This window comes from Ursus americanus, chromosome X (assembly GCF_024610735.1).
Source record: "Ursus americanus isolate L20-20 chromosome X, mUrsAme1.1.p, whole genome shotgun sequence".
In the NCBI taxonomy this organism is placed as follows: Eukaryota; Metazoa; Chordata; class Mammalia; order Carnivora; family Ursidae; genus Ursus; species Ursus americanus.
The window spans coordinates 77664010-77952367 of record NC_142164.1 but is presented as its reverse complement, the minus strand read 5'-3'; the positions used below and the strand labels follow the sequence as shown (position 1 = coordinate 77952367).

General features: G+C 39.9%; 2 protein-coding genes and 2 pseudogenes across 9 annotated transcripts; 1 reads left to right on the top strand and 3 right to left on the bottom strand.

Annotated features, from left to right (window-relative positions):
• Positions 1 to 42293: 42293 nt before the first annotated feature.
• Positions 42294 to 147290, bottom strand: PHF8 (PHD finger protein 8). 4 transcript variants are annotated; one of them, XM_045799339.2, is made up of 22 exons: positions 146455 to 147290; positions 145251 to 145444; positions 126923 to 127008; positions 126448 to 126556; positions 120651 to 120811; positions 119892 to 120033; positions 118089 to 118275; positions 115710 to 115872; positions 109331 to 109418; positions 108856 to 108962; positions 107231 to 107322; positions 104682 to 104771; positions 102528 to 102830; positions 101664 to 101767; positions 97152 to 97330; positions 96772 to 96857; positions 96092 to 96225; positions 95178 to 95491; positions 65880 to 65975; positions 49196 to 49305; positions 44592 to 44928; positions 42294 to 43540 (listed from the first exon to the last, which is right to left on the bottom strand). In XM_045799339.2, the coding sequence occupies exons 2-22, from the start codon at positions 145346 to 145348 to the stop codon at positions 43452 to 43454; spliced, it is 3075 nt and encodes a 1024-aa protein (XP_045655295.1). In that variant the 5' UTR covers positions 145349 to 145444; positions 146455 to 147290; the 3' UTR covers positions 42294 to 43451. The 4 variants fall into 4 exon arrangements, with proteins under 4 accessions (XP_045655295.1, XP_045655296.1, XP_045655293.1 ...); XM_045799340.2 differs by having other exon boundaries at positions 146488 to 147290; XM_045799337.2 differs by having other exon boundaries at positions 146367 to 147289.
• A 1663-nt stretch (positions 147291 to 148953) lies between these two features.
• On the top strand, positions 148954 to 149054 carry LOC123793537 (U6 spliceosomal RNA; annotated as a pseudogene).
• A 22484-nt stretch (positions 149055 to 171538) lies between these two features.
• On the bottom strand, positions 171539 to 288027 carry FAM120C (family with sequence similarity 120 member C). 5 transcript variants are annotated; one of them, XM_087859581.1, is made up of 18 exons: positions 287211 to 288026; positions 259604 to 259850; positions 258058 to 258140; positions 253305 to 253433; positions 237780 to 237882; positions 237152 to 237228; positions 236421 to 236701; positions 235442 to 235718; positions 234625 to 234796; positions 219807 to 220056; positions 196989 to 197103; positions 195230 to 195439; positions 193651 to 193852; positions 191197 to 191335; positions 190739 to 190796; positions 186918 to 186977; positions 184935 to 185098; positions 177647 to 177796 (listed from the first exon to the last, which is right to left on the bottom strand). In XM_087859581.1, the coding sequence occupies exons 1-18, from the start codon at positions 287895 to 287897 to the stop codon at positions 177784 to 177786; spliced, it is 3267 nt and encodes a 1088-aa protein (XP_087715707.1). In that variant the 5' UTR covers positions 287898 to 288026; the 3' UTR covers positions 177647 to 177783. The 5 variants fall into 5 exon arrangements, with proteins under 5 accessions (XP_087715708.1, XP_087715707.1, XP_045655290.1 ...); XM_087859582.1 differs by lacking the exon at positions 184935 to 185098 and having other exon boundaries at positions 171539 to 177796; positions 287211 to 288027; XM_045799334.2 differs by lacking the exon at positions 177647 to 177796 and having other exon boundaries at positions 180866 to 185098.
• On the bottom strand, positions 209189 to 214448 carry LOC123793518 (beta-galactoside alpha-2,6-sialyltransferase 1 pseudogene; annotated as a pseudogene).
• Positions 288028 to 288358: the final 331 nt, after the last annotated feature.

Genomic DNA, 288358 nt, shown 5'->3' with positions numbered 1-288358 from the left:
CTAAATTACATCAGAAACCAGGGATGTACTGTATGGTGACTATCATAATATAATAAAAAATTAAAATAAAAAAACATAATATAATAAAAAATATTAAAAAAATAAAATAAAGGACTCTGACTTGATAAAGTTTTGCAAGGTTGGAAGCATTCACAACAATATCAGTTTTGTTTCTCTGTGCACAATAGAAGCTTCTGTGTATTGAATAGCTGTTACAAATTGTTATATTCTCTCTTTATATAAATATAGCCTTGGAAATATCATTTGCACAACAAGATCTTGCAAGATTCCAAAAACGTGAGAAATTGTTGCAATGTCCTGTTAAAATTGCCTCTGAAAGGAGCCTCTAGTTCTTATTGGTTGTCTTATTTGACAAAATCTTTGCCCTGGTTTTAATGTTGCAATTGACATCTCTGTGTTACTAAATGATTTAAATAATTATTTGTAAGGTTGTTCAATCAAATCAGAAGCCAATCACTAGCACTTTCTTCCATTTCTGTATCAATGAGTTTTATTTTATTTTTTTGAGGTCTCAATTTTTTATTTATTTTTTTAATAATAATATTTTTTATTATATTATGTTAGTTACCATACAGTACCTCCTTGGTTTTTTATGTAAATGTACCAGTGACTTTTAAAAACACCCTTACTATGAAAAATTTCACTTTCAACAAAAAACCTTTATTATAAGAAGGAAACTTCTGTAATAATTACAATAAATAAACTACTTTTAGACACAACAGGGTCAAATCTCACAATGTTGAACAAAAGAAGCCAGAGACAAAAGACTATCTTACTATATAATTCCATTTATATAAAGTTGAAAAACAAGCAAAACTCATCTAAAATGTTAACAGATAGGATATTACCTATTATTGGAGAAACTTAGTGACCAGGAAGGTGCATGAGGGGGAGCCTTAAACGGAGAAATAACTGGGGAATACTTTGATTTAGAACTTTATAGGGAATGTTGGCATTGGTCTGGGGAAATATTCCATTATCCCTGGGTCCTCTGGCAATCATATGCTCCTATTGCCATTAAAAAATACCAAAATTAACCAATTATTGGGAAAGAGACACCAAAGTTTGACTCATCAAAATGGTGGAAGAAAAACTGCAATCACAACAAAACTAATTCAAAAGAGAAAGAAGGAAGAGACCTTTCATTCAGCATCATCTGTTTGGTGCATATATTGCATCCAGCAGGACACATACATGACAAGACAGTGACTCTCGGGAGAGGTAAGATGGCGGAGGAGTAGGGGACCCCTTTTTCAGCCAGTCCCCTGAGTCGAACTGGATAGGTACCAGACCAGCCTAAACAACCACGGAATCAGCCTGAGACGCAGGAAGATACATCTGGATCTCTACAAATGAACATCTCCAGCACTGAGTATTGAGGTATGAAGCGGGGAGCCATGAAACCGCACACAGATATCGGAAGATGAATGGAAGGGGGAGGGAGCCACTGCGTTCGGGCGCCGGGAAGCGGTACCCAGCTGCACCGGGGAGTGGGCGGACTCACGGACGGCACCCCCGAGAGAGCGGGCTGAGACCGGTGAGCCAGGAGCCCGCGCCACCAGGAATCTCACGGAACTCCGGAATCCCAGTGCGCTACTGGATCCAGACTGAGACTGGGAGCTCCCGGAGCGCGCGCGGGGGCGGCTGGCGGCTGGCGGCTGGCGGCGTTAGAAACACAAAGGACAGAGACGCGCCGGCCCTGGAAGTGAGGGCAGGGACTCCGGATGTGGGGTGCACATCCCGGGACGCTCCAGGGTTGAGCAGCACAAACAGTAACGGAGTTAAAGTGGCCAGAACATCAGTGGGGCACGGGCCGCAATCCCTCTGTTCTGAGACAGAGGCTGGGATTCGGCCGCTGCTGCTGTGACTCTCAGAAGAGGCACAGCAGACTGCCAGGAAAAGCTGCCAGAGAACAAAAGCCTGGAAATACCGGCTCACAGCGTGCCCATCCCCATCCCCTCCCGCAGGGGACACGGAGACTCTACCCAATCAGGGTTGTCTGAGTATCCGCGCGGCAGGCCCCTCCCCCAGAACACAGAAGGCAGGCTGAAAAATCAAGAAGCCCACAACCCAGGGTGCCTGGGTGGCGCAGTCATTGAGCACCTGTCTCTGGCTTAGGGCGTGATTCCGGCGTTCCGGAAAGGAGTCCCTCATCGGGCTCCTACGCTGGGAGCCTGCTTCTTCCTCTCCCACTCCCCTGCTTCTGTTCCTGTTCTTGCTGACTGTCTGTCTCTCTCTCTCAGATAAATAAATAAATAAAATCTTTAAAGAAGAACCCCACATCCCCAAGATCCCTATAAAACAAGGGGCACGGCCTGGGACCCAGTCAATAATTTGGGCTCTGGACAACCCCGCAACCTCTCCTCATCAGAATGACAAGAAGGAGAAGCCTCCCCCCCCCAGCAAAGAAAAGACAGTGAGTCTGTGGCCTCTGCCACAGAAATAATGGATATGGATGTAACCAAATTATCAGAAATGGAATTCAGAGTAACAATCGTCAAAATGATGAGTAGAATTGAAAAAACTATTAACGAAAAGGTTACTGAGAATATAGAATCCCTAAGGACAGAAATGAGAGCGAATCTGACAGAAATTAAAAATTCTATGAGCCAAATGCAGGCAAAACTAGAGGGTCTGACGGCCAGGGTCACAGAAGCAGAGGAACGGGTTAGTGAATTGGAGGATGGTTTAATAGAGGAAAAAACGAAAATAGAAGCTGGTCTTAAAAAAATCCACGCCCACGAATGTAGGTTACGGGAGGTTACTGACTCAATGAAACGATCCAATGTCAGAATCATCGGCATCCCCGAGGGGGTGGAGAAAAACAGAGGTCTAGAAGAGATATTTGAACAAATTGTAGCTGAAAACATCCCTAATCTAGAGAGGGAAACAAACATTCGTGTCCAAGAGGCAGAGAGGACCCCTCCCAAGCTCAACCATGACAAACCTACGCCACGTCACGTCATAGTGCAATTCGCTAATATTAGATCCAAGGGTACAGTATTGAAAGCGGCCAGGGCAAAGAAATTTCTCACGTACCAAGGCTAAGGCATCAGAATTACGTCAGACCTGTCTACACAGACCTGGAATGAGAGAAAGGGTTGGGGGGGCATTTTGAAAGCTCTTACAGAGAAAAACATGCAGCCAAGGATCCTTTAACCAGCAAGGCTGTCATTCAGAACTGATGGAGAAATAAAGACATTTGAGAATTGCCAGTCATTAACCAATTTCCTAACCACGAAACCAGCCTTACAGGAGATATTAAGGGGGGTTCTATAAAGGTAAAAAGGCCCCAAGAGTGATACAGAACAGAAAGTCACAACCAATACAAACAAAGACTTAATTGGCAACATGGCATCATTAAAATCATATCTCTCAGTATTCAGTCTCAATGTGAATGGCTTAAATGCTCCCATAAAACCACAGGGTTGCAGATTGGATAAAAAGAAATGACCCATCCATGTGCTGTCTGCAAGAGACTCATTTCGAACACAAAGATGCATTCAGACTGAGAGTAAGGGGATGGAGTACCATCTTTCACGCAAATGGACCTCAAAAGAAAGCTGAGGTAGCAATTCTCATATCAGATAGATTGGATTTTAAACTAGAGACTATAGTTCTAACTATAGTTAGATGCAGAAGGACACTATATTATTCTTAAAGGAAGTATTCAACAAGTGGTTATGACAATTATAAATATCTATGCCCCCAACAGGGGAGCAGCAAGATACACAAGCCAACTCTTAACCAGAATAAAGAGACATATAAATAAAAATACATTAATAGTAGGGGACCTCAACACTCCACTATCAGAAATAGAACACCCTGGCAAAGACTAAGCAAAGAATCAAAGGCTTTGAATGCCATACTCGACGAGTTGGACCTCATAGATATATATAGAACACTACACCCCAGAACCAAAGAATACTCATTCTATTCTAATGCCCATGGAACATTCTCAAGAATAGACCATGTTCTGGGACACAAAACAGGTCTCAACCGATACCAAAAGATTGAAATTATCCCCTGCATATTCTCAGACCACAACGCTCTGAAATTGGAACTCAACCACAAGGAAAAATTTGGAAGAAACTCAAACACTTGGAGACTAAAAACCATCCTGCTCAGGAATGACTCGATAAACCAGGAAATCAAAAATCAACTTAAACAATTTAGGGAGACCATCGAGAATGAAAACACAATGGTCCAAAACCTATGGGATACTGCAAAGGCAATCCTTAAGGGGAAATACATAGCCATCCAAGCCTCACTCAAAAGAATAGAAAAATCTAAAATGCAGTTTTTATATTCTCACCTCAGGAAGCTGGAACAGCAAAAGAGGGACAGGCCTAATCCACTCTCGAGGAAGCAGTTGACCAAAATTAGAACAGAAATCAATCAATCAGAAACCAGAAGTACAGTGGAGCTGATCAACAGGACTAGAAGCTGGTTCTTTGAGAGAATCAATAAAATTGACAGACCACTGGCAAGACTTATCCAAAAGAAAAGAGAAAGGACCCAAATCATTAAAAATATGAATGAAAAAGGAGAGGTCATGACCAACACCATTGAAATTGGAAGGAGTATTAGAAATTTTTATCAACAGCTATATGCCAATAAACTAAGCAATCTGGAAGAGATGGAATCCTTCCTGGAAACCTATAAACTACCAAGATTGAAACCGGAAGAAATTGATTTCTTAAACAAGCCAATTAATTATGAAGAAAGTGAGTCAGTGATAAACAACCTTCCAAGTAACAAAACTCCAGGCCCGGACGGTTTTCCTGGGGAATTCCACCAAACATTCAAAGAAGAGATAATACTTTTTCTCCTAAAGCTATTTCAAAAAATAGAAACAGAAGGAAAGCTACCAAACTCATTCTATGAGGCCACTATTACCTTGATCCCCAAATCAGGCAAAGACCCCCTCAAAAAGGAGAATTACAGACCGATTTCCCTAATGAATATGGACGCCAAAATCCTCAAGAAGATACTTGCTAATAGAATCCAACAGTACATTAAAAGGATTATCCATCATGACAAAGTGGGATTCATACCTGGGATGCAAGCGTGGTTCAAGATTCGCTAATCGTTCAGCGTGATACATCATATCAACAAGAAAAGACTCAGGAAACATATGATCCTTCAATTGATGCTGAAAAAGTATTTGACAAAATAAAGCATCCTTTCCTGATTAAAACCCTTCAGAGTGCAGGGATAGAGGGTACATTTCTCAATCTCATAAAAGCCATCTATGAAAAGCCTACTGCAAATATTATTCTCAATGGGGAAAAGCTGGAAACCTTTCCCTTAAGATCAGGAACACGACAAGGATGCCCATTCTCGCCACTATTATTCAACATAGTACTAGAAGTCCTTGCAACAGCAATCAGACAACAAAAAGGGATCAAAGGTATCCAAATCGGCAAAGAAGAAGTCAAACTGTCTCTCTTTGCAGATGACATGATACTCTATATGGAAAACCCAAAAGAATCCACTCCCAAAGTATTAGAAGTTATAGAGCAATTCAGTAATGTGGTGGGACACAAAATCAATGCTCAGAAATCAGTTGCATTTCTATACACGAATAACGAGACTGAAGAAAGAGAAATTAGGGAATCCATCCCATTTACAATAGCACCAAAAACCATACGTTACCTTGGAATTAACTTAACCAGAGACATAAAGGACCTATATTCTAGAAACTATAAATCACTCTTGAAAGACATTGAGGAAGACATAAAAAGATGGAAAGATATTCCATGCTCATGGATCGGAAGAATTAACGTAGTTAAAATGTCCATGCTACCCAGAGCAACTACACTTTCAATGCTATCCCGATCAAAATACCGAGGACATTTTTCAAAGAACTGGAACAAATAGTCCTCAAATTTGTATGGAAACAGAAAAGGCCCCGAATCTCCAAGGAACTGTTGAAGAGGAAAAACAAAGCTGGGGGCATCATAATGCCGGATTTTGAGCTGTACTACAAAGTTGTGATCACAAAGACAGCGTGGTACTGGCACAAAAACAGACACATAGACCAATGGAACAGAATAGATTACCCAGAAATGGATCCTCGGCTCTTTGGGCAACTAATATTTGATAAAGCAGGAAAAAACATCCAGTGGAAAAAAGTCTCTTCAATAAATGGTGCTGGGAAAATTGGACAGCTACATGCAAAAGAATGAAACTTGACCACTCTCTCACACCATACACAAAAATAAACTCCAAATGGATGAAAGACCTCGATGTGAGACAGGAATCCATCAAAATTCTAGAGGAGAACATAGGCAGCAACCTCTACGACATCGGCCAAAGCAACCTTTTTCATGACACATCCCCAAAGGCAAGAGAAACAAAAGATAAAATGAACTTATGGGACTTTATCAAGATTAAAAGCTTCTGCAGAGCCAAGGAAACAGTCAGAAAAACTAAGAGGCAGCCCACGGAATGGGAGAATATATTTGCAAATGACACTACAGATAAAGGACTGGTATCCAAGATCTACAAAGAACTTCTCAATCTCAATACACGAGAAACAAATAAGCAAATCAAAAAATGGGCAGAAGATATGAACAGACACTTTTCCAATGAAGACATACAAATGGCTAACAGACACATGAAAAAATGTTCAAAATCATTAGCCATCAGGGAAATTCAAATCAAAACCACACTGAGATACCACCTTACGCCAGTTAGAATGGCAAAAATAGACAAGGCAAGAAACAACAATTGTTGGAGAGGATGTGGAGAAAGGGGATCCCTCCTACATTGTTGGTGGGAATGCAAGTTGGTACAGCCACTCTGGAAAACAGTGTGGAGGTCCCTTAAAAAGTCAAAAATTGAGCTACCCTATGATCCAGCCATTGCACTACTGGGTGTTTACCCCAAAGATACAGACGTAGTAAAGAGAAGGGCCATATGCACCCCAATGTTCATAGCAGCAATGTCCACAATAGCTAAATCGTGGAAGGAGCCGAGATGCCCTTCAACAGATGACTGGATTAAGAAGTTGTGGTCCATATATACAATGGAATATTATTCAGCTCTCAGAAAGAACGAGTTCTCAACATTTGCTGCAACATGGACGGCACTGGAGGAGATAATGCTAAGTGAAATAAGTCAAGCAGAGAAAGACAACTATCATATGATTTCTCTCATCTATGGAACATAAGAACTAGGATGATCAGTAGGGGAAGAAAGGGATAAAGAAAGGGGGATAATCAGAAGGGGGAATGAAACATGAGAGACTATGGACTATGAGAAACAAACTGAGGGCCTCAGAGGGGAGGGGGGTGGGGGAATGGGATAGACCGGTGATGGGTAGTAAGGAGGGCACGTATTGCATGGTGCACTGGGTGTTATACACAACTAATGAATCATCGAGCCTTACATCGGAAACCGGGGATGTACTGTATGGTGGCTAACATAATATAATAAAAAATCATTAAAAAAAAAAGACAGGGAATCTCATGATCATCTGTTGTTGGGTTATGTCCCTGGAAGAGAAACAAATCTCTTGTCAGCAAATCTGCCTGCCCTAGGTTCTGCTCCTGGCAGATTTCTCTTGTCCTTGTCTCAGGGACGGTCCTGGGAAGATTACTGAGGAGGTTGATCCCAGGGAGTTGTATGGGTATATCAGCCCATCACTGGCTGGGGCTGGCATCTTTCTCCTGGAGTCTGGGGATTACCAGAGGAGCTGGGACTCCTGGCCATGCAGGTTAAGTTGTACACAGCCTCTGTTCTCAAGGCTTGAGATTATTCTGGTGACATGACTCCTCTTGGTGATCTGTAAATTTTGATTTTTTAAGACTCTGTTGCCCATAGGCCAATGCCAGAAATTGCTCCATTATCTTACGGCATTCAGATTTGGGAATGAAATCACTGACAGTCTTTCTTTTATAGGTATCCTTTTCTGTCTGAAAAGTCAGTACAGTGTTTCAGAATTACATACATCTGATATATTTGACCTTTTAAAAAGCTTTTTTTCTGCTTTTCCACTTTCTTTTTTTAATAATATTTTTTATTATGTTATGTTTGTCACCATACAGTACATCCCTAGTTTTTGATATAAAGTTCCATGATTCATCACTTGCGTATAACACCCAGTGTACCATGCAATATGTGCCCTCCTTAATACCCATCACCGGCCTATCCCAATCCCCCACCCGCCTCCTCTCTGAAGCCCTCAGTTTGCTTTTTATTTTGAAATAATTATCGATTCAAAGGCACAGATCTTATTTTGAGTTTCAGCTCTGCCACTTGCCAACTGTGTCCTTGGCAAGTTATTTAAACTCTCTGAACCTAGATTAACCCTTTGTAACATTTATCCACAACACTTACCCCCACACCCCACTCCCAAGACCATGCACTTGCTGACATTGATCCCCATTCCCAGAAACACTCCATCAATTAAAAACTGTCCCTGACCATACAGCATCATCTCCACTACCCCAGACCCAGTGCACTAGGCAACATCACTGCACCTAATCCTTACAGTTTCAGGGTCCTCGAAGTTTCTAAAGCCAGAAACACATGGTCCATTGTACTGGCTTTAGAGCTCCTCCACCAGTCTGCAATAGAATTCTGATAGTGTTAGTGTCCATTAATCTATGATAAAGACTTACTATCTTTACAATCTAGTGATCTTCATCCTGCTTCCAGTCCCTGTTTTCCCTGGTCACTGCCCGGATCAATACATTTTCTCATTTTTCCTCTCTCTCTAATACTCTGGTTTCATCTCCCTTCATGTATTGCACTCTATTCCTTCTCCTTGGTTTCTAAGATCCTTACAATGTGCTCCCTGGAATTTCTGCTTTGTAATAGAGACTCTTCTACATTCTCAAATTCTCTGAATATTCTTTTCTTTTCCTGCCTTAACTCACCCCTAGCTATCTCCAGTCACCCAACTTCTACAGCAACTCTCTGCAGTGCCGCTGCTCATTCTCTTACTCCCCATATATAGCAGGGTGGAGACATAAAGATGGTGTCATCATTACTTCACAGTGCCACCTCAAGCAGTACTTCCTCTTTATTATGAAAAAGGCCATGCTCTTTTGAGGCTTCTGCCATTTGGCTCTACCACTCTTCATTACTGTCACCTACAAACACATTAGACACATCACTTCACACATTTATATCTTGGCACTTGGTTCACAGTCCTGTTCACCTCAACTCCTGCCATCACCTTGAATAAATTCAATATTCATCCTATCCAAAAACCTGGTCTCCTTTCCATGTTCTCATCTCTAATGTCTTTTTCCTCCACTCATCTCAGTTCCTTATGCCTACAATTACATCCTGGATTTTTATCATAATGTAAAATTTCTCCACCTCAGAAACTTACTTAAATATACTACTCTGACCAAAGCCTTCTTTCCTTAGCTTGATACTCCAATGTTTTCACTCCACTTCTTTGTAGACTTCATAAGAATTGATAGAACTGACCCATCTACTTTCTTCCTTTTTCCCCCCTTTACTGTTACCTTATCCAAATTAGAATTTTCCAAAATTCGTCCTTATCCAAATTAGATCCCACAGTTCATATTTTCAAATTTTAATATTCAGTGACTATTTTGCAATTACCCTTATTCCTTTTCCCCACTGACTTTTGTTTGCAATCATTAGACAAATCCCAACTATGGATACTATGTCCCTTCCCAGCTTGCACTTGGGTGTCAAGCACAGCTACAGAAAGTCATATAATGTGGCACATTGCTACCACTCTAGATAAATGGTGACAATCCCCTTTAAACTGCCCAGGGGTCCTATCATATTTCTGTTGTGAATTTACTCTGCCATTATCATCAAAACTTTCATTCAAGCTCCTATCCCCTCACACTTAGCAAATGACCTTGTGTTTTCATTTAGACAGAAAAGAAGCTCTCACCTAGAAAAAAACCTCACCTTTCCACCACTTAATCTATAAATCTATCTCTATTTGCACCAAACCTCAATGTTCCCTCCTCTTTTCTAAACTCCACCCACCACATGTACTTTTTTTGTCCTTCTGGAATTCTCAGTATCTTTAAGTATTGATATCCAATTGTGTTATTGTATTTCCAGCTTAACTGTATTGAAAGAATAGTCTATATGGCACAGTCCTCACTTTGTCATTATTCATGCACTTTTCAACCTCCTTTAGTCTGGGTTGGGTCCAACCACTCCTAAACATGCTCTTGCTAAGATCATTAACGACCAACTAATTACTGAACTCAATGACACTTTTAAGTCCTCAACTCATAGACCTTTGAATATCATTTAAAATAGAGTTGACTATCCTCCCATTTTGAATATTCAGGCTTAACGTTCTTGGTAACAGATAATATCAATTTGCTATAAACTTTTACTATATGTCACCATTAAATACAAAAATTCCTCAGAGATGTCTCCTAAAGCTCTTATATATTTTATGCTATCTCCCTAAAAAAATCTCGCACACACCTATGGATCTAAGTACCACCCGTGTGCTGATAAAAAGTGCTTACTATAAGAAATTCAAGCAGTACAGAGAAGTACCAAGAAGAAAGCAAAAAAAAAAAAATCACTTTAAAATGCCACACTCCAAATCAGCCATCATTAACATTAGGTGAACATCATTTCAGACATCTCCCAACGCGTGGGAAAACGTTGTCATTAAGTTCTTCTATAACATGATGCACTAGTGGGCAATTTTCTTTTGTCCCTTGGGTTGTGTTTTCCTTCAAACGAGGTTTTAAACCTATCTTTGCATATTATGTTCCTGTTTACTTTTTTTTTTTTGCTTTATACTACGTTTGCATAATAGCCTGTTTCTTTTCATGTTGCTTATGCTTAAATGGAAAGCTGTGTTCAGTCTGTTATTTTCTCTGATATGGGGTAGATGAATTCCCCCACACTCATATTTACCTTATCTGGAAATTTTTCTCCCCATTCTCAGGACTACACTGCAAGATTTGTGTCTAATTGTCCATCTCACTGTAGCTTAAGGGTTCACAGAATGGTGGTAATAGTGGTGGTGCTGGTGAGTAGTCACTTGGAGGGTCTGGGCTCTAACGCTTTTCAAATTTATGACATGGGGTTAGCTTCCTTCCTTGTTTTGTTGTGCCTTGGTGTGATTTTTGCTGGATTTTACTATTTTTCTTTGGGGTTCATTTTAGTAGGCATAAGAGGAGGGAAATTCTGTGATTTGACTTTATGCCACCATGTTTTTTTCCTGGCAGCTGATGGCATAATTTATATTTCCAGTCTGGACTTAGCGTTGTTCTCTGGATTCATATAACCAGTGGAGTCATTGACATCCCCCTTCTATGTTGTGGCAATCACTGCCCTTGGCCTACCCACAACAATTTCCTGCCTTACCTTTCCCATGCAGATATTTCACAGAGATCCCTTGATTTCAAGGAGGAAATGAGAACTGATCTAAATGAGTGATAGTGTTCAGAATCCTCTTAGCTATTGATTGGCCTAAGGGTGGGCATGCAAGGGAGGCTTATGTGATACAAGAGGAATTCTACCAGGGAGAAACTTCCCCTTCTGAACAAAATGACAAAGCCTCAAAGGAAGAAAACCTTTTCCTGCTTTTCTCTTCTTCCTGCCTTGGACTTGGATGCATTGAACAGCATTTGTGACCACAAGGAAAAAAGCCAAGAGAATTACAGGGATGTCGGCATTGACATTTTGAATCACGGAACCACCTTCAAATCTAGACCTTTCGTTTTGTGAAAGTTTAGGCCCCATTTGTTTAAACTACCCCTGATTGGGCATGCTGTTGGCATCTGCATTGGTATCAGCAGCCAAAAGAATTACTAACTGTGATGCACACACCTCAAAATGAACATAAGTGAACTCATGATCCTCTTCACTGAACTCTTTCAGTCTCCTCCATCTTAGTAACTTTTTACACCATCCACTCAGTTGTCTAAGTCAGAAACACGTGAGTTTCTTTTCAATCTTCTGCACCCACACTCCCCAACATCCTATCACTGAATGTCGTCAATTCTACCTCTTAAATATCTCTCCAATCTTTCCATATCTGCTGCTACCACTCCAGTCTAGCTTAGCAGCATCTATCTCCTGGACTACTGAAAATCATTCTTTTTTTTTTTTTTGTAAGATTTTATTTATTTCTCAGAGTCCATAGTCTCTCATGCTTCATTCCCCCTTCTGACTACCCCCCCTTTCTTTATCCCTTTCTTCTCCTACCGATCTTCCTAGTTCTTATGTTCCATAGATGAGAGAAACCATATGATAATTGTCTTTCTCTGCTTGACTTAGGGAGGGCACGTATTGCATGGTGCACTGGGTGTTATACGCAACTAATGAATCATCGAACTTTACATCAAAAACCAGGGATGTACTGTATGGTGACTAACATAATATAATTAAAAATATTATTATAATAAAAAAACAAAGATAGGGAAAATCCTTTATATTTTGCCAATTAGTGTAAGAGCTGTGGATCTTTGGTAGGAAGTCTGGTAATCAGATCAGATCAGTTTTCTTCCGTTCCTAGTTTTTGTGCATCTATTGCTCTTCTTTCTTATTAACTGATATTAAAATTTTAAACAAAAAAAAGATTTTATTTATTTATTTATTTGACAGAGAGAGAGACAGCCAGCGAGAGAGGGAACACAAGCAGGGAGAGTGGGAGAGGAAGAAGCAGGCTCCCAGCAGAGCGGGGAGCCCGATGCAGGGCTCGATCCCAGGACTCTGGGATCACACCCTGAGCCAAAGGCAGACGCTTAATGACTGAGCCACCCAGGCGCCCCCCGAAAATCATTCTTAACACATCTCTTCTGGCCCATCTCCAGTACATTTTCCAAAACCAGCAATAGTAGTATTTTATTTTATTTTATTTTATTTTATTTTATTTTATTTTAGTTACCATACAGTATATCATTAGTTTTTGATGTAGTGTTCCATGATTCATTGTTTGCATATAACCCGCAGTGCTCCATGCAATACGTGCCTTCCTTAGTACCCATCACTGGGCTAACACATCCCCCCACCTCCCTCCCCTCCGTCACCCTCAGTTTGTTTCCCAGAGTCCATAGTCTCTCATGATTTGTCTCCCGCTCTGATTTACCCCCTTTCATTTTCCCTTCCTTCTCCTAATGTCCTCCATGCTATTCCTTATGTTCCACATATAAGTGAAACCATATAATTGTCTTTCTCTGCTTGACTTATTTCACTTAGCATAATCCCCTTCAATTCATCCATGTAGATGCAAATGGTTGGTATTCATCCTTTCTGATGGCTGAGTGATATTCCATTGTATATATAAACCACATCTTCTTTATCCATTCATCTGTTGAAGGGCATCTCGGCTCCTTCCACAGTTTCACTATTGTGGACATTGCTGCTATGAACATTGGGGTGCATGTGCCCCTTCTTTTCACTACATCTGTATCTTTGGGGTAAATACCCAGTAGTGCAATTGCTGGGTCATAGGGTAGCTCTATTTTGAACCATTTGAGGGACCTCCACACTGTTTTCCAAAGTGGCTGTACCAACTTGTATTCCCACCAGTAGTGTAAGAGGGTTCCCCTTTCTCCACATCCTCTCCAGCATTTGTTGTTCCCTGCCTTAATTTTTGCCATTCTGAATTGTGTAAGGTGGTATCTCAATGTTGTTTTTATTTGAATTTCCCTGACGGCTAATGATGTGGAACATTTTTTCATGTGTCTGTTAGCCATTCGTCCTTCTTCTTTGGAGAATTGTCTGTTCATGTCTTCTCATTTTTTGACTTGATTATTTGGTTTTTGGGTGTTGAGTTTGAAGTTCTTTATAGATCTTGGATATCAGCCCTTTTTCTGTAGTGTCATTTGCAAATATCTTCTTCCATTCCATGGGTTGCCTCTTTGTTTTGTTGACTGTTTCCTTGGCTGTGCAGAAGCTTTCTATCTTTTTTTTAAATATTTTTTTATTATATTATGTTAGTCACCATACAGTACATCCCTGGGTTTTGACGTAAAGTTCGATGATTCATTAGTTGCGTATAACACCCAGTGCACCATGCAATACGTGCCCTCCCTACCACCCATCACTAGCCTATCCCATTCCCCCACCCGCCTCTCCTCTGGAGCCCTCAGTTTGTTTCTCAGAGTCCATAGTCTCTCATGCTTCATTCCCCCTTTTGATTACCCCCCCTTTCTTTATCCCTTCTCCTACCGATCTTCCTAGTTCTTATGTTCCATAGATGAGAGAAACCATATGATAATTGTCTTTCTCTGCTTGACTTATTTCACTTAGCATTATCTCCTCCAGTGCCGCCCATGTTGCAGCAAATGTTGAGAATTCGTTCTTTTTGATGGCTGAGCAATATTCCATTGTATATATTGACCAGATCTTCTTAATCCATATTGCATGGTGCACTGGGTGTTATACACAACTAATGAATCATCGAGCCTTACATCGAAAACCGGGGATGTACTGTATGGTGACTAACATAATATAATAAAAAATCATTATAAAAAAATAAATAAAAAATAAAAATTATTATTAAAAATATAAAATAAAATAATAAAAAGAAGGCGAGCCTCATCTATGGTTTAGTATGTTTCAGTACTTCATCGGTTTTTATGTCTAAATAATATTCTATTGCATTGGTATAACACATTTTTAAAAATTCATTCATCTATTGATGGACATTTGGCCATTGTGAATAGTGTTGCTATGAACATGCATGTATCAGAATTTGTTTAAATACCTGTTCAGTTTTGGGGGGTATATACCTAGGAGTGGAATTTCTTGATCATATGGTAATTCTATGTTTAACTTTTTGAGGAGCTGTCAAACTGTTTTTTTTTTAAGATTTTATTTATTTATTTGACAGAGATAGAGACAGCCAGCGAGAGAGGGAACACAAGCAGAGGGAGTGGGAGAGGAAGAAGCAGGCTCATAGCGGAGGAGCCTGATGTGGGGCTCGATCCCATAACGCCAGGATCACACCCTGAGCCGAAGGCAGACGCTTAACCGCTGTGCCACCCAGGCGCCCCTGTCAAACTGTTTTTTAACTGGCTGCACAATTTCACTCTCCCATCAGCAATATACATGAGTTCCAATTTTGCTGCATCATTGCCAACAGTAGTCATTTTCTGTTTTCTGGTTGTTGTTTTTTTTTAATTATTGTACCCATCCTAGGCTCCTTGGTGGCTCAGTTGGTTAAGCATCTGTCTCTTGGTTTTGGCTCATGTCATGATTTTATGTGTTGTGAGATTGAGCCCCGCATCAGGCTCCATGCTCAGTGGGGAGTCTGCTTAAAGATTCTCTCCTTCTGTCCCTTCCCCCACTCGCTCTCTCTCACTCTCTGTCTCCCTCTCTAAAATAATAAATAAATCTTAAAAAATTATTATAGCCATTCTAGTGGGTGTGAAGTGGCATCTTATTGTGTTTTGGATTTGTAAAACCCCAATGACTAATGTTAAGCATCTTTTCGTGTTCTTATTGGCCATTTGTGTATCTTTTTTGGAGAACTATCTATTTATTCAAGCACATGTTTTAATAGGGGTTGTCTTTGTTGTTGAACTGTGAAAGTTTTTTGTATATCCTGGATATTAGACCCTTATCAGATATATGATTTGCAAACATTCTATCTCATTCTGTAGGTTGCCTTTTCACTTTCTTCATAGGGTTCTTTAATGTATAAGCTTTTAATTTTGATGAAGACCAATTTATCTATTTTTTTTCTTTTTTTTTTTATTTTATTTTTTTTTTGATTTTTTATTTTATTATTAATAATGATTTTTTATTATATTATGTTAGTCACCATACAGTACATCCCCGGTTTTCGATGTAAGGCTCGATGATTCATTAGTTGTGCATAACACCCAGTGCACCATGCAATATGTGCCCTCCTTACTACCCATCACCGGTCTATCCCATTCCCCCACCCCCCTCCCCTCTGTAGCCCTCAGTTTGTTTCTCATAGTCCATAGTCTTTCATGTTTCATTCCCCCTTCTGATTACCCCCCCTTTCTTTATCCCTTTCTTCCCCTACTGATCATTCTAGTTCTTATGTTCCATAGATGAGAGAAATCATATGATAGTTGTCTTTCTCTGCTTGACTTATTTCACTAAGCATTATCTCCTCCAGTGCCGTCCATGTTGTAGCAAATGTTGAGAACTCATTCTTTCTGATTGCTGAGTAATATTCCATTGTATATATGGACCACAACTTCTTAATCCAGTCATCTGTTGCAGGGCATCTCGGCTCCTTCCACGATTTAGCTATTGTGGACATTGCTGCTATGAACATTGGGGTGCATATGGCCCTTCTCTTCACTACGTCTGTATCTTTGGGGTAAACACCCAGTAGTGCAATGGCTGGATCATAGGGTAGCTCAATTTTTAACTTTTTAAGGGACCTCCACATTGTTTTCCAGAGTGGCTGTACCAACTTGCATTCCCACCGACAATGTAGGAGGGATCCCCTTTCTCCACATCCTCTCCAACAATTGTTGTTTCTTGCCTTGTCTATTTTTGCCATTCTAACTGGCCTAAGGTGGTATCTCAGTGTGGTTTTGATTTGAATTTCCTTGATGGCTAATGATTTTGAACATTTTTTCATGTGTCTGTTAGCCATTTGTATGTCTTCATTGGAAAAGTGTCTGTTCATATCTTCTGCCCATTTTTTGATTTGTTTATTTGTTTCTCGTGTATTGAGTTTGAGAAGTTCTTTGTAGATCTTGGATACCAGTCCTTTATCTGTAGTGTCATTTGCAAATATATTCTCCCATTCCGTGGGCTGCCTCTTAGTTTTTCTGACTGTTTCCTTGGATGTGCAGAAACTTTTAATCTTGATGAAGTCCCATAAATTCATTTTATCTTTTGTTTCTCTTGCCTTTGGGGATGTGTCATGAAAAAGGTTGCTTTGGCCGATGTCGTAGAGGTTGTTGCCTATGTTCTCCTCTAGAATTTTGATAGATTCCTGTCTCACATCGAGGTCTTTCATCCATTTGGAGTTTATTTTTGTGTATGGTGTGAGATAGTGGTCAAGTTTCATTCTCTTGCATGTAGCTGTCCAATTTTCCCAGCACCATTTATTGAAGAGACTGTCTTTTTCCCACCGGATGTTTTTTCCTGCTTTATCAAATATTAGTTGCCCAAAGAGCTGAGGGTCCATTTCTGGGCTCTCTATTCTGTTCCATTGGTCTATGTGTCTGTTTTTGTGCCAGTACCATGCTGTCTTTGTGATCACAGCTTTGTAGTACAGCTCGAAATCCGGCATTGTGATGCCCCCAGCTTTGTTTTTCCTTTTCAACAGTTCCTTGGAGATTCGGGGTCTTTTCTGGTTCCATACAAATTTAAGGACTATTTGTTCCAGTTCTTTGAAAAACGTTCTCGGTATTTTCATCGGGATAGCATTGAAAGTGTAGATTGCTCTGGGTAGCATGGACATTTTAACTATGTTAATTCTTCCGATCCATGAGCATGGAATATCTTTCCATCTTTTTATGTCTTCCTCAATGTCTTTTAAGAGTGATTTATAGTTTCTAGAATAAAGGTCCTTTACGTCTCTGGTTAAGTTAATTCCAAGGTAACGTATGGTTTTTGGTGCTATTGTAAATGGGATGGATTCCCTGATTTCTCTTTCTTCGTTCTCGTTATTCGTGTACAGAAATGCAACTGATTTCTGAGCATTGATTTTGTATCCCGCCACATTACTGAATTGCTCTATAACTTCTAATAGTTTGGGAGTGGCTTCTTTTGGGTTTTCCATATAGAGTATCATGTCGTCTGCGAAGAGAGACATTTTGACTTCTTCTTTGCCCATTTGAATACCTTTGATCCCTTTTTGTTGTCTGATTGCTGTTGCAAGGACTTCTAGTACTATGTTGAATAATAGTGGCGAGAGTGGGCATCCTTGTCGTGTTCCTGATCTTAAGGGAAAGGCTTCCAGCTTTTCCCCATTGAGAATAATATTTGCAGTAGGCTTTTCATAGATGGCTTTTATGAGATTGAGAAATGTACCTTCTATTCCTACACTCTGAAGGGTTTTAATCAGGAAAGGATGCTGTATTATGTCAAATGCTTTTTCGGCATCGATTGAGAGGATCATATGGTTCTTGAGTCTTTTCTTGTTGATATGATGTATCACACTGATTGATTTGCGAATATTGAACCACGCTTGCATCCCAGGTATGAATCCCACTTGATCGTGGTGGATAATCCTTTTAATGAACTGTTGGATTCTATTAGCAAGTATCTTGTTGAGGATTTTGGCATCCATATTCATTAGGGAAATCGGTCTGTAATTCTCCTTTTTGAGGGGGTCTTTGCCTGGTTTGGGGATCAAGGTAATATTGGCCTCATAGAATGAGTTTGGTAGCTTTCCTTCTGTTTCTATTTTTTGAAATAGCTTTAGGAGAATAGGTATTATTTCTTCTTTGAATGTTTGGTAGAATTCCCCAGGAAAACCGTCCGGGCCTGGAGTTTTGTTATTTGGAAGGTTGTTTATCACTGACTCAATTTCTTCATAATTAATTGGCCTGTTTAAGAAATCAATTTCTTCCTTTTTCAATCTTGGTAGTTTATAGGTTTCCAGGAAGGATTCCATCTCTTCCAGATTGCTTAGTTTATTGGCATATAGCTGTTGATAAAAATTTCTAATAATCCTTCCAATTTCAATGGTGTTCGTCGTGACCTCTCCTTTTTCATTCATAATTTTAATAATCTGTGTCCTTTCTCTTTTCTTTTGGATAAGTCTTGCCAGTGGTCTGTCAATTTTATTGATTCTCTCCAAGAACCAGCTTCTAGTCCTGTTGATCTGCTCTACTGTACTTCTGGTTTCTGCTTGATTGATTTCAGCTCTAATTTTGGTCAACTGCTTCCTTGTGCGTGGATTAGGCCTGTCCCTCTGTTGCTGTTCCAGCTTCTTGAGGGGAGAATATAAAAACTGCATTTTAGATTTTTCTATTCTTTTGAGTGAGGCTTGGATGGCTATGTATTTCCCCCTTAGGACTGCCTTTGCAGTATCCCATAGGTTTTGGACTGTTGTATTTTCATTCTCATTGGTCTCCATAAATTGTTTAATTTGATTTTTGATTTCCTGGTTTATCGAGTCATTCCTGAGCAGGATGGTTCTTAGTCTCCAAGTGTTTGAGTTTCTTCCAAATTTTTCCTTGTGGTTGAGTTCCAATTTCAGAGCGTTGTGGTCTGAGAATATGCAGGGGATAATTTCAATCTTTTGGTATCGGCTGAGACCTGTTTTGTGTCCCAGAACATGGTCTATTCTTGAAAATGTTCCATGGGCATTAGAATAGAATGAGTATTCTTTGGTTCTGGGGTGTAGTGTTCTATATATATCTAAGAGGTCCAACTCGTCGAGTATGGCATTCAAAGCCTTTGATTCTTTGCTTAGTTTTTGCCAGGGTGTTCTGTCTATTTCTGAGAGTGGAGTGTTGAGGTCCCCTACTATTAATGTATTTTTATCTATATGTCTCTTTATTCTGGTTAAGAGTTGGCTTGTGTATCTTGCTGCTCCCCTGTTGGGGGCATATATATTTATAATTGTCATATCCACTTGTTGAATACTTCCTTTAAGAATAATATAGTGCCCTTCTGCATCTCTAACTATAGTCTGTAGTTTCAAATCCAATTTATCTGATATGAGAATTGCTACCCCAGCTTTCTTTTGAGGTCCATTTGCGTGAAAGATGGTACTCCATCCCCTTACTCTCAGTCTGAATGCATCTTTGGGTTCGAAATGAGTCTCTTGTAGACAGCAAATGGATGGGTCATTTCTTTTTATCCAATCTGCAACCCTGTGGCGTTTGAAACCAGAATTCAAACCATTAATGTTCAGGCTGAGTACTGAGAGATATGCTTTTAATTCTGCCATGTTGTCAGTAAAGTCTTTGTATTGGCTGTGACTTTCTGTTTTGTATCACTCTTGGGGCCTTTTTACTTTTATAGAACCCCCCGTAATACCTCCTGTAGGGCTGGTTTCGTGGTTACGAAATTGGCTAGTGACTGTCAATTCTGAAATGTCTTTATTTCTCCATCAATTCTGAATGACAGCCTTGCTGGATAAAGGAACCTTGGCTGCATGTTTTTCTCTGAAAGAACTTTAAAAATGCTCCCCCAACCCTTTCTCTCATTCCAGGTCTGTGTAGACAGGTCTGATGTAATTCTGATGCCTTTGCCTTGGTACGTGAGAAATTTCTTTGCCCTGGCCGCTTTCAATACTGTTTCCTTGGATCTCATATTTGCGAATTGCACTATGACGTGACGTGGTGTAGGTCTGTCATGGTTGAGCTTGGGAGGGGTCCTCTCTGCCTCTTGGACACGAATTTTTGTTTCCCTCGCTAGATTAGGGAAGTTTTCAGCTACAATTTGTTCAAATATCTCTTCTAGACCTCTGTTTTTCTCCACCCCCTCGGGGATGCCGATGATTCTAACATTGGATCGTTTCGTTGAGTCAGTAATCTCCCGTAGCCAACATTCGTGGGCGTGGATTTTTTTAAGACCATCTTCTATTTTTATTTTTTCCTCTATTAACCCATCCTCCAATTCACTAACCCTTTCCTCCGCTTCCGTGACCCTGGCCGTCAGAGCCTCTAGTTTTGCCTGCATTTGGCTCATAGAATTTTTAATTTCTGTCAAATTCGCTCTCATTTCCGCCCTTAGGGATTCTATATTTTCAGTAATATTTTCCTGAATACTTTTTTCAAGTCTACTCATTATCTTGACCATTGTTACTCTGAATTCCATTTCTGATAATTTGGTTACATCCATATCCGTTACTTCTGTGGCAGAGGCCACTGACTCACTGTCTTTTCTTTGCTGAGGGGGGCTCCTCCTTCTTGTCATTCTGATGAGGAGAGGTTCGGGGTTTCCAGAGCCCAAAATTATTGACTGGGTCCCAGGCCGTGCCTCTTGTTTTATAGGGATCTTAGAGATGTGGGCTTCTTCTTTAAAGATTTTATTTATTTACTTATCTGAGAGAGGGAGACAGACAGTCAGCAAGAATGGAACAGAAGCAGGGGAGTGAGAGAGGAAGAAGCAGGCTCCCAGCGGAGGAGCCCGATGAGGGACTCCTTTCCGGAACGCCGGGATCACGCCCTAAGCCGAAGACAGGCGCTCAATGACGGCGCCACCCAGGCGCCTCCGGTTGTGGGCTTCTTGATTTTTCAGCCTGCCTTCTGTGTTCTGGGGGAGGGGCCTGCCGCGCCAATACTCAGGCAACCCTGTTTGGTTAGAGTCTCTGTGTCCCCTGCGAGGGAGGATGGGGATGGGCACTCTCTGAGCCGGTATTTCCAGGCTTTTGTTCTCTGGCGGCTTTCCCTGGCGGCCGGCTATGCCTCTTCTGAGGGTCAGAGCAGCAGAGGCTGCATTGTCGCAGAATAGAGGGATTGCGGCCCGTTCTCCACTGATGTTCTGGCCACTTTAACTCTGTTACTGTTGGTGCTGCTCAACCCTGCGGCGTCCCGGGATGTGCGCACCAACTCCGCGACCCTGCCCTCACTTCCAGGGCCAGCGCGTCTCTGTCCTTTGTGTTTCTAATGCCGCCAGCCACTGGCCGCCCCGTCTCTGTCCTTTGTGTTTCTAATGCCGCCAGCCACCGGCCACCCCATGCGCTCCCGGGTCTCCCGGTCTCAGTCTATGCCCGGTGAGCACACCTCGATTCCGGAGTTTCGGGAGAAGCCTGGTGGCGCGCGCACCCGGTTCAGGGTCTCAGCCTGCTGTTTCGTGGGTGCCGACCGCGAGTCCGCCCGCTCCCCCGTGCAGGTGGCCCGCCAGCCGCCAGCCGTCCCGCGCGCGCTCCGGGAGTTCCCGGTCTCAGTCTGGATCCCGTGAGCACACCGGGATTCCGGTGTTCCGGGAGATGCCTGGTGGCGCGCGCGTTCAGGGCTCACCGGTCTCAGTCCGCTCTCTCGTGGGTGCCCTCTGTGTGTGCGCCCGCTCCCCCGTGCAGGTGGCTGCCGCTTCCCGGCGCCCAAACGCGGCGGCTCCCTCCCCCTTCCGTTTATCTTCCGATATCCGTGCACGGTTTACAGCTCCCCTCTTCGTACCTCAATACTCAGCGCTGGAGATGTTCATTTGTAGAGATCCAGATGCATCATCCTGCGTCTCAGGCTGATTCCGTGGTTATTTAGGCTGGTCTGGTACCTATCCAGCTCGACTCAGGGGACCGGCTGAAAAAGGGGTCCCCTACTCCTCCGCCATCTTAACTCCTCCCCCCTTTTTTCTTTTTTTAAGAGATAGAATGCATGCGCATGAGTGGGGGTTGGGCAGAGGGAGAGAGAGAATTCTAAGCAGACTCCTCGGTCAGCATGGAGCCTGACACAGGGCTCAATCCCACCACTTTGAGATCATGACCTGAGCCAAAATCAAGAGTTGGACACTTAACTGACTGAGCTACCCAGGCGCCCCTCTATGTTTATCTTTTTTTTTAAATTTTAAGGTTTTTTTATTATATTATGTTAGTCACCATACATCTTTTTTATGTCATATCTAAGACTCTATTGCCAAATCCAAGGTCATAAATATTTACTCCTGTGCCTATGTTTTCTTTTAAAAGTTATAATTTTAGTTCTTACATTTAGTTTTTTTATTCATTTTACGTTAGTTTTTGTATATGGTGTGTGGTAGGAGTTCAACTTTACCTTTCTGCATGTGGATATTCAGCTGTCCAAGCACCAGTTGTTGAAGAGTAATCTTTTGCAGTTGAATGATCTGGAAACTCTTGTTGAAAATCAATTAACCATAGGGGTATGGGTTTATTTCTGGAATCTCAATTCCATTTCATTGTCCTCTATGCCTATATTTATGCCGGGACCATACTCTTTTGAAAACTGTAGCTTTATATTATGTTTTAAAATACCGAAGTGTGAGTATTCTGTCTTTGTTCATGTTAAGATCATCCTAGCTATTTGTAGTCCCTATCAATTTCATATAAAATTTATAATTGGCTTTTTCTATTTCTGTAGAAAGGGTCATTGGGATATTTCAGATACTTCTGTAAGTAGTGATGAAAGGGGGACTAAAAACGGGAATTGCATGAATGTTAGTTAAAGAACCACTTAGATTTCCAGGTTCCCTTGTCATTCTGTGAACTGGGTGACTTATCTCCTGTGTCCTGCCAGAAGACTCAAGAATTTTTCTTAGGAGAGGGTAAAACAGAGGGTCTCCAGAGACTCTAGATATAACTGAGGTTCAGAATCCCATATTGCCATAGGAAGTTAAGAGAATATGTTTATAAAGACTATCAGTCACTTGAGGAAAGTCAAAACATGAAAAAGAGGGATGGGAAGAAACTTGAAGGAAAGTATGCAGTAAGAGGAAAAAATATACAGTTGACCCTTGAATAACTCAGGAGTGGGGCATTGACTGTGGTGGGATATGAGTGAAATAGGAGATGGGTATTAAAGAGAACACTTATCATGATAAGCACAGAGTAATGTATAGAATTGCTGAATCACTGCATTGTACACTTGGAATTAACATGAAATTGTATGTCAATTACACTAGAATTTTAAAAATAATTAATAAATAAATTTAAAAAAACTATATATGGGGCACCTGGGTGGCTCAATTGGTTAAGTACCCAACTCTTGATTTCAGCTTAGGTTATGATCTCAGGGTTGTGAAATTGAGCCCTGTGTTGGGCTCCGTGCTGAGCATGGTCTGCTTAGAATTCCCTCTCTCCCTCTGCCCCTTCCCTCATTTGTCTCTAAAAAAAAAGAATCTATATATAGCTTTTGACTCCTCTGAAACTTAACTACTAATAGCCTATGGTTGACTGGAAGCCTCATTGATAACATAAACTGTCAATTAACATGTTTTTGTATGTTACATGTGATATATACTGTATTTTTACAATAAAGTGAACTATAGAGAAGGTTATTAACAAAATCATAAGGAAAATACATTTATAATACTGTACTATATTTACCAAAAAAAAAAGAAATTCGCATATAAGTGGACCCACACAGTTCAGACACCTGTTATTTAAGGGTCAACTGTATTAGCAGAAATGAAAAACTTGTTGAAAGGGTTGGCTGATATGTTGAAGAACTACTCAAGGAAGTAAATCCAAACAATTAATATGGAGAGAGAGAGAAGAAATAAGAGGTTCAGACCAGAAGAACTAACTTCCAATTAATAGGGATTGCAGAAAGAACAGGAGAAAACAGAAAGAAATACAAAAAAATGAAGAAATATCCCCAGAACCCGAGGGTTATAAATTTTAGCTAGAACAAGGGCAGTAGTATGTGTGGCACTTTGAAGTAACAGCAAGGAGGCCAGTGTGGCTAGACAGAGTGAATCAAGGGACAGTGGAGAAAGAGGTCAGAAAGTTGACATGGGTGACAGGTAAGGCCTGACAAAGTAAAGATTTGGACTTTTACTCTGAATGAAGTGAGGACTCATTGCAGGATTTTGAGCTGAGTAATGATATGATTTGACTTACATTTTTAAACTTTTTTTTTTTAATTATACATTTAAAGACCGTTGCAGAGACAGTTCAGAGAGGTCCCACGTTTACCCAGTTTCCTCTAATGGGTGGATCCTACATAATTATAGTACAATATTATATTGTCCTGTGTGTGTGTGTGTGTGTGTGTGTGTGTGTGTGTAACCAGGAATTTGATGTTTTTGCACACTGTTCTGTATTATTGTTATTTTATCACATGTGTAGATTCATGTAATCACCACAATTAAGATACAGCACTGTTCCATCACCATAAAGATCTTCCTCATGCTTCCCCACTGTTATAGTAACACTCCCCCTTCCCCTCCAACCATCCCTAATCCCTGACAACCCATAATCTTTTTTTTTCCTTTTTTATGATTTTGCCATTTAGAAAGTATTATATGTCTCTTACATAGAGCAAAATTTGATTAAGTCCAATTTATCAATATTTTTATGGACATGTTTTTGGTGTCATGTCTAAAAACTCTTCACCAAGCATTAGGTTCTGAAGATTTTCCCCTATCCTATAAGTTCTAAAATTTTATACCTTAAATTTAAATTTATGATCCATTTTGAGTTTATTTCTGTATAAGATGTTAAGTTTAAGTTGAGGTTCACTTTTTGCCTATAGATATCCAATTGCTCCAGAATATTTTTTCTTGAAAAGACTTTTTTCCCCTGACAACAAACAAGAGTCCAGGGCCAGATGCCTTCCCAGGGGAATTCTACCAAACATTTAAAGAAGAATTAATACCTATTCTGAAACTTCCAAAAAATAGAAACGGAAGGAAAACATCCAAACTCATTCTATGAGGCCAGCATTACCTTGATTCCAAAACCAGACAAAGACCCGACCAAAAAGGAGAATTACAGGCCAATATCCCTGATGAACATGGATCTAAAAATTCTCAACAAAATACTAGCAAATCAAATTCAACAGTACATTAAAAGAATTATTCACCATGGTCAAGTGGGATTTGTTCCTTGGCGGCAGGGGTGGTTCAATATCTGCAAATCAATCAGTGAGATACATGACATTATGAAGAGAAAGGATAAGAACCGTATGATCCTCTCCATAGATGCAGAAAAAGCATTTGACAAAATACAGCATCCTTTCTTGGTAAAAACCCTCAACTAAGTAGGGATAGATGGAACATACCACAACATCATAAAGGCCATATATAAATGACTCACAGCTAATATCATTCTCAATGGGGAAAAATTGAGAGCCTTTCCCCTATAGTCAGGAACAAGACAAGGATGTCCACTCTTACCATTACTATTTAACATAGTACTGGAACTCTTAGCCTCAGCAATCAGACAACAAAAAGAAATAAAAGGCATCCAAATTGGCAAGGAAGAAGTCAAAGTTTCACTCTTCACAGATGACATGATACTCTGTTATTGATATATAGAAATGCAACAGGTTGATTGATTTTTATATCCTGCACCTTTGCTGAATTCTTGTATTAGGTCTAACAATTTTTTGGTGGAGTCTTTTGGGTTTTCTACACAAAGTGACAGAAAGAGAAATCAAGGAATTGATCCCATTTACATTTGTACCAAACCCCATAAGATACCTAGGAATAAACCTAACCAATGAGGTATAAAATCTCTATGCTAAAAACTATAGAACATTAATGAAAGAAATTGAAGAAGCACAAAGAAATGGAAAAATATTCCATACTCATGGATTGGAAGAGCACATATTGTTAAAATATCTCTCCTACCCAAAGTATTCTACACATTTGATCCAATATCTATCAAAATAACACCAGCATTTTTCACAATGCTAAAACAAATAATTCTAAAATCTGTGTGGAACCAGAAAAGACCCCAAATAGCCAAAGTAATGGTGAAAAATAAAGCCTTAGGAGGGTATATGTTGTGATGAGCACTGGGTGTTATATGCAACTAATGAATCATTGAACACTACATCAAAAACTAATGATGCACTATATATTGGCTAATTGAACAAAATAAAAAAATAAAAATAAAGAAAAAAATAAAAAAACAGAGCTACCCTATGCCCCAGCAATTGCATTACTAGTTATTTACCCCAAAGATACAGATGTAGTGAAAAGAAGAGGCACATGCACCCCAATGTTCATAGAAGCAATGTCCACAATAGCCAAACTGTGGAAGGAGCTGCGATGTCCTTCAACAGATGACTGGATAGAGAAGATGTGGTTCATATATACAATGGAATATACTCAGCCAACAGAAAGCATGAATACCCACCATTTACATCGACATGGATGGAACTGGAGGGAATTACGCTAAGTGAAGTAAGCCAAGCAGAGAAAGAAAGTTATCATATGGTTTCACTCATATGTGGAATATAAGAAATAGCACAGAGGATCATAGGGGAAGGGAGGGAAAACTGCATGGGAAGAATTCAGAAAGGGAGACAAACCATGAGAGACTCTTGACTCTGGGAAACAAACTGAGGGCTGCAGAATGGGAGGTGGGTGGGGGGATGGGGTAACCAGGTAATGGGTATTAAGGAGGGCACATGTTGTGATGAGCACTGGGTGTTATATGCAACTAATGAATTGTTGAACACTACATCAAAAACTAATGATGTACTATATGTTGGCTAACTGAACATAAAAAAAAGACAAAAACAAATCAGGAAAAAATATCCAATGGAAAAAAGACAGTCTCTTCTGGAAAACTGGATAGTGACATGCAGAAGAATGAAACTGGACCACTTCCTTATACCATTCACAAAAATAAACTCATAATGGATGAAAGACCTAGATGTGAGACAGGAAACCGTCAAAATCCTAGAGGAGAACACTGGAAGTAACCTCTTTGACCTTGGCTGTAGCAACTTCTTTCTAGACATGTCACAGGAGGCAAGAGAAACAAAACAAAAAATGAACAATTGGGACCTCATCAAGATAAAAAGTTTCTGCATAGTGAAGGAAACAATCAACAAAACTAAAAGGCAGCCTATGGAATGGGAGAAGATATTTGCATTGACATATCTGATAAAGGGTTAGTATCCAAAATCTATAAAGAATTTTTCTAAACTCAACACACAAAAAACAAACAATCCAGTTAAGAAATGGGCAGAATACATGAAAAGACACTTTTCCGAAGAAGACATCCAGATGGACAACAGACACATGAAAAGATGCTCAACATCACTCATCATCAGGGAAATACAAATCAACACCATGATGAGATACCACCTCACACCTGTCAGAATGGCTAAGATTAACAACACAGGAAACAACAAATGTTGGTGAGGATGTGGAGAAAGGGGAACACTCTTGCACTGTTGGTGGGAATGCAGACTGGTGCAGCCACTGTGGAAAACAGTATTGAGGTTCCTCAAAAAGTTAAAAGTAGAACTACCCTATGATACATCAGTTGCACTACTAGGTACACAAAGGATACAAAAATACAGATTTGAAGGGGTACATGCACCCTGATGTTTATAGCAGCATTATCAACAATATCTAAAATATGGAAAGAGCCCAAATGTCCATCAACTGATGAATGGATAAAGAAGATGTGGTGTGTGTGTGTGTGTGTGTGTGTGTGTGTGTGTGTGTATGTGTGTGTAATGAAATATTACTCAGCCATCAAAAAGAATGAAATCTTGGGGCTCCTGGGTGGCTCAGCCATTAAGCATCTGCCTTCAGCTTGGGTCATGATCCCAGGGTTCTGGAATCAAGCCCTGCATTGGCCTCCCTGCTTGGTGGGAAGCCTGCTTCTCCCTCTCACACTCCCCTTGCTTGTGTTCCCTCTCTCGCTATCTCTCTCTGTCAAATAAATAAATAAATAAAATCTTTAAAAAAAGAGAATGAAATCTTGCCATTTGCAACCATATGGATGGAACTAGAGCATATTATGCTGTGAAATAAGTCAGTCAGAGAAAGACAAAAACCATATGATTTCACTCATATGTGGAATTTAAGAAACAAAAGAGTTGAACAGAGGGGAATGGAAGGAAAAATAAAATAAGATAAAAACAGAGAGTGGGGTTCCCTGGGTGACTCAGTCGGTTAAGTGTTGACTTGATTTTGGTTCAGGTCGTGATCTCAGGTGAGATCAAGCCCCACCTCTGGCTCCACACTGGGCCTGGGGCCTGCTTAAGATTCTCTCTCTCAAGGGCCATATGCACCCCAATGTTCATAGCAGCATTGTCCACAATTGCTAAATCGTGGAAGGAGCCGAGATGCCCTTCAACAGATGACTGGATTAAGAAGTTGTGGTCCATATATGCGATGGAATATTACTCAGCTATCAGAAAGAACGAGTTCTCAACATTTGCTACAACATGGACAGCACTGGAGGAGATAATGCTAAGTGAAATAAGTCAAGCAGAGAAAGACAACTATCATATGATTTCTCTCATCTATGGAACATAAGAACTAGGATGATCGGTAGGGGAAGAAAGGGATAAAGAAAGGGGGGTAATCAGAAGGGGGAATGAAGCATGAGAGACTATGGACTATGAGAAACAAACTGAGGACTTCAGAGGGGAGGGCTGTGGGGGAATGGGATAGACCGGTGATGGGTAGTAAGGAGGGCACGTATTGCATGGTGCACTGGGTGTTATACACAACTAATGAATCATCGAGCCTTACATCGGAAACCGGGGATGTACTGTATGGTGACTAACATAATATAATAAAAAATCATTCAAAAAAAAAAAAAAAGATTCTCTCTCTCGGATGGCACTGGAGGAGATAATGCTAAGTGAAATAAGTCAAGCAGAGAAAGACAAATATCATATGATTTCTCTCATCTATGGAACATAAGAACTAGGAAGATCGGTAGGGGAAGAAAGGGATAAAGAAAAGGGGGTAATCAGAAGGGGGAATGAAACATGAGAGACTATGGAATATGAGAAACAAACTGAGGGCCTCAGAGGGGAGGGGGGTGGGGGAATGGGATAGACCGGTGATGGGTAGTGGGGAGGGCACGTATTGCATGGTGCACTGGGTGTTATACACAACTAATGAATCATCGAGCCTTACATCGGAAACCGGGGATGTACTGTATTGTGACTAACATAATATAATAAAAAATCATAAAAAAAAGATTCTCTCTCTCCCTCTCCCCTTCCTCCTCTCACTCTCTCCCTGTCTCTCTCTTTCTAAATAAAAACAAAACAAAAACGGAGAGGGAGGCAAACCACAGGAGAATCTTAACTACAGAGAACAAAATGAAGGTTGCTGGAGGGGAGGTGTGTGTGGGGGATGGGCTAAATGGGTAATGGGTATTAAGGAGGGTACTTGTTGTGGTGAGCACTGGGCATTATATGTAAGTGATGAATCACTAAACTCTACCCCTGAAACCAATACTACACTATATGTTAACTAATTTGAATTTAAATAACAACTTGGGGGAAAAAAGACTATCTTTCCTCCATTAAACTGCTTTTGCACCTTTGTCAAAAAATGAGTTGGTCGTATTTGTGTGTGATAGGTTCCTCTTTCTGGGTTCTTGTTTTATTGATCTCTGTGTCCATCTTTCTGCTAAAACCACACAGTCTTTATCACTGTGGCTATATAATTTGTTGAAGTCAAATAGAGTAATTCTTCCTACTGTTTTCCAGAATTCTCCAGAATTGTGTTAGCTATTGTCTTAGCTTTCTATTATCTATTACAAACTCTCTATTACTGGCTTAGTGGCCCAAAATAGCATAAATTTATTCTCTTACAGTTCTGGAGGCCACTGTAGAGGCGTTGGTAGGGTTGCCCTCTCTCCAAGAGCTATAGGGGATAATGCTTCCTTTCCTCTTTTAACTTCTGATGGCTCCAAGTGTTCCTTGGCTTGTGACTGCATAACTCCAATCTTTGCCTCCATCTTCACATGCCTTATCCTTTGTGTCTGTGTCATCTCTTCTAAGGACAGTTGTCATTGCATTTAATGCTCACTCAGATAATCCAGGATGATCTCATCTCAAGATCCTTAATCATATTTGCAGGGATTCTTTTACTGAGTAAACTTAACATTCACAGATTTGGGGGTTAGGAAGTAGAAGTATGTTTTAGGGGACCAACAGTCAACCCATTTCAATTATTCTATTTCCTTTGTCTTTCCAAATAAAAATTAGAATAATCTTATCTATCTACAAAAAAATGTTGCTGGGAGCTTTGGTAGGAATTCCATTAAATTTATATATCATTCTGGGAGAAAAAATATCCTTACTATAGTGAGTCTTTTAATCAATGAGCATGGAATGTCTCTGTTTTTTTAGATCTTTGATATCTTTCATTAGCATTTTGTAGTTTTCAGCATACAAGTCTTACACATGTTTTGTTAGATTTACATATAAGCACTTTGGTTTTTTAGCAATTGTTCATTTTAAATTTATGTATTTTAATTTACATAATCTTAATTTTATGCTCGTATATAAAACACAATTGATTTTTTTTTGTATGTTGATCTTATATAAATATAGCCTAGCTGAAGTCACTTTTCAGTTCCAGGAACTGTGTTCAACTGGGTCATTTCTATTCTATCTTCAATTTCTCTGTTTCTCTGGTTATTTTCTCATTTGTCTTCATTCTACTGTTTAAACCATCCACTGTTTTTAATTTTAGTTATTTTATATTTTGCTTTGCTGAGACTTTTTTTCTCAATTTATTTCAAGTGGGTTTGAAATTGCTTGTTGAAGCATTTTTATTATTCCTTCTTTACAACACTTGTTAGAAGATTCTATCATCTGTGTCATCTTGGTGTTAGCTCTGTTGATTGTCTTTTCTTATTCAATTTGAGATTTCCCTGGTTCTCAGTACAACAGGTGATTTTTGTTGTTGTTGTTGTTGTTGTTGTTGTTGTTGTTGTTTAAGCCTGGACATTTTAGGGATGCCTGGGTGGCTCAGTTGGTTAAGCATCTGTCTTCGGCTCAGGTCATGATCCCAGTGTCCTGGGATCAAGTCCTGCATTGGGATCCTTGCTCAGCAGGGAGACTGCTTCTCCCTCTGCCTGCCACTCCCCCTGCTTGGGCTCTCTCTCTCTCTGACAAATAACTAAATAAAATCTTTTAAAAAATGGAACAGATCCTCACCAAAAAGTAGAACAGGGGCACCTGGCTGGCTCAGTCGACAGAGCATGTAATTTTTGTCCCACACTGGATGTAGAACCTACTTAAAAAAAAAAGCCTGGACATTTTGGGTATCACTTCATGAGACTCTGGACCCTAGTTAAATGTTTGAGGTGGACTCTTTGAGAAGGCTCTGGCAGGGGAAGCTGTGGTGTCACCTCATTACCATCAAGTGGGGGTGGAAGTCCTAGTTCTCCACTTGGCTTTCTCTGATACCACCTCGGTGGTGGTGGAGGGAGGTTGGAGGCTCTCATCACAACCCAGAAAGTGTCTAGACTCTTCACTTGGTCTTTGTTTGTGAGGGTGGGGGTGGAGCCATAGCTTTTCTGTGGTTTGCCACAGCACAATAGTCATTGTCTGAAAGTTTTCTATATTGCTAGGTTGCCTCCTTATTGGTCCTTTGGCTAGAGAAAGCAGGATTTTCTCGTCTTCCTCTGTTGGTGTTTGTAGGTTACTGGCTTCTCCAGTATCCAGTTTAGGATGTATGAGACAAAAAGTAAACCAAGGAACTTAGTACAGTGTTGTTCCTCAGGTCCCAATGCCCTAAGCAGAGCTGATTTCTCTCCACCATTCAAAGTCTTATGTCTGTTTTCAATATAATATCCAGGGGGTTTAGTTGCACTTAATGGATGGAATAGGGAAAAGTATATCTTCTTCATCTTCTCTGAATTGGAAGTATCCAACACTTTATTTTTAGAGGGGGGGGGGCAGAGGGAGAGGGAGAGAGAGAACCTTAAGTAGGTTCCACAACCAGCATGGGGCCTGATGGGGGCTTGATCTCATGACCATGAGATCATGACCTGAGCCAAAATCAAGAGTTGGCCATGTAACCAACTGAGCCACCCACTTGTTCCACCAACATATTTTTAAAAAGATTTCTCTTGTATCTGTGTTGAGATTAGACTACAGATAAAAATGGAGGAAACAGTGAGTTAGGAGTCTACTGTAGTTTTCCAGGTAAGAAATGATAATGGTTCTGGCCAAAGTGACAGCAGTGGAGATGGTGAGAAGTGGTCAGATTCTGGAAACATTTTGAAAGAAAGCCAACAGGATTTGCCTACAGCTTGGATATAGGTTGAGAGAGAAAGACGAAACAGGGACTTGAACAGCTCGAAGGATGAAGTTGCCATCTACTAATATGAGGGAGGCCAGCGGAGAAGCAGGTTTGGGAGGGGAGATCAGGAGTTACATTTTAGATATGTTTCCAAGTGAAAATGTTGAGTAGACAGTTGTACATTACTTTCTCCCCTTTCCTGCTATTTATTCCTTCTGCAACTCCAATTACTCATTTATAAGACCTTCTCATTGTTTTCCACATATTCTAATCTCTTACCTTTTTCCTCTCTCTATGTGCCATTTGCTGAGTAATTTCCTAAGATCGGTCTCCCAGTTAATTGATCTCTTCAACAGTGTTTAATCTGTTTAATTCATTCATTATTTAATTTCAATTATTGCATTTTTCATTTCTAGAAATGTTTTGGGTTTTTTTTCAGATTTGCCTGTTGTTTTTAAATAGTATTTTGTTCTTTTATGTTCTTTATTTCTTCTTTTATATCCATAATCAATTTTAACATACTTTATTGGATTCTTCTATTATCTGAAGTTCATGGAGGTTTAATCCTACTATTTGTTGTGTTTGCTCTTGCTTATCATGAATTAATTTATGTTCAACTGGGTTGTATTTATGAACTTCTTGCTCAACCTGGTTTACAGACATGTTCATACTGAGATGTTTGGTGTTTGCTTTTGCCAGATGCCCCAGAGAGACCAACTTTTCTGTTCATTTCACAAGTTGTGGATTCTGGGACCACATGAGCAATATAGGCTTGACTCACAACCCCATGTGAAGCTCCGTCATATGATGAGGAATTCATATAGGAGAAAAATTTGTCCCCCTTCAAAAGCCCAGGCCAAAAAAGACAAGCTACCTCACTGTGTCCATATGCCAATGGGAAGTCTATTTTAGAAAATATACCTTTCCCTGAGGGTATAGATCTTTAAGGACTTCCTCATCTCAAGTTGGTCCATGAGCTTATCTCCTATGTCTTTTGTGTTAAGATTCAATCCCCTGGGTGCTACTCATTATATTTCTTGAACTGGATAATGATTACACAGATGCATTCACTTTGTAACAATGCCTCAATCAGTACATTTGGAGTTTGTGCCCTTCTCTGTGTGCATATTGTATTTCAATTAAAAATTATATAAAAATCTACAAGTATTTAAAAACCTGCAACATGTTAATTCTCTCAAAATTGATCTAGAGATTTAGTGCAATTCCTTTCAAAATACCAGCAAGTTATCTGCAGGCACAGAAAAGCTTATTATAAAATGTATATGAAAAGGCACAGGCCCTGGGATAGCTAAACAATCCTGAAAAAGAAAAATAGAGTGTGAGGAATCACTCAACTTGATATTGAGGTTTCTGTATAGTTACAGTAATCAAAACAGTGTGGTATTGGTGGAAGGATAGAAACATATGATCAATGGAATGGAATAGGGACTCCAGAAATAGACCCATACAAGTACAGCTACCTGATTTTTGACGAAGGGGCAAAGGGAATTCAATAGAGAAATGACAGTTTTCTCAACACATGATGTTGATGTAACTGGACATTCCATAGGCTAGAAAAGAACCTTGATCTAAAAATCTTACAGTATATAAAAATTATCTTAAAATGTATCATAGATTATAAATGTACAACATAAAACTGTAAAACTTCTAGGACATTTGAGAAAATTTTCATGACCTAAGTTTAGTCAAAAAAACATTTAAGCATGACAACTTATAAAATAAATAAAATTGATAAATTAGAATTTGTCAAAATTAAAAAGGTTTGCTCTACAAAAGATACTGATAAGAGAATAAGAGGACGAGTTACAGACTGGAAGAAAATATTTGCAAAGCACATGTCAAAGAATTTATATCCTAAACACATAAAAAGTTCTCAAAGCTCAATTGTAAGAAAACAAACAGGCCAATTAAAAATATCAAAAAACTTGAACAGGCACTTTCTACCAAAAAGAATATATATAGATGGCAAATAAGCACAAGTGTAAGCATTGTGTTGTGTGCAGCCATCTTGTAACCATGAAGAAGTATCTGAAGACAGAACTAATACACACATGAGGGCAGAACTGAGATAATCAGAACCAAAGCTCTGAGTAAACTGTGCCTAAAACCCACATACTTCTAGACTTTGCAATTACATGAGTTAATGTTCCATGCTTGACTTGGGTTTTCTGTTATTTGTAACTTAACACATCTTTATGTCTACCACACTTATTATCCAAGTAAACAATCTTCAAGACTTAACTCCTCTCACCTCCAGGAAATTTTTCATGGCTGCTAAATGCTCTTTTCCCCTTATTTCTTTGAGCTCCTCCAGTCCCAAGAGTCTGAATCATTCACCTTATCTCTCCCTGTTCCCTGTTTCCCTCTCCTCTACACACACATACACACATACCACAAACCCTTGTGGCACTTATATTTTACCTCATTTTCCAGTTCTTTCCTGTTATAGCACTGACTCTGGTGCCATGCAGTATTCAACATTTGTCACACTGAATTGTGACCATCAGTGTTTATCCCCCCTTCAAGATTGTAAACTCCTAAGGGCTTGGCAGTCCCTTGACTCCACTCTTCTCAGTGTCATTGTTTTTTTTTTCTTTTTCTTTTATTTTTTTTAACAATAATTTTTTATTATGTTATGTTAGTCACCATACAGTACATCCTTGGTTTTTGATGTAATGTTCCATGATTCATTTTTTGCGTATAACACCCAGTGCTCCATGCAATATGTGCCCTCCTTAATACCCATCACCGGCCTATCCCAATTCCCCACCCCCCTCCCCTCTGAAGCCCTCAGTTTGTTTCCCAGAGTCCATAGTCTCTCATGGTTCATTCCCCCTTCTGTTTACCCCCCCCTTCATTCATCGCTGTTTCATGTACAGACCTATAAAGATGAGGCTCTGTAGGGGGATTGGAGAGGCTGAAAGGGACCTATAAAGATGAGGTTCTGTAGGGGGATACAAGAGGCTGAAAGTCATCCATTCAAGCTTGTTTACTAATGCTTGTGTATCCCCTGTGGTTACCTGCCTTCATGACTTCACTGGAGAGGGAGCCACTCAGGCTCTCTCCACCTGGATCATCGATTTTCACGTATTTCAAATCCCACACTTTCAAACTCTAGGCCTATTCTGGAAGAGCGAAAGGCTGTGATTAACTGGGAAGGGACATATGGGAACTCTGGGTCAAGGATAATGTTCTGTATCTTGATAGGGGTGTGGGTTACACAGGTATATACATTTATCAAAACATACAAAACTATACTATTAAGATATGTGCATTTCATTATATGGAAATTTTAGCTAAAAAAATCACAAATTTATATTAAACTCTAGTTAATGGCATGCATGTAGAAGTGTTCAGGGGACATATACAAATGTCTAATTTGAAGTACATAAAAAAATTAGATGGGTTGATGGATAGAAGGAATAATAGATACGTGTGACAAAGCAAATGTAGTAACATGCTAATTGCAAAATCTAGATGGTGGATATATGTGGGTGTTCACGGAACAATTACTTTTTCTTTAAGGTTTTATTTATTTATTGAGAGAGAGGGAGAGCACAGAGGGAGAGTGAGAGGGAGAAGCAGACTCCCCGCTGAGCAGAGAGCCTGACGTGGGACTGGATCCCAGAACCCTGAGATCATGACCTGAGCTGAAGGCAGATGCTTAACTGACTAAGCCATCCAGGTGCCCTTACTTTAACCTTCTGAATGTTCAAAAATGTTCATAGTAAAATGTCAGGGGGAAAGAAAGGAGTGTGGGTTAACATCTCCGGTGTCTTCACAGCCACTGCCCTGGTTTAGACCTCATTGCATCTTTTTATTTAATAATTTTTTTATTATATTATGTTAGTCACCATACAGTACATCCCTAGATTTTGATGTAAAGTTCCATGATTTATTACTTGCGTATAACACCCAGTGCACCATGCGATACGTGCCCTCCTTAATACCCATCACTAGCCTATCCCATTCCCCCAACCCCATCCCCTCTGAAGCCCTCAGTTTGTTTCCCAGAGTCGATAGTCTCTCACGGTTCATTCCCCCTTCTGTTTACCCCCCCTTTCTTCTTCCCTTTCTTCTCCTACTGATCTTCCTACTTCTTATGTTCCATAAATGAGTGAAACCATATGATAATTGTCTTTCTCTGCTTGACTTATTTCACTTAGCATTATTGCATATTAACTGGAATCTTGCAACCCCTTCACACTGGTCTCCACACTAACCCGCTTCTGTCTCTCCCACCCCAAGGATCACCAGAGAAAACATCCATGGTCAGATCCCTGCCAACCTCTTTAGCTTCATTCCCCAACACTTGCCATCTTACTCTAGCCTTTACAGCAGCCAACTCAAGGGCTTGTAGCTCTACCCGCACAGAGGTTTCAATTTTCCACTTTGCTTATGCTTTTCCTTTTGCTTGGAATGCTCTATTCTAACACATTTTTCTGCCTTCCCTTGCCTAGTGAATGCCCTTCAATATTCCACTCAGATTTTCTAGAAGTCTTTTCTGCTCCTCAGACTGGGTTCAGTCTCCTTTTTTTCATGCTTCCATAGCACCCCATATTTATTTGTAACATAATATTTATCCCAGTATGCTGTACTTGGGTGTCCAAGTCTGGGTACTAAACCTTATGCTCCTTGAGGATCAAGCCCTCCAATGGCATGCACAGGGCCTGACACAAGAGGCTTTGATAAACCACTGTAAAACTGAACCAGTGATATTGAATTAGCATGGATGATACTCTGGCACTTTCCACCAACTTTGTGTCATGGACTTTGTTGTATCTCCTCTATAGGGGTGTAAGGCTCACCACACCTGTTGACTCAGCCATTTCTCTGTCATTCAAGAACTTTCATCATGGAGCCAACTCAATTTCCTGCCATAGTTTGGAATATTCTCTCCAATTCTTTTGAAGGCTTGCTATTTCTGTAATCTTTATAAGATTTAGGATTTATTGGGAAAATTTTAAGTGGGGAAAATTCACTGATCACCTGAGTGTCAGATATTGAATTAAGTTCTTTAAAGAAACTAGCTACTTTAATTCCTCCCAACAACCCTGTGAGGTAAGGATTATATCTTCATTTTACAGATGATGAAACTGACTCAAGGAAATATAAAGTAGCCAGCTCAAGATCACATACGTGGTAGAGCTGGAATTCAGTCATTGGTCTTTTCAACTTCTAGGCACATCCTCTTTCTACCACAGCCCATTGTCTTTAGGTTGGGCCAGGTTCCAAAAAGCCTTGAAACCCAGAAGGTATAATAAGCAGGAAGCTATGAATGTTCTTGTGCAGGAGGGGATGATGAAAAGAGGACTTTAAAAAGTTGTGTATGATAGAATGGAATGTGAGGGAGGCTTGCTGGGCTCTTGACAAGAAAAATATAAAATAGGTATTGTATATCTCTACCACATTCATTGGTGAGTGCTGGCATTATGTTGTGGTCCTATGGGGAAGGAGAGGGCCTCAAAAGGCGAGCTATTTTGAGAGCTAAAAAGGTGAAAGGAAGATAAAGTGCAACTTCAGTCTTGTGGGTTGTATGAGTGGACAACTCCATGGGTCTGCCTCCTGGAAATAGCCTAGGATTTCTGCCCTTTATGAGATGTAAAAGTCCAGGAAAAGGTCAGAATTGACTTGACAGTTGGGTGAAGGCTACCTTAGGGAAGTGGCATTTGATAGGGCATTAGAAGATGAGATGGTGTCCTCTCCACCCCTTCTTCAGTAACTTCACTAGTCTCCCTGACTTTATCTTGCTTCCTCGTAATCCACTCCTGACTTTGACTGACAAAGGGATATTTTTAAAAAGCAAGTTGGATCATGTCGTTTTCTGCTTAAAACCCTTTAATGGTTCTCTGTCATTCATGGGATGCAGTTAAGTCTTTCAACTAACATCAAAATTACATATCCTCCAATTACATATCTGGTATTAAATATCATGCCTAAAAACTAATCAACTTTGATTATGTCTTCTCCAACTACACATTCCCTCTTGGAGATTCTGCATGATGATCCCCCAGGTGAAAGTCACAGCTGCATTTATACTAAATTGCTTGTCCTCTATACATACATGGGTGCCCCCCCCACTTGTTTTTATTCATACTATTGCCTTGTCTTGGACTACTATTCCCACTGTTCTCCACCAGACTGGCTAATTACTTTAAATGCTTCAGCTCAGGCATCACCCCTGACAGGAAGACTTACCTGCTTCCTGAATTCCCTGCTTTTCCTCAGGACAGATACCCTGACTAGCACCCTGTGCTCATCTCTATCACCACACTGTACCATATGGTGCTCTTCTGTTTCACTCAGTTTAGTGGAGGGCAAGTGCCATTTCAGTCAACTTGGCATGAACAGGGTCCTGTTGGAAAGGGAAGGGCCTGTGTACTTGAGGCAGGGAACAGAATATGAACAAGCAGAACTGGGATCTGTACTCAGGACAGGTCAGGTCTAGGAAGATTCACTTTGGGAATCAACATTCAGAAAGTTTGGGAGTGACCATGCTTCTAGAAGGCTTCATAGTTGAAATAATTCCATCTGGGCAGTGTAGAAACTGAGATCCAGATGATAAGCAATATCCCCCAAATTACTTGGTCATTGAGAAGGCAGGCTCTTAGTGACAAGTCCTGTGTACCTTTCCACTCCATATTGGAAAAAGGAAAGACTGAAGTTGGGTGCTCTTGTTTTCCTGATTTTTAGACAGGAGCCTGGATGAGAAGGTGACCAAGACTCTAGCTTATCCTTTAACCTGAGGCTGGTGACAGTCCGTGGGCCCCTCCCTAGGGAAGGTGGGTTGGGAGTTGATGACAAAGAGAACCCAGCCCACCATTCCTGCAAAGGCTTTGAAATCCCTCCCCTCTTTCCTGTAGCATTTCTACCAGAAGACACAGTTCCCCATGCCCCAGACAAGAACCTTTTCTCTTTAGATCCTAATATCAAGATTCAGATTGAAAGAGCTGAAGGCCATTCAGCCAGTAGGTGCCCAACCCAGAGAGTCATCCCAGACCCACAGTAGAATCTCTAGAATGAAGAAATTCTCACTGGGTCCAAACTCCTTTTACAGTGACTCTCAGACAGTAAACAGTCTATCCGGGGTCACACAAGGTCAGGGTGATAGTGGATTTGGAACTGAGGCTCCTGACATTATCCCAGAGGAATCTCCTCAGGACATAATTCTCAATGCTACATTTTGCACACAACAGGTGCTCAATAAACATCTGTTGGGTCATTGATCTGCAAAAGATCTTCCAAGACAGGGGAAAGAACAGGAGTTTTAGGGATGCCTGGGTGGCTTAGTCGTTAAGCGTCTGCCTTTGGCTCAGGTCATGATCCCAGGGTCCTGGGATCAAGTCCCGCATTGGGCTCCTTCCTCAGTGAGGAGCCTGCTTCTCCCTCTACCTGCCACTCCCCCTGCTTGCCCTCACTCGCACGCACGCTCTCTCTGGCAAATAAATAAATAATAAAATCTTAAAAAAAAAAATGTGAGTTTTGGCAGATCCTGCTGTGGAAGACCACTGGCAAACTTCAGTCTCCTTCACTGTAAAATAGGACTAACAACTATCTCAAACGTTGTCAGTGAGAATTAAATGGGATATCTTAGTAAAACCCCTAGCCCATACCTGGCACAGAAAAGGCATTTAATAAATAGTACTGGTTATGAGTAAGCAGTGGTACAGTGATAAGAACACAGACTCTGGAACCAGGCTGGCCTTACAACTTAAGATGTTTGATGCTGCAAGGTTTCTTTGCCTCTGCTTTCTTATCACCAGGATGAGGATGTCAGTGAGGATGAAATGAATCAATATACATAGAATACTAAGAGCAGTGTCTAGTACAAGGAAGTGAGCGTGTCATGTTAGCTCTAGAAATTATATTTTAACCCTTAAACTGGATCTAAACACAGTAACCAAGTTCAGCCTGAAAGAGCATGTCAGATAAAGAGAGGGAAGAGAAACAAAACCCCCAAACTCCACATTCAAAGAGGAACGGGTATAGCTACTAAAAATAGCCCATGGGAGATATGGAAAGGCTTCCCATCAAACTTGTCAGGCCACTTTGAATTATTGCCCCCCTTCTTTTCTGCTCACTGTACTTCTGATTATCTGTTTCTGGTGTGTCGACTGTGTCTCTCATGAAGCCTGGGATTCTGTCCCTTCCCCACCTCAGGTGTAAGGTTGTGCTGAGTTCATGAAAGGAAGTGCTGAGTTCATGAAAGGGAGGGACAGAGAGAATGTAAAGAGAAGGCGGCACGCCTGGACCCATCCCACCCCCCACCACCCCCCCACCCCCCCCACCCCCCACCACCACCACAACCACCAAAAAAAGAATTCCAAGCAAAGTAATTGCCAAGATAAATCACTTTTATCTCTATAGGAAAGGGAGGATCTAAAAAAAATATAAATTACATTAGTAACACAACATAAGAAAAAAACAGGGGAAAAAAACGACAGAGAAGTCTGTATGATGCTATTCTAACCTGTTTATAAAAAGGCCCTGCATCAGAAATTCACAATCCTACCCACTTCTAAAAATATATTTAGACATGTACAGAAGCGGTGGGCTTGTTTTTAAATTGTTTGCTTTTTCTGTAAAAATATATTAAAGGTGAATAGAAATCCTCTCTCCCTGCCCCCTACCCAACCCCCAGCTCTGTGCTGGGAATTGGAGACCAGAGGTAACTCTCACCATGTTCTACACCTTAGTTACTACCACTCCCAACCCCTCCCCAACTCACTTCACTTAGAACCTGAAACATTTAAAAAAAAAAAAAAAGCACACTAGCCTCTTTGGAAAAGCATAACTCTGAGGGTAAACTTGCTTTTCATTTAAAACACAAAACAACAAACAGGAGGCTCTGAGAGCCCAACTAAACTAAACGGAAACCCAGTCAAACAGAGGTTGGGTTTCAGCCCCACAGAAACTTCTAACAAAGAAACAGAGGGGAAAGAGGCCCGGAACCAGGGGGATTTGCTAGCAATTAGCTGCCTTTGAAAGATCAAGGGGGGGTGGGTGTTAATGGGCAGAAGGGCTGGGGTCCTGGTCTTGGTTACAGCAGTCAGGGCCTAGTCAGGCAGTTGCCTACACAGGGACACAGGCTGCCCCCCTTCCCTCCCCTCGCTACCCTCTGCTGCCTTGAAATCCCCAAGAAAGCAAAGCTGGGTGGAAACAGAGGAGAGGGGTGTGGGGACCTCACGTGCTAGGGGGGAGGTAGCCAGGCTTTTTGCCTTTGGTGTGACTAGATGGAGGACTGCATGGCCCCTGGGGTCCCCAAAATAAAAAAAAAAAGCGGATGGGTTTAAGGGACCCCTGATTCCAAATAAGGAGAGTAGATGTGGGCTGTAGAGAAAAGAAAGACAAACTAGAGACACAAAGAAGACAAGGGAAGCCTCACATACTCCTGTGGCCTGCATGGTAGCTGTTAAGTTCCCCAGAAGCACTGGGCAAACTGGGGTGAGGTCGAAGTGGGGAGCAGAGGGCAAGGATGCACTCCACTTGGGCAGTACCAAAATGGAGGGAGTGGGGCATTCTCCATCCAGTCCAGGGTGCCAGGGAGGCAAGACAGGCAGAGGTGGAGGGAGCTGGGGGGAGAAAGAAGAGGGAGAGGCATTGGGCATTGTCTGGACAATAGAGACATCCACAAGGGGAAGACAGGGAGTGGAGGATCAGATGATCTGCTCCTTTACAGACGGGCATCTCCTCTCCCAGGCTCAGGCTCCCGAGTAGCCCATCTGCACTCTGCTTGAGTGTTGACCTGATGTCTGGGAGCACAAAGACCCAGAAGTGAAGATGTGAGTTCTGAGGTCTTCTTCAGACCAAGACCTTAGGTGGGGAAAGAAGCAGGGAGGCTCCTGATAGAGAACCCAGGGGTGAGCTGTCCTGTCACATCCTCTCCAGAAGGTCCAGGCTGTGCTCTGTGGTACAGGTGAAGAGAGCAGGCTGTACATAGGGCCAGGGTTATCTGCTTCAGTGGTAGGAACTTTCAGACTTTTGGAAGATGGTTTTTCACTTGCTGGAGCCCAGCTACAGCCATGTGGATAATGTTCTGCAGGACCTCAAAATCCAGGTAAATCCCTGAAGCTTACCCTGGGACAGGGGACCTCATCTGTAGCCACCCGGAAGTAGCTTCCTCCAGTGGGCTACAAAGTCATGGTCAAAGGCTTGGGTGTCGGTCCTCTCCCCACCTTGAGAAGTGACAGAAATCTCTCTTCTTCCCAAAGATGAGTGATGTCAGCCCATAACCTTTCTAGTCCACCTCTGAAAATGGCCCCGTGGTGGGGCAGTAAGGAGACTCTGGAATCTCCTATTTATTTTCATGAAGCATTTGGCAAGAGGGGGCAGAGGCTAGACCCTTCTCCTAGGAACGAGTCTGGAATGGGACATGTCCACGGGGCTGTGGGGAGGAAGGGGATGGAAATATGGGCAGAGGTGGACAGGCTTCTGGAGACAGGGCTGGAGCTGCAGGAAGTGCTGAGCACTGGGCCTCCCACTTCATGACTAGGGAAACAGCAAGGGGCCCAGGCTCACTTTATGCCTCTCCCCATCCTGCCTTCCAGCTTTAAGTGGGGATGAGAGTAAAGGGCAGACAAGGCTGGTAAAAAGGAAATGGGTTGGAGCAGCAAAAAAGAGGGTTCTAGTCAGCCAGAAACCTCTCCCATTTACCTGCTACTTAGAGGTATGGAGAAGGGATGCTCTAGTGGAAGTAGGGAAGGGAGTTAGGGGAGTTGGTGAAGGGGCCCGTTGGGGAGTCCATGCCTTTGGTCAGTTCCAAGAAAGCAGGACAATGCGCCTCAGCACCTTGTCCGGGGCAGATAGGATCCAGGAGTGCCCCGAGAGTTGACAATGGAGAAGGCAATGGGGGTGAAGGGGTGAGGGGCAGGACACTAGGGGGCTCACAGAAGTAGTTTGCCATTTCTGTGGATTTTCAGGATGCGGCCAAGTCTCTGCTTTGCTGTGGCCAGACCCTTTTTAGGACGCTTTCCTGTGGGGGAAAAGAGAGGTAAGTAAAGGCTATGGCACAGGCTTCAGCAGCAACTCTAGCACAACTATCTTCAGTCTACCCCCTTCCTCTGTTCCTCTGCCCAGAGTCTCCCCATCCTTATGCTGACTCCAGGCACATCTTGGGCAAGAAGCCCTCCTTAACCACTTCCATCCAACACCACATGCCTTGGCTCTTCCTCCTATGACCTGCAGCAGCTATTGACTCCCTGGTTAGTCTGTCTGGTTCCTTTTCCTCAGATTTCTTTGGTCCCAATCATTTTTCTTCCTAAATTCTGTGAGGCTGTGGTTATGCCTCCCTGTCCTCTTATTCTGACCACTGGAATTAGATAAGTGCCTGGTTATGTTATAGCTCAGTGTCCCTGAAGGTGCCATCCCCAGAGCCTTGTTTCATTAGAAAGCCCCATCTTGAAAGAAAGAAAGAAAGAAAGAAAGAAAGAAAGAAAGAAAGAAAGAAAGAAGAAAGAAAGAAAGAAAGAAAGAAAGAAAGAAAGAAAGAAAGAAAGAAAGAAAGAAAGGAAGCCCCATCCTCGTCACCCAATGCCACACTGACCTCACCGCCCTTGAGCTGCATACTCTAGGGACCGGGCTTTGAGGGCCAAAGTGAGGAAAAGCAGGGCTTGAGCACCTCTCCCATCACCTCTTCCTCTCTCTCCCCTCATCAAATCACCTCTCATGTCTCATGCGACTTTTTCCATACTTGATCAATTGATCCCCTCCCTTTCCATTCCCTCTGCTATAGCCTTAGCCTCTCTTCACTGCAGCCTGAACCTATGTATATGCCTCTTCCCTAGACTTCCCACCTGTAGCCCACCCTCTACTCTGGTCACCAGAAGGCTCCTCCCTAACCCACATCTGAAATGCCTCTGTTTAACCCCAGTTAATGTCTCTTCATGGCCTAAGAGATCAAATCCAAGCACCTTAGGTTGGCCATCAGGGTCCCTCCCAGGTATTCTCATCTACCAGAGTGCTTAGGGTTTGGAGCTGGTGACCCTAAGATCCTTTTCAGTTCTGCAACCATATGGCAGTCATACCTTGTCCTGCTTGATTGCTCTGGGAGCCAACTGAGGGGCGCCGCTGGGTCAAGAAGACACCAGGGGCCATGGGTGTGGTGCTGCGGTTTGCCTGGGCCATACCAAAGGCATTGGGACGAGCAGTATATTCATGGTCAGCAAGACTCCCTGAGAGGGCCTCTTGTTTAGGCTCAGGAGGAGGCGGGGGTGAGGAGGAGGTGAGAAGCTGGGGTGTAGTGGCCAGAGTTGGGACTGGTGCTGCCACACTGAGATTGGACTCTTGAGGACGAGGCTGTTCTACCTCCTTCAACAAAGGCTTCTTCTTGATGTATTTCTTCTTTTGCGCTTTCTGCAGCTCCTGAAATACAAGCCAAGTGGGAGGAGAAAATTCAGAAGTGGAGAAAAGAAGAGAATTGCCCAGAAAGGAAACTAGACACTGGTCAATGTGGTCCTGCAGCCCACCCCCACCCCAAGTCTAGCCTGGGTGTATGTACACACAAGGCACAGGCCTTCTAACACCTAAGGTCATTTCTTGGGTACCATCCATCCTTAAGTTACCACTGCCACAAATCAGTACAGTGGTAACAGAAGGGTAAATGAATTCAGAGACTTGGGTTTTGGTTCTAGCATTGCCATTTATGAGGTGGACCATGGACACTTCTAATAAGAATAGCTAAATTTATGACAGCAGTTAAGGCCCTTTATACAGTTGACCCTTGAAAAACGTAGGGGTTACAGGTACTGACCCCCGATGTGGGCAAAAATCCACATATAACTTTTGACATCCCCCAAACTTAACTACTAATAGCCTACTGTTGATTGGAAGCCTTATGAATAACATGAATGGCTGATTAACATCTATTTTGTTGTGTTGTATGTATTCTTACAACAAGCTAAGGCAGAGAAAAGAAAATATTAAGAAAATCATAAGGTAGAGAAAATACATTTACAGTAGTATTGTAATGAAAAAAATATCTACATATAAGTGGACCTGCGCAGTTCAAACCCATGTTGTACAAGGGCCAACTGTATACTTTACTTCATTTATTCCTCAGAGTAGCCATGAGAAGGAAAATCCCTCAGTTTATAGATGAGAAAACTGAGGAGCAGGGATATTAAAGAAGTTGAGCTCAAAGCCTCACAGGTGAAGAGTTGTTAGGTCCAGGATTTAGCCAGGTTTATCTGAATACCCACCCTGCACACTTCCCAAAAAGGGACCTCTGGGAGTGAAAGAATAGTAGCTTTGGAATGAAAAAAAAACTTGGGTTCAAATCTAGGTTTGTGCTCCCTAAGTGGGATGACCTCCGTCAAGTTACTAACCTTTGTGAATCTCAATCGCCTTATCTGTAAAATGGGCAAAATAAATCTGTTTTTTAGGGCTGTCAGAAAGATTAAATAATGATGTAAAAACACACAGTACATAGTAGGTACTCAACAAGTGGTGTACTATTATTCTATGTTCATCTCTTACAATGGTTTCTCCTCCTCTTGCTGGTCTTTTCTTTTCATAGAGGACTTGGCAGTCCTCCAGATCACTGGGTCTTAAAAACCTCAACTCTGGATGGGAGGGATGAATAAGGAGTTGTGTCAATTCTCCCAATATCTTGGATTTCATCCATCCGTTGCTCTATGGATCTACTATCCACTGTGTAGTGGGTACCTGTATAGTGGGCATCTGGAGCCCTGAGAACCTGGAAAGGTGGTGCTGAGAGCATGTGAACGACTTCACCTTCTGAAATGCTACACAGCCACACAGACCAACTCAGTGATTACATTTCTTTGCCTTGGCAACACGGGCCTACTCCTGCCTTCGGAAGATCTGACAGGCTGTGGCTACCATAGGAATTTCTGGGGGACAAGAATAATAATATTAGTAATACATGCCAGGTACTGTTCTATAATTTAACTCATTTAATACTCAGAAGAAGTATGAGAAGAAAGAATGAAAATCCCATTTTTAGGAGAAGAAACTGTGGCACAGAGAGATTAAGTCATTTTTCCGAGGTTATAGGACCAATATGTGGCCAAGCTGGGATTCAGACCTAAGCCATCTAGCTTCAGAATCTCTTTTCTCAACCACACTGCTATTCCACCCATACCAGAAACTACATTTCTGCCCCCATTTCTCTCATCTCAATCCAGAAATTATCTAGTCACACCTAGATCACATAGCCTAAATTTTTCTATCTTCGTTGCCAATCTCCTTGTATAATTCATCCAGATCCCTCACTGAAGACTAGACCGTCTTAGGACAGGACCACTTACACCTTGTCAATTTCCTTGCTCAAAAACCTGTTACCAGGTCTGACATTCATGGTCTTCCATAGTCTGGTCATTCATACTTACCCAACCCATAATGATAACACTGAAAAACTAACATGTCTATAGTACTTGCTCTGTGCCATGTGCCATTCTCAGAGATTTCCCACACATTAACTCATCTAAACCTCAAACTTTATGAGGAAACAGAGGCACACAGAAATCAAGTTATGTGCTAAAGTGGTAGAGTGAGGATTCGAACTCAGGCAGGCTGGCTCTACAATCCCTTTTTTATTTTTTTATTATTATTTTTTTTTAATCTGAATTTATCTTACCCCATTCCCCAACATGAAGCCTCCAATCCAGAAAGATCTGCTCATTCATCCATGCATCCATTCACTCACTCGCCCAACATGGACTAAACACATGTTTAGTATATTGGGGATATCAAGTTAAATTAGATACATCCCCACCCTTGAGGCACTCATAGTTTATAAGGGACACAGAAAAGCATACTTATGATTATAAGTACAATGAGAGAATACTACAGAAGCACAGAAGGCCACTGAAATAAACTGGTGGTAGGTAGAATGAAGGAGTGTTAGGTAAGACATCTGAAAGGGATGATCCCCAATGGGCAGAGAGAACAACCTGTGCAAAGGCACAGAGGCATGAGACAACATGGTATACACTAGGTGAACTACAAGCACTGTGGTGCAATAGTATGGCTGGTACAAAGCACGTGCATGCAGGGCCAGTAGGAGGTTAGGGAGGAGAGGTGACTAGAGACCAAATTAAGAGGACCTTGGGTGCTTTGCCAAGGATTTCCCTTCTCCTGGAATGCCTCCCTGTTCCTTCTAAAAGCTTAGCCAGCAAAACCCCTCCCAAATTTCAAATCCTCTTCTTTGAGGTCATCCCTGACCAAACCAAACAGAAGTGAGCTCCTTAGAAGGCACTAGAAGTAGTTTCCACACCTTTAATTAATTTATCTGTTTATTTAAAACAGTAAAACCCCCCTCCCTTTTTTTTCCAAATTACATCTTAGATGGCACTAGGATATACATAACAGAAGTTCTGGTCAAAGAAGGCCTGCTTGGCCTGCTTGGTCTCTGCTGGCTCCCAGCAACAGCCACTGAGACATTTCTAAGCAACTCTAGAGCTCCATATAACAGCATATTAAAAACATCATTCTATTAAATTTTATTTAAATAGGATATAATTATTAAATTATATAAACATTTTACTATTTTATTGAAATAGCAAGTAACAGGAAATTTGAAGTTAGAGGATATGAGTTTGAATCTTGTCTCCTCCATTTACTGGCTGTATTATCCTGGACTAGTCACTTAAAGAGAGCCTCATTTTCTTCACCTGCAAAATGATGAAAATATCACCTATTGAACAGGGCTACTGGGCAGATTATATGAAACATTGTACATGGAAGCACCTAACGTAAAGTAGATGCTCAACAAATACTGTAAGCAATAGGATGTCACATGAGGAGCCAAGGGGATGTTGATAAGGAGAGAATCAGAAAATTCAACTCCAACTGCTCCCAGGGTTGCTGAGCATAGTATACACATTAAAGAACTTTGCAAACTGTAACCTGCTAGGAGGCCAAGTTGATTCTAGTGAAGTGACCCTTTAGGACAAAAACTAGTGGGTGAAGTTTTCTTGGGAAGTAGGGGTAAATATTAAGGCAATAATATTTGGTATACCTCTGGTTCTTTCTTTTGTTGTGAATTCCTCCTTCTGGTCATTTTGCCCAGAGAAGAATGGATGAACAAGAGAACAAAATCAAAAATATCAACCACGACCCAACCAAAATATTCATATGTGGAATGTAAGAAATAGTGTAGAGGATCATAGGGGAAAGGGAGGGAAAACTGAATGGGAAGTCATCAGAGAGGGAGAAAAAACATGAGAGACTCTTAACTATAGGAAATAAACTGAGGGCTGCTGGAGGGCAGCTGGGTGGGGGGATGGGGTAATTGGGAGATAGGCTCTAAGGAGGGTACATGATGTAATGAGCACTGGGTGTTATACGCAACTGATAAATTACTGAACACTACATCTGAAACTAATGATGTACTGTATGTTGGCTAATTGAATTTAAATTAAAAACAGTAATAATTTTGGTATAGAGGACAAAGAAAGCCTCTACCCAAAAAACAAATTCTGATACTGGTTGCGTGGCTGAGAACTCGAATATACTCAGCTGGTATGCTCTCATTCAAGGACAGAGAGAAGTTGGCCTGCTTGGTTTCCACTGGCTCCCAACAACAGCCTCTGAGACATTTCTAGTTTTTGTCCTAAAGGCAAACTGGGATCAGTAGCAGGGCCACTGCCCGGGTGTCAGCACCTACCTGCTGGGCCAGCTTTGCAGCTGCTGCAGCCAAGCCTGTCTCAATGGAAGCTACCCGGGTCCCCTCACGCACAGGACGGTCCTGCTTTGGTAGAGTTGGGGTCACACGGGCTGCAGAGGAAACAGGATGAAAACATTTATCTGAATGTCAAGCATATTCCCTACCTCTGAGCCTCCCCCAAACGTGGTCTCATCGGTCTCCCAGCTTCCAGTTTTTTACAAAGTCCGATTTTGTATACCATAAGGTAAGAAGCTAATTTACAAATGCTCAAAGCACACAAGGCACATAATGATTACAGGATAAAAGTTAACTTTCCTGAACTGGCATTTAAGATTGTCCATGTTCTGCTCCTAGCCCACCTACCTCCTCAACCGTATTTCCACATCCATATTCTCAGCTTCTCTAGACAGAATGGATTCCTTATTATACCTCCAGAATACACACAGCTCATCCTCTCTCCCCCTGCCTTCATCCTCACCATCCACAGTACCTAGAGTACCCTCTTTCCTTTGTCCACCTCTTCAAAATCTGACCGTCCTTCAAAGGCAAGCCGCAATCAACCTTCTATACAAAACCTGTAGGAGCACTCTTGCTCACACTGACCTCTCCCTCTCCTGAACTAATGATGTGTACCAGTCACTTAATATATAGCACCATACCATCCTGTCTCATTCCCTAACTTTGATGTACTGTTGTGCATACATTATTTTGCCAACCAAACAGGCTGTGAGCTCCTGAAGAAGACTGTCTGTTGTATAACCCTTTTATAGTGCTTTAACAACCTTGAATCAAAAAACAGTTATTTAAAAAAATAGTTAATTATCCCACATTTTACACAGCAAGTGTATTTTGCCAAACAGCCCCAGATGATGAAGGAAAACTCCTGTTTACAGAAGAATGCCAGCTAATAAATGTAGAAGGAATGACAAAATTGGAAAATCACAGCTTTGCAAGCCCTAATAAAACAACTGATTCTAGGGACCTGGATACTGACACAGTACCAATCTATTACCTCACATACTACTTGCTAGTCTCAACAAGGAAAAAACTAGCTTTACAATGGTAAGATCATATCACCTCCTTAACTAAGTATTAACCTGATTGTTACTAATAGTGAGACAGCTGACTTCAAGTGCCTCCTGATGCGATGGAATACGAAATTCACAGCATCACCTTGGAAGTAGTTTTGCCAAAGATCTAAAATCAAGTAAGTGGTTCATATTACTTCCAGTTTTCAGGAAACAGAGATAAGAGAACAAGTTAAATGATACCATGAGAAAACAATCAGACATTCTACAAGATAACTAACTGGACTGGTTTCATTAAAAAGACAATGTCGCAAGGAAGCAAACAAATCTAGAAGGTGGGATGGGTCACAGAACAATTATACTACTTTTTACAACAAATAAATAGCACAGAAAAAGAAGGGGGGAATGCTCCGGATTAAGAGAGACTCAAAAGGCATGACAGCTGGGGGGCAGTTAAGATGGCAGAGGAGTAGGGGACCCCTTTTTCAGCTGGTCCCCTCAGTCGAGTTGGATAGGTACCAGACCGGCCTGAACATCCACAGAATCAGCCTGAGACGCAGGAAGATACATCTGGATCTCTACAAATGAACATCTCCAGCGCTGAGTATTGAGGTACAAAGCGGAGAGCCGTGAAACTGCGCACAGATATCGGAAGATAAATGGAAGGGGGAGGGAGCCGCCGCGTTTGGGCACCGGGAAGCGGTAGCCACCTGCACGGGGGGGGGGGGGGAGCGGGGGGACTCACGGACCAGGCGGACTCACGGACCGGCACCCATGAGAGAGCTGCTGAGACCATGAGCCGGGGAATGCGCGCCACCAGATTGAAATGGAGCTCTGGTGTGCTCACTGGAACCAGACTGAGACCCGGAGCTCCGGGAGCACACGGGGGCGGCTGGCGGTATTAGAAACACAAAGGACAGAGACTCGCCGGCCCTGGAAGTGAGGGCTGGGATGCCGGGTATGGGGCGCACATTCCGGGACGCTGCAGGGTTGAGCAGCACCAACAGAAACAGAGTTAAAGTGGCCAGAACATCAGTGGAGAACGGTCTGCGATCCCTCTGTTCTGAGACAGAGGCTGAGATTCGGCCACTGCTGCTCTGACTCTCAGAAAGGCACAGCAAACCACCAAGGAAAGCTGCCAGAGAACAAAAGTCTGGAAATACCGGCTCACAGTGTACCTATCCCCATTCTGCCTCGCAGGGGACACAGAGACTCTACCCAAACAGGGTTGCCTGAGTATCGGCAAGGCAAGCCCCTCCCCCAGAAGGCAGGCTGAAAAATCAAGAAGCCCACATCCCTAAGATCCCAATAAAACAAGGGTGCGCGGCCTGGGTCCCGGGCAATAATTTGGGCTCTGAACAACCCCGCAACCTCTCCTCATCAGAAAGACGAGAAGGAGAAATCCACCCCAGCAAAGAAAAGACAATGAGTCTGTGGCCTCTGCCACAGAACTGATGGATATGGATATAACCAAATTATCAGAAATGGAATTCAGAGTAACAATGGTCAAGATGATGTGTAGACTTGAAAAAAGTTTTAACGAAAATGTTAATGAGAATATAGAATCTCTAAGGGCGGAAATGAGAGCGAATCTGGCAGAAATTAAAAATTCTATGAACCAAATGCAGTCAAAACTAGAGGCTCTGACGGCCAGGGTGGATGAGGCAGAAGAACATATCAGCAAATTGGAGGATGCATTAGTAAAAGAGAAAGCTAAAATAGAATCTGGACTTAAAAAAATCTACGAGCAAGAATGTAGGTTACGGGAATGTCAGAATCATCGGCATCCCCAAGGGGGTGGAGAAAAACAGAGGTCTAGAAGAGATATTTGAACAAATTGTAGCTGAAAACTTCCCTAATCTAGCGAGGGAAACAAACATTCGTGTCCAAGAGGCAGAGAGGACCCCTCCCAAGCTCAACCACGACAAACCTACACCACGTCACGTCATGGTGCAATTCGCAAATATTAGATCCAAGGATACAGTATTGAAAGCGGCCAGGGCAAAGAAATTTCTCACGTACCAAGGCAAAGGCATCAGAATTACGTCAGACCTATCTACACAGACCTGGAATGAGAGAAAGGGTTGTGGGAGCATTTTTAAAGCTCTTTCAGAGAAAAACATGCAGCCAAGGATCCTTTATCCAGCAAGGCTGTCATTCAGAATTGATGGGGAAATAAAGACATTTCAGAATCGCCAGTCATTAACCAATTTCGTAACCACGAAACCAGCCTTACAGGAGATATTAAGGGGGGTTCTATAAAGGTAAAAAGGCCCCAAGAGTGATACAGAACAGAAAGTCACAATCGATAGAAACAAAGACGTTACTGGCAACATGGCATAATTAAAATCATATCTCTCAATAGTCAGTCTCAATGTAAATGGCCTAAATGTTCCCATAAAGCACCACAGGGTAGCAGATTGGATAAAAAGACATGACCCATCCATGTGCTGTCTAAAAGAGACTCATTTTGAACCCAAAGATACATCCAGACTGAAAGTAAAGGGATGGAATACCATCTCTCACGCCAATGGACCTCAAAAGAAAGCTGGGGTAGCAATTCTCATATCAGACAGATTGGATTTTAAACTAAAGACTATAGTTAGAGACTCAGAAGGGCACTATATTATTCTTAAAGGATGTATCCAACAAGTGGATATGACAATTATAAATATATATGCCCCCAACAGGGGAGCAGCAAGATACACAAGCCTACTCTTAACCGGATAAAGAGACACATAGATAAAAATACGTTAATAGTAGGGGACCTCAACACTTCACTCTCAGAAATAGACAGAACACTCATGCAAAAAATCGACAAAGAAACAAGAGCTTTGAATGCCATACTCGACAAGTTGGACCTCATAGATATATATAGATCATTACACCCCAGAACCAAACAATACTCATTCTATTCTAATGCCCATGGAACATTCTCAAGAATAGACCATGTTCTGGGTCACAAAACAGGTCTCAACTGACACCAAAAGACTGAAATTATTCCCTGCATATTCTCAGACCACAACGCTTTGAAAGTGGAACTCAACCACAAGGAAAAATTTGGAAGAAACTCAAACACTTGGAGAATAAGAACCATCCTGCTCAAAAATGATTTGATAAACCAGAAAATCAAAAATCAATTTAAACAATTTATGGAGACCAACGAGAATGAAAACACAATGGTCCAAAACCTATGGGATACTACAAAGGCAGTCCTAAGGGGGAAATACATAGCCACCCAAGCCTCACTCAAAAGAATAGAAAAATCTAAAATGCAGTTTTTATATTCTCACCTCAAGAAGCTGGAACAGTAACAGAGGGACAGGCCTAATCCACGCACGAGGAAGCAGTTGACCAAGATTAGAGCAGAAATCAATGAAATAGAAACCAGGAGTACAGCAGAGCAGATCAACAGAACTAGAAGCTGGTTCTTTGAGAGAATTAATAAAATTGACAGACCACTGGCAAGACTTATCCAAAAGAATAGAGAAAGGACCCAAATTAATAAAATTATGAATGAAAAAGGAGAGGTCACGACGAACACCATTGAAATTGGAAGGATTATTAGAAATTTTTATCAACAGCTATATGCCAATAAACTAAGCAATCTGGAAGAGATGGAATCCTTCCTGGAAACCTATAAACTACCAAGATTGAAACCAGAAGAAATTGATTTCTTTTTTTTTTTTTTAATGATTTTTTATTATATTATGTTAGTCACCATACAGTACATCCCCGGTTTCCGATGTAAGGCTCGATGATTCATTAGTTGTGTATAACACCCAGTGCACCATGCAATACGTGCCCTCCTTACTACCCATCACCGGTCTATCCCATTCCCCCACCCCCCTCCCCTCTGAAGTCCTCAGTTTGTTTCTCATAGTCCATAGTCTCTCATGTTTCATTCCCCCTTCTGATTACCCCCCCTTTCTTTATCCCTTTCTTCCCCTACTGATCATCCTAGTTCTTATGTTCCATAGATGAGAGAAATCATATGATAGTTGTCTTTCTCTGCTTGACTTATTTCACTTAGCATTATCTCCTCCAGTGCTGTCCATGTTGTAGCAAATGTTGAGAACTCGTTCTTTCTGATAGCTGAGTAATATTCCATTGTATATATGGACCACAGCTTCTTAATCCAGTCATCTGTTGAAGGGCATCTCGGCTCCTTCCACGATTTAGCTATTGTGGACATTGCTGCTATGAACATTGGGGTGCATATGGCCCTTCTCTTCACTACGTCTGTATCTTTGGGGTAAACACCCAGTAGTGCAATGGCTGGATCATAGGGTAGCTCAATTTTTAACTTTTTAAGGGACCTCCACACTGTTTTCCAGAGTGGCTGTACCAACTTGCATTCCCACCAACAATGTAGGAGGGATCCCCTTTCTCCACATCCTCTCCAACAATTGTTGTTTCTTGCCTTGTCTATTTTTGCCATTCTAACTGGCGTAAGGTGGTATCTCAGTGTGGTTTTGATTTGAATTTCCTTGATGGCTAATGATTTTGAACATTTTTTCATGTGTCTGTTAGCCATTTGTATGTCTTCATTGGAAAAGTGTCTGTTCATATCTTCTGCCCATTTTTTGATTTGTTTATTTGTTTCTCGTGTATTGAGTTTGAGAAGTTCTTTGTAGATCTTGGATACCAGTCCTTTATCTGTAGTGTCATTTGCAAATATATTCTCCCATTCCGTGGGCTGCCTCTTAGTTTTTCTGACTGTTTCCTTGGCTGTGCAGAAACTTTTAATCTTGATGAAGTCCCATAAATTCATTTTATCTTTTGTTTCTCTTGCCTTTGGGGATGTGTCATGAAAAAGGTTGCTTTGGCCGATGTCGTACAGGTTGTTGCCTATGTTCTCCTCTAGAATTTTGATAGATTCCTGTCTCACATTGAGGTCTTTCATCCATTTGGAGTTTATTTTTGTGTATGGTGTGAGATAGTGGTCAAGTTTCATGAAGAAATTGATTTCTTAAACAGGCCAATTAATTATGAAGAAATTGAGTCAGTGATAAACAACCTTCCAAATAACAAAACTCCAGGCCCGGACGGTTTTCCTGGGGAATTCTACCAAACATTCAAAGAAGAAATAATACCTATTCTCCTAAAGCTATTTCAAAAAATAGAAACAGAAGGAAAGCTACCAAACTCATTCTATGAGGCCACTATTACCTTGATCCCCAAACCAGGCAAAGACCCCATCAAAAAGGAGAATTACAGACCGATTTCCCTAATGAACATGGATGCCAAAATCCTCAACAAGATCCTGGATGATAGAATCCAACAGTACATTAAAAGGATTATCCATCATGACCAAGTGAGATTCATCCCTGGGATGCAAGCGGGGTTCAACATTCACAAATCTATCAGTGTCTTAGATTGTATCCAGAAAGAAAAATTCAAAATCATATGATTCTCTCAATAGATACAGAAAAAGCATTTGACAAAATACTGCATCCTTTCTTGATTAAAACCCTTCAGAGTGTAGGGATAGAGGGTACATTCCTCAATCTCATAAAAACCATCTATGAAAAGCCTACAGCAAATATAATTCTCAATGGGGAAGAGCTGGAAGCCTTTCCCTTAAGATCAGGAACACGACAAGGATGCCCACTCTCGCCACTATTATTCAACATAATACTAGAAGTTCTTGCAACAGCAATCAGACAGCAAAAAGGGATAAAAGGTATCCAAATCAGCAAAGAAGAAGTCAAACTGTCTCTCTCTGCAGATGACATGATACTCTATATGGAAAACCCAAAAGAATCCACTCCCAAACTATTGGAAGTTATAGAGCAATTCAGTAATGTGGCGGGATACAAAATCAATGCTCATAAATCAGTGGCATTTCTATACACCAACAGTGAGACTGAAGAAAGAGAAATTAGGGAATCCATCCCATTTACAATAGCACCAAAAACCATACGTTACCTTGGAATTAAATTAACCAGAGACGTAAAGGATCTATATTCTAGAAACTACAAATCACTCTTGAAAGACATTGAAGAAGACACAGAAAGATGGAAAAATATTCCATGCTCATGGATCGGAAGAATTAACATAGTTAAAATGTCCATGCTACCCAGAGCAATCTACACTTTCAATGCTATCCCGATCAAAATACCGATGACATTTTTCACAGAACTGGAACAAATAGTCCTTAAACTTGTATGGAACCAGAAAAGGCCCCGAATCGCCAAGGAACTGTTGAAAAGGAAAAACAAAGCTGGGGGCATCACAATGCCGGATTTCAAGCTGTACTACAAAGCTGTGATCACAAAGACAGCATGGTACTGGCACAAAAACAGACACATAGAACAATGGAACAGAATAGAGACCCCAGAAATGGACCCTCGGCTCCTTGGGCAACTAATCTTTGATAAAGCAGGAAAAAACATCCGGTGGAAAAAAGACAGTCTCTTCAATAAATGGTGACGGGAAAATTGGACAGCTACATGCAAAAGAATGAAACTTGACCACTCTCTCAAACCATACACAAAGACAAACTCCAATTGGATGAAAGACCTCGATGTGAGACAGGAATCCATCAAAATCCCAGAGGAGAACATAGGCAGCAACCTCTACGACATCGGCCATAACAACTTTTTTTCATGACACATCTCCAAAGGCAAGAGAAACAAAAGAAAAAATGAACTTGTGGGACTTCATCAAGATAAAAAGCTTCTGCAGAGCCAAGGACACAGTCAAAAAAACTAAGAGGCAGCCCACGGAATGGGAGAAGATATTTACAAATGATGCTACGATAAAATACTGGTAAACAAGATCTACAAGGAGGTTCTCAAACTCAATACGTAAGAAACAAATAAACAAATCATAAAATGGGCAGAAGATATGAACAGACACTTTTCCTATGATGACATACAAATGGCTAACCAATGAAAAAATGTTCAAAATCATTATCCATCAGGGAAATTCAAATCAAAACCACACTAAGATACCACCTTACGCCAGTTAGAATGGCAAAAATTGACAAGGCAAGAAACAACAATTGTTGGAGAGGATGTGGAGAAAGGGGATCCCTCCTACATTGTTGGTGGGAATGCAAGTTGGTATAGCCACTCTGGAAAACAGTGTGGAGGTCCCTTAAAAAGTTAAAAATTGAGCTACCCTATGACCCAGCCATTGCACTACTGGGTATTTACCCCTAAGATACAGACGTAGTGAAGAGAAGGGCCATATGCACCGCAATGTTCATAGCAGCAATGTCCACAATAGCTAAAACGTGGAAAGAGCCGAGATGCCCTTCAACAGATGAATGGATTAAGAAGCTGTGGTCCATATATACAATGGAATATTACTCAGCTATCAGAAAGAACGAGTTCTCAACATTTGCTGCAACATGGACAGCACTGGAGGAGATATTGCTAAGTGAAATAAGTCAAGCAGAGAAAGACAATTATATGATTTTTCTCATCTATGTAAGATAAGAACCAGGAAGATCGGTAGGGGAAGAAAGGGATAAAGAAAGGGGGGTAATCAGAAGGGGGAATGAAGCATGAGATACTATGGACTCTGAGAAACAAACTGAGGGCTTCAGAGGGGAGGGGGGCAGGGGAATGGGATGGACTGGTGATGGGTAGTTAGGAGGGCACGTATTGCATGGTGCACTGGGTGTTATACGCAACTAATGAATCATCGAACTTTACATCAGAAACCAGGGATGTTGTGTATGGTGACTAACATAATATAATAAAAAAATATTAAAAAAAAAGGCATGACAGCCAAATGCTATGTGAACTCTGCTAGATCCTGATTTAAATAAACCCACTGTAAAAATACCTTTTATTGTTTAGATAATTGAGGAAATTTTATTATGGACTTACTACTAATGTACAGGAATTATCAAATTATTACTAATTTTGTTGTTATTTTTGTTATATGAGAAAATGTATTTTTTAGAGATGTACATTAAAGTACATTGGGAGTGGGGAATGACACAATATCTAGGATTTGCTTTAAAGCACTATTTTGAAAAAAAAGAAAATAATCAAACATTGCAAAATCTTTATTTTATTTTATATGTTTTTTTTATTATATTATGTTAGTCACCATAGAGTACATCCCCGGTTTCCGATGTAAAGTTCGATGATTCATTAGTTGCAAATAACACCCAATGCACCATGCAATATGTGCCCTCCTTACTACCCATCACCGGTCTATCCCATTCCCCCGCCCCCCTCCCCTCTGAGGCCCTCAGTTTGTTTCTCATACTCCATAGTCTCTCATGCTTCATTGCCCCTTCTGATTACCCCCCCTTTTCTTTATCCCTTTCTTCCCCTACCGATCTTCCTAGTTCTTATGTTCCATAGATGAGAGAAATCCTATGATAATTGTCTTTCTCTGCTTGACTTATTTCACTTAGCATTATCTCCTCCAGTGCCGTCCATGTTGCAGCAAATGTTGAGAACTCGTTCTTTCTGATAGCTGAGTAATATTCCATTGCATATATGGACCACAACTTCTTAATCCAGTCATCTGTTGAAGGGCATCTCGGTTCCTTCCACGCTTTGGGTATTGTGGGCAATGCTGCTATGAACATTGGGGTGCATATGGCCCTTCTCTTCACTACGTCTGTGTCTTTGGGGTAAATACCCAGTAGTGCAATGGCTGGGTCATAGGGTAGCTCAATTTTTAACTTTTTAAGGGACCTCCACACTGTTTTCCAGAGTGGGTGTACCAACTTGCATTCCCACCAACAATCTAGGAGGGATCCCTTTTCTCCACATCCTCTCCAGCAATTGTCAAACATGGCAAAATTTTGATAATTGTTGATTCTTGGTGGTGGATGTATGGGAATTTATTCTACTGTTCTATTTTAATTAATGAAAAAAGTCAATGTCACAGAAAAAAAAAGAAGTTGGTAGTGGTACCAACCTAGATTTGAAGATTTCTTGGTTGATTAGCTGCTATTATTATTATTATTATTATTATCATTATTATTATAAAAACCTTTCTGTATAAGTAGTATGCAGATTCTAATCCTAGAATTAGAAGTAATTCAGGACACTGAAGTCTTTTTCTTTAAAGGTGATATTTTATTTGTTTAAAAATGATCTGAAGCAACAAGAACAAAGGGAAAAAGGGGCAGAAAGCTTATTTGAACAAATTACAGCTGAGAACTTCCCTAATCTGGGGAAGGAAACAGGTATTCAAGTCCAGAAGGCACAGAGAACTCCCCTGAAAATCAACAAAAACAGGCCAACACCAAGATATGACAGTGAACCTTGCAAAATATAAAGATAAAGAGAGAATTCTGAAAGCAGCTAGGGACAAAAGGTCTTTAACCTACAAGGGTAGACATATAAGGTTAGCAACTGACCTATCCACAAAAACATGGCAGGCCAGAAAGAAGTGGCATGAAATATTTAATCTGCTAAATTGAAAAAGTATGCAGCCAAGAATCCTTTATCCAGCAAGGCTGTCATTCAGAATAGAAGGAGAGATAAAGAGTTTCCAGGACAAGCAAAAACTAAAGGAGGTCATGAACACTAAACCAGTCCTGCAAGACATATTAAAGGGGACACTTCGAGCAGCAAAGAGAGACCAAAAGCAACAAAGACTAAAAAGGAACAGAGACAATCTACAGGAACAGCAACTTTACAGGTAATACAATGGCACTAAATTCACATCTATCAGTAATTACTCTGAATGTAAATGGACTAAATGCTCCAATTAAAAAACACAGGGTATCAGAATGGATTTTTAAAAAAGACCCATCAAAATGCTGCTTACAAGTGACTCATTTTAGAACCAAAGACACCTCCAGACTGAACATGAGCGGGTGGAGAACCATCCATCATGCTAATGGACATCAAAAGAAAGCTGGAGCAGCCATATTTACATCAGACAAACTAGATTTTTTTGGAGGAGGGGGAGGGGCAGAGGGAGAAAGAGAATCCCAAGCAGGCTCCACACCCAGCACAGAGCCCAACAAAGGGCTTGATCTCATGACCCTGAGATCACGACCCAAGCCGAAAATCACGAGTCAGATGCCCAACTGAATGAGCCACCAACTGAGCCACCCAGGCACCCTCAGACAACCTAGATTTTAAACCAAAGACTATAATAAAAGATGAAGAAGGGCGCTATATCACAAAAAAGGGATCTATCCAACAAGACCTAATAACTGTAAATATTTATGCCCCTAACTTGGACGCAGCTAAATACATAAGTGAATTAGTAACAAAATTAAAGAAACTCACTGAGAATAATATAACATTAGAGGACTTTAACACTCCACTCACTGCAATGGACAGATCATCTAAGCAGAAGATCAATAAGGAAACAATGGCTTTGAGAGACAGGCTGGAACAGAAGGACTTAACAGATTCAGAGCATTTCATCTTAAAGCAGCAGAATACACATTCTTCTCGAGTGCACATGGAACATTCTCCAGAACAGATCACATACTGGGTCACAAATCAGCCCTCAATCAGTACAAAAAGACTGAGATCATACCATGCATATTTCAGACCACAACACAATGAAACTTGAAGACAACCACAAGAAAAAATTTGGAAAGACCACAAACACATGAAAGTTAAAGAACATCATACTGAAGTATGAATGGGTTAACCAGGAAATTAAAGAAGAAATTAAAAAATACATGGTAGCAAATGGAAATGAAGTCATGACAGTCCAAAACCTTTGGGATGTAGCAAAGGCAGTCATAAGAGGGAAGTATATAGCAATACAGGTCTTCCTTAAGAAGCAAGAAAAGTCTCAAATACACAACCTAACCTTACACCTAAAGGAACTGGAAAAAGAACAGCAAATAAAGCCTAAAGCCCGCAGAAGGGAAATAATCAAGATTATAGCAGAAATAAGTGATATAGAAATTAAAAAAACCCAGCAGAACAGATCAACAAAACTAGGATCTGGTTCTTTGAAAAAATTCACAAAACTGATAAACCCCTAGCCAGACTCATCAAAAAGAGAAAGGACCCAAATATATAAAATCACGAACAAAAGAGGAGAGATCACAACACCAAAGAAATATAAACAATTAGAATATTATGAGCAATTATATGCCAACAAATAGTGCAATCTGGAAGAAATGGATACATTGCTAGAAACATATAAACTACCAAAAGGGAAACAGGAAGAAATAGAGAAGCTGAACAGACCCATAACCAGCAAAGAAATTGAATCAGTAATCAAAAACCTCCCAAAAAACAAAAGTCCAGGGCCGGATAGCTTCCCAGGGGAATTCTACCAAACATTTAAAGAAGAATTAATACCTTTTCTTCTGAAACTGTTCCAAAATATAGAAATGAAAGAAAAACTTCCAAACTCGTTCTACAGGGCCAGTATTACCTTGATTCCAAAACCAGTCAAAGACCCCACTACAGAAGAGAATTACAGACCAATATCCCTGATGAATATGGATGCAAAAATTCTCAACAAAATACTACTAATGGAATCCAACAGTCCATTAAAAGGATTATTCACCATGATCAAGCAGGATTTATTCCTGGGCTGCACAGGGGTGGTTCAATATTCACAAATCAATCAACGTGATATACCACATTAATAAAATAAAGGATAAAAACCATAAGATCCCTCCATAGAGGCAAAAAAAGCATTTGACAAAATACAGCATTCTTTCTTGATTAACACCCTCAACAAAGTAGGGATAGAAGGAATGTACCTCAACATTATAAAGTGCATATATGAAAGACCCACAGCTAATATCATCCTCAATGGGGAAAAACTGAGAGCTTTTTCCCTAACGTCAGGAACACGACAGGGATGTCCACTCTTACCACTGTTGTTCAATATAGTACTAGAAGTCCTAGCCTCAGCAGACAACAAAAAGAAATAAAAGTCATCCAAATCGGCAAGGAAGAGGTCAAATTTTCACTCTTCACAGATGACCTGATACTCTTTGTAGAAAATCTAAAAGATTCCACCAAAACATTGCAAACTGATAGAAAAATTCAGCAAAGTCACAGGATATTGTGACTCAACATACAGAATCAACATACAGAAATCTGTTGCATATCTATACACAAATAATGAAGCAGCAGAAAGAGAAATCAAGGAACTGATCCCGTTTACAATTGCACCAAAAATCACAATGTACCTAGGAATAAACCTAAACACAGAGGTAAAAGATCTGTACACTGAAAACTATAGAACACTTATGAAAGAAATTGAATAAGATACAAAGAAATGGAAAAACATTCTATATTCTTGGATTGGAAGAGCAAATATTGTTAAAATGTCTATATTACCTAAAGCAATCTACACATTCAGTGCAATCCCTATCAAAATAACACCAGCATTTTTCACAGAGCTGGAACAAACAATTCTAAAATTTGTATGTAACCAGAAAAGACCCGAATAGCCAAAGGAATGTTGAAAAGCAAAGTGGGAAGCATCATGATTCCAGACTTCAAGCTGTATTACAAAGCTGTAATCATCAAGACAGCATGGTACCAGCACAAAAACAGACACATAGATCAATGGAACAGAATAAAGAACCCAGAAATGGACCCACAACTACGTGATCAAGTAATTTTTAACAAAGCAGGAAAGAATATTCAATGGAAAAAAGAATGTGAAGAATGAAACTGGACCCCTTTCTTATACCATACATAAAAATAAATTCAAAATGGATGAAAGACCTAAATGTGAGGCAGGAAACCATCAAAATCCTAGAGGAGAACACAAGCAACAACCTCTTTGACCTCAGTTGCAACAACTTCTTAGTAGACATGTCTCTAGAGGCAAGGGAAACAAAAGCAAAAATGAAGTATTGGGACTTCATCAAAATGAAAACTTCTGGACAGTGAAGGAAACAATCGACAGAACTAAAAGGCAACAGACGAAATGTGAGATCTTTGTAAATGACATATCAGATAAAAGGTTAGTATCCAAAATCTACAAAGAATTTATCAATCTCAACACCCAAAAAATAAATAATCCAGTTAAGAAGTAGTCAGAAGACATGAATAGACACTTTTCCAAAGAAGACATCCAGATGGCTAACAAACACATGAAAAGATGCTCAACATCACTCATCATCAGGGAAATACAAATCAAAACCAACTGTGCCCTGCAAAATGTCTTTTTAAAAATTTTTTTAATTTAAATTTAATTTAGTCTTTGAATAGAACCTGGTTTGAATAAGCAAATTATAAGATATTTTTGGTATAATTGGGGGGAAATTTGAATAAGGATTTGGTACTAAATGATATGAGAAAATAAATGTTACTTTACTTAGGTGTCATAAAATGGTACTATGGTTATAGTAGAAGGAAGAAGTAGAAAAAATGTCATTTTCATGGAAATGCATACTGAACTATTTAGTATGTTATGATGGATGACAACAGCAAAAATGGCAAAGTTAAGGACCTCCAAACACTCATTCCTGAATTAAAACAATGAAAAAAACTGGTAAAAAAAAAAAAGAATAAACTTTTTCAGAATTCTGGAAATTAACTAAAGGCTTACAGCAACCCTCCAGTGGAGAATTCTAGTGGGGAAGTGAAGGCTGTGGAACAGGGGTGAGAGGGAAATATTTTACTATATACCCACATGTACGTTTTGTCCTTTTGGAATTTAATGGGGATCCACCCTAAGTAAATAATCAGAGACACCAACACATATAAATATGTTCACCCCAAATGTTATTAGTGATTGTGAAAACTTGGCAATAGGCTAAATGCCTCACATTAAAGAAGTCAGGTAAATAAGGTATATCCATAGGACATAATATTTCGTGGCCACTAAAATATTTATAAACAATGGCATAAGGACATACTTATGAAATAATATTTAAAAGGCCAGGTATATGTATTGGTTTTCAACTTTTACAGTCAACCCCTAGCTAATATAGAGTATTAATCACAAGGCAATGTAAATGCTAACAACCTTGACAATGTAAAGGAAAATGTACAGTTCACAGAAGGTCAGAAGAAGAAAGAAAGAATAGTGTGCTAGTGTCTGTATCTTAGAAAGTGGGTAATCAAGAGAGACTCACAGAAGCTGAGAGAAAGAGAAACAGAGGCTAAGTTGATACATCAAGAAATAGTGGTATAAAATCCTATTATCTTGAGTTTTGAAGGTAATGACCAGAAAAAAGAAAACAGGAGGTTGTCTCTCAGGCATGGGATTGGAGGTGAGGAAAGTAGAGGTGAAGACCATTGCATTTCATCCTAAACTCCTCTGTGCTATTTGATTTGCTACCAAATATACACATTAATTTGATTAAAAGTAAAAAAAAATTAAAACAAGATACAGGATTGTATACACAGTATAATTTCAACCATAAAAAGAAATATATAGGAAAAACAGATTTGAAGGAAACATGTCAAAACATTAACACAGGGGCTGCCTCTGGGTAGCAGAACCATGGGTGGTTTCTTCCTTACATGTTCTTCTATTTTCTGTACTTTCCAACTTTTCTATTTTGCTAATCAGCCAGAAACTATAGGAAAAAATACAATCGGAAAATAGTAACATTTGCTGACTGACTCACTAAGAGAACACTTCCTAGGATTACCCTACCACCCGATGCCTCAACCTCAAGCAAACAGCAGAAATGCCAGATAAGGATGGGTGGGGCCAGCAGGGGATTTCCTGGGGAACCATGGGTACTGAGGTTCCAGCACCCTCTGTGGCAGACTGTTGCAGTAATGGCTTTCAACTTGCTCACATCTCCCTGCAGCTCCCTCTCTCAAGAGATGTTATCTATATCTCCACCCCTGGAATTGAGGCTTGACCATGTTACTTGCTTTGGCCAGTGGGACAACGGAAAACATGACACAGGCAGAGGCTTGAAAAATGCTTGCAAACTGGGGCTTTCCCTCTCTTGCTAATGGACATGCTTCTGCTTTCTTGTGAAAAAGTTTGTGCTGGCTTCCTGGTGAACCAGGAGAGACCGCATGGAGAGAGGCACTAGCCACCCCAAATTAGGTCTAGACTCCTGAAGATCATCTTTTTAAACCACCCTGCCTGGGCCAAGCCAGTCCAGACTAGAACAATAACTTAGCCAACCTACAGAATCATGAGAAATGATCAGCTGTCACTGTTCTAAGCCACTAAGTTTGGAGTAGTCTGATAAGCAGCAAAAGCTAACTGACATACCCTCCAATGTGAAAACCACCCAACTAGTGAGATGAATAAAATTCTTTTATTACCCTCTAAACTCCATGTTCAACTCAATGATCATTCTTTCTTCCTTCCTCAGAGCTGGCCTCTCAGCCAGTACAGGTGACAGTCTAAGGAGTCTTGGGCCTTGTGGAGTTCAACAGTCAGCAGACTTTCCCTCATTTGACAACATATTACCAAAGGTCTGGGATGATGGTAGCAGAATGTTCTCAGAAGCCTCAGACTGCTTGCTGGAATCTGTTCAAGGTCTTCTTTTCATCTCAAGCCATATATCAGAAGCAACATGCTCCACTACCTCTGACTTGGCTGAACTGAGTGCATGAAGTGGGTCTTATTGATCATTTTCACTCCAGCACCTAACATGGTACCCTGGCACATAGGTGGTACCCAACAAATGTTTGCTGAATAAATAAATGAGTGACTGAATCATGTCTTCTTATGTTATATATCCCAACTACCTCCCAGCCTATTTTCCCCAAACCATACCTACAGAGTTTAAGGACAGAATACTGGATCACCTTTAGGACTCCATGGAGCATCATCTGAATTCTTCTTTTTCTTGGGTCGAGATTTCAAAGCAGGGTCATCATCATCAGACTCCAGGGAAGGGTAAACTGCAGTGAGAGGGAAAAGCAGAGTAAACTGAGATTTCATCCAGAAGGGTGAAGACAGAATGATACCTACATCTCAGCTCCTCCCACTCCCCTACCAGTAGACCCTTTACTTAATCCAGACTCAAATGCAGGAATCCCTGAATGTGCCACATACTTTTCACACCTTTCCACATTTGTACCTTTGCTGTAAATGTCCTTCTCTAAGTATCGCCTAATTCTGATTCACTCACTCAACATCCATTTAGTGAGTAACCTTCATGAGTTACTTTACTGACCCTGCAAAATTCAGCTCTAGGTTCACTTCCTAAATAAGCCTTCCTTATTCTCCTAATCTGATTCAGATGTCTCCTCAACTCTCCAGAGTATCCTGGGTATACCTCTACTGGAGTTGTTATATAGTATTTAAGAGTTGAAAAGTAAATACATCACCCCCAATTTACTGTGAGGGCAGGGATAAGTATTATTTGATTACAAATAAGGGAGCCTAACACAATGCAGAGAAGGTACTCAATAAATGTTGGCTGAAATGGAAAAAGAAATGCTATAACATTATTCACACAAAGGGAACAAAAAGACCACTTAGGCTGAACTGGCAACAAGATTACTGAAACTGATATGATCTGAATGGCAAAACACACATATACAATTATCTCATTTTATACACATATACACAAACATCCAGTTTTATCACACTCTCCTCGCAATCCACATGCAACACCTATAGGATTTAATGGGACAATGATGTAGATAGATTCTACTGATGAAGTCAAACGCTGTTGCTACTGCTTCTAAACCTAAAAGAGAAGCAAAGTGAGAGTGAAACTTCTTCCTAGTGATCCTGCTCCTGTTAATGACCAGCCTCAAATTTCTCTAGAATTCTGCTTCATCAGAGGAATCCAGTCTCATACTTCCTTCTAGTAGGACCTCTTTATAGGAAAATGAGTTCATTGTTCAGGCCTTCCTTTCTTGAACAAAGAAGTAAAACCCCTGTCTTCTGACCTTATTAAAGAATCTTCAAAAAAAAAAAAAAAAAAGAAGAGGGGTCATTGATTGTCCCTCAAAAGAAATGACTTCTGGTAAGAGTTGTTTGAGAAAGATCCTATACCTAATAGCCCCAGTGGCTGTCAATATTATTTTCTTGGGTCTGAAAGCGTTTTTCATCTCAAGGAAAGAAGCATGGTATGGTAGAAAAACCTTGAACCTAGGGATCAGATATTATTTTGAAATCCTGGACTGACCCACTAGCTTTGTGACTTAGGAAAACTTCTCTAGGTCTCACCATCTTCACCCACAAAATTGAAATAATATCACCTGCCTTGAGAAGTTGTGAGGATTGAGAGATAATAAGTATAAAGTAACATGCAAAAAGAAATTCCATTCTAAGGCTCATGTCTTATTCAAGAGAGGTTAAGATGTAGATAGGGGCGCCTGGGTGGTTCAGTCGTTAGGCGTCTGCCTTCGGCTTGGGGCATGATCCCGGCATTATGGGATCGAGCCCCACATCGGGCTCCTCTGCTGGGAGCCTGATTCTTCCTCTCCTACTCCCCCTGCTTGTGTTCCCTCTCTCTCTGGCTGTCTCTGTCAAATAAATAAATAAAAAATCTTAAAAAAAAAAGATGTAGATAATAAGTAAGTCTAGAAATTTAAAGAAAATACAAGTTAAGATACACATATTAAAAATATAAAGGTAGAAGGAGTGATGCCCCCCAAATGGAGTTAGGAGCTTCAAGTATTTGTCCTTCCACTGTAGCAGCTGTAGAGCTAGCAAGAACTGTTAAGAATAAACATTGTGGGTAGCTAAATTGTGGAAGGAGCGGAGATGCCCTTCAACAGATGACTGGATAAAGAAGATGTGGTCCATATAAACAATGGAATATTACTCAGCCATCAGAAAGAACGATTACACAACATTTGCAGCAACATGGAAGGGACTGGAGGAGATTATGCTAAGTGAAATAAGTCAAGCAGAGAAAGACAATTATCATATGGTTTCACTCATTTATGGAACATAAGAAATAGGAAGATCGGTAGGAGAAGGAAGGGAAGAATGAAGGGGGGGTAAACAGAAGGGGGAATGAACCATGAGAGACTATGGACTCTGGGAAACAAACTAAGGGCTTCAGAGGGGAGGGGGTAGGGGAATGGGATAGGCCGGTGATGGGTATTAAGGAGGGCACATATTGCATGGTGCACTGGGTGTTATACGCAAATAATGAATCATGGAACATTACATCAAAAACTAAGGATATACTGTATGGTGACTAACATAACATAATAAAAAATTATTATAAAAAAATAAACATTGTGGGGACCTGGAATACAATAAAAAACTTACAACAAGGCGAATGCTTAACAACAACAAAAAAGTCTGCTTAGTTTGGTATTTAAGTAAATTTCTGTCAAGAAATCTCAGTTGACCACTGAGGCTACAGAATGGATTCTTCAGTGACCACACACAAAAGGACACAGTCTACAGAAGTCCTTTGGAAAATCACTAAACAAACAGATAACTGTAGCTCACAATAAGCAACAACAGCAAACTGGGGAGGAAAATCTGACTTCCAGAGTTACCACATTATATAATATTCAAAATGTCTCAGCTTCGGAAAAACTTATGAGGCATGCAAAGAGACAAGAAAGTATGTCCTACTTACAGAAAAAAAAATTGATAAAAACTCTCCCTGAGGAAGCTGACATTGGACTTACTATACGAAGGACTTTAAATCAACTGTCCTATATGATCAAAGAGAGCCATGTTTCAACAACAACAACAACAACAACAAAATAGAATATAAATAAGGAGATAGAAAAGACAAAAAGGAACTAAATAGAAATTCTGGAGCTGAAAAGTACAACGTGGTGGTGAAAAATTCACTACAGGGATTTAATAGCAGATTTTGAGCAGGCAGAAGAAATAATCAGTGAATGTGAAGAAAGCACAATTAAAATTATCCAGTCTGATGAGCACAAAGAAAGAAGAAAAAATGAACAGAGGCAAAGGGACCTGTGGGACGCTATCAGGCTTACCAAAGTATTCATATGGGGGAAGATGGAGAAGAAGAGGCAGAAAGACTATATGAAGGTATAATGGCCAAAAACTTTCCAAACTTTATGAAATACATGAAGATAAACATCTAAGAAACTCAGTGAATTCCAAGTAGGATAAACTCAGAGAGCCACACTGAGCTACATTATATTTAAACAGTCAATACATAAAAACAAGGAGAAATTTTGAAAGCACCAAGACACAAGCAATTTCTCATCTCAGAGGATCCACAATAAGATTAACAATCAATTCCAATCAGAAACAGTGGAGACCAGCAGGCATTTAGGTGATATATTTAAAACGCTGAAATAAAAAAGCTGTCAATCAAGAATAATATATTAAGTAAAACTAACCTTCAAAAATGAAGGCAAATTAAGACATTCTCAAGGAGACAAAATCTTAGAGAGTTTGTCATTAGTAAACCTGCCCTTTAAGAAATACTGAATAGAGTCCATCAGGTTGAAATGAAAGGATGTTAGACAGTAACTCAAAGTTACATAAAGAAACAAAAACCACCAGTAGAAGTAAGTATAGACGTATATATACAAGCCCATATTGTTGTAATTTGTGTTTTCTGACTCCTCTTTTTGTTTGCTATATGATTTAGAATTCCAGTGCATACAATAATAACTATAAATCTACATCAGTAGAAACACAATACATAAAGCTTTAAGTTGTGACAAAAATAACAGATGCGGTAAGAAAACTGTATACAAACAAAGTCTTTGTATTTTATGGAAGTGAAATGGTACTGATTCAAACTAAAGTTATATAGCTAAGATACTAATAATAATCTCCAGGGCTTACCCTACGGAAAAAAAAAACCTTAAAAACATTAAAAAATGAGGAGTAAATCAAATCGGTACACTATTAAAAAAATCAATTAAACCAAAAGAAAGCAGTAACAAGGAAATGAGGAACAAAATGATACAACACATGGAAAACAAATAGCAAAATAGAAATAAGTCATTCCCCATTGGTAATCACTTTAAATGTAAATGGATTAAGTAAACTAAATCCAAAGCTAACAGAAGGAAGGAAATAATAAAGATCAGAGCAGAGATAAATTCAATCGAGAATAAAAAACAATAGAGAGAATCAGTGACACCAAAAGTTGGTTCTTTGAGAAAAGATCAACGACATAGACAAGTTTGAACTAGAGTGACCAAAAAAAGGACACAAACACCTAAAATGAGAAATTAAAATGGGGACATTACTGCAGACCTTCCAGAAATAAAAAGAACTGTAAGAGAATATTATGAACAATTGTATGCCAACAAATTAGATAAACTATATGAAATAGACAAATTCCTAGAAGCACACATATCACTTAAACTGACATAAAAAGAAATGGAAAATCTCAACTAACTATAACAAATACAGAGATTGAATCAGTAATCAAAAAGCTTCTGGAACTGGAGGGGATTATGCTAAATGAAATAAATCAAACAGAGAAAGACAATTATCATATGGTTTCACTCATATGTGGAACATAAGCAATAGCACGGAGGACCATAGGGGAAGGGAGGGAAATCCTTGAAAGGGGAGAAATCAAAGAGGGAGACAAACCATGACAGGCTATGGACCCCAGGAAACAAACTGAGGGTTTCAGAGGGGAGGGGGGTGAGGGGATAGGGTAACAGGGTGATGGGTACTAAGAAGGGTACATGTTGTGATGATCACTGGATGTTATATGCAACTAATGAACCACTGAACACTACATCAAAAACTAATGATGTACTATATAGTGGCTAACTGAATGTAATAAAAAAAAAAGAAAATTCCAGTAAAAAACAAGTAATCAAAAAGCTTCCATCAAGGCTTCACTGGTGATTTCTACCAAGCATTTAAAGAAAAATTAATACCAATCCTTATCAAATTCTTCCAAGAAATAGAAGAGGAGGGAACACATTCTAACTCATACCTTTGAGGCCCTCATATCAAAGACAGAAAAAGATACTACAGGAAAAGAAAACTACAGACAATACGCTTTATGAATATTGATGAAAAAATCCTCAATCAAATACTAGCAAATTCAGCAGTCTATTAAAAGGATTACACACCATGACCAAGAGGAATTTATCCCAGGAATGCAAGAGTGGTTCAAAGTAAGAAAATTAAACAACAAAATTAATCTATCAATGCATGACGGATAAAGAAAATGTGGTATATGTGTAATGGAAAACTAATCAGCCATAAAAAAGAAGGAAGTCCTACCATTTGCAACAACATGGACAGACCTTGAGGGTATTATGCGAAGTGAAATAAGTCAGAGAAAGGTAAATACTGTAATGATCTTGCTTATATGTGGAACTTAAAAGAAAAAATCCAAATTCATAGAAAAAGAGATCAGATTTGTGGTTACCAGAGGCAGAAACTGGGCAGTGGGGGAATTAAATGAAGATGGTCAAAAGGTACAAACTTCCAGTTATAAGATAAATACATACTAGGATTAGTGTACAACATGACAACTATAGTTAATGCAACTGTCTGGTTTATTTGAAAGTTGCTAAGAGAATAGATCCTAAAAGTTCTCATCACAGGGGAGAAAAACCTCTTTTTTTCTTTTTTCGTAACTATATGAGACCATGGATGTTAATTAAACATACTGTGGTAATAATCTCACAATATATGTAAGTCACGTCATTATACCGTACACTTTAAACTTATACAATGCTGTATGTCAATTATTTCTCAATAAAACTGAAAGAAAAGAAAAAAGGAATATTTTTCAAAATTATGAAAGAAAAAATTAAATTCATTTGAATTTTAATGACAAAAATATATTTCCTTTTCCTAAAAAAGGAAAGTCAGTATAATACACACATTAATAAAATGAAGGAAAACACATAATCATCTCAGTTGATGCAGGCAAAGAATGACAAAACCCATCACCCATTCAAGATAAAAACATTCAGAAAACTAGAAAAGGGCACTTCTTCAATACAATAACAGGCACTCATAAAAACCCACAGGTAACATCACACTTAAAAGTGAAAGACTAGGGGTGCCCGGGTAGCTCAGTTGGTTAAGCATCTGCCTTCAGCTCAGGTCATGATCCCAGGTGCTGGGATTGAGTCCTCCACTGGGCTCCTGGCTCAGCAGGGAGCCTGCTTCTCCCTCTGCTTGTGCTCTCTTTCTCTCTGACAAATGAATAAATAAAATCTTTTTTAAAAATATCTGTTGTATTTCTATATACTAGCAAAGAACAATCTGTAAAGACTATTAAGAAAACAACTCCATTCACAATAGCATCAAGAAGAATAAAGCAAATAAGTTTTAACCAAGGAGGTATGAGACTTATATACTGAAAACCACAAAACATTACCGAAATTGAAGCCCTAAATAAATGGAAAACCACCCCATGTTCATTGATTGGATGTCTTAATATTGTTAAGATGGCAATAATACCCAAAGCATTCTACAAATTCAATGCAATTCCTATCAAAATACCAATGGCATTTTTTTGTAGAAATGGAAAAGCTGATCCCCAAATTCCAATGGGACCCAAAATAGCAAAAACAATCTTAAAAAAGAACAAAGTTGGAGGATTCCATTTCCCAATTTTAAAACTTAATACAAAGCTACAATGATCCTACATTGTAGTCCTGGTATAAGGATAAATATATAGATCAATGGAATAGAATTGAGAGTCCAGAAAAAAAAAACCCTACATCTATAGTCAATTGATTTTTTTAGAGAGAGAGAACAAGAGAAAGAGAGCATGTGTGAGGGGAGATTGGGGGGGAGGGAAGGGCAGAGGGAGAGGGAGAGTGAGAATCTTAAGCAGGCTCCAAGCCCAGTGCAGAGCCCAACACAGGGCTTGATCTCACAACCCTGACATCATGACCTGAGCTGAAATCAAGAGTCAAATGCTTAACCACCTGAGCCACCCCAGCTACCCAAAAATCAACTGATTTTTGACGAGGGTGCCAAGACCATCCTATGGGGACAGGGCAGTCTCTTTACAGGTGTTACAGGGGCACCTGCATGGCTCAGTCGGTTACTCATCTGCCTTTGGCTCAGGTCATGATCTCAGGGTCCTGGGATGGAGTCCTGCACTGGGCTCCTCGCTCAGTGGGGAGTCTGCTTCTCCCTCTGCCCCTCCTCCCTGCTTGTGCTCTCTCTCTATCTCAAATAAATAAATAATACCTTTAAAAAAAACCTAAAAAAACCCCTGGTCTTATACAAAGAAAAACAGTAAAATTTTAACTCAACTGACAAAAAAAAGATAAATTAAAATAAAATATTAAAATTTATTCAAACAATCCAAATGAGGGGGAGAAATGAAAAAGAAAGAAACAAAAAGCAGAGGAAACAAATATAAATGACATAATAAAATGGTAAGCCTTTATCTGAACCTATCATTAGTTCCATTAAATGTAAATGGTCTAAAAATAGATTATCAATAAGGATTTTTTTTAAAAACCACAAGATTCAACTAAATGCCAGCTACAAAAAACTCACATTAAATGAAATCACATAGATAGGTTAAAAATAAAAGGATAGGTCAGCCACTTAAATTTCCCCTGAAAAATACCTAGCATTTTGTGCATTTTTAATTTGTCAAAATGTCATTGTTTCTTAGTTTGTTTTTCAGCACTACATCTGAGATCCATAAGTTTCTGTGTGTAAATCTAGCTCATTATTTCTATGCTAACATTTATCATTCTTGACTTCTCCTTTCCCCAAGGGATGGGCATCAAGGCCCCCTATAGGAATATTGGCATACTTGTCTCCTGATGGATCTGTGGGAGATACTGTCCGGACTACATGTTCCACAGTGAGATTTCACAATTAATGTTCCTGTCACCAGACTGTACCAGTTTGGTCCCACCACATCCCTGCAAGCACTGAAGTCAGAATTCTAAATTACACTAAGTGATTATGCGGTTGTATCCATTTGCATTTTCTTGCTGATAAGTGAGGTGTATAGATGTTTCCTGACCTCCAATGAATGGGTCAGTTCAATCTTAGAAGCTTATTTTCCTTTCCTTTTTTCAAACAGTGAATGCCAGTTTCCTCTTGGATTAGTTGAGAGAAATGAGGCCTCATCTTATTCTCAATTATTCAGTGAATAGCAGTGAGAACAGATTCAAGCTTTTTTTCTCTTAATTCTGTGTGAATGTGAATCAAATATCACTTGGGAACCAAAGATAAATGATACAGACTGAGTTCTGGGTCATGGTAAATATAAATGAATGAATGAATGAATGAATGAATGAATGAATGAATAAAGAAATGAGGATAGAAAAAGATATACCATACCAACATTAATTAAAGAAAGCTGGATTGACTATATCGTCAGACAAAGTAACTTTACACCAAGGAAAATTACCTAGGATAGGAAATAACATAATAACATAATGACAAGAAGACATAACCATCAATCAACTTGATCTAATTGAAATTTATAGAACACTTAATCCAACACTAGTAGAATACACATTCTTCTCAAGTTCACAGTGCAAAATTATCAACATAGACTAAACCCTGAGTAATAAAACAAATGGTAGTAAAAATTAAATAAAACCAAAAGCAGGTCCTTTGAGAAGATCCATTAAATTGATAAAATGCCAGCAAGAATGACAAAGAAAAAAAGACAATGGGGCGCCTGAGTGGCGCAGTCGTTAAGAGTCTGCCTTTGGCTCAGGGCGTGATCCCTGCGTTCTGGGATCGAGCCCCGCATCAGACTCCTCTGCTGGGAGCCTGCTTCTTCCTCTCCCACTCCCCCTGCTTGTGTTCCCTCTCTCACTGGCTGTCACTCTCTGTCAAATAAATAAAATCTTTAAAAAAAAAGACAAGACACAAATTACTAATATCAAGAATAAAAAGAGAGGTATGCTAAAGACCTCATAGACATTAAAAGGATAATAGGAGGATATTACAAACAACTCTGCAACCATAAGTTTTACAACTTAGCTGAAATGAATCAATGTCCTGAATGATACAAACTATTAAAACTCACCCAAGGAGAAACAGATAACCTGAATAATCCTACACCTACTAAAGAAAATAAAACCATAGTTAAAACCTGAAAAGGAAATCTCTAGGCCCAGGTGGTTTCACTCACAAATTCTACTAAACATTTGAAAAAGAAAAGAACTGCTAATTCTACACAACCGCTTCTACAAAATAAAAGAGAAGGGAATATTTCCAAGCTCATTCTTCGAGGCCAGCACTGCTCTGATACCAAAACTAAAGTCAGGGAGTAAAAGAAAATTACAGACCAATATCCATCATAAACATACACACAAAAATCCCCAGTGAAATTGTAGTAAATCAAATCCAGTAATATATAAAAAGAATAATACACCATGATCGAGTAAGGTCTATACTATAATTTTAAGTCTGGTTCAATATTTGAAAATCAATCAATGTAACCTACCATATTAACAGACAAAAGAAGAAAAACCATGTGATCATATCCATTGATGGAACAAAAACACTGGGCAAAATTCAACACCCACTCAAACAAATTCTCAGCAAAACAAGAATAGAAGTGAACTTCCTTAACCTGATGACCTACAGCTAACATCATAACAGTGAAAAAACTGAATGCTTTCCTCCTTAGATTGGAAACAGGTAAGGGTGTTCACTCTCACCACGTTGTGCTGGAAGTCCTAGCCAGAAGAAGAAATAAAAGACTTACAGATTAGAATGAAATGAATACAACTGTCCATATTTGCACATGAAATGATCTATACAAAAAAATCTCAAGAATATATTTTAAAAACTCCTAGAATAAGTGAATATACCAAGGTTGCAGGATACAAGGTCAGCAGACAAAATCAATCACATTTATATATCCTATCATTAAACAATTAGAAACCAAAAGTTAAAAAAGGTACCATTCATATCTCAAAAAAATACAGAATTTTGGGATAAATCTAACAAAACATGTGCAGGATCTATACGTAAAATCTTTAAAACACTGATGGAAGATATTTTAAAATGACTAAACACAGAGGGAATACCATATACATAGAAGACTCAATATCTAAGATGCCAATTGTCTTGCAGTCACTGTAGAAACAGTCTGATGATTTCTCAAAAAGTTAAACATAGAATTACCATACGACCCAGCAATTCGACTCCTAGGGCAAATGAAAATATATGTCCACACAGAAACAGATGCAAATGTCTACAGCAGCATTATTCATAATGGCCAAAAGATGGAAATAACCCAAATGCCCATCAGCAGATGAACAGATAAACAAATTGTGCATATCCATACAATGAAATACTATTCATCCATAAAAAGGAACAACATACTGATACATGCTACAACTTACATGAACCTTGAAAAACTGCTAAACAAAACAAGTCAGACACACAAAAGGTCACATATTACATGATTACCTTTATATGAACTATCTATAATGGGCAAATCTATACAGACAGAAAGCAGATGAGTGGTTACCAGAAGACAAGAGGAGGGGGCGGCACGGGTAATCACTTAATGGATTTGGGGAGTTTTTCCTGGGGTGAAAAAAATGTCGTGGAAAATGCACTAAATGCCACTGAATTGTATACTTTAAAATGGTTAAGCTACATGTTTTGTGAATTTTACCTCAATAAAAAATAAAGATGCCAATTCTCCCCAGATTGATGTATACATTTAAACACAATTCCAATCAAAATCCCAGTGGAAATTTTTGTGGATTCAGACAAACCCATTCTAAAATTTACATGGAAAGGGAAAATTGAAGGACTCATACTACTTGATCTTAAGAATTGCTGTAAAGCTACACTAATCAAGACAGTGAGGTATTGGCAAAGAGATAGATACATACCTCAATGAAAAAAAATAAAACAATCCAAAAACAGATCCACACAAATATGGCCATTTGATCTTCTACAAAGATGCAAATGTAAGTCAATGGGGAAAAAAGAGTCTTTTCAACAAATGGTCTTGGAACAACTGGACATCCATACCCCCAAAAAAGGGTGAACCTCAACCTAAACATACCTTGTGTAAAACTTTAGTCAAAATAGATCATGGTTAGAAATGTAAAACCTAAAACCATCAAATTTTTAGATGAAAAGAGAGGAAAAAACTTATGACCTGAGTTTACATAAAGAATTGTTAAATGAGACATTACTCATTAAAAGATAAAAGTGATACAGTGGACTTTCTAGAAAATGAAAGTGCTTGCTTTAAGAAAGGAAGTGTTAAGAATGAGAGAAGCTACAGACTAGGAGAAAATGTCATGTATCTGACAAGAGACTTGAACTTAGACTATATAAAGAACTTTCCAAGCTCAACATTTAAGGAAAAAAAAAGCAATTAAAAAATAGGCAAAGGTTGGAAGATGGAGGAATAGGAGGATCCTGAGCTCACTTTGTTCCAGAGACACACCACGTTAACAGCCACATTAGTGCAACTGACCCTGAAAATGAAACAAAGACTGGCAGAATGGACATTACACAGTTCACTACAGACAGGAGGTCACATCGAGAAGGGTAGGAGGAATGGAAACAAGACTAACCATAAACAGAAGGGACACTACAAGCACAAAGAAGTGAGAGGATGAGACCCCCTTCCAGGCACCCCAGGCACAGCGGACCCACACTGGGAAGACAAATTTCCATAACAGTTGGTTTTGAAAACAAGTGGGGCTTTGAGAGTTTTTACAATCAGCAGGGTTGACTTCTGGGTGCTTTAAAAATCAACAGGCTTAGATCCTAGAGAGGGCTTATACCCTGAAGAGCTGGGGGGCAATCGAGAACTGGGTCCCAGACCTTTAGGGGCCAGTGTACAAATAACCCAGCCAAGATAAAGCACAGAAGCAGCAGTCTGAAAAGCACCTGGGGTATACTGAAGATTTATTTACTAATCTCAGAACTTGTGCTAGAGGGGCAGGGATATTTAGGAGACCTCTCCAAGAACAAAACTGTTGGTGGGCACCATTTCTCCTCCCCCATCCCCAGCCTAGATAAGCCACTTGTGGGAACCAGTGCAAACATTGTCCACCTATCCTGCTAGCACCATGTGCCTTACCCCCATGCTCTCCTGCCAATCAGCCCATCCAACGTGCCCAACTCAGGAGGCAGGCCTCCCTCCAAAGCTACTCCTGTCCCAACACACCCTGCAAGCAACCCCAGCAGGGAAGAGTGCCATTCCAAAATGACCACTGCCCAGTGAAGAAGTGAAGATAACTACACACACCAGAATGCCCTTAGTTCCAGCGCCGAAACGTTATAACTGGCAGCACAGAGATAGTGCTCTGCCCATCAGTCCTGGACTGGGGGCAGGCATCTGGTCTGTCAGCCCCACCAAGCAATGAAAGCCTTCCAGAGTACAACATAGGGAGACTGCCCTACAGACCAATGTGACTGCAGCCCCAGCAGGTGGGTTGAGAGCAGGCAAGTATCTAACTACTGACACCACCCGATTAAAAGCTTGTGGCAGGAGGCAAGCTGGATAGGTACCATACCAGCTTAAACAACCACGGAAGCAGCCTGAGACACAGGAAGATACATCTGGATCTCTACAAATGAACATCTCCAGCACTGAGTATTGAGGTACGAAGTGGGAAGCCGTGAAACCGCGCACAGATATCGGAAGATAAACGGAAGACGGAGGGAGGGAGCCACTGCATTCGGGCGCCGGGAAGCGGTGGCCACCTGCACGGGGTAGTGGGGCGGACTCGCAGACGGCACCCGCTAGAGAACAGACTGAGACCCGTGAGCCGGGAGCCCGCGCCACCAGGCATCCCGCGGAACTCCGGAATCCCGGTGTGCTCACTGGATCCAGACTGAGACCGGGAGCTCCCAGAGCGCGTGCATGGGGCAGCTGGCGGCTGGCGGGCCACTTGCACGGGGGAGCGGACGGACTCGTGGACGACACCGTGAAACAGCAGACTGCGACCCTGAGCCGGGAGCGTGTGCCACCAGGCTTCTCATGGAACTCTAGAATCCCGGTGTGCTCACCGGACATAGACTGAGACCCGGAGATCCGGGAGCCCACAGGGGCGGCTGGCGGCGTTAGAAACACAAAGGACAGAGACGCACCGGCCCTGGAAGTGAGGGCTGAGACGCCGGGTGTGGGGCGCACATCACAGGACGCTGCACGGTTGAGCAGCACCAACAGTAACGGAGTTAAGTGGCCAGAACATCAGTGGAGAACGGGCCGCAATCCCTCTGTTCTATGACAGAGGCTGAAACTCGGCCGCTGCTGCTCTGACTCTCAGAAGAGGCACAGCAGACCGCCGGGGAAAGCCACCAGAGAACAAAAGCCTGGAAGTACCGGCTCACAGCGTGCCCCCCATCCCCATCCCCCCTCGCAGAGGACAAGGAGACTCTACCCAAACAGGGTTGCTGGAGTATCCCCGTGGCAGGCCCCTCCCCCAGAACACAGAAGGCAGGCTGAAAAATTAAGAAGTCCACAACCCGGGGCGCCTGGGTGACGCAGTCATTGAGCGCCTGTCTTCGGCTTAGGGCGTGATCCCGGCGTTCCGGAAAGGAGTCTCTCATCGGGCTCCTCCGCTGGGAGCCTGCTTCTTCCTCTCCCACTCCCCTGCTTCTGTTCCCTCTCTCGCTGGCTGTCTCTCTGCCACATATAAATAAATAAAATCTTTAAATAAGAAGCCCACATCCCCAAGATCCCTATAAAACTAGGGGCACAGCCTGGGACCCAGTCAATAATTTGGGCTCTGGACAACCCCGCAACCTCTCCTCATCAGAATGACAAGAAGGAGAAGCCCCCAGCCCCAGCAAAGAAAAGACAGTGAGTCTGTGGCCTCTGCCACAGAAATAATGGATAGGGATGTAACCAAATTATCAGAAATGGAATTTAGAGTAACGATGGTCAAAATGATGAGTAGAATTGAAAAAACTATTAACGAAAAGGTTACTGAGAATATAGAATCCCTAAGGACAGAAATGAGAGCGAATCTGACAGAAATTAAAAATTCTATGAGCCAAATGCAGGCAAAACTAGAGGCTCTGATGGCCAGGGTCACCGAACCAGAGGAACGTATTAGTGAATTGGTGGATGGGTTAATAGAGGAAAATACGAAAATAGAAGCTGGTCTTAAAAAAATCCACGCCCACAAACGTAGGTTACGGGAGATTACTGACTCAATGAAACGATCCAATGTCAGAATTATTGGCATCCCCGAGGGGGTGGAGAAAAGCAGAGGTTTAGAAGAGATATTTGAACAAATTGTAGCTGAAAACTTCCCTAACCTAGCAAGGGAAACAAACATTCGTGTCCAAGAGGCAGAGAGGACCCCTCCCAAGCTCAACCACGACAAACCTACGCCACGTCACGTCATAGTGCATTTCGCTAATATTAGATCCAAGGATACAGTATTGAAAGCGGCCAGGGCAAAGAAATTTCTCACGTACCAAGGCAAAGGCATCAGAATTACGTCAGACCTGTCTACACAGACCTGGAATGAGAGAAAGGGTTGTGGGGCATTTTTAAAACTCTTTCAGAGAAAAACATGCAGCCAAGGATCCTTTATCCAGCAAGGCTGTCATTCAGAATTGATGGAGAAATAAAGACATTTGAGAATCGCCAGTCATTAACCAATTTCGTAACCACGAAACCAGCCCTAATGGAGATATTAAGGGGGGTTCTATAAAGCTAAAAAGGCCCAAAGAGTGATACAGAAAAGAAAGTCACAACCAATACAAACATAAGACTTTACTGGCAATATGACATCATTAAAATTCCATCTCTCAGTTCTTAGTGCCAATGTAAATGGTGTAAACGCTCCCATAAAACGCTACAGGGTTGCAGATTGGATAAAAAGAAATGACCCATCCATTTGCTGTCTACAAGAGACTCACTTCGAACCCAAAGATGCATTCAGACTGAGAGTAAGGGGATGGAGTACCATCTTTCACACAAATGGACCTCAAAAGAAAGCTGGGGTAGCAATTCTCATATCAGATAAATTGGATTTGAAACTACAGACTATAGTTAGAGATGCAGAAGGGTACTATATTATTCTTAAAGGAAGTATTCAACAAGTGAATATGACAATTATAAATATATATGCCCCCAACAGGGGAGCAGCAAGATACACAAGCCAACTCTTAACCAGAATAAAGAGACATATAAATAAAAATACATTAATAGTAGGGGACCTCAACACTCCACTATCAGAAATAGACAGAACACCCTGGCAAAAACTAAGCAAAGAATCAAAGGCTTTGAATGCCATACTCGACAAGTTGGACCTCATGGATATATATAGAACACTACACCCCAGAACCAAAGAATACTCATTCTATTCTAATGCCCATGGAACATTCTCAAGAATAGACCATGTTCTGGGACACAAAACAGGTCTCAACCGATACGAAAAGATTGAAATTATCCCCTGCATATTCTCAGACCACAATGCTCTGAAATTGGAACTCAACCACAAGGAAAAATTTGGAAGAAACTCAAACACTTGGAGACTAAGAACCATCCAGCTCAGGAATGACTCGATAAATCAGGAAATCAAAAATCAAATTAATCAATTTATGGAGACCAATGAGAATGAAAACACAATGGTCCAAAACCTATGGGATACTGCAAAGACAGTCCTTAGGGGGAAATACATAGCCATCCAAGCCTCACTCAAAAGAATAGAAAAATCTAAAATGCAGTTCTTATTTTCTCACCTCAAGAAGCTGGAACAGCAACAGAGGAACAGGCCTAATCCACTCTCGAGGAAGCAGTTGACCAAAATTAGAGCAGAAATCAATGAATCAGAAAACAGAAGTACAGTAGAGCAGATCAACAGGACTAGAAGTTGGTTCTTTGAGAGAATCAATAAAATTGACAACCACTGGCAAGACTTATCCAAAAGAAAAGAGAAAGGACCCAAATTATTAAAATTATGAATGAAAAAGGAGAGGTCACGACCAACACCATTGAAATTGGAAGGATTATTAGAAATTTTTATCAACAGCTATAGGCCAATAAACTAAGCAATCTGGAAGAGATGGAATCCTCCCTGGAAACCTATAAACTACCAAGATTGAAAGAAGAAGAAATTGATTTCTTAAAGAGGCCAATTAATTATGAAGAAATTGAGTCAGTGATAAACAACCTTCCAAGTAACAAAACTCCAGGCCCAGACGGTTTTCCTGGGGAATTCTACCAAACATTCAAAGAAGAAATAATGCCTATTCTCCGAAAGCTATTTCAAAAAATAGAAACAGAAGGAAAGCTACCAAACTCATTCTATGAGGCCAATATTACCTTGATCCCCAAACCAGGCAAAGACCCCCTCAAAAAGGAGAATTACAGACCGATTTCCCTAATGAATACGGACGCCAAAATCCTCAACAAGATACTTGCTAATAGAATCCAACAGTACATTAAAAGGATTATCCATCATGATCACGTGGGATTCATACCTGGGATGCAAGTGTGGTTCAACATTCGCAAATCGATCAGCGTGATATATCATATCAACAAGAAAAGACTCAGGAACCATATGATCCTCTCAATTGATGCCGAAAAAGCATTTGACAAAATACAGCATCCTTTCCTGATTAAAACCCTTCAGAGTGTAGGAATAGAGGGTACATTTCTCAATCTCATAAAAGCCATCTATGAAAAGCCTACTGCAAATGTTATTCTCAATGGGGAAAAGCTGGAAGCCTTTCTCTTAAGATCAGGAACATGACAAGGATGCCCACTCTCGCCACTATTATTCAATGTAGTACTAGAAGTCCTTGCAACAGCAATCAGACGACAAAAAGGGATCAAAGGTATTCAAATCGGCAAAGAAGAAGTCAAAATGTCTCTCTTCGCAGATGACATGATACTCTATATGGAAAACCCAAAAGAATCCACTCCCGAACTATTAGAAGTTATAGAGCAATTCAGTAACGTGGCGGGATACAAAAATCAATGCTCAGAAATCAGTTGCATTTCTATACACGAATAACGAGACCGAAGAAAGAGAAATTAGGGAATCCATCCCATTTACAATAGCACCAAAAACCATAGGTTACCTTGGAATTAACTTAATCAGAGACGTAAAGGACCTATATTCTAGAAACTATAAATCACTCTTGAAAGACATTGAGGAAGACATAAAAAGATGGAAAAATATTCCATGCTCATGGATCGGAAGAATTAACATAGTTAAAATGTCCATGCTACCCAGAGCAATCTACACTTTCAATGCTATCCCGATCAAAATACTGAGGACATTTTTCAAAGAACTGGAACAAACAGTCCTTAAATTTGTATGGAAACAGAAAAGGCCCCGAATCTCCAAGGAACTGTTGAAAAGGAAAAACAAAGCTGGGGGCATCACAATGCTGGATTTCGAGCTGTACTACAAAGCTGTGATCACAAAGACAGCATGGTACTGGCACAAAAACAGAAACATAGACCAACGGAACAGAATAGAGAACCCAGAAATGGACCCTCAGCTCTTTGGGCAACTAATATTTGATAAAGCAGGAAAAAACATCCGGTGGGATAAAGACAGTCTCTTCAATAAATGGTGCTGGGAAAATTGGACAGCTACATGCAAAAGAATGAAACTTGACCACTATCTCACACCATACACAAAAATAAACTCCAAATGGATGAAAGACCTCGATGTGAGACAGGAATCCATCAAAATTCTAGAGGAGAACATAGGCAGCAACCTCTACGACATTGGCCAAAGCAACCTTTTTCATGACACATCCCCAAAGGCAAGAGAAACAAAAGATAAAATGTACTTATGGGACTTCATCAAGATTAAAAGCTTCTGCACAGCCAAGGAAACAGTCAGAAAAACTAAGAGGCAGCCCACGGAATGGGAGAAGATATTTGCAAATGACACTACAGATAAAGGACTGGTATCCAAGATCTACAAAGAACTTCTCAAACTCAATACACGAGAAACAAATAAACAAATCAAAAAATGAGCAGAAGATAAGAACAGACACTTTTCCAATGAAGACATACAAATGGCTAACAGACACATGAAAAAATGTTCAAAATCATTAGCCATCAGGGAAATTCAAATCAAAACCACACTGAGATACCACCTTAGGCCAGTTAGAATGGCAAAAATAGACAAGGCAAGAAACAACAATTGTTGGAGAGGATGTGGAGAAAGGGGATCCCTCCTACATTGTTGGTGGGAATGCAAGTTGGTACAGCCACTCTGGAAAACAGTGTGGAGGTCCCTTAAAAAGTTAAAAATTGAGCTACCCTATGACCCAGCCATTGCACTACTGGGTGTTTACCCCAAAGATACAGACGTAGTGAAGAGAAGGGCCATATGCACCCCAATGTTCATAGCAGCAATGTCCACAGTAGCTAAATCGTGGAAGGAGCCGAGATGCTCTTCAACAGATGACTGGATTAAGAAGTTGTGGTCCATATATACAATGGAATATTACTCAGCTATCAGAAAGAACGAGTTCTCAACATTTGCTGCAACATGGATGGCACTGGAGGAGATAATGCTAAGTGAAATAAGTCAAGCAGAGAAAGACAACTATCATATGATTTCTCTCATCTATGGAACATAAGAACTAGGATGATCAGTAGGGGAAGAAAGGGATAAAGAAAGGGGGGGTAATCAGAAGGGGGAATGAAACATGAGAGACTATGGACTATGAGAAACAAACTGAGGACCTCAGAAGGGAGGGGGGTGGGGGAATGGGATAGACCGGTGATGGGTAGTAAGGAGGGCACGTATTGCATGGTGCACTGGGTGTTATACGCAACTAATGTATCATCGAGCTTTACATCGGAAACCAGGGATGTACTGTATGGTGACTAACATAATATAATAAAAAATCATTAAAAAAAAAAAAAAAAGCTTGTGGCAACCCCAGACAGGCCCTTTAACAGCATAGGGACCAAACCCTGCCCTGTGTGCCCAAAGTAGGCAGAGAGGGCCATTGCAACCAATTGGACTGAAGGCAAACACAGATGAGCTACAATAGTAGGGCACATGCACTCACATAGGAGACACCCCTAAATTTCCTGGTTCTGGTGAACAGGAAGCATTGTGCTACATGGTACTACAAGACCTCTTCTTCATAAGGCCACTACTTTCAAGATCAGGAGATGTAGCCTAATTTCCTAATACACAGAAACAAAGACAGTCAGACAAAATGAGAAGACAGAGGAATATGTATCAAATGAAAGAACAGGACAAAACCACAGAAAAAGAGCTAAATGAAATGAAGATAAGTAATATGCCTGATAGAAAATTCTAAGTAATGGTCACAAAAATACTCACTGGACTTGAGAAAAGAGTGGAGGATCTCAGTGAGACCTTTAACAAACAGAAAATATAAAAAAGAACCAGTGAGACATGAAGAACTCAATAACTGAAATAAAAATATACTAGAAGGACTCAATTATAGATTAGAGGAGGCAGGAGAATGGATCAGCAATCTGGAAGACAAGGTAATGGAAAGCAACCAAGCTGAACAGCAAAAGAAAAAAACGAGAATAGATTAAGGAACTCCGTGACATCAATCAAGTGTGATAACATTCACATTATAGGGATTGCAGAAGAAGAAGAAAAGAGAGAGACGAGGGGGCAGAAAATTTATTTGAAGAAATAATAGCTGAAAACTTCCCTAATCTGGGGTAGGAAACAGATACCCTGATCCTGGAGGCACAGAGAGCACCCAACAAAATTAACCCAAGGAGGTCCATTCCAAGACACATAGTAATTACAATGGCAAAAAGTGGTGATAAAGAGAATTTTAAAAGCAGTAAGAGAAAACAGAACAGTTACATACAAGAGAAACCCCATAAGGCTATCAGCTGATTTTTCAGCGGAAACTTGTCAGGCCAGATGAAAGTGGCGTGATACATTCAAAGTGCCAAAAGGAAAAAACTTGCAACCAAGAATACTCTACACGCCAAGGATATCATTCACAATAGAAAGACAGATAAAGAGTTTCCCAGGGGCGCCTGGGTGGCTCAGTCATTAAGTGTCTGCCTTCAGCTCAGGGTATGATCCCGGGGTTCTGCGATCGAGCCCCGCATCAGGCTCCCTGCTCCGCTGGGAGCCTGCTTCTTCCTCTCCCACTCCCTCTGTTTGTGTTCCCTCTCTTGCTGGCTGTCTCTCTCTCTCTCTGTCAAATAAATAAATAAAAATCTAAAAAAAAAAAAAAGAGTTTCCCAGCCAAGGGTGCCTGAGTGGCTTAGTTGGTTAAACATCTTGACTCTTGATTTCAGCTCAGATCATGATCTGAGGGTTGTGAGATTAAGCCCCACACCAGGCTCCACACTGCACATGGAGCCTGCTTGAGAGTCTCTTCTTTCTCTCCCTCTGTTCCTCTCTCTACTCCCTCTCTTTAAAAAAAAGTTTCCCAGCCAAACAAAGGTTAAAGGAGTTCACCACCAATAAACCAGCCCTGCAAGAAATGTTAAAGGGAAATCTTTGAGTGGAAAGAGAAGGCCATAATCATGAGTAAGCAAATAATGGGGAAAATTTTCACAGGTAAAATGTAAACACATAATAAAAGTAGTACATGAATCTCTTATCAAACCAGTAGGGAGGTTAAAGCACAAAAACAGTAAAATCAATTATACCTATAAAAACTCAAAAACTCAAACAAAATCAGAATGAAGGAGGAGAAATAACAACCACACCATAGAAATACAAAGGATTATAAGAACACTATGAAAAATTATATGTCAACAAATTGGACAGCCCAGGAAAAAATGGATAAATTCCTAGAAAAATATAACCTTTTTCAGGAAGAAATAGAAAATCTGAACTGACTGATTACCAGCAATGAAATTGAATCAATAATCCAAAAACTCCCAACAAACAAGTCTAGGAACAGATGGCTTCACAAGTGAATTCTACCAAACATTTAAAGAAGTGTTAATACCTACCTATTCTTCTTGAATTATTTCAAAAAAATTGAAGAGGAAGGAAAGCTTCCAAATTCATTCTGCAAAGCCACCATAACCCAATACCAAAACCAGATAAACACACTAAAAAAGGAAAACTACAGGCCAGTATCTCTGATAAACACAGATGCAAAAATCCTCAACAAAAGAGTAGCAACCTGAATCCAACAATATATTAAAAAAATCATTTACCACGCTCAAGTGGAATTTATTCCCAGGATGCAAGGGTGGTTCAATATTCACAAATCCATCAACATGATACATCGTATCAATAAGATAAAACCATATGATCACTTTAATAGATGTAGAAAAAGCATTTGACAAAGTACAACAGCCATTCATGATATAAATCCTCAACAAAGTAGGTTTAGAAGGAACATACCTCAACATAATAAAGGCCATCTATGAAAAACCCACAGCAAGCATCATACTCAGGAGAAACTGAGAGCTTTTCCCCTAAGATCAGGAACAAGATAAGGATGTCCACTTTTACCACTTTTATTCAACATAGTACTGTAAGTCCTAGCCGTTACAGTCACACAAGAAAAAGAAAGAAAGAGTATCCAGATTGGTAAGGAAAAAATAAAAGTTTCATTATTTGCAGATGACATAATACTATAATAGAAAACCCTAAAGACACCACCAAAAATCTATGAGAACTGATAGATGAATTCAGTAAAGTTGCAGGAAACAAAATTAAACACACAGAAACCTGTTGCATTTCTATATACTAAAAATTAAGTAGCAAAAAGAGAAATTAAGAAAACAAATCCAGTTACAATTGCACCAAAAATAATAAAATACCTAGGCATGAACTAAATTAATAAAGTGAAAGACCTGTATTTTTAAACTATAAAACAATGATGAAAGAAATTGAAGATGACACAAACAAACGGAAAGATATTTCATGCCCACGGATTGGGAGAACAAATATTGTTAAAATGTCCATACTACCCAAAGCAATCTACAGATCTAATGTAATCCCTTTCAAAATACCAAAAACATTTTCTCACAGAACTAGAACAAATAATACTAAAATCTGCATGGAGCCAAAAAAGACCCTGAATAGCCAAAGCAACCTTAAGAAAGAAGAACAAAGCAGCAAAACTGGAAGTATCACAATCCCAAATTTCAAAATATATTACAAAGTTGCAGTAATCAAAACGGTATGGTATGGACACAAAAACAGACACACCGATCAATCAAAGAGAATAGAGAACCCAGAAATAAGCCCACACTCATAGAGTCAATTAATCCACAACAAAGGAGGCAAGAATATACAACGGGGAAAAGACAGTCTCTTCAACAAATGGTAATGGGAAAACAGGACAGCTACATGCCAAAGAATGAAACTGGACCATTTTCACTGGACCATACACAAAAATATACTCAAAATGGATTAAGGACCTAAATGTGAAACCTGAAACCATAAAACTCCTAGAAGTAAACACAGGCAGTAATCTCCTTGACATTGGATGTAGAAATATTTTTCTAGATGTCTCTTCAGGCAAGGGGAACTAAAGTAAAATTAAACTATTTGGACTACACCAAAATACAAAGCTTTTGCAGAGCAGAGGAAACCATCAACAAAACAAAAAGGCAACCTACAGAATGGGAGAAGATATTTGCAAATGATATATTCAATAAGGGGCTAATATCCAAAAAACATAAAAAAATTTCTACAACTCAACACCAAAAAACCCCCAAATAATCTGATTTAAAAATGGGCAGAGGACCTGAAAGGACATTTTTCCAAAAAAGACATACAAATGGCCAACAGACACATGAAAGATGTTCAATATCACTAATCATCATGGAAATGCAGATCAAAACTATACTGAGATATATCTTACATCTGTCAGGATGGCTAAAATCAAAGACAAGAAATAACAACTGTTGGCAAGGATGCAGAGAAAAGGGAACTCTTGTGTACTGTTGGTGGGAATGCAAAATGGTGTGGCCACTGTGGAAAACAGTATGGAGGTTCTCACAATTAAAAAGAATTACCACATGATCCAGTAATTCCACTACTGGGTATTTACCCAAAGAAAATGAAACACTAATTTGAAAAGATATATGCACTCCAATGTTTATTGCAGCGTTATTTATAATAGCCATGATAAGGATGCAACTCAGCCGGAGGTAAGTCCATCCACAGATGAATGAATAAAGAAGATACAAGACTGAGATATTATCTATCTATCTATCTATACACACACACACACACACACACACACACACACACACACTGGACTATTACTCAGCCACAGAAAAGAATAAGATCCTGCCATTTGCAACAATGTAGAGGGACCTACAGAGTAGAACGCTAAGTGAAATAAGTCAGTAAGGGAAAGATAAATACCATATGATTTCACTCATTTAAGAAACAAAACAAAGGGACAAGCAAACAAAAAACCAGAATCTTAAATACAGAGAACAAACTGCTGGTTGCCAGGGGAGGTGGTTAGGGGGAATGGGTGAAATAGATAAAGGGGATTAAGAGTACACCTACTTTTTTAAAAAGATTTTATTTCTTTATTTGATGGGGTGGGGGACACAAGCAGGGGAGTGGGAGAGGGAGAAGCAGGCTCTCCACTGAGCAGGGAGCCCAACACGGGGCTCGATCCCAGGACCCTGGGACCATGATCTGAGCCAAAGGCAGACACTTAACTGAGACACCCAGGCACTCAAAAGTACACTTATCCTGATGAGCACTGAGTAATGTACAGAACTGCTGAATCATTATATTGTATACCTGAAACTAATATAATACTCTATGTTAATTATACCTCAATAAAAAATATATGCAAAGTCATTCAAAGTGTCTTTTAAAGACATCTCAAAAAAGAAGATCTATGCATGAATGGGCAACAGATACATCATTAGCCATTAGACAAGCCATTAAATGAGCTATTCACTATATGCTTATTAGGATGGCTAAAATAAATTCAATGACAACACCAAGTGCTGACAGGCATGTGGAACAATTGAAACTCTCACACATTACTGGTAGGAATGTAAAATGGCACAACCACTCTGAGAAACACCTTGGCCATTTCTTAAACACTGACCATACAGTCCAGGAATCCCATTCTAAGGCATTTACCTAGAGAAATGAAAAGTCATGTTTACACAAAAGCCTGCATGTGCATGTTCATAGCAGCTTAATTCATAATCACCCAAAGTTGGAAACCCAAATGTCCTTCAGTGAGTGAATGGATAAAGAAACTGTGGTATACAATGGACTACAGCAACAAAAAGGAACAATCTATTGAAACACAGCAACATGGATGAATCTTAAGGGCATTATGCTAAGTGATAGAAGCTAATCTGAAAATATTACATATGGTGCAACTCCATTTACATGACATCCTGGCAAAGGCAAAAACCATAGGCATGGAGAAGAGCTCAGTGGTTGCCAGGTGTTAGGGGTAGAGGGAGGGCATGACTACTAAGGGACAACATCAGGGAGTTTGAGGAGGTTCTGTATGCTCATTTTGGTGGTGGTTACAAGAATCTAAACATGTGTATACCAACAAAGCCAATTTTACTTTATGCTAATTTAAAAAATATAATTTTAAAAACCCTTTATCAAAAGGGAAAACAGACTGAAAATAAAGGAAAAGAGCTTTCAACCTGAGATGTTGTACAAAGAACATTAAGAGAAAGGAGTAAAATAAAACCAGAAATTAACAATAAACAAACATGATTAGTAATCAAACTAAACAAAATTGTTGAACACCATGATCAAGTATAGCCAATCACAAGAAGGAAATGTCAACTCAAAAGCAGTAATTCTATTACTTACTGTAAACTACCATTAACAAATTAACAGAGAAAACTATATATTTATAATCAAAAGACACCAAAAACCGTTTGCTAAAACCTAATTCCATTTCTGATTTAAAAAAAAACCAAAAACCTTTCAAACTAGAGATAGATACTCCCCTAAACTTCATGAACATAGCCTACCAGAGACCTACAGAACCCTATGTATTAAGTGGAAAAACACTGGCAGCATTACCTTTAATGGCAGAAACAAGACAAGGATGCCCCCTATCACTGTGACTGCTCAACACCAATAAAACTAGAAAAATCTAGACGTATGAATATGTGAAAGAAAAGGGATATTATGAACTAAATTGTGTCTCCCCACACCCCCCCCCCCCAAATTCATATGTTGAGTTCCTAACCCCCAGTACTTCAGAATATGACTGTATTTGGAGATAAGGCTTTCAAAGACATAATTAAGTTAAAATGAGGCCAACAGGGTGGGCCCTAATCCAACTTGACTATGTCCTTTTAAGAAGAGATTAGGATATACACAAGGACATCAGGGGCCAGTGTTCACAAAGGGAAGATGAAAAGAGGAAGCAGCAAGAGGATGGTCATCTGCAAGCCAAGGAGAGGCCTCAGAGGGAACCCAACACCGCTAGCACTTCGATCTTGGACTTCTGGCCTCCAGAACCGTGAGAAAATAAATTTCTGTTGTTTAAGCCATCCAGTCTGTGGTATTTTGTTATGGTAGCTCTAGCAGACTAAGATAGGGGACATAGATCACCTACCTCAAGAGCCCGACAATTAACTGAAAAATTAATAGAACTCGTAAGATTAGAGTAAGGAAGTCTGATACAGGATCAAAATGGAAAAATCAATTATTTTCCTGCATACTTGCAACAGCGAAATGGAAAATGTAATAGATAAAAAGATGTCACTTTCAACAGGAATCAAACTAAAAAACACCTAGTAAATAAACTGAAGAAGAGATATGTAAGAAAACCCGAATAGAGAGACTGACTATGGTTGAAGACAGAAGGACAAGATGGCCTGTTCTGTGACTGCTCGTGCCCAAAAGGTAAATAGCAGAATGACATCAAAGCCATCCAGAAGTTGCTCTGGTTCAAAAGCAGTTCTCCCTGGCATGTTATTTTTAACCAATCACTAATGAATTTTCTCACAAATTACCGAGAAAGCCTTAGCAATATATGAATACCTACAGACAAAAGCCCAAAATCTTGCAATAGTGCCTCCCATTAGAGGAAGAGCAAATGGTGCCTTTGTTTTCTACAAAATTAAGCTCTGGTGGGAGAAGAGGATGGCTAAGAAAGCAGATGAGGAAACTGTGGAGACACCTGCCCTGTGTTTAAAAAGCCAGAAGGATTGCTGAAGATTAGGCCCTGGATCAGATTTTAATTTGATGATGCTGATATCTATCTTAAGCAAATGCCCTCAAAAACCTACATCTGCAAGAAGGAAGCCTCAGCTCAGGGGTTAAAGCTACAAAGAACCCACTGACTCTGATGCTAGGTGCAAATGCCAATGCCTTTGCTAACTGGGCAAGGATTATTATTAGGACTGCCATTATTTGGGTGCTTTGGCTTCAAAGCCACAGAAATTTTGAGGCATGTGCCCCTAACCCTCTTTTTCTTGTAAGCCCTATTATTTTTAATGTACAAGTTTTCAGGACATGAAGTTTTTCAAGAATACATACATCCCATCATAGCAGAAAGGCCTCTGATGAAAGATGATGGTTTCCACAAATTTATCTACCAATGCCATGCAATCCTAATAAAAAAAAATCCCAAAAGGATTTTCCATGGAATTTGACAAACTGATTCTAAAATCCATCTGGAATAGAAAAAAACTCAATAATGGCCCAGAAATTCTGGAAAAATAAGAACAAGTAGGTTGGCATCTCCTTATTAAACTGCCTTTCTGTCGCTTACTGTCACTGGGCAGAGCAGGAAGCAGAGGGGAGTAGTTAGACCAGGGGCAGATGTTTTAGCTGTAGGTGGATGCAACTGTCTGCTGAAGGTAGGGTGAGTGGCCAGGGGAACTTGGCATGCCCCTAAGATCAATCGAAGCTCCATTCAGAGATGATGGGCTTGCTGAACATCTGTGCTCTCCTTAGGTTTAATGCAAGTTCAGATACAAGGCCTATAGTAACTAACCTATGCGATATCCCAACAGAAATGGACAAATTTTATAGAACAGAAAAATAATAATATCTAACAGACAGCACTTACCACGTGCTAGGCAATGTCTTAAGTGCTTTATGTATATTACTTCTTTTAATCTTCGCAACAACCTGTGAAGTAGGTACTATTCTAACAGAGAAGCAAAGAGTACTTGCCCAATGTCACAAAACTATTAAGGGACAGAGCTGGGAAAAGAGTAGAAAAACTAATCCACATACACTTGGGAATTTAATTTATAGCAAAAGAGGAACTCAAACCACGGGGATAATGATGAACTAGTGAATAAACGTTGTCAGGGCAAATGACTACCCATATGGAAAAAATTAAGTTACATTCTTACCTCCCACAATTCACAAAACTTAATTCCAGAGAAAGAGATAAAATTTTAACGTGTCTACATGTTTTTGGTAAAAATATGTGAGTCTTCTTACAAGACAAAATACGAAAAAAACTGATAAAGGTAACTATGCAAAAACTGAAATCTACATGCTAAAAGATACCATAACTAAAATTAAAATACAAGCAACAGACTAAAAGAAAACATTCTGCAACATTTCCAGAATATATATTAGAAAAACGCTCTAAGAAATCTAGAATACATAGAGAACTACAAATCAATTTAAAAAAACCCCAACACCCTAATAGAAAAATGGGTGAAAGATTGAATGAATTATTTCACAGAAAACAAATAAAGAAGGGGCATCTGGGTGCTATAGTTGGTTAAGCAGCCAACTCTTGATTTGGGCTTGGGTTGTGATCTCAAGGCTGTGGAATTGAGCCCCGCATTGGACTCCACACTCAGTGCAGAGTCTGCTTGAGACTCTCTCCCTCTGCCTTTCCCCACCCCACGCATGCTCTCTCTCTCAAATAAGTAAATCTTTTTAAAAAAAGAAAGAAGAGCCAATAAACATATAAAACAAACTTAAACACCATTTTTTGCTATCAGATTTCCAAAAATTAAGATGACTGATAATATTCACTGCTGGTAAGGCTGATACACTGCTCATACACTGGCCCTTTCAGAGGGGAATTTGGCACTATTAACATTTATTTTGAATATACCCTTCAACCTAGCAGGTCTAGCTACCCTACAGAAATGTTAGCTGGCACATGGGCAAAAAGAGTTATTTACAAGAATTTTCATTGCAGCATTGTTAGTCAAACTATAAAATTAGAAACAACCTAAATAGAGAATGGTTAAAACTATGATGGCACATCTATGCTAAAGACTACTACACAACAGGTAGATTTCAATGTATTGATGAAGCAGATTTCTATGTACTGATGTTGAAAGATATCCAAGCAAGTTGTAGAACCATGAACACTACACACAACTGTATCTATTTGTATCTACATGTGGTTGTAAGTACAAGAAAATGAAAGGTATATATCAACTGATAACATAATTTACCTTTGGGTAACCTTTCTCAGAGAAAGAAGAGTATTAGTCAAAGAGCACTTTTGCTTTCTCTGTCTTGTTCAAATTTTAGTCAATGAGAATTAATTTAAAGGTGCTATATGCAACAAATGAATCACTGAACGTTATATCAAAAACTAATGATGTAGTATACGTTGGCTAAATGATTTTAAATACAATAATAATAATATTAAAACACACATTAAAGTCAGCTGCACTATACAAAAATGTGCATTATATAATGTAATATTTAACAAACCTTAGCTTTAAAAAAAGGTCATCTCTTAAATGTGAAATGCCTGCCAAAAGTCATTATATACCTTTACAAGGAATGAACCAAACAACAGAGAAGGAAGTGGAAGTGATGGAAACAACATAGGAAAGAGGGTTTGAAAAAAGAGTTTCCAGCAAAGAAGATCAGACAATTTTAAAAATGGATGATAGCTGGGGCACCTAGGTGGCTCAGTCAGTTAAGTGCCCGACTTGATTTCAGCTCAGGTCATGATTTCAGGGTCGTGAGATCGAGCCCCGTGCTGGGCTCTACCCTCAGCACGGAGTCTGCTTGAGATTCTCTCTCCCTCTCCCCCTCCCCCCCCCACTTTCTCTGTTTCTCTGATAAATAAATAAATCTTTAAAAAATGGATGATAGCTAATTATTTTCTGAGGGTCTTCCATGAGCAAGACAAAGTGCCAGGTGCATTTTACAAGCATCATCTCTAATTCTTGCATCAACCTGTACAGATTTCCATTTTACAGATTAAGAAAACATGACCCAGAGAAAGCAAGCAACAAGCTTAAAGCAAGGTCTTTGCTCATTATTGTCACAGGCTGTCCTGGATTGGGACTGGGTTTGAGACTGGGGCTAAGGGGAGTACTTCTGGCCTGGACCCAAGTGCTCGGCTGCCCTTACTATACTCTGCATCCTTGAAGCATGCTCCCAAGCTGTCCTGTTCATCCAGACTGGCATTCTCTTCCTCCTCCTCGCTCTCGGTTCTCCAGTATGCTGGCCGCTTGATGGCCCGCTTCCCTGGGGTGCGCTGGGAAGCAGGACTGCTAGACACTGTGCCCAGCCCACTGCTGGAGCTCCCACTGCTTCGGTCCTGGCCCCCAGTCCACCAGGCCTGCAGGCTGGAGGTAGCTGGTGAGGATGATGAAGACTGCAGGTTGGCCATGCACAGCATGCCCTGGATAGCCTCCTGAGTGCTGGGAGAGGCAGGGGCCTCGCTGCAAGGGACAGAAGAGAAATGCTTGAGGGAGTTTCTCTAGTTGTTGGAGGAAACCAGTCATCAGAATAGTCAGGGAGGAGGGATAACAGCTATGGGGGTTAGGGTGGGAGGAAGGAGGAAAGGACCATTCCAGATGAGAAACCAGAAATTAAAACAACAGACCAAAGACTGTTTTCATGTAAAGGCCAGTCCTTCTTGCCCCAAGTCTTTCCACAGACAGCAAGGAAGGTGGCAAAAAGAGGGGTTCACCTCCCTCCCTATTCACCCATGCCGAATTCTTTCATTTTTTTTTTTAAAAAGGGCCCAGAGAAGGCCCAGTTTTCCTTCCATGCCTCTTCGAGCCCCTCTTCCAACCCCCAAATAACCCAAAACTAATCCTCCTTGAAGTTTATACATCTACTCTCTGTCAGATCTTAAGTTCCTCAGGATAGATTTCATGTCTACTTTATTCTCTCAGCCCGAATGCCCTTGTTAATTCTTTGTCCCTTTAAATGTCTCAATAAATATCTGCTGATTGGCTGATCTAGCCTTTTGGGTGGGGGGTGGGAGGATGTGCTGCCTGATCGCCTGGAAAGGGGAGATCAAAGCCAGTACTCACGTGAGGGCAGCATAGTCAGGTCCCCCCACCTGCCTGCTGGCCTTAAGCAGATCAAGAATTCCACCAGCGCCACTCCCATTCCCAAGCTTGCCTTCGACCCCTTCTACCATGTCCTCATCTGTGGTATAGTCCTCCTGTTGGGGAAAGAGGATATCACCCCAGCTGCTGAGGGCTGGTCTGGTAAGGCCCCGGTACAGTGCTGACATTTTCACTCCAGATGCTAATATCTTCTGAGCATCAAGTATAGACCAAGTACTAAGCAGAATATTCACTATTTCATTTTAATCTCCACAGCATCTTTGTGCGGTAGGTATTATTATTTTTTGTGTATGTGAGGTAGGTATTTTAACTCCTGCTTTACAGGTAAGGAAACTAAGGCTCAGGAAAGTAAATAAGTCATAACCAGATATTCCAAATCAGATACTCTTTCTGCTACATCACAATGCCTTTTATTCTACCCTGTATTAAAGGATTTTTAAAATATTTTAATTAAATTCTGGTCTTCCAGTTATATGCTCAGCTGCACCTCACTTAGCACACAATCTTTCATTTAATAAATATTTTAGGAATTGAATGCACAGGGTATCTTTCCCCACCCCACCCCTCAACTAAAACGACAATCTGTCTTCTGTCTCTGTAACCAGAATGTCAGAAGACCAGACAACGGGGCAGGCTCCTACCTCAATGTCAAACTCAACTTCTCCTGGTTCACGAACTCGGTTGGGGTCAGAGCAAGGCTTCGCACGGGGCAACTTCCGGGGAAATTCTAGAAAATAATGAAATGCACATATTGTGAAGCTAAGATTAGCATCTGAGCCAAACACTCAGGGGGAAAAAGTAAGAATATAATTTTCCTAAAAGTAATGGCCACAGACAACTAATTTAGGGAGGTTAGGAACTGGTTTATAAATAAATCTCTAGAGCAAAGAATACATGGAAGCCAAAAGAGCTGGTAAGTCAGAATGTTGACAAGCTCAGGCCTAAGGCCTTTGGCCTATCAAAAGGACCCAAAACAAATGTGAAATGGGCAGGCAAGGAACAAGAAAGAACAGGTACACACTTGGTCTTATTATCAGGGTAGTCTTCTCCTTTCCCAATCTCTCGTCAATCTGCAGTTCATCATCTGAATCCAAGTCAAATTCATCCTCCATCACCTGTTCAGCCACCAGCCTAGCCTTGTCTGCCTTCTTTGTGAGCTTGGCTCGCCGAGACTTGGATAAGCTCTTTACCCTCTTGGTACTAAAAAGAAAGAGAAGGAGAGCATAAAGACAGTCATATTCAATATTGTTAAGATGGCAATTCCCCCCAAATTGGTCTATAGATTCAACGCAATCCCTATCAAAATCCAGCTAATTTCTTTTATAGAAATTAATAAGCTGATACAAAAATGTATATAGGCATACAAAGGACTTAATATGGCCTAAAATATTTTGAAAAAGAACAAAGTTGGAGGACTTATCTGCTCAATTTCAAAATTTACTAAAAAGTAACAGTAGTCAAAGTAGTGTGATATTAGCAAAAGGATAAACATATACATCAATGGAACACAGCTGTGAGTCTAGAACCAATCCTTTAGTTCACGGTCAATTGATTTCTGCCAAAGATGCTAAGGCAATTCAGTGGGGAAAGGATGGTCTTTTCAACAAATGGTGCGGAGATAACTGGATGTCACATGCAAAAAACTGAACGTGGATTCTTACATCACACACAAAAATTTACTCAAAATGGATCCTAGATCTAAATGTAAAAGCTAAAACTATAAAACTTCTAGAAAAAAATATAGGAAACTATCTTTATGACCTGGGATTAGGTAAAATTCAAAACATTTGTGCTTCAAAAGACACCAGGAAGAAAATGAAAAGACAAGCCAAAGACTGGGAGGAAATATTTGCAAATCATTTACTTGGGAAAGGATTCGTATCCAGAATATTTAACTGTTAGAACTCAATAATAAGACAAACAAGCCAATTTAAAAATGAGCAAAAGATCTGAATAGACATTTCTCTAAAGATGATATACAAATGGCCAATAATCACACAAAAAGGTGCTCAGTATCATTAGTTACTAAGGAAATGCAAATGCAAACCACAACGAGATACCACTTAATACCCATTAGAATGGCCATAACAAAAAAGACAGACAATAACAATTGTTAGCCAGTATATTGCGGGTGGGAATGTAAAGTGGTACAGACATTTCAGAATAAATTTTGGCAGTTTCTCAAAGAGTTAAACATAAAGTTACCATGTGACCCAAAATTTTTACTCCTAAGTGAGAAACAGAAACATACGGCCATACAAAAACTTGCACACAAATGGTCATAGCACCACTATCCACAATAGCCAAAAAGTGGAATCAATCCAAGTAACTGTCAACTAGTTAATGGATAAACAAAGTGTGGTATATCCATACAATGGTGTACTATTCAGAAATAAAAGGAACCAATTAATGATACACCCTACATCGTTGATGAACCTCAAAAACATTATGCTAAGTGAAAGAAGCCAGACATAGAAGACCACATGCTATATTATTCCATTTGTATGATATGCCTAGAAAAGGCAAATCTACAGAGACAGAAAGTAGATTAGTGATTGCTTGGGCCTGGGGAAGAGAACCAAAGGACTAAATATAAGTATGAGGGATCTTCTTGGGGTGATAGAAATGTTCTAAAATTGGATTGTGGTGATAGTTGCATGTTCTTTAAATTTACTAAAAGTCATTTAATTGTATACTTAGAGCAGGTTAATTGTATGGTATGTAAAGTATACCTCAAAAAAGCTGTTAAAAATATGTAAAGGAAATGGGAAAACCCAAAAAAAGGCTTAAGTAATCCTATTACATATGGTAAACAGTATTAACCAGTACAAACTGCTGAAATAACCTTATATTTAAAAAAGAAACAAGTTTTGGTAAATCAGCATACCTGATACATACATTCAGCTAACAGTCATTTGGTGAACTGGCTTTCAGTAAATTGGCTGACATTTGATTGACCTGTTTCTAAATCTTTTTTTTTTTTTTAAGATTTTATTTATTTGACAGAGATAGAGACAGCCAGCGAGAGAGGGAACACAAGCAGGGGGAGTGGGAGAGGAAGAAGCAGGCTCCCAGCGGAAGAGCCTGACGTGGGGCTCGATCCCAGAACTCCGGGATCACGCCCTGAGCCGAAGGCAGACGCTTAACGACTGAGCCACCCAGGCGCCCCATGATTGACCTGTTTCTACCTACAGGGTTTTAGGAGGATTAAATGAGCTAATGCAGAGACCAACACATGGCAAGTGCCCAACAGTAGCTTACCTTGTAATTAAGTTCTCTGGGCCTCAGTTTCCACATTAATACAATAGGGATAACAACATTTACCTTACAGGGTTGTTGTGAGGACTAAATAAAATAGTGTACTAAACAGCTAAGATAAAGTCTGAGGGAGAGCAGGAGCTCAATAAATGGTAGCTATTTATACACTGATTTTTTATTAACTTTTAAATATGAAAAATGTCAAACACAGACAAAAATATAAAAGTATAACTAACTCTCATGTACCTTTCACCCAGCTAAGTTTCAGCAATTATCAACACATAGCCAACCTTGTTTCATCTACCCCTCAGTCCTTGAAAAACACTGGATAATTTTGGAGAAAAGCCCAGACATAATATCATATTGTCTGTAAATATTTCTATATCTTGTCTCTCTAGGTTCACATAACAGCAGTCTCTGGCAGCTGCAGGAGGTAATAGAAGCAGCATAAAGACGACCAGTGGGAAAGGGGAAAATATCTCATCATGTCCTCCATAGCCATTACAGGCTGGACCCTTAGGACTCTCAATTTTCTCCTCCCCAGGAGACCTACGATGGACCAACGCAGTGCTCAACAGTCTTTCTATTATTGTTTAGTAACTAGGTCTCAAACCCTAAGAATAGCTCTGCGGCTTTCAGAATCTGCCCTACTCTCACTCTCCCTTTTCCCTCATTTCCCAGCCAGGTGGACCTACTATACTTGCCCTTGGGATCTGAAGACCTTTTCCCACAAAAAGGCTATGAAGGTATCCTTGGCGCTTGTGTTCCTATACTGTTCATACTTTACTTGGCTCTTGACTGCTCCTATCTGGTGTTCTGAGTGTCCAGATGATCACACTTACTGTCTTCCTCTGCCTCCCTACCACCTGCCACTTAGCTTCTGGCTATACCCATACCATCATCACCACCACTACCCTTATCACCTTTCATCTTCAACATTTTAGTTGTAAGAGCTACCACTGATTAAGCATTTACTATGTGCCAGGCCCTGTGATAAGCGCTTGACATATCTCATTTAGTCCTCCAACAACCCTAGGGTAAAAGCTTCATCTATAGAAGAGATATAATGGGGACACTGAGATGCAGGGTTAATTAACTTGCCAAGGTCACACAGTGAATTCGTGTCAGAGCTGGGTCTCAAACTTGGGATTGTCTGATTCCCAAGCCCGTACTTTTTGTTGTGAACACTTTTATTTTATTCTTTTAGAAAATGTTCTGTTAGAAATTATTTTACTGTTAGAAAGTAATTTTACAGAATTTTTACAGAAATTATTATTTCTGTTAGAAAGTAATACATGCTCATTGTACAAAATTCAAATGCTATTGAAGTGAAAATTTCCTCTCCTGGCTCCCTTATACTACTTTGCAGAGATAACTACTCTTATAAGTTTGGTGTGACAAGTACAAAATATATAACGAATATATTTATTTGCATGAATCTGTATGATTATCTCCAGAAGAAAATCATTGACACTGGTTATCAGTGGGGAGGGGAACTGGGGAACAGGGAGGGGCAGGAATAAAATTTTTCACTCTTGTATTGTTGTGTACTTTTTCAATTTTAAACTGCATCTATTAAATTTTAAACCTCTTCAAAAAAGTTAAATTAAAAATAAAGAAATCTTGTATGCTACTTTTCTACACAAGCATACACACACACAACTTCTTAAAAAATTAAAATAGAACTATTACTAGGTATTATTTTGTAACCTGATTTTTTCACTTAAGAATATATCCCGGACACCTTTCCATGCCAACAGATATTAAACCCATTCTCTTTAACAGCTACATGGTATTCTGTTCTACAGAGGTACCATAATTCATTTAACCAACACTTACGAACACGTTTCTAATTACTTACTCTTACAATGATGCTGTGAACACTGAATATTTCTCTTAACACACCTGTGCAAATATTTCTGCAAAATTCCTAAAAATCTAATAGCAAAAGCTATATTAAAAAAACTAATGCTCTTAATCAGCATGCTATATTCCCTCTTATATCTGCCAGTGGTTCTGACCCACTGACTTGCTGAAATTTCGAGAACTTATACAAGACTTTTCTCAGACTGCCAATTAGATTCCAGGCCTCTCCCCCAACATTACCATGGTTCTCTGAACTAAGCAATGATATCTGATAATATCTGTGTATTTCCCGAAGTACAGTCCCTCCCCCACCCATGTCTCAGCCCCAGGTCCCAATTCTACACCCTGTCTCAGTGACATGTTGCCACTGACAGTTCCAGTATCTCTGTGCTCCTTCTTCCCACCTCACCTGCCATTAGACATCAACAGGGCCAGTGGGCCCTCATTCCCATCAAGGTCCAAGTCTGGTGAGTCATCCTCTGAGTCATTCAGGCAGGTACCAGTGATGTTGAACTGCAGAAGGAGGAGGCTCAGTTGTCACCTGTCTGGGACTCCCATGTGAATCACGATGACCAGTTCCTTCCAGTTTCACCGGCTGAGTTCACTGTTAAAATGACCTGAACCAAGGCCTCCTGCTACACTGTTCCCCACCCCCACCCCAAATGATCACAAGAATAGGAGGTTAAGAACATATAGCTACCTCAGGGGAAACCTACCAATGTTGCAAAACATGTTCCCTAAAAAGAGGGGAGAGCATCTTCATGTGCCCATGGAGAGCACCACAGTCTTGAAGCAAGGTGGAGCCCTGGAGAAGGGCTTTTCTTAATGACCTGTTCAAGACCCCAACCTGACACTCATTCACCATGTTCTTAAATGTCATTCCCATCCAGCATTTCAAGATTCAGCTCAAGTGTCATGCTTTCTGAGAAGAGCTCCTGACCATTGCTCCTACCCACATAAACTCATCCCCCCTCTGTGTCTGAGGGTCCCACACACACCCTTGAATATGGCATCCTCAATACCTCATTACACTCATTTGTTTTTAATGCCTGTCTTTCTCACTAGCCTGTCAGCCTCTTGAGGGTTACATTCACAGCACCTATCACAGTGCCCAGCACAGACAAGGTCTCAATAAATGCCTGTTATATGAGTGGGACTGGTAGCCAAACACCAGGGGCCCTAAGGGAGGTGGGAAGACAGGACAATCCTTTCGATACCCTGCTCTTCCAAGGGACCCGAAAGGACTGGGCTGAACCCATGGGCCAGCACCCACCTTTGCTTTCTGGGAAGAGCCTGTCTTCAGTGCCTGATGATTGTATGGGTCCATGAGATTATAGCTCAATTGGCCAGCAGGCCCCAAGGCTGAGCTCTCCTTGCCCTTTCGCTCTGCCTTCTTGAAGAGTTCCTTGGGCTTCAGGCCTTTCTTCTTTGAACCACTTTTGGAGGGCAGTGACAGCCTGGACATGGATACTGAAGTGGGATGGACTGGCCTGGTTAAGGGAATGGAGCCAGCTGGGAAGATCCTCTGCAGCCCAAAGATATTGCTCGTCTTCCCAACGTTCTGTTGGAAGATATCCTACAAGAGTATTAGTACATGACGGGGTTAGAGCTTACTCAAGGGTTCTCTCTATGCTAAAAGCAGAGGTCCGTTCACGGCACTGGCACTACTGCCATGGATGTGGCTGACAGATGCTCCACATCTAGATGCGCACCCTAGTTTTTTCACAATCAGTCGATCATCAAGAATTTACTGGGTGGCATTTCTTTACCCGGCCATTGACAAGTAAGGAGAAGACGAGCAGAGAAAAAGCCCAGCACTACTGTCAACATTGGAGAAAAGACTCCAAATGCAGCTGGCATGAGGCAGAAAATACTTGAGTACTAAACTGCGTGGTTCCAACCCTAAGGACTGCATTTGAGAGAGGGTCTAGTCCGAATTCTGCTACTAGCTAGCTCTGCGACCTCAGGTAAGTGGTCTGACTACTCTGAGGCCCTGTTTGCTCAGCTACAAAATTAAAGGAGCAGACTGGAAAGGTGGTTTTCAAACATGCTCTGTGGCTCCTTTGAACTTCTTGGGAGGAGCCCTGAAGACTGGAGGTAGGTGGAAGGCAAACAAGAGGAACATGTGGAAGTCGAAGCCTCTTGCCTTCACCTTATTCACAGCAGCCATGCTTTGATTAGTTGTATACTGATCTTCCAGGTAAGATCTCATTTGACGGAAAAAAAAAAAAAGGTTCCATCACTTTAAAACATTTGAAAGCCAAGGGCCAGACATGATCCATCTCTAAGTCCTTTTCTAATGAGCCCAAAGTTTTGTGTATACAAAATTCGTTTAAGTGGAAAGAGCTGGAGGAAAGGCAGGCCTTGTAACTAAACTCTGAAGGATTCTGACAGATGGGAATGGAGGAAAAGGAGGTAGGAGGTGGACAATGTAAGCAATGGTGTAGGCAGTGAAACATGCTGCAGGCGGTGAGGCTAGAAGCCCAACCTCCCAGTCGCTCACTCTGACCACCCTTCAGCATAGACTTAGTGCCTATATCCTGAATGCTAAATGGAAATTGACAGCTCCTGAACTAAAGGAGAGTTTCAACTTCCTTAAGTTCAAGTCTCCTCTGGTGCCTCTGCTACTTCACCAGCCCACACCGAGTTCTCTCTTTGCTGCAAAGTCTATTAATAACAATGGCTCACATTTATTGAGTACTTACTCTGCCAGGCACTGTGCGAGGGGCTCTACATACATTAGCCCTTGAGCCTAACAAAACTCTGAAAAGGTGGTGTTATTCCCCCTTTACAGATCAGGATACTAAGGCTCTGAAAGGCTTGCAAGTGACGGAGCAGGAACCAGAATCCAAGTTTCTGTGAGTCTCTTACCATCTACACCTTACTGCCTCGTGGTATAAGCCACCTGTTGAAACATGGCTTTGAAATCACGTTTAACCTGGGAGAACTGTCATTTTGTAGAATGCAGAGACTGAGTCAAAAGGTTAATACCAACAGCTACTACTATGACCTCCACCACCCACCACTACCATGACCCACCATCCGAATTTACTGAACACCTACTATGTGCCAAGTACTACACTTAATGCTCAGCCTGTATTACTTTTATCAACCTCTGAGTAGGTATAATTATCCCCACTTTAGAAACAAGGAAACTGAGGCTCAGGCAGTGGACTTTGCCCGGGGTCCTCTATAAGATTCTGAGTTCTTTGTGCACAGACAAGGAATTATTTCTGTATTATAAGCACCTAGACTAATGGGAGGCACACTCGAGGCACATAATAATTACTTAAATGAATAAATAGAGTCCTTGGTGGGGGGTTTTCCCAACCCTTCCCCTGAGCTCTCAAGCCAACTGAAGAAGCCTGACCTGCCACTTGAGCCTTGAGCCCTTCCCAAACGCCTCCCCTGCTCCCCTGCTTCTTACTTCCACCAGGCGGATCTCCCTAGCCAGATCTTTAATGAGCTGTACGGTCCGCACTGTCTCCGGAATCTCATCCTCGTGGTCTGGCAGAGCCTGTCAAACAAAAGGCATGAGGAATAGACACACACATAAATGGACAACTGATTTTTGACAAAGGTACCAAGGTAATTCAATGGAGAAAGGGTAGTCTCTTTTAACAACTGGTACCAGACCAGTTGGATATCCATATGCAAAAAAAAACCCCTCAATCCATATCTTGTACCCCCCCACACACATACACACAAATTCAAAATGGATCAAAGGCTGAAATGTAAAATCTAAAACTATAACCCCTTTAGAAGAAAACAAAGGAGAAAATCTTTGTGACCTCGGGTTAGACCAAGATTTCTGAGGACACAAAAAGCATGAGCCTTAAAAGAAAAACAACTGATAAATTGGGCTTAATAAAAAACAAAAACTTCCCTTTGAAAAACACTGTTAAACCAGAGACAGCGAGGAAATATTTGCAAAACCTATATCTGATAAAGGACAGTGGCAAGGGGTGTGAGGAACTCAGTGGTGGGCTTGGGCCATATCCCTCAAAAAGTCAAGGACCTGGAGGAGATCCCTGGGGACAACCCCAGCCTCTCCACTTGTGAGGACAGAGCTCAGGGCTGAGCATCTACAGGTCCATAGCTAGCTCAACAGCAACCCAAGCTGAGACCTCTCGGGTGTCTCTCTTTTAATTTGTTTGCAACCTTTTCGAGTCCTCAAGATTTACATCTTTATGCTGACAGATCTCTCAAGCTTTTCCGTTGTGATTTCTTCTACCAGTTTTCACTTCCCTTCTATATCCAGAGGACTGATAAAACTTCCTCAGCATTACCTTCTTATTTCCCATGGTCTCAGTCTTTTTTTTCTTTAATTCTTTTAAGCCATCTGGAATCTATTTTGGTGGCTGGATAGGGGTGGGATATGCGAACCCATGTGAACCAGCTGGATAAATTTAATAGCTCCCTCCTCCTTGCCAGGGGCTCTGGAAAGGTAAGGGAGAAAGTACCTCCCACGGAAGTCATCTTCACTTCACAAAAGCCTACTTCCATGAGAATGGGCTCCTCAGATCTGTGTTCTACTCTTCTCCAGCTCCTTTTGGCCATGCTATTTGAGACCATCCTGGCTCAGAGCATGAGTATAATTAGGACTCCCCATCCTTTTGTTTTTCCTGGGACAGAGTCACTTCATGGGGTGGGGGGGCTGTCAGAAATGAAACCCAAGGAAGCCACACCTGAGGGATATGGAGAATCAGAAGGCTAGGCTAAGTCCCAGGTGTAGGTATGTCCAGGGAGAAAAGAAGGCCCAAAACATGAAGTCCAAGGGGACTTGGGGGGAAGGTTGGCAACGGAAATGGGGAGATTGTACAAATTAAGCCTACAATGGCAGAAAGGTCTCCTTAAGCCACTGTACACAGGGGAAAAGTCTATATAAAGAATATCAAAAGCATAGGAGAGTATACTGATATTTCTTCTGTTTTGTTGCATTTCTTAAAATTGTTTTTTTTAAGTCAACATTTTGAGTAGGTAATCCATTTACATAGCTCAAAAATCGAACAATATAAAAAGATACATATCGAAAAGCCTCACTATATGTTTGTCCCTGCCATCAGTACCATTAACCCACACCCACAGGTAACCACCTTTATTACTGTCTTCTGCATCCCTCCAGATTGTGTCTTCAATAATTCTTGATTTCCCCCCACCTTTTAACACATAAGGTGGCATATTATACACATGGTTGTACACCTTTACTTGACAAATTCTGGAGATCTTTCCAAGTCAGTACAGAGAAAACTTCCTGAATCTCTTTTATAGCTGTTTCAGATTCAATTGGATAGATGGATACTGGTGTTATTTCTAAAAAGCCATTTTGGCAGTATACATCAAGAGCCTTAAATTTTTTCATATACTTTGAGCAAATAATTGCTCTTCTAGGAATGTATCCTGAAGAAACAATCAAGAGATGAGGGACAAAGGTTGGTGCAAACAGACAGTCACTGCATGATTTTCTGTAACTACACCCCCCAAATAAATGAAGCAACGATACACAAGTGGTTAGGTAAGGATGGCACATCCCTGCAAAAGAATATCACTTAACTATTAAATGTTTGTGGAGAACTTTGAGAACACAGGAAAATGAATATAAGCCAACAAATTCAGATACAAAACTATAAGTACAGAGTGACAGCAATCATGTTTCTTAAATGCATATAAAAAAGACCAGAATATACCCAAATGTTAATGTTAGTTCCCTCTGAGTGTTAAAATTACAGGTGATGTTTTTCCTTCCTTATACTCTCCTGCATTTTTTTTAATTCTTTAGAGTAAGCATGTATTACTTTTTATAATCAGAAAGAAAGGTTTAAAAATGTAATCCAAGGAGTCCTAGCCTAGTCCTTCATTATAATCCAGGAGCCCACAAGCCTCCCCAGTCTCTTCCACCTCTCCAAAGCATCTACCCAAAGCAAGTCCCTATTGAGGGCAGAACTCTAGAGGAAGTAGAGAAAAATGTATATTTACTTCTTTCCTTGTCCAGGCTCTAAAGGCCAAGTTCAGAGCTTTGCCACCATGGACCAGGTAGGATGCTGGGTGCCTCCTGTTCTCTCGCAAACCTAAAGGGGGAAAGAGGAATGTGAAGGTCAATGAAGCCACGCAGGGAAGTGAAGGAATTGTTACTTTTTTTCAGGCAACCAGAGAAAATACTCAAGGTTCTAAGCACAACTCCAGATCTCAGTTCTTATAATAGTGTTCATTTAATGAGTACCTACTACATGCCAGACATTTAATATCTACCAAGTATCATTATCTTCACTTTACAGTTCAGGAAACTGAGGCTCAGAGAGACAAAGACACTTAACCAAGGGCACATACCCAGTAAGAGCCAAAGCCAAGACTGAAGCTATGTCTATCTGAACCTGAGACCTGTGTTTCTTCTACCACACTGGAAGTGCTCTGCTTCTTGGGTTTCAAAATGCAACCACACTCAGGAGGACCTGGACTGCCACCTACACAGACCTGAAGGACCATTAATAAATGCCCTTATTCTGAGTTACTCCAGAAGGAGGTTAGGACAAATAGCCAGATTTTGGCTCAATACAGAATTTTCTACTGAACTGAGCTGTTCTGAACAGGTAATAATTGGTTAGTCATCTAGCCTCTGATTGAACACTTAAGTGATAACCTGTCTAGGTGGCAGAATAAAGGCCTGAGGTAGGAGACTGTACTCATTGGCCTCTGAGGTTCTTTACATTTTACATTTTATTTATTTATTTATTTATTTATTTATTTGAGAGAGAGCAAACGTGTGCACACGTGAGCAGGGGGAGGAGCAGAGGAGGCAGGGAGGGAGGGGAGAGAATCTCAAGCAGACTCCGCACTGAGCACGGAGGCCAATGCAGGGCTTGATGTCATGACCCTGAGATCATGGCCTGATCACGGCCTGAGCTGAAACTAAGAGTCAGATGCTTAACCCAACCGAGCCACCCAGACACCCCTGCCTCTGCGGTTCTTTGTAACTCTCAAATACTGATTCCTCATGGCCAAGTTACCTTGAAGAATCTCAGGTCTGAGCAAGGCAGCTGCTCTATTTCAAAACACACCAGAAAAGAGGAATCCCAGCAGGCTGGCTTCTACCTGTTCTGATACCTGGGAACCAACACGATGATGCCAGGATGGTCAGCACTGGGCCTTGTCCCCACCCCAGAGGAAGCACATTCAGGAAACTCTGAGATTGTCCAGATTGAGTGTTACTTTAATTAGCAGGAAATAGGGATAATTTCATTGTAATTCAATTTTCTCAGCCACCTTTGCTAAATAAAGTTAAAATCCATGCTCTACCTTACATTGTACTTAGTAAAAGAGCCAATCTCGAAAGTTTATACACTATATGATTCCATATTTATGGCATTCTTGAAATGACAAAATTACAGAGATAGAAAACAGATCAGTGGTTTCCAGAAGTTATGGATAATGCAAGGGGAAAGAATGGGTGAGACTATAAAGGGGTAGCACTAGGGAGATCTCTGCGGTGATGGAACAGTACTGTATCTTCACTGACGTGATGGTTATATGCATGTACACACACACATGCATGCACATGCTCAGGGAAGCAGGGCAGAAGGGGCAGCTGGCAAAGGGATCCATACCTCGAAAGATATCCAGGATGTGCTTTCCCACATACCAACAGATGGTCTCAAAGTTAGGAAACTTGAAGAGGTCTGCTGTGCTCAGCCGCTTCTCAATCTCATATGCTCTAGAAGAAGTAGGCACAACAACAATGATGATAACAAGGATCCTGTTTACTGAGCACCTACTACGTATGGGGTATGTTCTGAATGCTGTGCATCCATTATCTCTAATCCTCACAATTACCCTGTAAAATCCAACTTGGTGGGTTAGGAAATTTGAGCTCAAAGGTTATATGACTTGCCCAAAGTCACATAAACGACTAAGTGAGGAAGAGGTATTCATCCTCACACTGATCATTATCAGGAACCAGTATCTATTCCTTTCTGATCATCTCGCCTCCTTCTATGCTGCGCTCCTCACTAAAGGGGAGAACCCAAGGACTCTAGCAGATGGGAAGGGCCAACTTGGGATCACAACAGCTTCAGCACTCACTTGAGCTGCATTTCGATGTTAAGGCTGTGTAAGAAGTTCCCTCCAAAGGCAAGGCAGTCCACCGGGGTCAGCACAGCATGGATCCATCCTGCAGTGTAACATGGCAAAATCATAGCTGGCAGGGCCTAACTTCCTCTGGACATCACTGCCTCAACTCAGCTCAAACACAACTTCTTAGAGCAGCCAACCTGGCAGTGACTCAGAAAGTTCTAGTTCCTCCACTCTCCCAATACCCATTCTGCCACTATTATAACCCTGAACTGGACCAACTTATGGGGTTATTAAACTCCTTCTACTTCCCTCCTCTTGACTTCAAGTCTCTTTGCTGCCTTGCCCATCTTCTCTCTCATCTCTTAGAAGGGCATCACCTCCTTGCCAAGTCTCTCCCTTCTAACTTATTCTAGGTAAAACAAAGTTTTTGTGTTGAACAAACCCAAGTTCAAAGTCTGCCATTTTCTAGCTAAACATCTACTTCACAGGTTGGTTGTGAAGTATGCACCTAGTTGGAACTCCATTATTTTCCTTGCCCTTGACTCTACACTGCCTTCTGAGACCTTCTAATTTTTCTTCTTAAACCTCTCTCATATTCATCTCCCTTTCCCCATTCATCCATCCTACCAATGCCTTGGTTCAGATCCCCCATTACCTGTCCCCTAGGCTACTTGCAACAGCCTCCAAACTAGCTCCTCTATACCAGCAGTTCTCCAGGTATGGTCCAGGGAATCCTGGGGCTCCCTGAGACTCCTTGAGAGCACATGCAAGGTCAAAACTATGCTCATGATGATACTAAGAAGTTATTTGTCTTTTTCACCCTCATTCTCTCACAGGTGTACAGTGGAGTTTTCCAGAGGGTAAATAACATGATATCACAACATGCAGAAGCAGACTTGAGGATCCAGTCATTTTCTATTAATCCAGACATTAAAAAGGTTTGCAAAAATGTAAATGTCACTCTTCTCACTACATTTTTTGATTTGAAAATAGTTATTTTTCATAAAAATTATTACTCATGGGATGCCTGGGTGGCTCAGTAGGTTAAGCATCTGCCTTCAGCTCAGTTCATGATCCCAGAGTCCTGGGATCGAGTCCCACATCAGGCTCCCTGCTCAGCGGGGAGCCTGCTTCTCCCTCTGCCTGGAACTCCCCCTGCTTGCGTGCTTTCTCTAATAAATAAATAAATCTTTAAAAAAATTATTACTCATGCTAACATGTAATGAGTTTATTATTTCCCAATGAATTAATAAACAAATATTTTAAATTTTTCTCAGTTTTAACTTATAATGTAGTAAATATTGATGAATATAAGCCACATCAATAAAAGCCTTTGGGTCCTTAGTAATATTAAAAAGTATAAAGGGGTCCTCAGTCCAAAGCATTTGCAAACCACGGGTCTATACCAATCTCAATCTCTGAAGTCTATCCTCCACATCTCAACCCTAAGTGATATATCTAAAATACAAATCTGCCCATGTCATCCCACTCAAAAGCTTCAATGAAATGTGCATCCACAGGAGAACAGATAAACTGCCATATACTCATACAACGGGATACTGGAAAGTAAGTAAAATGAGTGAACATGTATCAACATGAATCTCATAAAGTGTTCAGAGAAAAAAGCAAGTTGGGAAGAATTACCTAATATGACTCCATTTATATAACATTCACAAATAAGTAAAACAATACTAGATATTGGCTTGATGAGCCATTACCTGTATAATAAAGGAATAGAAATGCATGAGGATAATAATTGCCAACTTCAGAACAATGGCTAGCTCAATGAGGGAAAAATGGTAATGGAATTGAGGAGAGGTATATGGGAGGTTCCAAATATATCTGTAATATTTTATACTTTTAGTTAGGTTACAAGCACATAAGTGTTTATTATATTATTCTTTGTATCTTTTGCTACATAAACAAATAAATCTTTGATGGTCCCCCAGTCACCTCTGGGGTAAGTTCAGTCTGCCTACCTTCTAAGCTTCACGTTCTCTTGATCTTTAGGCTCCAGTATCCATGAACTACTTCACACAGCCTTGCTTTGCTTATTATGCCTTTCCCTATGTCTGAGAAGACTTTTCTGCCTTTCTTTCCTTGGTCAGTCCATACTTACCTGTCAGGTGTCACTCTTCTGAGAAGATTTTCACAAACTTCTAGTTAGAATAAGTGCTCTTCTCCACACTCCCAAAACTTGTGGTAAATGCCTATTGTGACTATTAGAACATGATACTGAAATGGCCTATCAATCTTTTGTCTCTAGCACCTAGCTCCATGTGGGGGTATTCAGTAGACATACAATGCTTGTGGAACTAAGTAGATTATACCCAGTTCATGGGACTTCATACCAATAAGCAAATTAATCCAACTCAAATCTCTGACAGGCAAATTCAATTAATCAGTTACTAAATGCCCAGTGTAGAAAAGGTATTATGTGACACCCTATTAGGCAAAGGATTCAAAGATGAATAAATGAATTAATAAATGCCTGGGCACAGAAAACTACAAAAGAGAAAAGCAGATGGCTATGGGGGGCAGTAACATGCCTCACCATATAGTAAACATTCTATATAAAACCAATGTAATCAAATCAACATGATAGTGATATATGAATAGACAAATAGATCTGTGCAACAGAAAAGAACACCCAGCATTATACAATATATTAGACAAGGATGTTAGAACTATATGACAATTTTATTTTATTTTTTTAAAGATTTTATTTATGTATTTGAGAGTGAGCAAGTGCACAAGTGGGGGAGGGGCAGAGTGAGCAGGACAAGCAGACTCCCCAATGAGCAGGGAGCCTGACCTAGGGCTTGATCCCAGGATCCTGAGGTCATGACCTGAGCCAAAGGCAGTCACTTAACTGACTGAGCCACCCAGGCACCCCATATGACAATTTTAAAGGAACTATCATAAGAATGCTTCGATGAACAATTACAAACATGCTTGAAACAAAAAAAAGAAAAAGAGAAGATATAAATAAGAAACAAATGGAAATCTTAGAACTGGAAAATACTATATCTGAAATAAATAATGAAACAGATGGACTCAACAGAAAAATAAAGACAATGGAGAAAAGAATCAGAAAACTTGAAGACATAACAATAGAAAATACTCAATATGAATAAAAGAGAGGAAATAGACTGAAAAAAATAAACTCAGGGACCTGTGGGACTACAGCAAATATATATAGCTTTCATATAACCAGAGACCCAAAAGAAAAGAAGTTAGAGTGTGGGACTGAAAAAGCATTCAGAGAAATAATAGCTAAAAATTTCTTCACTAATATGACAAAAAATATAAACCTACACATTCAGGAAGCTCAAAGAACACATATAGTATAAACCGAAAGAAATACATGCCAAGACACATTATAGTCAAACTGCTAGAAACTAAAGAAAAAAAGAAATTACAAATAGCAAGAAATGACACATACAAGGGAAAAAACAATTTGAATGACAGCTAAAATCTCATCAGAAACCATGGAGGTCAGATGGAAGCAGCACAACATTCTTCCACGTGCGTAAAGGAAAGAACTACCAACTCAGAATTCTGTACCAGCAAAAAAATCCTTTAGGAATAAAAGGGAAATTAAGACATTTACAGATGAAGGAGAACTAAGAAAATCTACTACCAGCAGGCCTACCCTAAAACTCTAAACAGGGACACCTGAGTGGCTCAGTGGATTAAGCATCTGACTCTTGATTTCAGCTCAGATGGTGATCTCAGGGTTGTGAGATCAAGCCCCGTGTCAGGCTCTGCGCTGGGAGCCTACTTCAGATTCTCTCCCCCCCCACCTGTCACTCTCTCTCTCTCACTAAAAAACAAACAAACAAACAAAACAAAACAAAAAAACACATACACACACACTAAATAGACAGGAAATGATAAAACAAGAATCCTGGAACACCAGGAAGAAAGAACAGCAGAAGAGTAAAAATACAGGTAAATACAATAGACTTTCCTTCTCTTGGGTATTAGAAATTATGTTTGACAGTTGAAACAAAAATTAAAACACTGCATGAGGGACACCTGGGTGGCTCAGTCGATTATGTGTCCAACTCTTGATTTCGGCTCAGGTCATGATCTCAGGATCATGGGTTGTGAGATCAAGCCCTGTGTGGGGCTCTGCACTCTGTGCCGAGCTTGCTTCAGATTCTCTTTGTGCCCCCCTTTCTCAATTCCTCTCTCACTCTCCCCCTAAAAAAACAAAACTGAACTGCATGCACCCTTTAACATGGTAAGATTTTTCCTTTTTAAAAAAGATTTTATTTATTTGAGAGAGAGAGAGAGAGCACAAGCAGGAGGAACAGCAGAGAGAGGGAGAAGCAGGCTCCCCACTAAGCAGGGCTCGATCCCAGGACCCCAGGATCATGACCTGAGCCGAAAGCAGATGCTTAACCGACTGAGCCACCCAGGCGCCAAGTGGTAAGCTTTTTAAAAGATTTTTTAAAAAGATTTTATTTATTTATCTGTCAGAGAGAAAAAGAAAGAGAGAACAAGCAGGGGAAGCGGCAGGCAGAGGAAAAGTAGGCTCCCTGCTGAGCAAGGAGCCTGATGTGGGACTCGATCCCAGGACCCTGGGATCATGACCTGAGCTGAAGGCAGACGCTTAACCAACTGAGCCACCCAGGTGTCCCTAAAGATTTATTTATTTTAGAGACAGAGAGAGTGGGCATAGGGGACAGGGAGGGGCAGAGGGAGAGGGGGCGAGAGAATCTTAAGCAGACTCCCTGCTGGCACAGAGCCCAACTCGGGGCTCGATCTCATGACCCTGAGATCACGACCTGAGCCAAAATCAAGAGTCCAATGCTTAACCGACTGAGCCACCCAGGCGCTCCTAACATGGTAAGTTTTATGGTGTGTGAACTACATTCCAATTTTTCTAAAAGTACATTTAACTAATGAAATGAAAATGAACCAATGAAACCAATGCAAATGAAAACACAACATATCAAAATATGTGACACAGCTCAATCAGTGCTGAGGGGGAAATTTATAGCACTAAATGCTTACATTAGAAAAGAGGGAAACCTGAAATCACTAATCTAAGCTCCTGTCTCAAGACTGGAGAAAGGCGCAAAATATACCCCCAGCAAGTAGAAGGAAGGACAAACAAAGATAAAAGCAGAAATCAATGAAGCTGAAAACAAAAGACAACAGAAAAAAATTGATGAAACAGAAAGCAGTTCTTTAAAAAGTTCGAAAAATTGGCAAACCTCCATCAAGCTTGACACAGTAAGAGAAGGCACAAATAACTAATATCAGGAATGAAGCAGAGGATATCACTAGAGACTTGGAAGACATCAAAAAGATAGTAAGAAAATACTATGAACAACTTTTACATACATAAATTTGACAACTTATATAACATGGACTAATTCCTTGAAAGTCACAACTATCATAGCTTACCCAGAAACAGATAATTTGAACAGCCTACTAACGTTCATGGAAATTGAATATCAATTAAAAACTTCCCAAAAAAGAAATCTCCAGGTCCACGTGACTGCACTAGAGAATTCTACCAGAGTTTTGAGAAAATTTAACACTAATTCTGAAATCAAAGAATGAAGATTAAGAAATCAAGGAAAATCTAAATAAATGGACTCTGAGAAACAAACTGAGGGCTTCAGAGGAGAGGGGGGCAGGGGAATGGGATGGACTGGTGATGGGTAGTGAGGAGGGCACGTGTTGCATGGTGCACTGGGTGTTATACACAACTAATGAAGCATCGAGCTTTACATCGGAAACCAGGGATGTACTGTATGGTGACTAACAATATAATAAAAAAACATTTAAAAAAATAAAAAAATAAAAAATAAATAAATCGAAAGACATTCTGAGTTCATGGAAGACTCGACATGGTAAAGATGTCAACTTCCCCAAATTGAGACAACTGGGGACACTTTTCCAAAACACACACTCAGATCCCACCCCAGACCTACAAATTCATAATTCTAGGGGTGAAGCCTAGGCATGTATTGTTTGGGGGGGGAAGCCCCCCCCAAGTCTGCAGACTTGGCAGACCCCAAGTCTGATTGATAGCCTGCAAAGCTAGCCTCCCAGGCACTATCCCTAGAGTCATGGGGCTGAGAGACCTATTCTCTATCCATCTACCAAGTTGACATCAGCCCAGTTCAAGGGAAATCTATCAACCTTTTCCTGGACCTTTCCACTTATAGCTTCATGAAGTGACCATGCTGTCCACTGGCCATCATGTGAATTTTTCTGTGGTCCAGTTCTGAGTTATCAGCTGATATGAGAGGGATATCCCACATAATCAGATCAATCCACCACGGGAAGGAGCTGGCTCTGGTGCCACAACCTCCCTTCTGCTTCCCGCCCTCCTGAAACCCTCCCAGAGGGGCCCAGGGAAGACCTGTAGGAATGAAAAGTGTCTGTCCTTGCTTCACGGAACACTTATAGCACTTGTCCACCTGGTCCCCAAAGAACATCTCGTTCTGGTTAGAAGAGCTGCTCCAGCACTCAAAGAGAGTCAGGTTGGCATTTGTCGGGCGGATCAGGTAGAAGATCTTCTCACCCTGAAACAAAAAGAGGTTGAAGTGCCAAAAATATCAAGAGTTTCCAGAAAAGTCCTCCAGAGGGTCTCCAAAAGGATATTCTCTCTCTCATGCTCCATGACCATGTAATATGACAGAATTCTTTCCCAAACCCATCCAAGGATCATTTTCATGTGGATCTGAAAAACTTTAAACGGTCCTTTTGCACTTTGTGCTTTTAAGCTTCTGTAAGATTGACAAAAACGATTTGGAAAGGGCATTCCAAACAAAATTGTTCAACTTAGGACAAATGTACACCAAAAGCTCCTATTTTAAATGCAATGCCGAATGAGAAATGGCCTCTATAGATGAGTAGATCAATACTACTAGCCCTAAGAGAATTTAAGGCCACATTACTGATGAAGAGAAAATTGAATTTGTCTTTAAATGCCATTTACAGAGAGTGTTCCTTCTCACACCTGCAATCAAAGCTAATAAAAGTTTAAAAGTTCAGTAACTGCCCAAGGACTTCTAGAAGATTATATGTTAGGCAATTATCTGTTAGAAAAACATTTTATTTCCTAATTATGTTTTGCCTGGACGATCACCAGACAGATTATTTGGCAGAAAAGAAACAAAAGCCCACTAGAATAAAAATATCCCCAACCCACAGCTTGATTAGTTTAACCAATATTTCATGATAATAAATTTCAATATAGAAAAGCAACAACACTAGAAATTATCTATTGTAAAATTGGAGAAATTTGAATGAGATCAGATTAGATAATAGTATTATATCGATATTAATTTCATCATTTTGATAACTATACTGTGGTTATATAAGAGAATGCTCTTATTTTCAAGAAATACACACTGAAGGGTGCCTGGGTGGCTCAGTCGTTAAGCGTGGGCCTTCGGCTCAGGGTGTGATCCCGGGGTCCTGGGATCGAGCCCCACATCAGGCTCCTCCGCTGGGAGCCTGCTTCTTCCTCTCCCATTCCCCCTGCCTATGTTCCCTCTCTCGCTGGCTGTCTCTCTCTCTGTCAAATAAATAGATAAAATCTTTTTAAAAAAAAGAAAAAAGAAATACACGCTGAATTATTACAAGATAAAGAGACAGCATGTCTGCAACTAGTCTCAAATGTTTCAGAAAAAAAATATATAGAGGGAACCATTTTATTATGTTTGCTTTAGAGAAAGAATATAATAAAATGGTAATGTTGGGAAATCTAAGTGAAGGGCACACAGGAATTCTTCCTACCATTTTGCAATTTTTCTATAAAAAAGGAATTATTTTAAAATAAAATAGTTAGGAGCACCTGGGTGGCACAGTCAGTTAAGCATCCGACTCTTGGTTTTGGCTCAGGTCATGATCTCATGGTTGTGATTGAGCCCCACATCGGGCTCCACGCTCAGCGCAGAAGTCTGCTTGAGATTCTCTCTCCCTCTCTCTCTGCCCCTCCCACTTGTGCTCTCTCTCAAATAAGTAAAATAAAATAAAAAAGTGAAATCTAACATTTGCATAATAGTGATTTACATTCTCCAATTTCATGCTAAGCCAATGGCAACAAGTAGTTCAGGATTTGTGATCATTTGGACAAGAGCCATATCCAAGTTTTCTGCTCTTTCCTTGGCATTTCTGATAAGAAAATTCAATAGTGTGAGGATGGAAAAGAATCAAAATTACTTAAGAAATTTGTTTTCCAGACCTCAAAAGTCCTTCATAGTCACCGACAATCAATATGCTAATTACAAAATTTTAACAACCACTAAAAGGGAAACTACCCATAGGAAGGCAGACGTTAAAAAAAAACTTGTCATATATGCTCTATCTTGATGGTAGTGGCAGTTATGTGACTACATATAATTGTCAAAACTCATCAAACTATACACTTGGAGACTAATTTTATGGTGTATAAATTATACCTCAATAAAGATGGGGGAGAGGAAGTTTCTCATGTTACCAAGAATTTCTACAGTAAATATGGACATTTCCATACATAGTCATAGGAGTATAGATTGGTTCAATTAAGATTAACAGTCAGAGAAAACCTTAGGTTATTAAAAAAAAATGTTAAGCATCAAAACTGTAGAGACAATTTATATGGCATATCCATTAAGTGCCCAACCCCAAGAGAATAGTCATATGGAAATCTCACCCAAATAGAATCCGGGAGGCAGGTAGACCTCAGCAGCGCCACCTGAAACAAAGAGGGAGGCCCAAGGCCAGGCTGCCTCTAAAAGTCAGTCATTCCTACCTTGAGTACATGGTACCAGACCGAGGTGCCACCAAAGTCAATGTGAAAGTCTGTATAGCTATCCCGCACACTCATGAGGCAATACTTCTGCACATTGGGCCTCTCAAATATACACTCCTCTGGCCACAAGTTCTCCACCCATGAGAGCTTCCGAACAATCTTGGGAGTCTCCACAAGGTTAGAAAGCCTAGCAAGGAAGGGGTGGAAAGCAGATGTCAGCTGATTGGGAATTAAAGGTTAAAGCTTGAATAAAATGTTCCCCATCCCAGTGAGAGTCAAATGAATTTCTTTCCACAGAATCCCTAAGGGCACATAGGACACTTAATTCTGTAAGTCTGGTCAGCATCCTCATTCCACTCAGCTCTAGAAGTCCCAAGTCCTAGCTCCACAGCACTCCCCAGTTAAAGGAGATCATTTCCTCCACTAAATGCTCACAACTCTCCCAACCCAGGTCCACTCACTTGGTACTTGGTCAATAACAATTACTGTACTGTCCCCATCCCACAGCGTCTTTATGAGGAACCATTAAAGAAACCTCTCAAGGGCTCAGTTTCAGGTAAAGAAGTACTTCTCCCAAACATCTGGTTGTTTTTATCTTATGTAAAACCACAAACCTTATAATATTGCACTCCCTTCCTTGTCCTGACCTACAAAATTCACTGAAAACTCTACAGTCCTTCTCTACCAACTATCCAGACACTCACACATGCATTCTGTGTGTAGATTACCCAACAGATGCATCCTATTTCCCCACCTTTATTTTCCTTTTGTTCAAATCTTGTGTCTATTTTTTCCCTCTGTATCTCTGTAAGCCACTTCAAATAGTCTTGCAAGATGAAGTGAGGTACAAACAAACAGTCTTTTTTTTTTTTTAAATCCTCAGGTTGTTAACTTTGCATGTTAAAACCAACAGCAAGGGGGCGCCTGGGTGGCTCAGTCATTAAGCATCTGCCTTAGGCTCAGGTCATGATCCGGAGTCCTGGGATCGAGCCCCGCAATGGGCTCCCCGGCTCAGAGGGAAACCTGATTCTTCCTCTCCCACTCCCCCTGCTTGTGTTCCCTCTCTCTTTGTCTCACTCTCTGTCAAATAAATAATAAAATCTTTTTTAAAAAAAAAACAACAGCAAGGGTTTTAATACTGTACTACAGTTCTGTGAGATGTTGCCATTGATGGAAACTGGCTGAAGAATACACAGGACCTCCTTGTGTATTTATTGCAACTTCCTGTAAATCTATAATTATGCCAAAATTAAAAGTTAAAAAAGTAATCAGACAGTAAGCTTTCTAAGTACAAACAGATATGTTATAATTTTGGGGGATCTCCCACAGTTCTGAGCACAGAGGAGACTACATATATCTATTGAGTTCATTAGTCCACATAGAATCATTTAAAGGTTATCAGCTTTTTTTCTTTTAAATCTAAGAAACCTTATCCTTAGAGAAACTACTTGGGGTTAATTCAGTAAATCTATTTCCAGGGACAGAGGACCTATCCTGGGAGTTAAACAGTGACCATGCCACAATCTAAATACCAATAAAAGGTATAAGAAAGCTGCCCTAGGTCTTGAAGGAGACAAAAATTAATTTAAATAGCTTCTGTACACTCTATCCAAAGCTAGAAATTGTAGAAGAGAAACACAATTTGGTTGTTATAATGTGATCACCTACCCTAGAAAGTATAAACCAGCTCATCATTCCAAATGAAGAAACTCCCAAGAAAGAGGGAAAGGAACACTTACACTCAGTATATCACAAGTTTCCAGGGACTTTGTCAGGCTTTTTACTTACCCCTGCCCCTCCTACCTGGTATCGGAAAATTCCAAACTAATGACATTGAGGACTTTCTCCCTCTTCCCACTGTAATAGTATTTCACAAAATCACCGAGCTTCATCTTGCAGTCGGCCTGGCGGGTCACATCAATCACATCAATCTCTTTGTCAGAACCTGGAATAACGAGATGGGTTCTGCACCAAATGGTCTCGGACCAAGGAAGCCTCCCTCCCCTCCTCATCTGTCCCTAGAATGGACTGACACTCAAAACTTCTCACCTCAGACACTGTATCCGTGTGTGCATGTTTGGGAGGTAGGGGCAGGAATCCCTCACATTCTCCTTAGATCTATGTCCTGGGTCCAGGCCTGCCAGAGCAACAGAATAGCCTGACATACAGCCTCACTCACAGTACAGTCCACGTGCTGGGGCCCTATTTCCTCACTTCTCTTTCTATCCCCAAAAACTCATGCCCAGGAGACAACTGGCACATGAGGGCAAAAGTCAAAGGCTTTCTCATCTCAACAGAAGAGAGACCACCATGATCCCTGGAATTCCCCAGGCAAAAGAAAAATGGGGCTTAACCTGGAGGTTTGTGGCCCACCCAGAGGAAAAGGAAAAGAAAAGCAGGATTTTGGTTCTAGTTTTGCCAAAGAATGACTCTGGGTAAATCACTTTACCTCAGATTCCCAAGATGGCTAGAAAAGAAATACAAAGGTAGACTGGAGAGGAAGGGTCATGGGACTTGATAGGAATAAACAATGTCCCAGTTAAGAGGGCCCATGGTGCTTACCAACATAATGTTCCACATCCCTCACAGTGAATGATGGTGAGGGCAGCGTCATCCCCAATCCATCCTTCTTCAAGACTAGGATGGGCACACTGAAGCTGTTCTCTTCCAGGAATTCCACGGTCAGCTGACTTCCAGTGGGCTTCAGAATCACTTCATCTGAGCTGTGGGCCACACAAAAGAAAGCCTGAGCCCCAGAGGCTCTGCCACTGAAGGCCTCACTTGATGTTGCCATTCACCCAAGGGGTGGGGCCTTCTTTAGTGGACCTTAATGTGGGCTGGCAACTAATGGCATATACCCCATGTGTCAGGGAAGAAATGACCTATCCTAGGCAGGAAGCCTGGTCATTGGCAGAGGTGGGGAGCTAAACCTAGGATATCCTGTCAATAGCGTACTCTTCTCTGGATGGCAAGAAAAGGAATCAACCAACAGCTTGCCTAGAAAGAAAAGATACATCTGCAAATTTAGCTAATTTAATCTAACCCAGAGCAGCATCACCCATTTAAAACACTGGCAAATAAAGAGAAAAGACTGATTTTTGAATGACATGTCCAATAAAGGGTTAGTATCCAAAATATATAAGAAACTTACACAACTCAACACAAAAAAACATAAGTAATCCAATTAAAACATGGGCAGAAGACACGAACAAACATTTCTTCAAAGAAGACATACAGATGGCCAAGGGACACATGAAAAGATGTTCAACATCACTCATCACCAGGGAAATGCAAATCCAATCCAAACTATAGTGAGATATCACCTCACACCTGTCAGAATGGCTAAAATGAAAAGTACAAGAAACAAGTGTTGGCGAGGATGTGGACAAACAGGAACCTTCACGCACTGTTGGTGGGAATGCAAACTGGTGCAGCCACTGTGGAAAACAGTATGGAGGTGCCTCAAAAAAATAAAAATAGAACTGCCATATGATCCAGCAATCACACTACTGGGTATTTACCCAAAGAATATGAAAATGCTAATTCGAAAGGATATATGCACCCCTAGGTTTATTGTAGTATTATTTATAATAGCCAAATTATGGAAGTAGCCCAAGTGTCCATCAACAGATAAATGGATAAAGAAGATGTGGCATATATATACAATGGATATTATTCAGCCATAAAAAGGAATAAAATCTTGCCATTTGCGACAACATGGATGTAGCTACAGAGTATACTGCAGGGCGAAATAAATCAGTCAGAGAAAGACAAATACCTTATGATTTCACTCATATGTAGAATTTAAGAAACAAAACAAACAAAGGAAAAATAAATAACAAACCAAAAAACACTCTTAACTATAGAGAACAAACTGATGGTTACCAGAGGGGTGGTGGGTGGGGGGATGGGTAAAATAGGTGATGGGGATTAGGAGCACACTTATCATGATGAGCACTGGGTAATGTATAGAATTGTTGAATCACTATATTGTACACCTGAAACTAAAATAACACTGTATGTGAACTATACTAGAATTAAAATAAATTTAAAAAAGAAGAAAAAGACAAGACTGATCTAAAAAACAATTTTTACAACCACCTTCTCAACACATATACTCAGTTAACTAGGAAACAGTTGTTTTTTTTTTTTAAATCATACTGGAGATAGACTATTTGGCCAAGCTGTGTTGGAACAAACATCTGGAAAAACACTAAGCTCAATGTCTATCTCACTCTTTACATAATTCTAGATGGACCTAATATTAAATTGAAAAACATGAAGTCATAGAGTAGTAGAAAAAACATGGGAGAGACAAGCCCCAGTAGTAATTAAAATAGCAATAAATGTAACTACACAAACATTAAAATTTCCTACAAGGAAACTTAGGGATGCATTTACCTTTTTGAATTAGTGTTTTCATCTTCTTTGGGTAAATACCCAGTAGTAGAATTACTGGACCATATGCTATTTCTATCTTTAATTTTTTGAGGAACCTCCATACTGTTTCCACAGTGGCTGCACCAGTTTGCATTCCCACCAACAGTACACAAGGGTTCCTTTTTCTCCATATCCTCTCCAACACTTGTTATTTCTTATCTTTTTTATTCTAGCCATTCTGACAGGTGTAAGGTGATAATTTCATTGTTTACTGTAGCATTATTTACGACAGCTAATATATAAAAGCAACCCAAATGTCCATTCATAGATGAATGGGTAAAGAAGATGTGCGTACACACACACACACACACACACACACACACACACACACACACACACGCATACAGTGGAATATTTCTCAGCCATAAAAAAGAATGAGATCTTGCCATTTGCAACATGGACTGTCCTAGAGGTTATAATACTAAGTGAAATAAGTTAGAGAAAGACAAATACCATAGGATTTCACTCATGTGGATCACAATGATCACTGAGTAATGCATAGAATTGCTCAATTACACTGTATAGTTGAAACTAATATAACACTGTATGTTAATTATACTTCAACAATAAAAGCTTAAATAAAATTTTTCTGCAAGAAAAGCTATTATAAATCAGTAAAAAACAGGCAGTAACCCAACAGAAAAATTGTCAAATGCTCTGGACTCTGGGAAACAAACTGAGGGCTTCAGAGGTGAGGGGGGTGGGGGATTGGGATAGGCCAGTGATGGGTATTAAGGAGGGCACGTATTGCATGGAGCACTGGGTGTTATGTGCAAATAATGAATCATGGAACATTACATCAAAAACTAAGGATGTACTGTATGGTGACTAACATAATAAAAAATTATTATAAAAATATTAAATAGAAAAAAGAAGAAAAACTGTCAAATGACATAAGCAGGCAGTAAACAGTAAAAGAAAGAAAGATGAGTTATAAAGGCACAAAAATATATGTGCCTTCTTCATAATTAAATGCAAGGGAAAACAACATTTCACTTTTATCTTATCAGAAAGGCAAAAAAAAAAGTTTGATAATAAACAGTGTTGGCCAGGATATAGGAAAACAGCCACCCTCATTCACTGCCTAGTGGGAATATGAAACAGTATCCTCACCTTGGAAACAATTTAGCAACATTTATAAACATTTTTAAAGCACATATTCTTTGCTTGACTTATTTCAATTAGCACAATCTCCTCCAGTCCCATCCCATCCATGTTGCTGCAAATGTGGGGTAATTGTTCTTTCTGATGGCTGAGTAATATTCCATTGTATATATTGACCACATCTTCATAATCCAGTCATCTGTTGAAGGGCATCTCGGCTTCTTCCACAATTTAGCTATTGTGGACAATGCTGCTATGAACATTGGGGTGCATATGGCCCTTCTCTTCACTACGTCTGTATCTTTGGGGTAAATACCCAATCAAGCAGAGAAAGACGATTATCATATGGTTTCATTCATTTATGGAACATAAGAAATAGCAGGAAGATCAGTAGAAGAAGGAAGGGAAGAATGAAGGGGGGGTAAACAGAAGGGGGAATGAATCACGAGAGACTATGGACTCTGGGAAACAAATTGAGGGCTTCAGAGGGGCGGGGATGGGGGACTGGGATAGGACAGTGATGGGTATTAAAGAGGGCACGTATTGCATGGAGCACTGGGTGTTACGTGCAAATAATGAATCATGGAACACTACATCAAAAACTAATGATGTACTGTATGGTGACTAACATAACATAATAAAAAATTATTATTAAAAAAACAAAAACAAAGCACATATTCTTTGGTCTAGCAATTTCACTTTTAGGTAGTAAATCTACACATATACTTATCCAAATATGCAAAAACTTAAGTACAAAGACATTCACTGCAGCACTTTTTTCTAACAGAAAAATATTAGAATCAATTTAAATGTTCAATATGGGACTGGTTAAATAAATTATATATCCATACAATGGAATACTAAATGTCCATGAAAAAGAATGAAAAACATCTGTATGTGCTATTATGAATTAATCTCCAAGATATATAATTTAGGTTAGAAGAAAAAAGTAAGGTGCAGAATATAGAGTGTATTTATGCTTTTTTAGAAAAGCAGGGGGCACCTGGGTGACTCAGTCAGTTAAGCGTCTATCTTCAGCTCAGGTCATGAACCTGGGGTCCTGGGATTGAGCCCCACATGCGGCTCCCTGCTCAGCGGAGAGCCTGCCTCTCCCTCTGCTGCTCCCCCTGCTTGTGCTCTCTCCCTCTCTCTCTCTAATAAATAAATAAAATCTCTTAAGAAAAAAAAGAAAAGCAGGACACACACACACACACACACATTTATATAAACAAAACTATTTCTTAAAGAATGCACAAGACATTGGTTGACTGGAGAAGAAATCTGAGGGAGGAGAAAGGAGACTCACTGCCTCTGAATAAACAAATCAAAGATGAAGTCCCACAAGTTCATTTTATCTTTTGTTTCTCTTGCCTTTGGAGATGTGTCATGAGAAGGGTTGCTTTGGCCGATGTCGTAGAGGTTGCTGCCTATGCTCTCCTCTAGGATTTTGATGGATTCCTGTCTCACATCCAGGTCTTTCATCCATTTGGAGTTTATCTTTGTGTATGGTGTGAGAGAGTGGTCAAGTTTCATTCTTTTGCATGTAGCTGACCAATTTTCCCAGCACCATTTATTGAAGAGACTGTCTTTTTTCCACTGGATGTTTTTTCCTGCTTTATCAAAGATTAGTTGCCCAAAGAGCCAAGGGTCCATTTCTGGGTTCTCTATTCTGTTCCATTGGTCTATGTGTCTGTTTTTGTGCCAGTACCATGCTGCCTTTGTGATCACAGCTTGGACAGGCTGGTGATAGGTAGTAAGGAGGGCACGTATTGCATGGTGCACTGGGTGTTATATGCAACTAATGAATCATCGAACTTTACATCAAAAAAAATTAAAAAATTAAAAAAATAAAAAATAAATAAAAAATATTATAAAAAAACAAGAAAAAAAACAAATCAAAGAATATTAAGTTGAAGAAACACATAATTCTAAATAACATTTCAATTACAGGAAAGCTGAAAATGGTCACATGAATTAACAACTAAGCAAAAGAGAGTGCTTTATTCATTACTTTTTCTAACTCATTATTTTTATTCAAGTAATTTATTTTTAATAAGCCCATTTTAATATTTTTAAAAGGGATAAAAAGCCACCTAGCTGGCTCAGTCAGTAGAGCCTGAGACTCTTGATCTCCAGGCCATAAGTTCGAGCCTCATGTTGGGCACAGAGTTTAATTTTGAAATAAAAATTTAAAAATAAAAAAAGTTTAAAAAGGGAAAATATTTTGTGATTTAAAAGAAATACATGAACAAATTTTTTTTATTTTTAAAAAGTTTCCTTTTCTCTACAATGAGAGAATTAAACTTTCTGATTTTTAGACTCCTAGTTGAAACATTCCTTGGGTGCATGGAAATATCCTCTCCTGACAGGCAAAAACTGATTCCCAATCTACCAAAAGTTTTTACAAGTAGATGTTAACATACTCTGCATATTAAATCAAACTCTAATAATGTTTCTTAGAAAATGACTAAAACAGGGGCGCCTGGGTGGCTCAGTTGGTTAAGCGTCTGCCTTCAGCTCAGGTTGTGATCCCGGGGTCCTGGGATCCAGCCCTGTGTTGGGATCCCTGCACGGCAGGGAGTCAGCTTCTCCCATTCCCCCTGCTTGTGCTCTCTTCTATCTCTCTCTCTCAAATAAATAAATAAAATCTTAAAAAAAAGAAAATGACTAAAACAGACAATCCCTCCCCAAAAGAAACACACAGAGCCCTGCAGACATTCCCAAATGGGGGAGGCACCTAATAAGACAGCCAGTGGGAAAGCTGGGAAGAGATGGATCCTAGCCTCCCAGAGCCCTGGCATGCACCAACCCTCACCTGTCAAAGGTCCTACTCCGGAGCTCTCGAATGAACGTAGGGCTTCCAGTCTTCACTGGCTTCCCCTTGTGTGTATCATGCCCTTTTGAAGATACGCGGCGTTTTTTCACTAAGCCAGAAAAAGACATGATACTGTGAGTCAGAATGGCCATGAGCTATGGTTCCAAGAGCAAAGGCTTCAGCAGATCCTGCTTCTCTTCCGATCTAATAACCTCTTAGAGCACCTGAAGTCAATGAGGCCCTCACAAACTCAGGGAAAGTTCCTGGTGAGGTTGGTGCTTCCTCTGGGGAAGTCCGTAGGGAGATAAAGCTCTGCACTTCTGCCCTCTCAGTGGGACAGCTGCTAGCCTGTGGGGGACCTACACAGGCTTTTGGTATTTCCCAAGCACTCAGGCAAAGGCAATCTCCCTTTCAAGCTCCTTGCTTTGTCTCACTTCTGGATCATCTCCTCTTGGAAACCCCAAGATCTACTTACTAATGGATGGCCCATGTAAGACTTCACAGTTGGGGCAATGGTAGAGGTCAATGTCAGCAGCCTTTTCCTCTTCGACACCAACACAACTAGAAAAGAGAAAAAAATCAATCAAGATTTATGGAAATTTTATTTTTCACAAGGTCTAGAACTGTGGTGTCCAGTACACATAGCTGTTTACATTTAAATTAATTCAAGTTAAATAAAATTTTAAATGCACTCCCTTCATCATATTAGCTACATTTCAAAAGCTCAGTAGCCACATATAGCTAAAAGTTACCATATTGGGCAGATTATCAAACATATTTATCAGTACAAAAAAGTTATATTGAAGCACACTGGTCTAAAACAATTATAACAGACCTAAAAATGTAGACAGCAAAGCTTTATTAAGATTCAGAATGGTCAAGGGGAGCCTGGGTGGCTCAGTCGCTTAAGCATCTGACTCTTGTTTTTGGCTCAGGTCATGATCTCACAGTTGTGAGACTGAGCCCTGCGTCAGGCTCCTCACTCAGCAGGGAGTCTGCTTGAGATTCTCTCCCTCTCCCTCTGCCCCTCCCTCTGCTCACACACACACACACACTCTCTCTCTCTAAAATAAATAAATAAATGTGTTTTTTTGTTTTTTTTTTAAGATTTTATTTATTTATTTATTCGACAGGATAGAGACAGCCAGCGAGAGAGGGAACACAAGCAGGGGGAGTGGGAGAGGAAGAAGCAGGCTCATAGCAGAGGAGCCTGATGTGGGGCTCGATCCCATAACGCCGGGATCACGCCCTGAGCCGAAGGCAGACGCTTAACTGCTGTGCCACCCAGGCGCCCCAATAAATCTGTTTTTAAAAAGAAGACTCAGAATGGTCAAAGCTAGAAGAGATTCTAGAACAGTGCTGCCCAAGAGAAATATAACGTGAGCCAAATATGTAAGTTTAAATGTTCTAATAGCCACATTAAAAAGGTAAAAAGAAACAGATGAAATTAATTTTAATATTTATGCTAACCAATATACCCAAAATATTCTTACTTCAACATATAATAAAAAATTTAAACTTTATTGAGCTATTTTATTTGACTAACTGAAAAGGACTGAAAAGAGAATTTTATAAATGACGGGTTCTGAGTGAAGGATCACACACAATCATTCTTCTCTTCCTTATTTATATTTTCTAATTCTCCACAATGAACATGTGTTACTTATTTCATACTGTAATGTCTGAAAAAAGATTTATTTAATTTTGAAAATTTGAGTTTGCATGTATGTGAGGTGGCAATCTTACAAAATTAAACCCTTCCTCACCAAAGAATTCATCAGCAGCCCTCCTAATAACATCTGGCTAAAATCAAACTCCTAAATTATTGGTCAGCCACACACAGCAGGGAGCATAAAAATAGGGCAGAACTCTATAACTGTTTTGTCCGAGATCACGTTCACAAACTGACTTCCTGGGATTAGGACCCCACCATCATCCCAACCGCTAATACTATGCCTGTAAAACCTGCTGCATATCAATATAAATTGGTATACCATCGACTTGGTAGAGCTTTTTTTTGAGGGCTCGGAGAATGTATATAAAGTGCTTAGCACAGTGAGCACAGAGAAGCACACCTCACCCTTCACCTACCTAAACTTTCTTTAAATATATTCCCCAGACCCTGTAGCATTAATTCACTTTCTCAGACTACATGCTTTCTGTCTCACACCCCCGTTAGCCTTGGACACTGCTCAAAAAGGAACCCCTCCAGTCGTTCCTCTCTCCTGAACTTTCATCCCATATAGCTATGTGCATTTTCTGCCCCCAAACATCCACTGGTCATCGACATTCCTAACTTTTCTCTTGTACCCCCGGCAACCCCATTCCTTGGTAAACAAACCTCTCTAATCCACACCCCCTTCAACAAACCCCTTCTTCACCTTCCTGGCTTAACTGACAACAGCTTCTCCTAGGAGAAAGCCATTTTCCCTTTTTGAGTGCCACTCAATGTGGTCCACAGACTAATGCTGATCCATGAGCTGTTTCCCACAGCTCTGTGGTTAAGTACAAAAAGTGAGAGCAAGTATCCATAAACTTGTATCGCAATTTGGCTGAGTAATTTTATGTGTATTGTTGAATCTAATAATAAAAAAAATTGGGGCTTACATTTCGTATAGCTTTTTTTGTTCGACCATTTTTCTAGTAATTCATTTTTGATTTTACCAAATAATTGGTCCATTATGGATTAGAAAGTTAAAGAAACAAACCAGCCTGGTTCTTAGCCACAGAAAGTCTAAGAAGCACTGTGCTAGAGTCTTGTCAGGCAGAAGCTGTGAATTCTACCAGACCGTTACAACTCAGGGCTGTGCTGGGGGTAGACATTCCCCTCACTTTCCAGTGAGACTTTGAGATCGTCTCTTCTCTACCCCTGTGTAAGATCTCTTACTCCTGAGCTTCCTATCATCTAGCCATGCCTCTTCCCACTCCTCTTCACTGTCAGCTACTCAACTCCCCAACATAACCCTTTCACTCATTAAAGAACCTGCTCACAGATTTCTCTCCATCCCTCGTCCTGCCAATATCCCACATGACATCAGTATTGAGTCAGAGGCCCAACATCCTGGCCTCTTAGCTCTCTGACCTTTTCATCTTCAGGGGCTGCACTGCCTATCCCCCTTTCAGCTATCAATTCTCATGGTCATCATCCAGACCTTGTCAACACCTGCAATTGCTCCACATCTGGAACATGAAATTCATACATCACACAATAGGACCACAAACACAATCATCCAGCTCTCATTCATTATACCTGTTCTTTGCCCTCAAAATCCCTTGATCCTACTTTTTACCCATTCTTAACTTCATCCTTCTTCCCCAATCTAGCTTAGATTCTAGCATTCCTCACTTCAGCCATTCTCAACTCTCTTGCCCCACTGCTTTTCCATCACCCCCACATGCAAATCCCAGCCCTGGCTCAATCCAGCTACGTAACACTGGACCGTTGGACATGGCTGGAGAAAAATCACCCACTGGATCAGTGCCACAAAAATTTCACCCTGTCCAAAATAACTGAGTCACAGAATAGCCAACACAATATCGAATGAAAACAACAAAGCTGGAAGACTGATGCTACCTAACTTCAAGACTTATTGTAAAGCTACCGTAATCAGGGGTGCCTGGGTGGCTCAGCCTGTTAAGCAGCTGCCTTCAGCTCAGGTCATGATCCCGGGGTCCTGGGATCGAGCCCTGTGTCGGGTTCCCTACTTAGTGGGAAGTGTGCTTCTCCCTCTCCCGTTGCCCCTCCCCCTGCTCATGTGCATTTTGTCTTTATCTCTCTCTTAAATAAATAAAATCTTCAAAAAACAAAAAGATTTGAAACAAATAAAGCTACAGTAATCAAGACAGTATGGTACTGCCGAAAGATAAGCAGATCAATAGAACAGAACAGAGATCCCAGAAGTAAATCCACATAACTATAGTCAACTAATCTCTGACAAAAGAACAAATGTGACTAAAAGATAGTCTTTTCAACAAATGGTACTAGAACAACTGGACATCCACATGCAAATGAATGAATCTAGACACAGACCTTGTACACTTCACAAAAGTGAACTGAAAATGGACCACAGATCTAAATGTAAAATACAAAACTATAGCACTCCTAGAGGATCACATAGGATAAAAATCTAGATGAGCTTGGGTATAGCAATAATGATGTTTTAGATGTAACACTGAAGGCATGATCCATGAAAGAAGGAATTAATAAAACAGACTACATTAAAATTAAAAACCTGATCTTTGAAAGACACTGTCAAGAGAAGGAAAGACAAGCCAAAGACTGGGAGTAAATAGTTGCATAAGACATATCTGATAAAGGATGTTAGCCAAAATATATAAAGAACTCTTAAAAATTAACAATAAAACAAACCCAACTCAAAAATGGGCAAAAAGATCTCTATAGAAACCTCAGCAAAGAAGATATGCAGATGGCAAATAAGCATATGAAAAGGTGCTCCACATCCTAGGTCATTAGGAAAATGCAAATTAAAACGACAATGAGGTATCACTGTACAACTATCAGAATAGCCAAAATTCAGAACACTGACAACACCAAATGCTGATGAGGAAGCAGAGTAAAAGGAACTCTCATTCACTGCCGGTGGGAATGCAAAAATGGTACGGCCATTTTGGAGGACAGTTTGGCAGTTTCTTACAAAACTGAACATACTCTTAACATACAATCCATCAATCACACTCCTTGGCATTTACTCAAAGGAACTGAAAACTACGTCCACACGAAAACCTACACATGGATGTTTATAGCAGCTTTATTCATAACTGCCAAAATTTGGAAGCAACTAAGATGTAGGTGAATGGATAAACAAACTGTGGTACATCCAAACAATGAAATGTTTATTCAGCGCTAAAAAGAAATGAGCTATCAAGCCATGAAAAGGCATGGAGGAAACTCAAATGCATATTACTAAGTGAAAGAAACCAATCTGAAAAGGCTACACATTATATGATTCCAACTATGGATACTCTGGAAAAGGCAAAACCACGGGGACAGTAAAAACGTCAGCAACTGCCAGAGGTTAGGAGGGGAGAGAGAGATAAACAGGCAGAGCACAGAGAATTTTTTTAGGGCAGTGAAACTACTCTGTATGCTACGAAAATGTTATCATGGTGGATGTATGTCATTATACGCTTGTCCAAACCCATAGAATGTACACCACCAAGAGTAGACACTGATGTAAATGGACTTTGGGTAGTAATCATGTGTCAATGTAGGTTCGTTGATGGTAAGGAATTCATCTGGTGAGCAATGCTGACAACGGGAGAGGCTATGAATGTGGGGGCAGGAGAAATTTGGGAAATCTCTGTACCTTCCTCTCAATTTGACTGTGAACTTTAAACTACTCTAAAATTTCAAGTCTACTGAAAAAATATCTGGGTCATGCTTCCTCACAATCCTCCTGTACTTCCCTGCGCCCGTCTCTCCCATTATCCACAGTGGCTCCTTCAAGTCCTTGATTCCACTACCTCCCTCTTCTCTCTCAGAAAATGACCCTGCCTACTTCTTAGACAACACGAAGTAATCAGACGGGAACTATCTCAACTTCCCACACCAAATCCACCTCCTTCTGCACCCATCCTTTCCTCCTGTTACAAAGAAACGAATACCCTTCCTCCTTTCTAAAGTCAGCTTTTCCACTTGGGTCGCATCTTTTTTATCTTCTCAATCAAGTAACCCTTCTTTCTTCAGTATCTTCAACCTCTCCAGCCCTCCCTTTCTTCCTTCTCCTTCACAACAGCATTTAAACAAGCTCACCTGGATCTTTACAGATAAAAAAGAACAGACATTCCCTCCTCTCTGCCCCTCTCTGCCACTTCACAGCCAAATACCTTCTTTGTTTAAACTTGTGCAGGATCCTAATGACTTACTTGGATAGTTGTCACATATACTTGGTACAAAACTCAAAAGGTACAAAACTGTGTACAGTGAAAAGTCCACCTACTTCTTGCCACCTGGTATTGTCCAGAGACATTTTATCAGAGCCAAAACCTGTAAGAGGAATTTTCTAGAGCTGCTGTGTATACTTTCTCACCCACTGCTGCAGTCTGATTTTAGTCCCCACCTTCTTTAAAACAGAGTTCATCAATATTCTGACCTCCTTAGTGGTACATGCAATAAGCACTTCTCTCCTTTATCTCACTTGATCTCTTAGCAGCTCTCTACCCTTGACTTCCAGAACACCCCATCTGTCTGATGTCCATTTCTTCAGTTAACAATTAATGAGCATCTCCCAGGCCCTGGTCCAAGTGCCGGGGAGATAAAGACAGAAGAAAGCATACAAAAATCCCTGCCCTCATGGAGTTGACATTCTAGCGGGGAAAGCAAACAAGAAACAAAATAAATCAATGTAATCAGTAAAATACATTGTATCATAGTGAGAAGAGCCAACCAGAAAAATCCAGCAGTAAGGGGAATATATATGCATGTGTACATAACTACACACACACACACACACACACACACACACACACACACACACTGGGGTGGGGGAATGACAACAGTGCTGAAATTTTAGGTAGGGAAGCCAGTAGGTACTGAAATTTTACGTAGGAACTCACTGACAAAATTACTTTTTTTAAAAGATTTTATTTATTTATTTGACAGAGAGCACAAGCATGGGGAGCGGCAGGCAGAGGGAGAGGGAGAAGCAGGCTCCCCATCCAGCAAGAAGCCCGATGCAGGGCTCGATCTCAGGACCCCAGGATCATGACCTGAGCTAAAGGCAGATGCTTAACCCACTGAGGCACCCAGGTGCCCCACAAAATGACTTTTGAGTAAATACCTGAAGGGAGTAAGGGAGCAAGCCATACAGACGCGAGGGAAGAGCATCACAATTAGAGAGAATAGCAAGTACAAAAGCCCTGTGGCAGGAGTGTGCCTAGATTATTGAAGCAATGGAGGGGAGGGCAGTGTTCTGGAATAGAGAGAGTAGGGAGGGGGACAATGATAGGGCAGAAAGGTAATGGGCTCATGTAGTAGGGTCTTGTAGGCCATCATAAAGGACATTGGCTTTTCCTGAGTGAAAAACTGGGTGAAATCCACGGGACAATTATGAGCAGGGACGTGACGTTATCTTAATTATGTCTCTGGCTGCTTCTTCTGTTTCCCACTGCACTCTTTTTCTTCTGCCCACTCCTTAAAGGTTGATGTTTCTGAGGCCTTCTTGCCTAGGCATTCTTCTCTCCTCACTTTCCCTTGTTGATCTTACCCCCAGGGCTCCCTGTGCCTTCTTCATACCTATAACAGCAAGCCAGATCCCTCTGCTGAGTTTCAGACCCCTCCCTCGAAATGCCTCCTGGTACTTCTACTGGATAGCCTCCTTACATATTTCAAATTTCACATGTCCAAATTCAATCTCTCCCTCTGCCTGCACCCTAAACCTGCTCCCTCTTTTGGCAATTGGCACCATAACCTCAGACTGCCTGAGTTTATATCCTGGCTGTCCCTGCCACTTATTAGCTGTGGGATCTTGGGCATGTTATCTCTCTGTGCCTCGGTTTCCTCATCCCTAAGGTAGGGATAAAAACTGTTAAGTACATCATAAGGTTATAAAAAATAAAGAGTTAATCCATACAAAGTGTTTACAACAGTGCCTGGTACACAGTTAAGTGTTCTGTATGTGTTGCTATTACCATTCAAGTTATTATCATGTCCTATCGTTCTATCTCCTGATTAGCTATCAACTGTGCCCTGCTGTCATCGTTCCTGCCCCTGCCCTAATCCAGGCCCCTGTTATCTCTAACTGGGATTACTGTCCTGCCTTCCTAACTGGGCTCCTGGCCTCTACTCCATCCTCACCCAACTGGACCTTCACACTGTAGCCGAAGTGATCGTTTTAAAAACACAAGCTTGATCCTGTCAACTCTTGCTCAAAACCCCTCACAGGCTTCCTATTTTTCTTAAAGTAAAGTTTAAACTTACCAGGGTCTAAAAGGCCTTGCGTCTCTGGCCTCACCTATGACCTCTGACATGCAGTGTCAGCTACATAATTTGTGAGGCCCAGTGCAAACGAAAACCAAGGAAACCTTGTTCATAAAACAGAAAAAAAAAAAAAGCTTTTTCCTTTCTTCTACGGTCTCTCTCTCAACTTGTCATAGGGCTTTTTATTTGTTATTTATTGCCATGCTCCCTTGGCATGAGAATACTCAAGGGGCAAGTACAGGCCACACCCCGTGACTCAGTGCATAGGATGTATGCACCTAACCCTGGCTCTCTTGCACTTGCATCCAGGCCTGGTGCCCCAGGCAGCCAAATGAGAACCTGTTTAGGGAGTGGAGAGGCAGCAGGAGGGAGGACCACATGAGACTGAAAGCTCTAAGTCCCTAGGACACATTCCATTGTTCCACTGGATTTCACATACAAAACACAAATTCAAAGGTAAAAAGTTATTAAGAATTTCAAGACAACAATCACAGAGCATTAAACCTCAAGCATGGGGTCCCCTTCTGAATATGAGGCTCTGTGTGACTGGTCACATGCCCATGAAGTCAGCCCTGCTCTAAAAAGTCAGTTGGACTCTCAGTGCCATGCTTTTTCTGGTCTCTGAGTCTCATCACACATGGCTCCCTGTGCCTAGAACATTCCTGCTCTTCTTCTTTCCTGCCACCATGGCACCCCCCCCCACACTATCCCTACTTCAGCACTCACCACATGGACTTGCGGCTTCTTATTTACTTGTTATCTGCCCCCACTACATTTGGCAGACAGCATTGACCTTGTTCACCAGAAGTCCTCACCTTATCCATCTCCCAGTCCTGTTTTATTTATTCTTCAACTCAATGAACATTCATTGGGCTAGATAATTCCTCACATCAGGAAGATGGATGAAAATCAGACTTCTGGCTGCACTGTCTCAATAATCATCACCTGGGACTAATGGCCCTAAATGCTAATTTGCTTCCTTAGTGAAGAGGCCAATTATCCTAGCACCAGGTCTCAAGATTAAGATGAATTATCCCCAGCGTGTACCAGAGAGCCTGGTACATGGTAGACATTCAATCAGTATTTGTTAAAGGAGTGAATGCACAAATTCAATAAATGTTGATTGAGAACATCCACTGTCCTCATGGAGTGGACGTTCTAGAGGCGGAGACAGACAAGTGGTGCCACAAGTTTCATAAGTAGTAAAAAGTAAAAGAGCAGGCTAAGGGGATGAGGGGAAAACACGAATTTGAAGCCTGCACAGAAGGAACTGGGAGGAAACTGAGCTATGAATTATACATATATCATTACATTTAATCTCCACAATCAATCAGGGCATTCTGTACAGTATTCAGAGGCACTATAGCACAGGGGTTAAAAACAGAGTTGGGAGCCAAATTGCCTGGGTTCGAATCACCTCTGCCACTTACTGGATGTGTGAAGTTAGACGGAGAGAAGAAGGCAATCTGACTAGGGAGAGCAGAACCTGAAGTAGTGGGTGTCAACACAGACTAAGAGACTTGAACTTCCGCTCCTACCTGTCAGTAACTAAGTAGCACCCCCTTCCCCTGCCACTAAAGAGCAGTGTCTAAACAGGCCTGCAAAAACAGAAGATATAGTAATACCCAGAATCTCATAATACCCAAAATATCCAGGATATCATGAAAATAAGTACTCATTACATCAAGAACAAGGCAAATCACGACTTGAATGAACAAAGGAAATCAATAATCTCAATGCTGAGATGACACAGATGTTGGAATTATCTGACAAGGATCTTAAAGGAGTAATCATAAAAATGCTTCAACGAACAATTATAAACATGCCAGAAACAAATGGACAGAAAATGTCAGCAAAAAAATAGAGAATTTCTGCAAAGTGGAAGATACAGAAAAGAACCAATGGCACTTTTAGAACTGAACGCTACAATAACTTTAATGGAAATTCACTGGATGGGCTCAACAGCAAAATGGAAACAACAGAGGAAAAAACAGTAAACCTGAAGATAAAATAAAGATTACCCAATTTGAACAACAGAAAGAAAATAGACTGAACTATGAACAACTCTACACCAACAAACTGGACAACCTACAAGAAGTAGATAAATTCTTAGAAACATACAATCTACCAAGACTGAATCAGGAAAAAACAGAAAATCTGAACAGACCAATAACTACTATGGAGACTGAATCAGCAAAAACAACAACAAAAAACTTCCAGTTAAGAAAAGCCCAGGACCAGATGGCTTCACCAGGGAATTTTACCCAAATATTTAAAGAAGAATTAATTTCAATTCTTCTCAAACTCTTCAAAAATAATCAAAGAGGAGGGAAGACTCTCAAACTCATTTTAGTAGGCCAGCATTATCCTGATACCAAAGCCAAATAAAGACACTAAAAGACACTACAAGAAAACTACACACTAATATCCCTGATGAATTTATATGTAAAAATTCTCAATAAAATACTAGCAAACTGAATTCAGCAGATTAAAATAAGCATTTACCATAATCAAGTGGGATTTAGCCTTGGGATGCAAGTATGTTTCAATATAAGCAAATCAACAAAGGTGATACAAAAAAAAGAAAAGAAAAGAAAAAAATCATGTAATCATCTCAAAAAGCCCAGAAAAAGCATCTGACAAAATTCAACATCTGTCCATGATAAAAAACTCTCAAAAAACAGGGTTTATAAGAAATGCGCCTCAACATAAAAAGGCCATATACAACAAGCCCACAGCTGACATCCTACTCAATGGTGAAAGGTTGAAACCCTTTCCTGTAAGATCAGGAACAAGACCAGGGTGCTCATTCTCACCACTCCTATTCAAAACAGTACTAGAAATCCCTGCCAGAGCAATCAGGCAAGAAAAAGAAATAAAGGGCACCAAAATTAGAAAGGAAGAAGTAAAATTGTCTCTATCTGCAGATGACATGATTTTATATATAGAAAATTGTAAGATTCTCCACCAAGAAACTTAGATCTAATTAATGAATTCAGTAAAATTATAAGATACAAAATTATATACAAAAATCAGTAACATTTCTCTGCACTAACAACAAATCATCTAAAAAAAATAAAGAAAATCAGCTCATATACAATAGCATCAAAAACTGTAAAATACTTAGGAATAAAAATAACCAAGAAGGTGAAAGATCTCAACACTGAGAACTGTAAGACATCAATGAAAGAAACTGAAGATACAAATAAATGGAAAGATAACCTGTGTTTATGTATTGGAAGAATATCATTAAAATGTCCATACAAGGAACACTTACACACTGTTGGCTGGATTTCAAATTGGTATAGCCACTATGAAAAAAAGTATGGAGGTTCCTCAAAAAATTAAAAATAAAACTACCATATGATGTAGTGATTCCACTTCTAGGTAAATATCCAAGGAAACAAAATTGCTATGTTGAAGAAATATCTGCACCTCTATGTTCACTGCAGCATGATTTACAATAACCAACTCACAGAAACAACCTAAGTGTCTACCAAAAGATGAATGGACAGGGGGCGCCTGGGTGGCACAGCGGTTAGGCGTCTACCTTCGGCTCAGGGCGTGATCCCAGCGTTATGGGATCGAGCCCCACATCAGGCTCCTCTGCTATGAGCCTGCTTCTTCCTCACCCACTCCCCCTGCTTGTGTTCCCTCTCGCTGGCTGTCTCTCTCCCTGTCAAATAAATAAATAAAATCTTTAAAAAAAAAAGATGAATGGACAAAGAAAATGTGACATGCACACACACAAAATGGAATACTATTTTATTACGCCATTAAAAAAAAAGAAATCCTACCATTTGCAACAACATGGATGGACCTTGAGGACATTACTCTAAATAAGTCAGTCAGAAAAAGATAAATAACATAGGATCTCACTTATACGTGGAATCTAAACAAACAAACAAAAAAAACCCCAAGAAAACACAAACTCATAGAAAAAGAGCTAAGACCTGTGGTTAACACAGGTGGGGGGATTGAAGATGGGGGCATTAGAAAAGACTGTTAAAAGGTACAAACTTCCAGTTATAAGATAAATAAGTACTTGGGATGTAATGTATGATATGAGGACTATGGTTAACACTGCTATATGGTATATCTGAAAGCTGCTAAGAGAGTAAATCCTAAAAGTTGTCATCACAAGGGGAAAAAAAGAGTTTTGTTTTCTTTTCTTTTTTGGAGTGTCTATATGAAGTGATAGATAGTAAATAACCTTATTGTGGTAATCATTTCAAGTCAAGTAATTATACTCTACACCTTAAACTTATACAGTATTGTATGTCAATTATATCTCAACAAAACTGAAAGAAAAAATAGATTAAAAAATACAAACAGAGCTTCAGCAACCTATAAAACTAAAACCAAAGACAATCTGAAATATTTCTACACTGAAAAATAGCATAATCAAACTCCTGAACACAAAAGACAAAGGAAAAAAATCTTTATCTTTTTTTCAGAGAGAGAGCATTTTCAAGCAGAGTGAGGGAGAGGGTGGGGGGGGGCAAAGGGAGAGGTAAAGAAAAATATTAAGCAGGCTCCACGCCCAGCAGGGAGCCTGACGTGGGGCTTGATCTCACAACCCTGAGATCATGACCTGAGCCAAAATCAGGAGCCGGATGCTTAACTGACTGAGCCACTCAGGCACCTCCAAAGGAAAAATCTTTAAAGTAGTGATAAAGAAATGACACATTACATAAAGGAGAACACCAATTCAAGTGAATGACGATCTCTCATCAGAAACTATGGAGGCCAAAAGGAAGTAGCATGATAGTTTTCAAGTGCTGAAAGAAAAGAACAAAAAAACCCAGAATCTAATATCAAATGAAAAGACCTTCAGGGGCACCTGGGTGGCTCAGTTGGTTAAGTGGCTACCTTCAGCTTAGGTCATAATCTCAGGGTCCTGGGATCGAGCCCCACATTGGCTCCCTGCTCAGCACTGAGTCTGCTTCTCCCTATCCCTCTGTGCTCTCTCTCGCTCTCACTCTCTCTCAAATAAATAAAATTTTTAATAAAAAAAAGACTTTCAGGAATCCAAGGGAAATCAAGACATTCTCATATGAAGGAAAACAGAGTATTTGTTGCCAGCAGACATATCCTAAAAGAATGGCTAAACGAAGCTCTCTAAAAAGATAATGATAAAAGAAGGAATCTTTGAGAAGATCAGGAAGTAAGACAGAACAGGGGAAGGAGTAAAAATATGGGTAAATACAGCATACTTTCCTTACCCTCTTGAGTTTTCTAAACCATGTTTGACAGTTGAAACAAAAATTGTAACACTATCTGACACGCTTCTCAATGTATGTAGAGAAAATATTCAAGATAATCATATTATAAACAGGGAAGCATAAAGGAGTTTCAAGGAAGTAAGGTTTCTACTCTTCACTCAAACTGGTAAGATGTCAGTAACAGTTGATTGTGGTATGTTATGTATGTATTATGTGAGTACCAAGAGCAAGCACTGAAAAAGCTATACAAAGAGATATATTCAAAAACACAATAGATAAGTCAAAGTGGAATTCTAGAAAATTCCACAGGAGGGCAGGATAAAGAAAACCGAGAAAAGAACAGAGGAAACAAACAGAAAATAAAACAAAACAAAATGACAGACTTAAGCCCTAACATATCAATAACTGTATTAAGTAGAAATGGTCTAAATACACCAATTAAAGAGACGGGCAGACTGGGTAAAAATAATACTGAACTATATGCTAACTACAAAAAACTAGCTTTATATATAATGATGTAAGCTGAAAGTAAAGGGATGAAAAAAGATATACCATGCAACCTTTAATCCAAAGGAGTGGCTATCTTATTATTATATAAAGTAGACTTTCATGCAAAAAAATTATCAGAGACAGAGAAGGACATCATAATAATAACAAAACGTCAATCTACCAAGACATAGCAATCTTAAATGCATATGCATCAAACAACAAAGCTGCAAAATACGAAGCAATAAATGACAGAACTGAAAGGATTGACACTTGTAGCTGAACACTTACATACCTCCTTTTCAACACCTGACTGACCTAGATAGGAAATCAGCAAGGACAGAGAACAATTCAGCAACACCATCAACCAACAGGAGTAAATCAACATTTATAGAAAACTCAACCCAACAACAGCAGGATTCTTTTCGTTTGACCATGGAACATTTACCAAGACAGAGCATATACCAGGCCATAAAACAGACCTCAATAAATTTAAAGAAACTGAAATCACACACAGTATATTCTCTGACCACTAGGAACCAAACCAGAAGTCAGTAACAGAATAACAGGAAAATCTACAAACACATGGAAACTAAATAACACACTGCTATGCAATTCATAGGTCAAACATGAAGTCTCTAAAGAAATTAAAAATTACATTGAACTAGGAGCACCTGGGTGGCTCAGTCAGTTAAGCATCTGACTCTTGGTTTCGGCTCAGGTCATGATCTCAGGGTCATAAGATCGAACCCAACACTGGGCTCCGTGCTCAGCGTGAAGTCTACTTCAGATTCTCTTCCTCTCCCTCTGCCCCCCACCCTCTCTCTCTCTCAAATAAATCAATCAATCTTAAAAAAAATTACATTGAACTACACAAAAAGGAAAACATATCAAAATTTGTGGGACACAGCTATATCAGTACTAAGAGGGAAATTAATAACACTAAATGCTTACATCAGAAAACAGGAAAAGTCTCAGATCAATAACCGAAGCTCCCACCTCAAGAAATTAGGTAAAGAGGAGCAAAATAAACCCAAAGCAAGCAGAAGGAAATAATAAAGGCAGAAATCAATGAGACTGAAAACAGAAAGACAATAGAGAATGCCAATGAAACAAAAAGCTTGTTCTTTGAAAAGATAAGTAAAACTGACAAATGTCTACCATGTGAGAAAGAAAAAAAGAAGATACAAATTTTCAATATCAGGAATGAAATATCACCACACAGCTAGCCTGTGGGAATACTGTGAACAATTCTACACATTTATATTTGACAACTTAGATGAAATGTATCAATTCCGTGGCAAGCACAAACTACCACAACGTACTCGATATTAAATACATAACTTTAATAGTCCTAAAACTATTAAATAAATATAATCCATAATCTCCAAACAATTAAATTTTTAAAAGATTAAACAAAGTTAATTAGGCAAAGTATTTAGCATAGTGGCTGGCACATTAGCTAGTACTTGGTAAACAAAGGCCATTACTATTTTTTTCATTATCATTTTATTTAAATCATCACAACGACTCTTGGGGAAACAGAGGCTTTGCAGATATGAAATCCTTTGCTAAAGAGTCAGAATTCAAACCCAATTCTGAAGCCAGTGCTATTTCCTCTAGAGTTTAGAGTCATCCCGGGGGGATGTCCCAACCAATACTTCCCTTATAGATAGGAAAACCGCAAAGGGGTGAGGTTTTGCCAAAGCCCCAGACATCAATAAATGCTCACCAACTAACTCCACCAGTGTACGAGTCTCAAAAGTTAAGGTGCATCAGAATCTTCCTTTTTGTTAGAGATCACTGGGTCCCAGCCCAAGAAGTCACATGTTTAACAAATTCCATTACTGAACCACACTTTGAGGACAGTGTACAATAACGATATGTTAGCCTGCCCATCCCCCAACATCAGAAGCTGTCACACTCCACAGAAAGGGAAGGAATTGAGACAGAATAATGCTCTAAATCAGTGGTTCTGAGGGTGGCCCCCACTCACCTACTGAATCAGAAACCCTATAAGTGGGGCCCACCTATCTTGTCTTTTAACAGGTCTCCCACATGATTCTGATGCATGCTAAAGTTTGAGAACCACTGCTCTACAAATCAAAGTGATTTGCAAAAACCCTGCCCTTTATAGTAGGAGAAATTAAGCTAATACCAATTTCTTTCCGAACCTGGGATCTGGAGCCAGGTAATTCTAAGTTCAAATCCAGACTTAGAAAGTAATTCCATGAATTGTAGACTCTCACCAGCAAAATGAAATAGACACCTTCCATTATAACCTTTCCAGGAGGTAACTTGGCATTACTGTTCCCTAACTGAAGAAATCCAGCCTATGGAAGTCATCAGAAACATAGATTTATATCACCTATAGGCATTTGTAGGCTTACCTATTGTGAGCAACCATGAAAAGTCCACGATATTGAGTCATTTTCAACTGTGTTTAAGTACAATCTTACATGGAGCACTGTGAGCCTAGTGTGTGCGCGTGCAGGTACACAACGCACTGCGTAAGCACGAGCAACCCACCAAGGACCTGGTTGTCAGCTGGCTTCCTTGTTTTCTGTTAGTCCATAAACAGAAGCACGAAGAGACATAAAAATCTGGTCTCTTTCATAGAAAAAACAAATTAAGGCAATTAACCTGTGTCAGGGTGTTCACAGAAACACAGGACTCACCACAGAAATGTGATTAAGGAGGAGCTTGACCCATAAACCCATCTCTGTATTTGTAAATTTGGAATTCTTGAAGCCCTCCTCTGTGGTGTTCATTATAAATGTCCAGTCTCTACTGTGCAACAGTGTTCACCATAACGTTTTTCTTTTTGTTTTAACCAGCACCCCATATCAAAATGAAAAACATTTCCAGAATCCCCAAGTTTCCCTCATATCACAATATTTTATTATAAAAAAGTAGAAATAATGTTAAGTATCCAACCACAGAGGAAATGACCAAGTAATTGATGACACATATATATGGTGGGATAACAGAAATGAGGTTTAGAAGAATATTTGACAACCTGGTAAAATACTCACATTATAATGTTAAGTAGGAATAAAAATCAGGCTTTAAAATGGTATTTATAATACAATCCTGTGTTATAAAAATATAGTTTCATATTTTAAGTCAAAAGACAGAAGTTAATGCAATAAAACATTTAACAGTGGATTATGCAGGATAGCAGATTCATAGATGATTTTTATTTCCTTCTTTATTATTTCTGTCTTTTCTACAGTGAGCATGTCTCACATATGTAATCAGGAAAAAACTTAAAATACTACTTAAAAAAGAAATATCTAACTTTCAGGGTTGGGTGTGGATTGAAATAATTTATGCAAAGTCCCTGTCATGGGGCCTAGCACATGAGAAAGCATTTGTTCTAGTTTTCTGTTCCTAGACTGTGCAGTTAGGGTCTCTATATTGTGGGCAGGAAGGAATTCACCTCCCAGGTTTGAACCTACACACTTCTCACATAATCCAAAGCAAAGGCCACAGGCAATGGCTTTTCTTAACAAGACACATACATTCATTCACTCATTCATTCATTCATTCATTCATTCATTCATTCATTCAAAAATGCACTCAGTATCTACGACATGTTTAGCACTGACCTAGGTTCTGGGGATACCAAAACTGAAAAGAGGACATCTCTGCCCTCAAGTAGCTCTGGCTAATGAGTGACACAGGTGTATTTATGACTATGATATGATGAAATAATTACTTTCAATAAGGATGTACACAAAGTGCAATGGGAACCAGGAGGAAGGAGGCTTTTTACAGAGGAGGTATATGCTGTGCGTTATAAAGGGGAGGACATTAGTGGGAATAGCACACACAAAGAAAGAGGCATAAAGGAGTATAAAATTTTCCTGAACTATAAGTAGTTCAGTTTTGCTGGGACATAAAGAAAGAACTGGGAGGAGGAGTGGCGGGAAATGAGACTGAACAAGTAGATCACAAAGGTGTTGTCTGTCACACAAAGGAGACTGAATTTTACTCTGTAGGGGAACCACCAAAAGAATTTTAAACAGAGGAGTGACTTGATCAGCACTAGCAAAGATACCAGGAATCCTGAAAATCATCCTAATCCCGCTTATTTCCAGAGGAAAGAAAAAGGCCCCACCCTGTAGGTTTGTCCTCTCTTAAATAACATGAAGCAGCAAACAGAACTCCACACCTGGCACACAGTAAACACTCAATAAAGAACAGCTGAACATGAATGTGAATGCGCTGCAGGGGGCAATCCCTGCCGAGAGCAGAATTTTAGCAGTACCAGCACCTTCAGTTTGGTCTTGGGTGAAACAATAGAAACTCATTTGGAAGGGACTAGTGACAACTGAAAATTGTAGACTCTAACATGCAACAGGAGAAGGGCATCATATACTGTTCTGTTGTATTCCAGTGCAAAAATTCCTCTCATGGTTTTCTTTCCATAGCTGAGATTAAAGCCCCAATAATGGGATAACACCAGTTTTTTCCCACACACTAACCTCTCTGGGATCCTGGGTGACAGGTGCTTATGTGCACACATGGTTAACTAGAGGAAATTCATTAGTGGTTTTACTCCTGCTGTTTTACCCAATATCTCTTCTGCTTAATTCAATTTAGTTGGATGGTTCTGCACTCACTGAGTGCATGCAAAATGCTTTAAATAACCAGGACAGATGTATTAGATATATTTTATAGGCAAAGACAATGGGGCTCAGAGAGGCAAAGCAACTTACCCAAGGACACTCTGATATTAAGTTGCAAAGCCACAACTGAAATCCATGTTTGTTGGACTCAGTTATCTCAAGAATATAGTACTGTATCCTACAAAGCCAGAGTCTAAGGCAAAACAAAATAGCCAGGATACAAAAATGATACATTCTTCGTGGCAGAAAAAATATCTTGTAAATTAAATAAACTCAAAAGGGGGCAAAGAAGAAACATATATGGGAAAAGAGAAAAAGGGGAGACACCAGAAGCCAATGTCAGCTAGGCCCTGGTCTGCAAGGAGGGATGAGAGAACCTGGGTCTGGGAGGTGGGTTGGAGGTAATTCTTTGCCGGAGTCCGGGAAGGGGGGGTGTGTGTTTCTGAGCGGGAACCTAAAACTGGGCTGAGAAAGGAGCGAGCTAGTGAGCACCTGTCCAGCCTGGCCTGCCCTCCTTACCTGCCGTGAAACCAGTCCTGGCACATGTCACACTCGATCATGAAGCGGGTCACATCATAAGGCAGCCGGCAGAGGCAATACACGGGCACTGAGGCCATCTTCGCCCGGCCTTGGAGCGCTCTGCGGCGGGCCAGGTTCGTAGCGTCAAGAGAAGCAGGAGGCAGCAAGCAGCACGCGTCCTTTCTGGACGGTGGCTGGGCACAAACAACACTTTTTACCTAGTGAATCAGGTCCCCCAGGGTACCAACCCTCAGTTCACGAATGGGCAGTTAGTGCTGCCGAGATGCAACACAGCTGGTGTGGCTGTAGGGGGCAATCGGAGAAAAGTCCACCCGCCTCTAGAATTTCCTTAACAAATAAAAGACGGCATTTGACCGTCAAGGGTTTTGGGTTTTTTTTTTCCCCTTCCCTACCTCCTTCGGCCCCAGAGTCAGTGATAACTTCTTTCCGGGTTTCAGGGAAATATCTGACGCCTTTTCAGGAAGCTTCTTTAATCCCTCACTGTACCCTCTCCTTGCTCACAACCTTTCTTCCCAGGGCTCTATTATGACGTAAACCAGAGACTAAAGAAATAGGCTGGGATACCTCAGAAAACGCCTCATCCCCAAAATAGGGGCAAGTAGAGAGAGATGAGGGATCCCTGGAAGTTGGCTCAGATTACTCGAGAATTACCTCGATGCCTTCAGGAACAAGGCAAACAAGACTAGGCGCCCAACTCAAATCACAGTTGTGGGGTCGTGCTGCGAGTTTAAATGGTCTTCTCCTTCACTCTCAAAATCATTCCATCCCCAACCAATCAGGAGTATCATCACCCCAACAAATGAAATAAATCTCAATTTCAGAACTGATCCGATCGTCCTCTACTTCAAAGACGACAAGGTTCCCGTTGCACCCCCCAAACTAAAAAGGATCTCCTCTAAACCCCTGAAACTGACTAGAATTTCTTCACACTCCTGCAACTAAGCAAGGATTTTCCCCCCACCGATCAGAAACCGGTAGGCATTTCCTCACAGCCCCCTCAAAGTGACGAGGACTCCCTTGTCCCCCAAAACTGACAGAGATCTCATCACAGATCCCAAGACTGACAGGAATAGTCTTGCAGCCCCCGAAACTTACGAGATCTCCTCACGCCTCCCAAATGACAGGAACCTCCTCACGCCCCAAACCTGACAAGAATGTCTTTCGTCCCAAGCCCTACAGAGACCTCCTCATCTGCAAAGCTGCAGGGATTGCTCACACTCGCGGAGTTCAGTTCCAGCGACGCGCCGGCTGCCGGGCTCGCTCTGGAGCGCCTGGGCGCCTAGCTCAGCGGACGATCAGCCAGCAGTTCCGGCCCCACCGGCAGCGCGCGCCGAATTCTGGGATCGTCACGGCAACGCTGCGAACCTTGCTCGCCTTCCCCTAGAACCACCCGCTGGGTCGCGCGGCCCTGGGCGCCCGGCGGTGCTTCAGGGCAGCTTTCCACACGGTTTTGCCCCGGGCCCGGCGTTAGGGCCTACTGGAGTCCGCGACTCAGGCCTAGTCCGGTGGCCGCCTGGTGAACAAGCAAACGGCGTCGTCGCTGGGCCAGCAGGAGATCGCCGCGAGCAAACCAACCAGGAATGAGATGCGCCAGCGGCCAGGTCGGAGGGGAAACTGCCCGAAAAGTCGCCGGGAGAAGCCTGGTGGCGGTGATAGGCGGTTCGAAGTAGTCAATAAAGTTTATTCAAAACAAGGAGGAAGTTGAAGCGGAGAGGGGAGGAGAAATATGGGGTAAACAGCTACCATATTGAGAGTGGCGGCGCCGCCGCGGGGAGGCTACCCTACCGCCATCTTATGAGGGCTGGGCACACGAGGTAACCGTGGCAGAGGCGGGGAAGGGAGGCTAGCGGCTCCCGCGTGACGCCCGCAGAGGCGGGGCGCCACCTTGAGAAAAGGGGACGGGATTCGGCTACCTTTGGACCTGCTCGTTTCCGCTAGGTAACCAATCGAGGCTTAGGACCTTAAGCCACCATCTTAGGCGAGGCAGTCGCTTGGCTCCATTTTGAGTGGGGCCAGAACCTTCCCAGCCTTCCTCCCCCTCCGGGTAAACAGGGAGTTAAGTACCCCACCTTCCCCCCCCCCCCCGGCACCAACATACACACCCACCCACCCACTCCTCCTCCACCCACTCCTTCCCTACCCCCCCCACACCCCCACTCTTCCTCCACCCCCTCCTGCCCTACCTCCCCCCCTCCTCCCCCTCCGCAGCCTTCTCGTCCTATGAGAGGAGGTGAACTCAGCGACTGCAAACTGCAAAACTAACGGGTGGCGGCGGGGGCGGGCTTTGGCCAGGGAAGGGGTGGAGTACTCACAGCAGCCTCTGCTCTTTGAGCATATTCAGCGGGCTAGGCTGCCTTGCACGGTCTCCGAAGCGTTTATTCTTCACCCTGTAAGGAAAGCTCTGTTGTTATTCCCAAGTGAGGACACAGGCTTAGGGAAGACAAGTGGCTTGAATTTCAGAGCCGGGAAGTTGAACTTTGCACCCTCTACTACCCCCGCGATCTGTCTTTGGTCCCGCCGTCGGTCCCTCATTCCTAGTTCCTCCATAAAGCTTCTGTCGACTTCCTAGCTCCCTCTGAATTCTTTTCTTTGACTCCATTGTTTCAGTTCAACTTGCTTCAGATACAGCGCAAGGATTTTCATGCACAAGTCCAGGATTTTCTGACTACAGCCTGAGGGTGGGGTGGGAGAAGGGGTTGAATGAATGGAACTCCACACACATGCTTCAAGATGGCGCTGGTGTTCTCTGACATTCTAGAATATTCTCTAGGAATCCTCTTACTATTTCATTTTCTTAAAGGGTCCCACCACTTTAAACAAGAAAACATGTGTGTGCACACCAGTTTTCTAAGTGGTGGTGGCTTAGGCCCTGGGGATACAGTGTTGAAGAGGGACTCTGCAGTGGGGAAATTGCTAGCCAGGGCAGGAGACAAGCTTGCAAGTCAACAATTGGATTACCAGGTCCAGTAGGTACACAGATACCTCTTGCAAAGTGCAAAGTAAAGTCATGAAAGTGCACCAGAAGCTGCTTACTGCTGTCAAGGAAGGTTTCACGGAGACCTGAAAGTTCTCTAAATTAACAAGCAAGAGCATTGTAGATAAAAGGATCAACATGTACAAATGCATGGAGGCACATGGGAAAACATTCAAAGAGAAGTTAAATATTAGATTTTATCCTGTAAGCAATAACAAACCACTGGAAGTGTTTGAGCAAGAGCAACTGAGTCACACTTGTGTCTTAGCCAGGTTTCCCCTGTTTAGTGGGAGTGAGGTTTAGTGGGACCTGAAGCTTGTACAGTTTGTGAGGTAGGACTTTAAGGAAAAAATATAGACTTGTGAATACAAAATTAGGCTCCAAGGTAGAGTATTTCTAGAAGCTATTCCTACACCTGGATAATAGCTATAAATAGAAGAGATACAATGTCTCACTAAACCCAAACTAAATGTAAACCCTAAAGCAACTTCCATTTAGCTGGGTCTCAAAAAAACCGGGCAGCTCCAACACCACCTAATACAAGAGAAAGTGTGACTAGGAGGAAACCAGTGGAAGGTGAAGCAGTTTTAACCAATTGAGCTTTAAATATATTTTGCAAACTTTATAAAAACATATGACCCTGTGACCATATGGCAGGTGATAGGTCCTGCAGCTAAAGCTTTCTTAGCTTCACAAGGAGGAAAGAGGGGTTTCACTTTGGCCGTAATAAAATTGGAAAGACACAAAGAAGATTAACATGTCCCCTGCACACGGATGACATGCAATGTTATGAAGTCTTCCATAATAAAAAGGAAAAATAAAGGGAGACAGGAAGGAGGAGGCTGTTGCATTAGTAATGAAAAAAAAAAAAAAAGATGAGGCCTGAATCAGGATAGCTGCAACACAGGTAGAAAAGGATTACATAAGTGGGATATTTTGGAGGTTGAATAGGCAGTGCGGCTTGGAGACTAATTGAAAATAGTAGGTGAAGGAGTGAAAGGAGTGTGAGTTCATTTCTGGGTTGGGTGTCTGGAGTGGATAATGGGTGCCATTGACTGAACTAGAGTGCACAGAAGGAAAAGCAGGTTTGGTGGGGAAGAAGAAACTAAGTTCAGTTTGGAGCACGTTGAGTTCAAGTGTGTGGGGGACATTAATTCACTGACCCAGAAATTCTTGAGCATCTACTATGCACCAGGCACCATGCTAGGTGCTGAGGATGTAGCGGTAACCCCGATAAGAGCCTGGCCTCCATGGAGCTGACATTGTACTCGGGGATCAGTCAATAACCAAACAAATACAGTTTATTCATATATTTATTGAGCACCTGCTATATACCAGTCACTGTTCTAAGCACTGGGGACTCAAGGCAAACACAAAAAGACAAGGTCCCTGCCCTCCTGTGGATTCACATTCCAGCTAGGGAAACAGACAATAAAGTGAGTCAAACACAAGAATTTCAGATTGTAGTGAGTGCTATGAGCAAGTTAGAAGATAGACCAGGGATGTACTGTATGGTGACTAACATAATATAATAAAAAATATTATTATAATAAAAACAAAAAGAAGATAAAGATCCGGGTAGAAGTTAGTCTGTTTTAGATAGGGTACTCAAGGAAGGCCGCTTGGAGAAGGTGACATGTGATCCAAGATCTGAATAATACGAAGTGGCCAGGGACAGGACAGAAGGAATAAAAAGTGCAAAAGTCGTAATGGGGTGGGGGGGCAGTTCAGGATGCCCTTTCAATAACACTTCCTGAACATTTATGATGGACTGGGCCGGATACAGGTGGTGACTGGGGTGGGGTCTCCAGCCATGAATAAGAGACCCTGTATTCACCCATAAGAAGTAAACAGTCTAATGAGGGAGTCAAGGTTCACTGAACAACACAAGGCCGAAAAAAGTCAAACCCTAAGTGTTGCCTATAGAGGTATCAGCAACATGTGTGGGAACAAAAAGCCACAATTAATTCAAACATGTTCACTTAGTATGTCAGGAAAAGCCTTCACAGGAGCTGGCATCTGACCCAGGTACAATAGTACTCATCCCTGAAAGTTCCTCCCCAGTGTTCTTGGGAGGTAGGGTGGGGGTGCTAAAGGGTAATGGGAAAGGCAAAGCAGACAGGGAGGTGAATCTGAGGCAGATTTTGCAACAAAGGAACTCTTGGCACTGCCATGGGTAGGAGGCTGCTGGCTGCAGCCCTGGAAATGTGTTGTCTGGATGTGTCCCTCACAGCAGCCGTCAGTGATGTGAACTGGCTGCCGTAGAAGGAAGCTGCCCTGGAATCTTTCCTCCCCTACCCCACCTCCACTTAACAGTTATGAACATTTCCTTTTAATTGCAGATGCAATAGTAAATGCATTCCCACTGTAAACATTCAAACAGGCTGAAGATACCCTCTGACCACTACTCAATCCCTGTTTGCTTCCTTAGGGGGAACCTCAGTGGCCTCTTTTCTAATTCATCTCTCTGCATATGTTATGTACATTTAACTGTTGAGATGAAAAATGATAAGGGCTAAAGTGGACTACTGTAAAGTACAGGAGAAAGAGGGGGAAATGGGAAAAAAATCGCACAAGGAAGAACAGGCTTGCTCCAAAACAAACTGGGAAGTACAAGGACAGTGAAAACAAAAGAAAAATAATGACAGATAACATTATCTGAGGATTTACTATGTGCTAAGCACTGTTCTAGGCTCCTTACATGCATGCATTAACTCAGTCTTTAAAGTACCTCTTGTATTATGCCTATTTTAAGGATAAGGAATACAGGCATATCTTGAAAATGTGGTGGGTTCAGTTCCTGAACACTGCAATAAAGTAAATATTATGATAAAGTTAGTCAAATGAACTTTTTGGTTTCCCAGTGCATATAAAAGTTATGTTTACACTATACCAGTCTATTCAGTGTGCAATAACATTAAGTAAAAGAACCAACATAGATACCTCAATTTAAAAATACTTTATTGTTGGGGCACCTGGCTGGCTCAGGCAGTAGAGCATGTGACTCTCGATCTTGGGGCCATGAGTTCAAGCTCCATGTTGAGCACTGAACTTACTTTACAAAATCCTTTATTGCTCAAAAATGCTAACATTCTTCTGACCTTTCAGCGAGTTATAATGTTTTTGGTGGTGCAGGGTTTTGCCTTGATGTTGATGGCTGCTGGCTGATCAGGGTGGTAGATGCTAAAGGCCGGGGTGGCTGTGGCAATCTCTTAAAATAAGACAACAATGAAGTTTGCCTCATGGATTGACTCTTCCTTTCAGAAATGATTTCTCTGTAGCATGTAGTGCCATCTGATACCATTTTACCCACAGTAAAACTTCTTTCAAAAGTGGAGTCAGTCCTTCAAGCCCTGCCACTGCTTATCAACTAAGTTTATGTCGTGTTCTACACCGTTTGTTGTCATTGCAACAGTCTTCACAGTAGCTTCACCGGGAGCAGATTCCATCTCAAGAAACTACTTTCTTTGCTCATCAATAAGAGGCAACTCCTCACTGGTTAATTTTATCATGAGATCATGGCAATTCAGTCACACCATCAGGTTCCACTTCTAATTCTAGTTCTCTTGTGGTTTCCACCACATCTGCAACTGCTTCCTCCACTGAAGTCTTGAACACCTCAAAGTCAAAAGTCATCCGTGACTTTTTTTAAAGAATAGCGTACATTTTATTTAAAAGCAACTAAGCACTGATAAAAATATCTATCACGGCAGCTGTGATTGCACAACAAAACTTAACAATAAGAACTGGGCATGTAATTCATTCCTCACATCATCTGCTGGGCCTGGCAGAGGACACCCACCTCTACCAGAGCCTCAGAGGAAGAATGAGACTCCTGATGGAGAGGGCTCAGGAGGCAGGCACCCTGCCCTTCTCCAAGCTTGTGAAGGGAAGGGGCTATGCAGCTCTGGTTGTCTGCTCTGCACTCCTCCTGGGCCATGGGGTGGACCCTGATCAGCAACTCCTTAGTGGCAGTGAGTGGAGGGAGAGGGGTGAGGAACCATCTGAAGCTGTGCAGACAATGTGAGTCCCCCTTTCTCCTTCAGTGTCTCTGAAATCCCCACAGGGCAACTGATGGCCATTGCAGGGTCCTGGTTGCAGGCACAAGTCTATAAAGCAATCACCTTTTCTTTGGCTGAAGGCAAATCAAGATTCTGAGAGGGAAAATGCTTTGCCTGGAATCAGCTTCTTCTAAACTCTTGTTAATGTTGATATGTTGACTTCTTCCCATGAATCATGAATGTTCTTAATGATATCTGGAAAGGTCTGGAAGGTTTTCAACTTACATTGCTTAGATTCATCGAAGAAATCATTATGGCAGCTATACTGTTAGGAAAGGTATTTCTTAAATAATGACTTGAAAGTTGAAATTACTCCTTGATTCATGGGCTACAGAATGGATGTTGTGCAGCAAGCATGAAAACAACATTAACTTCATTGTACATCTCTATCAGAAATGTTGGGTGACTGGGTACACTGTCCTTTGGAAAGGAATCTTTTTTTTCTGAGCAGTAGGCTTCTATAGTGGACTTGATTCAATAAACCATGTAAACAGATGTGTTGTCATCCAGGCTTTGTTCCATTTATAGAGCACAGGCAGAGTAGATTTAACATAATTCTTTTTTTAAGAAGTAAACTCTATGCCCAATGTGTGGCTCAAACGCATGACCCTGAGATCAAGTGTCACATTCTCTACCAAATGAGCCAGCCAGGTGCCCCGTTAAGGGCCCTAGGATTTTCAGAGTGGTAGATGAGCATTGACTTCAGCTAAAAGTCACCAGCTGCATTTGCACGGAACAAGAGTCAGCCTGAAGCCAGGGACTGGCTTCTCCTCTCTAGCTCTGAAAGTCCTAGATGGCATCTCCTTCCAATCGAAGGCCATTCTGTCTACATTGAAAATTTGTTGTTTAGTGTAGCCACCTTCGTGAATTACCCTAGCTGGATCTTCTGGAGAACTTGCTGCAGCTTCTACATCCAGCACTTGCTGCTTCACCTTACACTTTCGTGTTACGGAAACTACTTCTTTCCTTGAGCCTCATGAACCAACCTCAGCTAGCTTCAAACTTTTCTGCAGCTTCCTCACCTCTTGGCCTTCCCACAATTGAAGAGTTAGGGCCTTGCTCTGGATTAGGCTTTGGCATAACAGAGTGTTGTAGCTGGTTTGATCTTCTATCCAGACCACTAAACTTCTCCATATCAGCGCTAAGGCTGTTTCGCTTTCTTTTTTTTTTAAATAAATATTTTATTTATTTATTTGACAAACAGAGCAAGCACAAGCAGGGGGAGTGGCAGGCAGAGAAGCAGGCTCCCCACTGAGCAGAGAGCCTGATGTGGGGCTCAATCCCAAGACCCTGGGATCATGATCTGAGCTGAAGGCAGATGTTTAAATGACTGAGCCATCCAGGCGTCCCAAGGCTATTTCACTTTCTTATCATTTGTGTGTCCACTGGAGTAATAATTTTAATTTCCTTCAAAAACTTATCTTTTGCATTCACAATTAGACTGTTTAGTGTAAGAGACCTAGCTTCTGGCCTATCTCGGCTTTCAACGTGTCTTCCCCACTAAGCTTAATCATTTTTAGCTTTTGATTTGAAGACCCGTAACTCTTCCCTTCACTTGAACACTTAGAGGCCATTGTAGGGTTATTAACTAGCCTAATTTCAATATTGTTGTGTCTCAGGGAATAGGGAGGCTTGAGGAGAATGAGAGAGATGGGGAACAGCTGGAGGGTGGAGCAAACAGAACACAACAATATTTATCAATTAAATTTCCTGCCTTATATGTGCTCAGTTCATGGTGCCCCAAAACAGTAACAGTAATAACATTAAAGATCACTAATAAGAGATCACCATAACAAATATAATAATAATGAAAAAGTTTGAAGTATTTTAAGAATTACCAAAATGTGACACAGAGACACAAAGTGAGAAAATAATGTTGGAAAAAAGGCACAAATAGATTTGCTGGTTGCAGGGTTGCCATAAACCTTCAATTTGTAAAAACAAACAAACACACACACAAACAAAACCCTACTATATGCAATGCACAATAAAGCAAAGTGCAATAAAACGAGGTATGCCTCTATAGAGACTTTATCACTTGCTCAAGGTCATATAGCTAGTACGTATCCAAGATGGAGTTCCTGGTGATCCGGGTCCAGAGTCTAGGCCCTTCACCACTCCATTATTCCACTAGTTGGATTTAAAAACAACTGGTGTTTCTAAGATCAATGTAGTGGGGGAAGGTAATCAACCATTCTTTGCATAATTTGAATCACAGAAAGCAAAATAGGGTTTACACTCACTTGGGATAAAGACTAGCAGGATGGTCCCTCAGGTGCCAAAACTAGGTAGGTTAAGGACACCAACCCACTCCTCCAGGGCTAGCTTTAAGAATGTGCCACCTGTGGGGTTGCTGTCTTGACATTCTTAATAATTTTATCTTTGAACTTGTGTTTTGTACTTGTAGTCCAATGTGACTATGGAGTTTACTCACGAGCAGTAGAGATACGCTGGATGGCAATGTGTACAGCACGTGGGCTTAGTAGGTTATGTGCATGCTGAGCATTGGTCAGGCTGCCTGGTGTGCACAAGCACATCTGGGGCAGTCTGGTGCACCATGCAGCCGGGAGGGGAGACAGTGGGCCAGTGACAATGGTGGCAACAGTAGCAGAAGCAGCAGTGGGGGGGAAGTGGCGATAGCCCTGAGAGAAGGATGGCTTCTGCCTAGAGGCAGTGATGGGGCCCGGGTGAGAGGCAATCTTGCCCTTCTGTCAGCAGAGCCTGTCCTTGCAGCGTCTGCAAAATATTAACTCTGGCTTGAGCACTGGAACAGGAACTGCTGGTGCCCAGGCAGTAAACTTTGTCAGTAAATTGTTACAAAATAAAAGTGTATCCATGGACGTTGCAGTAAAGAACATCGGGAGTTACAATCCTTTGAAGAGTTTAGAATCTCTGGTTTTGAAAACTGCTGCAACATTGCAACAAATACCCACAGGCATAAAAATGGAAATGAAATTTAAAGATCATCACATTAGACACATTTGATGAAAGCTTCCGACGAGCTGATTATTAATGAGGAAGACAGTTTAAAAGTGTTTTCCTTGTAACTAAAGATACAGAGCTAGAATACATAAACAGGCATTTTGAGCTATGGATAAATTGTGAAACCATTTTCTATTTCTTGTATGACCTTGTCTTTGTGTAGGCTGCTATAGCAAAATTTTATTTCTGGAGGCTAGGAAGTCTAAGAACAAGGGTTTGGCAGATTCAGGGTCGGGTGAGAGCCCACTTTCTGGTTCATATCTATGGCCATCTACTTGCTATGTGGTAGAAGGGGTGAAGGAGCTCTTTGGGGTCTCTTTTGTAAGGGCACTAATCTCATTCATGAGGGCTCTGCCCTCAAGGCCTAATCATTTACTAAAGGCACCACCTCCTAATACTATCACATTAGGGGTTAGGTTTTTAACACATAAAGCTGGGCAGGGGGACATAAGCATTCAGTCTATAGCAGAGCTCCACAAGTTACAGGAAATGTCAGAGGAAACACCAAATGCCATTGTATAAATTTATATTTAAAATTAGATTCAGGGGCGCCTGGGTGGCGCAGTTGTTAAGCGTCTGCCTTCAGCTCAGGGCGTGATCCCAGCATTCTGGGATCGAGCCCCACATCAGGCTCCTCCGTTAGGAGCCTGCTTCTTCCTCTCCCACTCCCCCTGCTTGTGTTCCCTCTCTTGCTGGCTGTCTCTGTTAAATAAATAAATAAAATCTTAAAAAAAATAAAATAAAATTCGATTCAGACTTTCACAAAATGATTTGTATGAAGAGTTAATTTTTTTAAAGATTTTATTTATTTATTTATTTATTTATTTATTTATTTATTTGACACACACACACAGAGCACAAGCTGGGGGAGTGGCAGGCAGAGGGAGAGGGAGAAGCAGGCTCCCCACAGAGCAGAGGGAGCCCAATGTGGGGCTCGATCCCAGGACCCCAGGATCATGACCTGAGCCAAAGGTAGTCACTTAACCAACTGAGCCACCCAGGCGCCCAAAAGTAAATTTTTTTTTAAGAAAAATTCTTTCACAAGACTTACCAGCTCTAGATGCATTAAAATTTTTCTTTTGAAATAACTTATCAGAAATCCATCATAATGTTGCCACAGCCTACAAAAAACAGTCCCAGTAACAGTTGCACCAACAGAGAATTCCCTTTCAAAATGAAAAGTTATCAAATATTATTTACGACATTGTGACTGATGGTGCTTTCCATTATATTGGTTGGAAATAAAGTTGCTAAATCTAAAAAACAAAATGAATGAATAGACAAGCAGAATCAAACCTATAACTACAGAGAACAAACTGATGGTTGCTGGAGGGGAGGGGGTTGGGGGGATGTAGAGGAATGAATGGGTGTAGAGGAATGAAATACAGGCCTCCAATTATAGAATGAGTAAGTCATGGTAGTAAATGTACAGCATGGGGAATATGGTCAATGATACTTTAATAGTCAATGATACTTTGTATGGTGACAGATGGTAGCTACACTTGAGGTGAGCATAGCATGATGTATGGAGGAGTTGAATCACTATGTTGTACACCTGGAACTAATGCAATATTGTGTGTAAACTATAAAATAAAAACATTTTTTAAAGAAAATGAGGTTCCTAAAAATATAAACTTTGATGACTAATTGAATTTGCAGAAAAGGGAGCCAGAACTTTTTATTCTTTAAAGTTTTTCTTTACATTCCACTAGTTAACATACAGTGTAATATTAATTTCAGGTGTACTATATAGTGATTCAACACTTCCATACATCACCAGGTGCTCACCATAAGTGCACTCCTTAATCCCTATCACCTATTTAACCCCATCCTCCCAACCACTTCCCTTCTGGTAACCGTCAGTTTATTTTCCATAGTTAAGAGTCTGTTTCTTGGTTTGCTCTCTCTCTCTTTTTTTCCCTTTGCTCATTTGTTTTGTTTCTTAAATTACACATATGAGTGAAATCATATGGTACTTGTCTTTCTGTAACTGAGTTACTTGGCTTAGCATTATACTCTCTAGCTCCACCCACGTCATTGCAAATGGCAGGATTTTGTTCACTTTTATGGCTGAGTAATAGTCCATTGTTTATGGATATATACACAGATATTTATATATAATGTGGGATATATAGATGTGGGATATATATACACATACACATATATAGATATATTATAGATATTCTAGGTATTTATATTATAAATATATCTATATTATATCTGTATATGTGTATGTGTATCTATAAGTATATATATATATCTCCCATGTCTTCTTTATCCACTCATCAGTCGGTAGACACTTTGGCTGTTTCCATAGTTTGGCTATTGTTGATAATGCTGTTATAAACATCAGGGTGCATGTACCCTTTGAATCTGTATTTTTGTATTCTTTGGGTAAATACCTAGTAGTGAAATTGCTGGCTCATAGTGTAGTTCTATTTTTAACTTTTTGAGGAACCTCCATACTATTTTCCAGAGTAGTTGCACCAGTTTGCATTCCCACCATCAGTGCAAGAGGGTTCCCCTTTCTCCACATCCTCATCAATACTTGTTTCTTGTGTTGTTGATTTTAGCCATTCTGACAGGTGTGAGGTGATATCTCATTGTACTTTTGATTTGCATTTCCCTGATGGCTAATGGTTTTGAACATATTTTCATGTGTCTGTTGGCCATCTGGATATCTTCTTTGGAAAAATATCTATTCATGTCTCCTGCCTATTTCTTAATTGGATTATTCATTTTTGGGGTGTTGAGTTTTATAAGTTCTTATATATTTTGGATACTAACCCTTCATTGGATAGGTCACTGGCAAATATGTTCTCCCATTTTGTAAGTTACTTTTTAGTTTTGTTGATTATTTCCTTTGCTGTGCAGAAGCTTTTTATTGTGATAGTCTCAACAGTTTATTTTGCTTCTATCTGCCTTGCCTCAGGAGACATATCTAGAAAGAAGTTGCTGTAGATGATGTTAAAGAAGTTACTACCTGTGTTCACATCCAGGATTTTTATGGCTTCAGATCTCATATATAGGCGATTAATCCGTGTTGAATTTATTTTTGTGTGTGGTGTAAGAAAGTGGTCCAGTTTTCCCAACACCATTTGTTGAAGAGACTGTCTTTTTCTAATTGGATATTCTTTACTGCTTCGTTGAAGATTAATTGACCAAAGAGTTGTGAGTTCATTGCTGGGTTTTCTTTTCTGTTATATTGATCTACATGTCTATTTTTGTGCCAATACCGTAATTTTTTTATAATAATATTTTTTATTATATTATGTTAGTCACCATACAGTACATCCCTGGTTTTTGATGTAAAGTTCGATGATTCATTAGTTGCGTATAACACCCAGTGCACCATGCAATACGTGCCCTCCTTACTACCCATCACCAGCCTATCCCATTCCCCCACTCCCTCCCCTCTGAAGCCCTCAGTTTGTTTCCCAGAGTCCATAGTCTCTCATTCTTCATTCCCCATTCTGATTACCCCCCTTTCTTTATCCCTTTCTTCTTCTACCGATCTTCCTAGTTCTTATGTTCCATAGATGAGAGAAACCATATGATAATTGTCTTTCTCTGCTTGACTTATTTCACTTAGCATTATCTCCTCCAGTGCCATCCATGTTGCAGCAAGTGTTGAGAAACCATTCTTTTTGATAGCTGAGTAATATTCCATTGTATATATGGACCACATCTTCTTAATCCAGTCATCTGTTGAAGGGCATCTCGGCTCCTTCCACGATTTAGCTATTGTGGACATTGCTGCTATGAGCATTGGAGTGCATATGGCTCTTCTCTTCACTACGTTTGTATCTTTGGGGTAGATACCCAGTAGTGCAATGGCTGGGTCATAGGGTAGCTCAATTTTTAACTTTTTAAGGGACCTCCACACTGTTTTCCAGAGTGGCTGTACCAACTTGCATTCCCACCAACAATGTAGGAGGGATCCCCTTTCTCCACATCCTCTCCAACAATTGTTTCCTGCCTTGTCAATTTTTGCCATTCTAACTGGTGTAAGGTGGTATCTTAGTGTGGTTTTGATTTGAATTTCCCTGATGGCTAATGATTTTGAACATTTTCTCATGTGTCTGTTAGCCATTTGTATGTCTCATTGGAAAAGTATCTGTTCATATCTTCTGCCCATTTTATGATTTATTTGTTTCTTGTAATACCATAATTTTTTTAATATAACTTGAAGTCCAGAATTATGATGCCTCCAGCTTTGCTTTTCTTTTTCAAGATTGCTTTGGCTATTTGGGGTCTTTTGTGGTTCCATACACATTTTAAGATTGTTTATTTTTGTTCTGTGAAAAAATGCCATTGGTATTTTGATTGTATCATATGTGTAGATTGCTTTGGGTAGTATAGACATTTTAACAATATATGTTCTTCTAATCTATGATCATACAATGTCTTTCCATTTCTTTCTGTCATCCTCAATTTCTTTCATAAGCATTTTAATTTTAATTTTTTTAAAGATTTTATTTATTTATTTGACAGAGATAGAGAGAGCCAGCGAGAGAGGGAACACAGGCAGGGGGAGTGGGAAAGGAAGAAGCAGGCTTCCAGCAGAGGAGCCTGATGTGGGGCTCGATCCCGGAACGCCAGGATCACGCCCTGAGCCGAAGGCAGATGCTTGACGACTGAGCCACCCAGGCGCCCCTCATAAGTGTTTTTTTATACTGTTCAGAGTACAAGTCTTTCAATCTTCGGTTAGGTTTATTCCTTATTATTATTATCTAATTATTTTAGGTATAGTTGTAAATGGCATTATTTTCTTAATTTCTCCTTCTGTTTCTTCATTATTGGTGTGTGGAAATCCAATAGGTTTATGTACATTGATTTTTTTATCCTGCGACTTTACTGAATTTGTTTCTCAGTTCTAGCAGTTTTTTGGTGGAGTCTTTCAGGTTTTCTATATACGGTATGTCATCTGTGAATAGTGAAAGTTTGACCTCTTCCTTGCTGATTTGGATACCTTTTATTTCTTTTTGTTGTCTGATTGCCATGGCTAGGACTTTCAGTGCTATGTTGAATAAAAGTGGTGAAAGTGGGACATCCTTGTCTTGTTGCTGATCTTAGGGGAAAATGTTTCAGTTTTAACCCATTCAGGATGATGTTCGCACTGGGTGTTATATGTAAGCGAAGAATTACTAAATTCTATATCTGAAACCAATTTTGCCATATCTATTAACTAACTAGAACTTAAATAAAAACTTGAAATAAAAATTTTTTAAAAAAGGATGATGTTTGCTGTGGGGTTTTCATAGATGGCCTTTAGTATGATGAGGTATGTTCCTTCTAAACCTACATTGTTGAGGGTTTTTATCATGAATCGATGATGTATTTTGTCAAATGTTTTTTTCTACATCTATCGAAATGATCATATCACTCTTGTTTTTTAATAATTTTTTTATTATATTATGTTAGTCACTATACAGTACATCCCTGGTTTTTGATGTAAAGTTCGATGATTCATTAGTTGCGTGTAACACCCAGTGCTCCATGCAATACGTGCCCTCCTTAATACCCATCACCAGCCTATCCCATTCCCCCACCCCCTCCCTTCTGAAGCCCTCAGTTTGTTTCCCAGAGTCCATAGTCTCTCATGGTTCATTCCCCCTTCTCTTTACCCCCCCCCTTACTTCTTCCCTTTCTTCTCCTACTGATCTTCCTATTTCTTATGTTCCATAAATGAGTGAAACCATATGATAATTGTCATTTTCTGCTTGACTTATTTTGCCTAGCATTATCTCTTCCAGTCCCGTCCATGTTGCTGCAAAAGTTGAGAAATCGTTCTTTTTGATGGCTGAGTAATATTCCATTGTATATATGGACCACATCTTCTTAATTCAGTCATCTTGATCATATCATTCTTATCCTTTCTCATATTAATGTGATGTATCAGGTGGATTGATTTGCAAATATGGAACCACCCTTGCAACACAGGAATAAATCTCACGTGATCATGGTAAACAATTTTTTTAATGCATTGTTGGATTCAGTTTGCTAGTTTTTTGTTGAGGATTTTTGCATCTCTGTTCATTAGAGATAGGCCTGTAGTTCTCTTTTCTACTGGTGTCTTTGATATCAGGGTAATGCTGGCCTCAAAGAATTAATTTGGAAGTTTTCCTTCCTTTTCTCTTTTTTGGAATAGTTTGAGCATAGGTATTAGCTCTTCTTTAAATGTTTGGTAGAATTTGCCTGTGAAGCCATATGGTCCTAGACTTTTGTTTGCTGGGAGGGTTTTGTTGTTGTTGTTGTTGTTGTTACTGATTCAATTTCTTTGCTGGTTATCAGTCTGTTCAATGTTTCTATTTCTTCCTGTTTTCAGTTCTGGTAATTTATATGGTTTTAGGAATTTATCCATTTCTTCTAGGTTGTCCACTATGTTGATATATAGTTTTTCATCATATTCTCTTATGTTTGTTTGTATATCTGTGGTATTGGTTGTTATTTCTCCTCTCTCATTTGTGATTTTATTTATTTGAATCCCTTCTCTTTTTTCTTGATAATTCTGGCTAGAGGTTTATCAATTTTATTGATTTTTTTTCAAAGAACTAGCTCCTGGTTTCATTGACCAGTTCTGTTGTTTTCTGTTTTGTATATAATTTATTTCTGCTCTAATCTTTATTATTTCCTTCCTTCTGCTGGTTTGAGTGTTCATTTGTTGTACTTTTCTAGCTCCTTTAGGGGTAAGGTCAGTTTGTTTATTTGAGATTTTTCTTGCTTCTTGACGTAAGCCTGTACTGCTCTAAACTTCTGTTTTAGAACCACTTTTTCTGCATCCCAAAGTTTCAGACTGTTGTGTTTTCTTTTTCATTTGTTTCCATATTTTTAAAATTTCTTCTTTGATTCCCTGGTTGACCCATTCATTCTTTAGTAGCATGTTCTTTAACCTCCATATATTTGTGGTCTTTTCAGACTTTTTCTTGTTCGACTTCTAGTTTCATAGCATTGTGGTCAGAAAAGATGCATGGTATGACTTTGACCTTATGGAATTTGTTGAGGCTTATTTTGTGGGCTAATATGTGATCTGTTGAATGTCCATGTGAACTTGAAAAGAATGTGTATTCTGCTGTTTTAGGATGGAATGTTCTGAATACATCTGTTAAATCCATCTGTTCTAGTGTGTCATTCAAAGCCATTGTTTCCTTGTTGATTTTCTGTTTAGATGATCGGTATTATTATTGATTAGTTCTTTTGTGTTTGTTATGAACTGTTTCCTGTATTTGGGTGCTCCTATGTTGACTGCATAAATATATATAATTGTTACATCTTCTTGGTGGATTGACCCGTTTATTTTTATGTGTGTTTTTCTTTGTCTCTTATTACAGTCTTTGTTTTATTTATTTATTTATTTATTTATTTATTTATTTATTTATTTATTATTCATTCATTTATTTATTCATTCATTTATTTAAGATTTATTCATATATTTTAGAGAGAGAGAGGGAGAGAGCACCAGTGGGAGGGGCACAGGGAGGGGGGAGAGAACCTCAACTGGACTCCACACTGAGCACAGAGCCTGACGTGGGGCTCAATCCCAGGACCCTGAGATCATGACCCCAGCTGAAACCAAGAATCAGAGGCAAAACCAACTGAGCCACCCAGGTGCCCCTACAGTCTTTGTATTAGAGTCTATTTTGTCCAATATAAGTATTGCTACCCCAGATTTCTCTTGACATCCATTTGTATGATAGATGTTTCTCCATCCCTTCACTTTCAATTTGTAGGTGTCTTTAGGTTAAAAATGAGTTTCTTGTAGGCAGCATCTTGTTTTTCTATTCATTCTGTCTCCCTATGTCTTTTTTTTTGCACTGACTTTTAAAAATTATTTCAGAGGTAGAATTTAGTGATTCATGAGTTGCATGTAACACTCAGTACTCATTACATCAAGTGCCCTCCTTAGTGCCCATTACCAATTATCCCTTCCCCCCACCCACCTCCCTTTCAGCGACCCTTAGTTTGTTCCTAGAGTTCATGTCTTGGGGCGCCTGCGAGGCTCAGTCAGTTAGCATCTGCCTTCAACTTGGGTCATGATCCCAGCGTCCTGGGATTGAGCCCCGCATTGTGCTCCCTGCTCAGAGGGGAGCCTGCTTCTCCCTCTCCCTCTGCTTTTCCCTCTCCCTGCTTATGCTCTCTTGGTCTCTCCGTCAAATAAATAAATAAAATATTTTTAAAAATAGAGTTCAGTTTCTCTTATGGTTTGCTTCCCTTTCTGTTTTTATCTTATTTTTCCTTCCCTTCCCCTATGCGCATCTGTTTTGTTTCTTAAATTCCACATACGATTGAAATCATATGGTATTTGACTTTCTCTTACTGACTTATTTTGCTTAGCACAATACCCTGTAGCTCCATCCAAGTTATTGCAAACGGCAAGATTTCAATCCTTTTGATTGTTGAGTAATATTCATCATATACATATACCAGTTCTTTATCCATTCATCTGTCCATGGAAATCAGGGCTCTGTCTATATTTTGGCTATTGTGGACATTGTTGCTATAAATATTGGGGTGTGTGTGCCCTTTCAAATCATTATGTTTGTATCCATTGGCTAAATACCTAGTGGTGAAATTGCCAGATCATAGGGTAGCTCTAATTTTAACTTTTTGAGGACCCTCCATACTGTTTTCCAGAGTGGTTGCACCTATGTCTTTTGATTGGAGCATTTAGTCCATTTACATTCAAAGTAATTATTGATAGATATGTATTTATTGTCATTTTATTATTTGTTTTGTGGTTGTTTCTAAATACTTTCTCTGATCCTTTCTTGTCTTTCTCTCTTTCATGGCTTGCTGATTTTCTTTATATATTTGGATTTCTTTCTCTTTATTCTTTGCACATGTATTAGTGGTTTTTGACACATGGTTATCATTAGGTTTGTATAAAATCTCTTCTGTATATAGTAGTCTATATTAAGTTGATCATTTAGGTTTGAACCCATTGTTACTCCTCTCCTCCCCACATTTTAGGTATAGGTTTTTATATTGTATATCCTTTTATTTTGTGAGTCCCTGGATTGATTTTTTATGGAAATATTAATTTTTACTGCTTTTGTTTCCTACATTTATGCTGTCACTTTTGGTTTCTCCTTTACACTCAAAGAATCCCCTTTAATATTTCTTATAGGGCTGGTTTAGTGGTCATGAACACCTTTAGTTTTTATTTTTCTGGGAAACTCTTTATCTCTCCTTCTATTCTGAATGATAGTCTTGCTGAATAGAGCATTCTTGGCTACAGATTTTACCCATTCAGCATTTTGAACTTATCATGCCACTCGCTTCTGGCTTGCAACATTTCTGTTGAAAAATCCCGTTAGCCTTATGGGGTTTCCACTTGTTTGTAACTGTCTTCCTTTGTCTTGCTGCTTTTATAATTTTTTTATCACTGTATTTTGCAAATCTAATTACAATATGTTTTGGGGTGGATCTTTTTTTGTTGATTTTGATGGGAGTTCTCTGTGCCTTCTGGATCTGGATGTCTGTTTCCTTCCCCAGATTAGGGAAGATTTCAGCTGTTATTTCCTCAAATAAATTTTCTGCCCCCCAATCTCTCTCTTCTTCAAGGACTCCTATAATACAAATGTTATTGCATTTGATGGAGCCACTGAGTTCCCTATCTAGTCTCGTGTTGCATAATTCTTTTTCTTTTGTTGAACTTGATTACTTTCCATTATTCTGTCTTCTAGCTCACTAATTCATTCCTCTGTTTCTTCCATCCTGCTATTCATTCCACCATGCTTGCTTCCCATTTGGTATATTACCCTTTATTTCTGCTATATTATTCCTTATCTCTGCGTTAAGGGTCTCACTCATGTCTTCCACTCTTTTCTCATGTCAGGTGAGTGTCCTAATGATCATTACTTTAAATTCTCTACCAGGCATGTTACTTATATCTGTTTCACTTAGGTCTCTGGTGTGGTCTTGTCCTGTTCTTTCATTTAGGATAAATTTCTCTGTCTTCTCATTTTGTCTAAGTCTTTGTGCCTGTTTCTGTTTATTAGGAAAGTCATCTGTGTCTCTTGTACTTGAGGGTAATGGCCTTATCAATAGGAGGTCCTGTGGTGCCTTGTCCTGTGCTGTACCCCATTCTCCAGGGCCTGGTGCTTCCAGGAGTGTCTCCAATGTGAGCTGCATGTGCTCTGCTGTTATGTCCTGGCCACTTTTTCCTTCAGGCAGAGGCTCTGTTTGCCCGTTGTGGGCAATGTTTGGTCCCTGGCCTGAATGTTGTGCCTTTTAACCAGGTGTGCTCTGTTCTATTTGTGAAAGGAAACTTGTCACCACCATTGCAGGAACCGAGGCTACAGTAGACTCCTGTGCTGGAAGACATGGTGTGAGCAGGGGTTGGGCCTGTCTTCTCATAGAGGGGCCCCACCGTGTTGGGACTGAGGCAAGTGTGCCTAAGAAGGGCAGTTCCACTGGAGCGTCGGGTGGCAGGGCTTAGTGTAAGCAAGTTAGGTAGTGAGTGTTGGCACTGCACTGGTTCCCATAGGAGGCTCTGTGCTTATGCTGAGTAGTGGGATAGGGAAATGGTGCTCGCTAGTTCCTTCATTCCTGGAGGGGTTTCTCCCTAAATGCTGTCTGTATGGGACATGCTCTGAGATGAGCAAATAACCTCCCCATTGTGTGCCTCAAGTGCTCTTCAGATCACCCTTTACATGCTGTATGTCTTCAGATTGTTTGCCTGCCTTCTGTCCAAGAACAGGGCAATGCCCTCCAGGCTCTATCCCAGCCAAGCCCACTGACATATAAAACTCCAGTCTTTGAGTCCTACTGGTTGCCAAAAGTCACAAAATTTGGCCCCTCTCACTTTCAAGCCAGTTGCTATGGGGATTTGTTTTCCCTGTGTGCTTGTCTGTCTCTCACCCTTCTCTGTGACCACAGCTCTCTCAGCAGTCACAATCTATTTCTTCTTAAACTGGGTCTCCACACTTCCTACCTTCTTCGATGTGGCCTCTTGTTTCCCTTTAGTTGTGGAGTTTGTTCTGTCAGTCTTCAGGTCAATTTCTGGGGTATTTAGGATGATTTGATATTATGTAGTTGTAGTCGTGGGAGGAGGTGAGCCTAGGGTCCTCCTACTCTGCTGACATCTTCCAACCTCACCCCTCCTATATTTTATAAGTTAAATATTTTTTAAAGGAAAAATATTTATATTTTAGTACCTTTAACTACACTTTCCACCTCTCCCCTGGTTCTTAAACAAGGAGTCCTCCATTTTCATTTTGCATCGAGCCCCACAAATTACGTAGCAGCCTCCCACTACTGTTGAATGGTAATTATGAGGTAGGTGATTTTAGGGGATTGTAGCCACTCTCTGCCGTAACCAAACTCCTCTCCACGGGAGTTGTGTTGGCAGTGGGTAAAGACAGAATAATAACACAGATATATGGAGGTTAGTGTGGATATTTATCATTTTCAAATGAACAGGATCATACTATCCATATTATTTGGCTAACTGCTTTCTTCACTTGGTAATATGTCTCGGAGATCTTTCTACCAAAACCAACATCAACCTTGTTTTCTTTTTGGAATTCTTGTTCAGGGAATTCCATGACTCAGATGAGTCCTGATTTATTTCCTTATTCCTCTGATGAATATATTTTTAAGTGTTTTATTTAAATTCAATTTAGTTATCCTATAGTGTATTACTAGTTTCAGGGGTAGAATTTAGTGATTCATCAGTTGCATATACCTAGTGCTCATTATACTCTTAAGGTTTGCCTCCCTCTGTTTTTAATCTTATTTTATTTTTCCTTCCCTTCCCCTATACTCATCTGTTTTGCTTCTTAAATTCCACATATGAATGAAATCATATGGTATTTGTCTTTCTCTGACTGACTTATTTTGCTTAGCACAATACCCTCTAGCTCCATCCACGTCATTGCAAATGGCAAGATTTCATTCTTTTTGATAGCCAAGTAATATTCCACTGTGTACATATACCACTTCTTCTTTATCCATTCATCTGTTGATGGACATCTGGGCTCTTTCCATAGTTTGGCTATTGTGGACATTGCTGCTATAAACATTGAGGTGACTTTGCCCTTTTGAATCACTGTCTGTATCCATTAGATAAATACCTAGTAGCACAGTTGCTAGATTGTAGGGTAGTTCTATTTTTAACTTTTTGAGGAACCTCCATACTCTTCTCCAGAGTGGCTTCACCAGTTTGTATTCCCACCAACAGTGTAAGAGGGTTCCCCTTTCTCTGCATCTTCACCAACATCTGTTGTTTCCTGAGTTGTTATTTTTAGCCATTCTAACTGGTGTAAGGTGGTATCTCATTGTAGTTTTGATTTGTATTTCCCTGATGCTAAGTGATGGTGAGCATTTTTCATGTGTCTGTTAGCCATTTCTGTGTCTTCTTTGGAGACGTGTCTGTTCATGTCTTCTGCCCATTACTTGATTGGATTTTTTGTTTTTTGGGTGTTGAGTTTGATAAGTTCTTTCTAGATCTTGGATACTAACCCTTTATCTGCTATGTCATTTGAAAATATCTTCTCCCACTCCGTAGGTTGCCTTTCAGTTATGTTGTTTTTTTCCTTTGCTGTGCAAAAGCTTTTTATATTGATGAAGTCCTAGTAGTTCATTTTGCCTTTGTTTCCCTTGCCTTTGGAGACGTGTCCAGCAAGAAGTTGCTGCAGCCAAGGTCAAAGAGGCTGCTGCCTGTGTTCTCCTCTAGGATTTTGATGGACTCCTTTCTCACATTTAGGTCTTTCATCCATTTTGAATTTATTTTTGTATATGGTGTAAGAAAGTGGTCCAGTTTCATTCTTCTGCATGTGGCTGTCCAATTTTCCCAACACCATTTGTTGAAGAGACTGTCTTTTTCCACTGGGACTCTTTCCTGCTTTGTCAAAGATTAGTTGACCAAAGAGCTGAAGGTCCATTTCTGGGCTCTCTATTCTGTTCCATTGATCTATGTGTCTGTTTTTGTGCCAGTACCTTACTGTCTTGATGACTACAGCTTTGTAATACAGCTTGAAGTCTGGAATTGTGATGCCTCCAGCTTTGGCTTTCTTTTTCAACATTCCTTTGGCTATTTGGGGTCTTTTCTGGTTCCATACAAATTTTAAGATTGTTTGTTCCAGCTCTGTGAAAAAAGTTGGTGGTATTTTGATAGGGATTGCATTGAACGTACTGATTGCTCTAGGTACTGTAGACATTTAAACAATATTTCTTCTTCCAATCCATGAGAATTGAACATTTTCCCATTTCTTCCTGTCTTCCTCAATTTCTTTCATGAGTGTTCTATAGTTTTCAGAGTACATATCCTTTACCTTTTTGATTAGGCTTTTTTGGAGGTATCTTATGGTTTTTGGTGCTACTGTAAATGGGACCAATTACTTGATTTCTCTTTCTTCTGCCTCATTGTTAGTGTATAGAAATGCAACTGACTTCTATGTGTTGATTTTATATCCTGCAACTTTACAGAATTCTTGTATCACTTCTAGCAATTTTTTAGTGGAGTCTTTCTACATAGAGCATCATGTCACCTATGAAGAGTGAAAATTTGACTTCTTTGCCAGGTTGGATGCCCTTTATTTCTTTTTGTTATCTGATTGCTGAGGCTAGGACTTCCAGTACTCTGTTGAACAACAGTGGTGAGAGTGGACATCCCTGTCATGTTCCTGACCACAGAAGGAAAAGGTCTCAGTTTTTCCCCATTGAGGATGATATTCGCTGTGGGTCTTTTGTATATGGTCTCTATGATGTTGAAGTATGTTCCCTCTATCCCTACATTGTGGAGGGTTTTTTGTCAAGAAAGGGTGCTGTATTTGTCAAATGCATTTTCTGCATCTATTGAGAAGATCATATGGTTCGTGTCCTTTCTTTTATTATTGTGGTGTATCATGCTGATTGATTTGCAGATGTTGAACCACCCCTGCAGCCCAGGAATAAATTCCACTTGGTCGTGGTGAGTAATCCTTTTAATATACTGTTGGATCCTAGGAGCTAGTGTCTTGTTGAGAATTTTTGCATCCATATTCATCAGGGCTATTGGTCTGTAATTCTGTTTGATGGGGTCTTTGTCTGGTTTTGGGATCAAGGTAATGCTGGCCTCATAGAATGAGTTTGGAAGTTTTCCTTCCATTTCAGTTTTTTGGAAGAGTTTCAGAAGAATATGTATTAATTTTTCTTTAGGTGTCTGGTAGAATTCCCTGGGAAGCCATCCAGCCCTGGACTCTTGTTTGTGGGGAGATTTTTGATTACTGATTCAATTTCTTTGCTGGTTATGGGTCTGTTTAGGTTCTATTTCTTTCTGTTTCTGTTTTGGTAATTCATATGTGTCTAGGAATTTATCCATTTCTTCCAGATTGCCTAATATGTTGGCATATAATTGCTCACAATATTCTCTTATAATTGTATTTCTGCAGTGTTGGTTGTGATCTCTCCTCTTTCAGTCATGATTTTATTTATTTGGGTCCTTTCTCTTTTCTTTTTGACAGAAAAGATCACACACTGAGTCACAAATCAGGACTCAGCTGGTACAAAAAGTTGCGATCATACCATGCATATTTTCAGACCATATGCTATGGAACTTGAAGTCAACCACGGGAAAAATTTGGAAGGACCACAAATACATGGAGCTTAAAGAGCATCCTACTGAAAAATGAATGGGTCAACCAGGAAATTACAAAAGAATTAAATATATATATACATATATAGAGAAGGAAATGAAAATGAAAACATGACAATTCAAAACCTTTGGGATGCAGCAAAGGCAGTCCTAAGAGGGAAGTATATAGCGGTACAGGCCTTCCTTAAGAAATAAGAAAGGTCTTAAATATAGAACCTAACCTTACACCTGAAGGAGCTGTTAAAAGAACAGCAAATATAGCCTAAATCCAGCTGAAGACGAATAATAAAGATTAGAGCAGAAATCAATAATATAGAAATTAAAAAAAAACAGAACAGATCAATGAAACTAGGAGCCGCTTCTTTGAAAGGATTAACAAAATTGATATACCCCTCGTCTCTGATGGATATTTAAAGTGGTTTCATTTTTCTCTAATACGGAGTGGCAGTAACATACCAGTAGGAGCCTCCTGAGCTCAGTCAAGTTTCTCTAGGTGGACACTTCAAAAGTGGGTTGCTGGGACATGGGGTATGGACATTTGAAATTTTAATACATACTGCCAAATTGCATTTCAAAAGCATTATGCCAATTTTCACTCTTTAGCAGTATATCTTCATGTTTCCTCAGACTCTCCTTTAAATTGTTTACTAATCTGATGGATGAAAGAAAATGGTAACTTATGTTTATTTGTTTTAAATTTTCATTCTCTCATCATTAGTGAAGTTGAGTATAATTTCCTATGTTCATTGGCCCATCCTTTATGAACTGTTTGTAAACTTTGTCTAGTTTTTCCTTCAGGGTCGTCTTTTCCATATTGAGTTGTAGGGGTCATTTCTAGTTCTGGATATTAACCCTTTGTCTATTATGCATGTTGCTGATATTCTTCCACAGTATGTAACATGTTTATGGTTTGTGTTATCATACAGAAGTTTTAAATGTTTGTACAGTGATTTATTTATATCAACATTTTTTTCTATTGCTTTTCCTGCTTTGTTAGAAGGCCTTTCTTATACAAGTCAACAACCATTTTCTCTTTTTCTCAGTCTGTTATAGTGCTTTCCATTTAGGCCTTTAATCTACCCTAAACTCTTTCCTTCTCGAATCTTTGTACTTTTCCTATCTAGATACTCTCTTCCCCCATATCTTCCTATGCCTGCCACTTTCAGCACTTGGTTCAAATATTAGTTCTTCCAAAAGGCCTTCCCTGACTACCCTAACTAAATTGACCACCCACTCTCCATTAAGATGTGCCCTAGTTCATTACTTTGATTTATTTTCTTCATACATCACCTCTCTGAAATTTGTTGTGTCTCCTTAGATTGGAAACTCCATGAGAGTAGGGATTTTGTCTTGTTCCCAGCTTCTAGAATACTTTGAGTTTATTCTAGTAAATTTAATATGATATAGGGATAAAGTAATTTTTTCCCAAATGGATAGCTGATTGTTTCAACACCAAGACTCCCTTTTTAAAAGGGGAATTATTTCAGCCATCCTGTTTTTCTACTCCTACTAAATACCGAGTGAGTCAAGAATGGTTATGATTATTACTCAGTCCAGTGGTTCTCAACCCTCGTGGTATATTAGAATCATACTTAAAGATTTTTTTAAGAATTTAGATAGAGAGTGTGTATTAGTTTTCTAGGGCTACCATAACAAAGTACCACAGACTGGATAGCTTAAAACAATAGAAATTTATTGTCTCACAGTTCTGGAGGCGAGAAGTCCAGAATCAAGGTGTTGGCAAGCCACGTTGTCTGTGAAAGCCCTAGCAGAGCATCTTTCCTTTCTTTCTAGCTGTTGGTGGTTGCAATCCTTGACATTCCTTGGCTTGCAGATGTATCACTCTGCCTCCACCATCACATGGTATTCTCCCTGTGTGCCTGAATCTGCCTTTTCTTATAAGGACCCCAATCATTGGATTAAGATCCACCCTACTATAGTATGACCTCATTTGAACACAATTACATCCGCAAAGAACATATTTCCAAATAAGGTTACAATCACAGGTTCTGGGTGGATGTGAATCTTGGCGGCAAACTATTCAACCCATTATGGAGTGTCACATTTAAAAAAATCCTCTTCACTACGTCTGAAGTGAAGGCCCAGTGTCCTTAATTTTTAAAAGCTTCACTGACTTGAGTTCACCTGGAAAGGTAAACACGGCAGAATAACTAGAACATTTCTAAAAAAGAAAAAAAAGAAGGAAGTGATAGAAACCTAGTTCTGTCAGATATTAAAAATACTATAGAAGTAAAATGATTAATACAGTTTAGAACAAGAAATGAATTAGATCAATGGAACAAATAGATTCCATAAGGAGACCTAAATACAAAAAGGGATTTCATTTATGATAAATGTGGCAATTGAAATTAGTGGGGAAAAAAGGGCTTATTCATAAATAGTGCCCAGATAACTGGCTACTTGGTGTTGGGGTGGGGCAGAGAGTATCCTTACCTTACTCCTTGTACCAAAATATAACTCTAGATGGATCAGAAGTGGAAAAGGAAAAAAATGAAAACATAATTCTAGAAGAAAAGATGAATATTTATATGTACTTAAGAATAGGGAATACCCTTTTAAAGCAGAATCCCAAACCCAGATACCAATAAAGGAAACTACTGATGAATTTGTGTGTATAAAAGTTAAAAGCTTTGTGAGACAAAAAATACCTTAAACAAATTCAAAAGATCAACAGAGCTGGGAAAACATTTGCAACATATATGACAAAGGGCTAGTTTCTTTAATTTACAACGAGTTCAGAAAAAAACACAACATGATTGCTGTAATCAGACAACAAAAAGGGATAAAAGGTATCCAAATCGGCAAAGAAGAAGTCAAACTGTCTGTCTCTCTTTGCAGATGACATGACACTCTATATGGAAAACCCAAAAGACTCCACCCCCAAACTACTAGAAGTTATAGAGCAATTCAGTAATGTGGCGGGATACAAAATCAATGCTCAGAAATCAGCTGCATTTCTATACACGAACAATGAGACTGAAGAAAGAGAAATTAGGGAATCCATTCCATTTACAATAACACCAAAAATCATACATTATCTCGGAATTAACCAGAGATGTAAAGGATCTATATTCTAGAAACTACAAATCACTCTTGAAAGACATTGAAGAAGACACAAAAAGATGGAAAAATATTCCATGCTCATGGATTGGAAGAATAAACATAGTTAAAACGTCTAAGCTACCCAGAGCAATCTACACTTTCAATGCCATCCCAATCAAAATACCAATGACATTTTTCAAGGAACTGGAACAAACAGCCCTTAAATTTGTGTGGAACCAGAAAAGGCCCCGAGTCACCAAGGAACTCTTGAAAATGAAAAACAAAGCTGGGGGCATCACGTTGCCGGATTTCAAGCTGTACTACAAAGCTGTGATCACAAAGACAGCATGGTACTGGCACAAAAACAGACACATAGACCAATGGAACAGAATAGAGAACCCAGAAATGGACCCTCGGCTCCTTGGGCAACTAATCTTTGACAAAGCAGGAAAAAACATCCAGTGGAAAAAAAGACAGTCTTTTCAATAAATGGTGCTGGGAAAACTGGACAGCTACATGCAAAAGAATGTAACTTGACCACTATCTCACACCATCACAAAGATAAACTCCCAATGGATGAAAGACCTCGATGTGAGACAGGAATCCATCAAAATCCTAGAGGAGAACATAGGTAGCAACCTGTCTCACATCGGCCACAGCAACTTTTTTCATGACACACCTCCAAAGGCAAGAGAAACAAAAGAAAAAATGAACTTCTGGGACTTCATCAAGATCAAAATCTTCTACACAGCCAAGGAAACAGTCAAAAAAACTAAGCGGCAGCCCACGGAATGGGAGAATATATTTGCAAATGACACTACAGATAAAAGACTGGTATCCAAGATCTACAAAGAACTTCACAAACTCAATACATGAGAAATAAATAACAAATCAAAAAATGGGCAGAAGATATGAACAGATACTTTTCCAATGAAGACCTACAAATGGCTAACAGACACATGAAAAAATGTTCAAAATCGTTAGCCATCAGGGAAATTCAAATCAAAACCACATTGAGATACCACCTTATGCCAGTTAGATTGGCAAACATTGACAAGGCAGGAAACAATTGTTGGAGAGGATGTGGAGAAAGGGGATCCCTCTTACATTGTTGGTGGGAATGCAAGTTGGTACAGCCGCTTTGGAAAATAGTGTGGAGTTCCCTTAAAAAGTTAAAAATTGAGCTACCCTACAATCCAGCAATTGTACTCCTGGGTATTTTCCCCAAAGATACAGATGTAGTGAAGAGAAGGGCCATATGCACCCCAATGTTCATAGCAGTATTGTCCACGATAGCTAAATTGTGGAAGAAGCCGAGATGCCCTTCAACAGATGACTGGATTAAGAAGATGTGGTCCATATATACAATGGAATATTACTCAGCCATCAGAAAGAACGATTGCACAATATTTGTAGCAACATGGATGGGACTGGAGGAGATTAAGTGAAATAAGTCAAGCAGAGAAGGACAATTATCATATGGTTTCACTCATTTATGGAACATAAGTAATAGGAAGATTGGTAGGAGAAGGAAGGGAAGAATGAAGGGGGGTAAACAGAAGGGGGAATGAACCATGAGAGACTGTGGACTCTGGGAAACAAACTGAGGGCTTCAGAGGGGAGGGGGTAGAGGACTGGGATAGGCTGGTGATGGGTATTAAGGAGGGCACATATTACATGGTGCACTGGGTGTTATATGCAAATAATGAATCATGGAACATTACATCAGAGACTAAGGATATACTGTATAGTGACTAACATAATAAAAAATTATTACCAAAAAAAGAAAAAAAAACAACATGAAAAAGGCAAAACCCAATAGTAAAATGAGCTATAGAATAAGCAAGTAATTTACAAAGAAAGACATATACACATCAGGGGCGCCTGGGTGGCACAGTGGTTAAGCGTCTGCCTTCGGCTCAGGGCGTGATCCTGGCGTTATGGGATCGAGCCCCACATCAGGCTCCTCCGCTATGAGCCTGCTTCTTCCTCTCCCACTCCCCCTGCTTGTGTTCCCTCTCTCCCTGGCTGTCTCTATCTCTGTCGAATAAATAAATAAAATCTTTAAAAAAAAAGACATATACACATCAATAAGGATTCAAAAATACGTTCAATCTCATCCATGAGATACATAAGAAATATAAATCAAAACAATAAAATTCCATTTTCACCTATCATATTGGGAAGTGTTTAAAGTTTGATTATACGTAGAGCAAGTGAGGATATGAGGAAATAGATATACACTGCTGGTGAGACCGTAAGTTGGTGCAACTCTTTGCAGGTACAAATTGGCAATATTTATGAAAATAGAACATGCACAGATTCTTTGACTGAATGTGGTGGACTTTGCTAGAGCATTCACAGCAATCATTCCCCACTTTTTCCTTTCTACCAATTCATAGGTTTTTATTTGTGTATCTATCTTCCCACTCATAGCCCATGTATTTGGGGATAAACTGATTCTACTCCTAGCTCTTCTAGCCACAGACATTATTACTACAGGGAAGACTTGTAACATCAGCAAGCCAATTAGGGTGCATCTTGGGAGTCCTGCTCACTTGAAAGGCTAGATCAGAAGTTTTTGTGAACTTAAGGGAAGAGACTCTGCGTCCTTTGCCACTGGCAGCCATCTCATGGTTACCTTGCCTACAGCAATGGTTCTCAGTGTTTAGTGTGCATCAGAATCACGTAGTTTGTTAAAACACAAATTGCTGATCTCCATCTCGAATTTCAAATTCTGTAGATCTGAGGTAGGGACCAAGAATTTCCTTTTGTAAGAAGCCTGCTGAGGTTGCTGGTCCAGGGACTGCATTTAAAAATCCACTTGGATAAAGTAGGGACTACAGTACATAGAAACTGAAAGAAACTGGGTAGCTCTAGCTCACCCTACTCTTGGAGTTGTGTTTTACTTGTAAACAAAAGCATCCTAATCATTATACTTAATAATCTTGCCACTGAAAATTTACCCTATGGATATCCTTGCAGAAGGTTACCAAAATATATGTCCACGGATGACCATTGCGACCTTGTTTGTAATAATAAAACCACCCTCAATAGCTAAAACTGGAAGCAATCAAGGCAGTCTCAATAGGGAAATGATCTGATGGAATCATCCATCTAATGGAACACTATGTAGTGTTAAAAATTATGAAAGTCTGTATATGCTCATAAAGAAATATCTGAGATATATTAAGTATAAAAAATCATGATGACTAAGAGGGAGTAATTTATACTTTTCAAACAAAAGAATAAACAGATAAATATATGCAGGTATATACTTATTTCCTGGAAGGTTAATTACTTCTTAGAAGTTTAATTCTGATCAAGAATGGCTATATTTGAGAGGGGTTGGGATTGGGGTGGTGCTAGAGGTTTTCCAGTCATCACTTTGTACATTTTTATTGTTTTAATTGTCTAACTTCAGGTAAATTGTCCTTTTTTTAAAAAAAGAAAATGTCATTTGGAGTTATCTGGGCAAGGCACAGGCCAATTTTAGTTTCTTTCTTTGTATTTCTGTATTGAAAAAACAAGTAAAAATGTTATATTCTTTTTTAAAAGATTAAATCATGAAAAGATGCATGGAAAATTGACTTCCCAGGTATTCAACCAGACTCGAGTGCCATAGACATGGTGCACAGGTTATAAACTGGTGAGGGCCTATACCTATCCAGGTTGAGACTCAACTGGGGAGTTGTTTATTGTACCCTAGTATGCATATGAATCACCTAGGGATCTTGTTAAAATGCAGATTCTGATTGAGTAGATCTGAGGTGGGGCTCAAGATTCTACAATTCTAATAGGCCCCCAAGTGATGTTAATATTGCTGGACCACTGATCAAACTTTGATAGCAAGAAAAAAGGAGGTGAAGAGGAAGAAGAAAAAGGAAGCATGGGAGTGGGCCGTGAAGATGGAAAGGAAGGGATAGCTATAAGACACTGCAGCTGAATGATTAGACATGGTGGATGAGGAGAATCTGGGATGATGAAGTTTCTGGCCTGGGTGATGTGAGGATAGTGTTGACATTAACCAGAGACAGAGGAATCAAGCTGGAGTTAGGAGGAGAAATAGGAAACAATGGAGGAGCGGTAGCAAGACTTCACATTTAAACATACTGAGTTATGCTTTTTCTGGGACAGTATTATATGGATTTGTCCAGCAGACCATTTGAACTCTGCATCTCCTCAGAAGAGTTTGGTTAGAGGTAGATTTGGAAATCATCTATATAAAGGTAAGAGTTGAGGCCACGGGATGGGATGAATCTCACCAAGGAGAAAGAATAGTGAGAAGATGCCTGACAACAGAAACCGAGAAACGCTAATCTTGAGAGACAGGCTAAAGAAGGAAATGAAGAAGTCAAGAAGCAATACAGAGGACTAGATATCCTGCAGGGCCCACCTACTACCAAAACTTGATCCTGCATAAAACTTAATTTGTACTGTATTGCTGGATATGGGAGTTAGCAACTGCTGCGTAATAAACCATCCTCAAACTCAGTGGCTTGAAACCAAACCATTTATTATTGCTTATGAATCTATGGGTTGGCTGCATAGCTCTGCTGTTCTGGACCAGGCTTGGCTGATCTTGGCTGGGCTCATGTACCTGTGGTCTGCTGGTGGGTTGGTTGGGGGTTGACAGGTCTAGGATGGTCTTGTCTGGTATAGCTGGTAGCTGGGTCTCACCCTCCAGAAGGCTAGCCCAGGCTTGTTCTCATGGTAGTTCCAGCGGTTCAAGAGAGTGAGCAGAAGCATCCAGCCGAGGCTTGGAACTGGCATAATCATCACTTCTGCAACAGTCTATTGGCCAAAACAAAACACTAGTCCAGATTCGAAGGGTGGAGAAACAGATGCCATCTCTTAATGGGAGGAGCTGTAGAAGGTGTAGATACAGGAAGATATGAACAACTGTGGCCATTTTTGTAATCAATTAATCATGGCGGATTTACCAGAAGTAAATGGAGTCTTTAGAGGACAAGCAAAACAAAACAAAACAAAACAAAAAACAAACAAACAAAAAACCCAAATCTATGACAATGATAGTTAACCACAGTGAGTGAGCTGGCTGGGGAGAGCGGAGCACTTGGGGAAATTTCCAAAAATAGAACAGAGGTATATCCTTGGAAAATTGGGGTGATATTACTGGATAGAACAAGGAAAGGTTGCTGTCAGGTAGGAAAACAAACAGACAGACACCTGCCTCAGAATCTAAGAGTCTAGACTTTTTTATCAGAAAATTCTAGAAATACTTTAAATTGACAATGAATAGTTTTGGTCTTTCTGGTCCAAGGAACTAGAATGCACATGGGTCAACTTTAGGAGTTTGAACTTGGACCAAAAACCAGTATGCCAAGCATGTCTTCTTAATGTACTAAATGTGTGTTCACATCCATTAGCTTGTTTTAATCTCAAAACTATCTGTAAAGGAGGCAAAGGAGGTATTATTATTCCCACTTACTGCTACTTTTTTAAAATAATTTTTTTCACTATCTTATAAAAGTGAACATTTGCATGCCTTAGGTCCGAGCAGGAGCCATGTGCAAAAGTATTCACAGCAACATCACTAGAGATCCGTATTTCCACTGGACAGAGAATGGGTAAATAGTGGTGTATTCATACAATGGAATACTATATAGATGTGAAAACAAATAAACTACAATTACAGCAACAACACGTTTGAGTCAGAGAAATCAAATTGAGTGAGCAAAGGAAGTTGTAGGAGACTACATAAAAATTACATTTTATAAAATTAAAAACCTAACAATATATTCTTCAGAGATAATTATGTGATAAAAGTATTTAAAAAGAAAACAAGGGAATGAGAAATAAAACTCAAGATACCAGTTACCTCTGGGGAAGATGGGGAGATGGAATAGTTCTTAGGTTGGGCAGTGGGCTCATGAGTGTTCATTTTATTATCTAATCTCATAATGTATGTTACATATAGCCTTTTGGCTTATCAAATATTACCTGATTTTTTTCCAAGTAGTCAAAAAGGGAAGAGAAACAGAGGAGAAATGTCAGGGAAGGCAGCCAGTTTGAGGAAATAGGTTCTGTTTCAGTGTCAGTTATTATGGAAGTCCTCAGTGAGATGAGGCCTGTATGAACATCCAGGACTTGGTGACTGGGAGTACACTGGTCACCTTTGGAATCAGCCACATTCAAATGGAAGGACTGGCACCTAATCATAGGCTAGGAAGGAATGTGTTATCAGGAAGTCAGGACTGGGAGCATAAAGTCTTTCATCTATTACCATCTCCCCACAAAACCACAATAGCTCACATTTATCAAGGCTGGATTATATTCCAGGCACATTACATACACTGTGTCATTTAATCCTCACAACCACCCCCACAAAGTGGGCTAGGGGAGCTAAACTCAAACATTTGTGTTACCACCAGATTATATTCACTTCACCCACATGTACAGAATCCCTTATGACACTGGAATGGGAATGGATGCTTCACTATTTCATTCCAAATTTTATGTATAATGACTCAAGTGGTTAGATAATGGCAACCAGACGAAATGTGATGAATTAGTTCTACCCAGAAATGGGTCATTTCTCCTTGTGATGCTTTTACTGCAACTCACCAAACTTACCTCTCTCCCTTGTTCCAGGCACATAGTAGAATTGTACTTTTCCACTTCTATGAAGTTAGGTGCAAACATGTGACTTGCTTTGGGTGATGAAAAGAGAGAAGTGATGTGTGCCATTTTAAGCTTTAAGAGTCAGTATGCATTTTGGCCACATGCCTTCCCCTGACCCAGTAATGGGGCTTGTTAGTCTGAGTTCCCACGTGACTATAGATGAAGTGCTCCCCTGCCAATGCATGCTGGACATATATGAACTAGAAGTATACCTCTCTTATGTTATTGAGATTTGGGGGTTATTGCAGCAAAACCTAGCTTATCCTGACTGATACACTCCCCTTTTCAACAGAGATTATTGATAAGGACTGAATAATGAAATGAGAATGTATACAAATGTGTAAAATAAAGTGCCCAGACCTCTCTCTGGCAAGACCGCAATAGATCGCTTTCTGTAATCTGTTCCTAATAAATAACCACAGAATTTTCGTATTTCTCACACAGAAAGACTAGTTGTAGAAGATAGAAGGCAATGTTCTGGGCTCACATTATTCCTAATGCTTGTATGTTTAGAAGATATATTTTAATTCTTTTGTCACTTTCTCCTTCAAATCCATGAAAAAGCACAACTGGTCCTGCTCGGATCATATACCCATCCCACTGGGGAAGGTGAAGCCACGTGACTGACCATCAACCCACCTCTACCCCAAGACAGGGAGAAGCACTACCCCAAGGGGAAAAACTGGGTTTAACTGCTAGAAAGAAGGAATGCTGGGCAGGCAGAAACAAAGTTATCTACTTAGTCAAAACAAACTTAGATTTAGAACCCTGGTTTTATTGCTCATTAGTATGTACAAACTTGGATGCCACTGAATGCATTTGCTCATATACAAAGTGGGGCTAGTACTTACTATGCAGAGTGGTTCGGGGATTAGAAATAAGCTACAAGAGCCTAGTACTATGCCTGGTACCCAATAGGTGCTCAATAAATGGCAACTTTCAAAAACCAAATGATAAAGATTTCCTATTGTTAATTTCTGAGTCCCAACCCCCAAAGATCAAAGGCATCTATAGGCAAAATGAACCCAATATAAAACAAAGTATGTTACAAATAAGAGTTTTCATTTAAGGGTAAGGTGTTTATAAGCTTCAGTAAGGCTCTAATGCTCACCTTTAGACTCAGCTGTTTCCTTTGGTACTCTGTACACACAAGGCACAGAGCAGTTAGGGAGGCCAAGCCCAGCTGGTGTCCTTCAGCAGAAGCAGTAAGGTAAGAAGAATGCCCTAGAGTCCTGGCTTCAGACTCTGCTCCAAGCATCCCTTTATGGCTCAAAGGTGACTCAGAGCTCAGGGTTGTTTTTTTTTTTCACAGCCCCGTAACACGTTTAAATGAATACCATCCAGTGCTGAACATTCATACTCAATCTTTTTGTGTTTTTGCCATCAACATATCCTGCCTCAGAAGTCTACAATCTTCTTTATACCAGGGAATATTTTCAAAGGTGTTTTAGATGTCCTTGATTTGCTAAGTGCATGCTGGGTGGAAGGTGCCAAGAAGACAGAGATGATCAAGTTTAATTGAGGGGCAGAGATGCAGCAAAGTGCTATAGGGACTGGGTGTGATGAGTCTGTACAGGGATCCCTAGTCAGGGATCAAGAAAAGAATCACAAAGATATGAGCTGACTCTTGGGGGGTAAAGTTGAGAATGCACCAGAGACAAGGGGAGAGAGGCATTCTAGGCAATGGTACAAGCAAATGAGAAGAAATGGATACTAACAGCTGTATGGGATGCACTGTAGGGTTGCTGAAGTGGGTTAGGGTTGTAGGAAATGAGGCTAGGGCGGTGGTCAGTGGCCAGATCATGAAGGGACCATGGAAATGGGGGTACAGCATGTTAGAAGGACAGATTACTCTGGAAGCTGATATACATGGTGGATTAAAGCAGTGGTTCTTAACGTCTCTTGAGCCATAGCCTTCTTTAAGAGCCCGAAAAAAAGCTACAGGCCCTTTCACTGGGAAAAGGTACATACATTTTAAACACAAAATGTTGCTTAAAATTTCCTGGTTAGGCGTAAGACAGGGGAGCAACTGCAATAATTCAGGTGAGACACGAAGAGTCCTGAACTAAACCACAGCAGCTGGGATAAAAAAGAGATGTGAGAAGCAGAAGGCTGGTTGAGTATTATCAACAGATCTTGTCACAAGTTGGGTTTCAGAAATGATGGAAAGGCATGAGTCTAGGATAACTCCCAGGTTGGTTTGCGATTTCGACCACTGAGTAGAAGGTAGTGTCACTCACGGAGAGGAGGTGGCTTCAGAAGAGAGGATGTGTTCAGTCTGGGAAATGTCAAGTCAAATTGCCTTTAGAACATCCAAATAAAAAAGTTCAGCAGGAAGCTAAATATGCCCTTCCTTTTGATGATTCTTGTACTGTTTCTCTTGCCCTGATATTCAACTACAAATAGGCTCCTAAATCTCTGTGCAACATTTCTGAATTGAGACAAGCATATCCCCCACTTGCAGAAAGGGATCCAGAAATGGGAGAAGAAATTAAACTTCACACACCCAAAATTATTTCACATTTTTTAACTAAAAGAATAGACTTTTATTAAGCACTGTAAGTTTCTTTCCATCAGCATTAACAGAACAACAGACCAATTTCCATCACAGAACAACTCCTGAGACATTTTCATTCCTTTCTGAAACACTTCCAGAAACTCCTGCAGTTTCCCCTAAGAAGCATCCATTCAAACTTACATTAATAAACTATGGAGCTTTTGTGGTGAGGTGGGCCAAAAAGGCAGGGAATTTGGAATCTGGGAGTGGAAAAGAGAAGTACATATTATCCATCCACTAAACACACTGTCAAGAGCACAGAAGAGATATTAACACAGGAAAAAACAATGAAAGAATTTACTTTTGTCAATAACATCATTTATCAGGGAGCACTAAAAATCAGGGACTCCTTGCAGTTAAAGTTTCTTTAACCTAGTATGTTATTCTAAAAATAGAAGAGAATAGAATAAAATAAAAGGAGGGGAAGTGTCTTAGGGGAAGTAACTAAAATGAAGTCATCAGATTTGGCAGGGTTATGAGAGATTAATAAAATCTGAAATATTTAATTTGCTTCATTTACATGAAAATTCACTAGTCATTAGTTACTACCAACATGGACAAAAAGAGCATCTATAAAAGTACAAGGGCAATGTCAAAAGCTGAAATGGTCACCCTAGCACAGGGGGTATTTTATTTTGCTTTTAACTTGGAAAAGATGATTTTGTAAAAAAAGAAAAAATGAAGTTATCTTCTTAGAACATCAAAACAACCTCTGACAATATTGAAGGTAATTAGCAGTAATAAGGGAATAAGTGCACTGAGCTCTACTTGCCCCAGCAGACTACTGCAGTAAAGCCAAGGGAAAGAGAATGGAAAGTCAAATTAAAGATGCCAAAGTCACGAGAGGGAGAAAAATATAGAGTGACATACAATGGAACAGTGAAAACTTACCCCCTGCCCCCAAACCCCAAGCATATTTAGGAAATATGCATCAGGAAGTGAACAAGTATAATGATTAAACCTTAGTAGAATTCTACGAGCTACTTTAAACTGCGGTCTACTTGTATTGTCATTTCAAAGGAGTGGGGGTTCTTAGAGACTGAAAGGGTAGCACTGACATGCCCACACGAGCCTTCTAAGGTTCCAATGGACTGGATCACTATAACCGAACAGTTACTTCCACATTCTTCCTACCCTACGTAAACATTCCTCCCCCCACCCCCCACCTTAACCACCCTCCCTATGCCTTGTCTGGCTGTTTTTCTCAGTGATCAAAAGAAGGCAATGTGACTTGGCCAATCAATAATGCCAGAAAATCAAGATGGAGATCAAAATCAAATGTCACTGGCCAAAGCAAGTGCCATTTCTTGGGCTTTAAAGTCTACAAAGTCCTCCTGGCTCAGAATGAAAATGACGCAAGTGAGCAAAAGTTTGTTGGGCCTGGTTCAGACCAGACTGGCCACTGAATAGGGTGGGAGTTATAGGCTGACCCCAAGACATACCAGCAGAAATCAAGAAAAACTGCAAATTCTTGGGAATCAGTGGCTATATACAACCAGGGTACATTTGCCTGTGGCCCTACAAGGTCAAGGGGTCATTTCTGGGGGTACCTATATGACTTTGTTCAAGAGAGGCCACACACATCATAGTAAGAAATGGAACCTCAAGTAAAAGGATGACAGTCTCTTCAAGTGGTACTCGCAGCAAAGATCAGACCCACCTTCCCAATTTGTCCTCAGATAAGAAAAAGTTCATCTTTCAGTAATGAACCTGAGACTTTTTGGCTTCTAAACTGTATATTTTGGCAGATAAATTAAAATACAGGAATGTGGCCCTTTTTGGTCCTTTCTTACAACCTTCCAAACCCAAAATGCTGAATTCGAATAAAAAATCAAGGTTGGAAGTGAGCCACTTATTTCACCCTGGGCCAGGCTAGGAGAAAGCAGAGGTGTGTGGAAGGGAGAAAAGCAAGCCTTTTGGCAAACTAGAATCATCCCTGTCAAAGCAGCAATTTTACTTCTCACAGTGAATGCCTATAAAATAAGAAACGTTCTTAAGGCTGTGAGAGTTAACAATACTGTCATTTGATTGTGTTGAATAGATTCAAGATGTACAGAAACAACAACTGAAGAAAATACCTTTCCATAGAACTCCAAGTGCTTCCTATGAGAAAATGGTGTCTACATACTTAGCTCAGTAATTCTGGTCAATTTTAGAACTTCAAAGGATTCCTCCCTCTGTGGCTCCAGAAAGAAATTTCCAAGCCATGGAAGTCCATTACCAAATCCCTCTGTTGCTGGACATAGAAATCCTAACCTTCAAGATTTTTGTGAAAGGCTGGGCAGGTCCACAAGAAGAGGGGGGACCAAATTAAGGGAGCAAATTCCAAAGAGGAGGTCTCTGTACACTTTGTTCCTGGTTATATCTTGCTAGGTGTGCACTCTTGTCATCTTGCTTTGGTTTATTTAAGAAGTGTCTGGGCAGGGGGAGAGGCATTCTAGGGGCCTCCCTCCCCCTACAAGTTGCGGGTTCTTTTAAACTGGGCCAGACTAGGATTAAACAGTCTGAGACTGTTTCCAGTCTCTCATGATGCACTCATTGTAAGTGGGCAGTGAGCAAACAGCCTTCTGGTTGTCTGGAAAAAAAATCACCAAGGACCTACTGTGGGTTAAGGTGCATGGGGTTTTTCAAAAAGAGAGAGAAACCCTGCTAGAAGTCTAGTCGGTTGAATTCCTGTAGAAATGGTACTTCTTGGGCAAGAATATCGCAAAGCCCAAAAGGAGATGTGTAAGGCTGGAAGCCTCAGTTCCTGAATGAAGACACAATGCTAATCTGTTGTAAGCCATGTTCCCAGCCCTCATACCGAAGCTGCTGAGGAGGGAAACTGGAAATGCAAGGTTGTCTCAAGAGTATCTCCGGCAAGGAAGAACAGCTTTTTTTGTCCTGGACAGATTCTGGCCTCCTCAGGGGCTGGGAGCCTTTCCAGAATGCCTCTAAAGGCCTGGCCCAGAGTCCTCTGAAGTCCTCCTTGCAAAGCAAATGAAAAGATCCAGTAGTCAAAATGTCAGTGAACAAATAAAACAATCTAGGCATGTAAAATCAAATTGTCAATTTCCTCACACTTCCCTACCCCATCTTTCTATTGCTAGTCCTCTCTCCTTCAGGGATTCATGGCAATCAGTTCTAGCCTGAGGCCAGTTTGACCCAGGAGTTCCAGATGAGATTTCCTCCAAATTGGCTGCAAGCCCTGGTAATCACCTCCCATCCCCTTTCTCTCTCTGAACGAGGCTGTTCCTGCCGAAGGAAATGCCCGAATCTTCCCCACGCCATTCCAACCTCTCTGTGTTCACTCTATGGGATGTGAGGGCTCTGTTCAAGATGAAACTTGTGACAACCCAACTGTTTGTTGTTCTGAACAGGCAATCTCTGGAAAGTACTTTTTGTCTGCTTTAGAGAAGCCCATCTTCTCATAACTGATGGGCTGTGACTCAGTAAGGATTTTAAAGTATGGTCTTTTGAAACCCACCACTCCATAGCAGTGGAAGCATTTCTGGGAAATTCAGTAAATCCTCTGGGACATCACCATGTATGTATGTATGTATGTGTGCATGCATGCACACATGCACACACACACATATATTTATATATATAAAATATGTATAGATAAATAGATCTGTCTCTTTATATAAAGGGTATGTGTATGCGTATAGATACACACATTCATATATACATCCACCCACACACCCATACACAAACACACACACACACACACACACACACACACCCCACACGCACACGCACGCACTTTTTTTTGAGTTCCCTTTCGTACTCAGTTTCAATACATTGATTCCCACCCTTTCAGGGTGTGGGCAGCAGGGAGTGGGTGAACTGCGCCACATCTTCTATTTTACAAACAATGCATTAGTTCAGAGGCAGGAAAAATCTGCCCAGTACTTTTCTGACTCACTAGAATCCCCCAGTACAAAGGCCATTGGTAGTTTTTGTTTTTTTTTAAAGTGTATAAAATAAAATAAAAAATAAAATAAAATAACCAATACTATTTCACTTCCCTGAAAACATTTACCTCTCTGATTGTCAGGCCAGAGTTAGAGGTGGTGGTACAGAATCCGGGGTTAAGTGAATGGGGAGAAAGAGTGAGAGGAAGGTACGGATTATATACCAAGGTCCCACTACTTCATAGAGGAAAAAGCAAGTTAGAAGGCCACAGACAGCAGTCCCTACCCCTACCATCCATGGGTTTTGTAAATGGGTAACGTGATGAAGACTCAGAAAACCAAAGCTGGAACTTTTCTATAGGGCCTTACAGGATGACACCAGATTTCTGACAGACACTGCCTTACTACACTCCCAGGGGAGGCAAAGAGAATATTGGCACTTCATATTCAATTTGAGAATAGGAGCTAGTCTTGCTGCCATTCATCTCTGGCCAGAGCTTCTCTAGAAGCAGACCACTAAGTCTGGAGGTCCAGAGAAAGACAGGGAGTGGGACAAGATGAGTACAATAGGACATCCCAGTAAAATTCTGGGTAAATCTAGGGTAAGCATTTATGTCCTCCTCTAACTTGGGCCTATAATCAGAAAAGTATAGGTTTTCCTCTCTTCCTGATCTGCTGAAGCCATCTTCTGCTCGTTACCCCTCCTTCTGCTGGGTCATAGTTCCTAGCTTTTGCTCTCGTAAGCGGCTCTTCTCCCCATTCTTCGCAGGGAAGTAGCGGTTACCATTATTACACATGTTGCTGTCTCTGGATAAGGCACATTGTGATGGAGCTGGAAGATGATGATCACTCTTCTCTTCTTTGATCAATGTGCCATTGTTTCCATTTACCTGTGAGTGGGACCGACCCTGATGAGGCTCCAGGGATTTAGAAACGCCATCTGAAGTGCCCTGTCAAAGACGGAGAGAGTCAGTGGAAATGGTAATTACCCACACTGGCTGACGTTTCCCAAACATATTCATAAGCTAGCCTGCAGAAGCTGCTTCAGTTCTTCAAAAACAGCAGAAAGCCCAAAGTTTGTTACCACCTAGTAGTACACTCTGATAACTGTCCTAAGAACTTAGGGTGACAACAGACGGATTTGACTGAAACTCAACGGCCATGACAACCACCTAATAATGATGTAGCTATCATTTATAAAGCTTTACAATATATTCTTCTAATATTAGTAGGAACCCTAAATGGTAGATATGATGCCCCCTTTACAGATGAGGAAGCTGAGGCTCAGAAAGATTAAAGTAACTTGCTCAAGGACACTCAGATAGAAAGTAGTGGCGCCAGGATGCCATGCCAGGTGGGTCAGCCTCTGAAGTCTATTCTCTTTAACTGTGGCACAATACTGCCCACTGCTGACAACTGGACATGTAAATGAAAGGAAAGGAAAACAAACCAGAAGATCTCTGTGTACTATTCCACAGAATCTCTTATAACTAGAAACAGTCACCTGTTTTTCTGTTAATTCCAGGGACGTGACTGCTATTGAAATGCTAATGACACAAACTGCATTACCTGGCAGTGCAGGGCTGTCTCTCCATGAATGTTATTAGGAAAATCGTAGCTTCCGATTGCTAAGTGGCTCGGTGTGCCAGGCATTCTGTTGTCCATTTTATGGATAAGACAAATGAAGCTCAAAAAAAGTAGAATGATTTGCCCAAGGTCACTGGCATGCCTAGACTTGCATCCACGTCTGTTTGATGCCAAAGACCTCATTCTCTCCAGTAAGATATAATACATAATGGAAATCTTTTTTTAAAAAATTTTTTATAAAGAGTTATTTATTTATTTATTTAATTTCAATTCAATTCGATGTAACAGAAATCTAATACCTATTCAATTTGTGGTCAATTATCAATAAAACTTACTTTTTATTGAGTACTTCCCATGTTACAGGCTCTCTGATAAACACTTTACACCTATCATCTCATTTAATACTTACAATAACTCTGTCAGGTAGATGCCAATTTATTCATTTTACAGATGAGGAGACTAGGGCACAGAGAAGTTAAGTAACTTGTGTAAGGTCACAGAGCTAGCAAGTGGCAGAGCCAGATTCAAAGCTAGATCATCTGGCTCCAAAACCTGTACAACATGGGCACTACGATAAAGTGTCACTCAAGAACCTGGAAAAAACATGAAACTAGTAAAAATCCGCACGATGGATGGAATTAGCCACCTGAGGGAGTCAACAAAGAAATCAAAACATTACCAATAAGTGACTTAAGAACCTGAAAATACACAATACTCCAGTGGCCTAGGAATAATCTCAAGAGGACAGGACTATAGGAGCAGCTGGCTGACTCAGTCGGAACAACTTAATTTTGGGGTTTTGAGTCCGAGGCCCATGTTGGGTACAGAGATTACTAAAAACAAAACAAAACAAAACAAAACAAAAAAACAAAAAAAAACTTTAGAAAAATAAAGAATACAGGACTATAACGTAAGCAGATTTAATAAGCTGGAACAATGATCTCATACTCTGAAGAAAGGGAGAGTCATCTAGGCAAGCAGCAGCTCTGTCCAGGATCGATGCCTTAGTTAAAAACAAAGTCAACATGAGAATGTCCTTGGCCAGGCTACCTCTGGAATAGATAACAGCATCCCCAGTAATCTTAGCAAAGAGAAACTTAAGATCATCTACCATCCCTTCTTTTCCTTTAGTTTCTTCATCTGTAAAATATAATAATAGTATCTATTTTTTAAATTCTATAAGGATTCAATGAGACACTCCATGTAAAGCATCTAGAACATATGCCTGGCACACTGTAAGAACTCAATAAATGCTAGCTAATATTATTGTTTTGATTCCAAGTCCCCAAGCAAACTTCCGATACCATAGTTTCCCCTGCAGCTTACACGTAGAGAAAGCATGCTCTGGTAGAAATGGTTAAGAGCATAGGCACTAGGGTCAGCCAGACCTAAGTCTGAATCTTGTCTCTACCACTTACAGTTGTTACACTGCAGTGGAATCAGGACAGCACAGGGCTTTGGAATCAGCTCAGGCTGGAATGGCAACACAAATAATGAATAATTGTGGGCAAGATATTTCATCCTTCTGAGCCTCAGTTTCCTCTTGTTTAAAACGGAGAATAATAAATACCTCACAAGAGTGACCAGAAAAGAGTAAGTGCACAATATATCACAATAATTACCATGGAAAGTACTTGATTGAGATAAAGTACTGTGAATTCGTACCTTTCACTACATCTTTCATAGATCTTCCAGTATCTTTCACTCCCTCTCTTTTCCCCAATGCCACTCTTTCAGCCATATCCACATAGCTATTTATGTGATCTTAGTTAATGTGAGTCAACCCCTGAGAGAGAGATCTACTTTTATTGTACCAAAATAAAAAAATCAGGTTTTTCAGACCATATACCTAATGATCAAACCCTGAATCACAGTGAATTAATCAAAGCTGTATTACCTTATGGGAGCCTATGTGAGTGACCAGTTTTCCTCCTAGGTATAATCCCTTGTATCTTACTGAATATCTTCTGGAAAAAGTTGAAAAGCTTTGGAAAAATCCCAAAGTCCTCGCTCTCTGACTTGTGTGGAGGACTTATCATTCTAGTTCCATTTTTAGCTCTAAATAACATTAAAGCAAATATGTATCTTTGAGAAAACATTAGACGATGGGGATTAATTGGAGGCAATGAGGGCTGGCTGTATACAGGAGAGCTAATCTGGGACTGAGAAACTATGCCAAAGTTGCTTTGCAGTATGGTCTCATCAGTGACCCTTGGGAGGATTAGAAACTGCATGTAAAATGTCTAGTAGAGGGCTCGGTAGAAAGGAGGCACTCCAGAAACGGTAGCTGCTTGGGCACCGGGGCGGCTCAGTTGGTTAATCATCCGACTCTTGATTTCAGCTCAGGTCACTATCTCAGGGTCATGAGATTGAGCCCTGAGATGGGTTCCACGCTGGGCATGGAGACTGCTTAAGATTCTCTCTCTCCCTCTCCTCTGTCTCGGCCCCTCCCCCACCCCTGCTCATGTGCACTCTCTAAATAAATAAAAAAAGAGAGGAAGGAAGGAAGGAAGGAAGAAATGGTAGCTGCTGTACTATGAGGAATCCAGCAGGCTGAGTCCAGTACAACATTCTGGTTCACTACAAGATTAGGTTCTTCATATCTGGGGAGAGGGGCATGTCTAATGAAGACCAGTGGAAACTATGATATAATTCAAGACGTATACTAGAGGAAAGTTTAAGACCATTTTGAGCCAATAAGAATAAACAAAATGGCAACACCTCCTTCCATCTCATATTCAGCAAAGGCCAAAGTCCAATTTTCTGAGCATGTCTGGTAGTCCCTCAGAAAGCCTGAGCAGCTGGCAATCCCACTGTTAACTTCACTCTGGCCCCTTTATGGCTGCATGTAGCACATACTATGCTAGGTATGGGTGTTCAGGACACAGTACCTGATTTCTATCCTGTGGTCTCACTCAGGGAAAAGGATGACACTCTGCATCACTGTGGGAACAGCCTGGGCAGGCTAACCCTCACTAGACAGCTAGAGAGCAAGAGAATGAAATCAAATGCTGGGAGAAGCTAGGAAAACACAGCTTCCCATGCCTGATCTGATCTTTCGCAAGTTAGCCGAAAAGACAAGAGGTATCAAACAGAAGCTAGATAATCTCAAAACAGTGCTTACTTGTTTGGTTCCTTTTTTATGTCCTTTGGATCCTCTACCAGTCTGTTCTTTTCCATGCCTGTAGAAAGGGAGGGAAAGAGTGATCCTGAGGAACATACAGAGTCTACACCCACATTTTCATTTAGTTAACTACTCACCTCCTCTAGGAAGTTTGACCCTCTCAAGTTAGATGCCTCTCCTGTGTGTTACCACTCACTGTAAGCCTTTCTCTCTCTCATTTCTATATTATACTAAAATTGTTCTGTGCCCCATGTCCTCCTCCAGGGCAAAAACTTTTTTACTGGGGCAGGGAATTTAGTGTATGTTTGCTGAACTAAACTGAAAACTGGCTTTTAAAAATGGGAAATTAGTTAATGCCTCTTACCTTAATAGAAGTAATAGAAGTATTCAATAGTTGGGCATTTTCCCAATGGCACCTTGATTGACATTAGCTCATACCAACCTATTGGAATACATACCCTTTTCCTGGCCCACCGACAGAAACAACTTGCATGCCAAAAGAGCCTCGGCCCCTGGAGGACCTGCTGCCAGCCCACTGGCCCACAACCATCCCCGCAATCTCCAGTTTTCCTCCTTGGGGTGGGATTGGATGGAGACCTGGAAAGAGAGGAGGAAGGGCAGTAATGAATGCCAAGTGCAAGGTATGCTAAGAGGTGGAACAAAAGATCCTAGAGCGCCCCCTATTCTGTTTATTTCCATTTCTCCAAGATAAAGACTGTGATAACAACAAAGGTTCATGGTGGAAGCAAGCTTAGGGACGGGGCTTGAAGCTCTGTAGCACAACCACTTCGGCAAGCTGGGTGTGGATGACTCATTTTTCAGCTACAGAGCCTGGCACATAGTAGGCATTCAATATTTGTTGAAAGAATGAAAGTCCTAAAATCTAGTTATTAGAAAATTATATGCCAATACCACTTTTACTTTCCTTTCTTTTTTCTTTTTATTAAAGTTTAGTTGACACACAATGTTACATTAGTTTCAGGTGTACAACATAGGGATTAGACATCTACGGAGTTACACTCTGCTCCCCACAAGCGCAGCTCCCATCTGTCAGCATACAACGCTATTACGATACCACTGACTCGATCCCTATGCTGTGCCTTTCATCCCTGTGACTTTTTCATTCCATAACTGGAAGCCTGTACTTTCCCCTCAACCTTCACCCATTTTTCCCACCCCCCAACCTCCCTCCCCTGTGGCAACCACCAGTTTGTTCTCTATTTATGGGTCTGATTCTGCTTTTCGTTTGTTTATTCATTTGGGCCAAAACGACTTTTCTTTTTAAGTTTTTATTTAAATCCTAGTTACTTAATAGAAAGTGGGCCCAAACCAGTTTTGATTCAAATACGTACCACTACACAATGGAGGCTCAGCCAAACAACCAAACTAAATGGAAAAGAATGAAACTAAACTGAAAGTAATTTATAATTAATAAGCAAGAACAGCAACAGTTGAAAACCAGAACCAATTTAAGACAAGATAACCTATCTCCTTAAAACAAGAAATTCCAACTCCGTATATATGTATGACCTCACCAGCACAGTAGAGCTTTGTAATTTGGCACAAAAGGAAGACTTCATAGAATACAGAGTTCTAGTAAACCTTTAATTTTAGTTTATGGAAAAAACCTGAATGTTAATAACCCCTTCGCTCACTTAGCAGGTTGGCAGTAAAGAGCACTTCATTCATATGACAGTGGGAGTCCAAGGAAGTAGGGTACTAGCTAGTCCTGAGAAGGTTAGAAAGACTTGCATTTGGGGATCTTATCATGGCCTTTCAGGAGGCAAGAGGCTCCTCATGAACCACCAGTAACTGGAGAACAGGAATCACTGGGAGCTGGGACAATGGCAAGGACCTCCTGAGAACTTAGCCTTAATTAAGGATGTCTTCTGAGACACGATAAAATCAACATGCAAAGAATGAGAGCAAAGATCTCTAAAGTCAGCTTCAAGGAATGGAATGAATGAAGGGCTGGCTCCCTGGTTTATAAGACTTGGTCGTTACCTGACTTAACGGAGCAGACATTCACACTGCTCATCTACGTAGAGCCTTGAACTAAATGTGCATATTGAAATTTGTGAACCTAATTTTAAGACAAACTTCAACTTCCAGCTTTTTTTTTAAATGCTGAGCAACAGACAAGAAACATCTTCAACCATAGCAACGACACTCCCACCTGATCACAGAACCTTGATATTTCATGTCAAAATGTCCCTATTAAAATATCCTATTTCACCAAGGTTGTTTCAGTTATTAGGATCAGTATCTGAGCTACCTAAGCATGACTGTCTATTCATCATTAAGCCACAGGTCAGGTCACCATAATTTATACTTACATATGTCTGTGTGCATGTGTGTGTATTTGTTTTCCCCACTAAACTGCAATCCCCTGGCGGGCATGGACTTATTTCTCTCCATGCTTCTGGAAATGTGTCAGGCCTACCCCCAGCGTGAAAATGGGTATATCAGTGTCTGGTTGTCTGTGGACACTGGTCATCCACTCTTACCTCCCATTTGGTCTTTCTGGAAGCTCCTGTGTACATCTGCCTATGGGGAATGAGTGAGCTAACCGGCAACTATGATGATCCAGTTCACCTGAGATATAGTTCTCAAAAGTAATAAAGTAGCTCCTGGTTTCCTGGTTTCCACATCGGTTACTTTGTGAGTTTGGTTGGTGACAGTCAAATCCTTAGGGACCAATCACCTCAATGGAGCATGATCTGGGAAGTCAGTGGACTTTCTTTCATAGGCTACACCCCTCCCTGTCAATAAACTCCTCTTCAAACATAGCACAGAAGGTAAATTAGATAATATATATACAAAACTGCTGATTCTGTGTCTGGCAATAATTACTGGATGGGTTATTATGAAACAGACTGGGGATGACAAATACATCATTCTTAGGTACTGACCTGCAAATCCCCGGCTCCGTCCTTGAGGGGGAGGTGGCATTGAGCCCATGGCTCGAGAATAAAGTGAAACAGGGTAGAGAGAGGGCACCATGGGAGGCACAAAAGTAGGTGATGGAAGTAGAGCAGAAGGTGGTGGATGGTTCATGTTGACTCCTTCAAGGATACTCTGTCTCATCTTTTCCACTTTGGTTGCCAGGTCAGCCTTCAAAGGAAGAAGAGAATTAATAATAGCAACTGCCATTTAAAAAATTTTTTAAATTTACTTTAGAGAGAGATGGGGCAGGGGGAGACGGAGGGAGACAGAAAGAGAAACCCAAGCCAACTCCACAATGAGGGCGGAGCCCGATGCGGGGTTCAATCTCATGACCCTGAGATCAAGACCTAAACCAAAACCAAGAGTCAGACGCTTAACCAACTGCACCACCCAGGCACCCCAATAACTGCCATTTTTTAACTTCTATGTTTCAGGCACAGTATTGGGTACTCTAGGTACAGTTTCACAAATCCATTGCCATTAAAAGAACTGAGGCCTGGAGTTAAATGGCTCAAGGAGCCATACCCAGGAAAACCTGTCTGGCACTGTTCGCATGACACCAAACTATCATATTAGCGCTGATCGAGGGCTTCTGAGGCACGCTAAGTCAAGGAAGACAAATATCACCATAAATATTTACCAATGGTCTATCACACGACCAGAAATAGGCTAGGTTATTTTTTAAGGGGCAGATAACAGAATTAGATGAAAGAGAGAAGAATAAAACCTGACATATGCCAAGCTTTTTAATCTTCTCCCCCCCAACACCCAGGATCAGAGACCACAACCTCTGTCTAGGATAAGTCCATGCCTCTAGGCCAGAGGTCAGCAAACCAGTTCTGAAAAGGGCCAGATAGGATTTGTAGGCCATATTGTCTCTGTCACAACTATAGAACTCTGCTGTGGCAGGGGGAAAGCAGTTATAGACAATACATAAATGAATGAATGTGGCTGTGTTCCAATAAAACCTTATTGGAATAAAAATCCCAAGTTTTGAGTTTTGAGGTAGTTTGCCGACCCCTGTTCTAGTCCCTCAGCTCATTCTCCCCAAATGGATAAAGGAGTAAGTAAGGGTGCCTTTCCTCATCTTTCCTAAGGTTTCACTGTAAAAAATCCCCTGCTTCTACTCTGTTATTTACTTTACCACACTCTTTTAGTTCCAAACATAGCTCCTTTACAAAAGATATCATCACTTGTAAAAGTAACTTACAGTTTTTTTGCAAATAAGGGAAATGAAATTGTAAGAATTGCAGGAAAGGCATATAGTATGTCTGAGTATTCCATGGGAAAGAAATACTCAGAGTAAGAAAACAATATGAAAATTTTAAGTCCATAAAAAACACGTTCCAACATATGATTTAATAGCATGTACATATCAGACTCTGGGCCTTTGGGCTGATCCTTGACCAAGTTAGGTTAATGGCAGACACGTTCTCCCACTTCTCCTACCTCCCTCTCCAATGTCTCTGCTCCTTTCCACCCTCTGCCCATTTATCCCCACGGCAGATCAGAGATGGCCCCGGCAGCTGCCCAACTTGCTGGTACCTGGCCATCACAGAGCTCAACCAGGGATACTCGCTCACGGCCTGCTTTAATTAACTTGCTCTGGAACAGCTTGCCATCGAAGTAAATCCAGGGGCAGCAGTGCTCCCACGGGACTGGCTGGCCACAGGCATCATTAGCAAACAAAGCTGTGTCGACCCCGCTCATGAAGAGGGCAGCAAGCTGGATCCCTCGGGCATCCAGTTTCTCTATCTGAAACCACCACAGAGGAAAAACTATTGAAAACTTACTGGAGACAGTTTGAAAGATACTCATTACCAAAAACAAAACAACAACAAAAAAAAAACCAAAAAAAAACCAAACCCAACAACAACAAAAAAAACCCACACCGACATCAGCTTTTAAAACTTCAAAAGACACCACCTTGAGATACCTCTTTTTTTTTTTTGGCCTGTAAATTAGGAAAAAATTTAAAACTTAAAGACAAAAAAGAACACCCAAAGCTGATGAGGAATGTATGTGACATTTAAGCAATATGTCAGTAACCCTGAAAATGTTCACATTTGTTGACTCAGAAATTCTACTTTTAGGAATCTATTCTAAGGAAGTAGAGCTGTGAATAAAGCTCTATGCATAAAGATTTTAATAACATTACATATAATAGGGGAAAACTGGAAACCAAATGGCCAACATTATAATAATTAAATGATACACACATGTAATAGATTTATTAAACTTTTTTAAGACATAGAAAATATGTGCTCTGTTAAGTTTAAAAACACAATACGTAATTACATACACAATACCTCAACTAAGAAAATTCATGGCAAAAGATAAAGAAAACATTAAAATGTCTATATTTGTTATCTCAATTGAGCATGTTAGATGGCTTCAATGGGAAAAGGGGAAGTACTTGCAGGTCCCCTCCTACATGCGATCTGGCATCAGTAACTGCTTCAGTGCCCAGTGATATTACGCTTACTGTAAAAAGGAACCAACACTGTTTTCCTTAGGCTGTTTTTGTCTTTCCCTTAGTTAACCTCACTCAAATTAAGATTCTGTAAGTCTTATTGGACCAGATCTTTCCCAAGTTCATCCTAGGGCCTCAAAAGACCATGGCTACTGAAGTCAGGAGAGGGGTGACCCGTACTAGTAGCTAGGCTAATAATACTATGTACTTAAAATATGTGAGATACTGTTCTAAGTGTTTTGCATGGATTATTTTATTTAATATCCTCATAACTCTACAAATAAGGAAACTGAAGCTCAACAGGTTAAGCAACCTGCCCCAAATCACACAACTGGGAAGTAAGGAAGCCAAGATTCAAACCCAAGGCAGCCTGGCTTCAGAGCCTGCCCTCTAACCTCATATGTTCTAAAGCTTTCAGTTATATGGTAGATTTACTTTCTGCCTTATGTTCTTCTAGACTTCCCTCTAATGCCCAATACACATTATTATAAAGGGAGGGTAGACATTTACTCAGAAACAAACAGAGGACACCAGGGAAAATCCTGGAAATCTTTTAAGAGTCAGAAACCTTTACCACGGTTTGTGGCCACAACTTACTTGTACTGTACAATATCCATTTTTTTCTGTCCATTCTCACCCATCAGTATGGGAGCAGTGGTGCAGGCACCTCTTGGTTTTATTAACAAACATACATGTTTGGCTAAAGTGAATCAAACATTTACCTGCAGAACTTACTCTTCTTCCCAGCTCCGGGGGGGAGAGCGAGGAGGGCCAAAAGGAAAGCTATGAGCTTATAAAAGAAAGAATTTAATTGAGGGAAGATCAAATCACCTTGAGTTCTTGAAGTTGATCTGGTTCATAAAGCTGGGTAGATACTGCCTGGGCAAGGAAAGTGTCGAGCTCATGGCGATGCAGGATTCGGCCACCGGGCCACTGAACCATGTACCTAGAAAATAAAAGCATCGTTATTGAGCCACAAAAGCTCATTTATTCATTTCACAAACACTTACTAAACTAAGAACCTATCATGGACCAGACTCCAGGCTAGGTTTTGGCAATTCCAACAGAATAAAGTAAAAGAGTCTCTGCCTTTGGTTGCTTACAATCTGGGTGGTAGAGGAGATAGGCACATGCATCAGCAATGATGGGAGAGTGTGGTAAGTACCAAGACAGAAGAATGCCTGGGGTGCTACATGAGCACAGAAGAGGGCGAGGCTGGAAAAGTGAAAGAGGGCATTCTGAAAAAAGTCAGTAGGAGCTGGGTTTCAAACGGCCTGTAGAAATTAGTGAAACAAAAGGTGGGGAAAGGATGTTCTAGGTTGAGGGAACAGTACACATGAAGGCACAGAGGTGTGGAGGTCAGTATGATATAGCAGGTTCCAAAATGCTGGAGCTAAGCAGGTTTGCAGTGACAGAAGGCAGGATTAGAAAGTAGACCAGACTATGGAAACCAATATGGAGGTTCCTCAAAAAATTAAGAATAGAACTAAGCAATCCCACTTCTGGGAATATGTCCTGAGGAAATGAAAACACTAACTCAAAAAGATATCTGCAACCCCATATTCACTGCAGCATTATTTACAATTTCCAAGACATAGAAACTACCTAAGTGAGCATTGATGGATGAGGGGATAAAGCAGTTGTGGTAATATATGCAAATACAACAGAATATTATTCAACCATAAAAAATGAGGAAATCCTACCATTAGCAACAATATGGAGGAAACTTGAAGGCATTATGCTTAGTGAAATAATTGTCAGACAGAGAAAGACAAATATTGTATGATTTCACTTCTATGTGGAAACTTAAAAAAACTGAACTCATAGAAAAAGAGATCAGAGTTGTGGTTACCAAAGGTGGGGGGGAGGTTGGGGGAAGGGGAGGTTGGGAGAAGGTGGTCAGAAGGTACAAACTTCCAGTTATAAGATAAATGAGTACTAGAGATAATGTACATCATGACTATAGCTAACACTGCTGTGTGGTAAACAGAAAAGTTGTTAAGACAGTAGCTCCTAAGAACTCTCATCACCAGGAGAAAATTTTTTCTTTTTCTTTGTATCTATATGAGATGATGGATTTAACTAAACCTACTGTGGTAGTCATTTCACAATATATGTAAATGAAACCATCATGCTGTACTCCTTAAACTTACACAGTGATGTGTATCAATTTCTTCCCAATAAAACTGAAAAGAAAAGAAAGGCCAGATCATGAAGTGTCTCGAAAACAGTATTAAGGAATTTGGACCTTGGTTCTGAAAACATAAGACACTTAAGGATTATCAAAGCAGGACAGTGATATTGACTGGCTCATAGGGTAAGAGACAAGAGGCATGGATACCAGCTAGGAGGCAACTGTAGCAACCTATGGCCGAAGAGGTATGAACAAAGACACTGGCTCAGGGGATAGAGAGGACCAGGGGACCAAGACAAGAGCTATTGACGAGATAAATCTATAGGATTTGGTCATGCACGTTATGGGAAGTGGGTAAAGAAAAAAGAAGAGTCTAAGATTCCTAGAATTCTGGCTTGGGCAGATGGCTAGATGATAGGGCCATTCCCCAAGATAGGAAATTCACTAATTAAAATAAGTAAGTACTCTTTTTAAAAATTATTATTATGGTCAGTTAGCCAACATATAGTACATTATTAGTTTTTGAGGTAGTGCTCAATGATTCATTAGTTGTGTAACACCTAGAGCGCATTGATGAGTATTTGACCTGAATTTCATGGTATGTTTTAATATTCTAGGCACCGAGAATGCAGAAAGAGGAAGAGAAAGATGAAAAAATACATCTATGCTTTTGTCCGTAGCTTCCTGAAGACCCACAAGACAATGATAATTCATATTTATTGGAGCTGTGTGAGACTTCAGAAAGCTGGCGTTTAAAGCAAGGGCTGGTCTCTTCTGAGTGGCACATGGAATGAATTCCTGGGGACTCTGATCCTGTTACTACTAGCAGGAAGCAGTATGCTGCCCTGGAAAGAGCCTGGGCTCTGCAGCCAAGCAGCCTGGCTTTTAATCTCTAACCCGCTGTTTCCTCACCCAGAATGATCAGAACAGCACAGATAGCCCTACTGCCATTACTCTTTCTTCAAGCCCGACTGTCATTTCTCTGAACTCCAGGGTGTGTCTGGGACTGCAGGACATGTCGACAAGCCCTGTTGCTTCTTTACAAACTAAGTTCTAAATGACTGGGCTTTCCAGGAGGTATCTTCCTGGGCCACACAGAAAGAACAATTTCTACCCTCTTCCCTGTCCACATATTCTCCCCTTGGAAAATTTATTCATACCTTATAATCTATTTTACACTTTTTAAAAAATATTTTATTCATTTATGAGAGAGAGAAAGAGAGAGAGAGCACAAGGTGGGGGAGGTGCAGAGGGAAAGGGAGAAGCACACTTCCTGCTGAGCAGGGAGCCCAACGCAGGGCTTGATCCCGACCTGAGCCGAAGGCAGACTCTTAACCAATTAAGCCACCCAGGTGCCCCTATTTTACAATTTTTGCTGCTATATTATATAGTGCACAATTCAGAGCTTATATCTTCTATCAATATAAAATATTCTCCTTTGTCCTCAAAGTTTTTTTTGCCTTGGGGACTATTTTATTAATATTGTTTCTTTCTTTTGATTTATACTTCCTTGATTTAACTTTGCCCATTATTTTATTTTTAATCTTTCCATCTTATTTTGTTGGCAAAATGTGAAGCAAAAGTAGAAGAAAATGAACAGAAGTACAATTATAGTGAGAGACCTTAGAATACTACTATTAAGCTTTGACATGTAAAATATGCCTAAATACATTTAAAATCACAGAAGATTTGAACAATACAACAAATAAGGTTCAAATGCTTGACTAATTTTGTACAAAGAAAACATATCCCTTTCAAGTGGCCATGTGAGTTCCCACGAGATCTAGGACCTTGACTGTTTGGCCTTGTCCATTGTCTTGTTTCTTATTCATATTTATTATAAACTATCTAGCATAGTACATGGCATAAAGTGAATATCAGTAAATATTTATTAGGGGACTGACTGAATGCATCAACCAGATCATGGGGAAAGAAAAGAAACCCAAACCAAAAAACCTCAACAAAAATCCTCCAAAGCCAAATTGTACCAGTCACATCCTGACAACCAGGAAAGAAAAACTGACATAAAGGAGCTCCTGAAGATTCAAGTCAAGTGTGGGAAGATGTGGGAAGAGTCCAAGATGGCGGAAGAGCAGGAGACCTAAAGTTCGTCAGGTCCCAGGAATTCAGCTAGAGAGCTACCAAACCATTCTGAATACCTATAAATGCAACTGGAGAATGAAGAAAAGAGTAGCAGAAACTCTGTGAACAGAAAAGTGACCACTTTCTGCAAGGAGGAGAAAAGATGGTGGAGGAGTAGGGGACCCCGTTCTCAGCTGGTCCCCAGAGTCGAGCTGGATATCTACCAGACCATCCTGAAACCCATGGAATCAGCCTGAGACGCAGGAAGATACATCTGGATCTCTACAAATGAACATCTCCAGCGCTGAATATTGAGGTATGAAGTGGGGAGCCATGAATTCACGCACAGATATCGAAAGATAAATGGAAGGGGAAGGGAGCCGACACACTTGGGAGCCGGGAAGCGGTAGCCACCTGCACTGGGGGCGCGGGCCGGACTCGCGGACCCGCACCCGCGAGAGAGAAGACTGAGACCGTGAGCTGGGAACGCGCGTGCGACCAGACTGAAAACTGGAGCTCCGGAGCGCTCACTGGAACCGGACTGATACCGGGAGCTTGGGAGCAGGTGCATGACCAGACTGAAACGGGGAGCGCGGGAGCACACACGGGAACCGGGGGCGGCTGGCAGTGTTAGAAGCACAAAGGACAGAGACGTGCTGGCCCTAGAAGTGAGGGCTGGGAGAGCGGCTGTGGGACGCACAACCCAGGATGCTGCAGGGTTCTTAGCAACACCAACAGAAACAGAGTTAGAGTGGCCAGGAGAGCTCAGTGGAGAGTGGACTGCGATCTCTCGGTTCTGAGACAGAGGCTAGGATACGGCCACTGCTGCTCTGACTCTCAGAAGAGTCACAGAAAAACGCTAGGGAAAGCCGCCAGAGAACAACAGCCTGGAAATACCAGCTGATACTGTGCCCATCCCCATCCCCCCTTGCAGGGGACAGGGCAACTCTACCCAAACAGGGTTGCCTGACATCAGGGTGGCAGACCCCTCCCCCAGAAGGCAGGCTGAAAAATCAAGAAGCCCACATCCCTAAGGTCCCTATATAACAAGTGCACACTGCCTGGGTCCTGGTCAATAATTTGGGCTCTGGGTATCCCCACAATCTCTCCTCATCAGAATGATGAGGAGGAGGAATCCCCCATAGCAAAGAAAAGATAATGAGTCTGTGGCCTCTACCACAGAACTGATGGATATGGATATAACCAAACTGTCAGAAATGGAGTTCAGAGTAACAATGGTCAAGATGATGTGTAGGATTGAAAAAAATATTAATAAAAATATTAACGAGAATATAGAATCTCAAAGGGCGGAAATGAGAGCGAATCTGGCAGAAATTAAAAATGTTATGAATCAAATGCCGTCTAAACTAGATGCTTTGACGGCCAGGGTAAATGAGACAGAAGAACGGATTAGTGAATTGGAGGATGGGATGGTAGAAGAGAAAGCTAAAACAGAAACGTGGCTCAAAAAAATCCAATCTCAAGAATGTAGATAATGGGAGATTAATGATTCAATGAAACGTTCCAATGTCAGAATCATCGGCATCCCTGAGGGGGTGGAGAAAGAGAGAGGTCTGGAAGAGATATTCGAACAAACTGTAGCTGAAAACTTCCCTAATCAGGCAAAGGAAAGAAGCATTCGTGGCCAAGAGGCAGAGAGGACCCCTTCCAAGGTCAATGAGAACAGACCTACACCACATCACGTCATAGTGCAATTTGCAAATATTAGATCCAAGGATACAGTATTGAAAGCGGCGAAGGGGAAGAAAATCCTTTTGAACAGAGGGAAAAACATCAGAATAACGTCAGACCTGTCTACAGAGACCTGGCAGGCGAGGAAGGGTTGGCAGGGTACTTTCAAAGCTCTATCTGAGAAGAACATGCAGCCAAGGATCCTTTATCCAGCAAGGCTGTCATTCAGAATTGATGGAGAGATAAGGACCTTCCAGGATCGGCAGAAAGTGAAGTAATTCGTAACCACCAAACCAGCCCTAAGTGAGATATTAAGGGGGGGTTCTATAAAAGTAAAAAGGCCCCAGGAATGATACAGAACAGAAATTTACAATCTATAGAAAAAAAGACTTCACAGACAACATGACATCATTAAAATCATATCTCTCAATAATCACTCTCAATGTGAATGGCCTAAAAGCTCCCATAAAATGCCACAGGGTTGCAGATTGGATACAAAGACATGACCCATCCATTTGCTGTCTACAAGAGACTTGTTTTGAACCTAAAGATACATCCAGACTGAATGTGAAGGGATGGAAAACAATTTTTCATGCCAATGGACCTCAAAAGAAAGCTGGGGTAGCAATTCTCATATCAGACAGATTAGATTTTAAACTAAAGACTGTAGTTAGAGATACAGAAGGACACTAAATCATTCTTAAAGGATGTATTCAAGAAGTGGATATGACAATTACAAATATCTATGCCCCCAACAGGGGAGCAGCGAGATACACAAGCCAACTCTTAACCAGAATAAAGAGATATATAGATAATAGGGGCGCCTGGGTGGCACAGCGATTAAGCATCTGCCTTCGGCTCAGGGCGTGATCCTGGCGTTATGGGACCAAGCCCCACATCAGGCTCCTCCGCTATGAGCCTGCTTCTTCCTCTCCCACTCCCCCTGCTTGTGTTCCCTCTCTCGTTGGCTGTCTCTATCTCTGTCGAATAAATAAATAAAATCTTTAAAAAAAAGAGATATATAGATAATAATACGTTAATAGTAGGGGACCTCAACACTCCACTCTCAGCAATAGATCACCTAAGCGGAAAATGAACAAAGAAACAAGAGCTTTGAATGACATACTGGACCACATGTCATAGATATATACAGAACACTACACATCAGAACAAAAGAATACTCATTCTTTTCGAATGCACATAGAACTTTCTCCAGAATAGACCATATACTGGGTCACAAAACAGGTCTCAACCTATACCAAAAGACTGAGATTATTCCCTGCATATTCTCAGACTACAATGCTTTGAAACTGGAACTCTATCACGAGGAAAAATTTGGAAGAAACTCAAACACTTGGAAACTAAGAGCCATCCTGCTCAAGAATGATTGGGTAAACCAGGAAATTAAAAATCAGTTTAAACAAATTTTGGAGACCAATGAAAATGAAAACACATCGGTCCAAAACCTATGGAACACTGCAAAGGCGGTCATAAGGGGAAAATACATAGCCATCCAAGCCTCACTCAAAAGAATAGAAAAATCTAAAATGCAGTTTTTATATTCTCACCTCAAGAAGCTGGAGCTGGAACAGAAAAACAGGCCTAACCGAAGCACCAGAAGGCAGCTGATCAAGATTAGAGCAGAGATAAATAAATTAGAAACCAGGAGCACAGTAGAGCAGATCAACCGAACTAGAAGCTGGTTCTTTGAAAGAATAAATAAGATCGATAAGCCACTGGCCAGACTTATTCAGAAGAATAGAGAAAGGACCCAAATTAATAAAATTATGAATGAAAGGGGAGAAGTCACAACCAAAACCAATAAAATAGGAAGGATCATTAGAAACTTTTATCAACAGCTTTATGCCAATAAGTTAAACAACCTGGAAGAAATGGATGCCTTCCTGGAAACCTCTAAGCTACCAAGACTGAAACAGGAAGAAATTGACTATTTAAACAGACCGATTAATTATGAAGAGATTGAAGCAGTGATCAAAAACCTTCCTAAACACAAGACTCCAGGGCCTGATGGATTCCCCGGGGAATTCTACCAAACATTCAAAGAAGAAATAATACCTATTCTCCTGAAGCTGTTTCAAAATACACAAAGAGAAGGAAAACTACCAAACTCATTCTATGAGGCCAGTATTACCTTGATCCCCAACCAGGCAAAGACCACATCAAAAAGGAGAATTATAGACTGATATCCCTGATGAATATGGATGCCAAATTCTCAACAAGATCCTAGCTAATAGAATCCAACAGTACATTAAAAGGATTATCCATCATGACCAAGTGGGATTCATCCCTAGGATGCAAGGGTGGTTCAACATTCGCAAATCGATCAGTGTGATACATCATATCAACAAGAAAAGAGTCAAATACCATATGATCCTCTCAATTCATGCAGAAAAAGCATTTGACAAAGTACAGCATCCTTTCCTGATTAAAACCCTTCAGAGTGTAGGGATAGAAGGTACATTCCTCAATTTCATAAAAACCATCTATGAAAAGCCTACAGCAAATATCATTCTCAATGGGGAAAAGCTGGAAGCCTTTCCCTTAAGATCAGGAACTTGACAAGGATGCCCACTCTCGCCACTATTATTCAACAGAGTACTAGAAGTCCTTGCAACAGCAATCAGACAACAAAAAGGGATAAAAGGTATTCAAATCAGCAAAGAAGTCAAACTGTCTCTCTTCACAGATGACATGACACTCTATATGGAAAACCCAAAAGACTCCACCCCCAAACTACTAGAAGTTATAGAGCCATTCAGTAATGTGGCGGGATACAAAGTCAATGCTTGGAAATCAGTTGCATTTCTATACACAAACAATGAGATTGAAGAAAGAGAAATTAGGGAATCCATTCCATTTACAATAGCACCAAAAATCATACATTATCTCGGAATTAACAAGATACGTAAAGGATCTATATTCTAGAAACTACAAATCACTCTTGAAAGACATTGAAGAAGATACAAAAAGATGGAAAAATATACCATGCTCATGGATTGGAAGAATTAACATAGTTAAAATGTCTATGCTACCCAGAGCAATCTACATTTTCAAAGCCATCCTGATCAAAATACCAATGACATTTTTCAAAGAACATTTTTCAAACAGCCCTTACATTTGTGTGGAACCAGAAAAGGCCCCGAATCGCCAAGGAACTGTTGAAAAGGAAAAAGAAAGCTGGGGGCATCACAATGCCAGATTTCGAGCTGTACTACAAAGGTGTGATCACAAAGACAGCATGGCACTGGCACAAAAACAGACACATAGACCAATGGAACAGAATAGAGAACCCAGAAATGGACCTTCGGCTCTTTGGGCAACTAATCTTTGACAAAGCAGGAAAAAACATCCAGTGGAAAAAAGACAGTCTCTTCAATATATGGTGCTGGGAAAATTGGACAGCTACATGCAAAAGAATGAAACTTGACCACTATCTCACACTGTACACAAAAATAAACTCCCAATGGATGAAAGACCTCAATGTGAGACAGGAATCCATCAAAATCCTGGAGGACAACATAGGCAACAACCTCTATGACATCGGCCAAAGCAAACTTTCTCATGACACATCTCCAAAGGCAAGAGAAACAAAAGATAAAATGAACTTGTGGGACTTCATCAAAATAAAAAGCTTCTGCACAGCCAAGAAAACAGTCAAAAAAACTAAGAGGCAGCCCACGGAATGGGAGAATATATTTGCAAATGATGCTACAGATAAAAGACTGGTATCCAAGATCTACAAAGAACTTCTCAAACTCAATACACGAGAAACAAATAAACAAATCAAAAAATGGGCAGAAGATAGGAACAGACACTTTTCCAATGACATACAAATGGCTAACAGACACATGAAAAAATGTTCAAAATCATTAGCCATCAGGGAAATTCAAATCAAAACCACACTAAGATACCACCTTATGCCAGTTAGAATGGCAAAAATTGACAAGGCAAGAAACAACAATTGCTGGAGAAGATGTGGAGAAAGGGGATCCCTCCTACATTGTTGGTGGTAATGCAAGTTGGTACAGCCACTCTGGAAAACAGTGTGGAGGTCCCTTAAAAAGTTAAAAATTGAGCTACCCTATGACCCAGCCATTGCAATACTGGGTATTTACCCCAAAGATACAGATGTAGTGAAGAGAAGGGCCATATGCACCCCAATGTTCATAGCAGCATTATCCACAATAGCTAAATCGTGGAAGGAACCGAGATGCCCTTCAACAGATGACTGGATTAAGAAGCTGTGGTCCATATATACAATGGAATATTACTCAGCTATCAGAAAGAACGAGTTCTCAACATTTGCTGCAACATGGATGGCACTGGAGGAGATAATGCTAAGTGAAATAAGTTAAGCAGAGAAAGACATTTATCATATGATTTCTCTCATCTATGGAACATAAGAACTAGGAAGATCAGTAGGGGAAGAAAGGGATAAAGAAAGGGGGGTAATCAGAAGGGGGAGTGAAGCATGGGAGACTATGGACTCTGAGAAACAAACTGAGGGCTTCAGAGGGGAGGGGGTGGGGGAATGGGATAGACTGGTGATGGGTAGTAAGGAGGGCACATATTGCATGGTGCACTGGGTGTTATACGCAACTAATGAATCATCGAACCTTGCATCAGAAACCAGGGATGTACTGTATGGTGACTAACATAATGTAATAAAAAAACATTAAAAAAAAAAGAATACAGTTAAGGTCAAACTTCCTATGTTACCTTTCAATAGTATAGCCATGGGCAGGTATCTTTTCTCTGTACCTCAGTGCAGTTCCCTTATTATAAAATGGAATAAAAGATAACCCCCCAAAAAAACAAAAAAACAAAACAAACAAAAAAACCCCAAAAGCTAAAAATGATTAAGCTCAGTGAGAAAGGTATGTCAAAAGCCAAGACAGGCTGAAAGCTAGGCCTCTTCTGCCAGTCAACCAAGTTGTAAATGCAAAGAAAGTGTTCTTAAAGGAATTATTCACATTCCAGTGAATACATGAATGATAAGAAAGAGAAACAGCCTTATTACTGATGTGGAGGAAGTTTTGGTGGTCTGGATAGAGGATCAAACCAGCCACAACATTCCCTTAAGCCAAAGCCTAATCCACAGCAAGGCCCTAACTCTCTTTAATTGTGGGAAGGCTGAGAGACGTGAGGAAGTTGCAAAAGAAAAGTTTGAAGTTAGCCGAGGTTGGTTCATGAGATTTAAGGGAAGAAGTAGTCTCCATAACACAAAGGTGTAAGGTGAAGCAGCAAAAGTGCTGGATGTAGAAGCTGGATGTAGCAAGGGAGTCACCTGCTCTCTGTGAAAGTAAGAGTCAACAGCAAACTTCATTGCCATCTTATTTTAAGAAATTATCACAGCCATCCCAGCCTTGAGCTTCCACCACCCCTATGGGTGAGGTAAGACCCTCCACCAGCAAAAAGATCAATTTGCTGAAAGCTCAGATGATGGTAAGCATTTTGTATCACAAAAGTATTTTTTAATTAAGGTATATACATTATTTTTTTAGATGCAATGTTATTGTATACTTAACAGGCTACGATATTGTGAAAACATAAGTTTTATATGCACTAGGAAACAAAAAAACTTCACTTGACCTGCTTCACTGTGATAGTTACTTCATCACAGTGGACTGGAACCAAACATGAAACATCTCTGAGGTATACTTGTAATTAGAAAGCCATTAAGTGTTGAGAATGTTACAAACGAACTGTTCTGACTTGCAAACATTTTCCAAGTTTGTCATTTGTCTTTTAATTTTATGTATTTTGGGATACACAAGCTCTCATAATTATTAATGTCCTTTATATATCTTCCCTTTTTTGGTGGGGGAGTGCCTCAAGTCTTTATCTTTTTTCTTTAACATTATCATTTTTTAAAATGAATGTTTTATTTTGCAAAAATTTTACATATACAGAAACTTACCTTACAAAAGTTCGGTAGAAGTATAATCTACATACCGTAAAATTCATCCACTGTAGGTGTAGAATTTACTGATGTTTAGTAAATTTACATAGTTGTGCAACTATCATGACAATTAATTGAGTTTTAGAGTATTTTCATTGCCCCAGAAAGATCCCTCATGCTCACATTCCCACCCTGAAGGCAACTGCTAATCTACTTTCTATCTCCATAGATTTGCTTTGCTGAATATTTCATACAAATGGAATTTTGTGGTCTTTGTGACTGGCTTCTTTCCTTAGCATAGTTTTTATTTTAATTCAACTTTTAAGTTTAATATTGTTATAGATTCACATGCAATTTTAAGGAATAAAACAGAGGAATCCTCTTGAACACTTTACCTAGCTCTCCCAATGGTACCATCTTGCAAAATATAATACATCACAGCCAGGATATTGACACTGACCCAGTCAAGATATAATAGTTCCATCACCACAAGGATCCCTCATATTGCCTTTTACAACCATACCCACCTTCTTCCCCCACTCCGTGTTGCTAACCTCTGGAAATCACTAATCTGTTCTCCATTTCCATAATTTTGTTATTTCAACTATGTCCTATAAATGGAATCACACAGCATATAATCTTTTGAGATTGACTTTTTAAATTTAGCACAATTTCCTTAAGATTCATCCAAGTTACTGTGTGTTATCAAGACTTTGTTGCTTTTTATTGGTCAGTATAATTCCATGGTATGTATGTACAGATCAACAGTACATCTGCTGAAAGACATTAGGGTTGTTTCTAATTTTGGAGTATTAAGAATAAAGATGCCATAAACATTAGTGTACAAGTTTCTGTGGGGACATAAAATTTTATTTCTCTGGGATAAATGTCCAAGAGTGCAATTTCTGGGTTGTATAGTTATTTTTTAAGAAACTGACAAATTATTTTCTGAAGTGGCTGTACAAGTTTACATTTCCAACACCACTGTATGAATGATCAAGTTTCTCTGCATTTCCCCAGCATGTGGTATTATCACTATTTCTTTTTATTTTTTGAGAAAGAGAGTGTGTGCATGCATGCAAGGGAGGGGAGGGGAGGGGCAGAAGGAGGAGGAGAAAGAGAGAATCTTAAGCAGGCTCCACGCTCAGCATGGATCCTGTCTCAGGGCTCAATCTCACAACCCTGAGGTCATGACCTGAGCTGAAATCAAGAGTCCGATGCTTAACCGAATGAGCCACCCAGGCGCCCCATCACTATTTCTTATATTAGCCATTCTGATAGCTGTGTAATATCTCATTGTGGTTTTGAGTTTCCCTAATGGCTAATGCTATTGAACATCTTTTCATGTATTTATCTGCTATTGTATATCCTCTTCAGGGAAATGTTTGTTTATGTATTTTGCCTATTTTTTAATTGGGTTGCTTTTTGTTTGTTTGTTTGTTTTACTGTTGAGTTTTGAGAGCTCTTTATATACTGTAGATACCAGTCCTTTGCTGAATATGTGGTTTGCAAACATTCTCTTCCAGTCTGTAGTTTCTCTTTTCATCCTGTTCATGGGCTTTCTTTCAACTGGCAAAAGTTTTTTTTTTTTTTAACAAATACATTTATTTTAAAATTTTACATAATCTTTGGGTAATTCAGAATTAGATTAGACATGTTTTAGAAGCTTCTGAGATTGAGGTCTCCAAACTAATATGAATAGCTTATGTAATTGCTGGAAGGACTGGGGGACCTCATGATATACGATGAAAAATGGTTACTGATGAAGACAGAACCCCTTATGGGCAGGGACTTTCCTGTAGCACTCAGTCATCATTTTTAAGTTATCTGTCACAAATATTAAACATGTCACCAGACCAACAGTAATACCTCTATCTTTTTTGCATTTTACTAGTTTCCATATAGAAAGAACACAGAATTAAAAATTCTGTAGATTTAGAATCACACTTAATCTGATCCCTTATATTAATAATAACAATTAAAAGCTAGCATCTACCCATTGTAGTCTCTGTCCACACCAACACCTATCTCCTGTTGATGGAATGCCACCTTCCTCTCACTCAAGTGTTCGTGATTCAAAGATTGCAATGAGTGTGTCAATCAGGACATGAACCAAGCCAGATGGGTGCCTGGCTAGCTCAGTCAGTAGAGCATGTGACTCTTGATCTTGGGGTTGTGAGTTCGAGCCCTACATTGGGTATAGAGATTACTTAAAAAAAATAAGCCAGGAATTCATGGGCCCAGAGAGGTAGAAAAGACTCGCTCCACACAGCAGTAAGTTGCCCAAGTGCTCCACCCATTCCCAAGCAGAATCAGGCCTGAGTTGCAAGCAGGGATGAGGAGAAGGGGAGGGGCATGTTCTGCACCCTCCACTGCCTTGGATGGTTTCCTATATTCCAGGCAGGGTAGTTATTGTCTCCCAATAGAATAGTTAATTCCCTGAGGACAGCACCCCCTCTCTGGCCTCTCTCCTCCCCAGGTGTGAGCACAGAGCAGGTCCTTAATGAAGGAAGGAAGGAAGAAAACCACAACGTACTGAGCACCTGCTTTGTGCCAAGTACAGAACCAGGACAGATGTTTCATGTAACCTCACAACAGTCCTGAGGCAGGCTCATCACCCCCATTTTACAGATGAGGAAACAGTCTCAGGAGAATTTGCCCATGGTGACATAGCTAGTAAATAGGGGATCAACAATTTAAAAATCCAGGGCTTCTCCCTTCAGGGCTCCTTCTACTGCTTATATAAGCCACGGGTTTGGCAGCAAGTGAGCACTGCAGCTCCCAAATGGCTGGTCTGGAGCTCACACTTAAGAGGCCCTTGAGCACATGGTGTCAGGAGTCCAGAATCCTGGGTCTAGGAGGCCTGGCTCTACAGCATTACTTTGTGACTATATGTGAGTCCTTTACCTTTTCCACATTGGGGGCTGTACTATTCCAATGTGGTTCTCCACTGGGGGAGGGGGTAGCAAAACTACCTGGAAGCATGTTTGCAGACCGTGGAGGCAAGGTCTGTCTGGAGACTCTGACATTGCTCCCTTGCTGGAGGGGTGGAGGGCATGGCAGTCTGATAAACGTTGTGAGAATCAGTTACGATCTCTACGGCTCTGACTTTTGAGAGTGACTAAATTCGAGGGAACCACACCCCTACTCCCTGAGAGACATTCCACACAAGGCCCATGAAGGTCAAAGAAATTATCAGGGCAGGATACTTTTAAAGTAGAAAATGCTTAAAATCAATTTGAGAGAGGGAAAAACTACTCCTTTCAAAGGGAAAAACAAGATGGCAGTCAGGAGGGGTAGGGTGGGCATTAACAGTGAAGCAGTGGACATGGTGGGCAAACCTAGCTGCAGGGTAGGTAGGATCAGGCTAGGGTGAGCCTGGACAAATCTGGATTTTGGCATCTGGCTTGCCTAGTGTCTGCCATGGTACTGTACCTGCTACCTTAGACATGACTAGGGGTTTCCTCAAAAAATAATTTGAGCCTTTAAGTTCAGGCAGACCTTAGAGAATAAATTCGGGTAACAAAGGCAGAAAGGAAAACACAATTCAAATGACTTAAATATCTGCTTGACATGTTTCTTCTCTTCCTCTAAAATTTCCTCCACAGCTGCAGCTCTGTGAAGCCCTCTCCAACCACAGACACAGCAAGTATACGGCCCCTTCCAAGTGTGCTGGCCTCTCCACAACACCTCCCTCCCTCAACCCTATGCAATGAACACACTGAATCCTCCGTGTCTCTCTCCTACTGAACTATGAGGAACTGGAGGATGGTGCTCTTCTGTGCCTCTCATCTCCATATGGAGACAGCTATGGGTTCATCAAGACCCTTCGCTCATAAGCACCCAGGCTAAGAATCCACCAAACCAGCTAGACTAACAGGACACCACGTTTCCCAGGGGCATGGACCTTGGGGGCAACTTTGTTCTGGAGGAATTGAGCATGTTTCCTATGCCCTGTACACTTGCAGAGCCACCCTATACCTGGGCACAATCATAATTTGGGAGAATTTCTTTAACACATGAAATCACTGTCTAGGTGCAGATTTCAAGCAATAGAGAGTACTGGTTTTTGAGAATAACATTCCAGTGGGGGAAAACAGCCCAGCTTTGGCAGTCCTGGTGGGAAAGGTGGATCTTGCATTTACCTACGTGTGGAAAGAAAGCTAGGTGTGTGTACATGTGTGTGGCAGGAGGATTTGGGCTCACACACCTCTGCAACTACAGGGCAGGCTGGACCTGGCTGCTTGCTGCTGGGCTCCTGCAGCCTGGGACTCTTGCTGACAGAAAGCCCACAGTGCAAGCTGTGATTATTCAGGAATGTGACTGGCCCAGGCTTGGTGGAGAAGGGCGAGGGGACCTGACCAGGGAGCCCATGCTCAGCAGCGAATTCTCTTGAAGCCAGGCAGTGTAGTTTTGCCAAGCAGGTAAATGTCCTTGTCTGTGCCCTGGCTGAGGTGCTTCACCAGATTCTTCTCAAAGAGGAGTGGGTGGTAGGCACTCATCATGCAGGCACCGCTTGGATGGGAGGAACTCGTAAATATTCACCTGGTCACAAAGCATCATGATGATGATGCCAAGCATCCCGGATGATGGGGGATTTGGCTGACTCTCCTCTGTGGAGACTTCTTGAATGATGTCCCACAGCTCCCAAGGCATCTTAGGCTTGAGGATGTAAAAGGGCTGATCAGGATGCAGCTTGCAACAGCTCTTCTGGTTGTCAAAGAAGCTGTAGTCAGCTCTGGTTCCACTGTGGGATATCTGAATGGCAAACAGGTGTGTCCCGCACAATTAGGAATCCCTCACTGTACAAGCTGTCTTGAAGACATGCCCTGAAGAGGTGACCAATTGAGAGTTCATCAGGCGAATGGTAGTTTTTGTGCCCACATTTTGCTAGCAATTGGTTGGGGGCACCCCATTAAAACCCAGGACTGCATCATGATCATCTATTTCTTGTTCCATCTGGGAGGACTGCAGAAATTCTGATGATGAGATAATAGCACATCAGCCACATGGCCCAGCCTTCGTCCTCATGTTCTCCTTGGGCAGGAAACCCTCCCATTCGGAAATATTGAAGGGAAAATCTATGGCCTCTACTACGGATATGTTCACATGGTCCCAGAGGTGGCAGTGCAAGGCCTCTGCACTGAACTTGACCCTGGCCCTACCCCCTCGTAAGACACTTCATATTTCTTCATGTTCAGATAATTCCTCCAGATTTTTTACAGCCTGATGATAAGGTTTTCGGAAGAGCTGTCCTTGTTCCACACCTGGAAGGAGGCCTCTGGCTTGGCCTTGGCTGGGCCCCAGGGCCTGTTAAGGGCCTGGATGTTGAGGGCCTGGCTGCCCCTGTGGCGGTTCTGGGTGCTGCTTGAAGTCACAGACGGTTTCTCCAAACTTCTCAACATCTGGAATTCTCTGGTTTGCAATTTAAGGGAATCACAGTAACTCCATTTCTTCTTTTCCTTCCACATACAGATGACTACAAATAGGAAAAAGGCCAGCACACAGCAACTGAACTTTTTCTTCAAGTTGGTGTGAATTATAATGAAAGAGGCATTCAAGGCAGCCACTCTGTTCTGAGCAGGAAAACAAGACTGGTTTTTGGCTAAGCTCCCTGGGGCTACAGGCCCTTCAAATCCTCAGGAACCAGCACTATTCTCCACGGGAGGAATGTTTACTTTATTGGGCCTGGAGGCCAACATTCATTTATCTCAGGATGATCAAAAATCATCTTGATGTTCCCAAGGCCAAGGTCAGTGCCTGTAGCTCACCTCATGTGCCAAATAAGCAAATGTTTTCTTCTTGCAAAGAAGGTTCTCCTTAGCCCAGGAGTAGGGGCACACATCCAGCCTGGGATCACAGCATTCGTGGATGAGGAAGAGTTCAGCGCTGGGACAGAGGCTTGGCACGGGGGCTTGAGCACACTCAAGGAGACAAGTTCATTTTCAGCTGTGCTCCATGGCTACACTGTTTCTCTTTGCGCTGCTCGCTGCAGAGCTCTGCACAATTGGCTCTACCCTGCTCGCTGCATGCTTGACCATCTGGGCTGCAGATGCTCCTTGCAGGCAGCCAATCCCTTTGTTAGTATCAGGTGTCTTCCCAGGCTCGACCCTGTCACCCCACTCCCCTACCCCAGGTGTTGGGCAACTCTATGTCCTGCAGCCACAAGGGAGCCTGGTGCCAGGCACCAAGTCCTGGCAGGAGGGTCTGCTGCGGAGTGGGGGACCTGGGCTGAGGGGTGGATGGGATGGTGAAGGAGGGAAGAAAAGAACTCAATTGGCAAAAGTTTTGAGTTCTAAGGTGGTCTAATTTATTAATGTTTCCTTCTATGAATTGTGCTTTTGGTTACAAGTCTAAGAACATAAAATCTTTAAAAAATCAGTTAAGTGAATAAATGAGAAAAAATATATTTATGCAACTTTTTATATTTGCCTATACAATTACCTTTACAGGTGGTCATTATTTATCCACTTGGTGTCATTTCCTTTCAGTCCAAAGGACATCATTTAATTTTTTTCTGTTTTACATATTTATGTACTGTTTTTTAAATTCTAATTCCAGCATAGCTAATATAGTGTCAAATTAGTTTCAGGTGTACAATATAGTGATTTAACAATTCTACTTACTACTCATTGCTCATCAAGGTAAGTGTACTATTATTAATCCTCTTCACCTATTTCACCCATCCCCTCACCGCCCTCCCCCCTCTGGTAACCGTCTGTTCCCTATAGTTAAGAGACTGTTTGGGGTTTGTTCCTTTTTGTTTTGTTTTTAAAATTCCATACATGAGTGAAATCGTATAGTATTGGTCTTTCTCTAAGTTATTTCATTTAGGATTATACTCTCTAGCTCCATCCAGGATGTTGCAAATGTCAAGACTTCTTTCCTTTTTTTCTGACAAAATAATACTTTATTGTATATAAATACCACACCTTTATCCATTCATCTATTGATGGACACTTGGGCTACTTCCCTAATCTGGCTATTGTAAATAATGCTGCAATAATCACTGTGGTGCATATATTACTTTGAATTAGTGTTTTGTATTCTTCAGGTCAATACCTAGGAGTGTGATTATTCGATCATATGGTAGTTCTATTTTTAATTTTTTGAATATTGTCCATACTGTCTTCCATAGTGGCCACACCAGTTTGCATGCCCACCAACAGTGCACGAGGGTTCCTTTTTCTCCACATCCTCTCTAAGACCTGTTGTTTCTTGTGTTTTTGATTTTAGCCATTCTGACAGGTGTGAGGTGTTATCTCATTGTAGCTAATCATCATTTTAGTATAAATTTGTAATACATTTTGGTTTTTTTGTTTGTTTGAGCCAAGACTGCTCTTTTTTTGTAATCCCAAGCTATTCTTATTCATTTGTTTCTCCCAATAAACTTTAGAATTATTCTGTCAAGTGGACAAAAACTAGTTCTTATTTATCTTCACTTTTTCCATATCAGGATGGCACATGGTTAACTCAAATGTCCTATTACAGCTGATAACAAATCCATTGCTTCTTAACAGAATTATTTGTCAGAAAAGATTCAACTTTACCCATGAATCTAGACGTATGACCTTGTCCAATTTCACGTTCTGTTTCTGGAAAACTGTTGAGATTTGAATGAAACCTTGCTACAAATGACAGGGCCTTGTTACATGCCTCTCCACATTCAAAAGCACTGCACCCCACCCCCGGAAGCCTGACAGAGTTCCTTAACATCCTTTTCTCCTAGGTGGTGACTATTATATGTGTAAAGGTTATGCCTTCCTCAAACTATACCAACCTTTCTTGTAGACTCTCATCTCTCTAGGCCAATTGTCCAAGAGCTGCATCAACATTAACTTTTAGTCACAACTTCCCCAGCATTACTTTACTTCCATGAGAGGTACCTTATACCTATAGTTAGCAGAAGCTAGTACCCTACCTAGTACTAGACTCCTAGTACCCAATTAGGCCACGGTTCAACACTGCTACCCAGTCTTTACCTGACATTGCTGAGCAATGCAGTATTTAGGATAAGTTAATCTTCATTTAAAGGTGAATTTTAAATTTCCAACCAGATTTTATATTAATTTTTAAGATTGTATTTTTCTACCATTTTGTCTTTTAAAGAGTATACGAATTGGGAGTTGGAGAGACTTGGGTTTAAACTCTTTTTTTTTTTTAAAGATTTTATTTATTTAACAGAGAGAGACAGCAAGCGAGAGAGGGAACACAAGCAGGGGGAGTGGGAGAGGAAGAAGCAGGCTCCTAGCAGAGAAGCCTGATGTGGGGCTCGATCCCATAACGCCGGGATCATGCCCTGAGCCGAAGGCAGATGCTTAACAACTGCGCCACCCAGGCGCCCCTTGGGTTTAAACTCTTAACACTACCCATTACTAGCTATGTAACCTTTGCAAGTCACTTCTCTTTGAGCCTTTGTTCCCTCATCTATAAATGGGGATAAATAATATTTACATTTTAGCACTGTTATGAGGATTAGTAGCATTGTACACAAAGGGCTGACTTAGCACATTGCCTGGTACATAACATGTAATATTATAGAACCTGTTCTTAATGATTTTATGAATGCTGATTATTGCCTTGTGCTTTATTAATGAACTTATATGGGTTACTGGTTTATACAGGGCAGTTTCCCTCTATACTACATGGGTTCTTAGGTCTTTTTAAAAGCAATCTTTATATCTATTTCCCTGATTTTAGGCAGCTTTTAAGCTGCCACTTATCATTGCTGTCACTGGGGCTGGTTCTAAGAATAGGTCCTACTCCTTGTCTCACCTCCCTTATTTGCTGCTTCTAATCTGTTGTACACTGGAAAATCAGATAGCCAAATTGTCAGAAAGGTGTCTAAATTAAGAATAGATAGGTTGAGCAGGAGGCTAAGGGGTTTTTCTTCAGGGAAAGCATATAGAACATATTAGATTATTAGAGCCTAGTCTTTGTGATAGCTATTATAGCTACTCATAAGCCATTTTTATTTTCATGCTCCTGGAAGTGTTTCCAAAAATCCAGGGGATCAAACATATGGAAAAATGAGCTATTACTGTACTTCTGAGAAGAAATGTAAACAAAACACGGTAATTCCAGAGTTAATATGGGACATTGCAGGGCTGTGGCCCAGAAACAGGTTAGAAGCTTGGAGGAATGAATCCTGTCATTATTCTTATTGGGAAGACTTCTTAAGTCACCAATTTTAATCGCAAGGCAGTTAGAAAATTAACAAATATTAAGCATCTATAATGTGATAGGGTCCCTACATGCATTACCTGAATCTTCAAACAGCTCTGAGAAATAGTAATTATACCCATTTATGGTAAGGGAGTGGATGCTCTAAAAGGTTAAAGTGACTTATCCAAGCTGTAAAGTCCCAGAATTCAAACTAAGGTCTGTCCAATTTCAAAGGTCAGTGCTCTGTAGCCCTCTAATGATTTGTTGAGACTGACTTCTTCTCTGCACAAAAATTTACTTCCTCCACATCAGCAAATAAACAATGAGAAAGTGTAACAGAAAACAGAATGACATCCATAATCACTACAATATATATCAAGTACCTAGGACTTTAAAACACAGAAGACCTCTACGTAAAAAAAAACTAACTCTACTAAGACATAAAGGAAGAGACCTAAATAAAGGGAGAGGTAAACTATGATTTCTGGATGGGAGCACTTGACATAATAAAGATGTCAACTCTCCCCAAATTAATTTTTGTGGAAACTGGACTAATTCTAAATTATATGTGGAAGAATAAAGATCACATGATTCAGAAATAGTTAGTACATGTCTCACACAAGAAAAGTACAGAGTGGAGATTTGCCCTACCTGATACTAAGGCATATTAAAAACCTATAATAATTGAAACAATGTGATCCTGGCCAGAGATCAAACAGGCAATGGAAAAAAATGAATCCAGCAGTGTACTCATGAATATATAGGAACTTGATACATAAGAAAGGCAGTAATATACATCAATGGGGAAAGAAGACTCATTTAATAAATGGAGTTGGGAAAACTAGCTTATTACCTAAAGAAAATAAAATCAGAGCCCTTCTTACAGAATATACAGAAAAAATACCCACTATATTAAAGACCTGACATGGAAGGCAACATTATAAAACTATTAAAAAATGTAGGAAAGTATCTTTATGACCCAAGGGTAGGGAGGAATTTATTAAATACGAGCTCAAAAGCACATACCACAAAGGTACAGTTTGAAGGGTGTGACAAAACCAAAATTAAATATTTCTTGGTTAGGGGTGAAGTACACTGATGTCTGCAACTTATTTGGAAATGTATCCAGAAGGATGGATAAATGGCTGGCTAGAGATGGACAAATGGACAGTTATATAGGATAAAGTAAGTATAGTAAAATGTTAATTATAGAATCTAAGTGGTGGTCATATGGGTATTCACCTTACTATTCTTCCAACTTTTCTGTGTGTATGAAGTTATAACAATACGAAAGCTGGTGAAAATGAAACACTTTTGTTCAACAAAATATTGTACATAGTTTTAAAAAACTGTGACTGGAAAATATATTTGATATACACACACAGATACAGAAATGACACTTGCTATATATGTATGTATATACACACATTTGACAAGAAAGTTCTGAGATCAGCAAGAAAGACAAGTAACCTAAAAGAATACTTGCAAGGTAAAATAAATAGGCACTGCAGAGAATGAGAAAACAAATAGTTAATATGTATAAAGTAGAAGCTCAACTCATCTGTAGTCAAAGAAATGCAAAGTAAAATAAAAGATACTACTTGAGGGGCGCCTGGGTGGCTCAGTCCATTAAGCGTCTGACTCTTGGTTTTAGCTCAGGTCAGGATCTCATGGTCGTGAGATCCAGCCCCCTGTCGGGTTAAGCGTTCAGCACAGAGTCTGCTTCAGATTCTCTCTCCCTCCATCCTTCCCCCACCCCTCTCTAAATAAATAAATAAAATCTTTAAAAAAAGATACTACTTGAAGCCCACTGGACTGGCAAAAATTAACAAGTTATGTGATATCAGTACTGGCAATACTATGAAGAAAGAGAAACCCTTACATGTTGTTCACAGGACTATATATTAGTACAGATCTGATCTAGAGCAACTTGTCAATATGTACTGAAAGACCTACATGCATATCTTACAGGATCCAGGAATTCTACTCCCAAGTATATACTTCAGATAAACTGACACAGGAACACAAAGAAACAAAGACATCTATGAAGATATTTCCTGCAGCACTGTTTATAACACCCAAGAACTGGAAATCAATAACTAAAATACTGTGAAATTACTATTTGATGGAACATAATCCAGCAGTCATGAGGAATGAACCATGTATGAATATGGATAGATCTCAAAAATAACAGAGTGAAAAAAATTAGAAACAGAATGAGATGTACAGCACCTTTCATGTTAAAAAAGGGAAAAAATCTACATGTACAAACAACACTACAGACTCTGCAAGGATACACATATGTCTAAATAAATACATGGAAAATGACTTGGAAGGACACACAACAAATACCCAAGAGTGGGGAACTACAGGAAAGGAAGGGAATTAGATCACGAATCAAGTCTGAAGGGGACAAAAACCAAATATAAAACCAAATATAAAAGTTCACAAAGATCATGCGTGAACTGATGATGACAGAGGGTCATGAACTGAGGAGACTGTCATAGCAATCAATTTCAGTGTTTCTGAATTCTAAGCTAAGCATAAAACAAAAACCTCCCCATCCCCAAACACCATAAAAACATAAGCTTAAAGGAAATGTGAAAAAAGTAAAAGAGAAATGAACTGGCCACCTTCCTGTCACATAGCTTACCGGAGTACACAGCACATGAGCAGCAGATGGGTTGGGACATTAGCTGGATTGAGCATACTGGGTGTATCTGACTTCATACAGGCCAGGAAGGCCCGCATCCTTCTGTTCTTGTCCTCGACTGCTTTGCCTAGCCAGAGCTTCTTGAGGTTTGGGCAAGTCCATTCCCGAAATGTCAGTGCAGACACCAGCTCAGGGGTTTGAGGTGACTTCCCTTTATAGGCAGACCACTCTTTGAGGATCACTGAAGGAACTGGAAAACAGAAATTGAGGAAAAATAGGCTCTAGAGAATGTCTGAGCATTTCTACAACTGGCCACAATTGACAGGATCTGTCACATTTCAACATCTTTTTATTTTTTGTTAACCACAATTTTTATTGTTAGCAGTAGTAACAGCAGGAGTAGTAAACATCAGATGCTTGATACGTGTTAAGAACTTTACATATAAATATAAATCTCATTTACTTCTCAGAACTCAGAACTCTAATCCTGAGAGAAAAGTATCATATTATCATAAAACATAGTGCTCAGTTTTCAGATGAAGAAATAAAGTCTCAAAGTCACACAGTTAATTACATTGAAACTCATTTAAGTACATGTACCAGGCTAGCAAGGAAAGAAGTCCAAGGAAGAATTATATAAATATCTGGCTTCTATGGGACACCCCAAAAGATTTTGTAAAATTTCACAAAATTCTCAAAAAACCAACATCTTTTAGATTTTTGAAGGTTTAACAGATGAGAAAAACATGGCTTCTATCTACTTCTGGTATACCTCAGGCTTTTAAGCTATGGACTCTTTCACTTAAGACGTCTAGCATCTACTCAATTACCCAAGATAGAAACCTGGAAGTCATCGCAGAGTCTGCACTCTCCTTCCCTCCTACACATATGGTTACTATCCTTTATATCTGTTCCCTTTTCTTCATCAAAACAAATATTGCATAGGTTCAGGTCTCATCACCATTCACCTGACAACAGTCTCCAGACTGCTGTCCCCGACTTCATCCTGTCTGGTCTACCACAGATGCATGCCCCACAACTGTGACAGTGCTCTTTTCAACAAAATTTTTAATTTGAAATAATTGATTCACAGGGAGTGGCAAAGACAGTTGAGAGAGGTCCTGTGTATCCTTTACCCAGTTTCCCCCAAAGGTTATCTCTAAAACAATTATAATATCAAAGCTACGAAGTTGACATTGGTATAATTGTGTGTATAGTTCTATGTCACAGGTAGGTTTGTATAACCACCACTGCAAAGAAGATACAGAACTATTCAATTACCACAAAGATCTACTTTATACTACCCTTTTTATGGTCACACCCAACACCCTACAGCACCATCCCTAATCCCTGGCAACCACTTATCTGTTCTCCATCCCTATGATTTTGTCAATTTGAGAATGTTATATAAATGGAATCAATCATATAGTATGCAACCTTCTGAGATTGGCATTTGCACTTGGCATAATGTCCTTAGGATCCTTCCATGTTGTTGCATAGATCTCTCTTTTTGCCAAGTAGTATTCCATGGTATGGATGTACCACAGTTTAACCATTCATCTTTTGAAGGACATCTGTATTGTTTCCAGTTCGGGGCTATTATGAATAAAATCTACTATTAATATTTGTTTATAAGTTACTACATGAAAATAAGTCTTCATTTCTCTGGGATAAATGCCCCAAAGTGTTAAGTGCTCGGTGGCAAGGTAAGTCTATTTTGAGTTCTGAAAAATTATTTTTTAGAGTGGTGGTACCATTTTATGTTCCTACCAGCAACTTATGGGTGATCTAGTTCCTCCGCATCCAATTTAGCACGTGATATTAACACCATATTCATTCTAGCCATTCTGATAGGTATGTAGTTATATCTCCCTGTGGTTTTAATATGCAATTCTTTAATGGCTAATGATGTTAAACATCTTTTCATGTCTTTATTTGCAACAGGTATAATTTCTTCAAGAAATGTCTGCATTCTTTTGCTGATCTTCTAATTGGACTGTTTTCATAATGCTTTGTTTTCAGAGTTCTTTATATATTTTAGACAGTAATCTAGCTGTGTGGTACTTGTTCACCTATGGATGTCCAATTCATCTAGTACCATTTGTTAAAAGGACTATCCTTCCTTTAATGAAGTACTTCTGCAGCTTTGTCAAAATTCAGTTGGTTGTACTTGCATGGGGCTATTTATGGGTTCCCCATTGTGTTCCACTGCTCTACGTGTCTATACCATTACCTATATCACACAGTCTTAATTATTGTAGCTACACAGTAAGTCTTCTAAATCAAGGTAGAGTGATTGCTCCCAACTTATTCCTTTTCAAAATTGTTTTAGCTGTTCTAGTTCCTTTGTCTTTTCATATAAATATTAGACTAATCTTGTATATATCTATAAAGAATCCTGCTGGGATTTGGATAGGAATTGTGTTAAACCTGCATATCAATTTGAAGAGAATTGACAGTTTACTATGTTGAGTCTTCCAATTCATGGAGATCTATGTCTCTCCATTGATGCACTTCTTCACTGATTTCTTTCATCAGCATTTTACACTTTTCAGCATATAGATCTTGAACATCTTTTGTTAAATTTATTCCTAAGTATTTCATTTCCTTTGGAGGAATTATAAATGCTTTTTTATTTATTTTGGTTCCTCATATTCATTGTCAGTATACAGACACACAATATAATTAATTTCTGTATATTTATTGTGTATCCTACAACCTAGATGAACTCACTTATTAGTTCTAGGAATTTTGTTGTAGATTGTGATTTTCTACAGAGACTCTGTCATCTACAACTAGGGACAGTTTTATATCTTCCTTTCTCATCTGTATGTCTTCTATATCATTTTTTTGCCTTTCTATGCTGGCTAGAAGTTCCAATACTATGCTGAAGAGCAGCAGTGAGGGCATAGCTAGCATTGCTCCCGGTTTTTGGAGAAATACATTCAATCTTTTACCATGAAGTATTATGTTAGCTGTAAGGTTTTTGTAGATGTTCTTTATCAAGTTGAAGGAATTCTCTATTTTTAGTTTTCTGAGAGGTTTTTTTTTTTATCATGAACTGTTGAATTCTGTTACATATTTTTCTGCATCCATGGAGATGACCATATTATTTTTCTTTTTTATCCTGTTTATATGGTAGATTACATAGACTGATTTTTCAAATATTGGACCAGTCTTGGAAGATGGAATAAACCCTACTGGGCAGTGGTGTGTAATTCTTTTTATATATTGTTGAATTCTACTGATGATATCTTGTTAAGAACTTTTACATCTATATTGATGAAGGCTATTGGTCTGAAGTACTGTTTTTATATACTGTCTTTATCTGGTTTTAGTATTGGGGTAATAATGGCTTCATAGAGTGAATTGGGAAGTGTTCTCTCCTATTTTCTGAAACAGATTTGTGTAGCAATTCTTTTTTTTAATTTAAAGATTTATTGTCCACAATAAGTGCCTGACTGTGTAAAGCACTGTTGGAAATTAAAAGATTTATGAGAGAGACTCTATGTATTCTTTTTTAAAAAAACTATTATTGAGGGGTGCCTGGCTGGCTCAGTCAGTAGAGCACCCTAGTCTTGACCACAGGGTCATGAGTTCGAGACCCATGTTGGGTGGAGAGATACATTAAAATTTTTTAAATGTGTTATTGAAATATAATTGACACACAATGTTAAATTAGTTTCAGTTGTACAACATAGGGATTTGAAAATAATTTGCAAGAAATTTGGTAGAATTCTCCAGTGAAACCAATTTGGTTAGATTTCTTTTTTGGGAAAATTTAAATTTTATTAATATTTACAGGGCTATTCAAATTATCTATTTCATATTAGGTGTGTTGTGGTAGTTTGTAATTTTGAGAAATTGACCCATTTTGTTTAATTTGTCAAATTTATGTGTAGAGTTGTTTACAGTATTCCCATATAATCCTTTGGATATCTGTAGGTACTACGGTGTTACTCCCTGCCTCATTCTTGAAATTAGTAATTTGTGTATTGCCTATTTTCTTCTTTGCAGACTTTCTAGAAGTTTGTCAATTTTATTGTTCTTTTCAAAGAACAAGGTTTTTGTTTCACTAATTACTCTCTGTTATTTTTCTGTTTTCAATTTCACTGATTTTTGCTCTTTATTATTAATTCTTCACTTTGGTTTGCTGCAGGTTTAGCTTTCTCCTCTTATTGTTTCTTGAGGTGAAAATTCAGATGACAGATTAGAAATGTTTCCCCTTTTCTAATTTGAGCATTTAATACTATGAATTTCCTTCTCAGCAACTCAGCTCCATACCACAGATTCTAATATACTGTATTTTATTTTTCATTTAGTTCCATATATTTCTTTCTCTTGAGACTTGCTCTTTGACCCATGGATTGTATAAAAGTGCTCTGTTACTTTCCAAGTATTTGTAGATTTTCCTATTATCTTTCTGTTGTTGATTTCTAGTTTGATTCCATAGTGGTCTGAGAATATACTCTGTATAATTTTAATTCTCTTAAATTTATTGAGTTTGTTTTATGGTCCAGGATATGATCTATCATGGTATATATTCTGTGGGCATGTGAAAAGAACATATATTTTGCTCTTGTTGCATGTTCTATTAAGAGTCAATTAGATCCTATTCATTGATGGTATTATTGAGTTCTATATTCCTGATGATTTTCTGTCTGGTTGTTCTACTCATTATTGAAAGGGGAGTTGAAGTCTCTGATTATAGTTGTGGATTTGCCTCTTTCTAAGTTTTCTCAGTCGTTGCATCACATATTTTGTGGCTCTGTGGTTTGGTGATACACATTTAAGATTGCTAGTCTTCTTGGTATATTGATGCTTTTACCAGTATATAATATCCCTCTCTCTACCTGGCAATTTGCTTTGCTCTGAAGTCTACTTTATGTGGTATTAATACAGCCATCCCTAATTTCTTTTGATTAATGTTTTCATGGTATATAATTTTCCATCATTCTACTTTCAACATACATATCATTTATATCTGAAGTGAATTTTTGGAGACAACATATAATTAGGTCACGATTTTTATCCTGTCAATGACTGTTTTTTAATTGGTGTAACCAGACCACTACATTTAATGTAATTATCGATATGTTAGGGCTTACATCTTTTTTTTTTTTTTGGTTTGTTCTGTTTTTCGTATCTCTGCTTTCTTCCTCTTCCCTTCTTATAGATTACATGAACTTATTTTAGAATTCCATGCTGATTTATCTATAGTGTTTTTGAGTATTTCTGTGTACACCTTTCCTAGTGCATTTTCTTGGCATTGGATGACGTAAACATAAGTTACCACAGTCTACTGGTGTTGATATTTTACCGGTTCAAGTATAGAAACCTCACTGGTTACATCCCTTTAATCTTCCCCACTTAGAATTGTCTCACATATTTTCCCTATAGACACTGAGAACCAAATTAAGCAGTGAAACTTTTGTTTCAACTGTGAAACATAATTTAGAAAACTCAAGAAAAGCAAAGTCTACTGTTTTTACCTACATATTTGTTCTCTCCATTGTCTTTCCTTCCTTCCTGTTTCAAGATTCCTTCTTTAAGTCTCTACTTTAATTCTAGTTAGTTAACATACAGTGCTAGTGTCAGGGGTACAACACAGCGATTCAACACTTCCATACATCACTGTGAGCTCATCATGACATGTGTACTCCTTAATTTCCTTCCCCATCCCCCTACTCCCTCCTCTCTGATAATCATGATTAAAAGTCTGTTTATTCAAACTGAGGGCTTCAGAGGGGAGGGGTGGGGGAATGGGATAGGCTGGTGATGGGTAGTAAGGAGGGCACATATTGCATGGTGCACTGGGTGTTATACGCAACTAATGAATCATCGAACCTTGCATCAGAAACCAGGGATGTACTGTATGGTGACTAACATAATGTAATAAAAAAACATTAAAAAAAATAAAAGTCTGTTTCTTGATTTGACTATCTCTCTCATTTTTTTCCTTTGCTTGTTTTGTTTCTTAAATTCCACATTTGAGTGAAATCATATGGTATTTGTCTCTCTCTGACTTTTTTGCTTAGCCTATACCCTCTAGCTTCACCAATATTGTTGCAAATGGCAAGATTTTGTTATTAGGGCTTCATAATATTCCATTATATATTCCAATACAATATTCCATTATATTCCATACACACACCACATCTTTATCCATCCATTGACTGATGGATACTTGGGCTGCTTCCATATCGTGGCTATTATAAATAATACGGCTATAAACATGTACATGTATCCCTTTGAATTAGTGTCTCTGTATTTGGGTAAATACCCAGTAGTGCAATTACTGGATCAAAAAGTAGCTCCAGTCTTAAATTTCTGAGGAACCTCCATACTGTTTTGCACAGTGACTGTACAACTTTGCATCCTCACCAACACTGCAAGAGGATTCCCCTTTCTCTACATCCTCGCCAACACCTGTTGTTTCTTGTGTTTTTGATTTTAGCCATTCTGACAGGTGTGAGGTTATGTCATTATAGTTTTGATATGCATTTCCCTGATGATGAGTGATGCTGAGCACCTTTTCATGTACCTGTTGGCTATCTAGACATCTTCTTTGGAGAAATGTTTGTTCATGTCTTTTGCCCATTTTTTAAATTGGGTTATTTGTTTTTTGGGTTTTGAGTTTTGTAAGTCCTTTATATAGTTTAGATGTTAGCCTTTTAGTGGATATGTCATTTGCAAATATCTTCTCCCATCCTGGAGGTTGCCTTTTAGTTTTCTTGATTGTTTCCTTTGTGGTGCAGAAACTTTTTATGTTGATGTAGTCCTGATAGTTTATTTTTGCTTTTGTTTCCCTTGCCTCAGGAAACCTATCTAGAAAAAAGTTACTACAGCTAATGTCAAAGAAGCTGCTGCCTGTGTTCTCTTCTAGGATTTTTATGACTTCGGGTCTCACATTTAGGTCTTTAATCCATTTTGAATTTATTTTGTGTATGCAGTAAGTGGCCCAGTTTCATTCTTTTGAATGTTGCTGTCCAGTTTTCCCAGCAGCATTTGTTGCTGGATATTCTTTCCTCCTCTGTCGAAGACTAACTGACCACATAATTGTGGGTTTACTTTTGCATTTTCTGTTCTGTTCCATTGATCCATGTGTCTATTTTTGTGCCAGTACCATACTATTTTGATTTGCTACAGCTTTGTAATATAACTTGAAGTCCAGAATTGTGATGCCTCCAGCTTTGGTTTTCTTTTTTAAGGTCGCTTTGGCTATTTGGGTTCTTTGGTGGTTCCATACACATTTTAGGATTGTTTGTTCCAGCTGTGTGAAAAGTGCTGTTGTATTTGGACAGGGATTACATTAAATGTGTAGATTGCTTTGGGTAGTACAGACATTTTAACAATATTTGTTCTTTCAATCCAGGAGCATGGAATGTCTTTCCATTTCTGTATGACATCTTCAATTTCATTCATCAGTGTTTTATAGTTTTGAGAGCAAAGATCTTTCACCTCTTTGGTTAACTTTATTCTTATATATCATTATTTTGGGTGCAATTACAAATGGAATTTTTAAAATTTCTCTTTCTGCTGCTTCACTATTGGTGTATAGAAATGCAAAAGATTTCTATACATTGATTTTGATTCCTGCAACTTTACTCAATTTCTTTATCAGTTCTAGCAGTTTTTGGGTGGTCTTTATGTTTTCCTATGTATAGTATCATGTCATCTACAAATAGAGTTTTACTTCTTCCTTACCGATCTGGATTCCTTTTCTTTCTTTTTGTTTTCTGATTGCCGTGGCTAGAACTTCCAGTACTATGTTAAATAAAAGTGGTGAGAGTGGACATTCTTGTCTTGTTATTGACCTTGGGGGAAAAGCTATCAGTTCATGCCTATTAAGGATGATGTTTCTTGTGGGTTTTCCATAGATGCCCTTCATTATACTGAGGTGTGTTTCCCCTAAACCTATTTTTGTTGAGGGTTTTTATCATAAACAAATGTTATACTTTGTTAAATGCTTCTTCAGCATCTATAGAAATGATCACGTGGTGACTGTCCTTTCTCCTACTGATGTGATGTATCCTGTTGATTGACTTGTGAATATTAAACCACACCTGCAACGAAGAAATAAATCCCTCGATCATGGTGAATGATTTTTTTTAATGTATTGCTGGACTTGGTGTGCCAGTATTTTGTTGAGGATTTTTATATCTATATTCGTGAGAGATATTGGTCTGTAGTTCTGTTTTCTAGTGGTGTCTTTAACTGGTTTTGGTATCAGGGTAATGCTGGACTCATAGAATGAATTTGGAAATTTTCTTTCCTTTTCTATTTTTTTGGAATAGTTTGAGAAGAATAGGTATTAACTCTTCTTTAAGTGTTTGGTAGAATTTGCCTATGAAGCCACCTGGTCCAGGACTTTTGTTTGTTGGGAGTTTTCCATTACTGACTCAATTTCTTTGCTGGTTATTGGTTTGTTCAAATTTCCTATTTCTTCCTGTTTCTGTTTTTTATATGTTTCTAAGAATTTACCCATTTCTTCTAGGTTGTCCAATTTGTTGCATATAGTTTTTCATAATATTTTCTTATGATTGTATGTATATCTGTGGTATTGGTTGTTATTTCTCCTCTCTCATTTGTGATCTTATTTAATTGAATCCCTCCTCTTTTTTATTCAAAGTCTAGCTAGAGGTTTATCAATTTTATTGATTTTTTTGCAAGGAACAAGCTCCTGGTTTCATTGATTGGTTCTTTTGTTTTTTACTTTGTATATCATTTATTTCTGCTCTAGTGTTTATTATTTCTTTCCTTCTGCTAGTTTTAGGTTTTGTTTTTTTTGACTTTTCTAGATCCTTTAGGTGTAAGGTTAGGTTGTTTATTTGAGATTTTTCTTGTTTTTTGAGGTAGACCTGTATTGATAAAAACTTGCCTCTTAGTATTGCTTTGCTGCATACCAGAGGTTTTGGACCATTGTGTTTTCATTTTCACTTTTTTCCATGTACATTTTGTTTCTTCTTTGATTTCCTGGTTGAGCCTATCATTGTTTAGTAGCATGTTATTTAACCTCCATGTATTTATAATCTTTCCAGATTTTTTTTTTATGGTTGACTTCTAGTTTCATAGCGTTGTGGTCAGAAAATATGCAAGGTATGATTTTTATCTTCTTGAACTTTTTGAGACTTGTATTGTGGCCTAATATGTGATCCTTTCTGGAGAATGTTCCTTTTGCTCTTGAAAAGAATGTCTATTCTGTTGTTTTAGGATGGAATGGTTGAATACATCTTTTAAATTCATCTGTTCCAGTTTGTCATTCAAAGCCATTGCTTTCCTTGTTGATGTTCTGTTTAGATGATCTATCCATTGACATAACTGGCATGTTAAAGTCCACTACTATTATTGTATTATTATCAATTAGTTCCTTTATGTTTGTTATTAACTGTTTTATGTATTTAGGTGCTCTTAGGTGCCTAAATATTAACAATTGTTGTATCTTTTTTTTAAAGATTTTTTAGTTATTTGACAGACATAGACAGCCAGCGAGAGAGGGAACACAAGCAGGGGGAGTGGGAGAGGAAGAAGCAGGCTCCCAGCGGAGGAGCCCGATGTGGGACTCGATCCCGGAACGCCGGGATCACGCCCTGAGCCGAAGGCAGACGCCTAATGACTGCGCTACCCAGGCGCCCCAATTGTTGTATCTTTCTGTTGGACTATCCCCTTTATTATTATATAGTGCCCGCCTTTGTCCCTTGTTACAGTCTTTCTTTTAATGTCTATTTTTCCTGATATAAGTATTGCTATTCTGGCTTTGTTTTAACAGCTATTTGAATGATAGATGTTTCTCCATCCTCTCATTTTGAATGTCTTTAGGTCTAAAATGTGTCTCTTGTAGGTAGCATACAGATGGGTCTTGTTTTTTTTTAAATCCATCTGCCTATGTCTTTTGATTGGAACATTTATTCCACTTACATTCAAAGTAATTATTAATAGATATGTTTTTATTGCCATTTTATTACACATTTTCTGGGTGTTTTTGAAGATTTTCTCTGATCCTTTCCTGTCTTTCATGTTTTGCTGATTTTCTTTAGTGCTATATTTGATTTCTTTCTCTTAATTTTGTCCATATTTATTAGTGGTTTTGATATATGGTTACCATTAGATTTGTATATAACCTCTTCTGCATAAAGTAGTCTATATTAAGTTGATGGTCGTTTATGTTTGAAATATTTTCTCCTTTCCTTCCCACATTTTAGGTATGTTATTATATTGTATATCCCTTTTTGTGAGTTCCTTGACTGATTTTTTTTACAGAAATATTCATTTTTACTGTTTTTGTGTTTCCTAGTTCTATACTGTCACTTTTGGTCTCTCCTTTCCACTCAAAGTGCCCCTTTTAATATTTCTTGTAGGGCTGGCTTAGTGGTCATGAACTCCTTTAGGTTTATTTGTCTGGGGAACTCTTTATGTCTCCTTCTATTCTGAAGGATAGCCTTGCTGGATAGAGTATTCTTGGCTGCTGATTTCTCCCATTCAGCTCTTTGAATACATCATGCCATTCCCTTTTGGCTTGCAAAGTTTCTGTTGCAAAATCTCCTGCTAGCCTTATGACTTTTCCCTTGTAAGTTAATGACTTGTTTTATCTTACTTTTAGAATTTTTTCCTTATCACTATATTTTATAAATTTAATTACAGTATGTCTTGCTGTTGGTCAACTTTTGTTGATTCTGTTGAGGTTTCTCTGTGCCTCCTGTACCTGAGTATCTGTTTCCTTCCCCAGTTTAGGGAAGTTTTCAGCTATTATTTCTTCAAATAAATTTTCTCACCACCTTTCTCTCTCTTCTGAGACTCCTGTAATATAAAAGCTATTACGTTTAATAGAGTCAATGAGTTCCCTAAGTCTATTCTCATTTTGCATAATTCTTTTCTTTCTTTTTTATTCAGCTTGATTACTTTCCATTACTCTGTCTCCTAAATAACTAATTCATTTTCATTTGTTTCCATACATGTTCCTCTGCTTCTTCTATCCTGCTGTTCATTCCATCAAGTGTATTTCTCATGTCATTTATTGTGCCCTTTATCTTTGCTATGTTATTCCCTATCTGTGTGTTAAAGGTCTCAATCATGTCTTCCACTCTTTTCTCAAGTCCAGCGAGTACGCTTATGATCACTGCTTTAATGTCTTTATCCAGCATGTAACTTTGATCTGTTTTGCTTAGATCTCTGGCTGTGGCCTTAGCCTTTCTTTAATTTGGGATAAATTTCTCTGTTTTCTCATTTTGTCTGCCTCTCTGTGTCGATTTCTCTGTGTTAAGAAAGTCAGTTGCAACTTCTGCTCTTGAAAGTAGTGACTTTATGAAGAAGAGGTCCTGGAGTGTTAATCCCCTGTTCACCAGAGCCTGGCACTTCAGGAGAGTATCCTACGTATGTTTCTTATGCCCTTCTGTTGTTTATGAGTCCCTTTTCCTTTCCATGTAGTCATCGGCACTGACTCTCTGGCTGTTGTGGGTTGTGCTTGCTCTCTATGGTTGTAGTGGGACCCAGGCAGGCTAGCTCTGGGGGAGTGGGGCATGCCCACCAGGGAATGCGAACAGGGCAGTTGCATTAGCAAAATGTGCACTGGGCCACTAGTCCTATGCCAGATCTTCTTTAGTGGTACAGTGGCTAGAGGCACACAAGAGCAGCTAGGGGTACACAGCTGGGCATGGTAGGAGATGGTACCTTTGGGTGCTTGGCTGGGTACATCCACAAAGGTGCCTGGAAGATCGCTGCTCAGTGTGATGCATGCTGGCAGCTGGGGGCATGCATCTTGGGGACCACACAAGGGTGGCTAGGGGGAGCACAGCTAAGCACAGTGTGACAGACATGCATGGTGCTCAGTGGCAGGTGTGCACCTGGTGGCTAGGTGGGGCACCTGCTTAGCTTTAACAAAATTTGCCCTGGGGTGTCTGGGTGGTGTCGTTGGTTAAGCGTCCAATTCTTTTTTTTTTTTTAATGATTGTATTTATTCATTTGACACACAGAGAGAGCACAAGCAAGGGGAGAGGCAGGCAGAGGGAGAGGGAGAAGAAGGCTCCCTGCCGAACAGAAAGGCTGACGTGGGGCTCGATTCCAGGACCCTGGGATCATGACCTCAACTGATGGCAGATGCTTAACCAACTGAGCCACCCATGTGCCCCAACTCTTGATTTCAGCTCAGGTGGTGGGATCCAGCCCCGCATCAGACTCTGTGCTCAGCACATAATCTGCTTGGGATTCTCTTTCCCTCTCCCTTTGATTTTAAAAAGATTTTTTAAAAATCTTTTTTTAAAAAAATATTTTATTTATTTATTCATGAGAGACAGAGGCAGAGGGAGAAACAGGCTCCCCACAGAACAGGGAGCCTGACACGGTACTTGATCCCAGGACTGTGGGCTCATGACCTGAGCTGAAGGTAGATGCTTAACCAACTGAGCCACCCAGGCATCCCTTTTTTTTTTTTAAGATTTAAAATAAATAAATCTTTTTTAAAAATTGCCCTGAGCCCAGGGCCAAAGCCAGCAGGCTTGGACTGGGTAAGTCCTCAGGAGAATTCGTGCACATGGAGCACTGCTAGTGAGTTAGGTGCCAAGTGTCTGTGCAGCCCCACCTATAGCCCGTGTCTCTGTGCTTATGCTGACAGCTGGGGATGGAAAATGGCACCTGCCAGCTCCCTTGCTTCAGAAGTCCCCCAACATACTCAAAAATAAGTATGAACAGCTCTGTCTACTGTTTGTGGAGTTTGTTCTGCCAGTCTTCAGATGGCTCTCCAGTTTATTGACTTGGATGTGGACGATACCTAGTTCTAAATGTAGGACTGGATGAGCTCAGGGTCCTCCTACTCTGCCATCTTCCCAAGCTCCTCCCAAGATTCCTCCTTTTATCATTTCCTTTTTGTGTAGAGGAATACCTTTAGCCCTTCTTTTGCTGTAGCTCTGCTTGTGAAAATTTATCCTAGTTTTTCTTCATCTGAGAATATGTTGATTTCCCCTTCATTCCTGGAGTATGTTTTTGTTTGATACAGAATTCTAACTTGACATTTCTTTTCTTTTGGCCCTTGAAAATGTTGTGCAACTTCCTTCTGGACTCTGGCTTCTGATGAGAGATCAGCTGTTATTCATATTATTTTGCCACAGTAGGTAAAGCATTGCTTTCCTCTGGCTGCTTTCATTATTCTTTCTGCCTTTAGCTTTCAAAGGTTTAACCACAATATATATCTTCACATGGATTTCTTTGGGTTTATACTGTTAATAATTCACTCAGCTTCCTGAATCTTGGGCTTGTTTTTCCCCAAATTTGATAATACTCCAGCCATTATTTACTTGAATACATCTGCAGTCCACCCTCTTCCTCCTCTCCTAGAACTGTGATGACACAAATACTAGATCTTTTGTTCTAGTTTCACTGATCCCTGTCCATTTTTTCAGCCTATTTTCTATTATTCAGATTAGGTAATTTCTACTGTTTTGTCTCCATATTCACTGATTATTTCTTCTGTTGCCTCCCATTTGCTATTTAACCCATCTATTGAGTATTTTATTTGTTATTGTATTTTTTAGTTCTTAATTTCCATTTCTTCTATCTTCTTTTTTTCCCCTCCATTTCTTCTATCTTTTATTTCTTTGCTAAGACTTTCTATTTTTAATTTGTATCATGCATGTTCAAAATTCTTTGTCAAAGCATTTTTATAATGGGTGCTTTGAAATCCGTTAGGTAATTCAAACATCTGTGTCATCTCAATGATGGCACCTATTGACTTTCTTTCCTTGGTTTGAGATCTCAGTTTGAAATCTTTCTGGTTCTTAGTATGATGAAGGATTTTCAATTGAAACCTGGACATTTGGGATATTATTTTAAAAGACTCTATTTCAATCTTTTAAAAGGATCTTTAATATTTTAGAAGGATCTTATTTTAATCTTGTGTTTTAGCAGGTATTTTCTGACACCACTCTGGTGAGTGAAGGGGGATGCTGTCTCATCACTGCCAAGTGGGAGTGAAAGTCCTGGCTCCCCACTCAGCTTCCCTTTCTCCCTTGTTACAATTGGGCAAGGATAGAAGTCCAGGTTATTTATCTGGCCTTTGCTAGTAGGGGTGAGGGTGGGCTGCAGTTTTTCTGTGGTATTTGACTAGAATAGAGTGGTTATTATCTAAAAATTCTCTGTGTTGCTAGGTTGTTTCTTTTGGGTCCTTTGACTAGAGTGAGGAGGCATTTCTTGGGGCTTTTACTGGTCTGTTCTTGTTGGGGATTTCTGGGCTGCCAGCTTGTCCCACACCTAGTCTAGCATATATGCAGCAATAAGAAAACCCAGGGAACTCACCACTGCATTATTCCTTGGATCCCAAAGTCCTTAGCCAGTCTGCCTTCTTCTCTTCACCTTTTAGAATGTCTTGTGCTTGTTATATATATAATGTCCTGGGCTTTTAGTTGTATTTAGCAGGAGGAATAAGGAAAAGTATATGTACTCCATCTTCCCAGAAGCAGAAATCTAGAGGGTTCTTTTGAACACACTAATTTGACCATGTCACTCTGCAGCTTAAAACATCTCAATGGCTCCAACTCTCTACGGGATCAAATCCAAAACAAGACCTTACTAAGGAGGAAAAACTATGTTAGATATACTTCTACATTCCCAAAGTCTATCATGATTCTTACATACAAGTAGTAGTTACTCTGAATGCTTAATGATTAAAGCTGAGGCTCAAGTTAATGCATTTCCCATACCAATATATATTCTGGAAAATTATGTATTTTCTCAAAGACTGCTCCATAGCCAAAAGTATGATGTGCTTGCACAGACATTTTTGTTCCACACCAAGCTTTGAGAGAGCTATTGAAGCTAGAATGAAACTTACCTTCCACAGGTAGCCGCCGCCGTATGGCCAGGCGTTCCATTTTCCGCTGTGTTTCTGCCAGACTGAAAAGGACCCCATAAACATATTGACGTGCTGACCGGAACAGGAGAGCAGCTGGAGGCAACTCCATGTTACACTCATCCTCAATACATACGGGGATCTTAATCTCACCCTAACAAAAAATCATCCAGGAGAAAGAACAAAATGAGTTACCTCAAGGTTTGGAATTGAGCTGAGAAGAATCAGTAATGAACTATAGCCTCTGTAGCCATGGTACCAAATTTTCTACTTGTTATTAACAGTTTCAGAATAAAAAGAAGCTGTAATAAGCCCAGATGACCATAGGCAGCTTAAAAGCTATGCTCCATTTTTAGAGTCTCTGCTATGACTGACTATAGCTGACTAAATGGGGGAAAGTCACACCTTAGATATTTTGCTGGGGGACAGAGTTGTATGGTAAGACGGGAGGAAGGGAACAGCTCTGTAGAAGTAGAGGAAGAGGTAAAGAACAAGGGCATAAAGCCTCTTCTTAAACTGTGTCCAGCCCTAGACCACAGTCTACCAACATGGAGCATGATCTTCTTTGAAATCTCACAATTACAGTTCTCTTCTTGGGGCCTCATTTATTATAAAGTTCCCTCTCCTGCTGGTGTCACTTCACCTGAGACCACTAATACACTGAGGGGTCCCAGCATACTTGGTTTCCTTTTACCTCCCTTCAAATACCAATTAGAATTTTCTCTGGTAACTTATGGTTCTAGGAATTATGAAGTACAATGTTAAAAGCAGGGAGGTAGGTGCTGATGTGCTCTCTTACCTTAGTGAGGACATGATAGATATATGGGTACATAAGACCCCTTCGGTGTCTGTGTTCAGCAACCCGCAAGACTTCGGGAGCTACTGGAGGTAAGGGTGGAATGGTGATGTCCATATGGTTCCTTGTAGACATAGACAGCAGGGATGGGATGTGGGGCTCTCCATCACCCAGGTTGGTATCTGCAACTCCAGCATCAATGGGCTGTACCCAGGACCCTCTGTCACCATTTGGATCCTCCCATCCAGGCTGCTGCTGCTGAAGTGTTTCTGTGATGTGACTAAAAATTTCAAAAGACCATGTAGAAGAGATAGAGGAGGTTGATAAAGATATTCCAACTGAAGATGTCTATTCTGATCCTAAGGATTCTTACAAACCCTCTGGAAGTCAAGACACTAAGTTAGTATTGGACCTCATACATTTCCTCCACACCTTGTAAGAGGCCATGTCTAGAGTCAGCTTATGTTCTAAGAAACTGATCACAATTGAAACCTCAAAGTAGCTCTGTTTCCCAGGAAGAATCTTCTTGGAGAAATAATCTAAGAACAAATAAGCTAGTATAAAATACCACTGTTTTAATCCTCAGAACCCTGTCTTAAGCAATATAACTGCTTACTCAACTGTTCTAATACTTCAACTCTATAAAGTCTTTTCATTTTTTTCTACATTCAATCCATCCCTCTCAAAAATCGAGAAATGACAGCCATGAAATATAGCTTCCTTAGGGCTTACCTAACCAGCTGCTATGCTTCCTTTTACTTCAGGGGCCTGGTATCTGAAAATTACCACCTGTACAGAGTCAATATGAGTATGAAGTAGTCAAACATAGGGTTTTTCTACTTCATTTAAGAATAAAGAGCCATAGAGAACATCCAGAAATATATACTTCCCCACATCAAACCCAGGTTACCAGCAAAAAAAAAAAAAAAAATTACAGATACTCCAGAAGTCTGTTGCCTTAAGTGCCTATTCAGATACTTACTCAGAGCTGGTTCCATTTGGTTCATCACCATCAGAGGAAGAGGAGTGAGAAGAGTCTGGTCCCAAAGGAGGTGAAGCTTTGGAAGTCAGGTAATTGGGAAACTGGGATGCAGAGGAGTCATAAGAGACTGCCCAATTGGCAAAGGGGCTGTCCTGCAGCATGGGATCCTCAGAAAAAGCATGGGATTCCCCCAAAGCATGGGGAGAGAAGAGAAGAGAGGAGTTGTGTCCCACTGGGAATGGTGGTGGATATTTCATTTTCTGGGGCACATGGTGAGAAAACTAAAGGATAAAACAGACAGAAAAGCTATTTAACATTTGAACAGGCTCTAAAATGGTTCCCTCAGAAGTTGTGACACAGTGGATAATGCCAGTAGCAGGGATTGTTGTTGGGATACAAAGAACCTACTGAGAATAATAAGAAATTATTCTAACAGTGATATATGGACAGAATCCTCCAGAGGCAGGACAATGGACCAATCCATGTCTCCTAGAACCACTCTCCAACATTAGCTAATCTACCTTCACAATGCCCTAGTGGTTACTGATTGATTTGGATATTTTCTTTATGTAGTCTGCCAGCCTTAAGTTGAGAATGTGACATAGGTATATACAGTCTTGATATTCTGATAACATTGAATTACTTTAACTCCTTAACTCAGAGTATAAAAATCAGAAAGCAACCTGAGTCTAATGCTAACACATGGTCTTGGGACTCTTGAAAGATATTACCATTGGCTTTCCAGCAGAGATAGTACCCATCTGATTTCGTGGAAGGGGAGGGTTTCCAAGCCGATTATTCCGAAAACCTGAAGCCAAGAGAAAGGGCTATACTTTAGTCAATTCTACTAATTCTACAATATTACATTCTGCTAACACCACAGTGCTTGAAAAATTATTAATAAATTATAATTTATTGAACAGCAGCTATGTGCCATGCCAAGAACCTAACAGAAATTATTTTATCTTAAAAAAAATCTTATAAAATAGATATCATGAGCCACATAACATACATGCAAATGTGACAAGTTAAGATCACACAGGTATTAAGCAGCAGAGGTGGAATTCAAACCCAGGCCAGAACCCAAAGACAGGGCTATGTTACGTACGCCAGGCTGTAATGGAGGTTAGTGCCAGAAAAAGCGCAACCTAAGGAAATGGCATTGGACCCCATCTACAAATTTGAGAAATCAGTGCCCTGTCCCAGGTCACCACTCTTATTACATGGAAATCAAAAGGACAGTAATGACTTCTACAAAAGTGCAATACAACAAGTCATTTCACTCTGGGCCAGGAGTTCCCATGAGGGACTCAGTTTCCCCTTTGGATAGAGCAGCTCTGCATCAGATGGAAGCCTTACCTAGAAAGGAGGAGGGACCCACTGGCAGCGAAGAGAGTTTGGTTGTGACTGAATAGTATTCAACTGCTTTCTTGAATCGCTCTATTTTATCTTCTGTCCTGGACTGGACATTGGAACATCAGATGTTCAGGAGAAGAAACAACATGAGAGCGTCTTTTTCATGTAACTTATAATTGAAGAGTCAAAACAGTAGCAGAAATAAAATATTTTAAGAAACCCAAGAGAGCAATTTTTCATGTTGTGGAAAAGACTAGGTAGAGAGAAAGCATTATAAAATGTAAAATAAAAAAATTAAGCTTAAAAATAAGTAAGTAAATAAAGTTTACTTACATTTTGTGCTATTCTAAAATGGTCATATGATCATCAGAAAAAATTGATTAAGGATGGGGAAAAATTACATACTACCACCACCCAAAGATATTTTGGTCTGTTTTCTTCCAGTATTTTATTTTATGTATTTTATCTTTCAAATTTTTTTAAAAGATAGATTATTTATTTATTATTTTTTAAATTTATCTGAGAGAGAGGGAAAGAGAGAGAGAGCATGCATATGAGTGGGGTGAGGGGCAAAAGGAGAGAGAGAATCCTCAAGCAGATTCCATACTGAGCACAGAACCTGACACGGAGCTCAATCCCAGAAACCTGAGATCATGACCTGAGCTGAAATCAAGAGTCAGACACTTAACTGACTAAGCCACTCAGTTGCCCCTTCTTCCAGTATTTTAAAATAAACTTGTTTTGTTGACATATTACTGGTCTATTTTAATATACATATTTTCTATAGTTGATACTATATAATTTCATATCCCCCTTCTATTATAATTTTGAATGACTGTATTTTTAAAAATATAAATGTATCATAAATTACGTAACTACTTCCCTAATACCTGACATTATTTCTCACATTTGGCTATTATAAGTTATGCAACAAAGAACACATATGTACATACAATTTTTTTCTGGATTTCAGATTATGTTCCTAGGAAAATGTCCCCAAAGTGGAATCATTGGTTCGAAAGGTATTAACACTAAAATAAAAAGCACTTAAACATATACAAAAACCACAATGTGTCATCGCTATATATCCACCAGAATGGTTGAAATTAAAGATTGTAAGTATCAGGCACTGGTAAGGATATGGAATAACTGGAACTTCAGTGCATTGCTGGTGGGAGTGTACATTGGTTTAATGTGGAAAATAGATTGGCAGTTTCTTACAAAGTGAAACATATATTTACCACCTGGCACAGCATTCCTACTTCCATGTATTTACCCAGGAGAAATGAGTACATATGTCCACCAAAAGATAGGAATGAGAATACTAACAACAAATTTATTCATAATGGCCCCAAACCCAAATAACTCAAATGTATACCAAGAGAAGAATGAATAATTGTGGTAGATTCCTACAATGGAATACTATACAGTTATAAAAAGAACAAAGTGCAACACAGATAAGTCTCAAATACCTTATACTGAGTGAAAGAAAAGAGATACAAAAGAGTATATATAAAGTTCAAGTAGAAGCAAAGCTAATCTATGGCAAAAGAAGTAAAAATACTGTTCATCTCTGAGGCGTTAGGGCTGACTGAGAAGGAGCTTTTCCTTATCAAACCTTTTCCAATGTAATTTTAAAGTCCTCTTGAATATATTATTTTATGAACTTCCTAATATTTCATCAAATGGAATATAAACTATTAAAGTCATTTCTACTTTATCATTATAAAAAATGCTTTGATAAGCATAATTTTACACAAGTTTCTTGGATAATTTCATAGGGAATATTCTTAGAAGTAGAAATACCAGGTCAAAGGATATGGTCATTTTCATAGACATATTTTTTAAATTCAAAATTTTAGTTAACATACCATGCAATATTGGTTTCTAGAGTAGAATTCAGTGATTTATCACTTACATACAACACCCAGTGCTCATCAAAAGTGCCCTCTTTAATACCCGTTACCCATCTAGCCCATCCCCCACATGCCTCCCTCCATCAACCCTCAGTTTGTTCTCTACAGTTAAGAGTCTCTTATGGCTTAGGGGCACCTGGGTGGCTCAGTCAGTTAAGCATCTGTCTTGGCTTTGGCTCAGGTCATAATCTCAGGGTCATGAGATCAAGCCCCACAGTGGGCTCCACACTCAGTGGGGTGTCTGCTTGTCTCTCTCCTTCCCCGTCTGCCCTTCCCCCCACTCTCTCTCTCTCTCAAGTAAATTAATTAATTAATCTTTTTTAAAAAGTCTCTTATGGCTTGTTTCCCTCTCTCCGTTTTTTTCTTTTCCCCCTTCCCCAATGATCCTCTGTTTTGTTTCTTCAATTCCACATATGAGTGAGATCATATGTTATTTGTCTTTCTCTGACATTTATTTCACTTAGCATAATACACTCTAGTTCCATCTACATTGTTACAAATGGCAATATTTCATTCTTTTTGATGACTAATATTCCATTGCATATATATATATATATATATATATATATATGCAACACACACACACACACACACACACACACACACATACACCACATCTTCTTTATCCATGCATCAGCCTGAAGACATCTGGGTTCTTTCTATAGTTTGGCTACTGCTGATAATGCTGTTATAAACATCAGGGTGCATGCACCCCTTTGAATCTGCATTTTTGTATTCTTTGGGTAAACACCTAGTAGTGCAATTGTGGGATGGTAGGGTAGTTCTATTTTTAACTTTTTAAGGAACCTCCAAACTGTTCTCCAGAGTAGTAGCTGCATCAGTTTGCATTCCCACCAATAGCGCAAGAGGCTTCGCCTTTCCTCGCATCCTCACCAACCCTGTTGTTTCTAGTGTTAATTTTGGCCATTCTGACAGGTGTGAGGTGATATTTCATTGTGGTTTTGATTTGCATTTCGCTGATGATGAGTGATGTTGAGCATCTTTTCATGTGTCTGTTGGCCATCTCGCTGTCTTTTTTGGAAAAGTTTCTATACATATCTTCTGCCCATTTCTTAACTGGATTATTTGTTTATTTGGGTGTTGAGTTTAATAAGTTCTTTATTGATTTTGGATACTAACCCTTTATCAGATATGTCATTTGCAAATATCTTCTCCCATTCCACATGCTGCCTTTTAGTTTTGTTGATTGTTTCCTTCACTGTGCAGATGTTTTTACCTTGAATAAGTCCCAATAGTTCATTTTTTGCTTTTGTTCCCCTTGCCTCTGGAGACGTGTCTAGGAAGAAGAAGTTGCTGCTGCTGAGGTCAAAGAGGTTGTTGCCTGTGTTCTCCTCTAGGATTTTGATGGATTCCTGTCTCACATTTAGGTCTTTCATCCATTTTGAATTTATTTTAGTGTACAGTGTAAGAAAGTGATCCAGTTTCATACTTGTGCATGTTGTTGTCCAGTTTTCCCAACACCATTTGTTGAAGAGACTGTCTTTTTTCCATTGGATATTCTTTTCTGCTTTGTCAAAGATTAGTTGACTATAGAGTTGAGGGTCCATTTCTGGGTTTTCCATTCTGTTCCACTGATCTATGTGTCTGTTTTTGTGCCAGCATCATACTGTTTTGATGACTACAGCTTTGTAATATAACTTGAAATCCAGAATTATTCTTTTTCATGATTGCTTTGGCTATTTGGGATCTTTTGTTGGTTCCATACAAATTGTAGGATGGTTTGTTCCAGCTCTGTGAAAATTGCTGATGGTATTTTGATAGGGATTGCATTAAACGTGTAAATTGCTTTGGGTAGTATAGACATCTTAATAATGTTTGTTCTTTCAACGCACATGGAATGCTCTTCCATTTCTTTGTGTCCTCCTCAATTTCTTTCATAAATGTTCTATAGTTTTAGGAGTACACATCTTTTACCTCTTTAGTTAGGTTTATTCCTAGGTACCTTCTTGTTTTTGGTGCAACTGCAAATGGGATCGATTCCTTGATTTCTCTTTTTGCTGCTTCATTATTGGTGTATAGAAATACAACAGATTTCTGCACATTGATTTTATATCCTGCAACTCTGCTGAATTCATGTTTAAGTTCTAGCAATTTTTTGGTGGAGTCTTTTGCGTTTTCTACATAGAGTATCATGTTGTCTACAAATAGCGAAAGTTTGACTTCTTCCTTGACAATTTGGATGCCTTTTATTTCTTTTTGTTGGCTGATTGCTGAGGGCAAGACTTTTCCAGTACTATGTTAAATAGTAATGGTGAGAGCAGACATTCTTGTCTTGTTCCTGACCATAGGGGAAGGGCTCTCAGTTTTTCCCCATTGAGGATACTAACTGTGGGTCTTTTGTATATTGCCTGCATGAGGCTGAAGTATGTTCCTTCTATCCCTACATTGTTGAGGGTTTTTATCAAGAAAGGATGATGTATTTTTTTCAAATGCTTTTTTTTTGCATCTATTAACAGTATTATATGGTTCTTATCCTTTCTCTTACTAATGTGATGTATCATATTGATTGATTTGTGAATACTGAATCACCTCTGTGGCCCAGGAATAAATCCCACCTGAACGTGGTAAATCATTATTTTAATGTACTGTTGAATTTGGTTTGCTAGTAGTTTACTGAGAATTTTTGCATCCATGTTTATCAGGGATAGTGGCCTATAATTCTCCTTTTTAGTGGGGTCTTTGTCTGGGTTTAGAATCAAGGTAATACTGGCTTCATACAATGAGTTTGGAAGTTTTCCTTCCATTTCTGTACTTTTGGAACAGTTTGAGGAGAACAAGTATCAACTCTTCTTTAAATGTCTGGTAGAATTCCCCCTGGGAAACCATCTGGCCCTGGGCTCTTGTTTTTGGGAGATTTTTGATTACTGATTCAATTTCTTTTCTGGTTATGGGTCCGTTCAAATTTTCTATTTCTTCATGTTTCAGTTTTGGTAGTTTGTAGGTTTCTAGGAATTTGTCCATTTCTTCCAAGTTGCCCAGTTTGCTGGCATATAATTTTTCATAGTATTGTTTTATAACTGTGTTTCTGTGGTGTTGGTTGTGATCTCTCCTCTTTCATTCATGATTTTATCCTTTTTGTGTCCTTTCTCTTTTCTTTTTGATAAGTCTGGCTAGGGGTTTATCATTTTTTTAAATTCTTTCGAAGAACTAGCTCTTAGTTTTGTTAATCTGTGCTACGGGTTGTTTTGTTTTGTTTTGGTTTCTATATAGTTTATTTATGCTCTAATCTTAATTATTTCCCTTCTTCTCTTGGATTTAGGTTTTTATTTGCTGTTCCTTTTCTAGCTCCTTTACGTGTAAGGTTAGATTGTGTATTTGAGACTTTTCTTGCTTCTTGAGGTAGGACTGTAGAGCAATGCACTTCCCTTTTAATACTGCCTTTGCTGTATCCCAAAGGTTTTGGACTGCTGTGTTTCATTTTCATTTGCTTCCATGTATTTTTAAATTTCTTCTTTAATTCCTAGTTAACCCATTCATTCTTTAGTAGGATGTTCTTTAACCTCCATGTATTTGTGGTCTTTCCAATTTTTTTCTTGTGGTTGACTTCAAGTTTCATAATGTTGTGGTCCAAAAATATGCATATTATGATCTTAGTCTTTTTGTACTTGTTGAGGGCTGATTATTGACCCAGTATGTGATCCATTTTGGAGACTGTCCCATGTGCACTCGAAAAGAATGTGTATTCTGCTGCTTTAGGATGAAATGTTCTGAATATATCTGTTAAGTCCATTTGGTCCAGTGTGTCATTCAAAGCCATTGTTTCCTTGTTGACTTTCTGCTTAGACGATCTGTCCATTGCTGTAAGTGGGGTGTTAAAGTCCCCTATTGTTGTATTATTATCAATGGGTTTATGTTTATTATTAATTGATTTGTATATTTGGGTGCTCCCAAGTTGGGGGCATAAATATTTACAATTGTTAGATCTTGATGAATAGACCCCTTAATTATGATATAATGCCCTTCTTCTCTTGTTAGTCTTTGTTTTCAAATCTAGTTTGTCTGATAGAAGTATGGCTACTCCAGCTTTTTTTTTTATGTCCATTAGCATGACAGATTGTTCTCCATCCTCTCGCTTTTGATCTGCACTCTTTAAGTCTAAAATGCATAGACTTTTGACACATGATAGTAAATCTCTTTCCAAAACCGATGTCTCAAGTTATGCTCTCATCATCAGTGCATGAGAGTGCCCAATTCACCATCCAGCCCAATGTTGAGTACTTTCTACAAAAAAAGTCTTCTAACTGCAAGAAACATTTCTTAAAATGTATAAAAAATTAAAATATATAATCCCAAAAAGTAAAATTTTAAACATTTATAATCTTCTCTCTCAGAACCTGTAATTGTTAACATTCTAGGACCTATATAGCATTCCAGATGTCTTTATTTATGTACATTCAGGCACACAAACACAGAAATCAAGATCACCAGGTCCTCCAGCCTCACTTAGAAATAAAATCACTCTCCTTTCTCAAAAATCTGAGTATATAATTGTCTGAAAAAGTATTCCAAATCTCAAGAATATATGCAAATTACTGACTTATGGAATGATATCTATTTGGTTGAATAATATTCCACTGTATCAAGGTTCCATTAGTTATATATTCACTATTATTTCCATTTTATATTTAATTACATACCTAACAATCTCCTAAAAAATGTAAGCCACACACAGTCTTCCTTAATATCTATAGCTGTGTACTTACTCCTCTTCCTAGAAGTGACCAGTGTTAATCAGTTTGGTCTATGTCATGTCATATACACATTATGTATGTACACCAATATGGTTTTGGTTTTTTCATATATATGGAATCATATTATTATACTGTTTTTCAACTTGCTTTCTGCACTTAACTTATAAACCATTCAACATCAGTGAGTAAAGATCAATGACCTAATCCCCTGAAATACTGAATTATGTGTACTTCCCTCAGTGTACCACTGTTCTGTGCCCTGACAAACATTTACTCTGCCTTCAAGGGTATGACTTCTACAAAACCTTTCCTTCCGTGACACATTTACTGTGGTTTTTCTTTGTTGTACTTATTGATTTGCTTCTGCCTCCCATTTAACCTAAAGTTCTGCAAGAACAAAGAAGGGTTTATTCACATTTATATTTTAGTGTCTAGCATGGGACCTTGTCTGTAGAAGTATATTCAGTACTTAATATATGGTCGTATTTAATAATGCCCTACCCTTTTCTTTTATAGATCCTGAGAGGCCATAGGTAGCAGAGCAGAACACTGTCCTTTGATGCTATTACCTAGCAGTTTTTGTATGTTTGTTTAGAAGAGCTCTCATAATTATACAACTGCTAAAAATGATGTTTATGAAAATTATACAGCAACAATGAAAACTGGTTTAAGACATAATGTTAAGTGAAAAAAGCAGGTTAAAAATTTTTACACTGAGATCACTACCACATAAAAACATACATATGAAGGGGACTAGGAAACACTATAAAACATTTAGGGTGGGGGAATTCATAGCAAAGTCTCTATTTTAAAAATGTTTTGTTCTTATTATTTAGTGAAAAGGGGGATCCTTGTTATTAAGAATAGTCATTATCCAGGTTCCAAAGATCATAAAGCTATAAAGGGAAGCAAAAGCTGTAACATTAAAAATATTCACCACTCAGATGAACACTTATAAAATTTTTCCTCTGTCAACATATAATGGAATATTATTTCGTTTTAAAAAGGAAAGAAATTCTGGCACATGCTACAACATAGATGAACCTTGAGGGCATCATGGTAAGTGAAATAAGTCAGTCACAAAAAGACAAATACTGTATAATTCCATTTAGATGAGGCACCTAAAGTGGTCAAAATCATAGGGAAAGAGGGGCACCTGGGTGGCTCAGTCGCTTAAGCGTCTGCCTTCAGCTCAGGTCATGATCTCAGGGTCCTGGGATCGAGGCCCACATCGGGCTCCCTGCTCAGTGGGGAGCCTGCTTCTCCCTCTCCCTCTGCTCCTCCCCCTGCTTGTGCTCTCTCTGTCTGTCAAATAAATAAATAAATAAAAATCTTTAAAAAAATCATAGGAAAAGAAAGTTGAATTGTGGTTGCCAAGGGCTGGAGGGGAGAGGAAAATGGGAAGTTATCATATAATGGGTATAGAGTTTCAGTTTTACAAGATGATAAGAGTTATGGAGATGGATGATGGTGATGGATACACGACATTACGAATGTATTTAATACCACTGAACTGTACACTTAAAATGATTCACTTAAAATGATTAGGATGGTAAATTTTATGTTATGTATATTTTACCACAATAAAAAGGGGAAGGAAAACTTATTCATCCAAACAGTATCCCCTGCTTAACACTAGTATCTCCCCCTACCCACTATGTCAATTTCTTTCTTTGTGGGTCAGTGTCTTCCTAATTGTCTGAGGCAAACAGCTGAAAGTACAATGGAAATCAACAAAGTGAATGAGCATAATGTATCATAAAGGTCAGGATTTCCTTAAGTCAAGGGAAATGATGGAGGACTGCATACATCATGCTAGAAGTCATGGAAAATGAGTGGTACAGTTAGTGTTCAACAACAGTGGAAGAAAAAATTATGAAAGATGATGTTAAGAAAGGCACTTGGAAAAACAATGATTTGAATATTGAAAGAAACTAAGCCCTTTGGGAAAATAAAGCCCAAGTACATTTTTTATGAAAAAAAAAACCTTTTTATGATTATGCTAGAAAGTTAGATGTAAAGTAATGGATGCTAGATTGTCCTATCATATAACTGGTTAGGAAAATTATGCTCCCACGATAAAGTGCTGATTTCATGCTTTATTCATTTAAAAAAAATCTACAGAGAGAGTTCCATTTTAGATAAGATGGAGGAAACACACTACCTTATTCCCACTGGAAGGTAGTTATAAAACCTAGGAGCAGCTATTTGAAGACTCTGAAAAGTAAACAGTAACAGGAGGGCTGGTGAAGAAGGCCAGAATTCAACGTACCACAGAATCAAGGGTGAGTTTAGGATTTCTTTTTCTTTTTTAGGATTTCTTTTTCTTGCAGTATCTCTTGGTGTGGATAGAATGCAGCCTAACATCTAGAAGCATACTTTGATGTGGACTGAGAGCTCCAGGGGAAACCCTAGCTTAGTTCTGGCTTGAAGAATGGGAAAGGGGGTTCTTGAAAACTCAAGAAAGTATATGGAAACACTCTAATTTCTTTTTCTTTCCTTTTTTCTGTTCTCATGTGGGCCAGCCTGAAACAAACCTATGGTGGCAGCAGTGGCAACACGGGAATAACAGGAACCTTCCTTTCCAATCAGAGAAGCAGTGGTCTCAGTAGGGTAGGGTGAGCCTTTGATGCTTTTCCTCTCTTTCTATCCTTCTGCTGTTTGGCCCCAGACACAGAGAAAGGGTGGCCCAATGAACCAGGAATACTGAAGAGATCGCAGAGACAGAGCAGCAGAATATGTGGATCTGACACTAAACAGCAGACCACAGACTCTGAGAACTGAAGAGATAAACAACCAAACAAGTCCCAGACTGGATACTGAGTGGGTGGCATATACATGGGACTGAGCCAAATAAGTTTGGAACGACTTTGAAAATTGCACTGACAATGAAACCACAGCCCACAGAAGGATGGTAAGAACTTGTGGTCTAAACCTAAATGGGTCAATTGCCTCCTAAAACAAAACTGTCAACATTCCTTCTTATATTGAAACAATATCAAGACTCCCAATGCTGAGATGACAAACACACTGGGATTATCTGACAAAGATGTTAAAGCAGCTTTATAAAAGTGCTTGGAAGTAAGGGAAACATTTCTGAAACACAGAGAAAGATGGAAAGTCTCCGCAAAAAAAGATAATATGTAAAGAACCAAATGGAAATTTTAGAACTTAACAATACCGTAACCAAAATTTTAAAAACTTTGTTGGATGGGCTCTATAGCAGGACAGAGATGACCAAGGAAAGAGTCAATGAAATTTATGATAAATCAAAAGAAATTATCCAGTGTGAAAATCAGTGACAAAAATATAATTTTACTGAAAAATGCAGAGCCTCAAGGACCTACAGAATAATGCCAAAAGGTCTAACATTGGTGTTATTATACACACGGAAGGAAAGGAAAACATGGAACAGAAAAACTATTTGAAGAAAAATAGCTGAAAAATTCTCAAATTTAGTGAAAGACATACTTAGATATTCAAGAAGCTAGAAAACTCTAAATAGCATAAATTCAAATAAATCTCTACAAGAAATCACTGGCAAATTCTACCACTGTTAAAGAGGAAAAACCAATTCTACACAATCTCTCCCAAAAATCAGAAGAATACTTGTCAACTCATTTTGAGTCCAGCATTACCCTGATACCAAACCAGACAAAGACAGCACAAAAACACTATTGACCAACATTCCTCAAGAAAACAAATGCAAAAATGTTCAATGAAATACTAGTAATTCAAATCCAATAATATAAAAAAAGGAAGAATATACCTTGACCACATCCTGGGAATGCAAAGATGGTTCAATATTAATCAATGGACTAAAGCAGAAAAAGCACATGATCCTATCAGCAGATGCAAAAAAAAAAAAATACATTTGACAAAGTACACCATCCTTTAATGATAAGAACTCTTAGTAAATCAGGAACATAACTTCCTCAACCTGATAATGTACATCTACAAGACCTACAGCTAATGTAATACTTAATGCTGACTGAATGCTCTTCCTGAAGATTGGGAACAAAATAAATCATCACTCCTATTCACCATTGTTTAGAAATCCTAGATGGTGCAGTAAGGAAGAAAAAGACACACAGACTAGAAAAGAAATAAAACTGTCCTTATTCACAGACAATATGATCATCTACACAGAAAATACCAACAAACGTACCAAAAAACTTCTTGTGAGTTTAGAAAGGTTGCAGAATACAAGGTCAACACACAAAAATCAATCATATTTTTATAGAGCAGCAATGAACAATTAGAAATTGAAATGAACAAAACAATATCTTTTACAATAGGTGCCTCAAATATAAAATCCTTATATAATTGTTAAAAAATGTATGGGACTTGTCCTAGCCTCAGCAATCAGACATCGAAAACAAATAAAAGGCACCTGAATTGGCAAAGAAGAAGTCAAACTCTCACTCTTTGCAGATGACATGATCCTCTAATGTAGAAAACCCAAAGACTCCACACCAAAATTGCTAGAACTCATACAGGAATTCAGCAAAGTGGAAGGATATAAAATCAATGCACAGAAATCAGTTGCATTTTTATACACCAATAATGAAGCAGCAGAGAGAGAAATTAAGGAGTCAATCCCATTTACAATTGCACCCAAAACCATAGATACCTAGGAATAAACCTAACCAAGCGGGCAAAGGATCTGTACTTTGAAAACTACAGAACACTCATGAAAGAAATTGAGGAAGACACAAAGAAATGGAAAAACATTCCATGCTCATGGATTGGAAGAACAAATATTGTTAAAATGTCTATGTGACCTAGAGCAATCGACACATTCAGTTCAATCCCTTCCAAAATACCATCAACTTTTTTCACTGAACTGGAACAAATAATCCTAAAATTTGTATGGAACCAGAAAAGACCCCAAATAGCCAAAGGAATGTTGAAAAAGAAAACCAAAGCTGGTGTCATCAAAATTCCAGTCTTCAAGCTCTATTACAAAGATGTAATCATCAAGACAGTATGGTACTGGCACAAAAATAGACACATAGATCAGTGGAACAGAACAGAGAACCCAGAAACGGACACTCAACTCTATGGTCAATTAATCTTTGACAAAGCAGGAAAGAATATCAATGGGAAAAAGACAGTCTCTTCAATAAATGGTGCTGGGAAAACTGGACAGCAACATACAGAAGAATGAAACTGGACCACTTTCTTACACCACACAAAAAATAAATTCAAAATGGATGAAAGACCTCAATGTGAGATGGGAATCCATCAAAATCCTAGAGGAGAACACAGACAGCAGCCTCTTCAACCTCAGCCACAGCAACTTCTTGCTGGACACGTCCCCAAAGGCAAAAATGAACTTTTGGGACTTCAACAAGATAAAAAGCTTTTGCACGGCAAAGGAAACAGTCAACAAAACCAAAAGACAACTGACAGAATGGGAGAAGATATTTGAAAATGACATTAAGATAAAGGACTAGTATCCAAAATCTATAAAGAAGTTATCAAACTCAACACCCAAAGAACAAATAATCCATCAAAAATGGGCAGAAGACATGAACAGACATTTCTACAAAGAAGACATCCAAATGGCCAACAGACACATGAAAAAATGCTCAAAATCATTAGCCATCAGGGAAATTCAAATCAAAACCACACTAAGATACCACCTTACGCCAGTTAGAATGGCAAAAATTGACAAGGCAAGGAACAACAATTGCTGGAGAGGATGTGGAGAAAGGGGATCCCTCCTACACTGCTGGTGGGAATGCAAGTTGGTGCAGCCACTCTGGAAAACAGTATGGAGATTCCTCAAAAAGTTGAAAATAGAGCTACCCAATGACCCAGCAATTGCATTACTGGGTATTTACCCCAAAGATACAAATGTAGTGATCCAAAGGGGCAACTGCACCCCAATGTTTATAGTAGCAATGTTCACAATAGCCAAAGTATGGAAAGAGCCCAGATGTCCATTGAAAGATGAATGGATAAAGAAGATGTGGTGTGTATATATACAATGGAATATTATGCAGCCATCAAAAAAAGAAATCTTGCCATTTGCAATGGATGGAACTAGAGGGTATTATGCTAAGCGAAATAAGTTAATCAGAGAAAGACAATTATCACTTGATCTCACTGATATGTGGAATTTAAGAAAGGCGGCAGAGGGTCAAGGGGGAAGAGAGGAAAAAATGAAAGAAGACAAAACCGGAGAAGGAGACAAACCATAAGAGACTCTTAGTCTTAGGAAACAAACTGTGGGTTGCTGGAGGGGAGGGGGGTGGGGGATAGGGTAATGGGGTGATGGACACTGGGGAGGGTACGTGTTATAATGACCACTGGGTATTATATAAGATTGATGAATCACAAACCTGTACCCCTGAAAACAAATAATACATTATATGTTAATTAATTGAATTTAAATTAAAAAATAATAAAAAAAATGTATGGGACTTGTATCCTGAAAACTATATAATGCTGATGAAAAAATCAAAGATGAACTAAATAAATGGAGAGATATACTGTATTGCTGGATTTGAAAACTCAAATTCATCTATACAGTTGACCCTTGAACAACACAGGTTTGAGCTGTGTGGGTCCACTTATATGTGAACTTTTTTTGATAAATACAATACAGTACTTTAAATGTATTTTCTCTACCTTATAATTTTCTTAATAACATTTTCTTTTCTCTAGCTTACTTTATTATAAGAATACAGTATACAATACATTAAACATACAAAACATGTGTTAATTGACAGTTCACGTTATCAGTAATGCATCCAATCAGTAATAGGCTATTAGTAGCTACATATTTGGGGAATTAAAAATTATGCATGGATTTTAGGGTCGGTTTCCCTAACCCCCATGTTGTTAAAGGGTCAACTGTATATTTAATATAAGGAATTCCCATTAAAATCCCAGCAGGATTATTTGTTGTGGATATAGAAAAGATTATTCTGAAATGTGTATGGAGAGACAAAGGAACTAGAATAGATAAAATAATTTTGAAAAAGAAAAAGAAAATTGGAGGGATCACTACCTAGTTTTGACTTACCATAAAGCTACAGTATTCAGGACAGAGTCCTATTTGCAAAGAAATAGACACATGGATCAACTGAACAGAATAGTGTCCAGAAATAGACCCACACAAATAGCAATTCAATGGAGAAAAGACAGTCTTTTCAACAAACCGTTGAAACAACTGGACATCCGTATGCAAAAAATAAACCAAAACACCTGACACTTTATAAAAAGGGAACTCAAAATGGATGATCTGTTCTAAATGTAAAATGTAAAAGTATATAATTTTTTTACAAGAAAACAGGACAATATCAGCATGCCTGCAGTTAGGCAAAGGATTTTTATACATGACACCAATGGCATGATCCATAGAGATGAAAATTTAAAACTTTTCCTTTGCAAAATACACTTACAGAATGTAAAGATAAACTACAGACTGGGAGAAAATATTTGCAAACCAGATATCTGACAAAGGACTTTAAGCAAGAATATACAAAGAACTCTCAAAAATCAACAGTGAGTAAATAAATAACTCGAGTAAAAATGGACAAAAGACTGTTCATGAATAGACTATTCACCAAAGAGGGTATATGAATGGCAAATACGCAAAAGAAAAAAATGTTCACCATTACTCATTTCAGAAATGCAAATTAAAATTATGAAGAGCTACCACTATACCCCTTTTAGAATGGCTATAAAAAAATACTGACAATAACAAGTGCTAGTGAGGAATGGAACAGCCACACTGGAAAATGCTTGGCAAGGTCTTATAAAGTTAAAGTTAAACATATACTTACCATATGACCCAGAAATCCCACTCCTAGGTATTTACACCAAGGAAATGAAAACTTATGCTCATAAAAAAAAGCCCGGTACACAAATGTTTATAGCAACTCTATTCAAACCACCAAAAATTGGAAACAACTCAAATATCTTCCAGGGATGAATGAATAAACATACTGTGGTATATCCACACAATGTATACTACTTGGCAATAAAAAGGAATGAATTATTGATAGATGCAATAGGAAACAACTTAGAAGATTCTCAAAAGCATTATGTTGAATGAAAAATGCTGCTCTTAAAAGATTACGTACTGTATGATTCCATTCATATGTTATTCTCTAAAAGATACAACTATAGTGACAGAGAACAGACTGGTAGTTGCCAGGAGTTAGTGATGTTTGGGTGTGATTACAAAGGGATAGTATGAGAGATTTCTGGGGTGGTTCAGCTGTTCTGATCCTGATTGTGATGGCGGTTACATAATCTATACATGTGCTAAAAATTCACAGAATTATATACACACATATACGAAAGTCAGTTTTACTTTATGTTAATTTCAAAAATAAACTGAAAAACCCATTATGCAAGTATAAGTTAAATTAAAAATAAAACTAACTTATTTTCCTAACTTTTAATTTTATTTCACAAGACAAATTCCCAGTAGAGCCCGTTTTTCACTACTAACAATGACGTATTGATTTTTGTTTTATGTAGACCTACTTTAAGTAGTCTTTTTCATTACCCATTAACCAAGACCTTCTTTATATTAAAATATAAATTGAAACAAATAAAAGAGAAGAAGGACATATTCTAGAGTGATAACTACAGCAAGCTGTTTGTGAGTAATGAGATTTTAAATGACTTCATCTTCTAAATTTTTCAGAATGAGCTTATATAACACTGATAATCAGTGGAAAAAAACTAAAGAACCCTTTCAGTCCAGGCCTAGTAATGTTTTCAAAGGAAACTTTAAGGCTTCAGTCTGTAAGCACGGAGAAAAAAATCAGCTACAAAGAGAAAAGGTAGGTAGCACAGAAAATAAAATCAGACCTGCTGGTGGTAGTAGTGAAGGTAAGAAAACTGGTGACTCAGGAAGGAAAAGGCTAGCTCACCTGAGACTGTTTGAAAACATCCTTTCCAACCACATCCAGGTTTGAGGGGTCTTTGATGGAACTAACATACTCAGAAACAGCCTTGATCACCACATCACAGGGAGGAAGAACCAGCTGATGAGCTCGGACCTAGAAGAGGTAAGACAAGCAAGGTACACTGACATCAGTGATGGATCACTAAGAGAAAGAGTGAGGCACACATAAGACAGATAATTCAAATTCAGTAAATGCACTGAGAGATAGTTAAAATCTTTCCTTTAAAAATATTTTCCCCTGTAATTCTCAGTATAGAACACTTGGAAAAGATCAAACAGTATAAAGAAAGATAACATCATATCATTTATAATCCTAGTATACAGAGAGCTACTAGTTGATGACATTGTCATAATTCATCAGTTTTCTTTCATAATACCATTTGGCTGCTTCCAATTTTTTTTTACTATTAAAGGTAAGGTTTTAATTTGTGGACCATGTTTGGATCCTGATTTGAACTAACCACAAAAAAGCCTTTTTGAGACAATCAGGAAGATCCTAAAATGGACTAGATATTAAAATGATGCCAAGAAATTACCATTAATTTTGTTAAAAATAATAATGGCATTGTACTCATGCATGAAAATACCCATATGTTTTAGAGATGCATATCGAAGAATGTGGGAGTAAAATGACTTGAGGTCCAGAATTTATTTTAAAATACATTAGCAACAGAAACAAAAAAACCCCCAGCAAGTGTGGCTACATCTTGGTAACTGCTGGAGCTAGAAGATGTTACAATAGTGACTGACTATGCTATTATTTTCTCTACTTTTATGATGCTTGAAAATTTTTTAAATCATGGAACTTTACATCAAAAACTAGGGATGTACTGTATGGTGACTAACATAAAATAATAAAAAATATTATTATAATAAAAAAATAAATACAGGTTTTTTTGATGCCGTGATAAAATGTAGGTATGATTTCTTGTTCACTTTCCAATTATTTAATTACAAGCTTCTTAAAATTGTAATTACTCAGTCAAAGGGTACAAACTTCCTAAAGACTTTTTATATAAAACTGTTTTGGCAAAAGGCTATACCATTCAGTCCTTCAACAAGTATTTATTGCCTACTGTGTACTAAGTAGGTACTGTCACAGGCACCAAGAATACAGCAGTGAACAAGATAAAGATCGCTGCCCCCATGGAATCTTAAATTGTGGGGTAGGTGTGTCAGGATAGGGTGAGGCGAGTCAAACAGAATAAACAAGTAAAATGCGTACTGTGCTAGGTGTAGATAAGTGCTATGGAGAAAGTCTAAGCAGAGGATGGCCCTGGGAATTCAAGTGTGTGTGTGTGTGTGTGTGCGCGCGCGCATGCATGTGCACAAGCAGGTAATATTAAATAAGATGGTCAGGAAAGGCCTCACTGAGAAAAATGACATTTGAGAAAACCTCTAAGAGTGAGGCACAAAACTGTGTGGGAGGAAAAAGCATCCCAAGTAGAGAGAATAATAAGTACAAAGGTTATACAAACAAAAGAAAAGAAAAGATGACATCATAACTGTAACAGAGGCCAGTCAGTACAGGACTTTGTAGGCCATGGTCAAGACTGAGTGAGTGACATGGAGAGCCACTGCAGGATTTTGAATAGAGAAGTAACATGATCTGAATCAGTTTTTAAAAGATTCACTCTCGCTGTTGTACTGAATAGGTTTTGGGGAGGGGAGAGTGCAAACAGAAGACCAACAGTTAACAAGCTATTATAATAATTTAAGCAAGAAATAATGGTGGCTTGACCAGGGTAGTAGCAATGAAAATGGTGAGAAATGGACATATATTAGAGGGAGAACTGATGGTATTTGCTGGTAGGGAAATATAGGGTGTGAGAAAGAGAGAGAGAAGTCAAGGATGACTCTATGGTTTTTAGCCTGAACAACTAGAAGGATGAGATTGCCATTAATAAAAATGGGGAAGGCTCTGGGAGGAACAGATTTAGGGGAAAGATCATGAGTTTCCACTTAGATACACTTCCTTAAGATGTTTAGTAGGCTGCTAGATATTACAATCTGGAGTTCAAGAGGGATGTCAAAACTAGAGACATAGATTTAGGAGTCATCAATAGACAGGTGATACTTAAAGTCATGAGACTGGATGATATCAATCACTAAGGCAGAATGTGTAGGGTGAACTAAGAGAAGGGACCAAGGACAGAATTCTGGGACACTCCAAAAGATAAAAAGTAGAAAAGAAGAGAAAGAAGCAACAAAGGAAACAGTAGCAGCAGCCAGTAAAGTAGGGAGGAAACTAGAAGAGAGTGGTGTCCTTAAAGCCAAGTGAAGAACATGTTCTAAGAAGAGGGAGTGAGCAACTGGGTCAAATGCTGCTGATTGACTAAGTAAGATGAAAACTGAGAACTGGCCATTACGTTTATTAACATCAAGGATTATGAACATCTGGACCTCGTCAAGAACAATTTCAAAACAGATTGCAAAGAGAACAGGGAAAAGGGATAATAAACAGCTCAAGTGTAGATGACTCCCTAGAGGGCTTTGCTATAAGGGAAGGAAGAAATGTGGGCCATAAGAGAAGAGGAAATATGAAACAATAGCTTTGGTGGAGGGAGTAAGGTCAAGAGCAGGATTTGCTTTATTTTTTAAGATGGATGTATGCCTATAATCTGATGAGAAAAATCCAATGAAGAGAGAAAAACTGATGATGAAGGAGAAAGAAGTAAGTAATTGCAAAAGTGATGCCTTTCAGTTAGCAAGAGGGGATGTGATTTGGCATTTAAGTAGAGGGGTTGGCCTTAGATGGGAACATGGACAGGTCATCCATAGTTAACACAGGGCAGGCAGAAAATGTGGGCACATAGATGCACATAGGTGAGAAGATGAAAGGCTAGGAGCTGGTAAAGTTCTGTTTCAAATTCTTCCATTTTCTCAGTGAAATAGGAAGCCAGCTCATGAGCTGACAGTGAACAAGGAGGAGGGAGTGTTAGAGGCTTGGAGAGAGAGGAAAAGGTATGAACTAGCAGAGTGAAAGAATTAGAAAAAAATTATATACTCACCAACTTACACTACCACCAGAAATGTATGAGAGTATCAGTTTCAACATAGCCTCGACAGGAGTGGGCAGACTAATTTTTCAGTATCTGCCAAACTGTTAGGTTAAAAAAAATCATTTAATTTGCATGTGTGATCACTAGGGAGATTTAATATCTATCTAGTCATACTATTGGCCACTGTATTTCTTCTTTTGTGAACTGTCCACTTCAGTCTTTTGCTCATTATTTCATTCACTGGGGTATTAGTATTTCACTTCATAGGTTTGTATGAATCCTTAAGATATTAAAGGTATTGTCTTCAACAAATGGTGCTGGGAAAACCGGACAGCTACATGCAAAAGAATGAAACTGGTCCAGTTTCTCACACCGTACACAAAAATAAACTCAAAATGGATTAGACTTAATTGTGAGACTGAAACCATAAAAATCCTTGAAGAGGGCATAGGCGGTAATCTCTCCGACAATGGCTCTAGCAACATTTTTCTAGACATGACTCCTGAGGCAAGGGAAACAAAAGGAAAAATAAAGTATTGGGACTACAAAATAAAAAGCTTCTGTGCAGCAAAGGAAACAATCAACAGAATGAAAAGGCAACCTACTGAATGGAAGAAGATATTTGCAAATGGCATATAGGATAAAGGATTTGTATCCAAAATATACAAAGAACTGATACAACTCAACACCCCCCAAAAAAATAACCCAATTAAAAAATGGGCAGAAGACACAAACAGACATTTCTTCAAAGAAGACATCCAGATAGCCAACAGACACATGAAAAGATGCTCAACATCACTCATCATCAGGGAAATGCAAATCAAAACTAACAATGAGGTATCACCTCATACCTGTCAGAACAGCTAAAATCAAAAACACAAGAAACAGTGTTGGCGAGGATGTGGAGAAAAATGCACTGTTGGTGGGAACACAAAGTGGTACAGGCACTGTGGAAAACAGCCTGGAGGTTCCTCAAAAAGTTAAAAATAGAACTGCCTTATAATCCAGTAATGGCACGTGGGTATTTACATGAAGAATACAAAAATACTAATTCAAAGGGATACATGCACCCCTATGTTTATGGCAGCATTATTTTCAATAGCCAAGACATGGAAGTGCCCAAGTGTCCATTGATAGATGAATAGATAAAGAATTAGTACATATATACATTGGAATATTAATCACCAATAAAAAAGAATGAAATCTTGCCATTTGCAATGACATGGACGGATCTAGAGAATATAATGCTAAGTAAAATAATTCAGTGAGAGAAAGACAAATACCATATGATTTCACTCATATGTGGAATTTAAGAAACAAGACAAATGAACAAAGCAGAAAAAAAGACAGAGACAAATCAAGAAATAGACTCAACTGCAGAGAACTGATGGTTACCAGAGATGGGGATGGGTGTGGGGATGGGTTAAATAAGTGATGGTGATTAAGGAGTGCACTTGTCTTGATGAGCGCTTAATGTATGGAATTGCTGAATCACTATATTATATACCTCAAAGTAATATAATACTATATGTTAACTATACTGGAATTAAAATAAAAACTTAATAAATAGATATTAAGGGTACTGATCATAATTATAATTTTTGTATTTGAAATATTTTAAGCCTAATGAAAAGTATTTATTCTATCAAAACTCCAATGAAAAGAACCTGATATCCCCTAGACATGGCTGTATAGGCAGGAAATGGGGCACTTTACCTTAAGTGATGCAAGGGGATGCTCTGGTCCCAAGAGGCTCCAGTGAAAAGCAGCCAGGTCCTCATCTGGGAGAATGTGGTTACCTATAAAGTACATTTATCATTTACTGACTGTGCAAATATTTTCACAGAACCTCCAGGCCATGAAAGGGCTTCTGGGGAAGAAAATAATCAAATAATTTACATAGGTGTAGATTCTCAATGTAATATCTATAGTATCTATGTGTTAATTACCTATTATGTATCACATGCATTATGTTTTATTATTGCAATAACCATGCCTAGTAGTATTATTATCCCCATTTTACAGATAAGGAAACTACGGTTCAAACAAGTTTGGTGACTTCCCAAAGTAGCTTGGTTAATAACTGTCCCCACCAGGATAAGAAGCAGGCTCCAAAGCCCATGCTATTATATCTATCGCCTAGTCATTCTGCCTTTTATAATAGCAGCCACAATTACTGACTAGGCATTTTATATATCTCGCTTCATTTAATTTTGTCAATAACACAATGAGGTATACTATTCCATTTCACAGATGAGGAAACTGAAACCAGGGAGGTTTAACTTCAGTGATTTGTCATAGGCCTAATTCTAAAACTTGTGTTGATTCCATTAGATGAGCCAAACTCAAATCCTTTGGGATTATAAGCAGAGGTTACACCTGAGACAACATATCAACCTTCATGCTGTCAGTACTTGGGAAGCCAAATGAAAACATAATCAACTCTTGGGGTGCTTGGGTGGTTCAGCTGGTTAAGCGTCCAACTCTTGGTTTCATGATCTCAGGGTCCTAGGATCAAGCCCCACGTCAGGCCCTGAGTTCAGCAGAAGTCTGCTTTAAGATTCTCTCTCCCTCTCCTGCTGCCCCTCCCCCACTCGCATTCTCTCTCTCTCTCTCTCTCTCTCTCATAAATACATCAATCTTTAAAAAAACATAACCAACTCTCTGGAATTTACTTTTAAATGCATCTTTAAAAGATAAATTGATGGATGGCTAGAATGGACAGATATATGACAAAGTAAGTAGAGGAAAATGTTATCGCAGAATACAGGTGGTAGATAGAGGATATATAGGATTTTCACTACCCAAATTCTTTCAGTTTTGCTGTGTGTTGGGAAATTTTCATAATAAAATGTTAGCACAATAGAAAAAGAAAAACACACACAACAATTTGTTTTCTTCATCTAAATTGAGGCAGCAGGGAAGAAATGCAAATGCTCCTAATGGAGAACCAAAGCTATCTAGGGCTAAAACATTTGGCCTAAGACAGTACTCTGCATAAATAGTTATGGAATGTAACAAAAAAAGTTTTACAAAAACCAAAATAATTTTCTAGGATGTCCTGTATTAAATTCATAAGACAAACATGCTGAGTTTCTAGTAAGAAGCCTAAAAGCCTGCTGGGTTTTCCCCAGCATAGTGTTAATAGCATGTGGACTTTAAAAAGATAAACTATGGTAGGCTAAATTGCTCTGGTCTTCATGTCTTAACATTGGAAGAGGAAACTTTACCAATCACTGGAGTCTGTTCTTTGGATACCTACCTAGCAGCGCAGCAAATATGGGAAAATTCATCCGCTTCAAGCCCAGCTGCTTGGCTACCTCCTGCATCAGGAACTGATTGGTAGTGAGATTCTTCCCATTCCAGCTCAGCTTCAGAGCATGGGAACTGTAGTAAGAAGGAATATTGTAGAGTGCATATTCGGAATCATGAGCAAGAAGGCCATGGAAGCCATTTTCCCTGAAAAAAGCCACCACTTCCAAATGGTGGTCTTCAAGGCTCTGAAAGACCTAGGAGGGAAGAAGAGAGGAACATGTCATGCAACAGAAACTGACTATATTTGGTTAGAAGTCCAGAAAGTTAGTAACTAAATTTTATATTTGAAATTTAAGACCACACAAGCTTCGAACTTGATTATTCCTACTATAAACAAAGGCAGTATTATCTACATATTCATTGAAATGCCCAGTCCTTTCCTGAAACTGTAGTGTGAGGCATTTCAAGAGAATACTGAAATTAACATGGTATATATTACTTAAGTTTCCACTTCACACAATAACAGAAGATATCTTTGTTAGAAAGATAATAAAGCTATTATTTATTGCTCAGCACTTGATATGCCACATATACTTTACATACATTATCTCATTGTCAGAACAGCCATGAGCAAGGTAGATATGGATGAAAAAAGTTACATGTAGAAATAGACACAGAAAGGTTAAATAACATAGTTAGAATCTGATTCTAAGTTCATCTAACTTTTTTTTTTTAATCTAATACCTTTTGAAAAACCCTTGCTTGTGGGCGCCTGGGTGGCTCAGTTGGTTAAGCCTCTGGCTCTTGGTTTCAGCTGAGGTCATGATCTCATGGGTTGTGAGATGAGCCCCAGGTTGGGCTCCATGCTTAGCGGGGAGTGTGCTTGGAGAGTCTCTCCCTCTGCCCCTCGTCCAACTCACATGTGCCTGCACTGTCTCTCTAAAATAAATAAATCAATCTTTAAAAAAAATCCTTGCTTGCTTTCTTTGGAACATCTTAGACCACAGACAACCCAAACACGGCACTTCCAGCAGGCAGAGGTCAGAAACTTCAACCCATTTTAGAAATGGGAAAACCAAGAAAGACTATGAGAGGTTGGCTGCCCCTAAAGCTGCATAACAAATGAGTGTACACAGGATTCAAACCCAGGCTGTTCTGACTCCAGCATTCACTTATTTCCACTGCACCAGGCTTCTTCCTGAAGAGCACTATTTTTCATGTAATAGAGGCAGACCCTTAAGTGCCCTTCCTGTGCATGCCTCTATCCCTGCACTTAGAGCATACTGAAATAATCTGCATACTGGTTATACCATGCTAACTTCCTTGACTGCAGAGACAAATTAATTTATCTCTCTATTCCTGGCTCCAACATAAAACCTGGAGCATAACGATATGAATAATAATGGTTAACAGATACTGAATACATACAGTGTGCTAAGCAGCGTTCCAAGTACTTTGCATTCATTAACTCATTTAATATTCAACCTTATAAGGCCATAACTATTATTATTGTCATCCCCATTTTTACATTGCTATTCCTAAGGTTGCACGGCCAGAAGGAACAAAGCCTGGATTTGGGCTCTAGAACCTGTGGACCTAAATATTTTTGTTGAACTCAACTGATCTATTTTTTTTCATTTAAATTACAAAATAATGGTAGTTTTCTGGGGTCTGACAGGAGTTTCAATGCATTAAGCTTCTGCTTGGCTATGGAAAGAGACTAGCCACAGCAGATAGTCATGTCACACATTAAGTCCACAAGGGGAGGGACACTGATAACCAGATAGGAAAGCAACATGTGTATATGTTTGTTTTCCAAGCAAAGGAACCAAAAATCCTTAGTTTGTACTGCAACATATTTACACCTAGAGCCATAATGAACTCCAATTAGGTCAGAGTAGGAGTACAGTTTTATGCTGTCCCCTGGTGATAGTTTGTTCCAGCATACCTCTTATACAAGTCACTCACTGAGCATCTATCTGTACCAGGCATAGTGCTAAGTATGGTACTTTCCCTCTCTTCATCACAATCAGACCATGTAGGTGTTGTAAGTCCCACCTTGTAGATGAGGAAACTGAGGCTCAGAGAAGTGAGGTGCCATGCTCAGGGCCATAGAGCATTCCAAGTGTCCATCAACAGAAAAAATGGTTAAACAAAATGTGGTATAACCATACAAGGGAATATTATTTAGCTATAAAAAGGAATGAAGTACTGATTCAAGCTACAACAAAAATGAACTTAAAAACACTATACAGTGCACGAAGCCAGACAAAAAGGCCACATATTACATGATTCCTTTTAAATGAATTTTCCAGAATAGGAAAATCCATTGAGAGGGAAACATAATTAGTGGTTTCCAGGGACTGGGGGAAAAGGGAAATAAAGAATGAGTGCTAGCAAGTACCGAGTTTCCTTTTGGGGTGTTAAAAATGTTCTGGAATTAGACAGTTACCATAGTTGCACAACTCTGTGAATACAACTTAATTACACACTTAAAAATGGTAAATTTCAGGGGTGCCTGAGTGGCTCAGTCGGTTGAGTGGCCAACTCTTGGTTTCAGCTCAGGTCATGACCTTAGGGTCTTGGGTTCGTGCCATGAGTCAGGCTCTGCACTCAGTGGAGAGTCTGCTTAAGGATTCGTTCTCTCCCTCTGCCCCTCCCCCTACTCAGGTGTGCATGCTCTCTCTCTCTAAATAAATCTTTTTTAAAAAGTGGTAAATTTTATGGTATTATGTGAATTATATTCCAATTTTTAAAAAGTAGAACTAGAATTCAAATTCAGCTCTGTCTACAAAGCCCCCGTTTCCTAAATCTCACTTTTAAAACTTATTACGGAAAATTTGAAACACACAAAGGTAAAGGAAATACCATAACGAATCTGTATAATACCATTATCCTTTTTCAACCGTTATCAATGTTAAGTCATTCTTGTTTTATCTATTATGCCCCCCTTTTGTTCTGGCATTTTTAAATGCACTTTTTAAATTGTGACTAAAAAACCACGTAAAATTTACCATCTTAACCATTTTTAAGTGTATAGTTCAATAGTGTTAGGTTTAATCACATTGTTGTGAAACACATCTCCAGAACTTTTTAATCTTGCAAATCTGAAACTCTATACCCATTAAACAACTCTCCATTTTCACCTCTCCCCCAGCTCCTGGCAACCACCATTCCACTTTCTATGAATTTGACTACTTCAGATACCTCATATAAGTGGAATCATACAGTATTTGTCTTTTTATGGTTGACTTATTTCGCTTAACATAATGTCCTTGAGGTTCATTCACATTGTAGTATGTGACAGGTTTTCCTTCCTTTTTAAGGCTGAATAATATTCCAGTTTATGTACATAACACAATTTCTTCCTCTGTTAATCAATGGACTTATAGGTTGCTTCCACTTCTTGGCTATTATGACTAGCACTGCTATAAACATAGATGTAAAAATATCTTTTCAAAATCCTGTTTTCAGTTCTTTTGGGTAAATACTCAGAAGTGGAATTGCTGAATCACACGGTAGTTTCATTTTTAATTTTTAAAAAGAACTTCCATATTGTTTTCCATAAAGGTTGCTCCATTTTGTATTCCCACCAATAATGCACAACTTCTCCACAACCTCACCAACACATTTTTTTTTAATAGTAGCCATCCTAATGTGTATGAGGTGGTATCTTGTTTTCATTTGCATTTTTCTGATAATTAGTGATGTTGAACATCTTTTCATGTGATTGTTGGTCATTTCTGGCATACTTTCAAGCAAATTCCAGTCATCAAATCATCTATAAACACTTCATTCTTTATCTGTTTAAAAATAACAAACGAAACTATCATTTCACTGAAGTTCACGTTTCTTAATATCTTAATATCCAGTCCCTACTCTATTTTCCAAGCTTACCTTAAAAATGTCTTTTGACAGTTCGTTTGTTTAAATCAGGTGGATCCTGAATAGGGTCCACATGCTGCATTTGGTTGATATGGCTCCTAAGTATCTTAATTTGTAACAGTTGCCCTTGCCTTTATTAAATGCCATTTATTTGTTGCAAAAACTGTAACTCACTTCTTAAATTACAAAGGTAATATGGATTATGCTACAGATGGTGTTGGGATAACTGGACTTTTATTTGAGAACAGTAAGATAAATCCATTCCTCACATTTTAACTAGGATAACCGTAAAAATAATAGAAGATTCCATGGTGTTTTTTTAAAATACAATTTCAGAGTGGGGAAAGTTTATTTATAAGAGAAAACCCAGTAACAGTAAAGAGGAAGATCAATCCTCTTGACTAAATAAAAATAAAACATTTCTGTTTGGAGAAAGCCAATATAAGTAAACTCAAAAGACAAATGACAATCTGCAAAACAAATTTGCAACTCATAATATAGAGGGCTAATTTCTCTAACAGAAAAGAAAAAACCTAACAACACAAGAAAACAGTTCGCAAAAAAAGGAAAGACAAATTGATTGTAAGCATATAAGAAGATGATCAAACTCAATTGTGATAAGAAGTGAAAATTAAAACAATACTAAAAGATGGTATTTCAACTACATTACCAAATATTATACTGGTAAGGGAAACAGCACACACAAATATTGAAGGTAGGCATGTAAATGGTACAACCTCTATGGAGAAAAATCTGGCAAGATCTGTCAAAATTACAAATGCACATACCTTTTGACCCGGTAATTTTGCTTCTATGGATTTACCTTTTAGATATGTAAAGTACTTGGAACAACACAGTGCTTAGGTATAAGCGAGAGCATTGCAACTGTATAAGTATTCATTGTAGCATTATTGTAATAGCTGAAAACTGGAAAAAATCTAATTAACTGCCCACCAATAAGAGACTAGTTATATAAATTATAACATATACATACAATGGAATAGGGTGGAACCATAAATAAGGACAAACTCTTGGAAAAATCAGCACGATGTAGTAAAAAAGCAAAGTACAAATTATGTATAGTATGCCACCATTTTTTAAAAGGTTTATTTATGGTATGTGTGTAGCAAGTAGTTATAAATATTTGCTCTCATAGGCATAATAACGTTGGAATAACACAACTAACTGATAATATTGGTCAACTCTGGAGAAAAGAATCTAGTGACTAGGGACAGGGTGAAAGGGAAGATTTTATCATATATCCTTTTGCATCTTTTGAATTTTTATAACATGAACTGCAATACTTAATTCAAAAGATAATTTACAATGGAATAAAAGAACATACTCCAGGTTAAAAAAATTAAAGAATACAAAAAGGTGCATGGTGAAAAGTAATACAGGCATGCTCAAGATATTGTGGGTTCAGTTCCAGAACACTGCAATAAAGCAAGTATCTCAATAAGGCAAGTCAAATGAATTTCTTGGTTTCCCAGTGCATATAAAAGTTATGTTTACACTATACCAGTCTATTCAGTGTACAATAACATTAAGTAAAAGAACCAACATAGATACCTCAATTTAAAAATACTTTATTGTTGGGGCACCTGGCTGGCTCAGGCAGTAGAGCATGTGACTCTCGATCTTGGGGCCATGAGTTCAAGCTCCATGTTGAGCACTGAACTTACTTTACAAAATCCTTTATTGCTCAAAAATGCTAACATTCATCTGACCTTTCAGCGAGTTATAATGTTTTTGGTGGTGCAGGGTTTTGCCTTGATGTTGATGGCTGCTGGCTGATCAGGGTGGTAGATGCTAAAGGCTGGGGTGGCTGTGGCAATCTCTTAAAATAAGATAACAATGAAGTTTGTCTCATGGATTGACTCTTCCTTTCAGAAATGATTTCTCTGTAGCATGTAGTGCCATCTGATACCATTTTACCCACAGTAAAACTTCTTTCAAAAGTGGAGTCAGTCCTTCAAGCCCTGCCACTGCTTATCAACTAAGTTTATGTCGTATTCTACACCGTTTGTTGTCATTGCAACAGTCTTCACAGCAGCTTCACCGGGAGTAGATTCCATCTCAAGAAACTACTTTCTTTGCTCATCCATAAGAGGCAACTCCTCATCCATTAATTTTATCATGAGATCATGGCAATTCAGTCACACCATCAGGTTCCACCTCCAATTCTAGCTCTCTTGCGATTTCTACCACATCTGCAAGTACTTCCTCTGTTGGTCTTGAATACCTCAAAGTCATCCATGAGGGTTGGAATCAACTTCTGAACTCTCGATAATGTTGATATGTTGACTTCTTCCCATGAAACATGAATGTTCTTAATGGCACCTAGAATAGTCAATTCTTTTCAGAAGATTTTCAATTTACTCCGCCCAGATCCATCAGAGGAATCACTATCTATGGCAGCTATAGCCTTACAAAATTTCTTAAATAACAAGACTTGAAAACTGAAATTACAATTGATTCATGGGCTGCAGAATGGGTGCTGTGTTAGAAAGCATGAAAACAACATTAATCTTGTATATATCTCTATCAGGGCTCTTGGGTAACCAGGTGCACCGTCAATGAGCAGTCTATTTTGAAAGGATTCTTTTTCTAAGCAGGTCTCTACTACAGGCTTAAAATACTCAGTGAACCATGTTGTAAACAGATGTGGTGTCACCCAGGCTTTGTTTTTCCATTTATAGAGCACAGGCAGAGTATATTTGGCATAATTCTTAAGGGCCCTAGGATTTTCAGAATGGTAAACAAGAACTGGCTTCACCTTAAGGTTACCAGCTGCATTTGCCCCTAACAATTTAGCCTGTCTTTTGTACATCTGAAGCCAGGCATTGACTTCTCCTCTCTAGCTATTAAAGTCCTAGGTGGCATCTTTTTTTCCCAATAGAAGGCTATTTCACCTACATGGAAAACCTGTTTAATGTAGCCTCCTTCATGAATTACCTTACCTAGATCTTCTGGATGACTTGCTGCAGCTTCTACATCAGCACTTGCTGCTTTACCATGTACTTTTATGCTCTGGAGATGGATTCTTTCCTTAAACGTTACGAACCAACCTCTGCTAGCTTCAACCTTTTCTTCTGTAGCTTCCTAGCATTAAGGAGAGTTAGGGCCTCGCTCTGGATTAGGCTTTGGCTTAAGGGAATGTTGGAGCTGGCTTGATCCAGATCACTCAAAGTTTCTCCATATCAGCAATAAGGCTGTTTCACTTATCATTCATGTGTTCAATAGAGTAGCATTTTTAATTTCCTTCAAGAATTTTTCCTTTGCATTCACAACGTGGTACCTTGTGGACACAAAAGGCCTAGCTTTCAACCTATCTCAGCTTTCGATATGTCTTCCTCACTAAGCTTACTCATTTCTCACCTCTGATTTAAAGTGAGACGCAGTGCCTCTTCCTTTCACTTGAATACCCGAGGCCATTGTAGGGTTATTAATTGGCCTAATTTTAATATTCTTATTCTCGGGGAATAGGGAAGATGAATGGCTGGTCAAGTGGAATAGTCAGGACACACACAACATTTATTAAATTTGCTGTCTTATATTGGTGAGGTTTGTGGTGCCCCAAAACAATGACTATAGTAACATCAAAGATCTGATTACAGATTACTATAACAAATATATTAATGACAAAGTCTGAAATATTGTGAGAATTACCAAAATGTGACACAGAAACAGGAAGTGAGCAAATGCTGTTGGAAAAATGGCGCCAACAGACTTGACTGCAGGGTTATCAGAAATCTCCAATTTGTAAAAAATGCAGTATCTGTGAAAAGCAATAAAGCAGAGGGCAATAAAATGAGGTATGCCTGTAGTCCTTTTACTCCCATTTGCTGAAGGTAATATTTATCCCAGGCCTCTCCTCTGAGGAGTATGACTAAGTAGATCTAGGGCGAAGCTGGGAATATATATTTTTTAAACCATTTTATTGAGGTAGGATTAACACACAAAAAGCTGTACATAATTAATGTGTACAATTTGAGTTTAGAGATAAGAATCATCACCACAGTCTATACCATAAACACATCCATAACCTCCAAAAGTTTCCTCCTGCCCTCTTATTTTTTTGTGATAAAAGCACTTTACATAAGATCTACTGTCTTAGCAGTCTTAAGCATACAATATAGTATTGTTAATCATGGGCACTATGCTGTGCAGATCTCTAGGACTCATTTGTCTTGTATAACCAAAACTTTGTACTCTTTGACTAATACTTCTCCAAGACTCCCTCCTGACAGCTCCTGGCCACCACCATTCTACTCTCTGGTTCTATGAACGACAATTTTAGATTCCTCATATAAGTGGTATCATGAAGTATTTGTCCTTTTATGTCTGGCTTATTTCCCTTAGGATAACGTCCTCCAGGTTCATCCATGTTGTACCAAATGGCATGATTTCCTTTTTAAAGGCTGAATAGTATTCTACTGTGTGTATATACCATATTTTCTTTATTCATTCATCCAACAATGGACACTTGGGTCACTTTCAAGAACCCCAGGTGATTGTTGTGATGAGGCAAGTTTAAGAAACAGTGCTCTCTAGTCAGATCACACAGCATGGCAATTTATTTTTTAGCAAAATATCATCTAGAGTTAACTGATGGCAATTAAATCCTGACCAGGACAAGGAAGAAGCCTTCTAGCCAAAATACCCCTCAGAACAGCTGAGTACCCTCGCTCCATTTCCATGTGGATGACTGCTACCACCTGTAAGCAGAATGACTTCCAGTCCCTGGCTCAAACTGATTCAGTTCCTTTGTTAACCTTGCAATTTTTCAGGAGATTAAAATGACTTAGGTGAGCTTAAACAACATACCCAAACAACTACTCAGAAAAGAAGCACATTTGAGCTTTAAAGAAAGTAAGAGTTGAGATTCTGAACAACTGCCCATAGCTTTTAATTGCTAGCTCACTGTTCAGTACAACAAATATGAACTGAGGGCCTTCTAAGTGCCAGGATGCAGACAGCATAGAGTAAGACACTTAACATACATGTTAAGAAGTTATAACCACAGGGTGCCACGGAAACATAGAGGAAAGGCATCTAACCAGTCAACGGAGGCAATGTTTTCTAGAGGAAGCAACACTTATTTATAAAATTCAGGGGGAAACAACTCTCTGAGAAAAGTTTAATGTCTCATTTCACTTCATAAGAAAAGTCAAGTGGAGGGGTGGATAGGTTTAAGTCTGCTTTAGCAATAGAAATATGGACAGTTTTTGGGGCGCCTGGGTGGCACAGCGGTTAAGCATCTGCCTTCGACTCAGGGCGTGATCCCGGCATTATGGAGTCGAGCCCCACATCAGGCTCTTCCGCTATGAGCCTGCTTCTTCCTCTCCCACTTCCCCTGCTTGTGTTTCCTCTCTCGCTGGCTGTCTCTATCTCTGTCAAATAAATAAATAAAAATCGTAAAAAAAAAAAAGAAATATGGACAGTTTTTATTTCAGCTGCAAGGCCTTTGTGCCCTGGAGCCTAACTACTGAAAAAATGCAGACCAAAACTACTACTGAAACAAATTTTCATCACTACACACTGTGCAGCCCAACAACTATTAAGAGACCAAACTGACAGTCATGAAGCTAAAGAATATAGAACCCAAAAGTAAGAATAGCAGCAATAAAAAACCCATAGCCAATTCAAGGCAACATCAGCAAAGTGGCCTTCTCTCCTAACTGTAGGAATCTCAACTATCTATATACACATGCACTGTAGAGTCTTTGCCATTAAATATCTCTATGAAGCTGGAGATAGAATACTGATCCAGTGTACTGATCCAGTGTTTAGTAAAGGCTATTAAGGTGCTAATTTTAATTTGAAAATACCCAATTTTAGTAACCTTAATTACTATTAGGCTGCTATTAATTACTATTAGATTTTAAAAAATCTGGTGTGGTTCATCTGGGGGCTAAAGGCTCTACTTTGAGAATAGCTTCTATTATCAAAAGATATAGCAGGAATTTCACATCTAGTGGACCTATGCTTAAATTCCAGTGATGGGTAAGTCATGGGCAAGTCACTCAGCTTCTTCATCTATAAAGTCGAGATTTTGCAAATTCCTGAGTTTAAGACTTAGAAATTACTACTGATACATTACTGAACACTACATCTGAAACTAATGATGTACTTTAAGTTGGCTGATTGGAATTAAATAAAAAAAGACTTAGAAATTACTTATATAAAATACCTTGCATGCAGGATCTGAAAAAGTGGTTATGAAATAAATTATAGTCTATTTATTTTGCAGAGATGAAGGCTATGGTATGTACTACTCTCTGTAGGCCCTTAGAAATCATCTGAGACAAGTAGATACCAGTATAGGCACCTGCTCTGCCCAAAGCAAATTTTCAGGATTGAAAAATCAGAAAGCCTGATACAAAAAATAGAAGAAGTTCATCATTACATTTGTGTGTGTGTGATTTATTCTCCTTTAACTCGAAACAGGAGGTTTGATGCCTTTCTTATGTGCAAAGAGGTCAATGTTAAGTCTTATATTTTTGTGTTAGGATGTGCAGTGAAGAATTTAGCCTTTGGTCCTTTCATTGGGAATGATTAATTTTATCCTATTTCATAATGGAAAACAGCTGTTTAGAAATGTAGGCATTTCTTAACAGACATTTTGCACAATGCTTTTTTTTTTTAATATTTAGGGTGACAACTCTCAAGATATTTGTAGACTTCTGGTATTCCAATGATATCATGCTTCATTTTCAGTACCATTGCACAGTAATTCAGTATCTCCATTGTAGCTCTTCTTTTACGTCACAAACATTAATTGAGAAAGGCTAACTGAACAATATTAGTTCCTTTTCATAAAATATAATACCAGAGAGCCCTTCCTGGAATGCAACCGACAATTCCGCAATTTCGGGGATGTAGTTCAGGCCATCACTTTCATTTCTTGGAAACCAATTTCAGCACAGTAAAGTCAGCCAGTTTATCACCTGCCAAATGAGTTTCCCAAAGGCATAATTTTGCTAGGAATGAGCAAATACAACCATACATTTGTGAAGCTATTTTTTAATAAACCTGCTTTTATTCAGAGTGCCTAGATGAGTTGCAATGTCAACCAAACAGGTCAAATATTTAATTTCAATCTTTGCTAGTGCACTGAATGCCCTTTGGATGCCAAATAAGTCCCCCCTCCCTTGTTTTCAGTATCTTGGGTACCATGCCTCAACTAAGCCAATCAATCTATATATAATAGGTCAGATTTCTATAATGTGCATCTAATAAATCAAAGTATTCAACTGTGTTTGGTGTAAACCACAATGTTAACCACTAGACCTGGACATGATTCATTTTGAACATTTCTGCACAAAAACTGAATCCCTAAGGAATGACACAATAAAAGCTTTAAGTCCTTATAAAGTGTTTGTTTCAAATTGAAGTATTCCGAGCCCAAGAGTAATACTACTGCAGAAGCACTATCTGTAGTCATAATTTTGACAAATCTATACTAAAAATTTCGACTTTCCTCAACACACAAAATCCAGGTATTTCTGAATGTACCTGTCACAGGCTCCAAGTCTAAAAGAGTTAGATTCCACCAAAATTCTTAACACATGAATTATATCTAGGTACAGTTGTTCTCAAACTTTAGCATGTATCATAATCAGCTAGAGGGCTTGTTAAAACAGACTGACAAGCCCCATATCCTATTTCTGATTCAGTAGGTCTGGACTAGGGCCTGAGAATCTGCATTTCTATCAAGTTTCCAGGTGATACAGTACTGTTGGTCAGGGACCATACTTTGAGAACGACTGGCTAGGCACATAGCTCTTTGGGTAGTGTTTAGATCTCTTGTAACCAGCTGCAATCTAAAACTTCACAAATAACTTCTTGACCCAGTTTGTTCCAAAAGCGTTCAGCCACCAATCTTTAACATCCTGAGCAACAGTATTTTCCTATCTTTACAAACGCTTGTTTATGATGTAATTTCTGCTGTATTCATCAGACAGTTTTTTCTTAAACCACCACCTACAAAAGACTTTCAAGCCCTGGCAAATTCTTCATTTACTATATAAATGCATTTCACAGCAATATCACTTATTCTGTCTGTACACAGCCTATTGAAATTCCAAGCCTTCTTAAAAATTCTGTTTCAGCACTCCTCATTTTTATACTGGTCATATTTCTTACAATGGTTTATTTTAAAATGATGTCTTAAACTGCAGTATTTCAACACATATATTTTGTTTAGATGTAGAGGAATATGTAACCTTCTTCAGTTGATACTGTCAGCTTTTTGATTTGAGAGAGGCAGGCAGAGAGAGAGAGAGAGAGAAAAGATAATGCTTCAAGCCCCGTGACTGCTTCTTGCCTTAGGGCATAAAATGTATGTAGACTTAAGTGTATTCTTTGTGACATAAGAGTGCCCAGAAGATGGACTAGTCTACTCTTGTATTTCTGGTTCAGGTGCTTTGGCTGTGCTAAGAATTGTTCAATAGACCAAATTTAAGCCTTACATAGTGACCTTATATGAAGATTTAACTGTAAAAATTGTCCTCTTTATAATGCCTGCCTATGTGCAAACTGGCAAAAGGAAGTTTCCCAAAGTTGAAAGGTACCTTGGTTAAGAATTTGAATCATATTTTAGTGTTTTAAAATTTTCATTAGTTATCTAACAAAACAACTGTTCATTCTTTCAACCAATGTTTTTGCACACTTGGTATGTGCCCAAATACTGTGTAAGGAGATGAAAAGATGAATAAAATATGATCCCTTCCATCAAGTCACCTGCATGTAACAGATAATCACAATATATTATGGTACAAGCCAATGGAAATAAGTAAAGAGTACTATCGAAACACAGGAGGGACTGAAATTAATACAAACTAAAATATATGTAATGTTATATTTCATATACATTATATCCAGTAGTTCTCTTGACTGTCCTGGGAAAGATGGTATTACTTCCTTATTCGTTTTATAAATGAAGGTCTTCAAAATGAAATAATAAATTACCCAAGATCCAACTAGTGACCTGAATCCAAGTCTTTGGACTTCAACTCATTTGCTCTTTTCACTATAGCACAATAATCCCTTGTCACTGAATTTTTAAAAATTATGATTTTTAAATATGTGACCTTCTTGTATAATTTTTTGTCACTTTTCATAAATGTGGGTACAAGAAATATTTCATGCTTATCAAAACTACTATAAAAAAGTACAAGTACAACCACCAATGGTGTTTTCATTTATCTATTTCTATGTAACAAATTACCCCAAAAACTTAGTGGCTTAAAAAAACATTTATTATCTCATAGTATCTGTGGGGCATGGCTTAACTGGGTCCTCTGGCTCAGCCTGCAATTGGGATATTAGCCGGGGCTGCAGTCATCTCAAGGCTCAACTGGGGAAGGATCCACTTCCAAGCTCACTCACTTGGCTGTTGGCAGGATTCAGTTCCTTGCAGGTTGTTGGACTGAGGGCCTCAGTTCCTCACTGGCTGATAGTTGGAGGCTGCCCTCAGTTTCTTGTCATGTGGGCCTCTCCACAGGGCAGCTCACAACATGGCAGCTTGCTTCATCAGAGTGATCAAGCAAGAAGAGCCAGAGAGAGAGAAAGTGCAAACAAGATGGAAGTCACAGGTTTTTATAACCTAATCTTGAAAGTGACATCTGATCACTTTGTTGTAGTCTGTTCATTAGAAACAAGTCACTAGGGGGGCGTCTGGGTGGCTTAGTCGGTTAAGCATCTGCCTTCAACTCAGGTCATGATCCCAGGGTCCTGGGATGGAGTCCCGCTCTGGGCTCCCTGCTCAGCAGGGAGTCTGCTTCTCCCTCTCTCCTTGCCCCCCCCCCCGGCTCATGCTGTCTCAAATAAATAATCTTTAAAAGAAAAAGAAAAGAAACAAGTCATTAGGTCCAGCACACACACAAGGGATGGGGGAAGATTACACAAGAGTGTGAATACCAGGAGGTGGGGATCATTGGGAGCCACTGTTAGATGATCATTATCACAAATGGCAAGAGGCACTTGGTCACTGTGTCAGGGAGACACCATGGAATGGTAGAGATTCCAATAAATGAAGACCATGTGGCTAAGCAAAAGGGTGTAATCAATGTTGCCAAAGGATCTGATATTTCACAAGTGGCTGGAAAGTCAGACTTTTTTGTAACATTTCACAATTTTTAAAACACTGGCAACAAATTCATATTTTTTAAAAAAGAAATGCATTCATATAATGCAAATTAAGTAATAGTGAAGTGAAAAATCATTCGACTAGATGATGATGCCTTAATATTCAAACCTGCTGATTACAGATTCTGATAAACACTACTTTGTCAATAAAAATCAATGAAGTTCTTTAAAAAAAAAATGTGTGGGCCTATGGGCCGCCAGTCTGCCATCCTTGCCATAACCTTTGTAATTTCCTTCATGGTATAAATAAAAGGGCAAGGGTTTTGGTGTCTGCTATGCATATCCTGGTTCTGCCACTTCCATTGACCATGCCCTTGGGCTGATGACAAGAGTCAGAGAAATGATCCTCACGGCTCATACTGTATTTTGGCTCATACTGTATTTTCGTACTTGTCTCCCTGCCAGACAACAAGGTCCGGGAGAGGGAGAGAGAGAGAGAGAGAGAGAGAGAGAGAGAGAGAAACCCCCTGACATCAACACTCCCTTATCTCACTTCCCTGCTTCATCTTCCTCCATAGCACTTACTATACCTAAAACACTATGTATTCTGTCTTTTTACCTTGTTTATTGTCTTTCCTCCCCACTAGAAGGTAAAGTTTATAAGATCAGAAATCCATTTTGTTCACTACTTTATCTTCACAATCTTGAACTGTGCCTGGCATACAGTAGGAGCCCAATAAATATTTGTTGAATGAATGAATTCCATTGTTCATAGTACTTGCATATAGGGTCTGGCACAAAGCAGATGCTCAAAAAATGTTACTTGAACTGAAAAGCATTCACTGTCCTGCTAAGGCAAATGGGGTGAAATGAGACCAGAGAATGGCAGATCAAGAAGGACCCTGCATGCCATACCGTGTTAATCTTAAAGCATGAGAGTAAAATGATCCATGTTCAACCTACTTAGCATACAAGATACTTTGTTCAAAGTAACAGTTGCTGGCATTTATATAGCATTTACTATGGGCCATGTAATTTTATAAACACTTATGTTAAATCATTTAAGACTCACAACAAAGTGTGTGATGCAGGTATTATTACTACCCTCATCTTCCAGATGAGGAAACTGAGGCACAGAGAGGTTAACTTGCCTAAGTTTACATATCTAGTAGGTAGAAGAACAAGGATTTAAACCCAGGCAGTCTGGTTCCAAGTTCTGTGTTCTTAGCCATTATGCTACACAAACTAAATGTAAGAAACATGTTCTGGAAAAAGTTTAATTTAAAATGCAACTATACTGTTTTACAATATGTTAAAGATGAAGGATTTTGGTGTCAAATATATTTAGATCTGTATCTTGGCTCAACCATGTTCTAGCAGTGCAACCGCAGGCCAGTGGCTATGCTGAGTCTGTTTTTATTTTAGCCATAAAAAACGGAGATTAATACATATCCTGAGGGGTGGTTATGAGGATTAAATGGCATAATGAATCTATGTAAGATACCCAGCCCATGTGGTAGATATTATTACTACCACCAAGAGGGAATTTATTCTATAAATATATTGCTAAGCAGCTACCAAACTTACTTAACAGAGTTTTGCAATTCCATTTGGAATTTAAGTTGATTTACATGGAATTAATATATAACATTATAAAACACTGATTCTAAATTCTTCCTCATCTGACCTTTAAAGCTCTCCATAGTCAATCAACCAATCTCTCTCTCCCAACAACCATTATTGAACACAGTGTGTCAAGCCCTGGGCGCAAATCCCTACCGTCTTGGAATTCAATTAAAAGAGAATTATATACAAACTTCAGGTTAGAAAATAAATAAGTTCTGGGGATGTAATGTACCACATGGAAAAAAAAGAATTAAATGTGATATGAAAATACTATGAAAGAGAAAAAAATGAGAGGTAATTAAAGAGCATTTGGGCAGCACATCATTCACGTTGGCTGGGAAAGATTCATGGTGATAACTTTTGAGCAATATGCAGGAATTTGCTATGCAAGGGTGAGAGTAACATAGGCAAAGCACTAGGTGAGCACACTGTAAGCCTAGGAAACTAAAAAGTTCAGGATGCTTGGGACATTGCAATGGTTGGAACAGGTGTGGGCGGAGGTAGGCACCAAGTAAGGCTGCACAGTTTGGGATCAGACTGTAAAAGGCCCTGTCTGCCATGCTGAGAAGTCTGGACTTGGGAGAATAGGCAAAAAGTAGCCAGTGTGCACACAACAAAATCAGGTTTGGTCTTCAGGACAGTATACCTGACAGCAATGTGTAAAGAGAGACTATAGTCCAGAAAATGGTAAAGGAAAAAGTTAAGCTAGTTTCATGGTTCAGATAAGAAATGATGGCAGCTTGGAATAAGGCATGGGGGTGGACTCAGGAGACATTTTTGAGGTAGAAGTGATAGGACCAGGTAACTAAGTGGATATGGGAAGTGATGGGAGAGTAAAGAATTAAAGACTCCATCATCTCTGGCTTGAAATAGATAAAAGACAATGTTCAAACAAAAAGAGAATACTGGGAACAGAACAAGTTCTGGGGGAAAATAATGAGCTCCATCTTGAATGTTTTTAAGGTTAAGTGACCTGTAACACATTGAGTAGTAGAGCTGAAAAGGTGTGTCAAAAGCTCATGAGACAGCTTGGGGGTAGAGAAAGAGCTATAGGAATCATCAGAATATAGTTAATATTTAAAGCCATAATAATGGATAAGATTGCTCAGGAAATGAATATAGAAGAATATGACTAGGACAGAAGACTTGAGAGCACCGAGGGTTAAAGAAGCAGGCAGAGAAGGAGGAGTAACTTAGGAATGGAGAAAGAACTAGACTTATAAAGAGAGCAGCATTATGAAATCCAAGGAAGGCAATTCAAGGAAAGGATGGCTCAAGAGTGTCAATTATCTCAAAGAGGACCAAAAAAGGGTAAGAGTGGATGTGTCAGCAGGAGAATGGTGACATCAGATATCAAGAGGCAACAGGCTAGGGAATGGGAATTAATACAGTCTTCATTGTTCATGAATAATGGTTAAAAGGGAAGAATGGTATAATGATAATGGCTTAAGGGGATGACAAATTAAAGGCAAAATTTATGCCTTTTAAAGGTTACTTGTTTATGCTGTAAGTACAAGAAACCAGAAAGGTAGAGACTGAAAATTCAAAAAAGAAAGAGACTGCTATCACTCACTCACTTGGCACTTAGCTTACACATGTGCCTTATACTGGTAGAATCGTACATTTAGCAATGCTGGCACAAACTAAGTGCTCAACAAGTTGACTTCTTATTGCTTTTCTTCATGTATTTACGTATATTATCTGGCCAATAAAAATGCACAATCTTACACAAGAATATACAAAAAGAAGGAAATAGTGTGGTGGAATTGTGGAAAAGGACTTTGAGCAACACAGACCCAGAGCAAGAATTTTTATCCAGCACTTAACAGTGTACAGACCAAAGAAAAATCATTTCACCTCTTTGTACCTCAGTTACTCAACTGTTAAATGGGAAGAATACAGTGCATTCTTGCAAGCTTGTGAGGAATAAATGAGATATTTAAAAACCACCTTATGTACAACTTGGTGCTCAAGAAGTAGTAATAATTATTATTATAATCATTTTTCCTACCATTAGAGCACCTAGAAGTGTCACTGACTTTTCAGGATGTGTCTATGACTGAGGGTAAATAACCCAGAAGCACAGCAGCCATTGCTCTACTGTATTTTAGAGAATGAAAGCATAAAATGACATCAGCTCTTGGTCAGACTTTTCAAAACTTTGATCATTCATGTACCACCAACATGATTTCTGCCACATCCACGTACTGCAACTTAACACTTTTCTTTAAATCAACTCATTTTTCTTTAATTGGTCCTATTCTAAAGAATGATAACTGTGAAGTGGTGGGTTTGATGTGTTCTCTTTTTTTCTAATATACATTAACCATTAAAACAAAGCACTCATACCCAGAACCACCCCGTGTCATCTCCCAAACTACAATCTAAAACTGCTTTTGGTTGCTCTACTTGTGAGACCCGTAGGAAGAGATCAGGCTAGCAATTTGTCAGTTTACTTAATTTTCCTGCCATTACCACTTACAAAGGTTTGCAGAACACAACAATGAAACCAACCAAATGACAAAGTTCATGCCAATAATACACAATGAATCTTTTCATGGGGAGTCTTAAATTGCCTAAAGCTAAACGGACAACCCAGCAATTTATCTTTTATTTAATCTGTCCACCCTCATTTTCTCTATTACAAATGAAAATGAGATTAGGAGTAAAGACCAATTTTGTGGGCTACGATGAAGAACAAAACCAAGGGGAGGAGAAATAAAGTAGTGGGTTTTGTTCTGAAGCACTTAGCAGGTCAGTTGAAAGAAATGGTACCCATGCAGATCATCCAAGTGAAAAACTGCTATCTTCAACAGAGTGGAACACTCCTCTATAAAGGCAAACCACGATCAGTTATTAACCAATACCTTTAAAGTCCGTACTATAAACAAGGAAGCTCTCCATCACTCCAACAACAACAAAAATCACCAATCAGAACCAGGAAAGAGAACTTCATTCACTGATAAGAACTACAGAGACTTTACATGTGATTTTGGAGCCAGTCTTAAATCCACTATATTAAGAGCCACACTACACACTTTTTAGAAGTTACTTCCTACAATCCACTCTCTTAGAATTACTAACCTATTCATTCAGGGAAAAAAATGTATCCTAAACCTAAAATATACAAGACATTATGGAGAATATGAAAAGATGAAAGAATTTGTTTACTGCAGGAGGTGGGAGTTAAGATGGCAGAGGAGTAGGGGACCCCGTTTTCAGCCGGTCCCCTGAGTCTAGCTGGATAGGTACCAGACCAGCCTGAACATCCACGGAATCAGCCTGAGACACAGGAAGATACATCTGGATCTCTACAAATGAACATCTCCAGCGCTGAGTATTGAGGTACGAAGCTGCGCACAGATATCAGAAGATAAACGGAAGGGGGAGGGAGCCACCGCGTTCGGGAGCCGGGAAGCGGTAGCCACCTGCACGGGGGAGCGGGAGGACTCCCGGACGGCACCCGCGAGAGAATAGACTGAGACCGGTGAGCCGGGAGCGCGTGCCACCAGACTCTTCACGGAACTCCGGTGTGCTCACTGGAACCAGACTGAGACTGGGAGCTCCGGGAGCGCGTGGGGGGCGGCTGGCAGCTGGCGGTGTTAGAAACGCAAAGGACAGAGACACAACGGCCCTGGAAGTGAGGGCTGGGACACCTGGTGTGGGGCGTACATCCCGGGACGCTGCAGGGTTGAGCAGTCTCAACAGTAACGAAGTTAAAGCGGCCAGAACATCAGTGGAGAACGGTCCGTAATCCCTCTGTTCTGAGACAGAGGCTGAGATTCCGCCGCTGCTGCTCTGACTCTCAGAAGAGGCACAGCAAACCGCCAAAGAAAGCCGCCAGAGAACTAAAGCCTGGAAAGACCGGCTCACAGCGTGCCCGTCCCCATTCCCCTCGCAGGGGACACGGAGACTCTACCCAAACAGGGTTGCCTGAATATCGGCGCGGCAGGCCCCTCCCCCAGAAGGCAGGCTGAAAAATCAAGAAGCCCACATCCCGGGGCGCCTGGTTGGCCCACTCATTAAACGCCTGTCTTCGGCTCAGGGTGTGATCCCAGCGTTCCGGAAAGGAGTCCCTCATCAGGCTCCTCCGCTGGGAGCCTGCTTTTTCCTCTCCCACTCCCCTGCTTGTCTTCCCTCTCTCACTGGCTGTCTCGCTGCCACATAAACAAATAAAATCTTTAAAGAAGAAGTCCACATCCCTAAGATCCCTATAAAACAAGGGCACACGGCCTGGGTCCTGGTCAATAAGTTGGGCTCTGGACAACCCCACAACCTCTACTCATCAGAATGACGAGAAGGAGAAATCCCCCCCAGCAAAGAAAAGACAATGAGTCTGTGGCCTCTGCCACAGAACTAATGGATATGGATGTAACCAAATTATCAGAAATGGAATTCAGAGTAACAATGGTCAAGATAATGCGTAGACTTTAAAAAAGTATTAACAAAAATGTTAATGAGAATATAGAATCTCTAAGGGCGGAAATGAGAGCAAATCTGGCAGAAATTAAAAATTCTATGAGCCAAATGCAGGCAAAACTAGAGGCTCTGACGGCCAGGGTGAATGAGGCAGAGGAACGTATTAGCGAACTGGAGGATGGGTTAGTAGAAGAAAAAGCGAAAATAGAAGATGGACTTAAAAAAATCCACACCCACGAATGTAGGTTACGGGAGATTACTGACTCAATGAAATGATCCAATGTCAGAATCATCCGCATCCCCGAGGGGGTGGAGAAAAACAGAGGTCTGGAAGAGATATTTGAATAAATTGTAGCTGAAAACTTCCCTAATCTAGCGAGGGAAACAAACATTCGTGTCCAAGAGGCAGAGAGGACCCCTCCCAAGCTCAACCACGACAAACCTACGCCACGTCACGTCATGGTGCAATTCGCAAGTATTAGATCCAAGGATAGAGTATTGAAAGCAGCTAGGGCAAAGAAATTTCTCACGTACCAAGGCAAAGGTATCAGAATTACGTCAGACCTGTCTACACAGAACTGGAATGAGAGAAAGGGTTGGGGGGCATTTTAAAGTTCTTTCAGAGAAAAACATGCAGCCAAGGATCCTTTATCCAGCAAGGCTGTCATTCAGAATTGATGGAGAAATAAAGACCTGCCAGAATCGCCAGTCATTGACCAGTTTCGTAACCACAAAACCAGCCCTATAGGAGATATTAAGGGGGGTTCTATAAAGCTAAAAAGGCCCCAAGAGTGATACAGAACAGAAAGTCACAACCGATACAAACAAAGACTTTACTGGCAACATGGCATCATTAAAATCATATCTCTCAGTATTCGGTCTCAATGTGAATGGCTTAAATGCTCCCATAAAGTAACACAGGGTTGCAGACTGGATAAAAAGAAATGACCCATCCATTTGCTGTCTACAAGAGACTCATTTTGAACCCAAAGATACATTCAGACTGAAAGTAAAGGGATGGAGTAAAATCTTTCACGCAAATGGACCTCAAAAGAAAGCTGGGGCAGCAATTCTCGTATCAGATAGATTGGATTTTAAACCAAAAACTATAGTTAGAGACACAGAAGGGCACTATATTATTCTTAAAGGATGTATCCAACAAGTGGATATGACAATTAAAAATATCTATGTCCCCACCAGGGGAGCAACAAGATACACAAGCCAACTCTTAACCAGAATAAAGAGACATATAGATAAAAATACGTTAATAGTAGGGGACCTCAACACTCCACTATCAGCAATAGACAGAGCACCTAAGCAGAAAACCAACATAGAAACAAAAGCTTTGAATGCCATACTGGACGAGTTGGACCTCATAGATATATATAGAATACTACACCCCAGAACCAAAGAATACTCATTCTATTCTAATGCCCATGGAACATTCTCAAGAATAGACCATGTTCTGGGACACAAAACAGGTCTCAACCGATACAAAAAGTTTGAAATTATCCCCTGCATATTCTCAGACCACAATGCTCTGAAATTGGAACTCAACCACAAGGAAAAATTTGGAAGAAACTCAAACACTTGGAGACTAAGAACCATCCTGCTCAGGAATGACTCGATAAATCAGGAAATCAAAAATCAAATTAAACAATTTATGGAGACCAACGAGAATGAAAACACAATGGTCCAAAACCTATGGGATACTGCAAAGACAGTCCTTAGGGGGAAATACATAGCCATCCAAGCCTCACTCAAAAGAATAGAAAAATCTAAAATGCAGTTCTTATTTTCTCACCTCAAGAAGCTGGAACAGCAACAGAGGGACAGGCCTAATCCACTCTCGAGGAAGCAGTTGACCAAAATTAGAGCAGAAATCAATGAATCAGAAAACAGAAGTACAGTAGAGCAGATCAACAGGACTAGAAGCTGGTTCTTGGAGAGAATCAATAAAATTGACAACCACTGACAAGACTTATCCAAAAGAATAGAGAAAGGACCCAAATTAATAAAATTATGAATGAAAAGGGAGAGGTCACAACCAACACCAATATAATTGGAAGGATTATTAGAAACTTTTATCAACAGCTATATGCCAATTAATTAAGCAATCTGGAAGAGATGGAGGCCTTCCTGGAAACCTATAAACTACCAAGACTGAAACAGGAAGAAATTGATTTTTTAAACAGGCCAATTAATTATGGAGAGACTGAATCAGTGATAAACAATCTTCCAAATAACAAAACTCCAGGCCTGGATGGTTTTCCTGGGGAATTCTACCAAACATTCAAAGAAGAAATAATACCTATTCTCCTAAAGCTTTTTCAAAAAACAGAAACAGAAGGAAAGCTACCAAACTCATTCTATGAGGCCAATATTACCTTGATCCCCAAACCAGGTAAAGACCCCATCAAAAAGGAGAATTACAGACCGATTTCCCTAATGAACATGGATGCCAAAATTCTCACAAGATCCTGGCTAATAGAATCCAACAGTACATTAAAAGGATTATCCATCATGACCAAGTGGGATTCATACCTGGGATGCAAGCGTGGTTCAACATTCGCAAATCGATCAGCGTGATATATCATATCAACAAGACTCAGGAACCATATGATCCTCTCAATTGATGCAGAAAAAGCATTTGACAAAATACAGCATCCTTTCCTGATTAAAACCCTTCAGAGTGTAGGAATAGAGGGTACATTTCTCAATCTCATAAATACCATCTATGAAAACCCTACAGCAAATATATTCTCAACAGGGAAAAGCTGGAAGCCTTTCCCTTAAGATCAGGAACACGACAAGGATGCCCATTCTCGCCACTATCATTCAACATAGTACTAGAAGTCCTTGCAACAACAATCAGACAGCAAAAAGGGATAAAAGGTATCCAAATAGGCAAAGAAGAAGTCAAACTGTCTCTCTCCGTAGACGACATGATACTCTATATGGAAAACCCAAAAGAATCCACTCCCAAACTATGAGAAGTTATAGAGAAATTCAGTAATGTGGCGGGATACAATCTCAATGCTCAGAAATCAGTTGCATTTCTATACACGAATAATGAGACTGAAGAAAGAGAAATAAGGGAATCCATCTCATTTACAATAGCACCAATAATCATACGTTATCTTGGAATTAACTTAACCAGAGACGTAAAGGACCTATATTCTAGAAACTATAAATCACTCTTGAAAGACATTGAGGAAGACACAAAAAGATGGAAAAATATTCCATGTTCATGGATCAGAAGAATTAACATCGTTAAAATGTCCATGCTACCCAGAGCAATCTACACTTTCAATGCTATCCCGATCAAAATACCAAGGACATTTTTCAAAGAACTGGAACAAACAGCCCTCAAATTTGTATGGAACCAGAAAAGGCCCCGAATATCCAAGGAACTCTTGAAAAGGAAAAAGAAAGCTGGGGGCATCACAATGCCGGATTTTGAGCTGTACTACAAAGCTGTGATCACAAAGACAGCATGGTAGTGGCACAAAAACAGACACATAGACCAATGGAACAGAATAGAGAACCCAGAAATGCACCCTCAGCTCTTTGGGCAACTAATATTTGACAAAGCAGGAAAAAACATCCAGTCAAAAAAAGACGGTCTCTTCCATAAATGGTGCTGGGAAAATTGGACAGCTACATGCAAAAGAATGAATCTTGACCACTCTCTCACACCATACACAAAAATAAACTCCAAATGGATGAAAGACCTCGATGTGAGGCAGGAATCCATCAAAATCCTAGAGGAGAACATAGGCAGCAACCTCTACGACATCGGCCAAAGCAACCTTTTCCATGACACATCCCCAAAGGCAAGAGAAACAAAAGATAAAATGAACTTGTGGGACTTCATCAAGATAAAAAGCTTCTGCACAGCCAAGGAAACAGTCAAAAAAAAAAAAAAACTAAGAGGCAGCCCACGGAATGGGAGAAGATATTTGCAAATGACACTACAGATAAAAGACTGGTATCCAAGATCTACAAAGAACTTCTCAAACTCAATACATGAGAAACAAAAAAAGAATCAAAAAATGGGCAGAAGATATGAACAGATACTTTTCCAATGAAGACATACAAATGGCTAACAGACACATGAAAAAATGTTCAAAATCATCAGCCATCAGGGAAATTCAAATCAAAACCACACTAAGATACCACCTTACGCCAGTTAGAATGGCAAAAATTGACAAGGCAAGAAACAACAATTGCTGGAGAGGATGTGGAGAAAGGGGATCCCTCCTACATTGTTGGTGGGAATGCAAGTTGGTACAGCCACTCTGGAAAACAGTGTGGAGGTCCCTTAAAAAGTTAAAAATTGAGCTACCCTATGACCCAGCCATTGCACTACTGGGTATTTACCCCAAAGATACAGACGTAGTGAAGAGAAGGGCCATATGCACCCCAATGTTCATAGCAGCATTGGCCACAATATCCAAAGCGTGGAAGGAACCGAGATGCCCTTCAACAGATGACTGGATTAAGAAGCTGTGGTCCTAATATACAATGGAATATTACTCAGCTATCAAAAAGAACAATTTCTCAGCATTTGCTGCACCATGGACGGCACTGGAGGAGATAATGCTAAGTGAAATAAGTCAAGCAGAGAAAGACAATTATCATATGATTTCTCTCATCTACGGAACATAAGATCTAGGAAGATCGGTAGGGGCAGAAAGGGATAAAGAAAGGGGGGGTAATCAGAAGGGGGAATGAAGCATGAGAGACTATGGACTATGAGAAACAAACTGAGGGCCTCAGAGGGGAGGAGGGTGGGGGAATGGGATAGACTGGTGATAGGTAGTAAGGAGGGCACGTATTGCATGGTGCACTGGGTGGTATACGCAACTAATGAATCATCGAACTTTACATCGGAAACCGGGGATGTACTGTATGGTGACTCACATAATAAAAACACATTAAAATAAAAAAAGAATTTGTTTACAATTTAGCCTAGGGAGTAAGATTTATATATTCCCGAAATGATAGCTCTCAGGACTGAAGAGGAGTGTTGGGAACTTTTTCCCCAACACCGTATTATGAAAAAGTTCAAACATATGGCAAAGTTGAAATTTTGCAGTGAGTATGCAAATACCCAGCACTGAGATTCTACGATTTTCACTATACTTGCTTTATCAATCTATCTCATTAGGATGAACTGCTGGGATTTTAAAGATGAGACTATGTGTGATAGAGAATTTTTGTAGACCATAGTAAAGCTGCTTCTTAAAACTTTTGATTGATGGGTCTATGAACAAAAGTAGTTTGGAAACCACAAATCCACACTCAGTGTTTAACTCTCCTCCAACCTACAATCAAAATCCATTCAAATCTCATGGCTGGCCATTTTAGGTCTCCACACCCTTGTCCACTACTTGAATTATATCCTTCCCAGTGTTCTTTCAAGGCTCAGCACCAATCTGTAGAGCCTCCCCCAACTTTCAAACCTTCATTCACAATTAACCATGCCCCCTGTAGGAGCTGTATTGATTGTGATTAGCTCACAGTATCTGCAACTTGGTTTTGTCTTTTATTAAACTGACCTCTGTAAGTACAGAGATTCCCTTTTTTACCTCTGAATCACATCAACAGGCATAGTACCTAGCGTACAGCAAGCAATAAATGCATATAAATAAATGCCTCAGACCTGTCTTTACCCAGGAACCAGGGAAGAGTTTAGGTGAGTATGGGAAGGAGCTAATCACACTGGCACTTTAGAAAGATTCATCTTAGAGCACTGTTGTTAAGATCATGAGCTCTGGAGTCAGACTGCCTGGGCATGAATCCTAGAATCTCAGCTCTGCCATTTATTGCTCGGTGAATTTGGGCAACTTTCTAAACCTCCTGTGCCTCAGTTTCCTCATTTGAAAAACAGGGATAATACTGCTTCACAGGTTATCGTGAGGATCAAATGAAATAATTTTGTTGTTAAAGCACATAGATTAGCACCTGGAACATGCTAAGCATTCCATCATTTAGTCACCGTCACCAGCAACTAAGTTAATAATGACACTGAGGTAAAAAGTCCTTAAAGCTTGGGTGGTAGCAACGAAAAAATGAAAAGAATCGTCATGAACGAAGAATCTACTGAAAAATGTTCAGTCAGGAAGGCAAACAAATGAATGTCATATTATTTTTTGCTACTTTGTATGTTTGAGATAGCTCTTTACTAGATTTTGTTATTAAAAACAGCTATAATCTATCCAGCCCAGGCAGAGATTTGATATGCACAAGGAGTTCTAGCATGACTGAACTGTAGCCACAAACTCAATGACCACTTCAAGCTTCCTGATGCAGGTCTTTCAGTCTCTCAGATGAGATTTTTTTCCCCTCCACATTATTCTACTCAGGACCATTTCTTTATGATTCTCACAATTCCCTGTCTTGTCTACTAATTGTGACCACACACCCAAGAGCCTTGGTTGGAAAATGGGTTTGACGTTTTGTCCTACCCAACCCTGTACTCCTTTTTCTTCTTCCTGCCCACCTCCTTTACTTCTCAAGCCTTGCTATTCCCCACACGTAAGAACTTGAAACCTAAGAGTATGGGAAAGCAACAGAGCAATAGGAATGGTGCCAAGAACTGGGGATGCTGCCAAACTGTTCCCCAGGCCCCATATGCAGTGACCAACTCCATGCAGAGATTGGACTTAACTGCCCATAGGGCCTCACATGCTTGATATTCCTTTTTGCTTCTGCTCATTCTTTTGCCCACTTAATGCAGCCCTCCCAAATCCGTAACCCATTCAAATCCAACCCATCCCTGAAGAACTAGAGATCCAACTTCTTCACGGAAGCCTCCCCTGACCATCTGAGCCCACAGATATCACCGAACATTCATAGATACTGTACTTACAGTCTGTACTATAAAGCATAATCACATACACACTTATACCATTAAATAAATCTTTCATGTTTATATATTTGATTTTCCAAGGGCAGGAAACCGTGTCTCACATGTCCCTTAAACCCCTTACTCAGTGGTCTAATACTTGTTGAACAGTGACTCTATCAGCAGGGTTTTTTTATTTGTTTAGGCTAAGGCAGGAGAAGACAGAAGCATGTTGAAATAAGAAAGGCTGAATGCACAGATGGGTAAAAAAGCGCACAGGGTCAAAATGGGGGGTAAAAGTTGTACAAGCAAGGTATTTGATTAACATCTGTTTAAATGATTTGCTGCCAGGCTGGAAAGAGACATACGGAAGAGATGCCAACTAGAAAAATTTGGAAAAAGGTATTTCAGTTTGAGGCAGAAGACAGCAGGAGAAAATGGGGCCACAAAAGAAGTTTGGCTAAAACCCAGATATAGGCCACTGGATAAGTGAAGGTAAAGGGAGTTGATGGGATGACATGGGTAGAGATGTGGTTGTGTTGGTGAGCGAATCGGTAGGGGGTGGTATGAAAGGGTGGGTAGATGAGTAAAATGATAAAGGATAGTCAGGCAAGTGGATTAGCTGGTTAGGCAGTGAGTGAGTAATGGGGGACAGGTTAGTGGGTGGGTGGTTAGGTGTTTAGCTGGGAGGGAATAGGTGTGGGGCTTATTATTTAAGATCCGGCCCCTCCCTCACCTTGACCCGGAAGCGGATGAGTGCTAGCCTCACGCAGTGGCTCAGGCAGGCCGGTGGCAGGAACCAGGCCCGTGGAGGAGGGGTGCCCTTGTTGCCCACGTGTCCCACGATCAGTTGCGCTGTCTGCCGCTCGGCCTGGCACCGACGGCCCCACTCGGCCAGCCGGTCCTTTCCCAGGCCCCCGGGGAACATGACCACCAGCTCCAAGCCGTCGCCGCCGGGATAGGCACAAGCCTGGCATAGCGCTGACAAGTAGCCCAGCATGGCGTTCCATTGGCCGCCACACACCCAATCCGTCTGGTAGCCACCATAAAGCCGCGGAAGCGCCGAGCCCGCGTCCACAAGCACCCGGGCCCCGGGCAGCGGAGGGGGCGGCGGCGGCGGCGGGTGCAGCCCAGGGTGCGCCTGGCCGTGGTGGTGGAAGTGGTGAGCGGGGTGATGGTGCCGAGGCCCCGCGCCCCCGGAGCAGGCACCCAAGGCAGCGGGCGGGAGCGGCGGTTGCAGAGGCGCGGAGCCCCTGGCGGCGCGTGGAGCCCCGGGCGCTAGCGCTGCCGTAGGCGGCAGCTGACGATGCTGGTGCTGTTGCTGCTGGCGCGAGACCGTGCGCGCGAGTTTGAGGAGGTCCACGGGCACCACGGCCCCGGGACAGCGCTTCTCCAGGAACTCTTGGAAGCCCTGGACGCCCATGCTTCGTCGGTGGGCAGAGGAGACGGCGGCTGCGCGAGCAGGTTAGGCGGCGATCTGGGCGCGAAGCTGGGGGCGGGCGCGTGCGCACTCCGCGGGGGGCGAGGGGGCGGGAAAAGGATTCCCGACGGGAGGGGTGAGCGAGCGAGGGGATGAGGGCGGGGTGGGGAGGAGACCACAGATTGGATTTGGGTGGGGAGAAGGAGTGAGGCCGACCGGACTCAGGAGAGGCTGGGAGGATAAAAGCGATGACGGGCTCTAGTGACTTCTCTTCCCCCCCCCCCCTCCGGCCGCTCTTAACCGCTTCAAAAGGGGTGAATCCTCTTCCTTCCACCTCCGGGAGCCATGTTGCCTCGTCTTCTCTATGGTACACGCTTTCTAGCTGGGGGAGGGGAAGTGGGGCAGGGCGGAGGGGCATCCTGGGAGTTGTAGTCTTCTCTATGGCTTCAGGATGCAGTCGAAGA

Coding starts and splice junctions, on each gene's coding strand:
- FAM120C (XM_045799334.2), bottom strand. CDS start 287,897: ATGGGCGTCCAGGGCTTCCAAGAGTTCCTGGAGAAGCGCTGTCCCGGG. Junction 258,141..259,603: donor CATATTTGCTGCGCTGCTAG/GTAGGTATCCAA, acceptor TGTACTTTATAG/GTAACCACATTCTCCCAGAT. Junction 190,797..191,196: donor GTCGGTGGGCCAGGAAAAGG/GTATGTATTCCA, acceptor CCCTTTCTACAG/GCATGGAAAAGAACAGACTG.
- PHF8 (XM_045799339.2), bottom strand. CDS start 145,348: ATGGCCTCAGTGCCCGTGTATTGCCTCTGCCGGCTGCCTTATGATGTG. Junction 127,009..145,250: donor CAGGACTGGTTTCACGGCAG/GTAAGGAGGGCA, acceptor TCTCTTTTCTAG/TTGTGTTGGTGTCGAAGAGG. Junction 65,976..95,177: donor CTTCAAGGATGCAGAGTATA/GTAAGGGCAGCC, acceptor CTCTCACTGCAG/TTTACCCTTCCCTGGAGTCT.